General features: G+C 43.7%; 1 protein-coding gene across 1 annotated transcript; it reads right to left on the reverse strand.

Annotated features, from left to right (window-relative positions):
* Window positions 1-21,135: 21,135 nt before the first annotated feature.
* On the reverse strand, window positions 21,136-184,016 carry STARD13 (StAR related lipid transfer domain containing 13). Its single transcript, XM_084843010.1, has 14 exons — window positions 183,855-184,016; window positions 79,790-79,861; window positions 77,351-77,432; window positions 70,298-70,361; window positions 61,038-62,431; window positions 60,037-60,210; window positions 53,306-53,465; window positions 47,660-47,858; window positions 44,105-44,312; window positions 40,153-40,267; window positions 35,152-35,373; window positions 33,349-33,566; window positions 30,133-30,309; window positions 21,136-24,416 (listed from the first exon to the last, which is right to left on the reverse strand). Exons 1-14 carry the CDS (start codon window positions 183,946-183,948, stop codon window positions 24,299-24,301), a joined length of 3,297 nt encoding a protein of 1,098 aa, XP_084699136.1. The 5' UTR covers window positions 183,949-184,016; the 3' UTR covers window positions 21,136-24,298.
* Window positions 184,017-288,358: the final 104,342 nt, after the last annotated feature.

Raw genomic sequence — 288,358 nt, forward strand, 5'->3', positions numbered from 1 at the left:
AATTGCTCTGATCCACCAAGGGAGGTCCATAAGTGCAGGTGGTACAGATGTACATCAAAGAGCTTTTGTATACATCGCTGTTAATCAGCTGTATCTACTTTTGGTTTGTCGCAGAATTGAGATCTGAGCCTTACATGAAGAGTGTTTCCGTTCCTGCTTTTCTGCTAAATAACCTCTAGGTGGCACTGTGGTATAGCGGAATGGCACAAATCACAAGTAAAAAAAGTGTTTTCTTTCGCTTTCACAATTAAATACCGCATTCCCCCTGCTCTAAAAAAACTCAGCAAAAGTGCTCTTTAGACACAGAAGTGAAACTGGAGTATCACAACATCATCTAAAGAACTTGTAAACAACCCGTGAGAAGGGAATGATGAGCGCACGATATATACTTCGTAGAAAAAGCTCTAAATGTGCATTTGCATCACAATGTTAATTCAGGCCTCATTGAACAGACTGGATGTGGCTTTTGTTGAGGATAGGGAAGATCAGTCCCTTATTGTTTCTACTATTGGGGCCTACAACAAAACGTTATAGTGTGAAGTGCTCATGTTCAGGTTCCAGCTAGCCACCCATAACTTCTTTCAGGAAAATCCATTCCATTCTCCTTACCCACTCCTCATTTTCCATTCCCCCCCCAACCCAACAGTTGGTTCACACTCAGTGCCCACTGAGTGTAACCCCTTTTTGTTTAGCTCAAGGCTGATAGTTCATCCTTATGAAGATACAAAGCAATTTACTTAGATCAGGGATGGGCACCGTGTGGCACTCCAGACATTGTCATACTGCAGTTCCCATCATTCTTCATTATGCTGGCTAGGGCTGATGGGAATTACAGTCCAACAACATCTTGAGGGCCACAATTTCCCCATGCCTGACAGAGGTATGTTGTCTTTTGGATAGACATGGTCGATCATAAATATTTAACTGCTAAGTTGTGAGGATAATTTTGGTTTTTTTTGTCCAGGCTGGGGCTCTCAGGGCAGTATCCAATCTGCCCACATACCAGCAGGATACACTGCTAGCACAACAGGGAGCTAGCAGTTAAAAAATAACAAGAAATGAACAGAAATGCTAGTTTTAGAAGAGAAATGCTCTTCTCTGTGAGCGCCTGCCAACGGAAGTGAGGCGGGTGGCTACTAGGACGAGGGCTTTTTCTGCTGTGGCACCCTGGCTGTGGAATGAGCTTCCTAGTGAGGCTCTCCTGGCACCTACATTGTATTCCTTTCGGTGCCAGGTGAAGACCTTTTTATTTTCCCAGGCGTTTTAGCATTTTAGCTTTCTAGACTTTTAGCTTGCTGTTTTAAATCTGTATTTTAAATTCCTGCGCTGCTGCTAGGTTTTGTTGTGGTTGTATTGTTATATTGTGGTTTTAATGTTCTATATAATTTAAATTGTTTTATTGTGTGCCATTTGGTTTTAATTTTTGTGAACCACCCAGAGAGCTTCGGCTATTGGGCAGTATAGAAATGAAATAAAGTAAATAATTTTAGGAATGGGACGGGTTGGCAGAACTCGCAGAAGGAAACTCCACTGACCTGTCCTGATCCGGAAACAAGTATTTCCACTTGTTTCTGGGGATTGTTTTTTGAACTGCTAGCTTTCTGTTACACAAGCAATGGATCCCACTGGCAAACCCGGAACTAGCGGGAGCACAGTGGCACTATTAGAACTTTTCTACCTGAGGCATTTATTGTGTGCTCATGATTCCTAATTCACAGTAATTTGTGGCTGCTTTAGACGACATTGTCATTTTCCAGGGCCTCTCCCGTACATTCAAAGCATTTTCGTGGATTTTTTTTTTTATTGGGGAAAGTCCGGTATTTTGGGGAATGGCAGAATGAAACACTACTGTAGTTGTGTAAGTCCGCTGTACCACAGCACCACCTAGAGGTTATGCAGTGGAACATACAGAAAGGCAGAGAAGGAAAACTCCCAGAAAAAAATGTGTGTAGAGGATCTGATCTTAATCCCACAAAGAATCCAGAAGCAGAAGCCATGGTAGAGTGGCACATTAAAAGTATCATCTAGAAAAGTCCTTAGATACTGCCCTTAGTCTATGATGATACCAACAACTTATTCAGTGAGATTTTTGTCTCTGAAACTGAAAAGTCAGAATGATGCCTTTCCCCCGGACATGGACCTAGGTCCCCCCCCCCCTTTAAATCCTTCTGCAAAGAAGGATATTGAAGGCAGGAAAATGGCACTCATCTTTGTACTCTGTCCATAGCTTCACATTATTTTATGGTCAGATCATTCCTGAATTAATTTTAGTAGATGGGATAGCAACTGTAGTGAAAATAAACACCTGCATTTCTCTATAGAAAGGAGTTTTGTGGCCAAAGAGGAATTGCTAAAGTCAGATGTAATTGTGGTATTCTGGTTTTGCATAAAAGGACGCAGCTGACACCATCAGACTGCCTCTCCTCCTCTTATCTGCTGATGTTATGGCCACATTAAGGGACTGTGACCAATCTCTGGTTTTCTGTATCTGACCTGAAGGGATTATGTTCTTTTAGGAAGGCAGTAAAAGTGGTTTGCTGGCAGAGGGGCTGGGTTCACACAATAAAGATATAGGTGACAGCTGGGAGGATTTAAAAGGCAATAAGGATAGGACAACAACCTTATTGTTGTTAAGGATAGGACAACAACCTTATGTGAGGATTCCCCGGGGTATTTCCAGGTAGCAGATCAGAGTTCTGTGTTGACCATTCTGTCCTTGAAATGAGCAGTTGTATTAAAGCAAGTAGAATGAACAACTACCAACCAACAGCCCTCAAGCATACAGAAGCCTTTTTTAAAAGAGAGATCCAGATCACTGCTATCTCTTGTTTTCAAAGGGAGATTGTCCATTGTTTCCTTCTCCCATTAGTGTTTGGTGCAATCTTAGACCCATTTTGCACTTAGCATGCTGTAGTCTAAACTAATCTAAGAATGCAGTCCTAAACACATTTTCTAGAAATTAAGCCCCATTGAACATTGTGGGCTCTACTTTCAAGTAAATTTGCATGGGATTTTTTGGGGGTAAGTATTCATGGTGTTTTGACCATTACCAACTGACAAAGATACACTTGAGCTTTCCCCCCATGTCTGCAAGCATCATTTTCTCCCAGGTCTCCCAGTTTGTTGTTGTTGTTAACTTAACATCCAGACTGAAAAAAGAAATCTGGGGAAGCTTGCTCAGTACTTGTGATGTTTTACTGGGTTCTAACAAAGGTATTACCCTATTTTTCTATATCACTCCAAAATTTAGAGTTGATCAAGACCGATGGAGATAAAAAATGTGCAAAGGGAGGCCTATTTTTTTCTCTGCATGACCTATGAATCAGTGTGACAGGTTTGTATCTAGGTTAGACAATGCCATCTATGTTTTCAGTATCTCTTCCTGTGCAGACTCTTGAAAGATGCATTTTGGGAACCTGCAGTGTGGCTGATTCCTGTGTAAATCCTGTGCAAATCTCATACATTTCCACGGGACTTGTACAGTGTATTTAGCTACTCATACAGAACATTTTAAAATCAAATGTAGCTGGACTCTATTCTGCAGAGATGTCTCCCCAATATTTTTTATCTCTGTACCACTATGGGAAAACTACTGGAAAATTTGCATCCTCTAATAATAGGTGTCTTTGTTGCTATTCACACTGTACATTTTACAGTATGAATTTATGTGTATCTTACATAAAATTTGTGTGTGAAATACGTTGATTTTATTTGCAAATAAGTTAATGTTTCCTATCAAATAGAACATGTACAGATGTAGAAAAGAATTAATATATTTACAGAATGACTACATTTTAGTCTCAAATCTCAGCAGTTCCATATGCACTATCCTGTATACTCATATGGTGATCACAGTAATTTAAATCTGGACTGATAATAAGCATCTGTTAGCAATCTATCACTCCTGGGAAAATGCATTTTTAAATGTTTGTGTGTAGTTGCATTGCTTACCTGTCTGCTATATGGCAGGGTATGGAATCTAGAAAGATGTTAATGTGTGTTCGGAATATAAATTGGGTTTCTCAGTGTAATTGTAATGAATCAGCATTTATTTGAAATTTAGATGTTCAGGTTACGTTTCAGGTCAGTTAGACGTTTCTGTTGGTTGGGAAAGAGCCACATTCATATAGAATAATGTATTTGTATTGTATTATTTCCACATTACATTGCAGGCTATGTGGCCAGGGGCGGCCCATGACACTGCCTGAGGCAAAGGACAAGAAGGCGCCTCCTCCCATTCCATGTAGAATAGCTGACTAGCCTGGCAGATGATTCTGTCTTAACGCTGATGATAAGACAGCATCCCGCACTGTACCTGAAGGCAGCAGGCTAACTTAGGAGGCGCAGAACAGTTCCCATGGCTCACAGGTCTCTTCCCCCAACACCTTGCTGCCATCTCCAAGCATCTGCAACCTGAGGAGACTGCTTCACTCTGCCTAATGGTAGGGCCGGCCCTGTGGGTGGCACACAGAGCTCTCTGTCCTCCAAGAGAAGGGAATGGCTCAGGGAGGCTCAGGAAGAATGGTGGCGGGGGGGGGGGGCTATCGCTGCTGCCCTGTAGTACCTGCTACCTGATATGGTTGCCTCACCCCACCTAATAGTAGGGACAGCCCTGGTCTGGATTGTTGCAGGAGCTCCTGTTAAATGCTTGAAAAACCCTTTGCGGCATTTAACAGGAACGCTGTCAGAACCCAGGTGGTTTTCAATGCAAAAAATAACTAAGTATCTCTAATACTCAGTTACTAAAATAATGAGCTCTTTTTTGACAGCTCTGCCAATGTTCATACAATTCAATTCCCCACCAATTCCCCAACCTTTCAACATTTGTAAATGCTGATTTTGCACTTTTTGGTGAAGAGCATCACATATAGATGGGCTGGATGAATGAATAGTGCAAAAATACTTTATTTTTTAAATACACTGGATTGTATAATAAAATAGGGGAGATGTATAAATATCTGATTTTTTTGAAATTACAAATCTGCATGCACTATGAGAAACTATGTTGTGCCTTTTTTAACATGCTGATAAAATGTACATCATTGCCACTTTCCAGAGAGTTATACATCTAAAACTTCTGTGCAACTTAGCAAAAGTATATTTTTATGCAGAATAATGTTGTGGAATTGATAGATTTTATGAAATCCATGATAATACAGAACATATTTGCAAAGTGACTCCATTGTATGTTTTAATTGTCACATTTATAAATTCAATCAAAATGACTGTGAATCAAAATCATGGAAATAGCCTGTGCAGGAACTCCAGTACATTAATGGCACATTTCTGAAAATTGTCAACTGATTTTCTACCTGGTAGAGTCTACCATGAAGGGTTCCATGTTGACTTGAGCATGGGTGATATGAATATTACGCTGGTTTTCAAGGTTTTTTCCCCCCATATTGTATTTGGAGGCGTATTAGAGAAGAATTGCAGTTGAAATGAAAGGAATTTGGGTTGTTGCTTTCCCCCCATCCTACTCTGAGTACTAAGGGCCATTCACACATGACATTTTAGGTGTACTCTAAAGATGTTTTACATGTACACCTAAAAATGAAATCTGTGAATGTGACAAACATGTTTGCAAACCAATGTATCATAGAGGTAAACTCATCAGGGGAGCTATTATGGGTTGTGCCTCTCTGTGTACATTTGGTGTCAAGTCCAGATTTGGCTCTGTGTATGTGTGAAATGGCCTTACATCTAAGCAATCTTACATATATGTGTGTGTGTGTGTGTGTGTGTGTAAGAAAAGCAGGCAATGTTGGACTACATCATCCCAGGTTGTAAAAGCCCTAGTGTGCCCAAAGTACCAACTTGACATCAAACAACTGAAGGACATTTGTATGTGTTTATGTTATGTTACCATTTCTGCATAATGGTTTTATATTATGCTATCATATTATATTTTTAGGTTTTTAATCTTTGAAAACCTCTCAGGGACCTTTGGCTATTGGGCAGTATAGAAATGAAATGAATGTATGTATTTTCCAGATGAAAGCCTGTAGTAGTTCTTTGAGCAAACAATGGCTAAACTGCAGCATTAGAAACATGTTTTATGAGCTCCCTAAACTCCCAAAATGTCTTTTGCTAATAAGATGGTTAATATCCGCACAATGGGTGATCCTGACAACCTTGATGTGCTTCTAAAAGGCCCTTAAGGATAGGGTTTTCAGTCCTGTGGGCCACAGATGGTGCCAAGGGGAGGGTTGGGGTCTATATGTGTGCTCATACGCGCGCGCGCGCGCACACACACACACACACACACACGGGCGGGGGTATGGTGGCTAAAGCCTCTTCTCCCTTTCCCCCAGCAATCCTGATCAGGATAGCTGCTTAGGGCCAAAACAGACGTCATTTTAAATCTGTATCTAGGAGTTATTTTTCTTTCTTTTCATTTTTACTATAAAGTAGGTACAAGGCCCCCCTTGATTTGGATCGATGCCCTAGCATGGGGGATATGGGGGCTTTTAAGATATGGATTGGGCCCCCTTCACCTACTTTACAGTAAAAGTGAAAAAAAGGATGTAATATCTGTTTTGGCCCTTAGAGACTTAGAACTGAAAGTCTTAGAATTTGTTATTCAGTGCTACTATATAGGTTGCAGAGAAGTGAGAAATACATGTTTCATACAGGCACACCTATCATCAGGAGCCATGATTGGCTGTTTGTCCCTGTTTATATACCATGGCAAGCTCTCTCTACATATGAAAGGACCTTGCATCTACGAATGCAAGGAAAAATGAGAAAGCAGGAGCATGAGTCACTTGTATACCTGCTTTTCTTGCTTGTCTAATGTGCAAAGCAATCACTTCTTGCTTCCTGTCACTATGGGCTCCATTTGGCTTCTAGAGTACAATGTGGGTGAGTTCCACTTAGCACAGGAGAACTGACAAAAAGCAGTACAAACGGCACCTTCAGTGCCTTATTTCCCCACTTCTCTAGAAGTATGCAGCAAATGGCTATGAGGAATGTATTCTAGAACCCCAGCATACCTAGTGGGTGGATTCAACTCTGAACGTCAACACTCCTTTCCCCAATGTGCCCTTTGTGTTTGTCTTCAGAGGTCCTATGAATGAATAGTTGGGATTAATAGTTAACAAGTGGAATGCCAAGAGGATTTTTTAGTTTGAGGAAGGAATATCCACAGTAGCTCCTTAAAAAAAATAAATCTTGCTTCTCCTTCGCCACAAGCCATCTATCAGAAACAATCAAAGAGATAACTGAAGCTCTTTGATATTTGAAGATATTCATGTGAAGTATGTTCTCTGTGTTGTGTAGCCATCTATCTGCGCCCCTGCAGCTTGCCAGCTTCACTTTTACAGCCGAATATAGGATTGTGAGTGGTATGCAGAAGCTCAGTACGTTAATTAGTAAAAGTTCTGCAGGGTATGTGACTGGACATTACCTTCCATGCTTTAAAAATAGAGAGCTAAAGTGGATTTTTTATGGCTCGGCATATAAATGCCAAGCCATGAAAGATCCACATATGGTATCTGACATGTATGCAACTTTTGGCTATGTGAGGAAAATACAGCCTCATTTTTAAGTAATTTATCTGTGTATCTATTTGGTTATATTAGTGCTTGTCTAACCCCATTGGTCTTCACTGGTGTCGCGCCCCAATCTAAGGAGGGTCACATCAGTAGCACTACCACAACTTCCTTGAGTTTGCTTTGTTTATGATTTTTTTTTAAAGGGAAGAATGAAATAGGGAAGGGGGAGTCAGGAGAAAGAGGGGAAAGTGGGAGAAAAAGGGTATGCATGAGAGAAAGGTGAATGTATAAAAATCAAAAGATGCAGGCTTGGGTTAAAGGGGATTCCAGCCTTCATGGTTTAACAAATATAACAAATGTTTAACAAATGGTTTAGCAAGAGGTACTGGCAAAAACAAAGTTAACTATCCCTCTGCTTCTGCAAAAAAGAAAAAAGAAATGCAAGAAAGCAAAGTGGCTGTCTGATGAGGCTTTACAAGTAGCTGAGGAAAGAAGGGAAGCGAAAAGCAAGGGAGAAAGGGGAAGATATACCCAACTGAACGCAGAGTTCCAGAGAATAGCAAGGAGAGACAAGAAGGCCTTCTTAAATGAACAATGCAAAGAAATCGAGGAAAGCAACAGAATGGGAAAGACTAGAGATCTCTTCAAGAAAATTGGAGATCTCAAGGGAACGTTTTGTGCAAAGACGGACATGATAAAGGACAAAGAAGGCAGGGACCTAACAGAAGCAGATGAGATTAAGAAGAGGTGGCAAGAATACACAGAAGAACTATACAGGAAAGAGCTGAATGTCCCTGATAGCCATGATAGTGCGGTCATTGAACTTGAGCCGGACATCCTCGAGAGTGAAGTCAAGTGGGCCTTAGGAAGCATTAGTAACAACAAAGCTAGCGGAGATGACAGTATTCCAGCCGAACTATTTAAAATCCTAAAAGATGATGCTGTTAAAGTGCTGCATTCAATATGTCAACAAATCTGGAACACTCAACAGTGGCCACAAGACTGGAAAAGGTCAGTTTACATTCCAATTCCAAAGAAGGGCAATGCCAAAGAGTGTTCAAACTACCGCACAATTGCGCTCATTTCACATGCCAGCAAGGTGATGCTCAAAATCCTACAAGCTAGGCTTCAGCAGTATGCGAACCGAGAACTACCGGAAGTACAAGCTGGGTTTCGAAGAGGCAGAGGAACTAGAGATCAAATCGCCAACATTCGCTGCATCATGGAGAAAGCAAGAGAATTCCAGAAAAACGTCTATTTCTGCTTCATTGACTACGCTAAAGCCTTTGATTGTGTGGATCACAACAAACTGTGGCAAATTCTTAAAGTGATGGGAGTACCAGACCACCTTACCTGTCTCCTGAGAAACCTGTACGAGGGTCAAGAAGCAACAGTAAGAACCAGACATGGAACAACCGATTGGTTCAAAATTGGGAAAGGAGTACGACAAGGCTGCATATTGTCACCCTGCTTATTTAACTTATATGCAGAGTACATCATGAGAAATGCCGGGTTGGATGAATCAGAGGTCGGAATTAAGATTGCCGGGAGAATTATCAACAACCTCCGATATGCAGACGATACCACCCTAATGGCAGAAAGCGAAGAGGATCTCAAGAGCCTCTTGTTGAGGGTGAAAGAGGAGAGTGCAAAAGCTGGTTTGAAACTCAACATTAACAAAACGAAGATCATGGCATCTGGCTCCATCACTTCCTGGCATATAGAAGGGGAAGAAATGGAAGCAGTGACAGATTTTACTTTCTTGGGCTCCAAGATCACCGCAGACGGTGACTGTAGCCATGAAATTAAAAGATGCTTGCTCCTTGGGAGGAAAGCTATGGCAAACCTAGACAGCATAGTCAGAAGCAGAGACATCACCTTGCCGACAAAGGTTTGTATAATCAAAGCTATGGTTTTCCCAGTAGTAATGTATGGCTGTGAGAGCTGGACTATAAGGAAGGCTGAGCGCCGAAGAATTGATGCTTTCGAACTGTGGTGCTGGAGAAGACTCTTATGAGTCCCCTGGACTGCAAGGAGGTCAAATCAGTCCATCCTAAAGGAAATCAACCCTGAGTGCTCATTGGAAGGACAGATACTGAAGCTGAAGCTCCAATATTTTGGCCACCTAATGCGAAGAGAAAACTCCCTGGAAAAGACCCTGATGCTGGGAAAGACTGAAGGCAAAAGGAGAAGGGGACGGCAGAGGATGAGATGGCTAGATAGCATAACGGATGCAATGAATATGAACTTGAGCACGCTCCGGGAGAGAGCGCAGGACAGGAAGGCCTGGCGTGCTATGGTCCATGGGGTCACGAAGAGTCGGACACGACTGAACGACTGAACAACTGCTTCTGCTGTTCATTCCACGTCTTATATAGAAAGAAAGATTAGTGAATAATTCAACTGATTTCTTATTACATTTTTTTATCCCACCCTTCTTCCAAGGAGCACTGGGTAGCACACATTGTCCTCTCTGCCATTTTATCTTCATTTCAGGCCTGTGAGGCTGGCATGAGGCCGCTCCTTCAGCCTCATGACTGAGCAGGATATTGAATTTCACTCTCCCTGGTCTGAGTTCAGCATGGGCTGCTGCACTTAGCATGTGTACGCTTCCATAGTCAGTGGAGGTGAACATGGAAAGAGGATGCCTGAAGCAAACGTTACCGCAAAGATTACACTCCATCTTCAGTGGGTTTTCCCTTTTCATAATCAGCTTTTATTTTAATATTTCCATTAAACACCTCTTCTGGTTTCTTGTTTCTGTGCCATTTTTAAATGTTATGTGTTCCTTTAGGGTTTTTTTTGTTTTTGTTTATCCTACTTGATCCCAAAGGTTTCAGGTAAGTTACAGTATATAAACATGTCTTGTTCAAATAAATGAAATAGGTAGTGCATGACAAATACATACCCCTGACTAAAGTGCTGCTAGAAAAAGTGGGTGTGGTGGGGAGGTATTATAGGGGCTCCAAAAGAGGGTTTGGTGCGGTCTTTTGAGAGCTTCCAGGTTAAGGACATTTCACAGTTGTGGAGCAGTCCTTTTCATGCATTTGAGGGAGGGCCAGCCCAAGACATTTGCTGCCTGAAGCAAAGGGCAAGATGGCAGCTCCCAGTCCATGTCCAGAAGCTGACTAGACTGGCAGCTGAATCTCACATCAACATTGGCAATGGAACAATGTCTTCCACCACACCTGAGGGCAGAAGGCTAGCTTACAGGGCGCAGGGCAGGCTGAGTGGCACACAAACCCTGTCCTCCCGCAACTCGCCACCATTCCCTGGCCCTTAGCATCTTCTGCCTAATGGTAGGGCTGGTGCTGCTTTGATGCCATAACTTGCTGGAAAGATGGTATTATTAATGTGCTCCCAGCTGGTGTAGGCGATCTCTAATAAGCTGGACTCTTAACTATACTAGGTGTAAGGTATTAAGGGGTATGAATGTGACATGGAGCAGCAGCAGAGTACAGGAACTTTATATGGCTTGCCCTAGGTTCCCTCTGCTCACATTCCATTCTGCTGGCAGCCAGCCTGGATTACTGAGGCTACAAGCAAAAGTGACTTTGCCATCCTTGCTGCTGTTATTTGTGGTACAGTTCTAGTGTAATGGGATAGTGCAAGTGTCTACCCCTTTCATAGACACAGATCTGGGACCTATTGTGGATATACCGCTCGCAGATCTGTTCTTGGTACATCCATATTGCAAATCTCAACCCATCTCACAAAGCCATCACACACATATATGACGGTATGAACTCACCCCAAGTAAAGGAATATTAAACCCCAAATTAAAAAATAGTGTAGCGAATCACAGGGTGATTGTATCCAGTTTTTGAGACATTTTTCGTTCCCTGGAAAGACATGCCACAGTTTGTTCTCTGTGGTTAAGTAAGGTTGAATATCTGATGAGAATCCTTTTAGACATGCCACACCACAGGCAAAAAGGGATCTATAAAATAACAGGGTATCTCAATACTAGGTTCCCCAGCTTTTTCTCTCCTATCATTTCAGAGTGTTTCTCATAGGGCTGGCTTAATAGGTGGAGATCATGTTTGGTATCACTATGCAAAGTTAAATATAAAGGTCAAGCATCAGTTAAAATCTTTTTTTTTTTCTATTTTGACTGGCAGGATGCCTCACTGAGACTGTAGGTCAGAAACAGTTCTATCAGTTGTGCACATGTTATGTGAGTTTGTATGCCCTGGACATAGGGGTCCAACAATTTTTGGGTGCTGCAGTGGTTTCTTCCTGTGCTGCTTCCCCAGCAGCCTCACCCACTGAGGACAGTGCATCTAATAAGGCTTTGTAGCCTTTGGTTACTAATGAGAGAAGGAATTTCTGCATCCTTCTGCAGATAAGTAGCTAGGGGCTTTGCAGTCTCCATAATTTTAATCAAGAAGCGTGTATATAATGTGTTCCATGCTGAGAAAAATTCTGTCTCTGGAGGAACTAATATACCTCTGTAATTCTGTACTGCCGCAGTCTTTTTCGGAAGACTCTAAGGAGCTGCTTTCCATTTTATGCTCCATTATTTTCAAATGGGCTTTGTCATTGTACTCTGGTTCTTCGTATGTCAGCATTCCATATGCTACACCCCAGGTTGCACTAAAGCAGTTTCCACAGTTATACATTTAACCCCCAATATTTTCCTGGAATGTGGCAGTTTCTTTGGGTCCAAAATCACTAGGTTTGGGGCCGTTCATCAGTGCCAAATCAGGCTTTCCTCCCAAGGCTACTAGCAGCTGTGTATGTGTGTGTGTGTAAGAGAGAGAGAGAGAGAGAGAGAGAAAGAGCGAGAGTGAGAGCACGAGAGATTTTCACTGGGATCATGGTGTGAGAAAAGGTTAAACTCTCCTCCCAGCCTGTAGTGCTGACCCTGCTCAAGGCAACCACATTGTCCATTGACTCTGTAAAAGAGTGGACACACGAACTGCATGCATGCAATGAATGTCACATCTACATTGGCCATTAGCAAGTGTAGAAAATACAGGTGTTGGAACTCCCTTTGTGTGGCACAGTGTCTAATTGTGTCTGTGCAGCAGATGAAAGGAACAAACCAGAGACACCAACTTAAATAGGTCATTAAACTGGCCACAACATTATTAATTTTGAATAGGATTGGCAGAGGCATAGGGTATGGATCCCACCAACGGGCAGCCCGACTGGTGTCCAATTTTCCTTTCTGGCCCACCTGCCAGGAGGGTTGGTGTTGGGTGGAAGGGTCAGAGGCCCACCATGGCACATACTGCTAACGTGAGTCCCTTTCCCTTCACCCTGGATGTGGCACCCTTGCCACCACCATGCTGGCCTGGTCTTGCTGCCACACCCCTTAAGGGGATCCAACCACAGGGAAGTAGGGGACCCAATCCCGCTCTCCCTCCTAAACTGAGCCAGCCCAATGCCTATCACACCCCACAAGGTTGTGCCATAAACAATACCATTCCACCAAGATGGCCCGCAAATGAAGAGTTCTGCTTATTTACAGACGGACTAATCTTGCAATGAGGAAGGTGAAAACCCTGCCACCCTTTCTTGCCAATTAGAAGGCAAGTAAAATTCCTTCACAGCCCCATTAACTGGTACCTAACTTCTGTCCACTGCAAGATTTACTATTACTAGCTGTGAGTGGGTGGGGAAATTGGCAACAGCAATGGTGACAGCCAACCCATGAGGTCCCACTGTTCTGTGTGCCAGGCGGCCGAGAGAGGGAACTGCCTGCAGCCGCTCCCATTCAGTTTGCCTCCGCACAGCCCCATGCCAGCCAAGCCAGTCAGCCTTCTGATTGGCTGGGTGCTATCAGGCTCCTGCTGGCTCCCTTCTTTTCCCGCCACTGGACCCCCACGCGCACACAGTGGTGGCTCCCTAGTAAGTGGGGAACTCAAATTCTAGCAGCTGTTTCTTTGGGACCAAAAATACTACAGCCAGGGCCATTCCATGTCTGCATGAGCAACTAAGCAGATAACTGGAAAAATAGTGATGAGCAGGAGGGCGGGAGCATTTAGGGCTGCCAACTTTTCTTTTTCCCCTGGCAGGACTTCTGCATCTTGTACCTGCATGGCATGCAGAAATTCTGCAGGTGACACTTTTCACTGCATGGAGATGCAGCGATGAGGAAGGATTTGTCAGTTTAATTCTGCGTATCGCACAGCTGTGGAAAGCACGGGAATCCAGCCGGAATGAAAGTCATACATTCCAGGAGCAATACCAGGCATGGCTGGGACTAGACCTCTCTACACTTCGACTAAAAGGTTGCAGTAGACGTTTCAGCAAGGGAAGCAGTCGAACGGAGCAGAGCGTATCGGGCCATGCACTGCAGGTGGGGAGCTGCTGGCAAATGAGCCCCTAGGGCAGGGCCAGGACATGTGTGCCCCCCTAGATGTTTTTGGGCTGCTACTTCCATCATCCCTCACTATTGGCTATGCTGGGGAAGCTAAAGAGGAATGTTGGGTTTCACTGCCTAAAGCTTCACTTTAGCTGTCACCTTTTAGGAGCCAGTGGCAGAGCACAGCTTTGCAAGTGGGATGCCCCAGGTTCAATGCCTGGCATCTCCAGCTAAAAGGATCAGGTAGCAGTTGGTGGGAAAGACCTCTGCTCGAGACATTTCCAGTTGACATGATGATACCAAGCTAGGTGGACAAGCATCCTGACTGGGCATAAGGCAGCTTCCTACATGCCTATAAGACGATGCCCTTCTCATGACCAGGAAGTCAAGGACTAAAGGCCTTTAATTGTCTTAACTGCACCCAGAATGCCTGTCACTGGGCATTCCAGTGCAAAGGGCCCATAAATGACATTTCTGCACTTACGCATGTGTGCAATCCATTACTGAGAAGAGTGCAAGGATCTGGCACAGTCCCCACCTCATTCTGACTTTTCTTTCCTTGATTAGCATTTCACTTCCTGGATTCTTTGCGTGATGGTCAATACTTCATCAAAGATGTCCTAACTTTCCTGCAATTTCTTTGGACAAATGTGATATTCCTTATCACAGCCATTATCTCACCTTCTCCTCTGTCACTTCATTGTTCTTGAAAAATAGCAACACAAACTGAATTTTGCCTGTATCCTCCCATTCACCATATAAACTGTGATAATGTAATTTCTACACATTTCTGTTGGTGGGAATGGAGATTGTTTCTGACTTTGTGAAAGCTTGGCTACTCTACTCACAGCTCAAGGTTATAGCCCCCCTTTTTCTTGCAGACCACATAGAAGTTGTTGATGTCTATGAGTTTAATTGTATATATTGAGAAAAAGAAGAGCATTTACAGTTCTTGTAAAAAATATATATGGAAAAGTTGCAGGAAAGGGCAACCAAATGATGAAGGGGCTGGAGAAACTCCTCTAGGAGGAAAGGTTACAAAATCTGGGGTTGTGTAGCTTAGAAAAAAAGGCAAGCAAGGGCAGACATAATACAGGTGTATACAATTATGCATGGTGAAGAGAAAGTGGATAAGGTGAAAAATGTCTCTCCCATAATACTAGAACCCAGGGTCATCCCATGAAGCTGAATGGTGGAAGATTCAGGACAGATAAAAGGAAGTACTTCTTCATACTGTGCATAGTTGAACTGTGGAATTCACTACTACAAGATATAATGATGGCCACCAACTTGGATAGCTTTAAAGGCAAATTTGACAGATTTATGGAGGATAAGGCTATCCATAACCACTAGTCATGATGGCTATGGGCTACCTCTAGCATCAGAGGCAGTATGCCTTTGTATATACTCCCCATAGCCATCTGTGTGGCCACTGTGGCTCTTCTTATGTTTACAGGAAACATACTAATGTAAGATTAGTAGATGAATATAAGTTGAAAAACACACCACAGCAGGCACGGGTACAGGCATATCCTGAATATCACAGCAGTAGATGGAAGCCACGGATGGAAAGTGATGTCAAGTGAAATGTAGCTCTGCACAGCTTCATGAGAATCCTAAGATACTGAGCGCAGCAGGAGTTGTTAGTAGAAGTAGGGCAGTCCCCTGTAGAATGAGCCTGTTGAGAGGAATATTAAAAATAACAAAATAAAGGAAAAACTATTTTTAAATTAAGGAACGTAGTCTGCATTCCCACCCACCCCCAGTGATGTGCCCAGTACTCTTGGTATAAATGGGTAAAAATGAAAACGATAAAGAGTTGATAAGAGTTTTGGTGAAATCATTAGGGGAATAGAGCAGGGCTCTGTGGAGTATGGTGATCAGTCTAGTAAGCATCCTTGTTTTTAGGCAGCAATACAAAATTATTCAAAACTTCAGAGGATTCTGTACTCAAGATTGCTTTTACTGGATTCTGTATAACGTTAAGCAACTTTTTATACTCTGTATTTATATTTTATTTTACTGTATCATTTTGTAGCTACATTTCCCCCCTCAAATTTGGAATTTGTGAACCACCAGACCTGAAGCACTGGTCAGATACAGAAGATGTAAAAGTAATATAGTGATGCATCCAATTAGATTATCTTTTACAGGTTGCTGGGGAAGGAATGGATAGGCTCCTCAAATAATGTATTAACCAATAGTATCCGATAACAACCCCCTCCCCGAATACTGGAAGTAAATCTAAACCTTCCACATATAACCACTTTATTTAGCTCCAAATTATATATTTACAGGTGTGTTTTTTTACTATAACAAGACATGAGGTAAAAAAATGAGGTATTAATATGAGTACGACATTTAAAAATGCAATGACCATATTGACATAACAATGGCGATATAACACTTAATGCAAACATGGTAGCATTCTTCTGATAGATACGTTTAATACTTATTTTAAAAGAAAACAGAAATGTATGGGTATATGGTTGCTAGAGAACCCAAGTATAACCACTTGACTTCTTCTGTCTCTAAGTGTGGGGAGCCAAAATGGAAATGTAGCAACAGTTTAAGGCAAAGGGAGATGAACCATGCTGCTCCAAATTCAAGTCCTCCTGACCTTGGCCAAATCCTTTCTCCACTGAACACATTAAAGCCCACAATTCTGAATTTCTCCACTTCTATCAGACACACCCTACTATATTTCCCTCATGGTTTATTTGGCTCATTCCAATATAAAAGAGATAGGACCTTCTTGGTGCTGCTGCTACGATTCTTGAATTCCCTGTCAACAGCCACCAGACTTCCTCTTTACTTTTCCCTATATGGTTATTAAAGATCTTTCTATTCCAGTCAGTTTTTAATGTATGATCTATTGTCTGTTGGAGTTATACTTTGTTGCTGCTATTTAATTGCTGCTGTGTTTATTGCATATAATGGATGTATCGTTTTTAAGTTTTTATTTTGTTTTGATGTATTTTTGTTTGAATGTAAGACACTTTCATTGCCTTGACACAAATGTGGCATATAAATAATAAATGAAACAAAACTATATGAGGGAATACTTTCTCCTTAAAGAGGTCATGATTCCTGCCCACCAACCTTTCAGCTATGCACTGTCGACTGTCCAGAATGAAAGTCTAGGATTTAAAATTACATTTTTAGCAGGCTGTTCGAGAAATCAGCTCTAGTAATGATAGCAACAAACACAGCTTTCTGTATAGGATGCAACAGTCTTCCTGTTCTATAGTCAGAAGGGGATGAGTCATTCATTTCCCTTCCACTTTTTGTGGTGTTGCTGGAACTGGCCAACTATACATACAGAAGAAATCTGCTATAAAATTCCATTTATAGCTTAAAATAATCATTTTCTTCATAATACCAGGTTGCAAATAGCAATGAATTATTACCTCGTGTGATCCAGTGTGATGCTGGAGGATGACTGTGTCAATTTGATTTTTTATTCAAATATTGTGAATTACTTATTTTTAGTGATGGGTAAGATCTGCCCATCCCAATTTGGACCCTTCTGACCCGTTTAGAGGTATTCCAAGGAAAAGTTTGGGATTTTTCTGAGCATTCTCCAAAGCTCAGAAAGACCAGCTAGGAGGAACTCATCCATTGTTGCCAGCCTTCTCAGCTGCTAATTTCCCTCTTTCATCTTTCCTAATATTTTCCCAAAGTTACAAGCTCTGGTAGAGCTGCTAAAACAGCAGTCGAGAGAGTTTGAAAGCTGAGTGTTTCCCTCAATTCCCATTTCTCTGCAATGAAGGCTTCTGAGCATAGCAGAAACCGCCACTGTTGACTGGAACTCTGGGAATTGTACTTTAAAAAAAAATCCTTTTGGTCACTCAGTGGGTTGGGATAACTAAAAAACCGACACTTCCCAGAGTGAGCAATGCAAGTTACAAGGCTGCTTAGAAGTATTTAGCAAAGAGTGGCTACTCTTAGAAACAGTCTTTGCTTAATTCTTGATACTATAGTTTTTTTTAGTCTTCCTGGTCAATGAGTCAGGAGAAATAAACATCTACATTTCACATAGTTCACATCAGAAGAACAGCTAAGAAGTAGCCTTCAGCTTTAGCATCAGCTGCTATTCTCCCCCCCCCCCCCCAATCTTCCTGCAACTTGTTAAGGGCGCAATCCTATGCATGTTCAGACAGAAAAAAGTCACACAACACCCAGCATTCCCCACCCAAGGCAGCATGGCTGGGAGCTGTAGCCTTTTTTCCATCTAAACATACATATGATTGTGCCCCAAGTTTGTGAAAGTATGGAGGATGGCAACTGGCAGATGAAAGGGCTGGTGCTGAGCCATAATAAGTGGAGACAAAATTCAGAGCAGGTGAGAGGTGGCGTTGGTTCACTACTTGAGAATTGCTGATGTGGCAGAGTTCATTTCTGACTCCCTTCCCTTATTTTCAAAATTGGTCTCCATCCCTAGTTATTTTATATGTAGGAAGGGCTGGAAGAGGGGATTTGATATTGTACTTGTGTTGTATCATGGCACATTTTGGATGACCTTGGTTTATGGTGGCTCTGCCATTTTTATATTCAAAATATAATCATTGGGTGCTTCCAGACAGATGGCTCTTAGCAATACTAATAAAAAAGGCTCCTTAAACAAGGTGAAAGAGGGTTTAACAGAGTTTTTGTGGGGACAAAAAGTCAGAAGAAGCAGTGGGGAAACTTGGGAGAGCTACAAGTAGATGATGATGTTGTCTGGACCCGTTGTAAAATCCCATGAATGAGACATGGTGATTACACAATAAAAGCTTTGTCTGGAAGCACCCAGAGTGTTTGAAAAGGATGCTAAAAATGGTAACAGTTTATGAATCAAGGTTTCTGGATTATCACATATGTCTGAATTATATATTTATTAAACTAATCCCTGGGGTAAATCTGTAGACGTAATGCCAAAGCTGACATTACTTTAAATCCATATTTAGCAGCTATGTGGTCGTCTCTCCCATTTTTACTCTAGTGAAGGTGCAGGGGCCCCTGATCCAGATTAGGACCCTACTGTCTGTGTGTGTGTGTGTGTGTGGGGGGGGTGTAGGGCGCATTTAAGATCCAGATCAGGCTCTCTGCACCTACTCTAGAGTAAAAATGTAAAACAAATGTAGCTGCTAGATATGGATTTAATGTAAGGTCTGTTTTGGCTCACTGAATCAGCTCTAACAGAAACTATTTCTATATTGTACTGACAAAGCAGGGAAGTTGACATTCACTTACACGCTACCACCAAAAACAATTTCCTGGTACACACTCAGATAAATCTGAGCAATGAAAATACAAGAAGGTTCCGGGTGTAGCCTAAAGAGGAGAAGATGCTTCCCTTTGAAATATATTTACAATCAATATTGCTATATTGCTGACAGGAAGCAACTCTTGAAGCATTTACAATATAATTCAATATGGTTTATCCTCTGACTTTGAATTATAATTTCTGAATTTGAACTATGACACTTCAGAATGGCTTGATAAATGTTCCACTATCTTATGGTGCTTGTATACGTTCCCCCACTCCACCCGTCTTTATGCCAACCAGCTCTTTTCAACCGTCGGCAGTTGGAGTCAACCCATCTCCTCTGCCAGACCTGGCATCAGTCTAGGGCCGGCCCAAGACATTTTGCTTCCTGAGGCAAAGAACAAGATGGTGCCCTCTCCTACTCCATGTACAAAAGCTAGCTGGAATATTTCTTCAACACTGACAATGGAACAGCATCTTCCACTGTACCTGAAGGCAGTAGGTAAACTTAGGGGCCACAGAGCAGGCCACTTGGCATTCAGCTCTCTCCTCCAGCACCTTGCTGCTGCCTTCCAGCATCTGCCACCTGAGGTGACCACCTCACTCTGCCTAGTGGTAAAACCGGCCCTGCACTAGTCCCATTCCGTTTACATGGCCACACCCTGGCACTGGCGTAATCATACTTTTGCAGTGGCTGCAGATACAGAATAGAGAGAAAGACCTAAGTCAGATACGTTTGGTCTTCCTAATTTCCAGATTTTTATAGAATCGAGAGCATAATCTGTTGCATGCAGATTGAGGCCAATTCGCAAGACCAAAAAACAGAGGACACAGGGAGCTGCCTTACACCGAGTCAGGCCATTGGTCCGTCTAGCCCAGTATTGTCAGCCCTGACCAGCAGGGGTTCTCCAGGTTTCAGGCAGGAATCTTCCCTAGCCCTACCTGGAGATGCTGGGGATTGAACAGGGGAGCTTCTGCATGCAAAGCATGCGCTCTGCCCCTGATCCATGGTCCTCTTTTCAGTCCAGGATTGTACTTTCGCTTAGGCTGAATGCGAGTATTTTTGTTTACATTAACCCAGATTGCTGAGAGATGGGAACATGATCACATGGCCAGTTCATTATGCATGCATACCATGGGGACAGATGGAAAGAATCAACTAAGATCACGGAATGGCAAGTGCAGGGCTTAATTAGTGCCAGGGCGCCCCAGACAATAGGCCTCTATCGTCAATGGCAGAATTCAACCCTAGAGTATATGAAGTAAGGCCAGATGAAAAGGATCCTGAGCAGATCACAGTGCGTTTCTTTCCCCGCTGAGCATCACTTAAACTGCAATCCTACCTCCACTTACTTGGGAATAAGCCCCAGTGGGACTTACTTCTGAGTAGACATGTATAGGGTTGTAGTGGTAGATCTTTCTGGGAATTCCTGCCTGTGGTCTGTGCAGGCACCATCCCATATGTGGCATTGCACAGAAATCACAAACATGCTGATCTATACTATAAACATACTATGCAGGTCATAGTAATTGTAGATTCCCAAGCAAAGCTATTTTTGCACTGTGGTGTAAAACGCTGTAGTTTCTTATATAATGTTGCCACCTTTTTTACCAGCAGGACACCTGTGTCCTTAACACCTGTGTGAAGCAGAAGTTTAGTAAGTGAAACCTGTTCCTATTACTGCATCTCTGTGGTGGAAAAAAGCTTCATTTGCTGAACGTCTGCTTGTCAAGCAGCTGTTAAGGGTATAAGAGAGATGCCAGAAAAAAAGCAGTAGTAGGCAACCCTGTCCTTGTAGGAAATACACTGTAGTCTACTGAATCAAATTCAGTGGCACACGTTGATTGACTTAAAATAATGGGAACCCTCTAGATCAGGCTTGGGGGGGGCAGTTTGCAGGGGAGAGAAGAGGAGGGGAAAGTCCTATTGTACAGGTGGGAGTCCATTCATATAACATTTGATCTCACCCATGCATGTCTACTCAGAAGCAAACTCCACTTAGCTCAATGTGGCTTACTCCCAGGTATACATGTATAGAACTGTAGCTAGACTAAACAGACATGTACAACAACGTATAGAAGCCAGGATGAATCTGACTTTAATCTGTAGGAAAACAACAGTATGTTTTAAACTAAATTAGGAAAAACCTTACATTTTTGTTCTATGTGAGCTTGATTTTTTTATTATTAAGAAACCCCGTTCTCCATAAATTATTTCAAAAATAATTATTCATTTTAAAGCATTTTCCCATTTACGAAAATAAGTAGTCCCTGAATATGTGCTATCCAACGGAGCCTTAGGTTACTGCTCCAGAATACCAGCAGCCGACCCTGTTCTCATTAATGAGGAACAAACTGACATCCTGAAAAAGTCTTACTTAGAACTTCAGTCCCATTTAAATGGGGTTTACTTCCAAGTCAAGCATTCAAGATCAAATCATAAGGTCATCCTAGACAGGATAAAAAAACGCTCAACGTTGTTACTACTACGTCCCAGAGATTACTTAGTCCTTTTCAATTTATGATGCACATTATAAAAACTTAAAAAAAAAAAGGTTTAGTGTTAAAAAGCTTATTAAGGTGGCAATCCTATACACTTACCTTGGAGTAAGACCCATTGAATTCAGTGGAGCTTATGTCTGAGTGGACATACATGGGATTGTACTGTAAGAGATCTAGCCCCTATGATGTGGATATTCTGTGGGTAGAAACACAGCTCAACATAATCTTTGATACAAAAGGGCTTGTGTTTATATAGGCAGGATTTCTAAATTAAATACTTTAAGACGATTATTAACAACTAAGAGGTTGTTTGAAGGCGCCTAATATTTCTAGGAGCAATCTTCGATTGGCAACTACTGTGTAATATTTTCTTTAGACCAGTAGTCCAGTTCATACCACCATTTCTAGTGATGTACTGGCATTGCTATTGGTATACCCCCAGCTCAGAGGAAGTTAGTTGTGGTCAAGCCTCATGAAAATCAATGGAGCAACCTAGACCTGAAAAGTGATGGGCAGCCCCTCTGCGCTTGATTGACAAGGGCTTGGCTAACTGAGCTATTTTCCCAAGGAGTTGGAAAATGGCATATTTATTCCCATGCCCAGTTTATGCTCCATCACATCCCCCCATCATTGGGGGCATGATGGAGTTGGTACCTCTCCCACCACTGAACCAAATTTCCTTACCTAATTATCGCTGCTAGGAAGGAAAGAAGATCTCTTTCTTTCCCTTACATACTTGTGGCTACTGCTGCTGCTCTTGTAGCAGCAAGGAGGGAGGTCTCTCCCTACTTTCATGCTCTTGCAATACTGCTACAGGAGCATCTTCAATGCTAGGGCCTCCCAAAACTATACTTCCAAGGGCCCCTAGCACCTGAAAAGCTGCCACTGCAAGGTGCCAGGGAGGGTGGAAGAGACCTCTCTTCCCTGCTTCTGCTGCCATTTCAACACCTGCAGCCAAGTAAGTGTGTGGCGTGGAAGGTAGGTAAGAGTTCTTCTCTAGTTTGGGTTGTAATCCAAAGCTAGACAAGAACTATGGGGTCATAATGCTTGCCATGGACAGAAGGACAGCATAAAGAGTTGCCAAGATTTGTACTGCGAACCAGGACATTACAACCTTTATTATTTATGTACGTTATTATATTATTATGTATGTCCTATAACGAAATGTTTTCTGGGCAGCTCATTTCTGTAATAGCTTTAGTCATGACTAACTCATTAATTTCAATGAAATGTAACCATGAGTAATTTCCTCTGAATTAGGACCTGAATCTTCACATGTTGGGAGGGGCATCAAATCTTAGGACAGGATCTCAAACCACAAGCTTTAAATTACTTATTGTTTGCTCTAGAATAGCCCTATGGATGTCAAGGGGACTGTTCTAGCATGAATGGTTTGAATGGCCATCCTTATGTTCAAATCCTAAGCAACAGTTACTGGTTTTTGGAAACAACTTCTATGTAATGTTACGTTGTGTGATAGCACGTAGGTGAAACAGTTGGTTCACCACATTCTAAGCTTTTATTTGTTAACATGGCAAATTTTAGAATTAGCCCATTAGACCAACAAATATCATGAATATTGCAAATAGTGAGCTTTCAGCTGATCTAATGACTTTGCTATTCCATTATTTAAGGCAACTGGTATGTTTTCTGGGCTGCAACTAGGGTGCTAGAAAAAATCTGCACCCAAATTCAAATGAGTTCAGATTTCTATGAATCAAAAACGGATCAGCTTTTTCTGAGCCACGTAGACTTGCAGACTGTTTTTTAGCTGGGGGGGGGGGGGAGGGAGGGATTTGCACAAATTCGCATTAGCACTAATACGCATTAACGCAAATCTGCACTTGCACTAATGCGCACTTGTGTAAGTGGAATGAATTCTCATACATCCCTAAAAAAATCCAATTCAGTTAATGAGCAGACCACGGAACAAAAGATTCATAATCTGCAAAACACAGATAGAATGGATTTAACAAAATCCATACATCCCTAGCTGCAACTGTAGTTTCTGACTTTCTAGAGGCCACTGTAAATTATTGTTTACCAAATTATAATGCCCCGGGATAACAGGCTGTCTAGCTAGACCAATATTCCATTGTTCCTTACTTTTGACTGTACGATTCTCTTTCCTCTTAACAGCCTCTTCTCAACCCTCCTACATCCATCTTCATGCATCCCCTTATAAACTGTGCAAACATGGGAACAGCGTTACATACTCCACTTGTTGCTAGTTATCACACTGATGATGTCATAGTTTTGCAATAATAGCAAATGCTGTTAACAAAAGCTGGGAGATACTATGATCTAACAGAGTGAAAATAATTATAATCAGATGCAGAGAATTTCTTCTAGAAAGCACTAGCTTATATACAAAACTTAATATTATATATATACACACACACATATATATATATAGATAGATATTATACATAGCAAAGTATATACAATATTTACATTTCTTATTTACACTGTAAAATAAGCTTCTCAGAAGCTTTTAAATATTAGAATTTTGCCATACGCAAGCAAAGGCTTCCTTTAAAACCTGAATAAATTCTTTGAAAAATGTTCTTCAGTGAAGGAAATCGATAGATGTGGGATGTGAGGATTAGTGACTGACATTTCCAGACAATGGCAGAGCCTTCCAGACAATCCTTGCTCAGCTATTGCATAAAGGTAGGCTGAATCCAGTGGCTCTAGTGCATACATGGAACTCCATACATGCAGGGTCTCCAACACTCAGATTTTTGTTTCTGGTCCCTCCGCAATTAGAGGTTGAAATGAATTTCTGATATTAGCAACTTCAGCTGCACACAGATGTCCAAAGCCTTTATTGTACCATTCTAATGAATGACCTCTGCAGGGAAGTAAAGAGGAAAGGTTATTGTAAAAAGCATTCCTCCTCCCAAACTCATCGAAACGGTAGGTCATAAATGCTAACAAAACAGAAATGGAAATCTCCTGCACCCTTCTGAGGGCATTAGAGTAAATACACAGAACCTACAGGCACTGACATACCTATGGTAATTATGAGAAACCATGGTCTGAAAATAAAATGGGTTGGATCCAGATTTATGCTGGATCGACTGTGCTGATGGAAATGGGCTTCGTCACACCATCTTTCCTCCAGCCATCTAAAAATGCTATCCAGACAGTCAGGAGGCCCTGGTGAATGGGGTGAGCTGTGCTGTGGGAAGATGGGGAGGGTCCCCCAAAATGGGACAGGCAGGGGGACCTTCCACAAGCAGAGCCCTTCCTCTCATGGAAAGCAGATCCTGGATCCATCTCTGAAAAGTGTACATTTTCCCCTGATATATAGTAAGCCAATGGCCCGGTTCATACCCCACGAGGGTGGTTAATAGGCGGCAGTGTCTTGTTAACCACTCCCGCACATGCTGGTTACATGGCAGCTCATTTCCCTAATTACCATTGCTGGGCATGGGTTGTTGTGTCTTCTGAACCTGGCGAGGGTGGCTTGATGGGGTGGCTAACAAACCACCCAGAGCACTTGCCCTGTTGTATGGTTGTGGGGTGGTTTGTTAACCACCCCAACAAGCTACCCTTGCCGGGTTGAATGTCATGTGAAGCTGTGGCAGGAGGCGTGAATCGGCAACCTGGCACCTGTGAGCACTGCCACGGTGGGCTGCAACCCAGATCAATGTGGACCAATATCTAGATGGTTGGGCCTGAATCTAGGAAATCCCGGGTCAAATCCCTCCTCCCAAATGGCAGACATTTCCAGTGTGTGCTTCTGTAAAGTCTGAAGGACATTCACATCTGGAAACAAGTGGCTACTATTTAATACTAATACTAATAGATACTGGGCATCTATTTAATGCAAGATTTCAGGCGCAAAAATGTCCTGAAATGTAGAGAAAAAAATGAGGTCAACCCACAGTGGAAACAGAGAGGCACAGCTTCTTCTGTAACATGTAAAGTGTTTCTCAGACTTTCTGGGTGGCTATCTCTCTGGGTAGCTTTCCCATCTGTAGAATGTGAATGAGAGCAGTGTTATTATGTGGATGAACAAGAAAAACAAACTTGTGGTACTCATAGAGGTTATAGTTCTGAGCCTGGTCACAGATGTGTAGCATGTCTTCATCGCTGGCCCAAGACATTGTGCTGCCTCAGGTGAAACAGAAAATGGTGCCTCCTCTGCCCTCAGTTGCCAAGTAAAGGTGTATAGTACCCAAAGCCAGTCAAATTATTTTGGCACCTGATGCAGAAAATCCCATAACAGCCTCTCCCTGGATGTAAAAATAACATTAAAAATAATAAATGGATCCCTTTTCATTACACCCAAAATCAGTTGCCTGAGATAGCACCCTCATTCAGCCTAATGTTAGCTCTTATCTTATTTCAGATGATTTCTGTATGCAGAACTGGGATCAGGAATGAAGCCTAAAACTGCAATATAAAATATTTAAGAATAATAATGCCTGTCAGCTTTAAGATCAGCTCAGTGGGCAAGTGGTACATTATTACCTTACTTTATATTTTTAGAAAATAAACTCCTATATTGAATAACGCAGAATGATGGAGCTTCAAGATAGCTCGTTTGTATGCTGAAACGTAGTTCCATCTGGAAGAGTGCAATTACATACTTATCTCTCAGTGAGTTCTAGAACTATATTTAAATCACAGGAGAAATCTTTCCCCCATCCCAAGAGGTATTCCTTTTATAACCTTCCTGGGATTCAAAATTCAAAGTAGATTCCGTAAGTAAGTAAGTAAGTAAGTAAGTAAGTAAGTAAGTAAATAATACACCAATGACTAAAGTGCTGAATGACAGATTAGATCCTGGTCACATTGGACAAGTTTCATAAAAAGTATAATAGAAAGTATAATAGAATCATAGGGTTGGAAGGGCCCTACAAGACCATCAAGTCCAACCCCCTGCTTAATGCAGGAAGCCTGATTACCAGGTGTTTTCCCATCCAAGTACTAACCAGGGTGACCCTGCTTAGCTTCCAAGATCAGACAAGATCGGGTGCATCCAGCCCTTTGCTTGTTTCGTGTCCTTGTGGCTGTGTGTGCATGAGATGTAAGTACAGAACTATGCAAAGATCCATGTAAAAGAACGGAATAATCAGAAATTGCAGTTAGTTGAAAAGCTTCCAAGCTCCTCCTTGCAGCCGTGCTGGAGGATGGGATGGCGTGGGGGGGTGCACAAGCCCCTAAAATGTGAAGATCAGGACCTAAGGTTTTGTAGTTATTTTTTATTATGTAATTGAAATTGTCAGGCAGCATATCAGAATGAAGTGCCCCATGTATCAAATACGGGATTCGGCCGTAGTGATGTCTATGCAAGCCACACTTTGTATTACTACACTTGTGCTTATCACTTATTTATTTATTTATTTATTTATTTCATTTCATTTGTATACCGCCCAATAGCCGAAGCTCTCTGGGCAGTTCACAAAAATTAAAACCAAAGAGCACACAATAAAACAATACAAAATATATACAACATTAAAACCACAGTAAATAAAACAACCAGAATAAAACCTAGTGCAGGAATTTAAAATACAGATTTAAAACAGCAAAGCTAAAGTCTAAAGAGCTAAAATACTAAAATGCCTGGGAAAATAAAAAGGTCTTCACCTGGCGCCAGAAAGAATACAGTGTAGGTGCCAGGCGAACCTCACTAGGGAGCTCATTCCACAGCCGGGGTGCCACAGCAGAAAAAGCCCTCCTCCTAGTAGCCACCCGCCTCACTTCCTTTGGCAGGGGCTCACGGAGAAGGGCCGCTGACGATGATCTTAAGGTCCAGGCAGGCACATATGGGAGGAGGCAATCCTTCAGGTAACCTGGCCCCAAGCTGTTAAGGGCTTTGAATGTTAATACCAGCACTTTGAATCGGGCCCGGAAATGGACTGGAAGCCAGTGCAGCTGGAAAAGTACTGGCGTAATATGAGCTCGTTGGCCAGTTCCTGTTAACAATCTTGCTGCCCTGTTTTGGACTAGCTGAAGTTTCCGGACCATTTTCAAAGGCAGCCCCACGTATAACGCATTGCAGTAATCCAGACAAGAAGTTATCAGAGCATGGATAACTGTAGCTAGGCTATCTCTGTCCAAATAAGGGCATAGTTGGTATACCAGCCTAAGCTGATAAAAAGTGCTCCGTGCCACTGAGTTCACCTGTGTCTCAAGTGACAGTTCTGGATCCAAGAGCACCCCCAAACTACGAACCTGATCCTTTAGGGGGAGTGCAACCCCCTCCAGAACAGGTTGAATATCACCTAGCTGGGCAGATGAACCACCCACTAACAGTACCTCCACTTTGTTTGAATTGAGTTTCAGTTTATTGGCCCTCATCCAGTCCATTACTGTGCCCAGGCCCTGATTCAGAACAGCCACTGCCTCCCCTGGGTTTGATGAGAAAGAGAGGTAGAGCTGGGTGTTATCCGCATATTAATGCGGCTCAGCCCACACCTCCGGATAACCTCCCCCAGCGGTTTCATGTAGATGTTAAACAGCATGGGGGATAAAATAGAGCCCTGTGGAACCCCATGGCATAATTGCCATTGCACAGAGCAATAATCCCCCAGCACCACCTTCTGGAGTCAGCCATCCAAGTAGGAGCGGAACCACTGCAGTGCAGTGCCTCCAACTCCCAACCCAGACAACCTATCCAGAAGGATACCATGGTTGATGGTATCGAATGCCGCTGAGAGGGCCAGAAGAATCATGAGGGTTGCACTCCCCCTGTCCCTCTCCCGGCAGAGGTCATCCCACAGGGCGACCAAGGCAGTTTCCGTTCCAAAACCAGGCCTGAAGCCTGATTGAAATGGATCTAGATAATCTGTTTCATTCAAGAGTGCCTGGAGCTGTCCTGCAACCACCTGCTCAAGCACCTTGCCCAGGAAGGGGACGTTGGCCACTGGCCTATAATTGTTAACATCCTCCAGGTCCAGGCTAGGCTTTTTCAGGAGTGGTCTGATTACTGCCTCTTTTAAAGCAGCCGGCACCACTCCCGCTCTCAAGGAGGAATTCACAACCTCCTGGACCCAACCGGACATCCCCTCCTTGTTTGATTTAATAAGCCATGAAAGGCAAGGGTCAAGCACACAACTGGTTGATCGGACTTGGCCAAGCACCTTGTCTGCATCCTCAGGCCTCAATAACTGAAACTCATCCAACAGAACTGGACCAGACGGTGCTCTGAATGCCTCTACCAATGGAACTGCATTAATTGTGGTGTCCAATGCATGGCGAATCTGAGCGACTTTATCTTCAAAGTGCCGTGCAAACTCGTCACAGCGTGCAACCGAGGGTTCCACAGTCTCTCTCCCTGGCCCAGAATGTAACAAGCCACAAACCACTCGGAAAAGCTCTGCTGGACTTTTTTCCACTTGGTGGAAAAGAACTGTCTGTTTGCCACCCTCACCACCACAGAGTAGACTCGATAGTGAGCTCTTACCTGTGTTCAGTCAGACTCAGCATGAACATATCACTAAGATGTTCAATTCAGCTCAAATCCCTGCTCCAGACAGAGTAAGGAGAGCTTTGGGAAATGGACACTTCTGGAGCTTTCCTGAGTCCAAGTACATTTTGTAAGTTACAAAATGGTAGCCACCATGTTCAATTACAGGAATTGGGGGTGGGGGACTTGTAAAATGGTTTTAAAAGTTATGAAATATTTTCATGTAAGTAATATTTTCCTCTTTACACATTTTCTCATGTGGAATCCTTATGTGGCTTTCCACACCAGTTGATCTCCTGTACCATACCTATTCAGAAAACTGAACTGCAATTGACAATAATTTGAGAGATGTATACAACCAAGAGAATCAGTCCAGGAATAATCTAATAGCTATGAAAAATTATGCTGGATTTGAGGCTAATCAGGTATGTAAAACTGTTCTTTTACTTAGGCTGCCACCCGATGCACAGTTACCTAGGAGTAAGTTCCATTGCACTCAATGGAATATATTACTGAATATGCAAGCGTAAGATTAGTTTGCATATCTTTTTGAATCATTTTTTATATTAACCAAAAGGCAGAGTTCCTTCTCCAAACAGAAGCAATTACACTCTCTTGGCTACACTTGCCAAGCAACACTCAGAAAGGTTAGTTCTGTGCAGGAACCGGTTAATTTGGTCCTGTTTAACTTCAGAACCTACACCAACTGGGTTGTAAACACTTTGGTGGGTAACCAAGGTAAGTCCAAACAGGCAAGCATCACCACAGACTGAAAAGTAAATTGAAATCTATTTAATGCTTTATTTAAGAAAATTACAAAATTAAAGAAAGTAGCATGGTGGTTATATAAGTGTTAGAAACTTCCTCTGTGATTACAGGGAAAGAGAATGTAACAAAAATATGAGATTAACCAAAAGAATTGCAGAACAAAGTTGGCACTACAAATGGAGCTAGCAAGGTAACAACTTGAGCTTCTAACATTGTTATGACTCCTCCTTCTTATCCTCCTGCTTACTACTTGTGGTTTAAAGCTCGCAACTGTAGTTACCCACTGGGTGTTTAGAACCCATTTGGTGTAGGTTCTGAAATTAAACAGGACCGAATTAACAGAACCTGCCAATCACCATTTTGGCCCCTGCGTACTTACTTGAGGTCAACCCTGCAGATCTGTGTCAGGCGAGATTTCCCAGAGCCACAAGGCTCTATTAAATACTGGGAGTCCATAACTACTGCTCGCACACCTCCCATCGGAGGAGCTTCTTCATGTTCTACAGAGACAGCCACTAATATGCACATTCCCTTAGGCAAGTCCATTCTCCATGTTCTGTTAAAATGGGTTTAAAACAAAAAGGAAATGTTAGTCGGAGGGGAGGAACTATAATAAAAGGAAGGCATCTAGCCTTGTAGCTCTCTCTTCTTTCAGGCTTTTGCTTGTCCCTAGTTCAGTATAAGTCCCTAAACCTGGACTCTGCCATTGATTGATAGATATTTTTTAAAACGTCTGCCATGATGTTGTGGGAAGAATTAAGAGCTGCAGTTTTATCCAAGGAGGCAGCCCTCGGCAGGGGGTGGGAGAATTAGGCTGAGGTAAATGGCAGACAATAAAGGGATTAATTGTAACCCAAGAAGACAAGAACCATATTAAGAATTTATCAAGTAAATGTGAGTATCTGTTTTAGAACAAGTGCATTATACTGAGGATCAAGTCCAATCATACAGGTATTTATTAGAACAAGAGAGATTGCTCAGGTTTTCTTCTTAAACTAGCTCTCAAGTGAGCCAGATCTCTCAGTCCTGACAGATCTAGGTCTGACTTGGGGAACAGATTTGGGGAATGAGACTTAGTGGAGTCAAGAGATGGAGCTTTGCAGAACAAGGAAAGCAAAGATGGCTTGAAATCTTGGGGTAGTTCCAGCATTTCCTCTATTTTGTTTGTTTCTTTTTACTAATTATAGATTGCCCTATAACAGAAGTTCTCTGGGCAGCTTACAAGATAAAAACAAGAATGATAAATGCAATTAGAATAAAATGCAGCAAACACAAGTACAGTGCCAAAATGACCACTTTAAAAACAGAGAGTAGAGCAACCCTACTCCACAGCATTAATTACACAAAGCAGAGAAATACAAATTCGCAGAGCCAAAACAATAGTAAAATGCCACATAAATTAAAAGGCCTGGGAAAATAAAAACAAAAGTCTTTGCCTGGTGCTGGGAAATACTAAAGTAGGCACCAGCTGGACTTCTTTGGGAGGGCATTTCACATCCAGGGGGCCACTGCTGAAAAGTCCCTTTCACGCGTGGTCACCCACTGTACTTCATTTGATGGGGCAGTCGGGAAAGGTTTTGTAGGCAATTAGTTAATTTTCAACAGAGTAAGATTCCTCCACCTGTAAGCACTGCTTACGCAGTGCTGATGAGAGGGGACATACAGTTTTCAGTGGCAGCTCTGTGTCTTTGTAAAATCTATTGCTACTCTCTGACTTACTTGGAGAATGGTTTTGTGAAACCAGGCAATGAACCCTTTTTAAAGATTATTGTTTTTCAGTTATTCATTCGTTCTTTCGTTCATTCGTTCGTTCCCTAATTTCTGTCCAATCCATAGCTTCAAAGCCCTGTAGATGGACTTGATTGTGTGAATGGATGGACATGAATGTCCACACGTGTATACATGTAGCTCTTTAAAGAGAGTTCAGAATGTGCAAAGGTTGATCTTTGGAGTGGAACTCCCTAGACTAGAAGCTGATTGCAATTGGAACTCCATTGGACAATGCCTGAGGAAATAGCTTTTCAGGACTTTTCATCCTGAAGTCAGGGCATATATGAAATTATTGACACTGGATCAGAGCTTGTGCGATGGTAAATCTGAAATCAATGTTGTTGATCCAAATAAGTACTTGTCAGTAGACAGCCTAACTCTTGCATATCTTTTACTTGGGATGTCTCCTTCAACAGCAGTTATGGCAACATTATGAAGAGCTTCTCCAACACAGGTCTGAAGAATCTAGTCTTCTCCATTTGCTCTTGATACATGAGAAAGAGTAATGGGATCTTTATATTCTGAGACTGCCCTATACTTCTATGTGTGTATTGATGGTGGTGGGGAAGTATGTGTTTAGATATGATACCCTGGGCCAATTACTTCCCTTAAAAATGTAAAATGTGATTACATTTTTGTCTGTTGTCCTTTTATATGATATAAGGAAAATATTTAAATACATATCTTTCATTAACAATTCATTTTGAAGGCCTGCATTTTTTTAAAGTACGGCAACATTCTTTTTTCTACATGTATTACAACATTTTACCCCCCAAAGCCTTAAGAAACGTGTTTTAAAAACAAATTGTTCTCAGAGTCTAAGCAAAGTGATTTGTATCTGTATCTATCTACACCTTATATATACTACATAAGATATATCCAGTCTTTCACTAGAAAGTTATTTATTTATTTAGAATATTTTTGGATCTCCACTCTGCTCAATGAGAACTCAAGGAAATGTACAATAAAAACAAATGCAAATAATAAAATATATTAAAATGCAAAAACTTAAAAGATTTTAAAACTATGGATTAATAATAAAAACAGAGAATGGCATTAACTATAAGAAGCTCAGTGGAACAATCTTGTCTTCACCAGCTGTCCAAAGGGCACTAAAGAGGAGGTTAGTGTAACCTTCGTGGGGAGTTCCAGAACTGACTGGGGGGCTGCTATACAAAAGGCCCTGTTACAAGTATCCAGCTTTCTAGGCAGTGGGACACACAACAGGGCCTGAGATAATGAACTCAAATTCTGGGCAGATTCATAAAAGGAGGAAAGGCGGTCTTTCAGAAACCTGGCCCCCAGCCATTTAGGGTTTTGGCTGTTTTATTCTAGCTGTCCTCCAAGCATATCCATGATATACAAAGGATTATAAACAGTGAGTTTCTTTAGTGATCTCGTTGTATAGTTATGTGTGTTCTTCTTCTTCTTTGCCTGTATTTTTAACTTAATTTCAAAATAAAATAAATTCCATGAAACAAAAGCCATTCTCCAGAGAGAGGGCAAAGCCAGAACAATTGGATGAGCTGCATTTATGCTATTCTGACAACATATGCAGCTGCATAAATTACACAACAGGACTTGTTGGACACCTGGCTTGAGAAAGTGCCCAGTATTTATTGTTTTATGGGAGCATTTTGTAAACAGCACTCAGATTACAGGATGTGTAGTTGTGGTTTTTAATTTGGAACAATCATTCAGGAAAACTATTGACTGAAGAATGAAGCCCATAGGAAGATGACATCGGATATATGAATTACAAATGCAGAGACGTTAAATATGGCTAGGCAATAAGGTAGTTGCTTGTACCACTAAATCAACTTACCTGAGGACTAAAAAGTCTCTAGAAGGATGGGGAGCCATACTATTCAAAACATATTGATAGATCTCAGTCTGCTTATCTAAGGTTTCAATGACTTTCCATTGCAAGAAATCCTCATCCCAAAGATGGCGTTCTCTTAGCACGCGATTCAGTACAACAGATGGAGGAGCCTCAACTTCCACAGATGCCTTCCATAGCCTTAAAGGATTTCCATCTCCAACCTTAATTTGGCCGGCGGAGTGGGGGAGGAGAGAGAAGGGAATGCGGTGGTAAGCTTATAGATAAGATATAGGTAAGAATACAAAGAAGCCTTTCTCTGTGGCCCCAGGACTGTGTGCTGCAGTTTTCCCCTCCATCTGCAACACCCCAGGTTATGTTGGATGCCACCTGGAAGGTCCCTCAATCTTAAACAAACACATTTTGGGGTGCCAGGAGGACTGAGGGGGAAAGAAGGCCACTCAAATCCTGATGTATGTTGGTTATGTAAATCCATTTCAAAGGCAATTAGGTACTGGAACCTCTCTATGATGTCTGAAAAAATGAGGCCTGAAGTGCTGGCTGGCTCTAATTTAAAAGGAAGTCTTTAATGCAGGGGTCCCCAATGTAGAGCCTATGGGCACCTCTAATGGCACTCACAAATGGGTCCCCAACATGGTGCCTGTGGCTGCAAAATGTTTTAAATTTTTTTTAATCCTGTTTTTTTAAATATACGTACATGGATTTGTATATATCCATAGCAATGAATCCATATGAAATGCTAGCTGCTTTCTAGCAATTATACATAGGCTTCCACAAAAGCTGACCAAATGTCCAAATGTAGCCATCTGAAGGTGGCATCTATATGTCACCTGTTCAAATACTGAAAGCGTTGTAAGGTCCTCAATCCATTGCATTATAGGATGTGAAAGTTTATCCTTCCAACATAGTAATATCAGTCTTTTAGCAGTCAAAAGGGTGCAGAAAATCCATTTACGATGACCATTTGTTAATTTCCATGAAGCAGGTAAATAATTTAAAAGAGTGTGTACATCAGTGAATAGTAAAGACTATTCCAGAACAAGATTTATCTGTGTAATAACCTCCTCCCCAAAAGAAGCAACTACTGGACACTGCCAAAACACATGTTTAAAAGAAGCATTTGCTTGCTATATTGCACTGCCAGCAATGAGCTGAATTAGACAAACTCTTATTAAAGAGACGTTGTGGTGTCCAATAGACACGAAAAGAACATTTTTGCTGAATAAAACACAGCCTAAGATCCATAGACATGACAGGTAGATGCCAAAGTGGTGATACACTGATAAGGCATTTTGTTGTGGTGCCACAGCAGTTTCTCAAATTCCCAAATTTGAATTTGGGTCCAAAAAGGTTGGGGACCCCTGCTTAAATGGGCATGATTTGTATATATTTTGCCAATTTTTCTTTAGAAGCAAATTTTCCTTTCCTTTTTTATCTGTGGTTATATCTTCCCCTTTTTTTCCTTTTTGGGTGCAAATTATACCTTTAAATAATTATGGGTTGGATTCAAAGTTAATCCTACTAATCCATGAGATAGTATCCAGTATAGTCCTACTTAGAGTAGACCCACTGAAATCAATGGAACATAGGTTAGTCTACTCTAAGTATGACTAAATCTGGATCCACCTCTATAAACACACTAATTTCAGAAAATACCAGTGTCTGTGTGGCCCTTAGGTTCATGACCAATATTTCTCAGTGAAAGATGGAGCTTAAGACTGGGGTCCCCACATGATATTCCAATTATCATGCAGATGTGGATAGATGATTTTTGGTTGTTGAAATTACCTTTTTGAAGCAAAGTTCTGTATTTTCTGTGCTGGAACAAGTGACCCATCCTTTGAATTTCTCCTTAGCTTCTTTACAGAGGTTCTGCATAAGATTTTCAAGATAAGTCTGGTAATTCCCACCTTCTTCATCCATTTGCTTGCCCAGTTCCTCCAGAGTAGGAGAACGCACTTCAGCTTCAACATAGGAATTCCGAGACTGCGTTACCATCTCATGCGGGATCTGCTCCAAAGTATGAGAAGATGGGGAAAAGAAGCAGATTATAAAGAACTAATTTGGAATCTGTTCTTTAGAAAAAGCAAAATTATTTGATGGAAATTCTATATGGGAATAAATACCAAGAGAAAATAAATATGTGATCTGCCTGGTAATAATGATAATAATATCTCTACCTGTTAAAATGAAATATTGAATGTATTGAAAGTCCTCCTAGTGGAGCTAATTCAACCTTATGGCATGTATCCAAACTAGGCTTCAGTTTACAGACGGGAATGAAATCCAGTGGAGGATCCTTCCAGTGGAAGGAGGGAGGAATTTTTGCCAATTCCCCTTTTCCTTAGGGCCCCCCACCCACATTGTTCCAGAGGGTGCCCTAACCCTCTGGAGCAGATTTTCATGGGGTACAAGGGGCTGTGAGGAGAAAGAGAATTGGTGAAATTCGCCTCCTGTCTTCTGTGGGTGGGAGTGTCGCCTAAGCAGAGATCGAGGGCTTCTCTATATTAATGGAAAATCCTGCTGCCTTACCGGGGCTTTCTGCTCCCAGATTCCTTGCTGGATTATGATCAGCTCCATTACACTGGCAGACACAGGCGACCATGTGGTTTGAATTGAAACCTTCCATTTCAGCACTTTTCCTATGTTTCCCTTCAGACAGTGCCATCTAGTGTCTGAAATATAGCACTACGGCGGCAATACAAGCTACCAATTCTGTGCATTTTTAAAAAAGACCTGATTTAGTCCAGTGTTTTTTACAGTGGGATAAAACTGAAAAGGCATGGGAGGGGTCCTGGATGTCAATGACATCGTGTAATGGACCTGAAAACCTCAGTGAGTGGCCAGTCATGAGTGTGCAACAAATTGCTGGTGTAGAGAAGCCCCCAGTCAGGGGGTTGGGTCCAGACTTTGTCATACTTAAGAGTAGAGCCACTGAAAAAATGGGGCTCATGTTAGTCACTCTAAGTATGGAAGCATCTGGTTCCAACCCAGGGGATGCTCCTGCCATCAGGAGCAAATTCAGGATCCTGGAAAACATCTGGCCAACTCTGGACTTCCCTTTTAGCTGAAAGAATTCTATCTAGATTTTGATTTCATTCTATACCTAACTGAATTGTGCACCATGACATTTCTCTCAAATATCTCTCATCCTGAAGGATATCCCATTTGACCCTGAACCGTCTTTCAATCCCTCAATCACTCTAATTCTCACTGGTGTATCTCTAGTACTGCATTTGGCTGTAACTTCGTCAAACTGCGATGCCCAGCAAACCAGTAATGAAGAAAACAACTATTCCACCCCACCCCCCCGACAATCACAGGCAAAAAAATCTGCAGAATCCTTGTTTCCAGCTTTGTTGAGGAAGAATAAGACAGAGCTCACATTTTGGGAGAATAGGAAAGGGACAGCTTCAGCCTGTCAAAGGAGGAAAATGGAAAAAGCCCAAACAGATGTGACACTGAATGTATATAATGTGTCTGATTTTTTCTTTTAAAAAATAGCAGCCATAGGCTGGGGATGCTGAGCAGGACTAGGACTTCAGCATATGAGGCAAGGTATTTAACCTTTAACAGATTTGAATCTTCAAATTTTCGAATCTTCAAAGATCATGCCTGAATTAGAAAAAAAAAAACATCGCGGAGAAGCCACGATTCTTCAAAGATAACGCCTTAATTAAAAAACAAATCCGACGCGGGGGATAGGAGGGGGTAAAACTTAGTCTCATTTGAAGGGATAGAACAACCTCCTGCTCAGTGCAGGAAACCTGATTCCCAGTTGGTCACCCATCCAACTACTGACCGGGGCCGACCCTGCTTAGCTTCTGAGATCAGACAAGCGCACGCGCATCCAGCCCTTTGCTTGTTGCTGGGGAAACATTGAGTGCTGAGGAAGCTATGTGATCAGTAGCCGGAAGATGATATGGGGCCGTCGAGAGCTGTGATTGGACAGGAGGGAAACACAAACACCGCCGTATATGGACAGGCAGGGGAGGGGACTACGACCAGATATGGTAGCGAAGGCAGAAAATCAGAGCATATTAAGGGGAAATACTGGGATATCAAGGTATTGAAAGCGGGAGCATGGAAGAGGGAAATTCCAGTTTGAGGCAGGTACTGCGTAGTATGAAAGACGGGCAGTGAAACCTCGTTGGAAGCAACAAAACCCGTAAGTGTAGATCGGCCCCTTGTATGCCATGGTCCTGATCCTACTCCCTCCCACCCCGGCCTCTATTGTTAGAGGAAAACACAGCCATGTTAAATGCATTCCCATATCTAATTTCGCATTTGTCTTGGCCCTAAGCAACACCACAGAGTATCTAAAGGGATATCTCCCCCTATATGTACCTGCTCAGACCTTTAGGTCATCTTTGGAGGCCCTCTTCCAGTCATCTTCACAGAAAGAAGTTAGGGAGATGGTTGCAAGAGAGAGGCCTTCTTAGTTGTGGTACCCTACTTAAGGAATGCCCTCCCCAAGGAGGATTAGCTGGTGCCTAAACTATTATCTTTTCAGCGCCAGGCAAAGAGCTTTCTTTTCTTCCAGGCATTTTAGAGACTTTGTTTTTAGATTTTATGGTGTTCTTATATATCTTGTGCTGTTTGTTATTTTGAATTGTATTTTATTCTTTTAACCATTTGGAATCTGGTTAAAAGCAGATTACAAACCAGAATCTTGTTAAAAGCAGATTTGTTATGGGGTTGATTAAAAATACAAATAAGGGAGCAATCCTATGGCTGCTAGACAGCTTCTAGGCAGCCACAGGATTTTTTGGTTTCTGGAAACTGAGCTCGGAGCCAGCACTCTGAGCTCAGTTTCCAGAAATCTGACTCTGCACCCCATCCCCTGCCATCTTGTAGGAGGCGCAGTTCGTCCCTGGCTCCACACTCGTAGGGGCAGCACAGAGCAGCAGAAAAGGGGGCATTCTGGAGTGGGGCGGGGACAGCAAAAGTGCTGTTACAATGCTTTCTATGCTTCGCCTGGCCTTCCCCCCCCCCCCGAGGGCCCCTGGTTAGATAGCCAAAATCAGCTGTCCAGTCACAAATGTAGGGCGGGTGGAGCATGGAGGAGAGGATCCCCTCTGCACTCCGCCCACCCTGCACTGAATAGTTGGTCGCCTCCAAGTTCAGAGGCGGCCCAGTATCCCCATTGAATTGTACCCTAAATAACAAATATAGTTACAGGAGGTTTGGAGGCATTATAATTATACTGGAGTGTACAGGAGCAGACTGTCAGCCATCTTTCCACTTAGTATGATCTAAGGATTTTAGCCTTGCTTCTTCCCTTCTCTCGCCCTCTTCAACCCCCACAGTCTGTGTGACTATATTTCAATCATCAACAGATTTAGTTGACAAGATGTGGTCACTTCACTTGGTCCAAAGTACTACTGTATAAAGCAGTCCAAATGCCCCTGTGGAAACAATGAATGTGGAGGACATAAAGTATATGCTGGAGCATCCCTTGATACAGTTACCAGCTTTATGATGGGGATTTTCATAAGTGCAGTGGCGTGAAAATATTATGCAACGATCGTGGAAATTGCTACCAAGAAACTGTGGTTGTATCAAGGGATGGCATGAGTTATGCCTAGGAATGTGTGAACGCACCCCCGCCCGCTGAAGCGCCACCCTCACTCAAACCCTGTGGACCTGTGCTCGAGCCCCCATGAGCTCGGCGAGCCACCCGCACTCACCCTGGGTCCTGTCTGCGAGTGCCCGCCATTTTGCAGAGGTATTTTTATGAAAAAGGAGCTAATTAAAAATGTGCATATTTAAATATGTGCACATTCGGGCTAGGAAAGCTTGATCTATGCAGCATTGCCTCTAATATTGCATAGATCAACCTTTCCCAGCCCGAATGTGCGCATATTTAAATATGCACATTTTTAATTAGCTCTTTTGTAAAAAAAAAACCTTGACAAAATGGCAGTTGCTCGCGGGCTGGTCTGGGTGAGTGCAGGGAGCGCCTGGGAAGGCATGAGCAGGGGCAAGTGAGGCCAGGGGCTCAGTGGGTGTGGTCTGGGGGTGCAGGGGGGGGAGCCCGACGGACTCCTGGACCCAGTTGGGCGTCGGTGCCATCCCTAGTTATGCTCACCATGTGATTGCAAACATTTATGCAACTGAGGGTCAGTGGGGACCATTGATGGGAGGTACTTCAGATCATATGATTTGGACCCTGTCCCATTAATTTTGATGGCACTGACTTCAAAATAGGTGTTCTTTGGATAATTCCTGCATACTGTAAATATGGCTGAGCCAAATTTGGTAGTTTGATGAGGAACCTGTTGTCAAACAGCTAAAGAAATTACACAAAAAGTGAACGTGGTTTTTATCCAACTCCTAGACACTAAGGACAGCGTAGAGGTAGCCTTGAAAACCAACCGTCAGGGCTTTTGCACAGCTAATTCTACTATCCAGGTTTTGACCTAAGAATAGAAAAAACATTGAGAACAAACTCAAAATCACATTGAAAAATGGAGGTGTTTTTAGGCAGTTGTTTTGGCTCTGCTCATGAAAGAGGTCTATCTCCTTTAAGTATAACAGTTCTTATCCTACTAGATTCCTTGGAATATAGTGAGCTATAAGTCTACATGAATACATGAATAAACAACTTTGCAGAAAGGCTGGAAGGAAATGACACACAGAAGCTTCCACTGGCACAACTCAGTAAGTACTCCAAGAACTATTATTCCAAGGCCAAAGTGGGAAAAACAGTATGGGCTAACTACTTCAAAGTATGCTCCCATATGATTATTACCTTCATGAATAATGCTATCTGAATCTTTCACTCACCTCAAAAAGTTTATCACATTCTGTTATCATGTGTGCAAGTCCCTGAGTAGCTGCCAGGTTTTCACTGAGATCTTTCTGATCTGGCTTCCCTGTTGCGTATTTCTTCTGTATTACTCTGCAAATAAATTTGGCATCTCAAGTAAGATAAAAGAACAGAGTCTTCTTCAGATGAAAGTAAAAGCTGTGACATATACCTTTTGGTACCAAACCACAGACAGTCCTTTATACTCTACTTTTATCACATCATAAGAGTTGAGGAAAGACCCTTTTTGTTATTACTGAGGAAAAAGATATCCTTAAATATTCTCAAGGTGTGAAGTAATAAGGACTAAAAGTTAAAGAGTGTGAATGCTGCGTATTATATGTGGCCTTCATAAAAGAGAATGGCTGGTGGAATTCCTTCATGAAATGACTTACATTTCCAGAGAGGCACATCTATATAGTCGTTCTCACTAGAAGCAATGGTTGGAAGCTGCAAGGAAGCAATTTTAAGCTACAAATTAGGAGAACTGTCTTAACAATGAGGGCTGTTTGGCAGTAGAATAAATTGCCTTGGGAGGTGGTGCATTCTCCTTCACAGGAGGCATTTGAGCAGAGGCCACATAGCCATCTGTCAGTGATGCTGTGAACTGCATTGAGTAGGAGGTGGACTAGATGATCTCCAAAGTCCCTTCCAACCAGTGCAGGCTGGTGGCTCCAATTTTGGTGGGGCTATAGTTCCATTCTGGGTTTTACTCAGTACCAGCCAGAACTCTAAAGGAGCTATCTGAATCCTATCCCCAAAATGGGTTCATAGACACATAGAATCAAAGAATAGCAGGCTTGGGAGGGGCCTATAAGATCATCGAGTCCAACCCCCTGCTCAATGCACCTATCAAAGGTTCAGAACCTTTGATAGCTCCTTTAGAGTTCCAGCTGTTTCTGACTGAAACTCGGAACGGAATCACAGCCTCACCAGCCTCCACTGCTTCTAACTCTTATAATTCTAAGGCGAATACTACCTCATTCCTGAAAAAGGTGGCATAGATCAGGGAACCACTGTAGTGGAACCAACAACATTTGAGCGATTGTTTTTTTAATGCTTGTTCGTCATCCTGTGCACAAAAGGGGTGCGCCACTGAATGAGCTCAAATTTGTATTTTAATATTTTAAAGATTTGTATTGTATTTTATATTTTCAGCTGGTTGTATGGCATTTTAGCTGTAATTCACCCAGAGAATATTGGTTATTAGGCATATTATAAATATAATAAATAAATAAATAAATAGGGATAACAATGGTTCCAGATTAAACAAGTTTACCATATGGCATTTCATGTCTGTCTGTCTGTTTGTTTATTTATTACATTAGTATCTCATTCTATTCCCGCAAAGAGTTCAGGGTGCCATTCATGTTTCTGCTCTTATTATCTTCACACCAGCTCTTATTACCCTTTCCAACATGAAATAGGTTAAGCTGAGAGACAGCAACTGGCCTGAGCTCTCCCAGTAAGTTTCACGGCTGAATCTGGATCTGTGTGGTCTACGTCCAGTGCTCTAACCACTATAACACAATGGCTTTGATGCTCAGGCACTACTGACTGATGGAGATCATTCTCTTGAGCCTCTTACAGCTCTTTAAAGAAGGGGCGTTGAACCTCTTTCAGCCCGAGGGTGGAATTCCATTTCAGAGAAACCCTTGAGGCCACATTCCAGTGGTAGGTTGGGCCAAAGGCAAAAGGGGCGGGGCTGAGGGCAAAAAGGGGTGGAGCCAAAACCACCAGCAGATGTTAGCTTAAAGCTCTTACTGCCAGTAGCTAAGCCTTAGGAGAGGCGTTTCAGAATGGGGGAAAAAGTGCACAAAAGCTGGAAAACCACCAAATGGTTGGTGGTCAAGGGAAGGGGGTGTGGCCTTCTGGGGAACCCCAGAGGGTCAGATTGGGACTCCAGGTAGGCCAGTTTTGACCCCCAGCCTGAGGTTCTGCACCCCTGCTTTAAACGAAGATCAAATGACGTTTGTTACTATACTGCAGTGGCATCCAAATGTTTTAGCTGGGATGGGGTAATTTTGGCCTGCCAGATGTTGTTGCACCACAACTCCCATCATCCCTGACCACTGGCCATGGCAGCGAGGGCTCATGGGAGCTGGAGTCCAACAACATCTAGAGGGCCACAGGTTTCCCTCCCCTGCCTTTTAGAAATGAGACACATCATCGTAATGTTAACTCTGTGCTGATGCACTATTGTACAAGTACAGTCCTTTTTAAGCTCTGTGCTCCACTTCTTTATCCTGCCATCTTTTTCCTGATCACTCCTGCTGATCAAGTTGCTGAGGGGAGCAAGGAGTGGGCTTCAGCCTGCTTCCTTGACCTGGAATTTCTCTATGTTCACCAAAATGGAAAAAACTGTGAAGACTAATGGGGAGGGGCAGGGAGGTCAAAGTAGGATGAGGGAGTAATGGGAATGCTGTGCAGGTGGGCTGGCATCTGGGAATGCCTAATGGGGTAGGGGCAGAGTCATGGGGTGGTGGTGGTGGGAAGAGGGCATTCTGAAGCTTCACCTCCAAAACCATCCCTTCACCCTGCCTGTGAAATGGCATGAGCCTTTAAGGGCACAATCCTATTGAGACAGTCAGTAGCCTCCAAAATTAGAGGCTACCGAGTATCCAATGCAGGGCAGATGGAGGATAGAGCTGCGCCTGCCTTTGTGGCTAGACGTGCGTTTTCAGGTGTCTAGCTGCAGCTTTGGGGAGGGGAAGGGAAGGGACCTGGAGACTGGATAGAAAGCTGTCTAAAGCAGCTCCTCCCCTCCCCACCCCCAGGAATGCCCTGTTTTCTCCCTCTCCATGCTCTGTTTATGAACATGGAGATGGTGGCAGCACGGAAAGAACTGCGCTGACTATGAGGGGGAGGACAGCGCAGTTTCTGGGAACTGAGGCCAGACAACCTTGGTTCTCAGAAACCAAGAAATCCCATGGCCATGGAAATCCATGACAGTGTCTAATGACCATAGAATTGCTCTCTAACTAGTATAAAATTAAGCAACACTATCAGGAGTAATAAAACACATTCAACAACACCCAAAGGTTGTGGTTTGTGTTGCTAAAAGGCAAGCAGAAAATGGACATTTCTCCTGATTGTGAGCACTTCTGTCTGTCCTCAGATTGGCAGATACAGACCTCTCCACCCCCTGCCAAGAAAGTAATGAGTGATCCAACCAGGGCCAGCTCCAGGTTTCTGAGGGCCTTTGGGCAAAACACCCCCAATGGGGCTCCTCCCTCAACCAGTCTACCCTCATACCACCATGGTCACCAGCTGCTCTTGCTCCTCCTCATTGCTACCTCTTGCTTCCTTGACAGGCAGACAGACAGCGAGCAAGTTGGCAGTGGCACCTACGGATCCTCCTCCTCCTCACCATTGCCATCATTCTTTGAGTCAGAGTGAGAGGCAAGTGAACAAGCAGGGTGCAATGGTGAAGAGAAGGAACAACTCCAGGAGGGTCTTGTCAGTGGGCCCCTGCCGGTGTGTGGGCCCTTGGTAGGTGCCCAACCATGCCTACCTTTGAACTCCAACAGTATGTCAATAAACCTAGCAGTGATTCCCATTACAGTGGCAGGTGGGAAAAGTGCTGTGCCAATTGTGGAAATGGCTATTAGCTGCTGCTGTGTACCACTCAGTTCACAATTATGTGCCTGTGTTGCTCAGGGCAACTCAGGATGAGTGCTTCTATGTAAAAAAAGAAACCTTCATGAACCATTCCTTACTTACGCTTATGCTTTTACTAAACTTGTAATTTTACGTTATGTATGCCTATGTATGACAGCAATAAAAGGCAGTCCATTTGCCAAGATGATATCCAAATGAATGCCAAAACCAACACAAAGATCATTTAACATTTAGCCGTTGGCCATTTAGTCAAGGTTATGTCTAGCCCAGGGCAGGAAAGGCAAAGGGAACTAGCAAGCAAATCCTTACCGTGGTGAGCTTTCTTTCTTTACTATATTGAGGTGAAAAAGAGAAGGGGCCAGGCACACAGCTATATTCATGGGAGTCATTTGATTCTCTTCCACAGAAGTGACATCATTCAGGAAACACAGGAGGGTTTGCAGAACCTCCCTGTTTTCATCTGACATCAACATTATGGCAGCCTGAACTGCCTGAAGCCGCTGTTCTTTTGGAACATCTGAGGAATAAGAGGTGCCATTTAATACAATTTGATCGTAAAAGCAAACAACATTGTTGGAACATCATGCGTGATCTAACTTCCAAAATCCAGATTACCTCTTGGAGAGAACTGCACCTTGAAAACACAGGAGTTTAACTTTTCCTTGCTCACACCTTGCAAGCTTTCGTGCAATGCCGTCCACTTTGTATGGTCTAGAAAATGGCTACCCGCTTAGCACTGCATGCATTTATTCATTCAATATACAAGTCACCCCAGAGCCGAAGCTCTCAGGGTGAAAGACATCATAAAAACAACACAATTAAACCAATGTTAAAACACAGTAAAGGAATTAACAAGAAGCAACAATAATTTAGAATAGTTTTAAAAAGAGAGATAAATATCAGAGCAGCTAAAACATGGGGAAAATATGATTTTAAAATGCAGCTTTAGAAATATCACTGACAATAAAACAAGCAACAGTTTGTTTGTTTTTTAAGTGCATGAGCCTGAGGCCTAGTTAGCTGAGTTTGTTGACCATAGGACTGTTTACGTGAAGGCCTTCTGTGCCCTCTCCAGGCATAGAAGTTGGGCAACATTAACCACCTCTGGATTGGCCAGAACTGTTATAAATTCCATATGCCTGGCCTCCTGTCTTTGCCTGGTCAACATAGCAGTACCTGGCCCTTGCTGAATTTCAGGCTCCAGTTTCCACAGGAACATAGGAAGCTGCCTTCTACTGAGTCAGACCATTCATCCATCTGGCCCAGTACTGTCGACACTGACTGGCAGCAGCTCTCCAGGGTTTCGGGCAGGAGGTTTTCCTGCCCTACCTGGAGATGCTGAGGACTGAACCTGGGACCTTCTGCCTGCAAAGTACGTGCTCTACCACTGAGCTACAGCTCCTTCCACTTCAAGCCAATGACTTCAAGGACACTGGGACGGAAAACATCCCACGCACCTCCACATCAAGATTTGGAAAGGAGCTCCCAAATACCGTAAATTGCCCAAACAATTTTTTGTTGTTGTTATTGGATGGTATATAAATACTGTAAGCAAATAAATAAAATAGGCCTCGTTTGGGTCTTATATTTCTCTTTATTTTTCCTCCTCCTTCTCTATGATGATGGATCCAGATTTAGTCCTACTTCGATTAGACTCACTGAAATCAATGAGACCTGTTCATCAGTGGGTCTGCTCTATGTATGGCTATGTCTGGGTCCAACTCAGCTGCAGTAGTAGCATTTTTTTGTCTACTAGCACCATCAAGATGATTCACAACATGAAACCACAAAAAGCAATCTGATACAAATAACAATAAAATACACATATAAAGAACAATAAAACCCAATACAAATACAGTTGGTAGCGTAAGCACAGTACAAATACTTTCAGCAGCAGGGACGCAAAGTGAAACCACCACACCAGCTCCTACAGGACTGGCAGAATACAAAGGTTTTTATAAGCCCTTTCGATCCCTGCAGAGTTCATCTGAACAGTTTTATGGCTAGAGTTAAATCTTGGGAAGTGGAGAGGTCATGCAATGAACAGGCGCCTCATTTCCTTTGGAGAGTGCAATGCCATAACCTTACACGCTCTTCTTCTAGGTGTTGTCAGTCAGCCAGATTAAAAACAACAATGACAACTATGAGGGAAGCTTGGGGAACGCTTGCGCTTCTGTACACAGTTGAGGAAAAGTTTAATGAACACACAAATGAGGATCCTTGAATATTCCACTTGCCGAAGTTAATTCAGAGGCTACTCAGCTTGTCTTCAGTATTCCCTAGTGTAAATCAGACACAAAACCAATGACAAAATAGGAGAAATAACATTGCAATATATGCTTCAGCAAGCCTTTCGTCTTCTCTTAGTTCGAAGATTCAGGCAGCAATCCTATACCACTGACCTCAGAGTATGCTCTATTTCACTTAGTGGGGCTTACTTCTGAGTGGACATGTATGGTCAAGTATTTCATTTGAATGTTTTTAGAGGGAAAATAAGGGTGAATAATATATTACAGCTCTGAATCCCTAGGCTGAGGGCAGTTCAGTGTTTTGGACAAAATAGTGGTTGGGCAAACATCAAGCTAGTGGGGCCTTCTTTAGGTCCACCAGCTGAGCGGAAATGGCTGCTCAGGAGTGGAGCCAATCACTTGCAGCCTCCCATATGCATTACTGTGGGAGACCTGCCTAAATAAGTAATTCAACTTTGTAAAGATTATTGATTCTAAAATCAAATATGTAAAAAATGCACTGTGACTAAGAGAGCTACACAAAGATCAGGTAACCAGCAATCAATTAATATTAGCAATTAGTACTACTAATTAATATTACCAGGCAAGCAAGTTAAAAAACTGCTTTTTGTTATTTAAGGGCTCAATCTCATGCATGTTGAGACAGAAAAAAAATCCTACAATTCTCAGCATGTCCCAGCCACAGCCAGCATGCCCCAGCCAGAATTGTAGGACTTCATGCTGAGGCATGAAGATTACCTACATGGGAGACGGCTTTCTCTAGCAGCATCAGTGCCAGGCGAGCCTCTCTGGGGAGCGCATTCCATAACTGGGGTAACACCATAAAGAAAGTAGTAGCAGCCTGTCTGACCTCCTTTGGTAGGGGACATCCACAGAAGGGTCTCTGAAGATTTAGGCACTGGATATTTATATATGGGAAGAGGCGATACTTTCCATAATCTGGCCCCAAGTCCTTGCGAACCAAACCCAGAAATAGACAGGAAGGAACTGAAGATGACAAAATGCTGGCATAATATGATCATACCAATGTGGGCTGGAAGGGGAAGCAATCCCCCCCACACACATACTAATTAGTGGTGCTAGTTAAGAAGATCTGACTACACCAATTTCCCACACCCATTGGTGTGTACATTTCCTCCTCTCAGGGCCATTAGGTAGAGTGAGGTGGTCACCTCAGGCAGCAGATGCTGGGACACAGCAGAAAGGTTTTGGAAGAGAGAGCTGCATGCCACACAGCCTGCCCTGTGCCCCCTAAGCTAGCCAGCTGTCTTCAAGGGTGGTGGAGGACGCTGTTTTATTTCCAGTTTTGAAGAAATATTCAATTGCTGGTCCAGTCGGCTTTTGTACATGAAATGGGAGGGGGCGCCATCTTGTTCTTTGGCTCAGGTAGCAAAATGTCTTGGGCTGGCCCTGCTTCTTCTCAGATCAGGGCCAATGGTAGTACCCCAAACTGCCAGGGAAAATGAGCGCGGGGGCGGGGGGATACTTGATGTTGTTAATATTAACACACTGAGCACATCAGGCTTAATTCAGACCTAGAATTTAATGAGTTGAAGGCTTGAGACTCCACATCACATTCTTATTTATTGCTAACAGACACAATCTCAGTACTTACACTGATAGATATGGAGGAAAGTTTCTCCTAGCTTGCTAGTAAGAAGAGGCTCGGGGAGGTCTCTGAAAAACTGCTTTATCATATCTGCCACGTCATACGCTGACTGGTCTTCATAGCTGACATTTTCAGGGGAGCTTTCATTCATGTGACGTAGGGCTTGTATTCGAGATTTCACACCTGACTTTCGGAAGAGGCCCACCTGAAACATATGCCATGTACTAAAGTAACTGTGTAGCCATTCGTCATTATCAAGAGAGAGAAAAATACACATTATATGCAAGTATTTTCAAAAAAGGTAATCCATAATTGCCATAATTATGGCCAAAGTAAACGTACTTGTAATCACATGAAGTGAAGCTATGAGTGGTAGGTTTTTTTAATTCAGTGAAACCACGTGCAGTGCGGACTCAGCTCAGGACTACTGCACTCTGGGATTCTGTGTTGCTCCCAAACTGCCCCCCAAGAAGTGATTGCCGCCTCCTCTCTTGGCTTTTAGAAAGGGTGTGAAGACACGTTTTTTTTTAAAAATTAGCCTTTTAAATTATGTAATTTTAATGTTTTACTGTTTTTAATGTTCTTTTTTTAGTTTTTAAAGGTTTTATTGTTTTAAATTGATAACTTTTTTCAGCAAATAAGGCAGTATATAGATGTTTATGAGGTCCTGGTCACTGCTTGGAATGAGGAGATGATCGGGCTATCAATATGATTGCTCCCAAACATCCTCGACCTAGTCATAGAACCGAGTCAACTCCTTAGTATTCTGAGGAGCTGAGGGCAATGAAACGACTGTGTCGACGATTAGAGCGCAAATGGTGGAAGACTCAGAACGAATACGATCAAACACAGGAAAGAATCCACTTGCGATCTTATTCTGTGGCGGTGATGGTGAAGAAATCCTAGTTCTCCGCCACCATTGCATCTGCTCAGTGTCATCTAGCAGAGCTCTTTCGTGTGGTTAAAGGCCTCTTGGGTGTAGGCCTTAGAACAATAGAATTTGAACCCTCAAAAGCCCGCTGTGAACAATTTGCCACGCACTTTGCAGATAAAATCGCTCGTATCCGTGCTGGCTTGGATGCTGTTGTTTTGACAGAGTCTGATATGGATGGGGCTGGTGCACCATCTAGACCTGTTATGGATACCCTTTGGCTTGTGCAACCTGAGGATGTGGACAAACTGCTTGGAGGACTGAGGTCTACTACTTGCCCTTTAGATTCTTGCCTATCCTGGCTTGTGAAAACTGCCAGAGATGGGCTGGATATCTAGACCTCTGAGGTGGTAAATGCCTCCTTGAGGGACGGTGAGGTCCCTGCAGCTTTGAAAGAAGCTGTGGTGAGGCCCTTGCTGAAAATACCAAATTGAGATCCTATGGCTCCAGATAATTACTGTCCTGTCAAATTTGCCATTTTGGGCAAGGTGCTGGAGCATGTGGCAGCCTCACAACTCCAAGCTGTTTTGGATGAAACTGATTATTTAGATCCATTCCAATCAGGTTTCAGGCCTGGTTATGGGACAGAAACAGCTTTGGTCGCCCTGGTTGATGACTTACGCCAGGGAATGGATAGGGGGAGGGCAACTTTGTTGGTTCTTCGGGACCTCTCAGCAGTTTTTGATACCATCGACCACAGTATCCTTCTGGATGGTTTATCTGGATTGGGCTTGAGAGGCACAGTTTTAAGGTGGTTCTGGTCCTTTCTAGAGGAGCAGCCTCAGAAGGTAGTGCTGGAGGACTTCGGGTCTACCCCACGGCCATTAGCGTGTGGGGTGCTGCAAGGTTCTATCTTGTCCCTCATGCTTTTTAACATCTACATGAAACTGCTGGGGGAAGTCATCAGGGGGAAGTCATCAGGAGGTTTGGGCTGAAATGTCATCAGTATGCAGATGATACTCAGCTCTACCTCCCGTTTCCATCTGCACATCTCAGGGAGGCTGTGGAACTCTTGAACCAGTGTCTGGATGTTGTTTTGGGATGGATGAGGGTGAACAAGCTGAAACTTAATCTGGACAAGACAGAGGTACTGTGGGTTGGGAAACTGACTACTTCGTATGGAGGTTTACAACTGGTCTTAGATGGGGTTGCACTCCCCCTGAAAGACCAAGTGCGCAGTCTGGGAGTCCTCCTGGACTCTGAGCTAACTGGGGAAGCTCAGGTGGCTGTGGTGTCCAGGAATGCTTTTTATGAGCTTAGGCTGGTATGTCAACTGTGGCCCTATCTGGAGAGGACGGACCTTGCCTCAGTTATCCACGCACTAGTCATGTCCAGGCTGGACTACTGTAATGCACTATATGTGGGGCTGCCTCTGAAGATGGTCCATAAGCTTCAGCTTGTGCAGAATGTGGCCACCTGAGTACTGGTGGGGGTGAGGCGATTCGATCACATAATGCCTGTACTGCGCCAGCTGCACTGGTTACCAGTGCATTTCCGAGCCCAATTCAAAGTGCTGGTTTTGACCTTTAAAGCCTTAAATGGTTTGGGACCAAGTTACTTGAAGGACCGCCTTCACCCATATCAGCCTGCCCGAACGTGAAGATCAGAAGGAGAGGCATTTCTCATTTGCCCACCTGTGTGAGCAGTCAGATGGGTGGTCACACGTGAGAGGGCCTTCTCTGCAGTGGCCCCACACCTTTGGAACAAGCTGCCATGGGAGGTCCGCCATGCTCCATCATTGCAGACTTTTAAGAAGGCCTTGAAAACATATTATTTTACCTTGGCCTTCTACTGATATGATTGCTATTGTTGCTGTTACTGCTGTTAACATTGTTGCTGGTTTTATTCTTGGCTTTTATTGTTGTTTTTATTGTTTTTATGTTTTTATCACCTTTAATATTTTAACTGTTTTTATGTATTTTGTTGCTGTAAGCCACCTTGGGAGGGCTTCTGTCCTGAAAGGTGGCCAAGAAATATTTTAAATAAATCAAAATAAATAAATTTATTATTATTATTATTAATAATACATTTTGAAGGACATGATTTTTGGGCTTAACTCCCCCATACACTATGGCTTCCTGCTAATTTCTTTCCTTGCCTTTAGCTTGGAAAAAGACATGGTAGAAAGATTAGTTACACAGGAATTCTGCAATATATTTTTATCATGTGTTTTCTTCTGCAAGGAACTGATAATTCTTCAAATGTGCCGTCTCGTATCTTTGCACAGCGCTGCCCTTTTACAGCCGTTCTCATAAATGGAATCCCCCTGAGGTGAATTCCTGTGCACAAACTGAATTTTTATTCCCAAGTGAAATCGTGTTATACCACTTGGGATCTATTAAGGGCTGTTTTCTCTCATTTCGCAGTGGAAGAGATGACATAGTGAGAGAAAAAAATCTATGAAAAGAAAAGAGTGGGCACATTTCCATTTTCAAATTACAGCACTTAGTTTTTCTTTGCTTCCCATGTATGCTGTCTCATTAAATTTATCATATGTCTGCTAGACTCAGGTTTGAAAAAGTACAAAAGGTCTTTAGAAGAAAAACTACACTAAGGAGGCAGGGAGGAACCCAAAACAGCTTAATGAGGACTGAGCATACTCCAGGGCCATGGGAAGTTGACTGACTGTTGGGGGAAGGATGGAAAACATGGGGGGCGGGGCAGGTTGGACTAGAATGGAGTGGCTGGAATCCTGAAGAGGGAGTGCTCTACACTGCAACCTTTTTATTACAGATCTCACTTGTTGTTGTATTTAGGGAGATTCTTTCAAAGTGTTGCTTCTGTGTCATGATTCGCTTAAAGACTTACTGTTCCAGAAGAAAAGCTAGTTGGCTGAGAGAGAGCAGAGAAGCTTTTCAAGGGGAAAAGCCTTGGAACACTGAAGGCAACCTACCTACTGGGTGGCATCCAATGCTGTGTGAGCGAACCACCACCCATACAATGGAACTTCCCCTTCCCCCCTCCAGTCCCCAAAATGTGCCTTGTCCGGAGCAGATTTGGGGAGCTGCAGGAGGAGGGGGAATCCATTCTGCTGATGGACACTGTTCTGTTGGCGGATGGACACAGTCCCCCAAACTAGGAATAGAACACAAATTTATTGCACAAGAGCCATCCTATCTCCTTTTTAATTACAAACAGTGAATTAAAAACCCAGTCAGTGGAGGCTGGTGGCTCTGATGCCAGTGGGGCTGTGAATCCACTCTGGATTTCAGCCAGAACTCTAAAGGAGCTATCCAAAGTGCTGAACCTATTTTGGGGATTGAATTCAGCACCTTGGATAGCTTCTTTAAAGTTCTAAATGGTTCTGGCTGAAATGCAGAGCGGATTCTCAACCCCACTGACATTAGAACCACCAGCCAGCACTGACACCCCCCCCCCCCACGTCTTCCCTTGTTTATTGGGTAGGCTAGTGAAAGGATCCCTTTCCGCTCCAACACAACACAAAACACACACACGTATTAGCTAGCATAATAAGCTTATATTTAGCTAGAACTGGAAACAATGACCCAGAGTACCTTCATGTACAGCATTTGAAATATTTTGTTTAACAGGAAGATAAACTAGAAATCGACAGGTTTATGATAAATGGGAAGGGATTAGGTGTTCTGCTTCAGCCAGTGAGCCCTGTCTCTGCGACGGGGCACTATGAGGTATGGATTACAGGGTGTCCAGTATGGATCCGATGATCCAATGGCAATGCACAGTCCCAACTCCTGATCCACATCTTAAGTGCAGTGGCAGAAGTCAGATCTGTATCAAAGAACTTTGTGTGACACTGACAGGGCGTGGCATTCATTCGCACGCGCTTCACCCTGGATCTCCAGTCCCGTGAGCTGTGGCTTAAGGAAGAGCATTTGTCTGCTCTACACGCTCAGCAGGAGCTTCGTCTTCTCCTTCTCCTTTGGAATAGCTGTGCACAATGAGAGCTGGAGGACTCTCTAAAGTGACTTACAACAAGGTGGGGGTGGGGGAAAGAAGAGAAAGCTGTAAAAGAAAAAGAAAGGCCACACTGTGTGCTGTTAAGCCTTTTGAACACAAGTAAACGGTATGACTGGATGGCGGCCGTTATTTTTGAATGCTAGTAAAAAGTGTCCAAAAGTGTTCTCTGAGTCTCTCTGTCGGATACATAGTTGGACATAAATGTGGGTTCTTTGATCTCAGCTAAAGGTCCATCTTTGCTGTAAGCATATTATGTGGCTTTGGCTTCAGCCTCAGTTTTTTCTCTTTAAAATGGGACCAATAGTTCCACAGTTCATAAGCTTGTGAGGACAAGCATAATAAAGACTATAAAGCTGAATAAGGTGCTGTATAAATGATACATACGAATAGTAGCAATAGGGTTAATAAAGACTAAATTTTGCATCCTTAATGGCACAGTCCTATGCATGTTTAGACACAAAGAAGTCCTACAACTCCCAGCATGCCCCAGCCAGCAATGTTATCTTAACAGGGACAGTATGCTAGTAATTGTGTAGGGCTTGTATAACGGCGTTTTGCAGTGCCACTTTTCTGCAGGATTTTGGATTGTCAAAATGGAATGTTTTCCAGCATGTTTGTTATATTTTATGTGCTGCAGCTATGCTAGACATTGCAAATCAGAAGTAAAAACAAAATAATGCAACCAAAATCCACAAAGAAAAACTTCACTTGGAGATTTAGCTAGAAATAAGACTGCCATAAGAGTTTTGTACACTCATAACCTACAGAAATTAGGAACCTACCTGATCCAGACAATTGTTGCGTAAAAAGCGCAGTGCTTGTTGTATGCTCTGTGGAAGGGGTTGACCTGTTCTTTGCACGTGGACTATTAAAGGCACACCAAAGATGTTCTTATCCTTGTAGTCTGGAACTTTCATCCTCTTCATGAACTTTGGTACAGCCCTGGAATAATAATGATAATGATGATGATGATGATAATAATAATAATATCTAGAACCAGTGTGGTGTAGTGGTTAGAGTGCTGGACTAGGACTTGGGAGATCTGGGTTCTAGTCCCCACTTGGCTATTAAGCTCATTGGGTGACTTTGAGCCAGTCACTGACTTTCAGCCTAATCTACCTCACAGGATTGTTGTGAGGATAAAATGGACAGGATGAGAACTATGTAATCCGTCTTGAGTTCCTTGTAAGAGGAATAAAGGTGGGATATAAAAGTAGTTGTTGTTGTTCAGTCGTTCAGTCGTGTCTGACTCTTCGTGACCCCATGGACCATAGCACGCCAGGCCTTCCTGTCCTGCGCTCTCTCCTGGAGCGTGCTCAAGTTCATATAAAAGCAGTAAATAAATAAAACCATCTGTATCTATATAGGAAGGAAGCTGCCATTGGTGCTGGGACCACATTTTTCATTGGGACTATAGTGTGTGTGTGTGTGTGTGTGTGTGCGTGTGCGTGTGTGTGTGTGAGAGATTCACATTCCCTTCTCCCCACAGTTCAAATCCTGATCACTCCACCATAACTGCTATCTCTTTTCTAACAAAGGAATGTGAATTGTAGCCACATATTTAGTGCAGGATCGTAAGTGTTCTGCATATAACAGAGATTAGACAGTTCCTGCCCAGAGGATTTACTGTCTAGGTGACCTAGATCAGGGAGGGGGAATGTGTGGCCCTCCAGATGTTGTTGGATGGCAACTTCCATCAGTCCTAGGCAGCATAGCCAATAGTGAGGGATAATGGGACTTGCAACAACTTCTGGGGGAACAACTTATCTAGGTCATGCCTGCATTTTTGACCCACCAGGTTGAATGCATCTCACCAGACATACATCATGGGCTCGCTGTTTCTGCAGTCCCAACTAGGAAGCAAAACCAGGTGGTTTTATCAAATTCCTGATAGGCTAAATTACATTTGGCCTGGTGGGTCACAGGATTAAAGTCAGGTAGAAGACTGGGCTTGATAAAGGAGTAGCAAAGATGGGAAAAGGAAAGGTTTAACATACATACATACATACATTTGATTCCTAAAGCAGGATATATACAGGTTTTACAATTTGCACATTTTATGCTCTCAGCAATAGACTGCCAGTGCCAATCAAACATATTTGTTCTACAAGAAAGCATCTCCCACAGCACAGCTTTCAACTAACTCAGCTCAACACACTTCCTTAGCAAATGCTTGACAACTTGAAGTGCAATATATAATGGCAGAGATTAAACTTGAAAGCATGTAGAGTTAATTTTCTCAATGTGGCTCATTATGTCTGTAATCTCAAATTGCATGATTTATCATTACCATTCATTTATAGAATTACTGCAAGGGAATATTACATGCCAAATTCATCCTGGATGAAACTCAAAGGATTGATTATGGAGACATTCTCAGGGTTGTGCTTGGATTTTAATTCAGTGGTTTTCTTTAGCAAATTCATGTGGGCTAAAGAAGTGGTACAGACCCCTCTTTGTGAGAAGCATCATCTAAGCGGAACTGAAGCACAGAACAGTTTTGCTTGTTTGAGGTGGGAAGACAATTGTGGAGTAAATAAACTGTGTGATGACTGAAGGGGAGGTGAACACTTAACAAGCCCAGGGCAAGATGAGGGCATGGACAGGATATGGAACCTCTTGGGTCACCAATTTCTCCTTCTGTCATGCAGGAGAATGGAGTTCCGTTCCTCAAGAGGGAGTTCTCTCTTATTTAGGGAAGGACCTATAATTCAGTGGAAGAGGACATGTTTTGCATCCAAAACATTCCTGATTCATTCTCTGGTATCTCCAGTTAAACAAGGAGCATGTAGAAGATGATGGGAAAAAACCTCAATCCAACACCCTGGAGTGTCAGCGCCAGTCAGAAAAGCCAATAATGGACCAGGTGCTATCAGGCAGCTTCCTATGTTCCTAAGCAAATGATACATATACTCACCTCCCACAGGGCCAGCCCTACCATTAGAAAGAGTGAGGTGGCTGCCTCAGGCAGTGGAAGCTGGGAGGCAGCAGCCCCACACCTTGCTGTCCCCCCACCCCCAGCCCCACAGTCATTCTCAACCTCCTGAGCTGGTGCATCAGAGGCTGCAATGCTTGCTTGTTGCTGGCCTGGATTGTTTGTCTGTCTTGCCTAGTCACCTTAGGAACGTAAGAAGAGCCATGCTGGTTCAGACCAAGGGTCCATCTAGTCCAGCATTCACTGAATGGCCAACCAGCTGCTGATGGGAAACTCACAAGCAAGACATGAGTGCAACAGCACCCTCCCACTCATGTTCCCCAGCAACTGATGTACATAGGCTCACTGCCTCTGACACTGGAGGTAGCACATAGCCATCAGGACTAGTAGCCATTGACACCTTCTCCTCCATGAATTTGTCTAACCACCTTTTAAAGCCATCCAAATTGGTGGCTATCACTACGACTTGTGGAAGTGTGTCACAGTGTGTGACTTCTCCCACTGTGTCATAGATAGCATCATAAGAACATAAGAAGAGCCATGCTGGATCAGACCAAGGGTCCATCTAGTCTAGCATTCTCTTCACACAGTGGCCAACCAGCTGTCGACCAGGAACCCACAAGCAAGGCATGAGCGCAACAGCACCCTCCCACCCATGTTCCCCAGCAACTGGTGTACATAGGCTCACTGCCTCTGGTACTGGAGGTAGCACATAGCCATCAAGACTAGTAGCCATTGATAGCCTTCTCCTCCAGGAATACATCTAATCCCCTTTTAAAGCCATCCAAACTGGCGGCCATCACTACTTCCTGTGGTAGCAATTCCATAATTTAACTATGCGCTGTGTGAAGAAGTACTTCCCATCATTGCAAAAGGTTTCTGATCGAGTGAATAGGCAGAGTGACAGACAGCTCAGGATACACACTTCAGCAAGCATTGTGCATACATTGCTGTGTTTACATGACGCACACTGGCACTGGCAACACGCAAGTGCCAGGTGGAGTGGTGAGGAAGTATAGCGAGGTGTCAGAGGACAGAGCTGTGTATGCGCATGGCCTGCCCTGCGCCCCCTCACTCAGCCTACTGGTCTCAAGAGCAGTGGTGGGCGCTGTCCCAGAGTCAGTATTGAAACAATATTCAACCGTCAGTCTGGTACTGTATGTGGAATGCAGGGTGCGGAAACTATCTTGTCTTGGTAGGGAGGTGGAAGAAATTTGCAATGGAATCAAATAAGTTTGGATTTCTATGAATCCAACCCATGTATTTGGCAGCAGATTGGCTTTTTCCAATTCGAATGGATTCTACAGACTTGTGGTGTTTTTTTTTAACTTCCTGGAATTTTACACAAATTTAGTCATAGAAAAATGCATATAATAAAATAAAAACACTGGCAAAAATGTGCATTTCACCCATGCACTAAAGCACGAACATGCACATTTGGGAGTGAATTTGCGCATTCTTGCAAGTGTGAATTTGCGCAAATGTGAATTTTTGCAAATGTACATAAATTCGGGAAATTAGAAAAAAATCTGATTCTATCCATGATGGAATGAAAGACAGATGATGGAATGAAAGGAATCTGACAATCTGCAAAATGCCGATGGAATGGATTTACAAAATCTGTACATCCCTAGTCTCAGGTAGCAAAATATTTTAGGATGCCCTGGTCAGTTTGGCAGGAGTGTGACACATTCTGTTGTGCATTCAGTGAGGATTTTCAGATCGCATTATGACCTTTAAGTGGAGGGGCATAGGAAAGGCATGAAACAGCACCATTCAGTGAAGCCCCACTGCTGCCCCTGTGTGTCAGATCCCATTCAATGGGAGCATCTATATCTGTTGACAACTTGCCAGAGCGACTATTGTTCTAAATAGTTTAATGGGTCTATGTACAAGGCATGTAGTCAAAGTCACATATCTCTTTGCTTTAAAAAAGATGTGACTCCTTGAGCTGTGTTGATAACATTGTAATTATTATAATGCTTTGAAAACTAACCCCAGAAAATGCCCTACAACACATCAATTTTAGCAATTTATTCTTGAATGGGCCTTTGAGTCTTGCTGTGATTCTTGCCTCCTGACCCCTATCCCATGTACTAAAATCAAAATGGCACCCCAGAATGAGTCCCAAAAGGATTATCATGCTTGGGCTTTGTGAATAGCACATGGCCCCATTCATCTAGGAGTCAAATAAGCAGATATGGAGAGACAGACAGAGAGGAGACCAAGATAGAGTTTAGCTCCCAACTCACCAGTATGTCCTGAGAGATGAACAGGTGAGAAGGGGGAGAATGTAGCAAATTAGGAGACCTGAATCCTCACAACTTGCTCTACATATGCAAGTCATATCCACCATTGCAGCTACCTCTGTCTGTAGTGCTTTGTTTTTCTCGTTTCTCTTCTTCTTTATTTAACTGGATGGATATTTCTCTTTAGCCAGTATACTTTATACTTTCTGCATGGCTAATATCTAGCACAAATCTCTAGACACTCCTTTGCAATTGAACAATAATGCATGATACATCTCACTAATTACAAAGCCATTACATTAATTTAAGGAGAGTTTGGTTAAAATTGGGCTGTGTATTCCTCTTGATGATTTTTTTTAAATAGAGCTTTACTACTAGTGCAGTCAGAGAATTTCTCCATGGTGTATAGAATCAGAGTTCCTGAATTATATTTCCTGCTGTGTGATGATAGACCAAAAAGTTACAACTTTGCCTAGACTGCCTTTGGGTGTAAAACGAGTGTAATAATCCTTAGCACTCTCACATGGGCTACTTAAGGACTCAGTAGGTTAGCTAATGCCATAAAGTACTCAGCTGGAATATGTTATGTTAGAGCAAATACTGAGGATGAATTTTGTTTGTGGAATCTGGAACTGAGCTACAGGAAGTGAGCCTGTGTTGTGTAATCCACAGAACAATTGCTAGAAAACTGAACATCAGAAGTGTATGGCCAAGTAGTCCCCTGGGGATTAAGTGCCTCTCTCTCTTGAAGCCAGAATATATGCAGAGGAAGAGATTTCCATTCCATGCCATGATGATGATTATGCTGGAGAAAACTTCCATGTGGATGAAGCAAATGACACAGACTACAGCAAGGTCTAATCATCATCAGTGCTGTAGACAGTGTCAGCTCCAGATTCATACACAAATTTACCTACAGTATTTTCTGCTGGATGACAGGATTTCATGGTTGTTTAGTATTCCCATCTGCTTCTTTGATCATGCTCAGGGGAGAGCCATCTTTAGTTCTGTATGTACATATCCATAGTAAGAATTTATCCAGCTTTCTCCACTGCCTTCCTCTTGTTGGTTAATAGGAACAACTCCGCATGTTCCCAGACACTAGGGGGTGACAGAGATTGTGTTGTATCAACAGCCACTTGCCTTGTTCATCCCCCTTGTTGTTCTATAGCTTGATTGGTTCCTTTCTCTTCCTTTTTTGCTTCTGCAACAAGCAACATGTGCTCTTTCCCTGAGGGAAGCAAGTAACTGTATTTCATGCCTTCGCTCACTTACACTCACGCACCCATCTTTAGGGGGTGTATGTAGTTAAACAGTGTTAGATAGCCTTCTTTGACAATGTGTATAAAAGCACTAATGAAGTAAGTTGATTTGTACTTCTTCTAAACTGGCTCTAGCCTGCGTTTATTCCCTCCAACACTAAATGCTGTGTTACTATGCTTTCTTGGTATAAGGCAACTCACACCAGACTTCCCGGCAGTTCTTACCCAGCTTTCTCTAGCCTTCTTTTCAATGGCCACACATTCTATGATGTCATAGGGACTAGGAGTAAGCATTCCACTCTCCCTGCCTAACTCTCAGCTCTAGATGCAAAGGGTCCTTCAAATGTTTGGTAGCAGAAGCATAAGAACTGCGGTAGCTATGATTTGAATGCCAATTATGCACTACATGACTCTGTACAGTGAACATAAATTGCTATAAACTCCAAATCAAAGTGCTACGGTGCAGATCATACTATGTAATACAGTTTGTGGTTAGACCTGTATAACTTAGTCAGATTTGATATTTTTATGGCACAGGAAGGTGATCATTGCAAAGTGGCCCCAGTTTCATCGTTCCTTATAAAGTAAATATTGGGCCGCAAATGGGTGTTCATTGGAGGTGTTAGTCCTTGAACACTGCAGTAGCCATTTGTAAGATGGGCAGTTTTGGAGATGATGCAACGTTTGTATAATGCTTAAATAGCCAACGTCTATTCCTTATGAATATGACAGCCTTTCCCAAGCTGGTACCCTTCAGATGTGTTGGGATACAACTCCCAGATGCCGGGAGTTGCAGTCCAAGCCATCTGAAGAGCATCATGTTGGGAAAGGCCGCCTTATAATGTCGTTTTCTCCATGTGGGTACTTGGACTGTAGGTTCACTTCCCATTGATTGAAATAGGCAATTAAAATCATTGTAACTTTTGAAATACAGAATGGACTTTCAACAAATAAGCAACGGGAAGTTTCCAGTAATATACTTGACTTTTTAAAATAAAATTTCAGACTTTATAATTAGAGAATGCTAAAAAAACAACCGGAGATACCTCAAACTATACAGTACTCACCATGTCCAGCCATGCTTGTTTGACATGGAGTATTTTTCCATGATGGCAGTAAGACGAAGCAGGGAAAATTTTTGCAGCAGATTTAACTGAGCAGCTGACTGACTGCTGATCTGCAGTGATCCTATGGAATGGCTCAGTTGGTGAGAGATCTGGAAACTATGCCAACGTAATCGCCTTTAGACAAACAAAATAAGGCACAATTGAGTAAGAAGCCTGGTTATGGTGCTAAGTTTGATGTTTTTAAATTGTTTCTGCAAGTACACATTATTTTCTTTTGTTATTGTTTGTACCATTATAAATCCAGAGTGATTCTAGAGATGCTGTCAGCATTTAAGTAACATAATAAGAACCTGTTTAAGAAGTTTGAGAAATGTTACAGACTAGGATTAAAGTTCATAAAGTACAAAACTTCCATCTACTTTTGTTCCAGTAAATTCCATTAACTTCTATGGCATGAGTACAAAGGTGCATAAATCATAGCCACAGGGTACAATCCATAACCATGCTGCACTGACACTAACCCTGCTAGCAGCCAAGCCCTAGAAAAGCCCAGCACACCTCCGCAGTAGGATGATGCGTGGCCAGTCCCTGGGAGACGATGCTTCAACTATTTGGGAAAGTTGGAACAACTTCCATCCAAGGACACTTCCTTTCTAGTAGGATACTGCCTGTCCTCTAGTTAACACTATTCTTCACATTCTTGTAAGCAGGAAAGAAGTTTTAGATGGAAAATACTTCAGGAATATGAAACAATTCAAAATTAAAATTTTAAAATGGGAAATAAAATATTTTTTTCAATTGGGAAAAATTAATTCCTATGATTTTGATCTACCATGTGTCTCTGGGCTACTCCTACAAGAGCAACCAGCTATTCTTTCTCAAATAACTATAGGAGAATTGTATGACTGTTGTATAGTTCTAATTGTGTTTTTTTCCTACTTTGGAACTCCATGCAACAGGATTTTTCTAACCTATATCCAATAAAAAGAAGGGCTACAAACCTGTTTGGCCTGGTGAGGGATGCTCCAACACCAGAGTCTCTTCTGTCCCTGACACCAGTAGCTTCTGATTCATTGAGCGACGTCCCATCTCTGTCCATATCACTAGGTGTCGTCTGGCCATCAGATACAGAGTTCTGTTCAAAGTCTAATGAAATCTTAGCTGGTGACTGGAATGATAAAGGCCCACATCCACCAATCGATAAGGCATTGTTTTTCAGTTCTGGCAATATATTCTTGGACCAGTCATTGACAGATTCTTGAAGACCGCTGACATGTTGCAAAATGTCATCCAGATGAGGAAAAAGGTTTTCTCTTTCCAAGTCCAGAAGATCTCCAGTGCTGGCATATAAATGAGAACCTGGAACATTGTCATAGATGCTAACTCGACTCTCCTTTGGGCAGCAAGCAAGGGAGCTGGCCTCTTTAGGCACTGAGCAGGTCTTGTTGCTTAATGAAATGCTGCCTGTCCTCCAGTTCACACTGTTGCTATTGTCTGTAGGAGAGAGGCTTTCAATGGAGAGTGCCTTAGGAAATGTTCCAGGCTTGTGGTCTTTAGGAATATGGACAACTAAGTTCTCTTGGGAATGAAATTCATTTCTACGATTTTGATCTATCACTTGCCTCAGAGCTGCTCCTGCGAGAACATCCAGGTCCTCCAAGTACATGCCACCTCGTTTATTTGCTTCGTGATATTTACGTTCCTTTAAGGAAGGCGTGCTTATGCCACTACTGCTAATCTCTGATTGGCTACTCTCACTGCTGGATTTAGCAGAGAAGGAAAACCCTTGTTTGACTGTGTCTTGGATTGCTATATTTTGGAGGTCTCCATTCCCTATCTGCACACACTGCATCTCCTTTAGGGTTTTGGGCTCATGCTGTAGCACAGGTCTACTTATTACTAAGCCACTAGTCCTTCCAGAGCCTTTTAATTTACCATGTGCACCTCTGGCTTTTAGTGTCTCCATGCGCTTTAGAAAAGTTTTGGCTCTGGTTCGTGTTGTTTTTTCATTCCCAAGGTGAGGAGAGTCTTCTGGAAGCTGTGGAGGCGTACTACCAATTGATGTGGCGTCATGTGCAAGAGTATTCTCTGCACAGTATTGTCCCGAACAGTCAAATGTCTCCCTGAGAAGGCTGCTGACTCCAGACTGACTCCTGTGGTCACTTCCCCCACTGCTCTCACTGTGAATAGATGAGACCTCAGGCTCACTCAGATCAGTAAGCACACTTTCGCTACTGGTGGTGATTTTCATTTTAATGTCCCCCGGGGACCCATGTTTGTCTGACTGATGAATGAAGGTGTCAATGTTGTCCACACGAGACCATCTTTGGCTTGTCCTTTGGAAAGTCCATTTGTCACTGATAGCACAATGGTCTTCTTCATCAGAGTCTTCACTCTAAAAAACAGTACGCAGCACTTGGATAAATAGAATGCCTTTCCCTTCCTAGCATTATAGACTTTTTGAAAGAATGGTAATGCAGTACAAATTAACCAAACTGGCTGGAGATAATGGACTACAGCTATCCTTTCCTCAGTTTCTAAAATTCCAATATAGGCTCTGAAATGCACAAATAAATAGAGCGGATTCACTGCAAAGTCAATATCCTTCAACATTAGCTCATTCAATAGATCCATCTGGAATGTACTCTCTCTTGCCTGAAAGGTTCACAAGCAAAAGCCTCATGGACATTCACTGAATAAAATCACAGGGGGAATAAAATGAAACAGATGATACTATCAACTATAATGCATTACTCTATAAATTCTAAATGGATGACCACATCCCATGTGGTCAAGTAACATGATGTTTCATGTATAAGCTATGACAAAATTAGTCAACAGGGAGTTTCAGTTAGTTCTTGCCCAAAATATTTGAAATGTCAAATGTTATTTGAGGACATTAAACAGTATTATTTTAGCCCCCCAAAGAAGACATAAAGGAGGTCTGTCTTGAGACTATCATGTATGTCACACCTCTTTGACATCTGTAGCCCAATTGAGTTGTAGTTGTGGGCAATTCTTGTGCATTTGCAAAAGAATGGGAACAAAATTATAATAAAAATATTACAAACACATTTGTGTACTCTTGGAGCACTGAAGAAAAAGGCGGGGAACAAAAAAGGTTAGCGAATGGAGCAGGGAGTGGGCAGAGCAAGGAGACAAGACAGGTTCTGTTACAAAGGTGCTGCAGCTGGCTGAAGGACTGAGGGGGAGAACAAGCCACGGCAAGCCCGATCGACTGTTGGGTGTATGGCGTACCATGTAGGGATGGCGGAGAATTCCGCCACGGATTTCAATGAGGCCGAATGCACTGGCATTCGGCTCCCCGAAATCCGTGGCGGAATGGCCTGCCACCCCCCCACGGATTCCCCCCGGGACAAGACTTACCTGGGGCGGATGTTCCGGATGGCGGCGGCTCCAGCGGCAGCTTCAGCGACGGCAGTGGCTGGTCTTTCGACCGGCTGCCACGGCTGCCACTTGCATTCTGGTCTTTGCTGTGATAGGCTACGTAAGTCTTTACGTAGCCTATCATGGCAAGCCAATAACCCCCCCCCAAAAAACCAGCGTACGCAAATGGTGGCAGTTACGGCGGCCGCCATTTGCGTTCTCTATTTTTCGCCGTTCTAGCCTATGTAAATATTTACATAGGCAATTACAGCCCCCCCCCAAAAGGGAACCGCAAATAGCGTAGTGGGCGCTATTTGCATTTCCCCCCCCCACCGTTTTATCCTACGTAAATATTTATGTAGGCTTTTACGGTAAAAAAAAAGAAACGAAAATAGCGCCCACTACGCTATTTGCGGTTCCTTTTTTTTCACTGTAATTGCCTACGTAAATATTTATGTAGGCTAGAACGGCGAAAAATAGGGAACGCAAATGGCGGCCGCCGTAGCTGCCGCCATTTGCATATGCCTTTTTGCGGGGGGGGGGGCATGCCGTGATAAGTCACGTAAAGACTTACGTAGCCTATCACGGCAGCCTAAAAGGACGCAAATGGCGGCCGCTATGGCCCTGGCTGGCTGCTCCGCAGAGCCGCCGTGGAGCAGAGCTGGCCAGGCAGGAGTCTGGGGGGGAGGACCGGATCGCCTCCCCCCCATCGAGGATTCTGGGGGGAGGGACGGAGCGCCCTCCCCACCGTGAACAGAATCCGTGAACAGGCAAGTCACTTTCGTATATCCCTAGTACCATGGGTTGTTCAGCATACAGCCAACCCACTGTGGCTTATTTGTAGGGTGGCTTAGTGTGATGTGCGAACCTGTCCATCAAGTGTAACCACTGGTGGCCCCAGATGCAGAAACACACCACCATTTGCATCAAAAGATGCATCCAGATGTTCAATAAAGCTCAGATGAGCATCAGACTGTGGATGGAGACGTATTGATCTGGTGCAGATTTGCAACACAAGTGGAAGGCTATTTATTTCAGCAAGTGAGAGCATGTAGATCTCACTTGCTGGATTGGGACAACTCTATCTGTTGTGTAATTCTGTGCCCAGTTATGTATAAATAATGAATGTCATGAATTTCACTGGGCACTAAACAATTAACAATTGGGTGTAAACCTGGACTCCCTGAACCAACTAGCCCTGGACAAAATTCTTAAAAATATATCTGAAACATATGAGCAAATGCTCCTTCTAGACTACAATCCTAAACACATTTACTAGGAAGTAAGCCCTGTTGACCCCTTCATGGATCACTGCCTTGTTGTGGCGAAGGGGCTTGCGTAACTCAGTGAAGCCATAAGCTATGCCGTGCAGGGCCACCCAAGACGGACAGGTCATGGCGGAGAGTTCTGACAAAATGTGGTCCACTGGAGAAGGAAATGGCAACCCACTCCAGGATTCTTGCCAAGAAAACCCCATGGAACGTATCACAAGGCTAAAAGAGATGACGCCGGAAGATGAGCCCCTCAGGTCGGAAGGTGTCCAATATGCTACTGGGGAAGAGCAGAGGGTATTTCCAAGTAGCGCCAGAAAGAGTGAAGCGGTTGGGCCAAACCCGAAAGGACACTCAGCTGTGGATGTGTCTGGTGGTGAAAAGAAAATCCGATGCTGTAAAGAACAATATTGTTTAGGAACCTGGAATGTCAGATCAATGAATCAAGGTAAGCTGGAGGTGGTCAAACATGAGATGGCAAGATTGAACATCGACATCTTGGGAATCAGCGAACTAAAATGGACAGGCATGGGCGAATTTAATTCAGGTGACCATCATATCTACTACTGTGGGCAAGAATCCCTTAGAAGAAATGGAGTAGCACTCATAGTCAACAAAAGGGTGGGAAAAGCAGTACTGGGGTACAATCTTAAAAATGATAGAATGATCTCAGTACGAATCCAAGGCAAACCATTCAACATCACAGTAATTCAAGTCTATGCCCCAACCACTGAGGCCGAAGAAGCTGAGGTTGATCGGTTCTATGAAGACCTACAACACCTTCTAGAACTAACACCAAAAAAAGATGTCCTCTTCATCATAGGGGATTGGAATGCTAAAGTAGGAAGTCAAGAAATCACCGGGATAACAGGCAGGCATGGCCTTGGTGTACAAAATGAAGCAGGTCAAAAGCTAATAGAGTTTTGCCAAGAGAACATGCTGATCATAGCAAACACTCTTTTCCAACAGCACAAGAGGCGACTCTACACATGGACGTCACCAGATGGTCAATATCGAAATCAGATTGATTATGTCCTTTGCAGCCAAAGATGGAGAAGCTCCATACAGTCAGTAAAAACAAGACCTGGAGCTGACTGTGGCTCAGATCATGAGCTGCTTCTTGCAAAATTTCGGCTTAAATTGAAGAACGTCGGGAAAACCACTAAACCGTTCAGGTATGACCTAAATCATATCCCTGATGAATATACAGTGGAGGTGAGGAATAGATTTCAGGGATTAGACCTGATAGACAGAGTGCCTGAGGAACTATGGACGGAGGTCCGTAACATTGTTCAGGAGGCAGCAACGAAATCCATCCCAAAGAAAAAGAAATGCAAGAAAGCAAAGTGGCTGTCTGATGAGGCTTTACAAGTAGCTGAGGAAAGAAGGGAAGCGAAAAGCAAGGGAGAAAGGGGAAGATATACCCAACTGAATGCAGAGTTCCAGAGAATAGCAAGGAGAGACAAGAAGGCCTTCTTAAATGAACAATGCAAAGAAATCGAGGAAAACAACAGAATGGGAAAGACTAGAGATCTCTTCAAGAAAATTGGAGATCTCAAGGGAACGTTTTGTGCAAAGACGGGCATGATAAAGGACAAAGAAGGCAGGGACCTCACAGAAGCAGATGAGATTAAGAAGAGGTGGCAAGAATACACAGAAGAACTATACAGGAAAGATCTGAATGTCCCTGATAGCCATGATAGTGCGGTCACTGAACTTGAGCCGGACATCCTAGAGAGTGAAGTCAAGTGGGCCTTAGGAAGCATTAGTAACAACAAAGCTAGCGGAGATGACAGTATTCCAGCCGAGCTATTTAAAATCCTAAAAGATGATGCTGTTAAAGTGCTGCATTCAATATGCCAACAAATCTGGAACACTCAACAGTGGCCACAAGACTGGAAAAGGTCAGTTTACATTCCAATTCCAAAGAAGGGCAACGCCAAAGAGTGTTCAAACTACCGCACAATTGCGCTCATTTCACATGCCAGCAAGGTGATGCTCAAAATCCTACAAGCTAGGCTTCAGCAGTATGCGAACCGAGAACTACCGGAAGTACAAGCTGGGTTTCGAAGAGGCAGAGGAACTAGAGATCAAATCGCCAACATTCGCTGCATCATGGAGAAAGAAAGAGAATTCCAGAAAAACGTCTATTTCTGCTTCATTGACTACGCTAAAGCCTTTGATTGTGTGGATCACAACAAACTGTGGCAAATTCTTAAAGTGATGGGAGTACCAGACCACCTTACCTGTCTCCTGAGAAACCTGTACGAGGGTCAAGAAGCAACAGTAAGAACCAGACATGGAACAACCGATTGGTTCAAAATTGGGAAAGGAGTACGACAAGGCTGCATATTGTCACCCTGCTTATTTAACTTATATGCAGAGTACATCATGAGAAATGCCGGGTTGGATGAATCAGAGGTCGGAATTAAGATTGCTGGGAGAATTATCAACAACCTCCGATATGCAGACGATACCACCCTAATGGCAGAAAGCGAAGAGGATCTCAAGAGCCTCTTGTTGAGGGTGAAAGAGGAGAGTGCAAAAGCTGGTTTGAAACTCAACATTAAGAAAACTAAGATCATGGCATCTGGCCCTATCACTTCCTGGCATATAGAAGGGGAAGAAATGGAAGCAGTGACAGATTTTACTTTCTTGGGCTCCAAGATCACTGCAGACGGTGACTGTAGCCATGAAATTAAAAGACGCTTGCTCCTTGGGAGGAAAGCTATGGCCAACCTAGACAGCATAGTAAGAAGCAGAGACATCACCTTGCCGACAAAGGTCCGTCTAATCAAAGCTATGGTTTTCCCAGTAGTAATGTATGGCTGTGAGAGCTGGACTATAAGGAAGGCTGAGCGCCGAAGAATTGATGCTTTCGAACTGTGGTGCTGGAGAAGACTCTTACGAGTCCCCTGGACTGCAAGGAGGTCAAATCAGTCCATCCTAAAGGAAATCAACCCTGAGTGCTCATTGGAAGGACAGATACTGAAGCTGAAGCTCCAATATTTTGGCCACCTAATGCGAAGAGAAAACTCCCTGGAAAACACCCTGATGCTGGGAAAGACTGAAGGCAAAAGGAGAAGGGGACGGCAGAGGATGAGATGGCTAGATAGCATCACGGATGCAATGAATATGAACTTGAGCACGCTCCGGGAGAGAGCGCAGGACAGGAAGGCCTGGCGTGCTATGGTCCATGGGGTCACGAAGAGTCGGACACGACTGAACGACTGAACAACAACAAGCCCTGTTGAATACAGTGAGACATACTTCTGTGTAAACATGCTTAGGACTGCTATGTAACTATCATTAGCTTCTTTACAGCTGGTTAAAAGAAGAAAACTTGACTTGAAAACATGGTTTCCTCAGGTGGATGTGGATGCCAACAAAATGCACAAATGTAGTTTCATTTTAATGGATTTCCCCACATTTTTTCCTCACTAGGACTATGACCCCACAGCTGCAGAAGGCAGTTGTTCCAACAGCAGCTGTGTCTATCCAAATAACTTAAGGGCACATTTTCTTCACAATATAAGAGAACTTCAATATGCAACTGTACGGTTTAACTGGAGTTTAATGGCTGGGGCTAGGAGCTTGATTATGTAGAAGTACATGTGAAGTTTGCCACTGATTTTAATTGAATTATATTTTTGTCTTTTCTTCTCTCCCAGAATGCTTTTCTTCTCTCTTGAATAGCCTTCAACATAAGGCTATTTTGCAGCTTACTTGGCTGTTTTTCTAAGGCATAGCCGTCAAGATTCCTAACTGAGCAATGCCTGCTTGGCTTTAAGCTCCAGGCCTTGTAAATGGCACATAGAGTTGTTAAATGAGGCAGCAGTTAGCACTCACGTAATTTTAGACCCTGGACTTAATGGTCTTATGGGTGGGGGGCTCTTTAGCTGGAAGAGAAAGTGGAGAAGGAGGAGACTGTTGTGGGCAGGTGATGGAACGAGGAGGCAAAGAAGTGTAGGCTTATGCTAGTTTTCAATTTAAGGGTTTGTCTGAAAACTCAGGTATAAAGTTAGGCTTACAGTACTATGAGCACACCTCATCCTCACTTTAATCCACCTTCACCCAAAGTGTGCTTAGAACAGGGACGTCTCTGTTCTTTGCAAATCCGGCCCTTTTTGGGCCCACAGATCCCTGCTGCCTGCCCAGCTCAGCTTGCATTTGCAAGCCAAGCCGCAAGCTTTTCCTGAAATCTGGGAACATTTTGTGATTTTTTTTTCTTCTCGTCAATAGAATGTTGTGCAAATTGCGGCTGCAATTTGTGCAAATTGCACCTGGAATTTGTGCAAATTATGGCTGCAATTTCTGCACCTTTCTATTGAAAAAAACCCGGGAAATCCACGAGCTGGCCCAACGCGATGCAGTTCAAGTCAGGCCAGCCTGAGGGAAGCAAGCCAAAGTCTGGGGGGCCGAGCCTCTGAAAGCTCAGTGAACTCCACCCCCAGACAGATTCCTTCAACATCCCTAGCTTAGGAGTGCAGTCTTAACCTATCAGTCAGTGCTTGAAAAAAGGAAGTGGGATAGTTTTTTCTGAAATTAAGCCAGACTCCACCGCTAAAAATGAAAAGAAATGGGGGTAGTTTTAGTTCTGCCTGAGAAGAAATGGGATAGCATGCCACCCCCAGCCTATGCTACTTCAAGCACTGCTGGCAACGATTTCTGTAGCACCACTGACAAGAATTTATCAAGCATTTTGCAAGAGAAACCAAGTTTCTTAAGGCAATGGTCTGCACTGTGCAAACTACTGATTAGAAAGTGCCCTTGGGACAGGAGTGCCTTGTAAATAAAGTTGTTGGCTCTGTTACAAAATTCTCCATATCAAACAGCATTTTCTGCATTCCTTCTTGAAACCCCTTAAGCCTTAAATAATGCCTGTGTTACACAAGGAGGCTGTAAACATGGCAAGCTTTATTTTAATAAGTCAGCACAAAAAAAGAAAAATGTTATTGGCTTTTTTATCTGGCAAGGGATCATGTCCGATGGTCACATGGCATTGGACCATGTTGAGAGACTGGTACTCAGGGTACCAAGTTCACTAGGTAAAACATATGCCCTTGTATTTTGAGAAGGCTACTGGGAATTGTTTTCTTATCATAGAGTCCCTCTCATACGATGCTGTGCAAGTGTGTTCACGCCTCCAGATTGTTACTGAGCTAAAGACTACAGCAGGCAGGATAGAGTAGGTGGAAAGACAGCAGCTACCTGATGATAGTGGTCAAAATCTGGGGGTTAGATCTCCATCTCAAGTCAAACATTTCAGTGGACAGAGTGCTAATATGTCACATGCTGCAGGAAACCAGTACTATTACAGCACAATCTGTGCTGCATTCTGGTAAGTTTTCATTTGCCAGTTGATGCAATATAATGGCTAGTTACTATCCTTTTCCCTTGCAGTCCAGCATCAAACACCTGTACTATTTACATTGCAGCAGCGTTCTGTAAACCATTGTTGAATATACAATGAACTACAACTAGTCTTCAGGTACAATTTGAGGCTCAGTGGTTAAAAATGAGAAGAATTCTAGCACTAATCCTAGGAGATTTTAAAAGCTCTAGCCTATACAAAGAACAAACATTTCTGAATTAATACTTGCCTTTTTCCTTTGGAGGTTCACATCGAGTTTCATTGAGGCGTACTTGTTCAGTGTGTTCAGTCGTCTATAAGAAGAGCAAGACCCAAAGATTAGCATCTAATGAATCAACTGACCTGGCTCTTTATGATCTCAGACATTGTTCCCTCTTTCATTTGTATGAATATAACTTTAAATGAACACTTGTAAAACTAGTGGGATATGCAATGCTAATTTCTATACATAAGACTGGTGCAGGAATCCATTTTACCCCGCAACCCAGATCAGCAAGCAATTAATTTGGTGGTTTGAAACATTGATACCCATGACCATAATTAGGGGCTTCCGGATAAGATTTCAGGAGAAATCCTACCCTCTTTACCGCCCCCCCCCCCGTCGTTAAATCTGATAGATTTCAATAACCCGAAGGGCACATGCAAAATCCCAGTAATAGAAATAAAGTGAAATAAACACTGGGATCCAACAGATAATTAATAAAATAAAATGATGATGATAATATCAACAACAACAACAACGACGACTGCTTTCTACCTCCATAATTAAATATATGCTTATAGCTCTATTTCTCATAACTATAAAAAGCAATAAACATCAACAAAAGTGCTTAGATATCAGTAGGACATACTTTTAAGGCAGGACAACTTTTTAAAGGACAACTCTTTAAAAACCAATGATTTCTATAGTATCTCTTAAACTAAACTCAAGCTTTGAGACTGACACCTATTTCCTGAAAGTGGTAGCTGAGAAGCATGGTTGCCTATACATATTTCTTGTGCCCCAGCCGTCATTCCTGGTCAAAAGGTTTTGCAGGTTTTGGAAATATCGCAAACACTGAAAAACAAAAACAAACACTGAAAGTGCGCATCCCAAAGGCAATTAGTTCTGGCATACCACCTTCAACGCTCTTTAAAAAGCACAGTCATCTTTTTCCGACCTCACTTCTGGTCATAGGAAGCTGCCTTATCCTGAGTCAGACCATTTGTCTATCCAGCCCAGTTTTATTGACACTGACTAGCAGTGGCTCTCCAGGGTTCCTGGCAGGCAGGAATCTTCCACAGCTCTATCTGGAGATGATTAAACCTGGGAACTTCTGCACACAAAGCATATGTTCTGTCATTGAACTACAGTCCCTCCCCTTCACAGTGCTGTCTGTAAAGCCTAAGTAGAAAAACTTTCTCTTGCGAGAGTACCATATGTGTACCCAAGGGGCAGTATCCAACTGCTCATTCCGCTAGCACCAATGATGTTGCACTAGTGGAAACTAGGTTCCACACTATGCACAAAAGGGGAATTCAACTAAAGTTACATTTGCACAAGTGTGGTTGCACAAATGGTTGCACAACCTGTTGTGAGAGCAGTTGTCCATTACACTTGCACATCCCTTTGTGCAACCTGTTGCGCATTATGTTTGTGCAACCCATTGTGCCACTGGTTGTGAATTACATTTGCACCACTGGTTGCACAAGCATAATGCACAATGGAAAGATTCAGTGGAGCTCCACCAGCACTATTCAAGTTTGCAGAACGGCATGGTTGGATAATGCCCATTGTCTGTGGAGCTCTGAATCGAATACTTTGTTTCCCATAGACCCCATCAATGGTATCACATTTATCAGTGAACTGATCTCATCAAGAACAAATACTTCTTGAAAATGACAATAGTTTCCCATCTACATTTTTATCCACATCTGCATTAAAAGATAAACCTCTCCTCAATACTTGGGTTTACATTTTAATGGAGTCAGTGACCAAACTCCAGCTTACTGATTTAGCTGTTCACATTTTAAGCAAGAAAGATGATGACATATCTTCTGGGGCCCTTCCAATATTTTGAAGCAGATCATGCCAATGAAATGAAAGGATTAATGGTTGTCTTTATGTCTCTAGAGTCTCCAATTAAATACAGCCTGCCTGGATTTCTCACACCCTCTTGACGTGCCAATGGCAGAAGACAGAGTTCTCCATCTGCTTACATCTGTCACTGGAATGAGAGTCAAAGTCCCAGCAAGAATAACTCCAAGACTAGAAACAATAGTCAATGACATTTTGATCAATGTGAGGATGAGTTGTTTTTATGTGTTATGCTTTGGACTCAGAAAGCTGTTTTCCATGTACAAAGAATGCACGAACAGCAGCAATTGTGTAAAATGCAACATGAATAGGGGGCTGGATCCGGGTTGTTTGCCTGTATTCAAAAGTCATAATTCATACCTGCGTATACTCTATCATAAATAATACTCTTGTTGTGTATTGTTTATTTACTTGGGGGTTTGTAATACTCCAAAGATGTCCAATGCTGATGCATAAAACCATCGGAGAGAGCCAAGTGTCATAAGAACACAACAAGAACCATGCTGCACCAGTCCAGTGTGATACCATTGATGGGGTCCATAGGAAACAGATTATTCGATTCAGACCTCTGCAGACAATGGGCTTTATCCAACCATGCCATTCTGCAAACTCAAATAGTTCTGGCCTCTCTAGTCTAGCCTTCTGATCACACGGGGGGGAACCAGATGCCCATGGGAAGACCACAAGTAGGACAGGAGTGCAATAGCATGCTCCCACTCATGTATTCCAGCAACTGGTATTCAGAGGCATACTACCTCAGATACTGAAGGTACTACATAGCCATGATGACCAGTAGCCTTCGACAACCTTCATCCTCCATGAATTTTTCTAATCTCCCTTTAAAGCTGTCCATGTTGGTGCCCATAACTATATTGTGTGGTAGCAAATTCTATAGTTTAACTATGGGGTGTGTGAAGAAGTACTTCCTTTTGCCCTAAATCTCCCACCATTTAGATTTTGGGATGACCTAGCCTAGCTTCTTTAATATTGTGAGAAATGCCTTTTCTCCCAATCCACTTTCTCCATACCATGCATAATTTTATATACTCTAGCATGTCCCCCCTTTACTTGCCTTTTTTCTAATCTAAGGAACCCCACTCCCCACCTCAAAGTCCCTTTTCTGCACCTTTTCTAGCTCTACAGTATCCTTTGTGAGGTGACAGAACTGTACACAGTATTCCAAGTGTGGCTGCACTCCAAATTTTTATAACGGCATTATATTTGCAGTTTCATTTTTAACATGTTGTTAAAATGTTAAAGCCAGTGTGGTGTAGTGGCAACAGTGTTGGACTAGGAGCTGGAAGATCCGGGTTCTAGTCCCCACTCGGCCATGGAAGCTCACTGGGTGACTTTGGGCCAGTCACAGACTCTCAGCCCAACCCACCTGACAGGGTTGTTGTTGTGAGGATAAAATGGAGAGGAGAAGGATAATGTAAGCCGCCTTGGGTTCCTTGCAAGAGGAAAAAAGGCGGGGTATAAATGCAACAAATAAATAAATAATAATAAATAAATGTTTCCTACTGATCCCCAACATGGAATTTGCCTTTTTTCACAACCTCCACACACTGGGTCGATGTTTTCATCAAGCTATCCACTACAACCCCAAGATCCCTTTCCTGGTCAGTCACTTCCAGCTCAGACCCCATCAGCATATATGTCAGGTTTAAGGGCTAGAATACTTAAGTGTCTAGCATACTTTGTCTACTCTGTAAAATGCTACATAACATGTACTAAACGTAATAATATTGTAGAGCAAAACCTCTTAAAACTGGGTTGCTTTCTGGGTGGTCTTTTGCTCTGTTTCCCTGTTTTTACACCTTAGAATTGTCAGAATTCTAACTCCCTATGACTCCAGTCTGCAGCTGTTATTAAGCAGTTGCAAAGGAATCCAGCCAAGGACATGCTGAGGTCAGAGGCAGTAAGTGCAGCGATATGTCTGAGGTAAGCAGCAGCAATAGAGTGGGCTTCCTACATCAGTGCAGTTCTACAACCATTAAGTTTCCAGCCATTCCATCCTGGTTTCTGGGGAGGTCTCTTGGCCATTTGACTTCTGCCATGGTTCAGTTACCAAAAAGGGTACAAAAATGCACCCCCTTGATAGGAATGATTCACACAACCCTGAAAGATCTTGGCCATGTGTTGACCTGACCTTAATTTAGCCCCAATCAAAAATAAAAAATAAAAAATCCCTGCTGCTCCTAGATGTCATCAAATGTTGGTGGCGGCAGCATGAAAACAATTGGCGGTTTGCCACTGCATTTCAGTAGCAAATTGCGACGAAAAAAGAGAGGAGGGAAAAAGCTATATAATCTCCATCAACTAGGTGTGTCCACTTGATCAACTATTCATCTCTTACTTGAGCTACTGACGGGCTGGATTGGGCAACATGCAGTCCTTAAGTATGGCCCACGAAACTGAATTTGCTGCTGTGACAAAACAGTCAACGGGTTGCTGCTGAATTTTGGTGGCAAACTGCAACAGTGGCCTAAAAAGGCCAAATGTAGCTTCAAAGTGCTGGTTTAAAGCTAAATTCAGCCTTTTTAGGCCAGCGATGCAGTTTGCTGCTGAAAATCAGTGGCAAACCACCAACTGTTTTCATAGTGATGCTGCTGAAGTTTGACAGCAGGTGTGGCCACTGGGTTTTTTTGGTGTGTGTGTGAAATTGGCCCCCAGAACCCCCAAAGTTGCCCACCTCTGTGGTAGAGGGTATTCATTTGCCTGCAACTGTGCCTCTCTGGCTGGGGAAGGCAAGCAATGATGTAGGTTCCTGCCTGAGGGACAGATCTCTTTAAAATGGAGGTCTGGCCTGCATGATCTTTTAAAGTATATCACAGCGATTCTACATAAAGGAGATAAATCCCACACAACAGACAGTATTTGTATTTGGAGGTAAGAGACCCAGGTTAAAATTCCTGTCCATTCATGGAGCTCATCTGATACCAAAACTATCCATGAGTTAGAAGTAGGGATGTACGAAACTGACTTACCTTTGCAGATTATGTTGATGGTGGGGGGGGAGGCGTTCCGTCCCTCCCCTCGGAATCCTGGCCGGGGGGGGGGGGTGCTCTGTTCCTCCCCCCGGAATCCTCGAACAGCCGGCTGTGCTTCGCGGCAGCTCCGCGGAGCAGCCGGCCAGGCCCAGCCAGGCCAGGCCAGAGCCGTCCGCAGCTGGATTTCTGGCCGTGGAGGGCTCTGGGTAAGTTAAAAAAAAAAAATGTCCCTCTCGGCGGCGGGTCCCGGCGGGAGTTCGGCGGCGGTTCGTCGGGGGCGGCAGCCGGTCTTCTGACCGGCTGCCACCACCGCCATTACAAAATAAAGTAAAAAAAAACAAAAACACCCGTGATAGGCTACGTAACGATTTACGTAGCCTATCACGGGTAGATTTCCAGTCAGCCGTGATAGGCTACGTAAATCGTTACGTAGCCTATCACGGGTGTTTTGTTTTTTTTTTACTTTATTTTGTAATGGCGGTGGTGGCAGCCGGTCGGAAGACCGGCTGCCGCCCCCGCCGAACCGCCGCCGAACTCCCGCCGGGACCCGCCGCCGAGAGGGACATTTGAGGGAGGTAAGTCCCATCCTGGGGGGGGGCAGGGGGGCGGAGAATTTCACCAACAATTTCGGGGGGCCGAATGCGTTGGCATTCGGCCTCCCCGAGATTCCTGGAGAAATTCTCCACCATCCCTAGCCGCCGCCATTTGCATACACTTTTTTTTTTTAAAAAACCCACCCCACCATGATAGGCTACATAAAGATTTACGTAGCCTACCACATCTTTTTTTTCTTTTTTTTAAAACCTAGCCATGATAGGCTACATAAATCTTTACGTAGCCAATCACGTTCTTTTTTACACAAGCCTGGAAATGGTGGCGACGGCAGCCCGTCGGAAGACCGGCTGCCGAAGCCGCCGCCGGAGCCACCGCCGCCGCCCGGAAGATCCGCCCCAGGTGAGTCTCGTCCCAGGGGGGATCCGCGGGGGGGCGGCAGGCTGTTCTGCCACGGAGCTTGGGGGGCAGAATGCACTGGCATTCGGCCTCACCGAGATCTGTGGCGGAATTCTCTGACATCCCTAGCACATGGGAGAGGGCCTTCTCTTTGCCATCGGAGGTCCGCCATGCTCCATCTTTGCAGGCTTTCAAGGACACCTTGGAAACATATTATTTTACAGTGGTCTTCTCTTGATATGATGGCCGTTGTTGCTGTTACTGTCGTTGTTGTTGCTGCTGGTTATATTGTTGTTTATGTTTTATCGCTTGCGATATTTTAACTGTTTTCTGTATTTTATTGCTGTAAGCTGCCTTGGGAGGGCTTTTGCCCTGAAAGGCAACCAAGAACTGTTTTAAATAAATAGATGAAATAAACATTAGTTGAGGCTTGGGGTTGAAGTGCTATAATTTGGTGGGGAGAAAGGGCATGATTTTCAGCAGAGAAGTGGTGGTTATGAAGGGGTCCTTAAACTCTTCGACTGACTACTGCTTTCCCCCCTGCAATTCCTGCTCCACAGCTGAGCTCCCCCATAATGCCGTAAACATGCATTTGGAACCCTGGATGGAGGAAAAAGGGGTTGAGGAAAAAGGATTGCTAGTAAAAGGTGATGGGTGAAGGAACAATTAAACACCCTCTGTCTTGCAGCTGTTTAGCAATACTGACCTGTAATTCTGGCCTCAGGGCCTAACTACACATGTCATTAACAACAAGATGTTTAAAAAAATTAAGTATCAGGTGTATTGGGACAATTGCTATCAAGATGGCAGCATGTGGGGAGGGGAAGACTTCCCTTCCCAGCTGCAATCAGTCTCCAAGAAATCTGCCCCTCTGTGGCAACTGGTATTAGGAAAAAAGCTCTGATTGGCACCGATGGGATTCCCCCCCCCCCCAATGCTAGTTGTGCATACAGAGGAGGTGGGATTTCATGGCGATTGTGGCTGGGGAGGGAAGGTCTAAACCTCCCCTCCCCATGTGCTGTGATTGTGATAACAATTTGGGGTAGGGGCGCTGAGCCTGGTTTTAATTAAAAAAACACATACAGAGTGATTGCTAACTATGCTGGTAGCTTCACAAGTAATTTTAGTTGCATCATCTACTCCTTTCACAGGGAAGGAGGGATACTTAATAAAATTAGGTAAAATGAATAAAGTTCTCTGTATGTTGTGCAATACTAAAAAAAAATAAATTAGAATAATAGCGTAAAAAAGAGAAACACTTTACCTACAAAGAGGTTCTACAAGATCCTTGTCAAGAAAATCATGATCTCTCTTTACAGCAGCAATGTCAATAGGAAACTGGGAACCTACAAGAAAAGGAGCACTTGTTGTTACTGAAGTGGTTGAACACTTACTTGCTTCCGAGAGGGACTGAATGTACTTTCAGACTAAAATGCAAACACAAGGGGAAACTAGAATTTCCCCACTAATATGATTTCTGATAATATGACTTCCTTTTGGAACTCAAATGGTTCGAACCAAAGTGATATTAACACGCCATATTCTAAATACCACAGGACATCAGAAGGCTCATTTGTCAGTCTAAGAATCATGAAATATATTCTGATCAGAACTGCAAACGAGTTGCTATTCCAACAAGGAGCCTGACCATCCAGTCCCTCACTCCACCATGATACTTTTTAATGCTTTATTGTTGTCTTTACACAAGACACAGGTAAATTGCACAACCATGTTATATCAAACGCTTGCTTATTAAAGTTATACAGAATAACTTGAGAGTGTAAGTTATTTATTCACCGTTATTTATTTGTTGAAATATACCCTGCTCTCCTCCCTTTAGGAAGGGACCCAAAGCAGCTAACAATACAAACATAACAATACCATTCTGCATGCTACCCTACATTTTAAACTGTCTAGAAATACAGGAAGTGCTCCCTTTTCTCAAAACTGTGGGATCCTAAGGGGCCTTCACAGTAGAGTGTTATGAATGCAAAACTGCAGCATGTGACTTGAGGCCAAACTAGACCAGATGCCCTTCATACAATTAGCAATTGCATGAGTGATGTTTAAAATGTAAATAGCAGGCACCTCTCCCAATACAGATTGGGATCCTGGCATGGCGAGGTAAGGAGCTTTAACCCTTTGTATGTCACGGCCGTCCTGATCCAGATCATGCTCCATGCACCTGTTGTTTTCATTGGAAGAAAAGCTTTAATCAGTGCAAATGGGAGCGTTCCTTCCAATACAAAGAGGAGGTATCCCCCCCACCATCCAGACCGGGAAAGCCCTCTACTCCCCATGCCAGGGTCCCAATCCAGGTTGCCTTCCCTTGCCTATTTACTTTTTAAAAAGCCATTCATGCAATTGCTAATTGCATGAACAGCTTCTTATCTAGTTTGGCCTTCATTTATTGAGGATACAGGTGTCTTTCTTCACTTGTTCAGATATTTCATTTCTCCAGCATTCAAAACCCAATGTGTTATTACTGGGAAAATCCCAGGCCTCTCCTACACTCCCTGTCCTACTGTGTGAATTTCAGTAGTGAATAATCTGTGGAATATGAGTGCACATATGTAATGGACGTCAACTCGATAGTATAGTAATCAGGATATATGTTGACTCATATGGGAAAAAGCAGTCCTTCAAATATTCTGGTCACCAACTTGAGAATAGCAATGAGTGACGCAGCTCTCCTTCTCCCCCTAGCTGTGTCATTTGTCTGTGTTTTAAAAGAAGTTTAATAAAAAAGAAAATCTTTAGCTGCAGAAAGCACCCTTCATGGTACAGGTACCACATTGTTCTTTAAATAAACCCAACAAAAATGAACAGCTGAACACAAGCAAGGCTGCCCCACCTTCCCACAGCAATGCAAGACAATATCAAGAACTTTATCCTGCCCCCCAATTATTTATTTTTTAATTGAAATGCTTATATCTCACCTTTCAGTCCCTGATGGGGACCCCAAGGTGGCTCACAACATTGGTTAACATCCATATACATTCCATTATATAGTAGAGACTAAACAACTAAATGAACAAACATGAGCTTAAAAACTGGAGGTCAGATATTAAAACCACAGAATGTGGGAAAACCTAAACCAACATAAAGGTGTGGTGGAACATATAGGGATGGGCAGCATGCCAAAATCCTCATGTGGACAGGACTAATTGGGCTTCCCAGCTTAGGGAGATCCCCTTAGGCTGCTACAACTTAAAGAACTGGTCCAATGTCCTGGCCACGTGGACTTCCAATCCAAAGCAGGACGTCTGATGACTCATGTGGGACAAAGTTGACCTTCAAATATCCTGCCCACAATTTATTTATTTATTTATTCATTTCATTTCTATACCGCCCAATAGCCGAAGCTCTCTGGGTGGTTCACAAAAATTAAAACCAAGGAGCACACAATAAAACAATATAAATTACATAAAACATTAAAACCACAGTATAACAATACAACACAAATGCTTATATATAGGGATGTATGAGAAATTAGTTTCAGTTCATTTTTTTAACAGGATTTTACCCAGTTTGCACCTTCCAAATGGAACATGGACTTGGATGCAATCTGTGGCTGCAGTCCGAACATTTCTGAGCTTGCAATGTGATTGGCGGAGCAAAAAAAATGCATTTAACAGCATGTGTACATTTGAAAAATGTGTATAAAAAAGGTGGAGTGGCTACTGTACTATTTCAAAAATACCTTCATACTCTTGTGCATACTGTGGAAATCCAGCAGCTCGCAACCAGTCACAGGCCCCCTTTGCTTCAATTTCTAAAACGTAAGAAAAAGTAGAATGTATTAATGTTGAATTTTATGCCTTTCATGTTTTTTTTGTCAACTGTGAAACAAAAATGTATCCCACAGTGCAGCAGCATTTTATCTGCATGCATTCATACACAATTCAATCCTATTTTTAAAAAGTCAGACCGACTTGTTTTGTAATTCCCTTTTTGTAACTGTTTACTTCTCTGAATATTGACTCACATCAATAATATTTTAACCATTTCAGTATCACAGAAGGAAAACCCACCTTGTTTGCTGAAATTAGGCAACTTCCCAATAATAATCAGAAAAGCGCAGGGCCATTTTGGCTCTGTTTTGATCAGTAGCCACACTTTCATGGAGTCTCTTCTCAGGTCATTTAATATCATCTGATTCAACTTTGCTTAAGGAGATGACATTCTTCTCCCCACCCCCCTCAATTAGTGAGTGCTAGACATGTACAACAATTTGGCAAACATGTCCTGTTTGCAACCCCAAATGTAAACGCGAGCAGGAGCGTAATTCTCAGGAAATGTTTGCAATTTCCTGAGCTTGTGTTCACATTCAAAAGTGCACATTTGCGCAAGTGAGCAGTTCAAACATATGTGCATTCCCCCACAAATCCCACATTTTCATGCTTTAGCTTATGGGGGGAAAGTGAGCATTTGGTGTGTAAGCTTGGAAAAGTGCATTTTCCGTGTTTGAAAATGCACACCTTTCTTTTTCTGTACACACGAAGTGCCTGGGACAAGAAATCTATTCCTTTTTGCCAATAAAAGAATGCTTAATTTTTTATTTATGTATTAGTTTTCTATACCGCCCAATAGCCAAAGCTCTCTGTATTGTCACAGCCAATGCAACACATTGGGTAAAACATTTCTAACAAAGTTGGTTCAGGGAAGGAGATTTAAGTTCCCATACAAAGTTTTCTTTTTGAAAACAAATAAGAGCCTGGGACAATCAGTATCCCAAGAACTCTTACTGATTTTTGCCATTGGATCACTTTTTTATTTTCAAATAAAAACAGATTCAGGAAAGCAGACTTAGGTGTTCTTTTTCTGAGACAATACATATAGCTTTGTTTGGGGACATTTTACTACCCCGAGACACACTGGAGTTCGGCTTGGCGTAACAAAATGTTCCCCATGTAAATTTCTTAACTCCATGGCTTATATTTTCATTATATATCCCCCCCACACAAAAATGTGTTACAACTCATAACACAGGCTTAGAGACCAAATTATTTGTTAACGCTTTTACATCGCCCAACGTCTGTATCCACAGCAGACTATACTTTATGTTCCATGTTTTGTCAAGTAAGTGCACCTATAAAGCATTCCTGTGATGTAGGGACAAATCTAACTTCTTCCCACTTTCGATGAGATATGTCCAGAAATCTACACATTGTCCAGCATACCTATGTGTGGTTCACAAATAGACGTGGGTATAAATATTTCCCACATCAGCATCTGCTAGAGAGCAACATTTGCATGACACCTAGTACAGTGGCAGGCAGTTTCAGTATAAGTAATAAATGAATTCCTATGGGATATGAAAACTTTTGTCTAATTTAGCCCAGATTTAACTTTTTTTTACTACTAATATCCTCTCAAGTCTGCTCCTAATCAGTACAATATAAGTGACTGTACTAGCAGGGTGTGCGTGCGAATGGGGTTATTCTAACTCATAACTCGGGATCAGTGGATGAAGCAGTTGTGAGTGGGCCCCATCCCTGCACTGATGAAGGATCCACACTTGATTAAAGATCCCCAGGGGCTGGTGCTAACTCCAGGTCTTGGAGAGCCATTGGGCAAAACATCCTCAATGGGCCCCTCTCCCTCCGTGAGTCTATCTTCTTACCAGCATTGTTGTCTGCTGCTGCTCCTCTTTTTCAGCACTGCTACCTCCTGCTTGGTTGCCAGGCAGAGAGCCAATGAGCATGCAGGCAGTAGTCATAGAATCATAGAATAGTAGGGTTGGAAGGGGTCTACAAGGCCATCGAGTCCAACCCCCTGCTCAGTGCAGGAATCCAAGTCAGAGCATCCCTGACAGATGGCTGTCCAGCCTCGTCTTGAACGCCTCCAGTGTGGGAGAGCCCACCACCTCCCTAGGTAATTGGTTCCATTGTCGTATTGCTCTAACAGTCAGGAAGTTTTTCCTGATGTTCAGCGGGAATCTGGCTTCCTGTCACTTGAGCCCATTATTCTGTGTCCTGCACTCTGGAATGATCAAGAAGAGATCCTGGCCTTCTTCTCTGTGACAACCTTTCAAGTACTTGAAGAGCGCTATCATATTTTCCCTCAGTCTTGTCTTCTCAAGGCTAAACATGCCCAGTTCTTTCAGTCTCTCTTCATAGGGCTTTGTTTCCAGTCCTCTGATCATCTTTGTTGCCCTCCTCTGAACCCTCTCCAGTTTGTCTGCATCCTTCTTAAAGTGTGGTGCCCAGAACTGGACACAGTACTCCAGATGAGGCCTAACCAGTGCTGAGTAGAGGGGAACTAGTACTTCCTGGGATTTGGAAGCTATGCTTCTATAAATGCAGCCCAAAAGAGCATTGGCCTTTTTTGCAGCCACATCACATTGTTGGTCAGCTTGTGATCGACAACAATTCCAAGATCTTTCTCGCTTGTAGTGTTGTTGAGCCAAGTATTCCCCATCTTGTAACTGTGCATTTGGTTTCTTTTTCCTAGGTGCAGAACTTGGCATTTGTCCCTATTAAATGTCATTCTGTTGTTTTCTGCCCAGCGCTCCAGTCTATCAAGATCACTTTGAATTTTGTTTCTGTCTTCCAAAGTATTAGCTGTCCCGCCCAATTTTGTGTCATCTGCAAATTTGATCAGCATTCCCTGCACCTCCTCCTCCAAATCATTAATAAAAATTTTGAAGAGCACTGGGCCCAGGACTGAGCCCTGCGGTACCCCACCTGTTACCTCTCCCCAGTTTGAGAAGGTCCCATTGATAAGCACTCTTTGAGTCCGATTCTGTAGCCAACTGTGGATCCACCGGATCATTGTTTCATCTAGCCCACTTTGAGCTAGTTTGCTCATCAGGATATCATGGGGCACTTTGTCGAAAGCTTTGCTGAAGTCGAGGTATATGATGTCTACAGCATTCCCACGGTCTACAAGGGAGGTTACTTGATCAAAAACGAGATCAGATTTGTCTGGCAGGACTTGTTTTCGACAAATCCATGTTAGCTTCGAGTAATCACGGCATTGTTTTCAAGGTGCTTACAGATGGATTGCTTTATCATCTGCTCCAGAATTTTCCCTGGGATTGATGTCAGACTGACTGGTCTGTAGTTCCCAGGTTCCTCCTTTTTACCCTTTTTGAAGATAGGGACAACATTAGCCCTCCTCCAGTCATCTGGCACTTCACCCATCCTCCATGATTTCTCAAAGAGAATAGACAGCGGTTCTGAGAGTTCTTCTGCCAGTTCCTTTATGACTCTAGGATGCAGTTCATCTGGCCCTGGAGATTTGAATTCATTCAAAGTAATTAGGTTTTCCTTGACCATATGCCTATTGATCTCAAGCTGCAATCCTGCCCCTTCAGCCTGCACTTCGCTTTTGCCAGGGGGGTCACAGACCCTCTCTTGGGATAAGACTGAGCCAAAGTAGGAATTGAGCACCTCTGCTTTTTCTTTGTCATCTGTTATTGTTTTGCCATCCTTATTTAATAGCTGAACCACCATTTCCTTCCTCTGCCTTTTACTGTGCACGTAGCTGAAGAAAGCCTTTTTGTTTTTTTAGCATCCCTCGCTAACCTCAGCTCGTTCTCAGCTTTAGCCTTCCTGACACCATCCCTGCAATTCTGTGCTACCTGCCTGTACTCTTCCTTTGTTACTTGGCCTTCTTTCCACTTCCTATATGTGTCCTTTTTTGTTTTCAGGTCATCCCTAAGCTTTTTGTGAAGCCACATTGGCTTCTTCTGTTTTCTTCCACCTTTTCTTCTTGTTGGAATTTTTTGTGATTGTGCCTTGAGAATTTCCTTTTTTAAAAGCTCCCACCCATCTTGGACTCCTTTTCTCGTTAGCGTTGCTTGCCATAGGACCTTACTGATCATTGTTCTGAGTTTATTAAAGTCAGCTTTCCTAAAATCCAGGGTACGCGTTTGACTACACTCAGCTTTTGCTTCCCTCAGAACCAAGAACTCAAGTGCAACATTGTCGCTTTCCCCCAGAGTTCCTGTAACTGCCACTTTATCCACTAAGTCATCTCTGTTGGTTAGGATCAAGTCAAGGATAGCCGATCCTCTAGTTCCTTCCTCTACTTTCTGTAGGAGGAAGTTATCCGCCACACAAGTCAGGAATTTCCTGGAGGGGCCATGTTTTGTATGTTTTGGTGTCTACTGCTCTTCCTTCACACCACCATTCTTGTCTGGGCCAGAGAGCGAGAGGTGGGTGAACAAGCAGGTTGCAATGGTGAAGAGGGGGAGCAGATTGTCAGTGGGCCCTTGGCTGGAGTATGGGCCCTCGGCAGGCACCCAACCATGCCGACCCTTGATGCTGGCCCTGCCAGAAGCTGTCACGCTACTGGGGAAGAACGTTTTGAAGCAGGGAGAGAAGAGAGGGGCAGGAGCTCTGTCAGTGGTGCTGCGCATGTCATCTTACAGTGGGGTCAATTCTGTCTCCCTAGAACCAATGCAATGTTGCTCTTACAAAGGGAGGCAGGAGAGGCAAATGTGATTGAATGGAGCAGCTATGCCCCATTTATCTTGCTATATGATTAGGCTTTCACTGTCGAAGAAACAATGCTTGCTTGTTCCAAAGTAGATATGGTGCGGGGTAGTATAAGGCATTGAATTCCATAGATAACTCATTATAAGTTCATTGGAATGTCTCCACAAGCAACCCAGAAATGATGCACAGGTATCTTAACAACCCCCCCACCCAGATGATAATTTTTAGTGCCATGTTTTTTGGAATCAGATACAAACTTCTCAACGGTTAAATTTAAATTTGTATCCAAGTTTAGTACATTGTATTATGTGTGCTGTATTGAATCTTGGTAATGAGATTTTCAAATACAGAACACATTAAAATGATTTCACATCCTGCTATGCAATTAGTACTGAAGCTAAAACAATGATTAGATGAAATAAAAATTCCACAGCGACGTTTCTATTTGTTCTTAGATGCTTTGCGAAATGTAATGGTGCAAGTAAGAGTTCTATAAAAGTAGCAATTTGGTTTCATAATAGCGGACAGAAACCTCTTTTTTGTGATTCAAGAGTAGCCTTTCCCTATGAGGAAAGGTTTCAAGAACTCAGATTGTTTAGCTGAGAAAAAAGGCGAGTAAGGGGGGACATGATAGAGGTGTACAAAATTATGCATGGTGTAGAGAAGTGGATATGGAGACATTTTTCTCCCTCTCTCATAATACTAGAACCCAGGGTCATCCCACGAAGCTGATTGGCGGGAGATTCAGGACAGATAAAAGGACGGACTTCTTCACACAGCACATAGTCAAACTATGAAATTCACTACCACAAGACGTAGTGATGGCCACCAATTTGGATGGCTTTAAAAAGGATTGGACAAATTCACGGAGGGTAAGGCTATTGATAGCTACTAGTCCTGATGGCTATATGCTACCTTCAGTATCAGAGGCAGTAGGCCTATGTAGCAGTTGCTGGGGGACAGGGGTGAGAGGGTGCTGTTGCACTCATGCCCCACTTGTGGGTTGCCTGTGGTCAGCTGGTTGGCCACTGCGTGAACAGAATGTTGGATTAGATGGACCCTTGGTCTGATCCAGCATGGCTATTTTTATCATAGAATAGTCATAAAATAGTAGGGTTGGAAGGGGCCTACAAGGCCATCGAGTCCAACCCCCAATGTTCTATCCCAGTCCTCTATTATAGCTGTCTAGGGATGTCAGAGAATTTCGCCACGAATCTCGGGAAATTCACAAAATCGGTGGCGAAATGGTCTGCCCCCCTGCCCCCCCTGGTACGGGACTTACCTTGGGCGAATCTCCGTGGTGGCGGCGGCTCCGGCGGTGGTTCGGCAGGTGTTCGGCGGCGGCGGCTGCGGTGGCCGGTCTTCCGACCGGCTGCCGCTGCCGCCATTTCCAAGTTTTTTTAAAAAAAACACGTGATAGGCTACGTAAGGATTTACGTAGCCTATCATGGCTAGATTTTTAAAAAATACTGTGATAGGCTAAGTAAATGTTTACATAGCCTATCACGGCTGAGTTAAAAAAAACCCCAAAACCGCGCATACGCAAATGGCGGCGCCCATGGGCGCCACCATTTGCGTTCCTTATTTTGGCACGTCTAGTCTACATAAACATTTACGTAGACTACGGCGAAAATAAGGGGAACACAAATAGCGTAGCGTCTACGCTATTTGCGTTCCCCTTATTTTCGCCATAGCCTACGTAAATGTTTACGTAGACTAGACGTGCCAAAATAAGGAACGCAAATGGCGGCGCCCATGGGCGCCACCATTTGCATACGCGTGTTTGTTTGTTTTTTAACTCAGCCGTGATAGGCTACGTAAACATTTACGTAGCCTATCACGGCTGACTGCAGGGACGCAAACGGCGGCGGCTACGGCCACCGCCATTTGCAGACCCAGCCGGCCAGGATTCGCGGCGGGAGGGACGGGGTGCCTCCCCCCCCGGCCAGAATTTCGGGGGGGAGGGACGGGGCGCCTCCCCCCCAGCCAGAATTTTGGGGGGGAGGGACGGGACGACTCCCCTCTGGCCAGAATTTCAGGGGGAGGGACGAAGCGCCTCCCCCCCACCGCGAATCAAATTTCGTAAAAGGTAAGTGACATTCGTACATCCCTAGGAGTAACTGTATACCAAGCACTCATAAAGAGTTCTGGAGAATATTCACATAATCATTTGCCTCTTTAGAAGTGCATTGTGAATGGAAACAAGAACTGTGTGCACATTTGGGGGCAGAGGAAAAGTGTTACAGCCGAAGTAATTCCCTTGTACTCTCCCTCCCTTAGAAGGAGAAAAGAGGTATTGGCCTAAAAAATCTGCTTAGGCAGAAGAGGACACGATATACTTGTCGTCTCTAACCTGGTGCTCTCCAGATGTGTTCAACAACTCCTACCATCCCCATGAAGCACAATCATTAGCTGGGGATAATGAGAGCTGTAGTCCAACATATCTGGAAGGCACCAGGCTGAGGAAGGCTGCAAAAGGCAACCCATTCCCACCCCTTCTACCTCAGGGCTAAACCACATGCTATATTACATTCATAGGATGCAGCTGATCCATGCCCTTATTTACTTCTGTGCAAGTGTGCAGGGCTGTGATCTAGACTGGAACCACAATATGTGGGTAGGAAAAATTTAAAAATTCCCACCCAGCCACTTTTTTCTTTAAATTCTCCACCCCCACCCAGAGGCTAAAAAAAAGAGAGAAAAACCTCAATTGGCACCAACAGAGGCTAAAAAAGAAAAAGAAAGAACCTCCATTGGCACCAATGGAGGTTTTTTCCCTTTTCTTAGCCTATGCACACAGGGGTGGGGGATGGGGGAAGCAGCTGGGTAGAAAGGTTTAAACCTCCCCTAGCTCCATGCAGTGGTCTTGATCCAGATCAGGGCCTCACTTTCAAGACCTTGATATTTGCTAACCCAAGATATCTGAATAAACACTCTCTAGCCCAACAATGCAAACATTGTTAACATTTTAACCCCCCCCCCCCACAAAACTTTGGATTTTTGAGTCTCAAGCACTCAAATCAAATGAAGGCCTCCCAGCTGAGAAAAGCTACTCTTCTAATCAAGCCTCAATCATTCCTCTTAAAAGCATCCTTAGGTTTAAATTGGTTCCCTTGGATACAACCTGACTATGCATACTTCACAACTAAGACTGGAGTTCCAGGGCTACTGATTTATGAGCCACACCATTAAGGGCAAATATACATATTCCTGTTCTGGGTGCTGTTTTAATAATGCAAAAACAAAATGACATCATGTCCAATAAGTGTACAGGTTACAAAGAACTCTTCAGCGGACATAAAAGAAATGCACTCATATATATTGCAGTTAAGTTTGGCTTCCTTTGCCTTCACGGTATGAGTTTCCCATCTTAGACCACACGTTTTCAATCTCTCCCCAAAGAATTCAGAATACTTCTGAAATTATATGATCAAATTTATTGGAAACAAGAGGGATCTTCATGGCACAGTGTTGACTTTGTACAGCATTATCAATTATTAAAGATATAATTATTCTCATCCTTTGTGCTAATTAAATCTACAAAATAAATCACCAGCCTCCGTTTAACTAGATATGAGAAATAACTCTGCCATGTGTATTGAAGAATTGCACATTCAACATCTCGTTTCATAACTAGATCATTTGCAAGATATATAGAATTTATTTTATTTATTTATGTATTTATTTTATTTCATTTCTATACCGCCCAATAGCCGAAGCTCTCTGGGCGGTTCACAAAAACTAAATATAATAAAGAATAAATATAGTAATCCACCGAGTACACCTGATGACCTGTTATCATTGACCACAGCACAACTATGACTGAAATCTTGATGGAAATAAGACGTTTGAGAATGTAGCCTTTTCCAAGCACTCTATGGACCAATCTAGCTTGTGCCACCTTCCCACTTTGACCAACCAGCCTGAATAGCCCATTGCTTAAACAAGAATGGTAATCTTGAACAAAAGCGTTGAAAGCAGTAGGCTGGAAGAGGCCCAGCTAATTGCCAGGGTGAATTTGAGAGATGCATGCCCTCTTGAATCCCTCCAGAGATGGCTCCTTTACATGACATGATGTGTGCCTTATGACCAGCAAAACTGTGGCCAGTTCTTCTACCCAGTAAGCCACTATGCACATAGAGTTTGATTAAATAGATACAGACAATAGAATCATAGAATCATAGGGGTGGAAGGGGCCTACAAGACCATCGAGTCCAACCCCCTGCTCAGTGCAGGAAGCCCGATTCCCAGGTGGTCTCCCATCCAAGTACTAACCAGGGCTGACCCTGCTTAGCTTCCGAGATCAGACAAGATCAGGCACATCCAGCCCTTTCATGGTGGTAGTATTGGACATTTCACCTGAGACTGCAGCTTGGCCCAATGGTGCTGCAGGATATTTTTCTTATTATGTCTCCTAATATATTAGTGCAGCAGTTTAGGATCAGGTTACCTGGAGGACTGTGTTCACCCATAAAAACCTGCCTGGACTTTAAGACTGGCAGTAGGGGCCTGGCTCATAGGCCCATCATTAAGATCAGTTAGGTCAGCCAGAACTCCCTCCTGAAGGAGGTACATTTGGATCCCTCCCTGTTTGCTTTTAGGCTGGCTTTAAATATCCTTTGATTTTAATCCACTTTTTATTGAAATGATGAGTTGGATTTCTCCTCATCCTCAGTGGATCCTGGCTCCTTGTCCACAGAGGAGGCACCAGAGTTCAGGAAGAAGATTCGGTCATGGAAATGCATCATGAGGCTTCCATCTCCCCAGGAACCAATTCCATGGAAAGATCCAGGGGTTGGCTCCCCTGCATCCAGAAAAAGTTGTCTTGGCATCTGAGGACTCTGGCCCTGAAGTTACTCACATGCCACAGCCACTCTCATGTTGCTGCTGCTTGAAGCTGCTAAAAGAGGCCAAACCTTTTAAGAGACAATACCTCAGTCAGTGTAGAGAGCCAACCAGCCTAAATGCGATCAAACTCCTATTTAAGGTTCAGTCTTGATCTGCTCTGTGGTGGATACATACAGACAACACCATCTGGCCTCCAGCCCCACTTGGAGCTTTCTGTGGAGCTGATTTCTTCTTTTCTTGCTTCCTTGAGAAATCTGACCGCTGCTAAAGACCTGACCCATAGCAGAACCCTGCAACCCAGGCTACAACACAGAGTATCACCAGAACCCACAGCCTGGAACAGTACAGCTGCTTAAATAAGAGATCCCAAATCAGGATTGGTTCAGTTCCAAAAGCATTAGTGTGCTAACAGAGTGATCCAAAGTGGAGTTAGTGAGGAACAGATTGCATTCCAAGCCATGTCTACTCATGTCATCCAGAGCAGAAGGGGTGGATGGATTTTTTTTTTTTTTTTGCATTCTTTGTTGACACATCTCCAGGCTGGCATAATGTATGGGCCCAACTTGGGGTAACAGAAGGCTTTGGATCCAATAGATCCAAAGACAGCTCATCCTCACCCATGAACAACTGGAGGTAGAATACTATCCACCCAGGTGTAGCAGGGCCATACCCATACCCCATTTGTGGTGCTCCTCTCTGCAAGTGGAGGCTGGAAGAGAAGCATCAATGTGCTAGTCCTAACCCCTCCAGCCATCAACATCAGGGGACTAGGACCGCACTCTCAATTATTTTCTCTGTGAATATAATACATCATGATTTCACTGTAATTATCACCATTACCTTATATCAACAGTGTTAACATTTCATAAAGCCCAAGGACTTTCTTTTTGGTGGAGAATTTTCTTTTCAAAAAGCTAAGGTAACATAATGAGCACACAGGACTTTGACTGCTTTCTCCTTTTAGAAGCAGGATTACCACATCAAACATTTGCAGTTAGCATTTTTTTTGTTACAATATGCACAGGCAGCATCACTGCCAGAATGCCACCTCATCATTATGAGGGTAGAACACAAAATACCACTAATATTCAGATTAGACATGGAGGTAGCTACAGTATCGGAGCTAAGACATGTTCATCAGAGGAGATGTTCATTAAATTCCATGTTAGATGTCTGATACCTCCAAGTTAGTGGCTGCTGAATTGCTTCCTTTCAGAGAAATTCAAGGAAGCCAGAACATGCCGATCTTGATATTAATGATATTCATTTCTGTAACACATTCCACATGCAGTGTGCTATGCATTGAACAGATGGAGAACAGAGAGTATCTTGCCCTGAGCTAATCTGCGCAGCTCTTAACTAGATAAGGAAGAAAACCAGATCTTTCAGAACAGGGTCTGAGGCCACTATACTAACCACTAGAAGATAGTGGCTCTTGTTTCCGTTTATATATCTGTTTCCTTTCCTTTCACTTTTGTAAAGTCACATTTTGGTCCACAGTGGTAGGCTAACGGATGTGGGAGAAGAATGCAGACTACAGACCCATGGTGGCTAGGCTGTGGCTCTTAAGGCGCATGCAGCTTATGGGCACTTAAGCTTGCAGGCAGTTCAAGATAGCGAACAGAAATAGATATGAAAATAGAGGAGATTCACTTGCTCATCCACATCAGGTGTACCAGCTGACACTGCAAGGCTAGTTTTTGCAACTCTGGGGATGCACATATGAAAGGTCGCAACACTAATACATAAAGTGTTTTACACACAACCTATGAAACGGAAAGCTGCAACTTCCTTCTAGCTTCCCATAGCCTATGCTGCTATGACTCTCCCTTCATACCTTACAGTACATAACAGCACACAGGCCTTGCTCAGATGCACGCAGGGGAGGGTGTAACTACGGAGAGAGGAGGTTAGCGAAACCACAACGTGCACGCCTGTCACATGGCTGGGAACCATACTGTGCTGTGTGGTTCCCATAATCACCCCCTCCGTTGTTATTGTAACCATCGTCCTCCTGCCACTGCTGTGGCGATCGCAGCTGCTCTCACACCATGAAACGTGTGTGCTGGCTGCTCCATCCATTACAATGCAATGGCAAACATAAAGAATATGCGCACCAGCTTGAGTGTCGCTGGAAGTGTGGGATGCTCTAGGCTTCCGTCTCTATAGTCAAGGCCTAGAAACCACCAGGAGCCTGTTTTAACCAGTGGAGAGCCTGCCACATGTAAAGATAAGCCACCCTGGGGCCTCTTAACCCTGCTGCAGGGGGGTGGTTACCCAGGGTGGTTTTGGAACCATGGCTAGTGGCTTTTTATCCCCCCACCCATGACATGCTAAGCCCCTGTGGTTAGTGCAAATTCCCTAACCATCATGGCTTCCCATTACATGTGAACAGGGCCACACACTTCCCATTGCCACTGCTTCTCTATTCCTCCTGACTCAAAACTCTTGAATAGGTCCACTGTTCTATCTCCCATGCTTCCTTGTTTTCCATCTTATAAAGCTAGAAGGTTTATTTGTTGCACCACATTCAAGTCCCTGTTTCAGATGGAGCAACGAACCCTTGACTCTCAGGCAGGAGGGCTGGGATGTCTTGCAATAATCCAACCTGCATTTGCAGCTAGATGGCCGATTTCAGCTGTCTAGTCAGAGCAGCTCGGAGTGGGGAGGCTGGATGGTACATAGGAAGCGTCTTACTGGCGCTTCCACCGTCCCCTCTCCTCCCTGCCCCCCGGAATACCCCCCCTTTCCCCCAGTCTGTACTGCTCTTCTGAGTGCAGCACCAGGGATGAACCGCACCACCTGCGAGGTGGCAGGGGAGGGGGCAGGGAGGTGGTTCCCCAACCCCCCCAAATCCTATGGCCGTCTAACTGCTGTCTAGTGACCATATGATTGCACCCTTATTCAACTAGCTGTTTTAAAACATCTTAAAACACTTAATTTTGATGGTAACCGTGTTTTTATTTGCTGCTTTTTTATACCTTGTATTGCTGTTTCTTTTTATTTTGTTCTTTCTAATATAATTAACCCACACTGAAATCCTTGGCTATAATGTGGTCTAAAAACATTTTAAACAAATAAAACAGAATGGCCACTGGAACAAAAGAAATGGAGAAGGCTTATGTTTTATTTGTTCTGCTATTTTTATGATTCTGATTTGTTTTTACTGTGATTTCATGATTTTACTGTATTATACTGTTAAATTTTGTTTTTTAATGCCTTTTGTACACTGCCCTGATATCTGAATATGAATGAGAGGCTAAAAACCTTTTAATAAGCAAATAAATAAATACATGGTTAAAACTGAGTGCTGCAATGCCAAGTATTCGTCCAAGAACACATTACATGGGAGTAAAACTCTTTTTTGGCTTCATTATTTCTGTGATGAGAATCAGAGTGCTCTTTCATTCTGACACAACTCTAAAATATTAGACCATGAAAGAAAAATACAGTATATGAATGTTGACCAATAATTCTTTGCCAGTATAGCATTTATTAAAATAGGGGTGGGCAGAACGTAGATCTCCAGTTGTTTTGGATTTCACCACCCAGCATTCCTGACCATTAGCCATACTGGCTGGTGGGGCTTCTGGAAGTTGAAGTCTAAAACATCTGGAGATCTACTTCTTTACCCAACCCTGTATTAAAGATGTCTGCTCACAAAAATGCACAGGTTTGTAACCTGGCAGCTTGCTAGGATTAGAAGCATTTTATGCTAAAATACATTGAGAAACAACTTTGGGCACTAAATTTGCTCTATTACAAATATTTTAGCTTTAGTGGGTTCTGTGTTCAAATTAGACTTGTATACATAACTCCAGACCCACCAAGCTGAGTGCAGCCTACAAGCCATACATTATAGCTTGCCAGAAGCAGGGCAACCTGCCTGTCCAAGCTGTCACATATGGCTGATGGTATCCTGGTAACAGTGGTGCTGGGACAGAGTTCTAGGGGCCCAATCAGGATCAATTCCAAAAGCAAAAGCAATGTCAACATACAGTCCAAAGTCAAACGCAGGAAACTCCAAAGAAAGGCAGGAAATGATAAGACAAGTATCAAGGAGTTGGTACTCAGACATTGTACCAACATCTAGTGTTCGGAACTGAAGACTTTTAAGACTGAGCCTTCAGATCCCCACCCATAGCACAGCTGCAGGCCATTAGCACAACCTAATGAAAGGTTTACACATCAGCAGGGCCTTGCTCATGGTATTTCTTTTCTCACAAGGAGTCTCTATGCCTCAGGCCATGTCTTGTAGCTTGCTGAGCGAAACATCTGCTCCCTGGGGCTAGGTGGCTGCTTGACGTCTGCCTGTGAGTCTGAGAGAGGGCTATGTTGTGAGGGTTAGGGTCAACAGCCTAACATGGGCCCAGGATCCTCCTGGACTGCCTCCAGGTGCCCGGACACAGGCAACTCCTCTGTGATGCTTGGTTCCCAGACATCCTCCGAAGAGGAGTCCTCCAAGTTGGCATGACAGATGGGTTGCATTCATCTTGATGGGTCGCAAGTTATGCATCTCTGATTTAAATCAAGGCTTTAATGACAGATTTTCTGTGCAGAACTCTTTCTTGAAGGAAGAATAAAAGAAAAATGTGGGAGTATACATCAAATTTCCCAACATGTGGCCCCTTTCAAAAGACGTACTGGGAAAGGAGCATGATGACTCCAGTTAGGGTCAGCACCAAGGCTAGGTATGCTTGGGCACCCGCCGAGGGTTCATACCCCAGCAGGGGCCCACTGGAGCTGTTCCTCCTCGTCATCACTGCCACCTGCTTGTTCACCTGCTTGTTCCTCTGGACCAAGCAACAGAGGTGGTGAGAAGGAGCAAGGGTCAAGTAAGCAAGTGGTAGCAGTGATGAGAAAGAGGAGGAGGAACAGGCGCACCAAAAGCAATTGGTGACAACTGTGGTGAGAAGATAGACTCACTGAGGGAGGAGGCATACGGAGGAGGTCTTGCCCAAGGATCCTCAAAACCTGGAGCCAGCACTGACCCCAGTGAATTTGTCCAGAGCTACAATGCTAGGAAATAGAATATGGCTGGCAGAACCCGTTGAAGACATAAGGAATTCTGTGTGCAGCAGAGTGTGCGTGTAGGGATTAATGAGAGACTTGGAGGAGCTGACAGCGTGAGGCGCAGCCTCAGACCATTTGCCTGCACACAGTTGCTAATCTCCAGGAAATGATCTTTGGAAGTTTATTAAGGCTGTTATTAGAGGGGTAGAGGAAGTGGGAATGGGGGAATGTATAGACTACGGATATTACATTTTTCTCCGAAGCCCTAGAATCTAGCAGATGACTGTTTTGGTGAGTACAGGGAAGCTCTTCCTAGAAAAATCTTGCCTATACTTATTCAGCAGGATTCCTGGAACAATTTCTCAAACAAGATGTTGAAATTTGTCATAAACACTATCCAAATTAGGTGCTTGAGATTGATGCCAAGTTCAGCACTTCCTCTTCTTCAGTGCATGGTTATAACGGACAGCTGCATAAAATGAAATAAAATTGCCACTGACAACAACGGCTAGGCTCTTTCTTAGGTCAGGCAGTTGAAGACTGCAAACTTTGGTACACCCATCAGTCAAGTGTCAAAAAATGCACACAATATACAGACAAAAATAATTAATACATTTAGGGGCAAAATGATATCTGAATGACTTGATATATTTCAGAGTAAAATGAGAATATGCACTAAAGGGATCTACTGAGATCATTGTAGGGATTATTAACAGTGAGCGCAATTTTTTGTTTTGAAATATTCTCGTTAAAGGCAAAGGTGTTGATTTACAGCTGAGTTTATTATGGCTTAATTTTATGCCAGAATAAACATAGTGGTGAAACACTGCTGATCTGAGTAAGAGAACTAATGGATCCCGAATGGCTGTGTTCACACATAATCCTAGGCTATGGTTTCTGTTAACCATGATTTGCTGCTTTAGTCATGAATCATCTTGCTGATGAGCAAACCACATGTTATTCTTATTTCTAGTTTTTTTCCCCTCCTGCCCATTTTTCCAGTCTTCAGAGCAGTTTCATTTCTAGGTTGCTCTTGCTTGCTGCCTCTGTTTCAGGGTGGACAGCAGCATGAACAAGACACGGATAAGCCATGGTTCTGGGCTCAGACATCACGACAAGCTATGTTTTAAACAAACTAGACTTTGTAAGCCAGCAACAGACCATGGCTTCTATTTGTGGCTTGTAGCTAGTTAAGAAATGATGGTTTGTTTGCACGGATGGTTCAGACACAACAGGCCAGATTTCAACAAATCACATCATGGCGTAGTGTTATGTGTGAACCAGGCCACTGTGTTAAAAAATGAATAGCAAGCACCTAAAAAAAGAGAACAAAGATACTACTAATAGGTGTTGAGGAGGTCATCTGATGAAGTGCCCCATAAACAGAAGAGCCTGTTTGGAGAGACCATTGCATCTCCAAAGATACAGTTTGCCCCTCTGATTTCTTCAGTCACTCAAGAGGACACTGGAGAAGGAGCTGCTGCAACATCAGAATAGTTAGCAGAGGCAGCTGAGGGAAGGTGCTTCCAGATCCAATTCTCCTTTTTTTTTTTTGCTTCCAGCTCTGACTTTCCTTTACATTCACCCAAAATAAGCCACTGTGCCCTCTCCGACTCATCTCTGAAAGGTACGTGGTTAGTGTAAAAACAAAAACAAAACAAAAATGTAAACAGACAATAAGCACTGATCTAAGAACCAGACCTGGCCATATGGCAAGTTCAGTGTAACTTCTAGTGGGCTACGAATTACATGACTACTGCTGATTTTCAGCTATAATGCAACACGTGTAAGACGTCACTTCACTGTGGGCTTGTGAGAGACCGAGAGCCAAGCAGGGGTTTTAACCAACCTGCTGAGCTGCAACATACATACACGCTTTAGTGCTCAGTTTTAAGAGTTCTCATTTAGGCCATTTCAAAGTGTAAAAGATGACTCCAAGCACACATGATCACTGAGCTCAGAAGCAGCCTGAGCAGTCAAGTTTGGTATTCTTTACAAAGGGATCAAATAGAATGGATCGAAACAATGAGAAAAACAGAGGGAGAAAGAGAAGGAGAGACAGAGAGAGAAACTGACTCTTTGGCTTGCTGAGGATCATGCCTCCACATCTCCAGCTCTATGGGACAGTTGGAGCTCGTTAAAGCATGAATGATAATATGTATCAGAACTGGGTATTTACGTCTCTACCTGGTCTGATCTGGCTATGTACATTTATTTATTTAGTTTATATCCTGCCTTTTAACCAAAAAATGGTACTCAAGGCAGCTAATAATAAAGCAAACAATACATCTGGGTATGTACATCTTTACATGGCAACATCTGATCTCAACAGTGCAGCCCAGGAACAGAAAAACAGTCTGTTGGTTTTCTCCAAGGACTTGCAAGTATTTTAAAGTTGACTGCACCACAGATAGAAGGGGGCAGGGAAGAGCTAGGTTTTTGTTGTCATGGTGATAGACAAAAAATATACATAAATGTTAAGCTGTCTGTATTTCTGGCTGCCAAAATGAGATCTGCCCATTTAAAATGGAAGCAAGTAATACCAAGGAGGCTGATATATCTCAAACTAATCACAGGCTAAATGGATCTGACTGTGTGAATGAGCAAATTACAGCTTCACTGCACAAAGAACTTGCCATTTGGTCAGGGGAGTTCTTTGGTTGTGTGTATTTAGTACTAAATGGGATGCTTGCATTTTAAAACAAGTGAGGTGGCAAATCAACTACTATTAAAGTCTGGCACCATTTTTTTTTAAAAAATAGTGCTCTTGCCTGTACTCAAGTCAATAATTGCTGCTGCAATGAACATGTGTACTTTTCCAAGGCATGGATACTTATGTACCTTTTGACCTCTTTTTCTGTGAGCTTGTTTGATAAAATTATTTTCTCTCCCCTCCCTCCCATTAATTCTATAAATATCTGGTTAACAAACCAGTATATTTATCCTTATGGAAATTGCTACATTTTCTATGATTTGAGTTCTCTTTAGCAGTGCTTGCTTGTTGGAGGGTAACATTTTCTTCAGAATCAGGATTTGCTAAACCTCATTTCATGCCACTGAAGCACAGCCCGCTGTGGTCCTTAATGTATAGCTGGCAGAATCGTTCCAGAATAGAAAAAGTAAATCTCTATATAAATACTGGACAATCAGACTATTTTTTTTTGTAAATGTATTTCCTGCTTAAAGCAACCCAGAGTAGCCTACAACTAGAAAAAATATTATGGAACAATCAAACAACCAAATAGTCAATAAAACCCATCAGCAATAATAAACCATGGAGGGAGCGACCCTACCAGGATAGGCCTCTGAACTCGGAGGCGACTGCCTATCCAATGCAGGGCAGGAGAAGCGCAGAGGGGATTGTCCTCTCCCGCTTCAGCCGCCTTGCATTTGTGGCTAGACAGCCAATTTTGGCTGTCTAGCTGCAGGAAGTCAGAGCAGGGGAAGTGGTGGCCGGACGACACATTGGATGTGCCGTACTGGATTTCCAACTTCCCCACCCTGGCACATCCCCAGGAATGCCCCGTTTTTGCTGGTCCACGCTCCTCTTCCGAGCGCAGAGCTGTTCTGCACTGCCTTTGAGGCAGCACAGGAGGAGATGAAGGTTGGTTCCCAGGTAACCGACCTTGGGGCGTGGGCTTCGAGGTCAGTTCCTGGGAACTGACCTATCCTATGGCCATCTAGCTGCTGACTAGCGGCCATAGGATTGTGCCCTAAGTAAATCAAATATCTTAAAGACTGATTGAATAGTAGTCCCTAAAACAGCATTTTCTAAGAACATGTACTGCTATACTAAATTGGATCCCTTTGAGGATGAAGATCCATAGCAGAGGTGCCACTGTAAAAAAGGCCCTGATGTGAACCTTGGTTGTTCAGGTGACAAGGGCTCAGCAGTCAATAAAAGCACCACAGCTCTTCCTGCCATAGCTCTAACTTCACTTTATTCAAATAAGTGTGATGAGGATGCTTTAAGACAAGGGTAGGAAACATCTGCCCCAGATATTTGGCACCCACTGAAGTGCCCTATTCATCCTGCTTAAGAAAAACACCCCCAAACTAAACAGATTTTCTTACCAGCAGCTAGGATTGCACTAAAGCAAAGTGAGAGCCTCCAGCTACCCCATCTTCATTTCCCATGAATACCTCCAAGCCACACGTGGGGCTCAGAGAAGTTCTTAGGAAATGAAGTTGCCTGAAGTCAGATATAGGCCATGGTGTGTGTGTGTGTGTGTGTGTGTGTGTGTGTTTATGAGAGAAAGCCAGGGTGAGAGAAGAAGAGAGAGGGGAGAATGAGCTGACAGATGAGATGGGGAGAGAAAAAGAGTTTGTCTTCTATGAAATAGGTTTCTATTGGTGCTGAAAATGGTGGGTTTAAAGGAGTTGTTTAGTATATTACTACCTCTGCCTTGTACTTAGTCTTTTGGGCAGGTTACTTGTCCTTCGTGACTAGCCACACCTCCCATGGTAGCCATTTTGTGGTGGTGACCAGGATGGTTTATCAAATTGCCAAATGTGTCATGGGCCCAAGAAAGTTGCCTCCCCTGCTTTAACCATTCCCACTGGAAAGAAACTTTGTACATTCCAAGGTAAGCAAGAAGGCATGTGAAGCAGAATTCTAATGGCAAGGATGACTTTTAGTTGCTGAGGATGAAGAAGGGACGAGAGACACAGAGAAAGACATGAGAAGATAGAAGCTGGCTCTGGGTCATAAGAAAACTTTGGGAAAGACCTGGACTGTGGTGGGGCTTGGTGGATCAATGGGGATCAGGGGTGCAGTTAGGTAAGTTTAGACTCTGGACCTAACAGTCTTTCTGGGGTAAGGGGGCACTTTAGATGGTAATGTTTATTATGTCTCTTACTTCAGATGGTCTTATGCATGGGGTGGGGTCTTTAGATGGTAACAATGAGACTGGCTCTGATGTCAGTGGGGCTGTGAATTCACTCTGGGTCTCAGTCAGAAGTCTAAAGGAGCTTTCCAAGGTGCTGAATCCAAGGGTTTCAGCACCTTGGATAGCTCCTTTAGAGTTCTGACTGAAACCCAAAGTGACTTCAAAGCCCACTGACACTGGAGCCACCAGCCTCCACTGGATGGGTATGTGTATTACTTCACTTTGTTCAAAGTATGGTAAGACTGCCCTGTTGTGTTTGGGCTTCCCTGATTAGGGGCCCTTCTGTCATTTGCTGCATGGGGCCCTGGGCATCTGCCCTGATGGCACCACCTATGGGAGTAAGGCTCAAAGCAATGGCTGGGGAGAAAGCTCTCTACAATTCTGGGCCCATCTTGACAACACGCCAGTGTTTGCACTCTGGGGGGGGGGGCGGGCAGCAGGAGAGGGCCTCATCCCATTACCTTTTCAGACAGCCCTGTAGCAACTGTTTTTAGAGTGCTACATATGAACCATGCTTTGAGTACAATTGGGGTGAATCAGGGAGTGCGACGTATGGATTTTATTCGGGGCCCGCTAACTTTCCTCCTCACAATTTGAGCACTGTTACAGAGAGCAGACTAAAACAACAGTTGAGTGCAGACAATGGGAGGAATAGTGGTGAATGCTGACCCAAATGGCAATAAGGAACACAGAGGATGGAAGAAGAGGAGGCACTGTATAGTCCAGCACCTCAACAGTAATGATGCGATCTTAGGGTTGTATGAAATTTCATTTTTGCTCACGAAATGTGCAAGCACGCCCTGTTTGCAACTCTGAATGCAACTGAGCAAGTGTGCACCAAAAATGTTCATAAATTGCTGAACATGTGCTTGCATTCAATTTGCGCAACTTTCAACGTGTATAATTTGTGCAAATCTTCCCCACAGACCGAATTAGCCCCACTTTAGTCTTTGGAGGAAATTTGTGCAAATTTGGGGGAAAAATGCGTAAATTTCACATTTGATCACTGCTCCATTTGCACAATTTTCCTTTTCGAGAGAGCAAGCAGTGATTGCAAACAAGAACAGGCATCTGGTAGGGGACAAGTGGTAAGCCGACATTCAGGGAGCCCTGGCAAAGTTGAACATTGCTCGTTTGCCCATCCATAGTCACCTGCTAATTATTCAGCCCCAAGAGTGACTTTCCTGCGGAGAGGTTGTAGAAAAGAACTTCCCTTTAAAGGCTAGGAAGGTGTCTGATTCCATATTTGCTTCCATAAAACCCATAAAGGTTTGCATAAAAGCGAAGGCTAATGTTGTGCATAACCTTCTTGCTAGGAAAACCAGTTGTTGACTTGTTTTCATCCAAATGATGTACAGTATGTTTTAAAACTATGGTCTCTTAAATTAGCATGATAAACAGTTTGCTAAAACCACAGTCTCTGTAATGGTGTCCTTGTCTCTGCTTGCCATTCCTTACAGTTGTTTTAGATAATCCTTTCCCCTAATGCTATCCACAAAAGCAAAACACCAAATACCAAACATTTCTCATAAGGGATACATAATTCCCTGTCCAAGGCATACAATGAAATGAATGTGGGCTTTGTCCCCTGACAACAATTCTTGTAATTCAGCTAAATGTTCTTAAAAACACAATAGTTCTATTTAATCTCCAAGAAACATATCTTAAAATGGCTAGGGATGCTGCATTTTGTGTTTTTCTGTGCAAAATAAACTTTCCCTTAATCATTGTATTATTTAGTGTCCACTTGTTCACCCATTCCACTCTCGTTGTCTGTGTCTTTCCTTTCCTTCTTCCTAAATAATTTTATTTATTCATTCATTCAAAACATTTTACCCTGCTTTTCCCTTCCAAAAAGGGCTCAAAGTGGCTTACAAAATATAAAAAAGACAAAAGTTGCAATAATGCATCATTAAGACACATTTCTCAAACAACAATCCCACCCCCTCAACACACAAAGAGCCACGACTATCAATCAATAAATTAAATTAAGCAAGACCAGAATTAAATACATGTTTAAAGAGGTTTTTCTGTAATTGCCAGTAGAACTCAGATGAAAAGAAGGATAACTTAAACTCTTGAGGCAACGAGTCCCACATACAGGGTGCCACCACAGAGAAAGCCCTCTCATGCATTGCCACCAGACCTGCCTCCGAAGGCAACCGTCAGGGACGGCCCTACCATCAGGCATAGTGAAGCTCCCACCTCAGGTGGCAGATGTTGAGGGGTGGGGCCTGGCAGTGAAGTGTTGGAGAACAGACCTATGTATGCTACTCAGCCTGCCCTGTGACCCCCTAAGCTAGGCTGTTGTCCTCGGGTGTGATGAAGGATGCTGTTGCTTTGCTAGTGTTGAAGTAAGGTTCAACTGCCTGGCTTCTGTTCATGGAATGGAAGTTGCGATCTTGTCCTTCGCCTCAGGCAGAAAAATATATTGGGCTGCCCCTGGCAACAGCAGATGCAAGAGGGGTCCAAAACCTGATCTTAAAGGATGGGCAAGTTCATATGGGAGGAGACAGACCTTCAAAGAGCCTGACTCCAAACTGTTTAGGGCTTTAAGGGCAATAACTAGTGCCTTGAATTGCACTCAGAAATGAACTGGTAGCCGGTGCAATTGTTACAATAAGGGGTCACAGATCCCAGCACTTTGCCCCACTCAAATTTTTGGCAGCAACATTCTGTATTTATAGAGGTTTGTGTGGTTTTCAAGGGCAGCCCCTAGTACAGCAGGTTACAATAGTCCAATCAAGGTGTAAACAATACATGTGGACAGGTCTGAATGTACCAGGAATGGGTGCAGCTGGCATACCAGCTGAAGCTGGGCAAAATGCTCCTGGCCACAGCTGATACCTGAGCATTTAGTAACAAGACCAGGTCCAGGAGTATTCCCAAGCTACAAACATATTTTAGTACAACCCCATCCAGAACAGGCTGACATCCTATCCCTGGACTGGTAGGCCTCCTAACCAATAGCACCTCTCTCTTGTCCAGAATTAATTTCAGTTCGTTTGCTCTCACCCAGCCTGTCACTGACTTCGAAAACTGATTTAAAACCTCCCCAGAGTAAGAAGGCAAGCAAATATAGAGATGTGTATCATCGGTATACTGATGAAAACCTACTCCCCATTTCTGGATGATCTCTTGCAGAGGTTTCATGTAGATGTTGAAAGGTATGCATTTAAAGCCAGAAGGGGCAGTCCAGATAGTTGAAAATGCTGTCTCTGTCCTTCTCTCATTCAGTCTTAAAAAGCCAGCACCTATTGGCTTGCACAGAACTTGAGCTGTGTAGCAAAATGGTTTGCTTTGATCTTGCAAGTAGATCTTTTCAGTTTGTAGATCAAAGCAAATCACTTTATTACACTAACCAGCCTTGGACCACCTTACATTGTTTAGGAAACTAAACCAAGGTGGAACTGAGGAGAACAAAGGCACCTGGACATCAGAATTCAAGGCAAGAGCGAATGTATCAGCCCTCCAATGTGGAGTCTTTCTCATTTAAAGTGGGAGAGTTGGCTGGTCTGTGAACTATTGTGTAGTGAGAGCAGGAACTGACACCAAAGAAAGGAAAGTGGGACACATGCACTGGGTGTGTGAGCAAGAAAGGAAAGATGGAGGAAAGATGAGGAGCATCCTAGTGGACTTGTGTAAAAGTAGAATTGATTCACAAATTCACATGACCAAGGATTCACAATGCAGAGTTGAATGGAATGAGAGTAGGATGGGTGTTGAAATGGAGAAGGTTTACCTAGCTCTGTACCGTCTGCTTTGGCAGTGGCTCCCCAAGGCCTCAAGCAGACATCTTTCTTAGGGATGTACAGATTATGTAAAAACCCTTCCAACTGTGTTCCACAGACTGTCATGCGCATTTCATGCCATCATCTGCCCATCAATGGAATTGGATAGTTTGTTTCTGAATTGGCACAAATTCACATTTGTGCAAATTCACAAATGTGAAAATGCACAAATTCCCCCCAAATGCGCATTTTCACACTTCTGCCTATGGGGAAAATGTGAATTTTTGGCTGTGTTCTTTATTTTGCATGTTTTTCTATGACAAAATTTGTGCTAAATTCGGGAAAGTTAGAGAAATGGTCCGCAAGTCTGCGCAATCTGCCTGAAAGGGGAAAAGCCGGTCCTCTGTGGAATCCGCCGGTCAGATTCATGAAAATCCAAACACATTTGGTTCTGTTGTGGATTTCTCCAACATTCCTCATCTTTCTCATCACCTGCTACCCAACCAATGGTATAATGAAGCCAGGGCTTGCAGGGATACAGCACCAACACTTTTTTATTAGCAGGGATGCTGATGTCAACTGCCACTCCACTCAGAATTCCCTGTTCCTTCTGAACATAGCTGCAATCTTCACAGCTGGAGGAAAATGAATTTTCCCAACAACAATATATTGTTTCCTGTTGTAATGTAAAGTATTTTGGGGTGGCTTGGTCTTGAATTGGACAAGTAAGACTCATTAGCTTTACAAATGACCAGCTCCTGGTAGAGTTGAAAACAACTAGAACTCATTTGTTGATATGGATCAGCTGTCTTCAACTTTGGATTGTCCTTGGGTACATAGCTATGGGGACTATCAAAATCTACCTCTACACCACTGTACCTGACCTTTAAATGAAGATGCCAAGGATTGAACCTGGGACCTTCTACCTGCAAAACATGTACTCTACCACTAAGCTATGGCCCTTCCCCATCATTTTAGCCACCATCAAGCCAACCATGTAAGCACAAACCTACACCTGAATATCAGTGAATTTGATTATGGGATTGTAACTTATAGACTTCATGGTAAGGTAGACATGGCTACTACTAAAAAGTGAAGTGTGTGTGTGTGTGTGTGTGTGAGAGAGAGAGAGAGAGAGAGAGAGACAGAAAGAGAGAGAGCGCGCACACCAATGTTAGAATGAATAATTTAGACACTTCTTAACGATGAGGACATAAGGTGCCACCATACTGAAGGAGATTCAATTTGTACCAATCAATAACAATTAGTTTCCAATTCAATTTTGTCTATGGAAGCCCTGTCTAACATAGCAAGTACAGGCTTACCCATATGTTACATGACATTTTGCAATATAGCAATGACTTCAAGGAAAACAAACGTTATCCTAGAGGAGGGGCAAGGCCCCGGGTAATTTCCCCAAATTTGATTATCCTTGTGCATCAAAGATCTTTTAAAGGGATTAAAAAACTCATTTGGTTTGATTTTCTTTGTTCTAGCTTTTCTTATTGGAAATGAATATGTTTAGTTTTGCAGCTCGTCAGTGTGACGTTCCTGCTCCGGGGTTATACCTTTTCCAGCTTCTACCTGTTGAAACTGAAAAACCCCTCAGGATGTCTGCCTCCACTTTGGTCAGTTGTCCTCACACAAAGCTTCCACCTCTTTTACTCTCTTGGTTAAAGAGAGACTCAATATGCCTAACTGGTTCTCTCTACCCAATACAGGAGAAGTAACAAGTCAATAGATTTTCTAATGGTAGCATGATAAGCCAAACAGACACTTGGGACTTGGTATGAAAAACAAACAAATAAAATGTAATTTTATTTAAAATGTAGGTGGGGGGCTACTTTGCAAATCTGCAGGTATTAACTAGTATGAGGGCTTTTAATTGATTTTTTCTTCTACTTTAAAATGTGTTAAAGCTAAAAGCTTCTCCAAATGGCTTGAAAGCCCAACTACCGCTGTGCTCTTTTAAAATGGGGTTGGGATGGCCCTGAAAATGATGCTATATGAAGACATGCCATTGTTTCCAGGGACACTGTATGGGAAAGATAGCTGCCCATGAAGTTTAAAAAATAGGGGGTAATTGATTAAAAGCCTTTGGACTACCTCATAGTTACTGTAGGCTTATTAAGTACTGCCCCCAAAGTCAATCCTTTACCGAGCCCCCCCCCCAACTCCCCTCCCCTCCCCTCAACTCCCACCAGAAATCTCTGGACATTTAGCTGGGCTGAATGTTTGGATCAGCCCTGGTGTCACCTTTTCCCTCCGTGTCTTAGCCCTCATTAAAATTAACCCCACCCCACCCCCACTGGCAGCCTTAAGCTGCCCAATCTTCTGGCTTCAGCTCCAACAATTGATTGTGGGGATCCCTGCAGACTACATGTTCCAACAGTCCCTCTATATTAGAATCGATGTCTATTTGGTGGGGGGAGCTGTTCAGGAGGGGAAGAGGCATCCCTGCTCCAGTGTGGATGCATATAACTGCATGCAAAGGGACACAAAATGCCTATACACTGCTTACCTTCCACTCACCCACCCTTTCAGAAAGTAAACGCTGCTGAATATGTTTGAGTTGGAGCTATTCCATAATAGGCACAACGAGCTCCATTGTGAGATTAAACATTCTGTTAAACTGTCTTAAATAGGAAATCACTACAACCAGTGGAGACTTGTGGCTCTGGGTTTCAGTCAGAACCAGAACCAGCCACCACTCTAAAGGACCTATCCAAGGCACTGAACCTATTTTGGGGATAGAATTTGGAACCTTGGATAGCTCCTTTAGACATCCGGCTAGTTCTGGCTGAAACCCAGAGCGGATTTATCCCCCCACTGACATTGGAGTCATCAGCCTCTACTGGTTACATCCACCTCATTTAGCATGCCCTGCTCCAGAACCTGATACAGGACAGGTGAGTGCACAGGTAAATGAATGCAAAGTACAGCAGGTAGAGAACAGCTTCCAGCAATGTGTGATGGGGAAATCAACTAGTGATCTCAGGCGTGAAAATAGGTGTAACACATACACAGGTGACCCCATTTTTTCAGCTGCAAAATGGTGGAGTGTAGGAAACAAAGCAGACCTGGCTTCAGGTTTGTTGGCCCGTGCCTCATCCTGGCTTCAGTACCAGGACTGCACTAGAGCACTGAGACTGGGTCCCTTCCCAGATGCTCAAGATTTCCTTAAAGTAAGCACAGCCTGTATGGCCCTGTTAGAAGAGATCCGGATGTGGAAACTGGCTTTTGCTTGCCAATTCTGTTCCTGGATTGAGGTGCCTGACTATATCCAAATGGCAGAGTCGTAGAATAAGTTAGAGAGAAGGAAGGAGGGCAAGGAGAGCTGACTTGAAGGGAGAAAAGGCACTATTCGTGGGTGTTGGGCTGCCTCTCTGGGAGTTCTAATATGGAGCAGTTGATTTGCTGCTTGTAGGACTGCTTAAGCTGTGGGCCTCCATTCTGATCAACCTATGCATACCTGTAAATAAATCCCAAAGATCTCTCCTCCAAAAAGAAGCCAAACGCAGAGAAGCGTTGCCCCTGGAATGTTTTGCTGCTCAGGCAACTAGGAAGCAGTATGATCTATTGCATATGTTTCACTACCAGGCTCACATCAAACTACAATAGAATTGTACAACTGTCTGCATTTTATCAATGGTGTCATTCTGCTAGTGCAAAGTTTCTACCATTTGCAGAAACCCCATTTTTATTCTTGTGCACATGTCAAATCCAACACTTCAGTTCCACCAAGCATTGCACAAGCTGTTCTACAAATCATTGAAGGAGGGATTACCCAACTCATTACAACCTTATTAGACTAGGTATTGCTTGTGCTAGTTCTGGATTGCATCCCGCATTATGCTAGTGGAAAAATTGCAAGAGGTGGCATTGTTCAGCTAGCAGTCCCACAACCACTAGCACAACTAGTACAAACAACACCTCGTCTAATGAAGTCATAATGAGTTCATTACATAATGAGTTCAGAAGGCAATGCCTTGCAGAACAGCTTATTTATTTGTTACATTTCTATACTGCCCAATAGCCACAGCTCTCTGGACAGTTCACAATGGTTAAAACCATAAAATTAAATACTACATAAGATGCATTATAAAAGTCTAAAACTACAGCATAAAATAAGAGTAAAAACTAAGATAAAACCTAGCAGCAATGCAAAGATTTAAAACACAGTGACAGATTTAAAACAGAACTAAAAGACTTAGAATGCCTGGGAAGATAAAAAAGGTCTTCATCTAGTGCTGGAAAGAGCACAATGTAGGTGACAGGTGAGCCTCCTTGGGAAGCTCATTCTACAACCAGGGTGCCACAGCAGAAAAGGCCCTCTCCTTGGTAGCCACCCATCTCATTTCATTTGGCAAGGGCTCCCAGAGCAAGACCGCTGAGGATGATTTTGGGGTCCTGGAAGATACATATGGGAGGGGACAATCCTTCAGGTAAACTGGCCCCAAGCCATTTAGGGCTTTGAATGTTAATACCAGCACTTTGCTCAGACATAGACTGGCAGCCAGTGCAGCTGGAAAAGTACTGGCATAACATGGTCATGTTGGCCAGTTCCCATTAACAATCTTGCTGCCCTGTTTTGAACCAGCTGAAGTTTCTGGATGGTCTTCAAAAGTAGCCCCACATATAATGCAGTAATCCAGATGAGAGATTATCAGGGCATGGATAACTGGGCTAATGGATAGCTAGGCTATCTCTGTCCAGAGAAGAACATAGTATATCAACCTGAGGTGATGAAAGGTGTTCCATGCCACTGAGTCCACCTGTGCCTCTAGTGACAATGCTGGACCCATTAAGCCTGATCCTTTCGAAAGAGTGCACCCCTTTCCAGAACAGGTTGAACATCACTTAGCCAGACAGCTGCACCACCCACTAACAGTACCCACTAACAGCTCCTGCAATGCCTTGTGCAACAGCTTGTGCAACAACTTGCACAGGCAGAATCAATGTATTGGATTTGACACTTGTGCAAGGATAAAAATGTGGTTTCCATAAGTGGTAGAAGCTTTGCGCTAGTGGAATGACACCATGGGATACAACCCTCTCCTACTGCACGATAAGCAGGGTAAGTTGTTGAAACATTACTTGAGATTTCATAGCATCAAAAGAGGTCATATTTTTTTATGGGATAAATTCACAATTTAAAGTGAGTTGTAAAAGTACAACAAAAAAGGTATGCACTTTTAGCCCTATGACATGTAGAGACAAACTTTATGAGATGTGTTTTACTTCATAGCAGAAGTGATTAAATGGAAGATTACATAAGACTGAAACGTTTACATAATTCCCACCTAGCAATATTTTGCAAGTATATTCAAGTTTTTTGCTTGTGCGATAAAGAAAGAAAGAAAGCGGTTCTTATTGTATATCTTCCACAGCTCTCTTTCAGACGTATATTTTTCCCCCTAAGTGTTCATACTATATAATTTTATATTTAAAATATGTGCATGGATCAAGGTGGATTAATAATGCATGAAATACTAAAATGTATGTAATAATAAAAAGCAGAAAAGGATGCCAAATAATGTATATGATTAGCAATCATTACTATTTTTTCTTTTCTTTTTTCAAAGATAGCCAAAGAGATACTACTTCAAAGCTGCTTTGGAAGAGGAAACTTTGAGTGGAAATAGAACAGACATTCCCAAGATCTAAACTCTGACCCCTTTCTTCTTTTAATAAATACTCGATACCTTACTTTATTAAATACCCAATAAAAAACCCAGTCTGTTGCATGATACTTCTGCGTACAGCTGAAATATGGTCTCTAACAAGATGTGTTAGAGACCACATCTTGAATTTGCCCCTACCCCTTGCAACTTTCATGCTTCTATAAAGCTACCATTAAATCTGTGATGGCGTTTCAGGGAGAAGGATTCTATAGTAACTGTTCCCCCTGACATGCTTCTCCCTATTGCCAGTTCGATGTGATGCAGTGTAGAAATAATGGTATGTGAGTCTGCTGCATCTGTACTCTGGTGCCAATAAAATAACCCCAAAGACTATGTTGGCACATAATGACAACCCAGAGTTTGGATTGAATATGGGTTGTTGTTGAATTGTGGATTGTCATTATGTGCAAACACTGCATTATGGTTTAACTCTGGGTTGTTAGCCATGAACAACGCAGGAATAAAAACCATGGTTGGCTGTAGAGTTGTGAGCTCAGTTTTTTGTGGTTAACAACCCATAGACCAGGTTTGGACAACATGCCATGGCTCATCGTGGTTATTTAACCCATGATGAGCTGCAGCACCCACGGGTGCCATGTTGCATATCCAAGCCAACATGGCTTGGGGGTTGTTGTGTCATGTGAACCTGGTGGGCATGGGTTTTGTGAGGGTTGAACAATTCTCACATAACCCTAAAACAGACTATGGGTTATGAGAGGGTTGATGATCTCTTGCATAATCCACACTTACTGGGTTTGCACAACACCACAACCCTCAAGAGGGGGTTGCATATTCAAAATGGTGGACACACGCACCGTGCATGTGCCACAGCATCACTGTGGATTAAATAACTAACCCACGGTAGACTTTTGTGACATGAGAACAGCCCCACAGTTAAACTATAGTGCAGGGTTCGCATGTAATGACAACTCACAATTCAGCAACAACCCATAATTCAACAACAACCCATACCTTACCCATTCTCTTTATTGTCATTACACCAGGTCTAACACAACATTTCTTTCTGTACATGGCTACCCTAGATTAAAAAACATTTGTGGGCTAATTGTAGCTAATTATGGGTTACTTCTAATGATTGTCGCAGCTTTCTTTCAGGAAAGCAGCACTAATATAAGAATGGTGAACAAATATTATTAGGAGTATTTTTTTTGACGTAAAGAGGGTTTTTTTTTGCTTTAGTATTGTGATATTCTCTTTGCCATTTGAAAACCTCAATAACAATTGAAGGAAGAGAAAGGGAATGTTCTGTTATTCTAAGATCCCCTACATTTCTGCCTTGATAATGTATCTATGCAAAGTGTCCTTTCTAGTTTGTGGCTTTCCAGTGAAGCTAGTTCCAGTTGAATATGGAAAATTAAAGAAAAAAAACGACCGTTTGTCTCTCTCTTTTTGCTTCTGAATACAGAAGCAACGCATTTAATTAGCAAACACATGCATGCACGTACCACACGGTTCCTATTCATTCATCATTGAAAAATGCTGCAATCTGATTCCAATGACGTCAAACTCAGCATCTAAGGAAACTGCCGGTGTACAGCAAATATTAACTTCAAAGTATGACAGGGATAGTCAAGTGAAGGGGCCCTATGAGAAAGGAACAAAAGGTTTCAAAGCATGCACGCTTGCAACAGCAGACTGACAGTAGCAGAGAAAAAAGGATTCTTCATCTCCCCTAACATAAAACCAACATGCCTTTATGACTGTCACATTCTTAAAGCCCAGACCATACAATTGTTTTGTTGTGAAATGTGCCATGCACACAAATCATTGCAATTTTAAGCAGCACATGTTGCCCACAGGGTTGATGTATACGGCAGCCTCATCAGCATGCAATCCCTTCATTAGGTCCTGGCATAGTGAATGTAGGTGTCTTGGAAAGGAATAACAACAGTGGACATTACACACACTCTGAACACACCACCATTTCCTTTCCCCACTAGGCCCAGCAGTAACATCACCACGAATTCCAGGAAAGCCCTTGAAGGATCACAAGGGGGGGGGGGGGAGAATCTTCGGCTCACCAGTTCCCAAAGTGAAAAGAGGAGGCTTTATGGTTAAGAAGCAATCAAACAGATCTACGTGACTGTTGGGAATAACACATAAATGTGCCAAAACTTAAAAAGAACAGGGCATCAGGGATATTAGGCAGGGTCTAACCCACTTTGTTCCTGCTCTTAGTATTTGATAGTAGAATAGTACCAATAGTATGTTGCTGCCCCTTCCCTAATTTACCTCTGTCGTCAACAACAGATCACATTCCCCTAAGTAAATGACATCAATCAACAGGGAGTTCTGTAAAATCCATAAAACAGTCATCTTCCAAGCTCTGCCAGAAGATAAATGATTCCAGACGTTGGACTGCAGCCATTTTCCCACACATGCTACAATGTTTTGTCATCCATATTGGGCCATAATGGTGTGTGTGTGTGTGTGTGTGTGTGTGTGTTTAAAGAGTTTACAGCTAAAGCTTCCACTTCTGGTCGAGAGCAGACAGCCCATTAAAACTGCTACAACAAAAGTGTCATTGCTGAACAAACTCTAGTAGAATTGTCTGATGCCAAATAACCTAGGGTCTTGCATACAGCAACAACAGGCATCTTCTCCTTAAGGTTATCACTTCCATCCCAAGCCATTAGAAATTAGGTAGCTTGCACCCATTAAAAACTAATGAATAAATTGGAACACAGTTCATGCAATTCACATTTCATAGCTTAACTGAAGATCATAACTTAACATAACTTAAGATCATTCACCTTTAAAACTATGTTGAAAAGCAGGACAAAAGATCTTAAATAAGAAAAAAAAGATACAGAAATGTCAGGTCTTCAGAAGGTTATATGTACATACGTTTAACAACAGTATAGGACTAAATAAAAGAATACATTTATTCTTTCCAAAACATACTGGAGATATTCTTCCCAATGATCCTGTTATGAATAATCTCAGAAAGGACAGCAGGATGTATTTTCATTTATGTAGTTTCTTCCTATTTATCCTAGGATAAATAAAGAAAAATCCCAGTCCTTTATAAATTCTAACTCGGGCTCATGCAGATAAGAATAACATTTCCCTCAACAATGCAAACACATATGGTATCCTTCCTTCCATTTACATATAGACCTGGCATGCTTCTGATCAGTAATGTCAGTATGACCCATTCTAAAGTAATTCTTTGTCATTTGAGAAGGTGGCTCTCAAATAAGATAATGAAAAGCACCCTACAACCTGGAGCATATGCATTTCAAAAGCTTGTTTGTAAATTGTTTACAAGCAACTCCAAGGTAAGCTTGGTCACATGTCTAACGTGGACTTAAAACCTTTAAAGAAGATAAGCACAGACTTCCGTTCTGTCCAAACTGAAGAGCACTTCAAATGGCATTAACTATCATAGTAATAAACACATAATTACTAGTGGATGGAAACTTACTTTGTAGACAAATATCCTAAGGCTCTGCTGTTCCTTGAAACAAAATCTCTTCTTTACTTCATTTTCTGCTTATTGAGAGGAGCTGTTCAGAATCTGACAGATGGTTTCACTCTGCCACTGAGCATTTCCTCTTGGTTATCTCTGCCAGCTAATATTTCCACAGTGCTGTCTGCAGGGCTGTGCTCTACATCATTTCTGGTCTGATCAATGCCCTGCTTGGCTTTAGGTTGGTTTCTAGTCCCGCCTTCTGTTCTTCAAGAAATGAAAACTCACAGCTGGATCCTGTGTAAACCATTTCTCTTACCACTAGCTGCACAGACTAAATCATGCAATTATGCCATGAAAAGCCCTGCTCCTCCACTTGAAACTTGGAAAACAATTACTCATCTTAATGAGGTGCACATGAAAGTCAACCATGTAGTCAAATCAATAATGCTGAGAAGTAATGACAAGAGAGCTGTGACCTTCAAGCCTGAAGAACCCATTCAGTGTTATACAGCACTTCCCTATCTTAACAAGAGCAGATGGCAAAACACACTGTGCATTTTACACCACCCTGTCCTAAAAGAAATATATGCCCGCATTGCTAAGGGTCAACACGCAGATGACACCCAGCTCTATTGTTTCCATCTTCCAGTCCTTGGGATGATATGGAAGTCCTGAATTGGTGTCTAGTGGCAGTTTTAGATTAGATGACGGTGAACAAATGAAAGCTTAGATGGAAGTACTGATGGTTGGGATTTCTGGTGAGCCAGGAATAAGTGCACAACCTGTTCTGCGTAGGTTGCCCCTCACCCTGAGTCAGCTGGTTCATGATTTGGGAGGACTCCAAGACCTGCATGGTCAAGTGGCAGCAGTTACTAGATATACTTTTTACTAGTTTCATCTGATAAATCAAAGCACCTTTTTTTGGAGAAATCAGACATGGTCTCTATCATTCATACTGTAGTCACTGCTAGACTAAGGCTCCTTTGAAGACAGTTTGGAAACTCCAATTGGTTCAAACCATGGCTGTCATGACTAGAGTCAGTCAACTAGATCATAGTACACTAATCTTGTCTACAGATTCACTTGACTTTTAAAGCTCTTTATGACTTGGGACCAGAATATCTCAACAATATCTTCCTCCATATGAGCCTTCCCCCAAAACATCATGCATCTTTTGAGGCCCTGCTTTGGGTCCACTAGCTGACAGAAATATAGTACTCGAGAGCCTTTTCAGCTGTGCTGCCCAAGATCTGGAACAGGCTTGGAACATTCATTCCTGGAGATGTCTATCAATGGCTACTAGGCTTCAGGGCTATGTGCTACCTCCAGTACCAGAGGTGGTATGTCTATGTACACCAGTTGTTGGGGAACATGGGCAGGAGGGTGCTGTTGCACTCATGTCCTGCTTGTGGTTTCCTGGTCGACAGCTGGTGAACAGAATGCTGGACTGGATGGACCCTTGGTCTGATCCAGCATGGCTCTCCTTATGTTCTTCTTATGTTCTTATGTTCATCTGGTTCCACTGTGGCTTGCATTTAGCTAGGCAGTGAAGAGTTTTATTATAGTGAGCCTTTATGAGTTACCATCTTTAAGCTGGTTTTTTCCCCTGCTACTGATAGTTAAGGTATGTTTTTTAGTCCTTTTCAGAATGTTCTGGTTTTACAGATATTTTGTTGTTTTTATTCTGTATTTTTTTCAAAATGTGATTGTAAACCACCTTGAATATTTGTTAGGAAAGTGCTAATGTTGAAAATAAATAATAAGAGTGATTGTTACTGATCTGGTGGCACTTATTTTCTCTGCTAAAAGAGAAGGATCACATTCCCCCCCTTTTTTTTTTAACTTTTCTCTACTTACATTTGTAAAAGGTATGTAGAAAGCTGCTGGACTAGCTGAGTAAGCTGTCTTATACTGAGTCATATTCTTCTCCAAACAGCTCTGCAAACCATCCTCAGTAACTCATCCATGAAATATGTTGGGAATATTGCAACCTCATCTGCAAGTTATTGGAAGGGGGCAGTGTTGCAGTTAGTTAGTTTATGGGAATTTTGACCACAGCTAGCCTTAGGATCTCTATAGCTTACAGTGTGGTTTCCTGTGCTCCTCCCCTTCCTTCCCCTTCCTCTCTCTCTCTCTTTCTGACCACCACCATTGCTGGGAGCACTTGTGTTTGCCTGTGTAATGGAACACAAAACATACTGAACAAAATTTTGTTTTGAAACTCTATGCTGTACTTGTACCTCTACACTGTACGCAAGAACATTTGTGAGTAAACCTATTTTACCTTTTCTTCACCAAAGAAGGGTGTGGTCTCTTTATTGAATTAAGATAGTCTTGTGTACATGTGGGACTGGTAAACGATCATTCTTTTGTTTTTTCTCTGCTAAAGGCTAATTGCCTTTCTAACAGGAGACATTATTACGAAATCATCCCATCACAATACAGGGAAATAGGGACAGCATTCATCCATCTATCCCAGTACTATCTACCATGACTGGCTGCAGATCTCTAGGGCCTCAGTCCTCAGACTTGCTACCCAAGATCCTTATTATTGGGGATACTAATGGCTGAATTGGCATGGGCCTTATATATGAAAAGAGCATCTGGGTAACACTGGGCTATGGCCTGACCTGTGAAGAGACCAGTCTTGCAATGTGCAGAATCAGGCAGAAATGTGCAACATGTTGGAGAAATGTAATAGTTCAGTGGCAGAACACATGCTTTGAATCCAGGTGTTCTGTTCTGAGTACAGTCCCTGCAATACCCAGTAAAAGGATCTCAGGAGCAGGGCTGAGAAATGTAGAGGTGCTACCTATCGGAGTAGATGCTGTTGAGCTAGGTAAATAGCTCAAGTCAGCATAAGGCAGTTTCCTATGCCAGACTAGCTGCATTTGTCCGTTTCACTTTCTCTCTGTTTCTCATTTTTCCAATCCCGTTTCTGCATCAGCTTGTGTGTTTTTGCGAAGAAAAAAAGCCTATATGAAAATGCGTACATATTTTTGTGCACATTTTTCTTAATATACACACGTTTACATGCATTTTTGCCTAGTATATGCATTTTTGCAAGCAATTTTCCCTAATATAATACATTTTGTACATTGGTGAAAACAATGTACAGATTTCTATGTGCACTTTCCCCTGATATATGCATTTTGTACACTTTTTTTTTTTTAAATTGGAGAACATCACAAAATTTATAGAGCTGTAAAAACCAAAGGAAAACTGCATTTGAGTCACGTTATTGGTTCAGGAAGGGTGAATTAGGTAGGTTGCATTTAAAGGCAAATCAGACAAATTTATTCCTCATTCCTATGCCAGACACACCCCTTTATGGATCACTGCCTTGTTGTGGCGAAGGGGCTTCTGTAACTCAGTGAAGCCATAAGCTATGCTGTGCAGGGCCACCCAAGACGGACAGGTCATGGCGGAGAGTTCTGACAAAATGTGGTCCACTGGAGAAGGAAATGGCAACCCACTCCAGTATTCTTGCCAAGAAAACCCCATGGAACGTATCACAAGGCTAAAAGATATGACGCCAGAAGATGAGCCCCTCAGGTCGGAAGGTGTCCAATATACTACTGGGGAAGAGCAGAGGGTATTTCCAAGTAGCGCCAGAAAGAGTGAAGTGGCTGGGCCAAAGCCGAAAGGACACTCAGCTGTGGATGTGTCTGGTGGTGAAAAGAAAGTCCGATGCTGTAAAGAACAATATTGTTTAGGAACCTGGAATGTCAGATCAATGAATCAAGGTAAGCTGGAGGTGGTCAAACATGAGACGGCAAGATTGAACATCGACATCTTGGGAATCAGTGAACTAAAATGGACAGGCATGGGCGAATTTAATTCAGGTGACCATCATATCTACTATTGTGGGCAAGAATCCCTTAGAAGAAATGGAGTAGCACTCATAGTCAACAAAAGGGTGGGAAAAGCAGTACTGGGGTACAATCTCAAAAACGATAGAATGATCTCAGTACGAATCCAAGGCAAACCATTCAACATCACAGTAATTCAAGTCTATGCCCCCACCACTGATGCCGAAGAAGCTAAGGTTGATCGATTCTATGAAGACCTACAACACCTTCTAGAACTAACACCAAAAAAAGATGTCCTCTTCATCATAGGGGATTGGAATGCCAAAGTAGGAAGTCAAGAAATCACCGGGATAACAGGCAGGCATGGCCTTGGTGTACAAAATGAAGCAGGACAAAAGCTAATAGAGTTTTGCCAAGAGAACACGCTGATCATAGCAAACACTCTTTTCCAACAGCACAAGAGACGACTCTACACATGGACATCACCAGATGGTCAATATCGAAATCAGATTGATTATGTACTTTGCAGCCAAAGATGAAGAAGCTCCATACAGTCAGTAAAAACAAGACCTGGAGCTGACTGTGGCTCAGATCATGAGCTGCTTCTTGCAAAACTTCGGCTTACATTGAAGAACGTAGGGAAAACCACTAAATGGTCATACCATTCAGGTATGACCTAAATCATATCCCTTATGAATATACAGTGGAGGTGAGGAATAGATTTCAGGGATTAGACCTGATAGACAGAGTGCCAGAGGAACTATGGACGGAGGTCCGTAACACTGTTCAGGAGGCAGCAACTCAATCCATCCCAAAGAAAAAGAAATGCAAGAATGCCAAGTGGCTGTCTGATGAGGCTTTACAAGTAGCTGAGGAAAGAAGAGAAGCGAAAAGCAAGGGAGAAAGGGGAAGATATATCCAACTGAATGCAGAGTTCCAGAGAATAGCAAGGAGAGACAAGAAGGCCTTCTTAAATGAACAATGCAAAGAAATCGAGGAAAGCAACAGAATGGGAAAGACTAGAGATCTTTCCAAGAAAATCGGAGATCTCAAGGGAACGTTTTGTGCAAAGATGGGCATGATAAAGGACAAAGAAGGCAGGGACCTAACAGAAGCAGATGAGATTAAGAAGAGGTGGCAAGAATACACTGAAGAACTCTACAGGAAAGATCTGAATGTCCCTGATAGCCATGATAGATAGTGCGGGCACTGAACTTGAGCCGGACATCCTCGAGAGTGAAGTCAAGTGGGCCTTAGGAAGCATTAGTAACAACAAAGCTAGCGGAGATGACAGTATTCCAGCTGAGCTATTTAAAATCCTAAAAGATGATGCTGTTAAAGTGCTGCATTCAATATGCCAACACATTTGGAACACTCAACAATGGCCGCAAGACTGGAAAAGGTCAGTTTACATTCCAATTCCAAAGAAGGGCAACGCCAAAGAGTGTTCAAACTACCGCACAATTGCGCTCATTTCACATGCCAGCAAGGTGATGCTCAAAATCCTACAAGCTAGGCTTCAGCAGTATGCGCACCGAGAACTACTGGAAGTACAAGCTGGGTTTCGAAGAGGCAGAGGAACTAGAGATCAAATCGCCAACATTCGCTGCATCATGGAGAAAGCAAGAGAATTCCAGAAAAACGTCTATTTCTGCTTCATTGACTACGCTAAAGCCTTTGATTGTGTGGATCACAACAAACTGTGGCAAATTCTGAAAGTGATGGGAGTACCAGACCACCTTACCTGTCTCCTGAGAAACCTGTACGAGGGTCAAGAAGCAACAGTAAGAACCAGACATGGAACAACTGAGTGGTTCAAAATTGGGAAAGGAGTACGACAAGGCTGCATATTGTCACCCTGCTTATTTAACTTACATGCAGAGTACATCATGAGAAATGCCGGGTTGGATGAATCAGAGGTCGGAATTAAGATTGCTGGGAGAATTATCAACAACCTCCGATATGCAGACGATACCACCCTAATGGCAGAAAGCGAAGAGGATCTCAAGAGCCTCTTGTTGAGGGTGAAAGAGGAGAGTGCAAAAGCTGGTTTGAAACTCAACATTAAGAAAACTAAGATCATGGCATCTGGCCCTATCACTTCCTGGCATATAGAAGGGGAAGAAATGGAAGCAGTGACAGATTTTACTTTCTTGGGCTTCAAGATCACCGCAGACGGTGACTGTAGCCATGAAATTAAAAGACGCTTGCTCCTTGGGAGGAAAGCTATGGCAAACCTAGACAGCATAGTAAGAAGCAGAGACATCACCTTGCCGACAAAAGTCCGTCTAATCAAAGCTATGGTTTTCCCAGTAGTAATGTATGGCTGTGAGAGCTGGACTATAAGGAAGGCTGAATGCCGAAGAATTGATGCTTTCGAACTGTGGTGCTGGAGAAGACTCTTACGAGTTCCCTGGACTGCAAGGAGGTCAAATCAGTCAATCCTAAAGGAAATCAACCCTGAGTGCTCATTGGAAGGACAGATACTGAAGCTGAAGCTCAAATATTTTGGCCACCTAATAAGAAGAGAAAACTCTCTGGAAAAGACCCTGATGCTGGGAAAGACTGAAGGCAAAAGGAGAAGGGGATGGCAGAGGATGAGATGGCTAGATAGCATCACCGATGCAATGAATATGAACTTGAGCACGCTCTGGGAGAGAGCGCAGGACAGGAAGGCCTGGCGTGCTATGGTCCATGGGGTCACGAAGAGTCGGACACAACGGAACGACTGAACAACAACAACGCCAGACACATTTTTTTCAGCCTTGACTTTGCCTGTTCCCTTTTTTTTTTTTTTGCAAACATGCATCATTCCTCCGTGCATTTTCTGGATACCTTCATACCTTTTAAGTATATGCATTAGAAGACACAAAGTGAAAAATAGTCTTAAGCAAGGATGTAGCATACAGGCCAGCATTTTATTTAGCAAGACGGCTTCTTGCATAACAACTTTATTCTGATACAACACTGAACCTTAGGCCAGCATTTTGCCAATTACAAAGTGGCAAAAAGCCAGATACAAAAAACATCCCACCCCCCATGCAGGGTACACCTGCATAACCAAATGGAAACTGCTTTTTAAAGCTAAGTGTATGGACTTTAAAATACTTTGATTCATCACTGTCAAGAATGAACTGGGGGGAAAGAGTTTCCTAAGTGAGGTTTGCTTAGTCCCCAGATGCTGCATGAATTATTAATCATTTATAAATTGCTTTTAGTATACAAAGTGCTTTTATAAACTCACGTCTTTCTCGAATTTGCACAGATTTCTTGTCCAAAGATGGTTTGTAACCAGTGTCACCAATGGGAAGTTGAACAAGTAGGAGTTATACAGCAGTCTCCCCCAACCTGTTGTCCTCTAGATGTTTTGGATAACAACTCCCAATAGCCCCAGCCAGCATGGCCAATGGTCAGGGATGATGGGAGTTGCAATCCAAAAACATCTGGAAGGTATCAAGTGGAGAAGGCTGTACTGCAGCATGGAGTTGTGCTAACAGCTTGCTGTCCTCCAGTTACTCATTCTTCCGCTTGCAGATAATCTCTCATGTATTTCGGAGGGGGGCTTAGGACTATTTTCAAGGGCAGTGGTGCAGCCTGGACCACTTTTTAGACCCTGGACAATTTTAGATTGTCTTGGAGAGCCAGTGTAGTGTAGTGGCGAGAGTGACGGACCGGGAGCCGGGAGATCTGGGTTCTAGTCCCCACTTGGCCATGGAAGCTCACTGGGTGACTTTGGGCCAGTCACAGACTCTCAGCCCAACCTACCTCACAGGGTTGTTGTTGTGAGGATACAACGGTGAGGAGGAGGATAATGTAAGCCGCCTTGGGTTCCTTGCAAGAGGGAAAAAGGCAGGGTATAAATGCAATAAATAAATAAATAAATAGATCCTGGACTTAATGGTCTTACGGTGCCCCCCCCATTTAAATGGCCATGTGTATTGCTTCAGTTGTGAAGAACACAACTCACATTTCTCTTCCTCCTCACTGTCCTGCCATTCCATGCTTAGAACTGCTTCTATGTGTTAGAGGAAAACAGTTTGTGAAGCCTGTTTAAAAAAAGAAATACTCAGCGGATGTGGAGTATTGCATGTTAAATTCATTTAAATCATAGCACCATCACAAATGCAGGTAATAAAATGGTGTTTTCTTCTGCTATCCTGATGTGAAACACATTTACTTGGGAAAAAGTATGGTTTTGTTGTAGAAAATGATCACATATTTTTAAAGTAAAAATAATAAAATGAGCACTGTACCCAGCTGGCTGCCCCCTGAATGTAAAATATTTTTTGAAATAAGAAAAAGGAAGAATGCTGAAGCAAGCAGCGTCAGCCCTGGAGGCTCCTGGCATACCCATGCCAGCTCAGATGCTAACACCAGGTCTGTTTGCCCCCATCTGCTGCCACTCTCTGGATGGTCGGGGGGGCGTTTAGATGTGGGGCCTTGGACTTTGGCCACAAGTTGCACCATTGTAGGGGGTTTGCCAGTTCAAGAAATCCAATGTTCTGGAACTGGGGCAGGACCTGACAGTGGTAGTCTCTTGGCTGGCAACCTCAGATATGGTAATTTTGAAGTTTTGTTATAGAGGGAGGTGCTTTTTTAAACCAACACTTCTTTCTGAGGTGGGAATTTTTCGACATTGAGACGTTTATGGACTTGTGGAGCTATGTTTCAGTGAATTTGCCTCATAAAACAGCCAGTTTTTGGCCTGGTTTGCAAGTCACAGTAGCCATGAACAAGTGGGAGTGAGCAAGTGGGCCAGCTCCCACCTGTCCACACTCACTGAGTTAAACAATGCAGGGATGCTCCATCCATGGATTATTTATCATGACATCTGAACCCAGAACTGGAGGTCTATTCATTAATAAACCATGCATTGTTTGCAACGTGTGAACTGGGTCTTTATCTTATTTGTCCTCAGAGTGTTATTAAAGAGCTAACTATTCCAACTGTGCAGAAAGAGAACTGAGATGGATAGTAACATGCTTTAAATGTTGACATCTAAGATTAAGTGCTAGACTTGAAGCCTGTACTGCAGTGGTAAAAGTTTAACTACTTCTCAAGGCAGAAATAACTACACTTTAATGGAATTGTTAAGGATCCCCCATGTTTTGCTTCCAATAATATGATTTAGCAGATGCAACAGAGGGAAGCCAGCACCATGGGATTAGCTGTCTTTCTATGAGCCAAGAGCAAGCAAACAAAATTACTAAAAATCCTTCCCGCCTTGCAGGAGCCTTAGTGGAAAACAATTACTATTATACAGCTTGCAGTTTTATGTATCGAGAGCAAGGTAATTCTGAGTAATTAATGCTCCATCCATTGCAAGTCACAGCTCTCCTGCTGAGGCCCACGTCGAGCTGTCCCTGCTTCAGGCTTTACGTGCAGCAGCTATAATGGTTCTCCAAGGGAATGTGATACCTAATCCACATAGCTTGCCAGTGGGGAAATAACTGCTCAGTACCTATAAAAGGGCCCAATTCCAGGCCTGTTCCCAGTTTTAGAAGCATAGCAAAAATATTTTATATGTTTTCCCAGCACCACTTTCACTGAGATCTGCAAGAATTGTAAAGATGACTTTGTTGTGGTTCCCAAATAAACCTGCAGGCACAACATTAAAAACAAACAAACATGGTAGAGTATGACAGAGTAGGTTAAGTCAAAATATCCTGCTGTGACATTCCATGCATGTGTCTTCAGGAAACAGCCACTTCTCAATTCCATGCATTGTTCAAGGGCAATAAGCTGCCCTTCTAGGGAGAATCTCAGGCCCAGTTCACACATCCTCAGCCCTCCTGGGACTGTACCACTTCAGAATGCAGGTGGTGGATCACATACCTGAATGGTCTCCAATGCAAAATAAGTTTTTTTTGGGGGGGGGGGCATAAATAGGTAGTAAAAGCACATGCTTTGCATGCAAATCACCAGCATCTCCAGGTAGGGCTACGAAGGAATCTTAATGGAAACCCTGGAGAGCCACTCAACAATACTGGGCTAGATGGACCCATGGTCTGACTCCGTAAAAGTCAACTTCCTATCTTTACTAAGTTGCCTTCAAGTTGAAAATGAGCATATGAGAGAGAAGAGGGCTTGACTTGACCTCTCCCCAAAATGTATTTAGGGAACAAAGCTGGGCTGAGGCAGAACGCCAAATGCCCCATTCCCATGTCAAGTTGTAAGGCTGGCCAAGTTATCTTGGCACCTGAGGCAAACCCCCCCAGACGTGTATCTCCATGGGAGTAAAAAATACAACAACAATGATAAATTAACTATTTGCTGTCTTCCCATGACATCCAAAATTAGCTGCCTGAGTCAACCGCCTCACTCTATTTAATGGTAGGCCTGCTCCTGTTGGGGAAGCACTGAAACATATGGTTGTTGTTGTTCAGTCGTTAAGTCGTGTCCGACTCTTCGTGACCCCATGGACCATAGCACACCAGGCCTTCCTGTCCTCCGCTCTCTCCCAGAGTGTGCTCAAGTTCATATTCATTGCATCGGTGATGCTACCTAGTCATCTCATCCTCTGCCGTCCCCTTCTCCTTTTGCCTTCAATTTTTCTTAGCATCAGGGTCTTTTCCAGAGAGTTTTCTCTTCGCATTAGGTGGCCAAAATATTTGAACTTCAGCTTCAGTATCTGTCCTTCCAATGAGCACTCAGGGTTGATTTCCTTTAGGATTGACTGATTTGACCTCCTTGCAGTCCAGGGAACTCGTAAGAGTCTTCTCCAGCACCACAGTTCGAAAGCATCAATTCTTCGGCACTCAGCCTTCCTTATAGTCCAGCTCTCACAGCCATACATTACTACTGGGAAAACCATAGCTTTGATTAGACGGACTTTTGTCGGCAAGGTGATGTCTCTGCTTCTTACTATGCTGTCTAGGTTGGCCATAGCTTTCCTCCCAAGGAGCAAGCGTCTTTTAATTTCATGGCTACAGTCACCGTCTGCGGTGATCTTGGAGCCCAAGAAAGTAAAATCTGTCACTGCTTCCATTTCTTCCCCTTCTATATGCCAGGAAGTGATAGGGCCAGATGCCATGATCTTAGTTTTCTTAATGTTGAGTTTCAAACCAGCTTTTGCACTCTCCTCTTTCACCCTCAACAAGAGGCTCTTGAGATCCTCTTCGCTTTCTGCCATTAGGGTGGTATAGTCTGCATATCGGAGGTTGTTGATAATTCTCCCAGCAATCTTAATTCCGACCTCTGATTCATCCAACCCGGCATTTCTCATGATGTACTCTGCATATAAGTTAAATAAGCAGGGTGACAATATGCAGCCTTGTCGTACTCCTTTCCCAATTTTGAACCACTCAGTTGTTCCATGTCTGGTTCTTACTGTTGCTTCTTGACCCTCGTACAGGTTTCTCAGGAGACAGGTAAGGTGGTCTGGTACTCCCATCACTTTCAGAATTTGCCACAGTTTGTTGTGATCCACACAATCAAAGGCTTTAGCGTAGTCAATGAAGCAGAAATAGACGTTTTTCTGGAATTCTCTTGCTTTCTCCATGATGCAGCGAATGTTGGCGATTTGATCTCTAGTTCCTCTGCCTCTTCGAAACCCAGCTTGTACTTCCAGTAGTTCTCGGTGCGCATACTGCTGAAGCCTAGCTTGTAGGATTTTGAGCATCACCTTGCTGGCATGTGAAATGAGCGCAATTGTGCGGTAGTTTGAACACTCTTTGGCATTGCCCTTCTTTGGAATTGGAATGTAAACTGACCTTTTCCAGTCTTGCGGCCATTGTTGAGTGTTCCAAATGTGTTGGCATATTGAATGCAGCACTTTAACAGCATCATCTTTTAGGATTTTAAATAGCTCAGCTGGAATACTGTCATCTCCGCTAGCTTTGTTGTTACTAATGCTTCCTAAGGCCCACTTGACTTCACTCTCGAGGATGTCCGGCTCAAGTTCAGTGCCCGCACTATCATGGCTATCAGGGACATTCAGATCTTTCCTGTAGAGTTCTTCTGTGTATTCTTTCCACCTCTTCTTAATCTCATCTGCTTCTGTTAGGTCCCTGCCTTCTTTGTCCTTTATCATGCCCGTCTTGGCACAAAACGTTCCCTTGAGATCTCCAATTTTCTTGAAGAGATCTCTAGTCTTTCCCATTCTGTTGTTTTCCTCGATTTCTTTGCATTGTTCATTTAAGAAGGCCTTCTTATCTCTCCTTGCTATTCTCTGGAACTCTGCATTCAGTTGGCTATATCTTCCCCTTTCTCCCTTGCTTTTCGCTTCCCTTCTTTCCTCAGCTACTTGTAAAGCCTCATCAGACAGCCACTTGGCTTTCTTGCATTTCTTTTTCTTTGGGATGGATTGAGTTGCTGCCTCCTGAACAATGTTACGGACCTCCGTCCATGGTTCCTCAGGCACTCTGTCTATCAGGTCTAATCCCTGAAATCTATTCCTCACCTCCACTGTATATTCATAAGGGATATGATTTAGGCCATACCTGAATGATTTAGTGGTTTTCCCTAAGTTCTTCAATTTAAGCCGAAATTTTGCAAGAAGCAGCTCATGATCTGAGCCACTGTCAGCTCCAGGTCTCGTTTTGACTGACTGTATAGAGCTTCTCCACCTTTGGCTGCAAAGTACATAATCAATCTGATTTCGACTATACAGTCCCAAGCCCATTCTAAATAATTATTGGGGAAGCTCACCCATATGTCCTCTCTGGTATGGATTTCAGGGTGGGGCTATAGCTCACTGATAGACCAGATGCTTTGCATGTCGAAGGCCCCAGCTCTAGTAGACCTTTGTCTGGAATCCTGGAGAGCTACTGCTGGTCAGTGTGCAGAATGCTGAGCTAGATGGAACAATGCCTTGACTCAGTGTAAGGCAGCTTCATGTTAATATACGTTCATACCACAGCTGTAGAGTCATCATGCTTTTGGTGCTGGTTTTAACCTATAAAGCCTTGCACAGCTCAGGACCGCAATACCTGATGGAGCGCCTCTCCCAAGACAAACCTATCTGGACACATGATCAACTTCAGAGGCCTTCCTCCAAGTGCCACCTCCAAGGGAGGCTCGGATGGTAGAAACAAGGGAGAGGGCCTTCTCAGTGATGGCCCCCTAATTATGGAATGATCTCCCCACTGAGGTCTGCCTGATGCCAACACTCTTGTCTTTTCGGTGGCAAGTTAAGACTGCCCTGGACTTCCAGGCATTTAATGGCATACGATGGGGCATTTATATCAATTGTTTTTAAGTCTGTATTTTGTTGAAATTGCCCCCACTCCTCCTTTCTTTCCATACATAGGATAAAATCCAATGTAAATCCTATTTAGAGTAGACCTAGTGAAATAAATGAGACTTAAATTAGTCATGACTAACTTAAGTTCTATTTCTTTCAATAGGTCTACTCTAAGTAGGCTTTTACCCATACTTTCAAAATAACCCAGCCAAAGACTGCTTTGAGCTTTCTGTTTGTCTCAGGTGACCTGTGGGAAAAGGTTAATGGATACGCTGTGTCTGAATCCAATTCCTCCTCTTCTCCCTCCATTCACTTTGGAGGGAAATAGAAGTAACTTCCATTTATTTAGACATTATTAACTGTAAGGAAAGTAAGCAAAACTATTTTATGTATTTCAAGTTATTTTAAACTATATTTTACATTTTAAACCCCTCAAGAAAAGTTGTAACAATATCACAGTATATGCAAGAATGCACATATTACGCATTATACCATGAAGTCAGTAAGCAGAGAACTAGTGTAGAGAAAAACCATCCGTAACCTCAATGCAGACACACAAAACCATTCCTTCTGCTCTGCTGTGTTATCTTCCCCACCTCAGCGATGGGTGAGACTAAGCAGAAAGCAGGCAAAGCTCCCCTTCTGCCTACAACTGCGCTGCTGCCCTGTTCTTGGCCTGTTTTGTCACCCAGTATATCTACATACAGGACACTCACTTTAATAACAGAATGGGTGTGTTTCGGATGATCACGCAGGGGGAAGAAACCACGTGCAACCGCTATTTGCATGGTCCCCGCGATGCAGCACAAGTTGGCGTGTCATTTGAACCTGGCATGCAGCATGGCTTTGTATCCACCCTACAAACTACTGCATGGCATGGGTTTTAGGGTGGGTACGAAGTCACCCCCATCATGCTGTGCACCGGGTTCGGACAACACGCCAACCCGCGCTGACGACATGCCAACCTGCACTGCATTGTGGGGGATTTTGGAAATGGTGGCCACACATGCAGAACATACAAAGGCAGGGGGAAGAAGCCATTATGGCTTCTTCCCCCTGCGCGATCATCCGAACACAGTCAGAGAGAGATGAAGGAGAGGAATATATTTAGGCAGTCAGGCTTTCAATCTAATCCAGCCCAGCATGTGTGGTCAGCATGGGTAGGCAGTTGGCGAGGCCCCAGGAGCTTAGAAGGGCCCATCTGCCCCTGAGCCTGCCATGGCTCCTGCTACCACCATCCTCTTCCTCTCCTGGCTGTCCTCACTGGCAAAGCGCTGGAGCACCCCGCTGAGCCTGCAGGCTCCAGCACTCCATTTTAAAAGAAAAAAAATGGTACATTTTGAGTAGCAGCTATCTGAACAAATCAGATGCTGCCTTTGGGACAGGGGGCGGGGATACAGCTAAGGAAGGCAGGGGGGATGCAGCTAATGAAGGCCCAGGGTGGTCTTTATGTAGCTACTGTGCCCTCATTGGCTGAGTTCCCTGCCCCCTCCCCCCAAACGCAGTGTCTGACTGGTTCAGGGCTTCAAATGATGATAGCAGTGTATAAGTAGGTTAACAAATTCATACTACACAAATGTGAGTTGACGTATTTAGTGCTTGCTATGCTCAAAGGTTTAATTCGAACCACAGTTCACCAAGATGTAACCCAACACCGGAATTTCAATTCAGTGTTGCCCCTGGGATGTTTCACTGCTCTAAGGCAAATGGGGATCACCTAAGTATGATCTATTGCATATTTTTTCACTACTAGGCTTGTATCAAACTACCACAGAATTGTACAATTGTCTGGGTTGTATTCAGTGGTGTCATACCACCACTGCAAAGTCTCTACAGCTTGTGGAAACCCTGTTTTCATGCTTGTGCAAGTGTCAGATCCAATAGTTCCATCCTGCTTGCACAAGCTGTTGTACAAGCTGTTGCACAGTGCATTTCACAAGACATTGCAGAAGCCATTGTGCAAACTGTTGCACATTGCATTGCACAAGGCATTCTACAAGCTGCTTTGCAAATCTTTGAAGAAGTCAATGCATAACTCATTACGATTTTATTAGACTAGGTGTTGCTTGTGCTATTTGTGTTAGTTCTGGTTTGTATCCTCCTCCAGGTGCCTCCTCCAAGGGAGATTCAGAGGATGGCAACAAGGGAGAGAGGCTTTTTGTTGCTGGCCCCCCATTTATGGATTGCTTTCCCCAGGGAGGTCTGCCTGGTGCCAACATTTAATCCTTTCAGCGTCTGGTTATTACTTTCCTCTACTCCCAGGCATTTGATAAGCATAGGATAAGGTTTTAACTGGTCTTGGGATTTTTACTGTTGATTATTTAAAATGTTTTTTTTGTATGTAAATGTTTTTAATATTATGTTTTATATTAAAACATAATATTTACATCTTTTAATATTTTGTAAAGAGCCCAGGGAGCTTTGGCTATTGGGCAGGATAGAAATGTAATTAATTAATTAAAAATAAAATAAAATAAACCTTTGGTAGGCAACCTGACCTGTCATCTCCTTTGACCAGCAGCATATGTCTGTCACAGTATTGTATTTCCCAGGAATTTTCGCTTTTCACAGGGCTAGTAGTGATATGGCTAACGGTGATATGGCTATTACTACTATGAATGAAACCCCCCCTCCTTACTCAGCAGATGCAACAGACAATCCCAGTGCCATATAATTCTGTTGCATCTGGCATTGCCAAAGGCATATAGATTCTGTAAGCATTTCTTAGGCTGCCCATACACTGGAGCTGTTGGAATAATAGGATGAAGGTCTCTGTTCTAGGGAGGTGGTGGGCTCTTCCACACTGGAGGCATTCAAGACAAGACTGGACAGCCATCTGTCAGAGATGGACTGACTTAGATTCCTGCATTGAGCAGGGGGTTGGACCCAACAGCCTTGTAGGCCCCTTCCAACCCTACTATTCTATGACTCTATGTTCTGAAAAACATCAATAGAAACTACAGCTGTACCAAAAATGCTTGGGGTGTGTGTGTATGTGTGTGAACTGTGAAGTAATTGCTGTCAAATGAATACATCATCAGTTTTAATTGAGCAACCATTTCTACATGAATGGCTAATGACAATGATTTCCAGACCCATACCAACACAGCAAAATAATCTGGAGGAAACTTATTTTACAACTTCAAAATGTGTTCTCTATAACATCTAAATGTGTTTCATCATGCATACGACCTGTGTGTTTTATTACAGAACCACAAAGGTCACTGTGCCTTTATGGAATTAAGGTCTCTCTCTGATCTTCTAGCAGCCTCAAGAATTAATATTTGCTTTTCTTTCACCATTCCTGTTATTACTTGAAAAGCATTCCTTCATCAAAAAAAAGTACACACAGTACCCACAATAATCTAGTGATTATATTCCTTCCATGGTGACTTTCCAATTTTTCCTCAGATATGCATTTCATAAAAAGGGGATGAAAATGACATTGACTTTATCTAACAGCCACTGAAATGGTCACTTCCCGTGCCAGGGTTGCCAGATGGAGGTGGGGATAATACTGGTATAGAAAGTAATCATGTCACCTGCTCAGCCTGTGCCATGTGCTTCCATCAAACATCACCTGAAGCAGGGTGGGAGCCATCCCTACTATGGCAGCTCCCATGGCATTACCGGAAATGTACGAGTGACCCCGGTGCCTGGCCTTTTAAGCTGAGAGGCAGACGGGAGAAAGAGCACCCTGGAGATTCACATGCTCGCTGGGAATTTCTTTGTTCTATGGCTTTAGCATCTGATTTTTCCACATGTGGCATGTGGAGTTGCAGGCCTGGTTTTGATGAACTACCCAAGGGGTGGGGGGTTATTCTCTTGTAGGAGAGTTATTTTAAACCCTGAACAACTGGTTCAGGTTTTCTGTTTCTATCTTCTTCTGGTTTCTTGGGCAGTTTGTCCCAAGAATCTCTGTTGACTGTTTTTGGAACTGCAGTTATTCAAGGAATTGTCAAAGATTGGTATCTTCTAAACTGTGACCTCCAGAGAGGTCTATATCTTCATTCTTTCCAGTGGTGAATTTGATTGGTTCAGTGCCTATCACGTGGAAGCAAAATGGGGCCACCCAAAAACAAGATAGTGGTTTCTACATTCTCAGGAGAGTCCCCCTAGGTATGCAGAAGTATATACATTTGTAAAACTTTGGTATGTTTTAGGTAACTGCTGAAGACCAATCACTTTCCTCTTTACTCAGAATGACTGTGCTGCCCGGTTAGTTTATTAATCATTGTGGTTTTAGCTTTGGTTTTAAATATTTTAAACATCTCAGCTGATGAGTTTTTGTATTTATTATATGTTTTAACCCCTGATTCTATACACCACTTAGAGATATCTTTAGATATGGTAAGCGGTATCTACATTGATTAAATAAATAATAATACATTAAAAGAAAACCATTTTTAAAGACCCCAAGAACCTGTGAGCTTCCAGAACTTCCAGAGTGTTGATAGCTTTTGAGATTATAGAGATAAGAAATATTATATTAACTCATCATAGCTACACTAAAATTCTGGATTTCTCCACTGGTTCATGCAAATTTCTGGGTCAGACAGAACTATTATTCATAGTGTAGATTCCAGCACACATAACTTTTAAATTTAATCTGTAGCTGTCCTCTTTCCCAGGACAACACCTGCCCCAGACAGCAAAAAGGATAGCAATAGCTGCCCCAGACAGCAGTTGCTGGTAGTGGTATAGAAGTAATGGTTGCCTTTTCTTCTGTGCAGATGAAAAGTAGGGGGAGCTATCCTCCAAAATTGGAGTAAATGAGACTTCCGCACAAAGTCATGAGGAATAAAGATTAAAGCCTGAGGTTCAAAAAAATGCTCTTTTTTGTTCAGCCACAGAAACTGAATGCAGACTCAGAAAACTATCCAGTTTTGATATAAGAAATATGTTAGCTGAAGTCTGCATTAAGTATCTGCAACCACACCTGAATCGTAATTTGAAGAATCACTGCAGATTAAACAAAGATGTCTACAGTTCCACAAGTTGGCCACTAGAGGCCATATAGAGCTTGTATTCTTTCTCAACCAGGATTTTCAGAACCAAAAGACCAGGAGAACAATTACATCTTTAAAATTAGTCTTCATATGAAGACACAACAATAACCCAACTGTTTATGTGTTAATAGGTGGCTTATTTATCTATACTGCAGCAAACCCTAATCTTTTAAAGAAATGAGGATGAGATACAAACCTATTTTTATTTTGAGCATATACAATGTAACCTCCATCATTAAGCATTAGATATTAAATTGTTGGTCATATGTAACTCCATAACATCATAAAGTGGAACTTGAAGAAACAAGAAGCTGGAGCTTGAAGAGCGGCAGAATTCACTGCACTTTTGACAGGAAAAGGCAGAAAGCCAGACTTCCAATATTTATACTAGGAATAGCCAATCCACAGGCTTTATACTGTCTGCCAATAGCAGGAACTGATGCACACCATTATTTTCTTCTGTGTTTCTTCTGTGAAGATGGCTCTGACATTTATGGTAGTCTTAGTAGGCTAAGACTCAGCCCCAGATGACAAGGATCCTGGTTCAAGCACTGGAGTCCCTGATACAGGGGCAGTAGTCCTCCTTTACAGACATTGGCTGCGATCCTCTGATGTCACAGAATGTTATTAAAGGGAAATCTCACAAACAGCCTCAGAACAGAAAGTGTGCCATTGGTGAAAAGGAGAGCAGAGGGGCAAGAGGCCTGAATTTCACATGTATTGGGTGCTTCCTTGATCATTAGACTCATTCAGGGAAAACTGAGTGGAGTTCCATGTGTGAGACAGCCTCATTGCGTGCATACATGGTGGCCTCTTTCATCTCCCAAACCATTTGATTTCCTTAGACTGCAAACCCACTGGAGTAGAACTATTAACATTGGCCAGGGGGAACCTGCTCTAAACTGCTCTGAGCCTATGGGATAGAGTAGGATGTAAATCAAATAAATAAATGGTTGTGATGTATGCTGTTACAATTCATCACACTTTAAATGCATGTTTGTAGGTTTTATAGCTGTTTTGACTTCTGCCCTTGACAAATAAATTACTCATATGAGATGCGGTGCAGAGACACGAAGAGAAAGCTCACTAGCCTTCTAGTTTTTGTCAGATACCGACTTAACGGGCTACAAAAGCTGACGTGCTCACTAACTGGTCAGCGCACTAGAAGCTTACTCCACACTAAATGAACTCGGACACTCAACAACCTGGTGCCCTCCAAATGTATTGGACTACAACTTCCCCAGCCAGCATGGCCACTGTAGTCCAAATACAGCTGGAGGGCTTCAGCTCGGGGAGGGCTGAGATAAATGACTGAGAGAGGGACCCAAGTAAAGCTGGTGCCAGGGATCAGTCGGGGGAGCATTGCCATCTTCTTGAGCCCTCTAACACTGCTGCTCCTTCTCTGCCTTGCCATAGCTACCTGTCCTTCATTGACCAGGTGAGTAGTGAAAGGAGCAAGGAGAAGCAGCTGCCTCTGCTCACTTTGCCCTCTCCCTCTGGGTGATGGTGTAGATGGAGCTCAAAGGAAGAAAGGAAGGGGCAACTGCAGCAAAGAGGAGGAGGGCCCATTCACAGAGGAAGCCCCACTGAGGGAAACTTGCCCAAGGCCATTCCCGCCCCCCCTTCCCCCAAACCTACAGCTGGCATTCCCAAGTCACAAGGAGAATGACGTCAAGGCCTATAGCCTACTTGCAAGATGTGGCTGGTGGCTTTGCTGGCAGGAATCGTCAACTGGCGAGGTGAGGCAATGGAGGCGGAGAGAGAAGCACCCCCCCCAGCAGAGCCAGGTGTCAGGAGCGCCCTAGCTGCCTCTTGCAGTCCCCACCAATAGCTCAGGACACAGACGATGAGGATTTCTTTCCGAGACTTTATTCCTTTATGATTCTTTCAGATACTAATCACTAGTAACAAAGCAAGGAACTGCACTGGGGACAGAGAGCAGAGTAGCCTAAGCTCCAGGTAAGGCAGTTGGTCCCTGTTTGAAGGAGAACCACGGGAAGACCCTGAACTTATGGGCTAGGGAGAGATCCTCCCTCTTTCCCTTGGGTTCTTGGGTCACGACCGTTGTTTGCACGCCAAACGAGCGTAACGCCTTTCAGCGCCCTCCACCTGTCGTCGCTCCCTGCGTCTGCACTGAGCGTCCAGCAAGCCCCCCTCCAGCGCTCTCTCACTGCCAGGGTCACTATCTATCCCAGGAATGCTGGCAGGAGGAATCTCTGCCAGCTGCTGTGCTTGTGAGAGATGAGCGAGCTCCTCTCCCATGGATTGCTGTTCCTCCTCAGAATCAGAACTGCTCTGGGGCTCTATGGGCTCAGTTTCCACCCTGACAGCAGGAGACAGCTCAGTAAGTCAGCTGCTGACTAGGATGCAACCCACAATGTCATCAGTGGCTCATAATAGGGAAGGACAGAGGGGTGAACCTTCCAGAGAGCTTTGGCTATTGGGCGGGATAGGACTGCAATAAATAAAATCAGTCTGTTTTGAGTCAGTGTCAATTTTGCATCTGTTCCATCCCCTTTTGTGCAATTCTTTTTTTAAAGAAAGAAAATTAACATTTAAATTGTATGTGTTTCCTCTTGAAATGCTCATGTTTGACCTGAGAACTGCATTGTAAAGTTTGGAGAAGCGCCCAACCAAAGGTGAACTGTGTTCTGATCTGCCTATTAGTCCAGGAAGTACAAATTTGGTCAGTTTGCTTAAAAATGTGGACCAGATGAAATTCTTCAGCATTGCTAGCTCACACTGAGACCTGCTAGTCAGTCAGCAGCTGTCAGGAGCGCCCTAGCTGCCTCTTGCAGTCCCCTCCAATAGCCAACTCAGGACACAGACGACGAGGATTCTTTCCGAGACTTTATTCCTTTATGACTCTTTCAGATACTAATCACTAGCGACTAAGCAAAGAACAGCACTGGGGACAGATAGCAGAGTAGCCTAAGCTCCAGGTAAGGCAGTTGGTCCCCGTTTGAAGGGGAACCACAGGAGGACTCTGAACTTATGGGCTATGGAGAGATCCTCCCTCTTTCCCTTGGGTCCTCGGGACGCGACCGTTATTTGCGAGCCATGTGAGCGCTACGCCTCCTTTCCGCGCTCTCCATCTGTCATCGCTCCCTGCGTCTGCGCCGAGCGTCCAGCAAGCCCCCCTCCAGCGCTCTCTCACTGCCAGGGTCACTATCTATCCCAGGAATGCTGGCAGGAGGAATCTCTGCCAGCTGCTGTGCTTGTGAGAGATGAGCAAGCTCCTCTCCCACAGATAGCTGTTCTTCCTCAGAATCAGAACTGCTCTGGGGCTCTATGGGCTCAATTTCCACCCTGACAACAGCTGCCAACTTCCAGAAGGCTGACTGAGGTGCCTTCTGTTTCCGCTTCCACCCTCCCAGTGGCTCCTACTAAGTGCCTTGCTCCTGCCCCTCCCCACAGTCGCAGCTGGTGATGGCCCCCAGCAAAATACCTCACCAACTCCTGCTGCTGCTACTGCTTGTATGCTTGTCCCCAGCGTATTTACGTCTGTTACTTATTTAACACATGTGCTGAGTTGAAGCTCCCTAAGTAGCATCATTTACCTAGGTCATCTTAACCTAAATTGGCTTGGAAACATCAGTTAGTTCACAATAGAGCTGCTAGGCTACTGACTGAGCCTGGTCAATGTGATCATGCGATCTCAGTGCTCCGCCAGGAGTACTGGCTTCCAGTCTGATTCCAAGCCTAATTCAAAGTGTTGGTGTTGTCCTTTAAAGCCCTAAATGGCTTGGGACGAGAGTATCTAAAGCGGCCTTCTCTAACCTGGTATCCTCCAGATGTGTTGGACTACACCTCCCATAATTCCCAGCCAGGAACATCTCCTCCTGTATGTACCTGCTTGGACCTTCGGTCATTTTTGGAGGCCATCTAAGGAAATTAGGTGGGTGGCTACAAGAGAGGGGGCTTTCTCAGTTGTGGCACCTCGCCTGTGGAATCCCTCTCTTCAAGTAATAAAGCCTACATGGTTATCTGGAGCCTACATGGTTATCTTGTTGGTGCGAAGTGAAGTCCTTTCTTTCCCCCCAGCATTTTAGTTGTTCGGTTTCATAGCTGTATTTATTTATTACATTTCTATACTGCCCAATAGCTGAAGCTCTCTGGGCAGTTCACGAAAATTAAAACCACAAAATACAGCATAAAATACAATATGAAATATGAAAGCTTAAAATGACACTATAAAAGTACAACCAGAATAAAATCAGCAACACAGAGATTTAAAATACAGATTTAAAACAGCAGAGCTAAAAGACTAGAATGCTAAAATGCTGGGGAAATAAAAAGGTTTTCAGTTTGTGCTGAAAGGAGTATAGCGCCAAGTAAAGCTCTCCAGGGAGCTCGTTCCAAAACTGGGGTGCCACAGCAGAAAAGGCCTTCTTCCTAACAGCCACCCATCTCACTTCCTTTGGCAGGGATTCCCAGATAAGGACCTCTAAAGATGATTTTAGGGTCCAGGCAGGTACATATTAGAGGAGATGATCCTTCAGATAACCTAGCCCCAAGCTGTTTAGGGCTTTGAATATTAATACTGGCACTTTGAACCGGGCTTGGACATGGACTGGCAACCAGTGCAGCTGGAAAAGTACTGGCATAATATCTCATTGGCCAGTCTCTGTTAACAACCTCACTGCCCTGTTTCGGATGACCTGAAGTTTCCAGACTGTTTTCAAAGGCAGACCCACATATAACACATTGCAGTAATCCAGATGACAGGTTATCAGAGCATGGATAAGTGCAGCTAGGCTATCTTTGTCCAGATAAGGGTGCAGTTAGCGTATCAGCCTAAGCTGATAAAGGGTGCTCCATACGATCGAGTCCACCTTTGCCTCAAGTGACATTTCTAGGTCCAAGAGCACACTCTGAACTATGAACCTGATCCTTTAGAGGGAGTGCAACCCCCTCCAGAACAGGTTGAACATCACCTAGCTGGGCAGATGAACAACCCACTAACAGTACCTCTGTCTTGTCTGGATTGAGTCTCAGTTTATTGGCCCTCATCCAGTTCATAACCGTGCCCAGGTGCTGATTCAGAACAGCCACTGCCTCACCTGGATTTGATGAGAAAGAGAGGTAGAGCTGGATGTCATCCACATATTGATGACACCTCAGCCCACACCTCCGGATAACCTCCCTCAGTGGTTTCATGTAGATGCTAAACAGCATAGGGAATAAAAGAGAGCCCTGTGGGACCCTCAGCATAGTTGCCAAGGCAATAATCCCCCAGCACCACTCTCTGGAATCAGCCATCCAAGTAGGAGCAGAACCACTGCAGCATAGTGGCTCCATCTCCCAGTCCAGACAATCTATCCGGAAGGATACCATGGTCAATGGTATCAAAAGCCGCTGAGAGGTCTAAGGGAACCAAGACAGTCGCACTCCTTCTGTTCCTCTCCTGGCAAAGGTCATCCCACAGGGTAACCAAGGCAGTTTCCATTCCAAAACTAGGCCTGAAGCCCGACTGAAATGGATCTTGAGAATCTGTTTCATTTAAGAGTGCCTGGTGTTGTCCTGCAACCACCCACTCAAGCACCTTGGCTAGGAAGGAGTATTTTATATTTGTGGGAGCAGGGGTATCCCTGGAGATCATCCCCAGTACAAGCAATCTCCAGGGACACCCCTCCTCCCACAGTGCCCGAGTCTAACTAAGGAAGGGCCTCTCAGAGCCAGGCATTTGGGCCTGGCCACCTCTCTGAAGGCCCATGCCGGCTGCTTTTCCAGACAATGGTTCTTCAGAGAGCTTGGACACCCTGCAGAGTAGGTGGCAGCAATCTGGCAGGTAGAGTGGGAGGGTTGAGGAGGGAAACACACATAGCCAATAGGCAGGCGGCAGGTGGGGGAGGAGAAAGGAGACAGGGGGAGGAGGGGGTAGCAGCAATAGCAGCCGACGACAGTGGGGGACCAGCGCTGTAGACAAAGAAAAGCACACAGTTTCTAAGAAATTCTTAGAATGGAATCTTATTTTTTCAATATGTATTCCAAAGACATACATCTGCTGCATTTCAGGCTTCCATCTTAAGAGAAAGGGCGGGATAAAAATGTGGTAAATAAAACCTTAAATTGTCACTTTCATGGCTACAGACTAAATCTGGTAAACACAATTATCTGAAAGGCACAGAAAATCAGAAGGCCACATTATATTGAAAATAATTAAGTTTACAACACTCATTGTTTCTAAATTCATCTCATTCTTTTGAGAAGTCACCCTATCAATTGGAATGTATTAGGCTAGCAACTCCAGAGATTTTGATTATGCCAGATGGAATACTTGACTGGTGTGAGGAGAGTTATCACACCTCCCATTGTGCCAAGAAAATGAAATGCATAGATTTGTTTTTCAAAAGGCATCACAGATACAACATATCTACCAGCGGTGGCATTGCCTCTGCTTTGTTCACACAAATTTTATACCTACTAGATAACCATGGCACATTTTCAAGATGGTACTAAGCATGAAACAAAATGCTTTAAGAGTTCTTGTAAAATACAGTGCTTTGTAAATATGTACAATGAACTATGAAACATTTAACTCTGAAAAACAGCATATAACATAAATATTATGTTACATGTCCAGTTTGTATTTGCTAGAAATTATCTATTTACTGTTGACTAAAAAATTCTTGGACATTCTTTTATACACAAAAGGTATATTTGAAATATTGGAATTCTTTCTCAGGTGATGTGAATCACCAAATATAGAGAGACAAAAGTAGCAATCCTATGAATCCTTACGTGGGAGTAACCCTGATCTAACTCTGTGGGCCTTGCTTCTGGCTGGGTTAACATGTGTGGGACTGAGCTGCAAAGAAATGAAGCTCGTTTTTCAAAATCTAGTGTATTATCCTTACTACTTAGTAACATATATCTCAACTATATAGAGTCTGGAGCCTGAGAATGAGCACAAGTGTTCAGGCACTATGTAATCCAATTAAAAATCTTTAAAAGGAAGCTATTTTCCTGTGGCCACAGAAGTTATACTTAACAGGCTTATAATAATTAGGCAGCTTGGAAAGTTGCTTTGCACTTAGAAGTTTGCTGCCAGAAATATAACGAGAGACAAGCACTGCTGTCCTTGTGTGTCCCGCAGCTGTTGTGACTTTTTCCATTTGAGAGGAAAAACAGTTGCCTCCAGCATTTCAGAGGCATGCAAGCACACAGAAGCATTCATTAGTATTGGATATGAATTTTCAGTTATTTTCAGTCAGATGGTTAATCCACATGGTAAATGAGCCTTAAACCAAATTCACTGAAGACCACAGAAAATAAGAAAACAAGCAAAGACCCATTAACACTCTATTGCTGTGATTAAAATCTATGCATGCGCAGCCTTGATTAGATACCCTGAATACCACCAATCAGCTGTTTGATGGGGAGAGAAAGGAGGAGCTAAATCCCTCCTTCCCCGTTCTTAACAGATGATCAGCAGTATTTAGAATATCTAAACTGGGGCTACAGATGTGTAGCTCTAACTGCTGGTTCAAGCAAGGAAACCACCTCCACAACAGATATTTGCTTGTGTGCTTCCCATCCAGCTAGGGACTCATGCTTAATAGTCTGCTTTTATATAGTCTGTGGTGTATGTATTATTATATATCTAAAGAAGGAATATATATTCACTGAACTGGTAGGAGAAACTACAAAAATAAACCAGAATTCATTCTCATTGGTGCAGGGAAATTATATTTCTCGATGCACTCAGATCTATTTGTATGCCATTCCATCTTTCTGGATGGATGCCACAATGTATACAATTGGAAGGTTTTTGGAAAAGGGATGAGTGGGAGAAAAGCACTGTTATGAAAAAACAGGCATCTACCATGCCGGCAGTTCTATGATTTTATGAATAAATGTATTATCAGTAATAGAAATCTTCTAGGTTTGTGCAAGTGCTGGTTGTGGAGAATGTCATACATTGGACTCCTTCAGATAAATTACTATCCATTTCAAGTTGGTGGATACAAAAATTAATGCAGCTTGGTAGAACATTGCTACTTGAATTTTAATTACCAAGCATTGGAAATAAGGGACTTGGTTAGCAAATATAATTTAATTTACCCAGCTACCAGAAATAGTTGATTAATGTTATTCAACAATCTAACTGAAAAATAAAATTTAACAAAGGTTTGCCAAACATAACCAATACTTTCCCAATACTTAGGGGGCAATCCGATGGCTGATAGTCAGTGGCTAGACGGCCATAGGATATGTGGTTTTCTGGGAACCAACCTTAGAACCTTTCCCCCCCTTCTGCTCTGCCTCACAGGCAGCACAGAATGGTCCCATGCTCTGTGCTCCGAAGAGGAGTGTAGAGCGGCTGAAAAGGGCATTCCGGAGTGGGGAAGGCAGAAATGCCGGTATGACACATCCTTTGTGTCGTCCGGCAGCCTCCTCCCTTGCTCCACCTTCCCGCGGCTAGACAGTTGAAATTGGCTGACTAGCTGCAAATGCAGGGCAGGAGAAGCACGGAGGGAATGATCCCCTCCGTGCTTCTCTTGGCTTGCATTGGATAGGTGGTTGCTTCCGAATTTGGAGGTGGCCGCCTATCCCCATAGGATTGTGCCCTTAGATGACTCTTTAAATTTTTATGGAAAAGGAAAAGGTTTATGTAGAATGTTATGGCGTATAATATACTTACCCATCCAGAAGCATCACAACAAAAAGTCCTCAGCCACTCCCTTGGTTCTTTCATGAGAAAGTTCCCTTCTCTCTCCTCTTAGGATATGAGCAATCCCATCAATTTACCTGACCTCTATGGGTGAGTTCACAGGTCACGCTGAGCTGCCCTGAGATTAAGCCACCATGGGTTGGTTGTTGGCTTGCTAACCGGACACTCTGTGACTTGCCATTGTTTGTTTCCCTCAGTCCACCCGCTGGCTCCTGGCATGTATCACTTTACGGTGCCTTTGTGGCAGAACTCATTTCCGTGTTCCCTACATTAGTGCCCTTTCTGCAGTTGGTTTGCTGGGGTTACTGGCTCCCTCCCTCTGCATCTGATAATCAAATGGAATCAATTTTCTGAGCCCTTATGAATGCAGTAACATGTTCACATTTTTTTTTAAATTCACAGGGTCTCGTGCAAGTGTGGAAGACCGCCTGTCTGCTATTTAGCCAAGCCAATATCCCCCTCTTGTCAATGTCTTTGTCAATTTCATCCTCCCCCTTTGGGGCTTCCCTGACTAGTGAACACTTTTTAAAAAAGGCTGCTTCACCTACACCTGAAGTAAGCACACCCACCCCAAAAGATCCTTCTCCTGCAGCTGCTGGCTGCTTTTGGCTCCCCCCACCCCTTCATGCTTGTTGCTTCCATCCACTGGTCTCCAGTTGTTAGCTGTCAGATATACATGTGGGTTACAGAGCAGGGAGGTGGATTGGTAAACATATGCAAATTTCAAGGCAGAGCGGTGACGCTGAGGGGGAAATTATGCAAATTCCATGGCAGAGCAGTGAAGGGGATGGGTAAATATACATACCTTTCAAGGCAAAGCAGTTAAGCTGAAGGGCAAATTATGCAAATGCCATTGCAGAGCAGTGAGGCAAATTGCTAAAATTACACAAATTTCATAGCAGCAAACTTTCACATCTAAGAACATTAGAACATAAGAAGAGCCATGCTGGATCAGACCACGGGTTCATCTGGTCCAGCATTCTGTTCACACAGTGGCCAACCAGCTGTTGACTGGGAACCCACAAGCAGGGCATGAGCACAGCAGCACCCTCCCACCCATGTTCCACAGCAACTGGTGTACGTAGGCTCACTGCCTCCCATACTGGAGGTGGCACATAGCCATCAGGACTAGTAGCCACTGGTAGCCTTTTCCTCCAGAAATTTGTCTAACCCCCTTTTAAAGCCATCCAAATTGGTGCCCATCACTACATCCTTTGGTTGCGAATTCCATAGTTTTGCTATATGCTGTGTGAAGAAGTCCTTCCTTTCATCTATCCGGTATCTTCCACCAATCAGCTTCATGGGATGACCCTGGGTTCTCCCTATCCATGTCTCCCTATCCACATTCTCCACATTGTACATAATTTTGTACACCTCTATCCTGTCTCCCCTTACTTTTCTTCCAGCTAAACAATCCCAGCTATTGTAACTTTCTTTCATAGGGAAGATGCTCCAGCCCCTTGATCATTTTAGTTGACCTTTCCTGCACTTTTTCCAGCTGTACAATATCTTTTTTAGGTGTCGTGACCAGAACTCTACACAGTATTCTAAGTGTGGTCACACCATAGATTTATATAAGGGCAGTATGATACTAGAAGTTTTATTCTCAATTCCTTTCCTAATTAGGCCTAACATTGAGTTTGCCTTTTTTTTTTTACAGCAGCTGCACAATGGATTAACATTTTCATTGAGCTGTCCACCACAACCCCTTTCTTTGTGGGTCACTGTTAGCTCAGATCCCATCAGGTTATGCTTGGAGTTGGGTTTTTTTTTTTTTCTTTCCCCATCGTGCATCATTTTATACTTACATTGAACCACATTTGCCATTTAGATATCCATTCTTCCAGCTTGGAGCTCCCTTTGGAGCTCCTCACAATCCCTGTTTGTTTTAACCTCCCTAAATACTTTGGTGTCAAAAGAAAAAAGGAAAAAGTTTGTGAACACATTCGGGATACTCTCTGGTGTCCTTTCTTCTTGATTTATAGCAGCACTAGGCAGAAGGCACTGACAAGAAATGAGACAGGATGGCAGTGACACTAGCAAGATCACGAGGAGTGAAAGAGGTTTTTGATGCTCTTGCCAGGTGGCTCTCTGGCTGTTCCTGACAACCCATGATGAAGTTCCCCTGCCAGGTTCAGACATCACAACAAGCCTGAAAACAAGTGATCCTGAACAACACAATAACAAGCTACGGGTTCTAAGAGTGGCTTGTTCATGGAAAATAAGCCACCCTGTGGAAACCACACCAGGTTTGGACGTCACGACAACCCACCATGGGTGATCACCCATGGTAGATTGTCATTTCGTGCATACCAGGCCTATGTCTTTCAGTTCAAATTACAAAAATGTCTCCAGCCATTTCGACTTCATTCCAGCCATGCCTACCTAACTCAAGCTACCATTTGGAGTTGGGTTGATAAGGTGGTAGAACATATTTTTTGCATGCAGGAGACCCCAGATGAGATCCATGGCATCTCTAGTTAAAACAGGATCAGGTAGCAGGTGCTGTGAAAACCTCTGCATGACATCCTGGAGAACTACTGCTAGTCCAAGAATCCAAGTGGACAATAATTGGCTAGATGGATAACACAGTCGCTTCCTAGTTTTCTGTTCCAATCTATTCACCCAGCAACCAAGGGAACACCTTAGGAATGACCCCTCCCCCAAGTTAAGATTCTGTCAGGATGGCCACCTGCAACTCAGTGGTTTCACTGATGCCTACACTGAGTAGTGTGAGTAGTGATGGATAGTTATGCAAAATATTTGAAATATGGAATCCATCAAGATTCTGTTCTTGCAGCTCTGTTATCCAGTGTTATCCAAAGTGTGTGTGCAACCTGGGGTTAGGAAACTTAGACTTCTTTATGCTGGAGAGAGAACTGGACTTAGATCAGGGAGACTGAAGTTCAAATCCCCATAATTCTCACCGTATGACTTTAGACAACTATTTTCTCTTAGCCTTTGCCTCTGAGATCAATAGGATAAAACACACACAATGTATGTCTCCCTGAGCATCTTGAAGGAAGGATGAGACACAAGTGTATTAAGTAATAATAATTTACACAAATGTGTTTCTCTTTAAACTTAAATCCATAGGCCATTTCAGTTTCCAGGGCCAAAAATCTTCAAACCATTTACTTTGTCACAGGACAAAGTAAACAGAATTAAGAGGTTTGAGGACTGCAGCCCAAGTCAAAATAGTATTTGGCAACTTTATTGCCCAGCTAGTAATGCCCAAATATGCTGACCATACACTATAGAATATAAGTAATAGAAAAGGGGCTTTTTAAATATAAAATCCCATACTACCATGCAAGCAACAAAACAAGAACAAAAAAGTTAATGTAAGTTTGCAGGCATTATTCATTATTCTTTTCTAATTCCTTCTCTTTTAACACTTAGAGCTAGAAATAACATAATACTTCCTGAGTCCTGCAAAAACCAACCACAATATTATTAAGGAAACAGTATTTTGATTGAACAACTCAGAACTAGCCCTTTCGGTGTTTCTAAGCAATGTTAGGGTGGCCTCATTTGATGATCCAAGATTCTTCACAGTGGTGTGATTTTACACATGCATCCACTTAACATGTTGAAACATTGTACTGTTACAGCTGCCGACGTTTCTTACTACGCTGAAGCAGCTTTACTTATCTTCTCCTGGAACTGAATTTCACTGGAATTCTTGTCATCACACAACAGTTTTATTACTGTATCCCTGGGTCTTATCCCATTGCAACACAATTCAGCATTGTATATACAGTGTTTCCAATCCGATAATGCCTGGGGCCCATTCAAGGCAATCAGATTTTTTAATGGAGCTCTTCTGGTAAGGAGCCAATGTCTTTAAGTCAAAATTTGTAAACATATTTTTGGCACTTTTTATCCTTCTGAAGGTTCACCATTTCATTGCTTATTGAAATCAGTCTCATGTTCTGTGATCAAAATGATGGTTCACATAGCTAATTTTGAGGCAGAAAATTCACCTCAGACTTCAAGAATTCCTACCGAGAGACAGTTTATTTCACTTGAGATTTGCATGTATAATACTGACTTTCAGTTTCCTGTTTTTAATTTGTCTCTTCAATTTATCAATATTTCCATCTTCCATTGTCCTATTAATGCCTGTCTTCAAAGGCATCCGCACTTATAAGGATGGACCAGTCCATTTCTGGTCCTTGCCTGTTTTGCCTGTGTTCATTCATAAGTCTCTTTGTTGTCTTTCCACATCAATCTGCTATTATTATTATTGTCAGTGTTATTGTCACACTAACATATGCATTATTTTTACAGCTATTTTTACCCCAAAATATGCATTTTGTATGCACTGTGGTACACTTTTTTGAACTGAGAACTGCATTGCAAAGTTTGGAGAAGTGCAAAACGCAAAGGATCACTGTGTTCTGATTCATGTATTAATTTGGAAAGTGTGAACCAGGTTGGCTCACATAAACATGCAGACTGAGCAAAATCTTCAGGCATCTCTAGGTATAACACATCACAGTTATCTAGACATTACCAGGGCATGGATAACTGCATCCAGGTTATCTGTGTTTAAGAAGGGTTGCAGCTATTCCTCAGCCACAAAAGGTGAAAAGTTATTCATGCCACAGAAGGTTCTTTGGAATTCAGTGATAAGGCCAGGTGTGATGGTACCCTCAAGCCGCAAACCTGATACTTTAGGGAAGGACTAGAGAACATGTGGCCTACAGATGTTGATGAACTACTATCTCATCATTCCTCACTATTGCTTGGGCTGGTTCTTGGCTGATGGGAATCTAACATCTGGAGGTTGCCCAGCCCTGCCTTAGGGTTTGTGCAATGCCATCCAGAAAAGACTGCATACTACCTCCAGACTCAGTTGAGCCACCCACCAAAAATACCTTTATCCTATCTGGATTGAGCTTCAGTCTGATGACTGTCATTGTCTCTCAACCTTTTTACAGGATTTTTGTGAAGATAAATGAAATGATAACATGCACCCCATCCCAATCTCCTTGGAGAGAGGACGGCTATAAATGCAGTCATATAAATGAATGAACCTCTTGAAGAACACCCTGAATATCCTCTCTAGAGCCCTAATGAAGATGTTCAGCCTGCTCGGGGGGGGGGGGACGTTGTTGGGGCAAAGCTTTGCAAGCAATTCCCACTTCAGTACCTGTACCCACCTGCTCAGTTCCCAACCCTCCTGTGTTGAGCCAGGGGGTCTGAAGGAGGCTTCTATTCATGTGCTTGAATCCCAGTAGAAGCATCTGTATGACTGAGAGCCCAGCTTTATCAAGATTCCCAGTTGCACCAAGGCTTGTTCGAGCATTCAGGTGAATGTGAGAAGAAGCCCCCTTCACACTTTTACCATCAACATGGGAAGGTTGGGGACTGAGCAGTGGGGGATGTGGATGTTTGGGGCAGAGCTTTTGTGTGCACTTTCCCCCATCACCACATTTAGCCCTTATGTGAGAATGCCAGCATAGGGCTTAGGTGTGACACAGATCCATTACTTCATACTAGAGAGTACTAGGAGCATTTCAACAGGTACAGCTTCTCATATCATAATGCTGCAAGGAAGGGTTTAAAAACCTTCACTTGCTGAAATTCCTTCTTCTCCAAAACTGTTAAAGGCAGAAGAGCCTCCATGTTGGAAAGGTGGAACAACTAAAGACAGCTGGTATGGTATGGTATGGTATGGTATGGTACTACATTGTGCAAGCCTATCTGTCTTCTGCATGGCACTAGAAAACCCCATTGCCTAATCTGGGGGTTACTAATCTTTGTGAAGGAAGAACTCCCATCCCACTCCGTTTTTGATCCATGTATAGTCTTATGTTTCTGAATGCCATTGCAAACCCACTTACCCGCCCATCAATCCTAAGCTTGGTTCAACTGTATGAAGGATGAACTCCAAAGCCAGTGTGGTATATTGGTTAGAGTACTGGACTCGGACTCAAGAGATCCCGTTTCTAGTTCCCACTCAGCCATGAGCTCACTGGCTGACTTTGGGCCAGTCATTGACTCTCAGCTTAGCCTACTTCACAGGGTTGTTGTGAGGATAAAATGGAGAGGATGACCATGTAAGTTGCCTTGGGTTCCTTGCAAGAGGAAAGAAGACAAAATATAACTGTAATAATAAATAAAGCTCTCAATTCCATCGAACGTGTGGCACGGCTTCGTCGGCTTGTTCTGTTCTGGAGTACTGTACTGGCTGCTGCTATGAGGCAGAATTTGTATCATGAGAGACATAAAAACATTCTATTTTCTGATTTTATTTAGTAGTCAGGGTGTCTTGGACTATATGTGTAAGAAATTTCAGCTTTATATCTGTTAAAGTAGCTTAACAATTTTGGTACCCTTCCCTTGAGGCCTAAGTAAACACAGCTTGCATTCCACTGTACTGCTGAAGTATGTGAGGGAAGAAATCTTACAGCCCTGCGTGTTGATGGGGGTGTGACTTGGCTTGCAGGCCTACTGAGTGTTGTCTACTGTTATGAAGACTTTACATGTTTCATGTTTTGATCATTAGAAATAAAAATGTCCAGTTTTCAGGACCTTTAAAATAAACCAGGGTGTCTTGGAACCATATGTGTAGCAAATCTCTAACTGCTGGGGGAGTACTCTAGCAGTTTTGGTACTCCATGTTTTAGTGAGGCTCAGGCTCCTTTATATATGTAATGTCCTCCCAATCAACATTTCCACTTATAAAAATATTACATGGAATGATGTTTGGAGAGGCTGAAAATAGGGCTAGTGTAGGTGGGGCAAAATCCAGATTTGGGATGTCAGCCATGACATAAGCAACATGCTAAGGGAAAGCAATGTTCCTCATACTCGATATTAAAGCATTTTAATAGCATTGTAATTCACAGACAACACAGAGGGATGGATCTGCTCCATTTGTTCCATTCAGGATACTGAAGTACTAGTTCTCTCTACTTGAAGTACTAGTTCCCCTCTACTTGAAGTACTACCTCCCCTCTACTAAAGTACTAGTTCCCCTCTACTCAGCACTGGTTAGGCCTCATCTGGAGTACTGTGTCCAGTTCTGGACACCACACTTTCAGAAGGATGCAGACAAACTGGAGAGGGTTCAGAGGAGGGCAACAAAGATGATCAGGGGACTGGAAACAAAGCCCTATGAGGAGAGACTGAAAGAACTGGGCATGTTTAGCCTCGAGAAGACTGAGGGGAGATATGATAGCACTCTTCAAGTACTTGAAAGATTGTCACAGAGAGGAAGGCCAGGATCTCTTCTCAATCATCCCAGAGTGCAGGACACGGAATAATGGGCTCAAGTTATAGGAAGCCAAATTCTGGCTGAACATCAGGAAAAACTTCCTGTTAGAGCAATACGACAATGGAAGCAATTACCTAGGGAGGTGGTGGGCTTTCCCACACTGGAGGCGTTCAAGACGAGGCTGGACAGCCATCTGTCAGGGATGCTCTGACTTGGATTCCTGCATTGAGCAGGGGGTTGGACTTGATGGCCTTATAGGCCCCTTCCAGCCCTACTATTCTATGATTCTATGTTGTAGGTTTGATGGTGTGAACTGCAAACTGTTCTACACAATGACACATATCTTTTCAAATTGGGTTAATGATGTAGAACAGCCTTCCCCAACCTGGTGACCTCCAGATGTTTGGATTACAACTCCCACCACTCCTGACCATTCCAGGGGCTGATAAGGGCTGAAGTCCAAAAAATCTAGAGGCCACCAGGTCGGAGAAAGCTGTTGTAGATGACTGCCACATATATGCTATGCAAGAGATTTGCAAACAGAGAGTTTTGGCTATTGGATGGTATAGAAAAGTAATGAATGAATAAATGAATAAAAAAGAGATGTCTGCCCACTGCTATGGAGAGATGTGTGGGTAATATCCATGTGCACACAGCACTTGCTTCCAAGTGTCCTCATTCTTCAGGTGATGTCCCCAACATTTCATAAGCCTTTTTATTGTCCTACCTTAATCTGATATTGTCTTTTATTAAAAGGCTGGGATTTGAGAGAAACAGAAAATCCTGGAGGATTTAGAACAGATGTTATTTACTTTAAGCTTCCCCCCCCCCCAAAAAAAAACCACTGGCTATTGCATCTGCTTTCTTTCCTTCCCAGTAAAAAGGCCAGTAGTATAGTTAGTTATTTTTGGACCCTGGACCTCATGTTCTTATGCCCCTGCTTTGCCACATTTAGATAGTAGTGTGTATTCTTCACTTAATTCACAGTATGGTGAGCCAATCCTGCTGAATTTGGGGGCCATCCTGCTCTTTACGCTGAGTGGACTTCTGCCTCAACCCTGATGGCAACTCTGAAAAAAATCACCATGTCACTGGCTTTCCCAAAAAGTCATATCACAATTGTGCATGTTTTCAGTTTTAAACCCCTTTACTAGACAAAAGATAAACAGAGCAAAACTATAAACCACTAGACCTTTAGCATCTCAAAATGTCTTGACTAACAAGGCAAGCATGTAACAGCTCTACTTTATTCTAACAGGCAGATGCTTTGGTGTGGTGACTCTCCTTATGGTGCGCTAATATCTAGCAACATGTGCTATATCAGATGTGAAGAGATTCTCCAATTGTCCACCACAGTCTAGAAATGTCTGTTTGTGAATGGGAAGAACCATGTGGCAAGTTAAGCTAGATGCCTGCAGAAATAAATAAGGCCACATGTAACTTCCATGCATCTGGAATAGAAATATTAATTCATCTGGGCCCTGGCCCAGAAAAGTTTATGCAACAATAAATTATTCTTTAAGGCCACATGTAAACTGGCCTTAATTTCTGTTTATTACAAATATGTGCTGGTCAAAAGGTGGGAGTTAAAGTGATACCCCATCTGTTTCTTTTCTCCTTTCTCCTCATGTTTGTGTAATGCAGATTATTGTCTCTTTTGAGATTTTGCAAACAATCACATTAAGGAAATTTATGTTTGAAAGTATGTAACAGAAATCAGAAATAGTGTTATTTTTACAGAGGGCAGTCCTTTATTTGAAGGGCTGCCAGAGGACTGCCCTCTATTTTGAAGGCATCCTCTTACTGAAGGGCTGTCCAGTCCAAGTCTGGAATAAAGAACCTTCAGAAGGAAGAGCTGGACGTTGAAGTTGCCCATCAACAGCACCTGGACAGCAGACTGAGCACAGCACACAGATCCCCTGGTTACAGTCTTCCACACTATAGTGTAGGGATGGCAGAGAATTCCGCCACGGATCTCGGTGAGGCCGAATGCCAGTGCATTCGGCCCCCCGAACTCTGTGGCGGAACGGCCTGCCCCCCCGCCCCCCGCGGATCCCCCCTGGGATGAGAATCACCTGGGGCGGATCTTCTGGGTGGCGGCGGTGGCCGGTCTTCCGACCGGCTGCCACCACCGCCATTTCCAGGCTTGTATAAAAAAAAAGAAAGACGTGATAGGCTATGTAAAGATTTACGTAGCCTATCATGGCTAGGTTTAAAAAAAAAAGAAAAAAAAGATGTAATAGGCTATGTAAATCTTTACGTAGCCTATCATGGTTGGGTGGGTTTAAAAACAACAACAGCCGCGTACGCAAATGGCGACGGCTACGGCCAGCGCCATTTGCGTTCCTTCTTTTTACTAGGGATGCACGAAAGTCACTTACCTGGTCTCGCAGCTTGCTTCGCGGTGGGGGGGAGGCGCTTTGCTGCTCCCCCCGAAGTTCAGGCCGGGGGGGGGAGGCTTCCCTCCTCGCCCGGCCGAAATTCAGGCCGGGGAGAAGCACCCTGTCTCCCCGGCCGCAAACTTCAAAAGAAAAAACAAACAAACATGCCCCTGTGATAGGCTACGTAACGATTAACGTAACCTATTACGGCTAGATCTGCAAATCTAGCCGTGATAGGCTACGTTAATCGTTACGTAGCCTATCACAGGGGCGTTGTTTTTTTTTTACTTTTCTTGTAATGGCGGCCCCCCGCCCCTGACGAAGACCTGCCGAACCGCTGCCGGGACCCGCCGCCGGGAGGGACATTCGTGAAAGGTACGTCCCATCCCGGGGGGGGGGGGCGGGGGGGCAGAGAATTTCTCCCCGAACAACCTTCGGAGGTCTGAATGCATTGGCACTCGCCCCCCCCCCCCGAAGTTTCGGGAAGAAATTCTCTCCCATCCCTACTTTTTACCGTCTTAATCTACGTAAATTAGGGATTTACGGAGCTGCCGCGGAGCACAGCCGGCCGTTCAAGGATTCCAGGGGGAGGAACAGAGCGCCTCCCCCCCGGCCAGGATTCCAGGGGGAGGGACAGAATGCCTCCCCCCCATCAACATAATCCGCGAAAGGTAAGTCACTTTCGTACATCCCTACTATAGTGACAAGCGCTGTATTTCTATTTAAATTATAATAATAATGTCTCAATTTGCATCCATTCATATACACTAGCATATCCAAATTCTATGCAAATTCTGACCCTCTTTTGTCCTCTTTTTGGGTGATGCATTTCCCCTTTTTTGGCAATGCACAAGTGGCCACTCTATGTTGTGCATATTTCCCAGGATTGCCAAAAGAGATAGTTTTGCAACCATAACACAAAGAAGGAGCTGAGAAGTGTGAGGAGACAAATATAAGGAAATAACTGAAGTAGGCCCAGATGGAGAGAAAGCTACTCAGAGGAGCTTCTCTTAACCCAGCTGTGGTTATTGAACTGCCCTGTACGGTATTCTTGTTCTAATAAAGAGGTTCTGGCTTTCATTAAACAAAACCAATGCTGCCTGGCAGAACTGGTGGAAAAGATTCCGAGTTGCATCATACTTAACTATCAGATTATGTAAGTGTTAAATGGTCATTTTGTTCCCACAGAATATGAAACTGAACAAAGAAGCACCTTTACAAAGAAACAACTTGTGTGGGTACTGACACTTGCTAGCCTCATAAAAGTGTTTTCTCACTTGCTCCGCATTAGTGCATATTTCTGAATGCATTAAACAATGAATTAACACAACTTATCAAGCAGTTCATTTATTGTAAGCTGAATCTTGGATTTAAATAAAAGTCAGTATTTGTGAAACGCTGCTGCTGTTGCTGTACTAAATGATCTGAAGAAAAAAAAGAGCATTGCTTATTCAGTTGAACTCTGGATCCTTAGCAGGATACAGTCAATCAAAGAAATTGCAGATTAAAAAGTGCCTGGTAAAACAGAGATAAGTTTACGATTAACAATTAGTGAAATGTTTCAGCTTCTGCCCTTGTCTGTTAGATTTCAAATCTGGCACATGGAGAAAAGGTGCAACTTTTAAGAACATGGAGAATGGAAAGAGAATCCCAAGGAGGTGACATCTGCCCTATAAGAATATAAGAAGAGCTCTGCTGGATCAGACTAAAGACCTATTGAGCCCAGCACTCTGTGGCCAACCCGATGCCCAGGGGAAGCCGACAAGCAAAATATGAGTTTTTCTCCCACTTTTGATCCCTGCAACTGCTTTCAGTGGTACACTGGCTATGATACTGGATGTAGCATATAGCCATCAGGAGTAGTAGCCATTTAGCATTACCCTCCATGAATTTGTCTAAGCCCCTTTTAAAGCCATTCAAGTTGGTGGTAGCAAATTCTACAGTTTAACTATGTATTGTATAAAATGTATAAGAATGCAAGAAATGTTTTAAAAGAAATAAAAGACAAATGGAAGATCATGTATTATCCTCCAAATTAAGTGCATGGGGTGTTTATATCTAGAAGTGTTCTCTTGCTTCTAGTGCTTCAGGAATGGGTAACTGGATAGTTCTGTCCGAATGGTTCTGTTCATCTAAATGAATGTCTGGCAACAGGTTTTCAATCGTGCAGAGGCCTGCAACCGCGTTCCTCTGAACACAACTGCAAACTTCTTTTAGACCTTCTGGTTCAACACGGGAAGCTCGATGCATAGAGGAAGTGGGCTGTCATGCATGTCCCCTCCATGTTAGGATTTGAACCACAGAGGTCGCAAATGTTAATCAGAAACCTGTCTTTGGCTGAAATCCTAAGCACACTTACTAAGGAGTAAGCCCCATTGAGCACAGTGTTTGCTTCTGAGTAAACGCACATGGAATTGTACCATTAGAAACTTTTCTTCTATGTGTTACCAAAATAATCAGTAACTATATCTAGTTCCCACCACCACATACGATAACATTTAAAACATGAAAGAATAGCCCTAGGAAATCTTCTGGTGGAAAGAGAATATGGGTTGAATCCGAGGAACTGTTAGGGAAAGGAAAACAGCTGCTAGTGCTGTTCCACAAATGCTTGTGCAAGAGCTTGCACTATGCAGTACTATAACTGGTAAATTCTATAGCTGATGCCATGCTTCCTTTTGTGCATGTTCTTGTGCAAGCTTTCTCCTCACTGTTCTAGTGTAAAGTGTAAAACAGCTATCCTATGTACAAAAGAATGCACATGCGACCAGGTACCTTTGGATCCAACCTATTGTCATTAAACAGCTAACAAGCATTCTTTTCATGTAATGGTGCTAAAAACTACATCTTTGACGACTTGTGACAACTTATGGACAGCAAGACATACCAACTCTTTGACTAAGACATTATGGGAGACCTTAATAATCACATTTCAAACCAATACAAGTGTTTAAAAACAAACATAAAAAATATCCAGCAACAAAACAGCTGATCTTTACCCTCATGGAACATTTTACATGTCATCAAAATCCCTAAAATTAACAATACACATGTTCATCATTTCAGGCAACAGCACAGTGAATAAAATTATATCTGCATGAGTAAATTTGGTACAAAACCTTTATATCAAAGACATCAGTGATTTCCTCTTTAAGATAGAATCCTTGAATAAGCAGTATCAGTTTGATAATATTATTTGTCACATTTGGTCTCCTCATTATACCACAAAGCTACAGATCCAGGTCTACAGAAATTTCTAAGCAGCAGTTTCTCTCATGAATCCTAGGTTAGTATCATCTTAGGACCATTGGTTGTTACTTGCAACAACTTCTACTTCCAGTGAAAAAGCCATCCTACAAATAGTTGTGTACTGGGCACCTGCATGCTATGTCTACTTCTTTACAGGAAAATTTGAACAAGTCATCCTTCAAAAGCCCATTTATTAACCACTGTAGGAATTAGAATTTGTTGTATGTTATATTTGGTTGTAAGGTTTTTATATTTTGTATTTTGTTGTAGTTTCTCTTTTTAATGTGTTGGTTGCCACTGTGAAAGACCTTTGGGCTAGATAGTGGGATAAACGTTTTAGGATATAATAAACAGCAATACATTTTAGGTCATATACCGGGAAAGATGGGCTATTAGCAGAAAGGGCAGTAGGCGGAATGATTTAACTACATAGCTCTTAAATCTGAAAACCAAAAGAGTGGCTGGAACTCTTTTGTTTTTTTAATTGCTCATGAGAAAAGTGGTGTGTGAAGAGAAAACCACTGGGATACATTAAACTCCTTGCTAATGTTCCTAGCCCTGTGTTCTGGAAAAGGAATGACATTCTGCAATAATTGAATCATGCAGCGTTGTAGTCAGCAGATACCCTTAGGTGATTATGTTCAGAACAGAAGCTCTCAGAATGTCATTTAGTAAATGAAAAAAGAGCTGGATACCAGTAATAAACCAGTGCCCTCAAGCTATAGATTTTTTTTTAGGGTAAGTTAATTAAAAACATACAGTTTGTGCTTTCTGCCTATGAGAGGGGCAGCACTGATGCACAAATGATTGATTGAAGTCTAGCCAATGAAACAGAATTTAGATTTTACCAGAAAATTATGCACTGATCCCATTTTCTTACAATAACCTAGTCAAAGTTGGTATATCACTCTGCCTAGAATTGATTCCCAAGAATAAATTCTGTTCTTGGCTACATCAGTATGAATCTACAGCAGGGGTAGGAAACCTTGTTCTCTCCAGATCTTTTGGAGTACAGCTCTCATAATCTCTGATCATGCTGATTGGGCAGGTGGGAGTTGTAGTCCAAAATATCTGGAGGGTCCCAGATTGTCTACTCACTCCCCCTGCCCGCCCAATCTAGAGCAACTTACTGCAGGAATCCACCTTATTTTCATGAAGGAAAAATGGGGGGGGGAGTAGGGGAGGTGGTGAGGCTTAACTTAAGGTCTAAACAGAGGACAGAAGAGGAGGTCTGCTGGATCAGACCAAAGGTCCATTTAGGGCATCTCTACGCCAGCCTAAAATCCTGCATTTAAAATGGGGCTTTCTGCTTCCATTTTAAATGCAGGATCACCACTGACTCCCTTTACATTCGCTTCCTTTCCCCCCTCCTTCTCCTCATATCGGAGTCTTCCATTATCTTTCATTGATCTCACTCCTCTTCTTGCCGCTTTAACTCTTTTCACAGAGGAAACTGAAGCGGAACACAACAGGGTAATTTGATAGCTCATGATCTGCAATCTGTTTAAAAACAGAACAAAGGGTGTTTAGCGCAGGAGACATCTTGAATGATCGTGGCATCATGTAAGAGCCTGCAAACTTCTGTGAAGGAGCAATCTCAATCGGAGGATAAAACCTCTGTGTGAAGGAGCCCTTAGTCTGGCATCCCAGACTTCTTCCAATGGCCAGCCAGATGCTACTAGAAATTGCATAAGCAGGGTTCCTAGAGACATGTTAGGTGAAGGGCCACCATCAGTATGGAACATCCTTTGGCTGTTGCCGGGACTCCAACAAAGCCCACCAGTGACACCAATATCCCATTCATCTTGAATTCAGTGCTGGCTCCAGGTTTTTGAAGGCCCTTCGGCAAGAGACCCTCAGTGGGCTCTTTCCTTCAGTGAGTCTACCGCCACTGTCACTACCTGCTATTGCTCCTCATTCTCTTCCTTGTTGTTGCTACCACTTGCGTACTTGAGAAGCAGAGAGCCAGTGAGCACATACGCAGTGGCATTTACTGCTCTTCCTTCTCACATTACGAGCCAAATCACACATTATGCTAATCACGTAGCACGCGACTAAGGCTCATCTTAATTCTTACTCTTGCATAAGCACGCAAGGCCCCAATTCAGATTGGGACCACAGAGCTCTGGGGCAGATGGTTAAACCTTTCCTCCCACCATCCCCCCCAAAATCCCCCTCCCCTGCACAGGAGGGAGAGTTTGTTTTTTAAAGGAAAACTCTCCATTAGAGTCAAATAAAACGTTTTTTGTTTTTTTTTAAATCCCTACTACCCCTGCCACTGCCCTGGTGCTTTAAAATAATGTGTACTTTGGCCCTTTAACTGGTAACCTCCTGAAGCTGGTTTTGGCTTTAAAAAAAATCAGGGGAAAGTCACATGCTACTGCAATCATTTAATGTCTATTTTGGTCCTGACTCCTGAGTAAGGATTGTCTCAGATCAGACACATTTGGTACTTCAGACATGGCCTTATATCACCAGTTTGTCCTTCTATTGGAGAGTCTGAAATAATAACCCCAGGAAATATACAGCATGGAAAAAGTAGGCACGGTCAAATTCAAATTCGTTTTAGCAGGATTTTGGCAGTGGAAAGTGATGCAGATTAAAAATAAAGGGATTTTCACTGCTACACTTCATTAGATTGCTACCCATCTGGTTGAAATATACTAATTTATTTCAAGCCCTACTGTTTTTGGTTGCTTGCAGTGTGTGTCTTTCTGCTGTACTTCACCAGATACACAGTAGGCACAGCATGTTTCGACAACACCTTTTATTGTGGGTTCCACTTCTTCCAAGCTATGGTTCAGATCCACTTAAGTATGCTACAGTTTTTTCCATGTGCTTTTACCAGTTCTTTTTTTTTTTTTTTACAAGCATCTGTTTTGGAATCAAAACATGCCCAGGCTCTTCAGCCGGTTAGAAAGCTGGAAGCAAAGCAGGTTCCTCATCATTGCTAAAGCATTTCACGAAGTTCCTGAACTGTGAGCCATGCATGATACGCATTTCATTTGTGCTAAACACTTTAATACGAAGAATGAGCTGTGCTGTATTTGAGGAGGTATCCCATTCGTCTGTGGGAATACAGCAAACCAACCTCCTACTCTCCCATTGCGTTCCCCATTCAAGGTCAAAGGCAGATGTGGAACAGGGTTCCTGTCCTTTTTGGCTGTCGAGCTGTCTTTCAGGGTGGGACTACTAATGGAGGGTTGATTAAGAAACACCAAACCCGCAGATAGGAAAGTCAGATGGACTGTGGGAAAGATCTTAGTCTAGACTTTCAGGATGACTTCGTTTTAAAACTAAATGCTGGGCGGACATTGCGACTGTTCGTGAGCTTCAAGCTCTTCATACACTCCCAGTTAAGAGAAACTTGCAGATGATATGCAGTGTCAAATATCAAACTAGCCTGGAGATGTGTGCTTTTATGCATTGTATATGTTATCTTTTTCCAGAGTTTATTTTTATACGTTTCTGAATAAATTCTTCCAAATTTAAACCACTCGGGTGCCTTGTGTTTTTGTACAATGTGTTGCTGAGCTCATGAACAATGCTTCCTCAAAATTCCAAATGTTCCCACAAGCCCACAAAGGTTTCCCACCCTGGTCAAGACATTTTCCATGGAAAGGATATGATAATGCCCAGGGTAAGGGCATCACCAAGATCCAGAGTTCAAAACAAGAACGGGGGAACTGCTGTGGAGGGCAGGAGAACTGGTGTTTGGGGCTTATAGTATCAGTAAGATACGAGTTTTAGAGGTAGAAAGATATAGGTTAAGCTTGTGTTTGAACTAAAAATACATTTTGTGTTTATTTTTGCTTACTTCTAACAATAACACGTACCTATTTATGTAAAAATTCTTGCTGACTTTGCTACTGTTGGGCTTCTTTTTAGGGTGCTGGATAGTGAACTAATTAACTTGGAATATCTTGGCTTTCTGAACTCTAATTCATCTCATGGATCCCTGAAGATCCAGGACTAGTCTAGTTTGGAAGGTATGGGCTTAGAGCTTCTAATGCCTAGAGAAAATGGGGGTCATGTGTGCCAGGTCTTGGGTGCAGAGAAGCTGGTTAAGCCTGAGGCACATGAAACATCACAATATAAACAAGAATAATGTAATAGTTTATGCAAAGACACAGACACAAACACACAGAATCACACTGTAACTCATGGCCTGGCCCTCAAATTTTCTGCACTCCCCCCTCCCACGACCTTATAGTACTAGGAATAAGTATCATAGTGCCAGCACATCAGCAATCAATGGATGATGTATCAGCAGCCACTGCGAAAACTCCTTCCTCACTGTCCTTGCAGAGCTGTTTCCATGGCACACCCTTTTCTGGTGGGGTTTCACCTTACACAGCATCTTAAAGAGAAACATCACTGTGCATCTATATATCTGATAGGGGGATGGGTGTTATGTGAAGTTGGACATACATAGAGGCACCAATTTGTTGCTCTGGGGAAGCTTATGATGTGCTGCAGTGGTAAAACTGCTGATTATGCTAAGAAGCTGAAGCAGAGCTTAAGAACCCAGTTGTTGACTAGAAGATGACTGGAGCTTCCTTACATGATCCTCTATCCTGAGATGTAACTCCTGAGCGTACTTCAAGCCCTGATGTATTTACAAGTGCGTTAAAGTGCCCTAAAAAGCCCTTGAACAGTCAGGACCTCTTTTTTGACTATCATCCTGGGATCACTGACAGGGTAAACAACAGCACGTTTAGTCCCTCACATAGGTGGAGCTGATTTCACAATTCATTACAAGACTACAATGAACAACATTTGTGAGTAAACGTAGTTGGCTACTGGCGAACATGCAATGCAAATGGGATTCCCTGCTGGGATAAGCAAGTGTTTTAAATTGTAATATGAGTGCCTGGGGGACCCGGACTGTTTTCTCTGAGTTCTCTAAGGCCAGTCAGTTGAGCTGGTAGGTAGGTAGAAGGAGTGGTTCCAACCTCCATGTGCTTATAGACATTTGAAAGTCTTCTGAATGCTGTGGAGGGTCGTTTGGATTATAAGAAGAAAGGGGAAGATTTGATGTAGAAATAAAGGCTGCAGTTCTATACACTGCAATGGGAGAATGTCCCACTGAAGTCAGTGGTGCTTACTTCTGAGTAGACACGTCTAAGATTCCACTGAAAGTGAACTTGATTTATTCTTTACTTGCTATGGGCAACTGTGTACACAACATGAAATACGATAACTACATGTCATAACTGGCAATAGTTAAAGACTGGTGATTGTATAATCCACCCCTTTATAGGGGATGGGGGAGGGGGGAATCACAAATTGTGTAATCTTTATTAGATAAGCACAATGAAATAGACAACTCATTTTGGGGAATTAAATACTGGAACCATATTTCAAATAACAATATAAAACATTCATAATATGAACAGTATATAATATACATAGTCATATACTCAAAAAATTAAACTGGCCATATCAGAAACCTTATAAACATGAAACACAACTTAATAATATTAGCCATAAACCTGTATGAATCATAGAACAAACCAACATCAACCACATCGTATGCATAATATGCACAAGATTTGGCTGATGCTGGTTTGTTTTATATTTGTATATTGTTGTTTGAATCATGGTTTGTTCTTTCAGTGACCCTAAGAAAAGTTGCCACTGAAATGTGTTGCGCAATTTCCTATTGTATTAAAGTCCCCTAGATTTTCAAGTACAGATCTGAGGCATGCCCCGGGGGGGGGGGGGGGTCAAACAGAACTCTGACCACCGCACATCCACCCATAGGTGTCCATTGCAGGGAAGATCGGCAATAGTGCATAAATTCAGTGCAGCTTTGGAGGAGCCCCAGAGTTCTTCACAATGGAGTCTCAAAATCACTAATGTTAAGACAAGTGTTCAGATTTGCCAAAAGGGATTTGGTATTTTAGAAACCAGAATCTTTTGGAAACATTCTCCAAAAGCAGTCACTACACTAGCCAGCACATTGTGTGACCCTGGGAGAACACCGGGATAGGTCTGCTTAATATATGACCAAGTCGGTATCCAGTCCATTATTCAGAATCTTTTGTGAGTTCATTACAGGTGCTTTTAAAAACGTTTTTGCACGTACTATGAGTACAAAAAAAGAAAGAAACCCAACAAACACAGTTTAATACTCATTACACCACAAGTTAAGCATCTAACAAGGAACGAATATCACTGTAAAATATATTTTACATTTTCCAGTGAATGTTTAAAACAGCTGAGCTACATAGGAACTGAAAATATGTCAGCACACAACAGCTGTTTAATATTAACCAGTACGTACATAGTGGCAAAGCACGTTGTTTTCTGAAGATAATTTAAACTTGTTAAAATTTTCCAGCTGCTTCTTAGGCAGTGAGAAATAACCTTTTCAGCATGTTTGCTGACTTACTTTAAAAGGTTTGCGTTCACTTGTTCAAAACACATCTTTAAAACAATTTCTGCAATAAAAATGAAACTGTGTTTGGGAAGGCTAGCAAATGATAGAGTTCACTGGATTACAGCTCCAGTAATAATGTTTATGTTAGTAATATTTTTCTGTACAATAATATGACATCTATCTAATTTTAGAACAGTTTGTATTAGTGCCTCCTCCGGGTTTTGGAGGGCCTTGGAAAAGACACCCTCAGTGGGCCCCGTCCCTCAGTGAGTCTCCCTTCTCACCACCATGGTTACCAGTTGTTGTTGCTCCTCAACCTCTTTCTCATCACTGCCACCGCTTGCTCGCTTGACAGGGAGAGAGCCAGGGAGCAAGTGGGCAGCGGCATCTGCTGCTCCTCCTTCTCACAATTACCATTGTCTGGACCAGACAATGAATGAGGAGCAGGTGAACAAGCGAGTTGCGACACTGAAGAGAAGGAGCAATTCCAGGGGGCTGTTTTTGTGAGCCCTCAGCAAGTGCCCAACCATGCTTACCCTTGATGCTGGCCCTGGTTTCTATTCGTAAGCCAATTAACCCGTTTGGTTACTAACATTCTAATAGATATTTATGGAAACTGGCACAGTAAAGCCCAGGGCAGTCCTGAGGGGTTCCACTTCATTTGAACGAGAGGGTACTGGAGACTTATGGTGTCTAGTTACAAATATATAAGCAGAACACTTTAGGAGCAAACGGGCTCTTCAAGCAGATAGTACAATGGCTAATCCAGAGAACCAATATGGGGTGGTGGCTAGAGTAGCCTTCCCCAACCTGATGCCCACTAGATGTGTTAGGTAGCAGATCCCATCATTCCCTGCAAGCATGTCCTATTGCTGCCCAGGAATGATGTGAATTACAGTCTGACACTGGTTGGGGAAGGCTGGGTTGAAGTGTTGGACTAGGACTATGGAGGCCCAGGTTCAAATCACCACTCAGTAGGGGTGGATGAAAGTCACTTACCTGTCGTCGAAGCTTGTTCGCGGTGGGGGGGAGGCGCTTCGCTGCTCCCCCCGCGAAGTTCAGGCCGGGGGGGGAGGCTTCCCGCCTTGCCCCGGCCGAAATTCAGGCCGGGGGGGGGAGGCTTCCCGCCTCGCCCGGCCGAAATTCAGGCCGGGGAGGAGGCTTCCCGCCTCGCCCAACCGCGAACTCCATTGTTGTTGTTTTTTTTTTAAAAAAACGCCCCCGTGATAGGCTACATGATGATTAACGTAGCCTATCACGGCTAGATCTGCAAAGTCAGCCGTGATAGGCTACGTTAATTGTCACGCAGCCTATCACGGGTGACTTTAAAATTTTTTTTAAAAAGCGCGTACGCTAATGGTGGCCCCCATAGGGAGCCGCCATTCGCGTTCCTTATTTGGTTGCTGTAGTCTACGTAAATCTTTACACAGACTACAGCGACCAAATAAGGAACGGGAATGGCGGCTCCCTATGGGGGCCGCCATTATCCGTACGCGCTTTTTTTTTTTTAAAGTCACCTGTGATAGGCTACGTGACGATTTACGTAGCCTATCACGGCTGACTTTGCAAATCTAGCCATGATAGGCTACGTTAATCGTCACGTAGCCTATCACGGGGACGTTTTTTTTTTCTTTTATTGGAAAGGCGGGGGCGGCAGCCGGTCCCGCCCCGCACGAACACCCGCCGAACTGCCAGCCGGACCTGCCGCCGGGAGGGACATTCGGCAAAGGTAAGTCCCGTCCCGGGGGGGTGTGCGGAGAATTTCTCACCGAAACTTGTTCGGGGGGCCGAACACGTTGGCGCTCGGCCCCCCGAAGTTTCGGGGAGAAATTCTCCACCATCCCTACCACTCAGCCATGGAGCTCCACTGGGCTACTTTGGGCTGGTCACTATCTCTCAGTCAGCCCAACCTATTCACTGGGTTGTAGTGAAGCTAAATGGGGAGTAGGGGTAGGATATGAACAAACCATCAATCACTCCTGTTTTGTCACAGAATAGAGATCCAAGCAGTACATGAGCAGCATTTCCTTTCCAGCTTTCCTGCTACATATCCACTAGGAGGCAGTGTGGTATAATGGAATAGCACAAATACACAAGAGGAAATTTCATTTTCTTTCGCTATCAGAAATAATACCCCATGTTCCCTGTTCTAAAAGAAACTTGTCAAAAATACTGATTACAAACAGAAGTGAAACTGGAGAGTTACATCATCATCTAAAGAATCTGTAAGCAATAGTGAGTAGGGAATGATGAGCACACAATATCAGGCTCAATGTTGATAACTAAAGAATGGTTTGGTGATCAGCAGTGCTCCTATGGCTCACATGCTCTCTCATCCTTTCCCCACCCCCAGGCCCATGGTGTCATTCATTCATTCATTCATTCATTCATTTTTATTGAAGCCACTGTCTTCCCACTCCAGGGGAAAGAGCTCAATGGCCACGTGTTGGCAGAGCAAAAATCAAACATTTCCACAATGTGGTATGTGACATTCTGGAGAGTTGGTCAGTGTTGCTGCTGACTTTGAGAGGCTTGAACCAATGCTCACCTTCAAGTGCTACCTCTTGTAGAAATGTTGATGTGGAAGATAGCACATCAGAATCTGAATCTTTGTTTTCAATGGACTCATCCAGTGTTGAAAATGTGGTTTCAGCTCTGCAGAATGACCTGCAATTAAATTCTAGATCTCCTGAAGTCAATTTCTGGAACTTAATGCGGCAACAAATAATTTCCTCAGAAGATTTACTTTGAATGTAACATACTTTTTGTTCTACTTATCTTTCTGAATCTGCAGTTTTTGCCATGAGCATGATCAAGCCAACGTATTACTCCAGCATCACTGAAGAACACTTTAGAGCCAAAGCAGACATTATATTAAATGACCCACAGAGCAGGTGCAGGGTCTGCTCTGCCCAATCTGAATTGGAACCCTAGCATGGGGCAGTAGGGGGGGCTTTAACTCTTCCTCCCAACCAGTGGAGGCGGGTGGCTCCAATGTCAGTGGGGTGGTGAATCTGCTCTGGGTTTCAATCAGAACCAGCCAAAACTCTAAAGGAGCTATCCAAGGTGTGAAGCCCACTGAGTGATTTGGGGCCAGTCATTGACTCTCTGCCTAACCTAGATCACAGGGTTATTGTGATGAGAAATTGGAGAGGAATGCCCATGTAAGCCACCTTGGGTTCCTTGGAGGATATAAAACTAATAATAAATAAGTAATAAGAAAAAGGTTCCAGTTCAGCTCCTGGCATCTCCAGGAAGATCCCTGCCTGAGACTGTGGGGAGCTGTTGCCAGTCAATGTAGTTCAGGGGTGCACAACCTTTTCAGCCCCAAGGGCCACATGTGATGCAGGTTCAGGAGCCGCATCCACACACGTATTCCCCCCGCCCCAGCTATCCTGATACAAGTCACTCTTTCCTCACTGCTAGCAGCATCAAGGAAAAGTTGATAAGAAGATCTATGGCGGATCAGACAAAGGGTCCATCTCGTCCAGCGTTCTGTTCACCAGCTGCCTGTGGAAAACCCACAAGTGGGACGTGAGTGCAATAGCACCCTCCCACTCATGGCCCCCAGCAACTAGTGTACATTCTGCTTCTGATACTGGAGGCAGCATATAGCCATCATGACAGTGATACAGTGATCTGTATGGGGATCTTCAGAGAGGGAATGGAGAGCACAGGGGTAGGGAAATTGACAGAGGGCAGGGCATCCATGAGGGGCTGCAGTAAAGGTCTTGTGAGCACGTGGCTTGTGGACCCATAATGTAGATAATATTAGGATAGATAGATCAATAATGTGGCTCAGTGTCCAATATTCCTAAAGCTTGCTATGTGTCAGACTGAAGCATTTCTTAAAAGGTACCACTGAACGCATAAGGAATGTCAAAATCTGCTACTAAAAAATGGACTCCCCATTTTATTCAGAAATAATCCTGCTCCCTCACCGTGATAAATACCTCCGCTGCTTGTGTCAGGAACTAGAATATCACCTTAAAATTGAGAGAACTTGCTAAATTATTCCTAGAAGAGGAAGAGCATTTCACACACAAAAATTATTAATACCACTGGCTATAATTTTCATTTGAAAAGGAGCGTATTTTTAAAGGGTTTCAGCATCAGGAATAATTTCTCTCTTACCGCAGAGGATAACACTGATGACCTGAGCATCACATTATTAGATAATCTGAAATAAAAAAAGATTTTCAGCAAATAACTCTGACGTTACTGGACTGTGAGCCGAGCTCATAATACTCAATTCAGTTAAAAAAACCCAAAACCCTCAGCATAGCATGCAAGATAACTGAAAGCAGAAGTATCTGAAAATGGTTGTATTCGAAAGGGTTTCAAAATGTCACAGGAAACTTCTTTGCTTCAGAATGGGGGAATCTTATGAATACTTCATTCTTTCTTAAACAGACGGAACACTGTGCATTGCATGAACCTCATGTACAAGTGCAAAGGGGACTTGATTCTTTCTTCTTTCTCTATTTGCTTGGTGGGAGGGATTTCATCACTGATGAAACCAGGCTAAGTTGATAATAAAGGTTCTTGGATGAGGAGACCTTCATTCGACAAAAATCTGTGAGCCTTTTAGGGAAGGGCTGTAGCGCAGTGGTAGAATACATACTTTTTCATGCAGACGGTTGCGTGCAAAATTATACATGGTGTGAAGAAAGAAGATAGACATTTTTCTCCCTCTCTAGAACCTGGGTCATCCCACAAAGCTGACTGGTGGGAGATTCAAGACAGAAAGGAAGGACTTCTTCACACAGCACATAATTAAACGATGGAATTCACTTCCACAAGATGTAGTGATGGCCACCAATTTGGATGGTTTAAAAGGGGGTTGGACAAATTCCTGGAGAAGGCTATCAATGGCTACTCGTCCTGATGGTTCTATGCTACCTCCAATATCAGAGGCAGTGAGCCTATGTACACCAGTTGCTGGGGAACATGGGCGGGAGGGTGCTGCTGCACTCATGCCCTGTTTGTGGGTTTCCCATGGGTAGCTGGTTGGCTACTGTGTGAAGAGAATGCAGTGTAGTTTGGTCATCTGTACCCTCCTTTATAGTTGTAAAGAGGATCTTACCACACATCAAATGCAAACATCTGCTATAACATATGGGTAAATGGAGATTTGTATGGAGTCTGGTTCTACATTTCTGCAGTGAGAGGTTCTCTAGAACATACAAACCATAGCTTCTGAATTGGAAACTCTTCCATCTAATCCTAGTCCTAATGTGGTTGGTTGTCATTACTCAGTGGGCATGGACAGGCAATCTGCAGATGTTCAACCATTCTATCTCCTTTATTAGCAACTCCCATTTCAAGGCTCCAAGACACTGCTTCAGGCTTCATCTTGAGGTGGCACTTGGTATGAAGAGCCAGTGCATAGACATTCTGAAAAGGATGGATTTAGGAGCACCTAATTCTGCATAAGAACAGACTGTAATGGAGCCAACATTCCCCCACCTCCACCCACTTAGTCAGCAGTTTGACTTTGCAAAGGCAGGCATACAGGCACATGAATGGAAGGAGCCAGAGCTGTCCACTTGAAAGACAAAGGGAGCCAGCTGCAGTCTGCTCGAACAATACACACATTTCTAGGCTCAGCTGCCCAATTCCAGAACCTCTTATCTCTGGTCAGTGTCCACAATCTAACACAGAGTTAAGCATGCTTGAAGCTGCAGTCCTATACAGACTTATCTAAGAGTAAGTTGTATTAAACTGAATGGTACTTACTTCTGAGTAGACATGCATAAGACCATGCTGTAAGTTCCACTGATTTTCTAGAGCCAAGCCCAACGATCTAACCACTCTATCACACTAGCTTTCAGTTTAGGGTTACTTTTTCATGTAGGTTTTGCACACGATCTGCTCTATTATCGCAGGATACACTTAGCTAATATACAGTCTACAAATGCCCATGGAAAATATTGGTCAGCTGCCTTCCAATATGAATGGTTTTGGCATGAATAAGCCTAGTAGAGTCACATCCTCAGATGTTTTTAAGTCATTCATGGCCTCAGGGCAGGTTTCATAAGCATAAAGTTGACCACCGAAAGCTCAAAACCAGTCAGTTGTTTTTCACCTGTTGCCAAGCTCTGACTTTTCAATTTTCTTCAATTACCTTCTAGACATGTTTTCAGGAAGTGAAAACAAAAGTCTTTGATGTTGCAAATGAACAGTTACTGAATGGCTACTATTTAATGTGATTTTTAACAGGTGATCCCTCCTCCCAAATACCTTACAAAAAGCAACCTGCTTGAGAATAACTATTATTCTTTTTGAGCTTGGGATGGGATTCTCATACATTTACATCTAAATACCACTTGTTCTTAAGGTTAGGAATGAAGAACTAGCTGCACAACGTCTGACCTACAGAATTATTTTATGGAAAAAGATGCTGCTCTGTTCTGGACTGAAGGATGCTACACTCACCCTGACAACTAAGAAAAAAATGCAATTAAAGTATACTGTGTGTTACATTCCAGTGACCAATTATTTTGTTTTTCCCAGTGTTGTCCCCTTCTTCAGCAGGGAGGAAAAAAGGGAAGGGATTGCAAGGAGAATTTATTATTTTATTTACTGCGTTTCTTAGCCACCTTTCAAGACTACAGTCTTCACAAGGCAGCTCAGGATATAAAACATACAATTCCATATCAAGAGAACAAGTTTATAAAATCATAAATCTGTTCTAAACAAATGTCAGAATGAATCCGTAAAAACAAGCCAAATTCAAAAATAACCAACAAAAGCAGCATATATAATAAAAAATGTTTCAGTTAAAAGCCAAAAAACACAAATAAAGTTTTAAAAGCCTCCTAAAGACAACAGATGAAGCCAGGCATACATATCTCTTGGGGAAGGAATACCATAGGATAGGGGCCATTACTGAGAAGGCCCTATCTCCAGAGACCTCAACTTAAAAGCATCCTAATGGACTTTAAAGATGACAGAACTTCTGTCTCTTATAGGCAGCTTCACTGAATGAGACATGTAATTTTCTCTCAGCCTTGAGGTTACTAGGAGCTTCACCTAACTGCCTTTGATTGTCACAGTGACTCATGTGTTAGCTCCACCCCTTCACATTGCTGCCATACGTGTGGGTTGAGAGAATGGGCAACTGCTTGTACAGCAGAACTGTCTGGACTGGTCTTACAGTGTGTGTGTCATATTTCAAAGAGTGAAAATCATGTTCAGAGATGATCATGTTCAGTTATGCAAGAGGCAGTTGGCGGCTAAGAGTGCTAGTTTTCTACTGCCTTGCATGTGGAAGGGTAGATTGCGTGGATAGCATTCTGGTTGGCTGGGTCCCACAGCCTGCCTTCTTCCTTGTTTTTTGGTGACTGGCTGCCTTTGGCATTTTCTCATGTTTTGGAGGCACTGCTAAATTCTTCTCCCTCCATTCTGGGCCTTGCGTCTTGTCCTATGTTATGGGGTGTCTGCATCCGTTAGCATGGAACTATGACTATTCACTGTTAATTAAGTTGCACTTGCATTAAGTTGTTGTAACATGAAACTGGAGGTTAGAAGGAGAGATGGACAAATTTGTCAGTTTTCTCTCAGTTTCTCACTCTTCGAATCTTGGGTTTGGTTCATCTCGAGCTTTGAGAAGTGCAAATTTCAAAGGATAACCAAATGTTGGTTCGCATAGCATTTCTAAAGTGCGAGATTAGGTCAGTTTGCATGCTTCCCCATCCCTAATTAGAAGTCAGTTTGAGTATACTGATGTGTTTTCCAGGGGTTTCTTCCTATGTATTAGTTACCTCATTTCTTTCACGTCAGGTTCTCCAACCCACCACCACATGCAGCTCTTCTCCGCGGCACCTCCAAATAGGTGGGCTTTTTATGGTTATCTAGTGGGATGAAAGAAAGGCACTCTGCTCATGTCCAGCAGTTATAGCTATGATTGAGCCAGGCCAAAGATGAAAACCGCCATGCCATTGACTTCACTGACCAAGTTAAACATGTGTTTAAATTTGTTGTTCAGTCGTTCAGTCGTGTCCGACTCTTCGTGACCCCATGGACCATAGCACGCCAGGCCTTCCTGTCCTGCGCTCTCTCCCGGAGCGTGCTCAAGTTCATATTCATTGCATCCGTGATGCTATCTAGCCATCTCATCCTCTGCCGTCCCCTTCTCCTTTTGCCTTCAGTCTTTCCCAGCATCAGGGTCTTTTCCAGGGAGTTTTCTCTTCGCATTAGGTGGCCAAAATATTGGAGCTTCAGCTTCATTATCTGTCCTTCCAAAGAGCACTCAGGGTTGATTTCCTTTAGGATGGACTGATTTGACCTCCTTGCAGTCCAGGGGACTCGTAAGAGTCTTCTCCAGCACCACAGTTCGAAAGCATCAATTCTTCGGCGCTCAGCCTTCCTTATAGTCCAGCTCTCACAGCCATACATTACTACTGGGAAAACCATAGCTTTGATTAGACGGACCTTTGTCGGCAAGGTGATGTCTCTGCTTCTTACTATGCTGTCTAGGTTTGCCATAGCTTTCCTCCCAAGGAGCAAGCGTCTTTTAATTTCATGGCTACAGTCACCGTCTGCGGTGATCTTGGAGCCCAAGAAAGTAAAATCTGTCACTGCTTCCATTTCATCCCCTTCTATATGCCAGGAAGTGATAGGGCCAGATGCCATGATCTTAGTTTTTTTAATGTTGAGTTTCAAACCAGCTTTTGCACTCTCCTCTTTCACCCTCAACAAGAGGCTCTTGAGATCCTCTTCGCTTTCTGCCATTAGGGTGGTATCGTCTGCATATCGGAGGTTGTTGATAATTCTCCCGGCAATCTTAATGAGATATAAAAGTGTCTAACTTTGGCTGTATCATGCTCAAAATTAATTGGATTAGTAATGTTACACTGTTATTAGTCAATTAATATTAATACAGTCTACTTTATTTATTTTATTTATTTATTGCATTTATACCCCACCTTTTTTCCTCTTGCAAGGAACCCAAGGCGGCTTACATTATCCTCCTCCTCTCCATTTTATCCTCACAACAACAACCCTGTCAGGTGGGTTGGGCTGAGAGTCTGTGACTGGCCCAAAGTCGCCCAGTGAGCTTCCATGGCTGACTGGGGACTAGAACCCGGATCTCCCAGCTCCTAGTCCAACACTCTTGCCACTACACCACACTGGCTCTACTTTTCACTTAGATCCTCTTAAAATATCAGCTTTGTAATTTTCATGGTGCTCTTGGGTCTATACCAGCTATGGCCCTATCTGGACAGAGATAGCCTAGCTACGGTTATCCATGCCCAGGTAACCTTCTGTCTGGATTACTGCAAAGAGTTATACATGAAGCTGTCTTTAAAAACGGCTTGGAAACTTCAGCTGGTCCAAAACAGGGCAGCAACAGGAACTGGTTGATACTGTCGGAACCTGACTTCCTGAAGACAAGACACAAGTATCAGTAAATCCTTTACCTGCAGTAATTTCAGGAATTAGCTATACATCTTTACAGTTCCAATAAAGATCCACAGTTAACAGATTACAATGGACAAGAAACAGTTCATGAGCTTCACAAGAAAAGACCCAACCAGCCCTAGGTTTAGCACACAGGATAAATCCCAAATCGTTCACAGTTCCAGTGAAAGCAGGAAGCTATCCAGGTTTCCAAGACATTGTGTCCAGCAAAGTCTACTGCCAGTTGCTCTGGTTTAAATACAGCTGCTGAATATCACTATGCAGTGGAGGCTGGTGGCTCCGATTTGGTGGGGCTATGAATCCCCTCCAGGCTTCAGTCAAAACCAGCCGGAATGCTTAAGGACCTATCCAAGCTGCTGAGCTCTATGCCCAAAACAGGGAAGTTCTTTTAGAGTTCTGACTGGTTCTGACTGAAACCCGGAGTGGATTCACAGCCCCACTGAAATTGGAGCCACCAGCCTCCACTGTCACTATTGCACATTCAATCCTGGCAGGGAAATCTTACTCCCAGGCATTGCTGCAGCTCACCAGATGCCCCTGACCTGCTCTCCTTAGCTGACAACACAGCAAATGAGACACCCCTGAAATGCCCTTTCCTGCAAAGACGTCCTCCTGCTCCCCTGCTCCCACGGACATCCCTGGTCAAGAAGAAGAGGCCTCTGTCAAGATCAGGTCTTATCCCAGCTGTGGAAGATAGGCTTTACCAGCATGCTGACTGTCACCCGCTCCCAGCTCGTAAGCCAGTAGGAGGCCTGGTAGAACTGAGTTCTCAGGTGCCTGGCTTCCCACGGCTGGGCCTGAATGCACAGCTTCCCCATCTGACTCAGAAGTGATGCCATGGGCTGTTGCTCTTCCTGGACTAGCTTCTCCCACAAGGTCTCACAGTTATGATCATATTACACCAATAAACTGCTCTGCCTTCCAGTCTGATGCCAGGCCCCGTTCAAAGACCGAAACGGCTTTGGCCTAGGTTGTCTGAAGACCTGGGCCAAATCTCCTCCTATATACACCTGCCCAGACCCTAAGATCTTTTCCACAGGCCCTTCTCCAGGTGCTCGTGCCAAATGAGGTGAGGAGGGAGGTATTATGAGGTGAGGAGGGAGGTATTAAGGAGAGGGACTTCTCAGTGGTGGCATCCCGGAAGTCGAAAGCTCTCCCCAGAGACAGTCACCTGGAGGCCATGTTGTGGTCTTTTCGGCACCACGAGTAGACCTTTTTATTCTCCCAGGGTCTTTAGTCCTTCAGTTTTAAAAACTGTTAGTACCTTTCTAGATCTTTGCACTGCTGCTTTCTTTTTCTTTGGTTTTATTTTCTTTTAAACATTTTAGATTTTTATATTATGTTTCATTGTGTTTTTCTATTTTATAGTTTTAAGTTTTGTTCTGTGAATGACCCAGAGAGCTTCAGCTATTGGGCAGTATAGAAATGTAACAAATAAATTTTTAAAAAAGTAATAAAGTAGCAAGATATGTTTAATGGTCTTAATTATCTATATAGTACAAAATGTCATTCTGTACTTTCTCCAGACTCATGAATTAAATAGACCAATTCTGTAAACAGATCCCAACTGAACAGTTGAAGCACGCTCTTGGACTGATTCAGACACATTCTTTGCAAATGTGTGATGATGCTTATCACTGGGGTCATGCTCTTATTCTCTTCAGTAATTTCAAAACATTAGTGGTGGGGGGGGAATAACAATAGGAATACTGTAAAATCTGTATTAGGACATCAGACTGTGATCTTGAGTCACTGCATGCTGCCACAAATACGTCTAACTATGATAAATTACTGTGTCTTTGAGAAGCAAGGTCCAGAACCAATAAAAGGAGAGGTGACTTTTGATTTAATCCTATCTGCTGCGATGGGTAAGTACTGCCACAGAGCCATAGTCACCATATCGTTACTAGATTCAACATGCATGGGAGCTGAAAAAAGCTTTGTAAAAATGCAACTTACTCCAATCTTATATATACTTTCAACATCAAGTCATACTCATTTCAGTGGAACCTATTTTCAAGTAAACATACATAGAATCCTATAGACACATTCATAAGAAATCCCGCTGAACTCAGTAGAAATCTACTTTCCACTAAATATGCATAAAATTGGGAATTTTAAAAAGTTAATTAAAAATTGCAGGATGGAGAATCAAGCCTCTTGACAGAGATTATTCAAAAACACTGTAGTAGACGCTCAAATAAAATATACGCCAAATAGGATGCATAGCCAAGCAGCAGGGTCAAAAAAGGCAATGAATTACAGAAAATCTTCATTTTCAAAATAGAGGTTTGCACTAATAAAGAGAATGGAAAGAGAGTATAAACCATGTTGAATTAAATCTCCAATGAGGGAGGCTGAGCATTTGAATGGCAAATTGTAACAGCAACAGCAACAAAAAAAGAAGTTGGTGGGGGCAATGATAAAGAAAACCCAGACAGGAACAACAAAGCAGTTAAAGAAGCAGGACTATTAGAAGACATAGTTCTAAAGAGATCACTTAAAAGCCCTATTCACAGAAGAGTCGGGAGTCGGGACACTGTTTGCCCAGTCATGAAGGCTACCTGGTATTCATGCATTAGCTCTGATGTTGGCATTAGAGTTTCAGTTGTTTATGTTGTCAGAATGTGTATGTTTAATGAGGGAGAACCTTTTGCTGAACATCTAAACAAATCACACACAAATTGGAAGTATTGTATCTGCTTTTCATCCAAATCCTCGGAATGAATCACAACTTAGACAGAACTGTGTAAAAGCCCCCAAGCTAAAGCTTACGCAGAATAGCTTTATCCACTCTCTAGAACAGGGATGGGCAGAAGTTAGATCTCCAGATGTTTTGGACTTCCCAAAAGCTCTTGACAGTATGGCCAATGGTCCGTAATTCTGGAAGCTGAAGTCCAAAACACCTGGAAATCTACTTTCTGCCCACCCCTGCTCTAGAAGACCTCCCTCCTGTTGTGTGACTGTAAACAGGTATCGGAATAGGACTAGGATTGGGATGTTGCCTATTACATGGGCTGGGTGCTGTCTCTGCCTGAGGTTTAGCTTAGTCAAGTCAGAGAGTTCCCCAAGCACAGACAAGATGAGCTTCCTTGAACTGTACCTGGTGCTTGTTCAGGGACTGCAGACCTCCATGGATCCTTAAAAAACAAGGAACATAGGAAGCTCTTTTTGGAGCCTTGCTCAGGAGAACCTCTCCGGTAACTCTATACCAAACACTATAGGAGTCAGCCTAGGCGGATACAAACAACTGGACAAATGATAACATCTCAGCCAGGTAAAATGACAGAGCTGCATGCAGCTGCTGAACCCAAGTTATCAAAAACAAAAGTTACATCTCAAGTCCCTGAAAATCATTATCTATCTATCTATCTATCTATCTATCTATCTATCTATCTATCTATATCAATCAGAATAGTTTTTAAATCTAAACTTGAAAATACAAATATTTTAATGTTGCAGAAGGTAGCATTCAAAGTAATTAGGTGTTCCTTGACCATATGCCTATCGATCTCAAGCTTCAATCCTGCCCCTTCAGCCTGTACTTCACCTTTGCCAGGGGGGTCATAGACCCTATTTCGGAAGAAGACTGAGCCAAAGTAGGAATTGAGCACTGCTGCCTTTTCTTTGACATCTGTTATCATTTTGCCATCCTTATTTAATAGCTGAACAACCATTTCTTTCCTCTGTCTTTTACTATGCACGTAGCTGAAGAAAGCCTTTTTGTTGCTTTTAGCATCCCTCACTAACCTCAGCTCGTTCTCAGCTTTAGCCTTCCTGACACCACCCCTGCAATTCTGTGCTGCCTGAAATTCAACAGGATTGCACCATCAACTCTTACGTAATTGCTTTTCATTTAAAAGTCTTCTTGTAGCTGGGTGTTTTTTTTATGCAGCTATGCTTCAAAAACTTCGACTGCAACAACAAAGACCAGATACTTTACATTTCATAATAAATGCAAACTAAGATTTTCTGCATTTTATCATCAATGTTTGAACTAAGCAAAAAGTATCTTATGAACTGCAGCTTCTGTAGCATTCTTCATATGCATAACTAGGGCCAAACTAGAGGCGCCAATGGAATAGCCACATGTTTAAACATGGATTTCTCCCAATCATGCAGAAAGAGAGGGGTAGGGGTCCTATTTCATTGTAACAGTTTACTGTTTACCTTCCTGTAGTCTCTATTTTGGAGTACTTTTCTATCAGCCATTTCTGATGTCAGAGCTTTGTATGTAATGCTTCAGCTTTGCCTGTGTCATTGTTAAACGGCAATGGAATACAATAATTCCTTTATTGTAGAACCTAATTTCATTTCATTTATTACATTTATATGACCACCCAATAGCTAAAGCTCCCTGGGCATTTTACAACGATTAAACCCCTAAAAATACAATATAATAACATAATATAAAACCAACATACCAAAATATAACAATTTTAAAGCAATCAACAGTAAATCCCAGGACCCATTTAAAACCTTATCACATGCTGTCAAATGCCTGGGAGTAAGGAAAGCCTTCACCTGGTGCAGAAAATATGACTATGTTGGCACCAGGTGGGTCTTACTAGGGAAAGTGTTCCATAATTGGCGGGCCACCACCAAAAAGGCCCTCTCCCTTCTTGCCATCCTCTGAGCCTCCCTCAGAAGAGGCACTGATGAGTGTAGTACACGGGTAGGGTCATACTATAATATGTAGGCTCATACCATAATAACCTGTGATGAGATCAAGTTGTGTGACAAGATCCACCTCTAGGCCTAAGATTACTGTCTAGAGAACAGGATGGAACAAGAATAGAGATACTGGCCATTCTTGTTCTGAAGTGTACATTTTATAAGTACAGGTTTCTCTGGGAAATATCCAATGGAGCGTCGTGGCTTCAATGTCAGTGGGCTGTAAATCCGCTCTGCGTTTCAGTCAGAACCAGCCAGAACTCTAAAGGAGCTATCCAAACTGCTGAACCCATTTTAGGGGTTGGGTTCAGCACCTTGGATAGTTCCTTTAGCGTTCTGGCTGAAACTCAGAGCGTATTCACAGCCCTACTGATGTTGGAGCCACCAGCCTCTGCTGGAAATATCACAGCATCTAAAACCAGAAAACACAGAACACGGCGGCTCAGTAACTAAATTTACTCCAGGAAAATTAGGAGTCGTTTTGCACCAATTGCAATATATAACACATATGCGCCAAAGGAGCAGTGAATACGCCTCCTTCGTAAATACCATATGAAAAGTCAAAATGAGGTTGCTTACCATCCCTTCTTCTCCCCCAGCAACAGTATTTTTAGGACACTGTGAGAAGTGTTCTCTCACCAGAAGATGGGTCCCAGGAGCCGCTGTGTTGGAGCAATTTCGTGCCAGTTCTTTAAAGTGCAAAGAGGGGCTGAATTCCAGAAAAGTACAACAGGGCCTAATTATAATCTTTCCGCATAATAAGCAGAAGTGTTGAACAGTGATGGAGTTACTGTTTGCAGTGTGTGAATTGAGCTATTCACTACTTGGAACAAACAGCACGACATAGACCTGAATGATACAGTCAGTCTATTTCTATTTCTATGAACTCTGAAGGAATCATAATTTTCTGACTCACCTAATATGAATTTTTGGAAGTCACCGCCTTATTTACTTTTGAGAGTGCATGAGTAATCATTAATGAATCACCACAGTTCTTCCACATGCAGTTTGAATAAATACTCCAGATCACGCATATCATGCCTCGCTTCTGGATGTGCAAACCCCATCAACATAAAAAATAATGGAATGATATGGGAGAAAGTAAGGGCAAAAATCACTGAAAGATTTAAACATCAGAAAAATACAGATAACATTTAATATCAGAGAAATACTTTACTACACATGCCAGAAAGAAATAGAGTTGGATCCAAATGCAGTTGTATTTAGAGTAGACCCACTGAAATCAATGGAACATAAGTCAGTGGTAACTAATTGAAGTACCACTCCTTTAAGTGTGTCTACTCTAAGTAAGAGAAACCTGTACGAGGGTCAAGAAGCAACAGTAAGAACCAGATATGGAACAATCGAGTGGTTCAAAATTGGGAAAGGAGTACGACAAGGCTGCATATTGTCACCCTGCTTATTTAACTTATATGCAGAGTACAACATGAGAAATGCCGGGTTGGATGAATCAGAGGTCAAAATTAAGATTGCTGGGAGAATTATCAACAACCTCTGATATTATCAACAACAGACGATACCACCCTAATGGCAGAAAGCGAAGAGGATCTAAAGAGCCTCTTGTTGAGGGTGAAAGAGGAGAGTGCAAAAGCTGGTTTGAAACTCAACATTAAAAAAACTAAGATCATGGCATCTGGCCCCATCACTTCCTGGCATATAGAAGGGGAAGAAATGGAAGCAGTGACAGATTTTACTTTCTTGGGCTCCAAGATCACCGCAGACGGTGACTGTAGCCATGAAATTAAAAGACGCTTGCTCCTTGGGAGGAAAGCTATTGTAAACCTAGACAGCATAGGAAGAAGCAGAGACATCACCTTGCCGACAAAGGTCCGTCTAATCAAAGCTATGGTTTTCCCAGTAGTAATGTATGGCTGTGAGAGCTGGACTATAAGGAAGGCTGAGTGCCGAAGAATTGATGCTTTCGAACTGTGGTGCTGGAGAAGACTCTTACGAGTCCCCTGCACTGCAAGGAGGTCAAATCAGTCAATCCTAAAGGAAATCAACCCTGAGTGCTCATTGGTAGGACAGATACTGAAGCTGAAGCTCAAATATTTTGGCCACCTAATGCGAAGAGAAAACTCTCTGGAAAAGACCCTGATGCTGGGAAAGACTGAAGGCAAAAGGAGAAGGGGACGGCAGAGGATGAGATGCCTAGATAGCATCACGGATGCAATGAATATGAACTTGAGCATGCTCCGGGAGAGTGCGCAGGACAGGAAGGCCTGGCGTGCTATGGTCCATGGGGTCACGAAGAGTCGGACACGACTGAACGACTGAACAACAACAACGACTCTACGTATGACTATGTCTGGCTCCAATCCATAGCTGCTACTGCAAACCAAGTTAATTAGGATGTTTGAAGTGTAATCTTATGGAAATGTTTAGCCTAGGATTTTATTTTAGTTGCTCTATTTGTTGTTTAGTGCTAAATATTTAATTTTTAAAAATTAAAGGAACTGCATAAGGAAGATTATACATAACTAGCTAGAAGAATGTGAGGGTGGGCAAGGGCGGGTGTACCACCAACTGCATATCTGACAGTTAGTTCACAGGGCACAGAGGCAATTTCCTCTATTCCTTGATAGCTCCCCATCAGCTTTGCCAAGGTAGCCTCTGCCATACGTTTCCCTATCCTCAGCAGATGCTATGACTGATAGGAACTGGGTAGGAGGATTTCTTGCATCCTCCTCAATGGGACTCATTCCATGGCTGCAAGTTGTTCTCATACTCACAGATCAGGTTACAAACTAGCCCATGATGTTGCGAATGTAGTGTGTGTGTGTGTGTGTGTGTGTGTGCGCGCACGCGCGCGCGTAACTTTAGGAGGCCTTTCTTTTATGGAGGTCTGGGTGGGGCCTCTCTTTCCTCCTCTTAGTGCAGGCCCTCATCCTAAGGCAGTCTGCTGGGCGGTTCCTCAGAAGTTAGTCTTCTCTCATGTCAATAATAATAAAGGATCCTGGTGTGAGAGTTCCTGGGCTTGAAGTTATTGCCTGGAAAGCAGGGCTTGGGGTGGACTGCACGTTGAGTGGGGGAAAGACCATGCCCATGGGCCATTACAGAGAAGGAGCTGTTTTAGCCATGGGGAAGGGCTTAGGAGATAAGCTATTTATTTACTTATTACATTTCTACACTGCCCAAAGTTGAAGCTGTCTGGGCAGGTCACAGAAGAAGATAGTGCTGCTGGCTCTGGATTCCCTGAGCTGCTCCAGTCATTGTTGACTCCTCTGAGTGTTTCAGAAGCAATCAAAGAGTTATTCAAAAGACCATAATAATTTATACAAATACATTCCCACCTTTGCTCTCTGGCCTAGTGTGTGAATAACTCCTGCAGGTTGGGAGGGCACACCACACTGGTAGGGCTGTCCTACTGTTAAGTGAAGTGAGTGGCTGTATCACGCAGCAGTTCCTGGGGCGGGGGCCATTCCTTGTATGGAATTCAAGAGTATTCCTTACAAGAGTATTTCTTGTAAAATAGGAAAAATAAAAATATGCTGAAAATCACAGTAGAAAGAACAATGCAGTATATGGCCCACAGTCTCCACCACGCCAGCTTCACAGAGGCATAAACGCTCAGAGTGTAAGATACTATTATATCTACCCTCCAAAAGTGCATAAGGTAACACATTGAACTTGGCCAGCGTGAATGTTTTCCTGTATTTTGGAATGGTTAGAGTAGTTAAATAGGTTGCAGGTAAGAAACCCTGCCCTCTATCTCTGAATTCGGAGTATGGAGTACCGATTCTTATGTGATCCTGTAACTTGTTATCCCTAATATCCTGGCGTATATCCCCTTTGGCTTTTGTATGGCCCAGGGCCAGGATGGCATTTTGTGAGAAACCCACATTACAGAGTTTCTTGTCCCCAGTTCTTTTCCATTTTGACTGTAATGTGTCCGTCAAAGTCAGAGGGGCCAACCCTTGAGCAGCAAATATCAGTTTTAACCAAAAATTTAACTTATACATCCAAACCTGGGATTCAACAGAGATTTGGCCTGTCTCTAGATGCAGGACTACATTGGACACACAACTTGCAAGGTCAAGGCCAAGAATATTTCTCAGAAATTTTGTTTGGGTGGATTCCACGGCGGCAATATTACCATAAACACACAGCTGCGTACCATATAACATTTGTGTTAATGCCATGGCAGAAAAAACTTTTAGGGCTGATGGTATGCCCTGACCTCCTCTGGTGTAAAAGAAAAAAAGAAGAAGAGATGAGCGATTTAACACTCCTCGGAGCATTTGCGATGGTGTTAGAGTTCTCTAGCAGCCAGATGACTGGAAAATTACCCCCCAGTAACTGTAAGCTGTAGGGGCCGCGGTGGCTTAGTGGTTAAGACGCTGAACTGCAGACTAGAAGGTCGACAGGTCAGCAGTTCGAGACCCGAGTGCTGCGTGACGGAGTGAGCTCCCGTCTTCAGTCCCAGCTTCTGCCAACCTAGCAGTTCGAAAGCAAGAAATTGCAAGTCGATAAATAGGTACCGCCTCGGTGGGAAAGGTAACAGCGTTCCGTGCACCTCGGTGTTCAGTCATGCCGGCCACATGACCACGGAAGCGTCTTCGGACAGCGCTGGCTCTTCGGCTTAGAAACGGGGATGAGCACCGCACCCTAGAGTCGGACACAACTGGTTGGGGACACCTTTACCTTTACCTTTTTAACTGTAAGCTTTAACTTGCTCAACTGGGTGCCCATTCGTTTGCCAGCGATGTTTAGTCCTTTTTCGAGTGAAGACTAAAACTTTAGATTTGGCATAGTTAATCACCAGTTTTTCAGTTTTACAATACATGTGCAAGGTTCTTAATAACAGCCTCAAGCCAATGCATGTCCGAGAAAGAAGTACCGCATCATCTGCATATAGTAAAATAGACAAAGGTCTTTTTGCCAATTTAGGAGGGTGGGAGTTTGTCTCAGAAAGCCTATTGACCAGGGTGTTGATGTAAATATTGAACAATGTAGGGGCAAAAACACAGTCCTGTTCGACACCAATATAAGTTGGAAATGGTATGGTCAGATGGCCTGCACAGTTGCATCTCACCTGCAGCCAAGTTTTATCATAGAGACTACGAATAAGAATCAACAATCACCTACCGATGTTAGTGGCCTCAAGTTTTTGTCATAACCTGTCCCTTGGAAATAGATCAAAAGCAGACTTAAAGTCAATAAAGGCTGTGCAAAGTCCCGCCCGGAACAGAAGAAAAATTTTCAACCAGGTGTTGTAACACAAGCCCCTCATCAGCTGCTGTGGAGTGCCCTGGTCTGAAACCTGCCTGCTCATCTTCCAAAAGGTTTTCCTCTTCCATCAAGCTTGAAAGTTTCTCAAGGAGGTGACTGGCATACAGCTTACAATACTCAGTAGACTGACTGGCCTTTAATTAGCGGGGTCCAATCTTTTCCCCTTTTTATATATTGGAATGATGGTAGCAAGGCCCCAATCCTCTGGTATACACGTTGACTGATAGATACAGGTAAATAAGACTGCTAGAACTGGGGCCCACAACTCCATGTTGGCCTTAAGCAACTCGGGAGGAATGCTGTCACTCCCGGGTGCTTTGCCCAATTTAAGCTTAGAAATAAGCCTGCTAATTTCAGAGGTGGAGAGATGAGGCCAGTCAGGTAGATTATTCATTTCAGTTTGTAATAACAGGGCTCTGGGTTGTCTTTTTGCATATAGATCGCTAAAAGATAATTCTCAGGTCTTGAATGGAATGTGGAAATCCATTCCACCTGGTTTACTATGCCAGCCTCTGGAGGCAATTCTCTAGAAGGTGACTGAGCCATGAGCCCTCGAAGCAGCAGTTAGATTCCGCCAACTCGCTCTCCATGCCTGGTCCTTTTTCTCCCTAATTAAGTTTTTGTATCTCTTCTTTAGAGTCAACCATTCAGGGGATATAATTGGTGAATCCAATTTCTTGTATAGCCTATATTTATCTATTAAGGATTTCTTTATGTCCACACATTCTTGGTCAAACCAAGATTTAGACATGCAGAGAGGGACATACTGCCTCAGAGCAGTTTTACAGGTCACGTAATTTTGCAAGGATAAGGCCAATTCTTGATACAAATCCAAAACATTTTTCGGGGATCTCGCAGTTAACAAAATATCCTGCAATCTGAAACAGATTTTGGAGAGTAATGATGAAGATAATTTTTCCTCTGACTTGGTTGACCATCTTATACGTGAGGCTTTAATTTCAGCTTCTGAACAGAACAAGGGTTCAAGAGTCACATGGACATCCTGGTTCTCAGGGTTTAAGAGTACAATTAAAGGGAGGTGGACAATCTCAGTGCATGTACTCACCCTGCAACTGATTATCTACCTATATTTGTTCTTCATCTTTTCCTTCAGACCGAGAGAAGTGAAGGATTATTTCCACATTTAACCCTGCTAAAACAGGGTAGCTTAAGGGAGCAATCCTATGGGGATCAACAGTTGGTTCCGAACCCAGGGGCAACTGCCTATCCACTGCAGGGCGGGAGGAGTGGTGAGGAGCACATCTCCTCTGTACTCCCGCCACCCTGCTTTTGCTGCTAGACAGCCAATTTCGGTTGTCTAGACCTGGGACCTCAGAGCACGGGGTGGAAAGGCTGGACAACACATAAGAAGTGTCATACCGGCCCTTTCGACCTCCTCGCCCCAGCCCGCCCCCATGAACACTCTGTTTCTCCCACTCTGCTCTGCTCTTCCAAGTGCAGAGTACGGGGCTGATCCATGCTGCCTATGAGGTGGCGTGGGAGGGGGTAGAGGTCAGTTCTCTGAGAACCCACTTCGGAGCGCAGGCTGTGAGGTCGGTTTCTGGGAACCGACCAATCCTATGTCCATCTAGCCACTGAGTAGCAGCCATAGGATTGTGCCTTAAAGGGATTACCCCAAATGCACTCTTCATTGCAGAATTTACACAAAAGTAGACCTACAATATAGTCCTCCCATGACCTTGTTGTTTTCTGTTTCCTGAGTAATGTTCCCAAATTTCAGCCTCTTACCATTTCCTGTTTTCTTTCTGGAAAAGATCTCCAATGTGGGGCATAAAATATCCCCAGAATCTATTGTTTTTGCTATTGGGGTGTCTTTATGTCCCAAAAACTTGGCAATGTACCAGGGATATAAAAGTGTCCCATGGATTTTCCAAAGAAAACTGATCTAGGGAAGCAGTTTTAAGTACTCTGGGTAGGTTGGCATAAATCATGGTTTTCATAGGGGAACATTTACCGCACCTGAGACAGATCTGGGAGTAAAAAAATACCTCAGAACACCAAAATAATTAGGTCTTAGTAATAAACATTTTACCTAAAGTTTTATCTTGACAGTTAATGATAATTTTCCAATACTTCTTCTGACACCCGAGACTTGTATTTGTGTGTGAAGGCATTTTACCACCCCAGGATAAATTGGAAAATGACTTGGGGTAGTAAAATGCCCCCAAAACTTGTCTGTGTGCATATTTTTTTTTACAACTGCTGCATGAGGGTTAAATATTGAATTTTGCTGACTTTGTAACAGTCTCCAAAATTCATAAAAATAAATGCTGTGAGTAACCCGTTGATAAACCCACTTGAACTCAGAAATGCTTTGTGACATCAAATGGAGTTCCACAAACATTTGCATTTCACCTCCCAATAAATGTCTGTAAATAAATTCACATTAACTAGAGACAATTATTCTCCTGACCTCTAACTGTATCTCACCGAAGGGTGAGAACTATATCTTACACAATGACATGGGGCTGCTGCAAGAACAGCACCCCAGGTTGATTTCTCAGCTTCTCTAAAACATAACCCAGTAGCAAGACGTCATCATATTTCCCCACCCCCACCTCACAAAAAATGGCTGCTGTTGGTGGGAGTTGAGAATGGTAAACACAATTATGTTACAAAACAGGGTAAATTATACTACATGTTATGGGGAACAGAGGACAAACTTGACACAGGGATTCCATTTTTGGTGACAGTCTTATGTGACATCATGTGTAGTTATACTGTAAGTATTCTACTCTCCAGAACAAACATGGCAGCCTCTTGGGTGTATATCAAATTACACAAAAATAATGAATCAGCCCCTCACATTCATAGACAAAGCTTAAGGGCCAGTGAGGAAAACCATTTCTTTCCAGAGATTTTTGCTTTCATGGGATAGGTAAGTCTTGTAGAGATACGAAAGTAGATCATAGGCCTGAGTAGCTCAAAACCTCCTTTTTTTTCCTTAAATCTACTAGCTCCAGGCCTAGAACAGCCAAACAGTTATCAATCTTGCTTTTAACTTTGATGTATTAGGAAAGCCTTGAAAAATTGTTGACTTAACTTGGGCAGGTTTGCTGTTTTCAAAATATGAGAACCCTTGGATTAAAAAACACGCTACATGTTTTGCTGAACTAATGCCATGACAAATAATTTATGCTTTCCATTTTACATCAAGAGCCTCATGATAGTATACTTATTTTTAAAGACTTGCTGCGGTATGTTAAGGGGTTTTTTAATGCTGGGGTAGAGGGAAATCAGTTTTAATGCAATTGGCCTGAGGCTCTGGAATGACCTCCTGACCAAGGCCAAAGTCTATGTGTCTCTTCCTGATGACATTCCAAAGGAGTTACAAAACTCAGTTGTTCCCTGTGATCTTCGGCAGTCAAGACCAGTATGTTGGCCATGGGATGTAGTTTTCTTGGAAGGCTGTTGAATGCTTTACAGGGTTTTTTTGTTTTAATGTTGAACTGTTATTGATTATTGCATTTTAAAATATTGCTTTATTTTTATGCAAACATTGCTTTATTTTTATGCAAGCTGCTTAGGCTTAGGAAGAGTGCATTACAAATGTCTAAAATAAACAAATAATTGAAAGAGCCAATATAATGACTCTTTCAAAGACAGCTTAGCAAAATGTAGGCAGCATGCAGGCCTTGTGTTGACAATGTGGTTGAAGTTCAAACTTAGTTAACAGTCAGCACTACTGACAGGGTTGGACTCGATGGTCTTATAGGCCCCTTCCAACCCTACTGTTCTACGATTCTATGACATTGACTTGGAGCCTAAGATAAATTACCTTAAGGTGGTTTATCGAAGGAAAGTTTCCCATCCTCCTATGCAGCCACCTGCAGCCCTTGAAAGCCTCTCTAGAAGGTGGAGGGGGCTCTCCTGAGCAACGTGGGATTGGGTACTGTGGGGATACTGACTGGGGAGAGGGGAATGGCCCCAACTCAGGCTTGGATTCTAAGATAAATTAGCTTAGGGTGCAATCTTATGCATGTTTAGACAGATAAAAGGCCTACAACTCCCAGCATGGCCCAGCCAGCAATGCAAGCTAGGGCATGCTGGGGGTTGTAGGCCTTTTCTCTGTCTAAACATGCATAGGATTGTGCCCTTAAGGAAAGTTTCCTGTCCACTTCCTTATCTCTAGCATGCAAGGGAACTTCTGGTAGATGTTTATTTAAGCAGGCCTTTGGGTCTGTTGGGTTGTATGCTGTTTTTATTCTGTTATTGTTGTGTTTTTAATTGTGTTTTAATGCATTTGTTTTATTATGTTTTAATCAAGTTTTATTTGTGATTGTAAGCTGCCTTGAGTGCCATTTTGTCTTGGTAGAAAGGCAGGGTACAAAACAAACAAACAGATGAAAGTGAGCAAGGGAGTTCTGTCTTATATGGATAAAACATGTAAAAACAAACCAACTCTTTTAAATATACAGACTGTCACAGCACCATATGTTATTACAGTTCTTCTTCTTATTACTAATCAAAGTTATTCTGGCACTTCCCAAACAAGCACCGCGTTTTTCACAATACATTATAATTTTACAGTTTCAAACACATTGCTGGTAATGTGAAGGGGCTGGATGAACATTGCTTGGAAGGCTGTTCCATAATTTAGAGACCACAACTGAAAAGGCCTCCTCTCTTGCCCCTACTAGTTGCACAATGGTTGATGAGAAAACAGTGAGAAGGGCCTCAAAAACTGAGCAAAGATTTTCAGCAGGTTCAAATCCCTATAATCTCCCTCACTAACACTCTAAGAATTACATTATATATTTGATTTCTGAATTGTTTGAAACCGTGTTGGGTTTTTGAAGGAAAAGAATAAAGCCCTGCTTTTTTCAGCATTTCAATTTGGATGTACAAAAACACGCCACTCTCAAAATAATTATAGGCATACGCTTAAAAAAAGATTTTAAGACCTCATTATATGATTGTATGTAGGCCCCAGATAAGTTTCTGAAAGTTTTTCCTGTAATAAAATAACCTGGAAATTTAGACTTAAATTAAACAGCACTGAATACTGTGCATACTTTGTTTTTAAATAAATCCAATGGGAAAATGTTGCCCTTTTTCTTTCAATCAAGATTGTACACAAGGTATATGGCATGACATAATATCCTTCCTGAAATCAGAGCCACAGCTAGGACCAGTATCCTCCAAACATCACCGGTTCCTGAAACCATCTTGCAAACAACAGTCTGCCTAATTGCCAAGGAAATAATCTCATTCATCAAATGCTTGTTGTTGAAATATGTATTGTTCCTTTATAAATGTGATACGATTTCCATCATCATATCCTTTACCAAGTGTTCAACAGTAACCAAGCAGAGATCATCATTTAGACCTACAGCCCTATGCACATGTATTTGGACAACATTCCTAGTGAACACACTGCAGGAAGAAAACCGATAAAAGTGGTTCTAGCTCATCTAGAAAAGCAGAAACTTCCATTAAACTCTTTGGCAATATATTTCAATGGCTGGCACACTGATATTGCCACTCAGTTGATTTCCTATATGCAATACAGGTGCTATGAGCAAACTGAAATGAGCTAGAATCCCATTAAGAACACTGTATGTAGGAAACCAGAAAACAAGTAGGAAATCCATAGCACATGGTACTCCCTGTTGTTCTACTACTTAACTTCTGACAGATTCAAAACTGCTGGTTGCTTTTTTTCCGTGTGTCATTTTTCTGGGTGGAGGTTTTAAAGTTCACTTTGATTAAAAGTACACACAGGGCAAACTACACGTTTGGACAGTGATCCTTTAGTCCCCATACTTTATTGAAGAAGAGGAGGGAACTGATGTGTCCACAGAGATTGCATGCGTCGGCCTATATACTTCCAGAAAATGGCATACCCAACATAATCTACTTTGTGAGCCCTCTGAGGACAAGGGGCCATCTATTTTTGTTACCTACCCCAAATTATTGACAGTGGGGAGGGGTGTCTATGAATGGAAATAATTTTTTAAAATGTCAGCAGTTACTTTGTGCGCACATGGGAGACATTCTGTCATACACTTTTTCCTCCAGTACATACAGCACAAGAGCTCCTTCAGAGTGTATAAAAACAGTAAAGTTAAGAGTATGCAGTTCAGATTTAGATGTAGCAGAACGGTATATGGAGCAATGCAAATCAAACAGCCTAAGAAGATGAATGAACCTAGTATGGAATTTTAAGGTTTATGACTAAGTGGCTGTGCAGCTAAGTGCTTTTTCCACTCATTACACTGCTGTGCACTTGCATATGAATGGATAACTAAACTGCAGCTCAATGCTGTCATTCAGGGTATTTTTTTAAGCGTCCAGAGCAATACCAGGCAAACAGCACAATCTGAAATCCCAACCAAATTTTTTAAGGCAAATAAAACTGACCTGAAGACATTCTTTTGGCAAGGACTTGGTTAAGAGCCTAAGGCAGCCAGTGACTCACCTTGCTGAATTTTAGTCACGAGCTGACGGCGTGCTTGAATCCTACTTATCCTGTATGGAGAGCGTCTTGCAGTTTGATCAAATCGCAAGTACATCTCTTGGCCTTCTGCTGATATGGTATTCACACAGTAGCAGCCCGAAGTTGAAGTGCTGGACACCTGCCTTAATATCTTTGCCCCTTTAAAAACTGTCACTTCAGTCTCCTGGGTGGCAATTCCTGAATCTAAACAAAGCACTGAGAGAAAAGAAGCAAGAAGCCCAAAGGAACTGAAAAGAACAAGCACTTTGAAAGAGAGTGAGAGACAGAAAGAGGTGTGCCAAAAGCTACAATTCAGGATTCCAAGTCCCCTCACGTGATCAGAAAGGGCCAATCAGTCAAAGTAAAGAATGAAAGTACACAGCGTGCCTAACAGAGGAAAGTGAAGGCTGTTTGAGCATTTGCAGCCCTACAGAACACTGAAAGCAAATACAAATGACATGCCTTGGAGCATGCTAATCATTGGTGAGCTGTGATAGGAGAGTCTGAAGGAAGAAAAAGAGAGACAGAGAGATGTATTTCATACTACAACCTCTTAAGTGAGCAGAAGTGTATATGTTTTCTCTTCCCCAGAGGCACAGGATGCTTTCTTCTCTCTTTGGAGAATACAAGAATTTCCTCCAAATCATACTGGAGCTTATTTTTAAACTTCCAAATACAGCGATTCAAAACTGTATTTCAGAAAATAATATCCAAAAGCAGAGCAAATGACACTTTTTAGCAGCACTAATAGCAATGGAAGTAAAATTGAAGTTGAATAATTCCTTAAAGTGTTCTTAAAAAAGGATGGATTCATATGACTTCTCTCTCCTGGCAAAGGGGGATTCTTCTTCTCTTTTTTGCACTCATACGATGACCCATGTGTGACTTGATCTTGCAGGACAGTCTTACAAGCATTTAGTTCCTGACCCCCATGAAAACTGAATCTTTATAAAAATGATTTTCACTGGGTGATCATCCCTCTAAACAAAATAAAAATCAACCCACAATGTGAAAAGAGATGCATGAATCCACTCTTTTTAATAATACTTTTTAATTTGTATATGATATATGTGTGTGTGTGTGTGTGTGTGAGAGAGAGAGAGAGAGAGAGAATGTGTATATATATGAAATATATAAAAGAGTAGTATAGATAGCACACTGTATATTACATACTCTAGATACAAGAACCTATATATATCTGTATACAAAGAGTTATCCGGTACCCATAATTTTTAAGTATTCCAACAATGTATTTTCACATTGCCATTTTTGGTTTTGCCTGCTGTCATACTGTCTAAGCTATTATCCGCTCATTTCCACTCAGTTTTACAAAACATCCTTAACATATGCTGTATAGGACTCTGATGTGACGTTTTCATCCATATGGCAAGCCTGAATAGTTTACTAAAGAATCCATCCTCTGTAATAAATGAAAAGCCTGAAACGGAGAAAAAGCATGGAAGTAAAGCTTCATGTGCAACATACTTAAAAAGCTACAAAAACAAAAAAGTGAATATATTAAACATCACATCAAAGATGTGATGGATAGTAATCATTGCATGTCAGGTGGATGGTGACCCAAGAGAAGAGCTCTTCTGTGGTGCCACCCAAATTTTGGAATCTATTCCCCAGGCATGTTTGCCAAGAGCCATCTTTGCTACCTTTAGATAGCGGGCAAAGTAAGACCTGTTTTCTCATATCTTTAATGTTATGTCAGGTCTTTTTAATAGTTTTGGCTGTTTTTATTTATTGGCCTGCTGATTTTACCTCTAGAGATTTACTGTTTTCATGTAAATATCATGTATTAATAATATCATGTATTATTAAACTTGTAACCTGTGTTGAGACTGTTCATGGTGAAATGGCAGCATACAAATCCCATACGACAGACAGACAGACAGACAGACAGACAGAAACAGGACTACAAGGGCAAATTCAGAATGAGAAAACTGCAGCTTTATTTGCTTGTGTATACCCTTGTCAATTGCTAGTTAGTACAGATGAAATTGCTAATCTATAGCTCTCATAGGATCAAATTTGAATTTGATCACAGATACTGTGATGCTTCTGCAAAAAATATCCCAATACACAACTGCTGCACATGTTTCAACATGTGGTTTTGTTTTAGTGAAATTCAGTAAAACTGAAATGAGTCCAAGTCGATCAAATGATCAATCATCCAGGATTATAGGGGAAATTGTTTTTTTCCCAGTAAATCCCCAGTCTGTCACATCTAGCCTGGGTCCTGCTTCACTGTAAGTCAGGTGGGAAAGAATCACTCAGTCAATGTTACCTAGATTCCCAGGGTTCCAAATTTGGTAAAAATACATCTCTTGTAGCTACCACAGTTATCAGTAGAAGAGTTCCAAGTGCAGCATCATGGCTTGCACCTCTGGAGCTAATTCAAATCCATTTCTGATGGGCAGTCCTCCATAATCTCCCATCCTTACTATGCAAAGCTGGCAAAGCTTTGTGTTGCATTTTGCAGTTTCAGTCGCTCCAAAGGATTAAAGGATGCTGCAATTTGAGGCTGGAAGGAGCTTCTATGACATAGCAGAGGCAACCTGATACCTTTATGTGTAATACTATGATCTGCTATCCCCATAATTATGAATTATTTTTATGAATTATTTTTTATGAATTATGAATTATGAAGGCTACTCCATTTCTTCTGTGGTCCTCTTGTCCATAGTAGTAGATCTGGTGGTCATCTGATGTGAGGTGGCCCAATCCAGTCCATTTCAGTTCACTGACACCCAAAATGTCTATATTTAATCTTGACATCTCCCCAATAACCACATGCAATTTGCCCTGGCTCATAGCTATATACACTATATATGACTAATTAGTCATAATTAGTCTATATTAGGTTGATATGATAGTGAACATTTTGGCTTATTACCCTATGTGCAAGCTTATTTTGTAAAAGTCAAAATACTTATGTAGGACTTGGGGGATGATTAGAGTTTTCTGTGTGACTTGCTTCATGTCCGCAGAGCTATTTGTTGGAACTATCCCGGAAAAAGTTGGAAAAAGACACATAAAGGACTATCTTGCTGTTTACACTGAACTCAAGACATACATTTACCACAGAGCTGCAGGGAACTTTAAAATGAACGGCAATATTGCTTTGCTATAACAACGGTATTCAGGCAGATTTTAGCCCTTTGCAGATATTCTCTTCGCATGAGTATAATATGGCTTATAATGTGGAGGGTGAGCAAAGCTGCACTGCCCCCCATACCAACCATGCATTGGGGGAAAACACCTGTATAGAGAAACCTGCTGTGCACAGAGTTCCAAATCACAGGGTGGAGAGCCTAGGCATGCCAGTATTGGGGTGGGGATGCAGCTCACTCCCCCGTTTCATACTACTACCATAGTTTGAGGGGAACACCTGCAAAGACCTTATATGTATTGAAAATGATGGAGATCGATTCAGACAATGAAAGCCATACTACTAAACTAAAAGAAATCCAAGTCAATTAAATTTACACGAATCCACATAGGTGAAAAAAAAAATAATTGTGAAGCAAGAAGCATGCTGTCTTTATTTTTAGATGATGCATGTGTGAATGTGTCATCGCTAGCATTATCCTAGAAGCGCTTTCCCCTCTGTGTGATAGACAACAAGGAATGTCTCCCTAGGCTCTGTTAAAAGATGCTTGCCACCTGCAGTTTTTATGAGCGGTTACATTTTTTTAATCTCGTTGTTGCTGTTCAGTCGTTCAGTCGTGTCCGACTCTTCGTGACCCCATGGACCATAGCACGCCAGGCCTTCCTGTCCTCCGCTCTCTCCCGGAGCATGCTCAAGTTCATATTCATTGCATCGGTGATGCTATCTAGCCATCTCATCTTCTGCCGTCCCCTTCTCCTTTTGCCTTCAGTCTTTCCCAGCATAAGGGTCTTTTCCAGAGAGTTTTCTCTTCACATTAGGTGGCCAAAATATTTGAGCTTCAGCTTCAGTATCTGTCCTTCCAATGAGCACTCAGGGTTGATTTCCTTTAGGAAGAACTGATTTGACTTCCTTGCAGTCCAGGGGACTCGTAAGTGTCTTCTCCAGCACCACAGTTCGAAAGCATCAATTCTTCGGCACTCAGCCTTCCTTATAGTCCAGCTCTCACAGCCATACGTTACTACTGGGAAAACCATAGCTTTGATTAGACGGACCTTTGTTGGCAAGGTGATGTCTCTGCTTCTTACTATGCTGTCAAGGTTTGCCATAGCTTTCCTCCCAAGGAGCAAGTGTCTTTTAATTTCATGGCTACAGTCACCGTCTGCGGTGATCTTGGAGCCCAAGAAAATAAAATCCATCACTGCTTCCATTTCTTCCCCTTCCATATGCCAGGAAGTGATGGGGCCAGATGCCATGATTTTAGTTTTTTTAATGTTGAGTTTCAAACCAGCTTTTGCACTCTCCTCCTTCACCCTCAACAAGAGGCTCTTTAGATCCTCTTTGCTTTCTGCCATTAGGGTGGTATCATCTAAGTATCTGAGGTTGTTAATTCTCCTGGCAATCTTAATTCTGACCTGTGATTCATCCAACCCGGCGTTTCTCATGATGTACTCTGCATATAAGTTAAATAAGCAGGGCGACAATATGCAGCCTTGTCGTACTCCTTTCCCAATTTTGAACCAATCGGTTGTTCCATGTCTGGTTCTTACTGTTGCTTCTAGGGATGTACGAAAGTGACTTACCTTTCGCGGATTATGTTGATGGGGGGGGAGGTGTTCCGTCCCTCCCCCCGGAATCCTCGATGGCCAGCTGTGCTCCACAGCAGCTCCGCGGAGCAGCCGGCCAGGCCCAGCCCAGCCCAGCCCAGAGCTGTCCGCAGCCGGATTTCCGGCCGTGGAGGGCTCTGGGGAAGAAAACAACCAAAAAAAACTGCGTATGCAAATGGCGGCAGCTACAGCCGCCGCCATTTGCGTTCCTTATTTTTGGCCATCTGAATCTACGTAAATATTTACGTAGACTGACGGCGAAAATAAAGGGGAACGCAAATAGCGTAGCGGGTGCTATTTGCGTCCCTTTTTGATTCACCATTTTAGCCTATGTAAATCTATGTAAATCTAGCCTACGTAAGACTGGAAATGGCGGTGGCGGCAGCCGGTCAGAAGATATGCCCCAGGTAAGTCTTGTCCCCGGGGGGATCCGCGGGGGGACGGACGGGGGGCAGGCCATTCCACCACGGAGTTCGGGGGGCCGAATGCACTGGCATTCAGCCTCACCGAGATCCATGGAGGAATTCTCTGACATCCCTAGTTGCTTCTTGACCCTCGTACAGGTTTCTCAGGAGAAAGGTAAGGTGGTCTGGTACTCCCATCACTTTAAGAATTTGCCACAGTTTGTTGTGATCCACACAATCAAAGGCTTTAGCGTAGTCAATGAAGCAGAAATAGACGTTTTTCTGGAATTCTCTTGCTTTCTCCATGATGCAGCGAATGTTGGCGATTTGATCTCTAGTTCCTCTGCCTCTTCGAAACCCAGCTTGTACTTCCGGTAGTTCTCGGTTCACATACTGCTGAAGCCTAGCTTGTAGGATTTTGAGCATAACCTTGCTGGCATGTGAAATGAGCGCAATTGTATGGTAGTTTGAACACTCTTTGGCGTTGCCCTTTTTTGGAATTGGAATGTAAACTGACCTTTTCCAGTCTTGTGGCCACTGTTGAGTGTTCCAAATTTGTTGGTATATTGAGTGCAGCACTTTAACAGCATCATCTTTTAGGATTTTAAAAAGCTCAGCTGGAATACTGTCATCTCCACTAGCTTTGTTGTTAGTCATGCTTCCTAAGGCCCACTTGACTTCACTCTCTAGGATGTCCGGCTCAAGTTCAGTGACCACACTATCATGGCTATCAGGGACATTCAGATCTTTCCTGTAGAGTTCTTCTGTGTATTCTTGCCACCTCTTCTTAAACTCATCTGCTTCTGTTAGGTCCCTGCCTTCTTTGTCCTTTATCATGCCCGTCTTGGCACAAAACATTCCCTTGAGATCTCCGATTTTCTTGAAGAGATCTCTAGTCTTTCCCATTCTGTTGTTTTCTTCGATTTCTTTGCATTGTTCATTTAAAAAGGCCTTCTTGTCTCTCCTTGCTATTCTCTGGAACTCTGCATTCAGTTGGATATATCTTCCCCTTTCTCCCTTGCTTTTCGCTTCCCTTCTTTCCTCAGCTACTTGTAAAGCCTCATCAGACAGCCACTTGGCTTTCTTGCATTTCTTTTTCTTTGGGATGGATTGAGTTGCTGCCTCCTGAACAATGCTACAGACCTCCGTCCATAGTTCCTCAGGCACTTTGTCCATCAGGTCTAATCCCTTAAATCTATTCCTCACCTCCACTGTATATTCATAAGGGATATGATTTAGGTCATACCTCAGTGGTTTAGTAGTTTTCCCTACGTTCTCCAATGTAAGCCGAAATTTTGCAAGAAGCAGCTCATGATCTGAGCCACAGGCAGCTCCAGGTCTTGTTTTTACTGACCATCTGGTGATGTCCATGTGTAGAGTCGCCTCTTGTGCTATTGGAAAAGAGTGTTTGCTACGATCAGTGTGTTCTCTTGGCAAAACTCGATTACCCTTTGTCCTGCTTCATTTTGTACACCAAGGCCATGCTTGCCTCTTATCCTGGTGATTTCTTGACTTCCTACTTTAGCATTCCAATCCCCTATGATGAAGAGGACATCTTTTTTTGGTGTTAGTTCTAGAAGGTGTTGAAGGTCTTCATAGAACCGATCAACCTCAGCTTCTTTGGCCTCAGTGGTTGGGGCATAGACTTGAATTACTGTGATGTTGAATGGTTTGCCTTGGTTTCGTACTGAGATCATTCTATCGTTTTTGAGATTGTACCCCAGTACTGCTTTCCCCACCCTTTTGTTGACTATGAGTGCTACTCCATGTCTTCTAAGGGATTCTTGCCCACAGTAGTAGATATGATGGTCACCTGAATTCAATTCGCCCATGCTTGCCCATTTTAGTTCACTGATTCCCAAGATGTCAATGTTCAATCTTGCCATCTCATGTTTGACCACCTCCAGCTTACCTTGATTCATTGATCTTACGTTCCAGGTTCCTAAACAATATTGTTCTTTACAGCATCAGACTTTCTTTTCACCACCAGACACATCCACAGCTGAGTGTCCTTTCGGCTTTGGCCCAGCCGCTTCACTCTTTCTGGTGCTACTTGGAAATACCCTCTGCTCTTCCCCAGTAGGATATTGGACAGCTTCCAACCTGAGGGGCTCATCTTCCGGTGTCATATCTTTTAGCCTTGTGATACGCTCCATGGGGTTTTCTTGGCAAGAATACTGGAGTGGGTTGCCATTTCCTTCTTCAGTGGACCACATTTTGTCAGAACTCTCTGCCTTGACCTGTTCGTCTTGGGTGGCCCTGCATGGCATAGCTTATGGCTTCACTGAGTTTCGCAAGCCCCTTCGCCACAACAAGGCAGTGACCCATGAAGGGTTTTTTTTTTAATCTACCCCCTGATAAATTGGGGCACTGTTTTAGTCAGTTATAAGTGTTCAAATAAATTAAATGGCATATGTCACAGAGGTGCTCCAAGCAAGAAATGTGCAAAATTTCAGAGATAGGTGCAGGGGCTAAGGAAATATGATGAATGAAAACAGATTCCTTTGTTTTCTGCTTAACTGGCATCAAAGTCAAAGAAACTGCAATAGGACAGGGGTAGATATTGGATGTGGAGCATATACTGGCAGAGGCATTAGAATATGAACATCTAGCATTTTCCAAGCAAGCGTCCAATGCTATAACTTCCCAGGCCCACAGACTCCACCAAAACTCTTTTAACCTTTCTGTACCTTTTAATGTTCCTGGGAGAAAGAACTAGCAAAGAGCACTCAGTCCTGTGATATATTACTCCAACATCCCTCCCACAAAGCACTGGGGTTGGAACCCTAGTAAAAATCTTCATGGTGATTAGAAGCTAGACTGGTTTCAAAACTAAATCTGCTCCTCTACCTCCCCACCCCCCGTCTCCTCTGGTGTTTTCCTTATATGGAGAACTTGGGGAGAAATGTATCAGCTGTTGACTCTATCTTTGTCTCTTGTGTCCCTCCAAATCCCAAATCTTCAAGAGTGTTCAGATTCAGTTCAGAGCCTTTTTTCTATTCAGATATCTCCTGAACCTGACTGAATAAGCCCAGTTTGGTTCACAGTTTGGGACTCTCCTGCTGTGTTTCACGATTGTTTTAGTAAATTGGTTGATATGGCTTATGATTATTTTATTGTGGGCAGAGACTTTAATGAGATCTTAGATCCCTTGCTGGATAGTACACCTGCCCCTAAGAGCCAAATGGTGATGAGACATATGCTCCTGTCTTATATGGATAAACATGGTCTGACTGATGTTTGGAGAACTTTGTATCCATGTGATAGAGAGTACACCTTTGTTTCACCTGTACGGCATAATTGTTTTTTACTAGATTATTTTTTGGTCTCTACTTCTTTGCTGCAGCAAATAAATGCTTGTAAGATTGATGCAATGGTAGTTTCAGACCATGCCTCAGTATGTTTGGAGTTATAATTCTTAGATTTGCCTAGGCCTCCCAGTCTCTGGCATCTCAATGACTCTCTTCTGAATGATGAGATGTTTAAATCTCAGATTTCTGCTGAATTGTCCGAGTATTTTAATATCAATTAGGGTATAGTGGGTTCTTGTGCCATTGAATGGGAGGCCAGTAAAGCTTTTATAAGGAGTCAAATTATTGCCTATGCTTCCTATAAGAAAAAAACTTAGAAAAATGCAACAAGTGTTTTTAAATAAGAAGTTGAAATCTCTTATAACCCCGTTTGCCATTTCCCTACAGCACAATTGTATCAGGAGTTTCAGAGTGTTACATATGAGCTGAATAATATTATTTTGCAGCAGGCAGATTTGCCTTAACCTGTTTGTGACAGGCATATTGGGAAAATGGGGAACGTCCCGGTAAAATTTTGGCACATCATCTTAAACATCAGAAGCATCAAAATGTAATTTCTGCCATTAAAGATGAGGGTAATATGATACATACTTCTCCCATAGATATAAATTCACAATTTGAACGGTTTCATATGGATTTGTATAGTAAGGGTAGTAAGATATTGGAGCAGGATATGAATGCTTTTTTTGCTCAGGTTAATCTCCCATGCTTAGATTCTTTACAAAGATTCTTTAATCTCATGGCTTCACTGAGATTGGAAGAAACTACGAAAGCAATTATGAATATAAACACTGGGAAATCTCCTGGTCAGGATGGGTTCCCAATTGAGTGGTATAAAACATTCTCTAGCCTTTTAGCTCCAAAGCTTTACCGTCTTTATAAATATATATACATTTGAATCTGGGTCTCTTTCCTCATTGCTAACCAATACTTATATTACAGTTCTTCTTAAGCCTGGCAAGGATTGGACTTATTGTGCTAACTATTGACCTGTTTCATTAATAAATATTGATATTAAAATATTAACAGCAATTTTAGCCGAGATAGACTGCAACAAGTTATTACTATGCTGGTCCAACCAGACAGGTGAGATTCATTAAAAAGAAGACGGGGGGCTCATAATTCGAGACTAGTTGCTGATCTGATAGCTCTAAATTCAGAAAGAACTGACAAGGTGGCCATTGTCTCTTTGGATGCTGAAAAGGCCTTTGACAAAATCCATTAGAAATTTATGCTTGCTACATTGGGTAATTTTGGTTTTCTGGTAGAATTTTTGAAATGGGTTAAAATTTTATATTCAACCCCAAGAGCTAGAGTTATGACTAACAGTTGGTTTTGGGCTTTTTTCCTGCCTGGGGGAGGCACTAGACAAGGATGCCCACTTTCCCCATTTATGTTTGATTTATGTTTGGAACCCCTGGCATGTGTGGTTAGGGAGAATAGTAGTATTCACGGTTTCGTATGTGGCGGTTCAGAATTTAAAATTATTCTTTTTGCTGATGACCTTTTATTGTTTATTTCAAAACTCCAGTCAGGTATTCCAGCTTTGATGAAACTGATTAATACTTTTGGTGATCTGTCTGGTTATTAATTGGTCAAAGTCTGAATTGATGCCGATTGGAGATAATACATTATCTAGTGTGTTGGCTAGTAGGCAATTTCGATGGTGACCAGATTTTATTACCTACTTGGGAATACTTATTCCCAAATATATATATCCCAGCTGATCAAACTAAATTTGAATAAGTTGGTTAATGAGATTGTATGAGATAGAGATAGATGGGCATCATTAAAATTGAGTTTGTGGTGTAAAGTTAATGCACTAAAGATGAATATCATACCTTGGAATGTTTATGTTATACATGGGATTCCTCTACTTATACCTGGCAAATATTTTCAAAAAATTAAGGCTTTGTTTCATAAATGTTTGAGATATAAAGAGCAGCAATCTTTTATGGTGGCTATCCAAAGTGATAGGGAAAAAATTAATAGAGAAAGCTACCTGATTCCTTCCTGTAGGACTATGGCCAGTTCATACATTTGTTCAAGCAGTGAATGTCTTCATATGACAGAGGAACAGATCTATAACTTGCCCCTCCACTTTGCACTAAAGAAATGATCAGTGCAAAAGCCTGTGTGTGCAAAAGTCTGATTCACATTATCTCCCCCATCATTATCATTTTTGAGAGGGAGGAATTATGATGTTTAGGGTCACCACAGGTTATGTTATGTGTGTAGTAGAGGGGAGAGGCATGCAACTCTTTCTCCACCACACAAAGATTGCCACTGCTTAGATTAGTACCTCATTAGAAGGAAGCTCCAATCACAGAGGCTTCTGAGTATCCTATGACCTGCCAGGCTACTGCCAGCAGGGCGGGAACAGTGACGGAGGCAATTTTGGCCTCTCTGTCCTTTTACAAAATTTTCATCTGGATGGGCCTTTGAGCTCATCAAGAGAAGGTGCACTACCGGAGGATGAACCAGGAGTGTAGAGGCCATAGGATTTCTCACATCCCAGCCTATTCTCTCCCCTCCCCTGGAACGTTCCCTTTTCCTTCTGGGAGGCCACATTTGTGACCTCAGGAAGCAGCTAGCTGTGGAAACTGTGAGGAAACAGGGGATCAGAACTCAGAGTCTCCCTCCCAAGGTTGTAGCGGTGTCCACAGCTTCGTGAGACAGACTCCAAACAATCCTACATCCCCTGGGATGTTCTCCCAGGGACTATAGGATTGCTCTCTAACAAAGTGTTCCTATTAGGGATGTCAGAGAAATCCATCTGGGGGGTGAAGTTCGCTGAGTTTTCAGGAGCTTGGCCCCACAGACTCCGGCTCGCTTACCCATGTGCTGGCCCAACTTGATCTGGGCCAGCTTGCAGATTTTTGGGGTTCCCCCCACCTTAAATTACCATTTATGCAAATTGTGGCCATTTAATTTGTGCAAATTGAAGCCGTAATATGCTTAATTTTGTGTAAATTGTGGGCACAATTTGCATAAATGGCAATTTAAGAAAAAAATCCAGAGAAAGTTCCCAGATTTCAGGAAAAAGTCCATGGTTCAGCCTGCAAATGCAAGTCAAGCTGGGGACTCTGGGGAAATCTGGCGAGCCCCCAAACGGCCAGATTTCCCCGCAACAGCCATCCCTAGTTCCTATACATGTCTACTCAAAAGAAAGTCCCACTGAGTTCAATAGGGCTTATTCCCAGATAAGCGGGCACAGGATTGCAGCCCAAATTCATAGTCATATGGAGCGGCTAAGATCATCTTCCTTTAAATGTACCAGTGACATTAAAATAGTCTACATGCTGTCCTATTCTGACTCTCGTTATAAAAGAGGCAGCAGGATCGAGCAACTGCTATATACTAATTTTAAAACATTGAACATGAAACTTTAGGAACACAGAGAGAAACAGTAACTGTTTGATGTGTAGCATTCCTTGCAACTACCACCTCATTACAGTTTTTCTTTGATTTATTGGAATGTACCTATTTCTACAAATCACTGTAGGCCACTGATCCACTTCATGGAAGTTGTTACATTAGTTTAAATTGTCATGATTATATTACAAAGTTAATTAATGCCCCAGAGCAGATTCAATAGACCGCTTGATAGTTTTATGTGGTTGGACTTCTGTTTCTCCACTGCCTTTCTAAAAAAAGCACTGATAGGATCAAAGGCTTCAATGAAACTTTAAAATTACATCTCATCTATTTAATGTACAAATTTAAGAAGACTCCTGAGTCCAGTGGTAGCTAGCAGACCCCTGTTTAGTTCCTGACTTTGTACTGGACCAAAGATTGAATGATTTCAGACTTTTCTGCATCAAAGTTTCTCCGTATGATGCTCATTCGTAGGGTGTAAAGTGCAACAGTTCTTCTAAAGAAGCCACAATAAACTCCTATGATGGGAAGTGGCAACCCAAATATAAGACTTTCCCCTGTATTTCCCATGCAGTAAATTACAACCAGCACCATTAAAGCATATGGGTATAATAAAACTCTACGGGAATTCCTACTCTATGTTCAGGCTAGAGCTAAAAGAAAAAGTCAGACGTTCAAAGAAACACCACAGATGATCCTGATGTTGGTTTTTATGTGGAAGCTATCTTTGAAAATAATTTATGGAACTTGCACTCTAGCTGTCTTAATTAGCTGTCTTAATACTACTTCTCATTCGTTTTGTTATGCTTGCTCGTTGTACCTCTTTACAGAAGAAGTTAAGATTTGACTGTATTTCATGGCTCTGTATTTCTGATGGCCAATATCAAATAAGTTGTTTTACTTCTGTTAATCCTATAATTTGTAGGTATCACATTGGTATCATTGATAGGCAAGGGGTCAGAGCAGGGGAGCCACAGGATTCATTGCTGGGCGAAGATGCTTAGCAGTTTCCCCAAAGTGGCAATTATTATCCTCTAGCATTCATGCTGTAACATTTTGCAAGTTCATATCTGCAGTACTATGTTCTGAAAGCATTTTTTTCCCTCTGTGTGTGTGTGAGGGAAAGGGGGAATATAGTAGAATAGGAGATTCTCAAGTTGCTTGCAGAGCCTGTTAAGTCACGCAAAAATGCTTCACTAGTCCTTGGTCTACTCCCCACTTATAAGGCATCATAACTGGGTCTGAAGTTTCTTTGTAGAAGCAGAGCCTCAGCAAGAGAGGAGTAATTTCCAAAGAATCCAGATACCTGAGAACAGATCAAGGCAGTGGAAGCTGGTGGCACCGATGTCAGTGGGGCAGTGAATCCACTCCGGGTTTCAGTCCGAACCAGTCAGAACTCTAGAGGAATTCCCCTGTTTGGGGCATAGGGTTCAGCACCTTGGATAGCTCCTCAAACATTCTGCCCTGTTCTGACTGAAACCTGGAGTGGATTCATAGCCCCACCAAACTCGGAGCCACCAGCCTCCACTGCATAGTGATATTCAGCAGCTACTCCCCTGTATTTCAACCAGAGCAACTGGCCGAAGACTTTGCTGCTTTGAAGGGAAGGCTCTGGTCTGAATCCCTGGAGATCTGCTGGTGCTCTGTGTCAGTGGAGGCTGGTGGCTCCGATGTCAGTGGAGCGGTGTATCCACTCCTGTTTTCAGACAGAACTCTGAAGGAGCTATCCAAGGTGTGGAAGCTCTTTTAGAGTTCTGACTGGTTCTGACTGAAACCTGGGGCGGATTCACCGCCTCACTTGACATTGGAGCCACCAACCTCCACTGGATCAACGTGTGGGGGTCTAGGCAGGCCAAGTATCAAGTCAAGCAGGCCAGTCCAAGACTAAAACTGGGAATCCAAATTTGGGCTCAAGCAAGCAGTCAATTATGAGCAAAGTAGGAACAAGGAAAAGAACACAGAGCAAAGCAACAGCTGACTAGCCCAGCAGCAGCCCCTCGCTAATTTAAAGGGAATATAGGAAGCTGCGGTACACAGACTCAGGCCATTGGTCCCTCTAGCCCAGTATTGTCAACACTGACTGGCAGCAGCTCTCCAGGGTTTCAGGCCAGATTCTTTCCCAGTCCTATTTGGACAAGCCAGGGATTGAACCTGGAACCTTCTACATGCAAAGCAGGTGTGCTACCACTGACCTACACCCCTGTTATGTAGGGTGCCTGGAATGAGGCAAGACAGTGTACAGCAAGGTCTAACTGCCATCATAGCCCATTCAGCATAGGTATAACAGAGATCGGCTGTAAAAAAAAAAAAAATCCACACTATAATGAACGCCCATCACAGCCCTGCAAGCACCACCTTTACAAACTGAAAAGTCACTAACTGTTCAATGCTGAAAGAAAACGTTTCATTCATTTTCAAACACAAATAACTAAGCTAGGATCAGATGTGTGTTTCCCCTACATTCTTTTCTAATTTCCTGTCCCAAGTGATGGTAAGAATGCCCTTTTGCTCCGATCTCACTCCCCGCCCCCGAGTGGCTGTTCCTTTTTTTGACTAGAGCTAATTACTTGACAAACATCACAGCTAGCTTGGCCCTTGGAAGCCACACTTGCAAGTAGAATTTGTGTTTGATCCTAGACTTCTACAATGTATAGCAAAATTAGCACTTATAAATAATAAATTATGATGACACCATCTTTACTATGGAGCAACACAGCTTCTCATCTCCCCAACTTGGGAAGGCAGGGCCTCTCCTATGCTTAACCCCCCCCCCGGGGGGGGGAATTATATTTCAAATAATGCAAAACTTTTAACGTATGTAATGCAGCGTGGTGTAATGACCCTGTACTAATATAGGAGTATCTATAGATATATGCACGTGCACATGTGGGACCTGCAACAAAATATTGAAGTATATTCCCCACCTCTCCAAGATATATCCCTACAAGTTCCCTTTTCTAACCTAATATTCATCCACGCAACACTTACGATAAGCAGGCCAATTCCCTTTTGTTCCCCACATCCAGTTTCCTTCCTCAGTATTTTGTTACCCTAAAAGTTCACAGGTCCTTGTTGGGGATGGATGCATCGATCTATTCTGAACCATGTCAATTTTGCATGTGGTCATTTCTCAGTCTGTTCTGTCCCGTTTCCATATTACCGGCTGCACATTATCATGATCTCTCACTCCCAGGGACATTTGCAACCCCATTTTGAAAATGCTTTCTAGCTGTTTCTAGCTGTTCAGAGCAGCTCTTACCTTCATAGAAAGATCTGCTGTTCCAAGATTGCTTTTTAATCTCGCTCCCCTCATTTTATGGAGGTAAGCACTGATTCAAGCAGCTCGAAAGTGCATTCAAAATGCCCCTGGGAGTGACAGATCATGATGATGTACAATCCCATCCAGGGATGATGTCTAGGGGAAAAGATAGCTGTGCCCATGGAACTTTGCACCCCTCCCTGGTGCCAATCAGCTGGGGAGCAGGGTAACGTGCATGATGGGGAAAGTTGTGGGAAGGGTGTGCGGTTGCAGGGTGGGGGGCAGGGCTGTAGGTGTAGGGTGTGTGTGTGTGTACACGTGTATATTCACATACAAGAGAAAGGTCGGGAAGGAACCGTTTGTTTGCAGGAGAGCAAGGCTGTGTGTGTCAGAGAGGGGGTGCCTAGGCCCCACACCTGGTGCCCACTGGCTCTGGCCATGCCCACACCTGGCATGCAGATACCATGCAGCTGCCCATCACTACATGCAGCCCTTGGAGGCAAAAGGTTGCCCACCTGATTTAAAGGAATCCCCAGAGCAAAGTCCACAATCCAATATTGCTTGTCTCAAACCCAATCTGACCAAAACGAAGACCCACTGGACATACACAATATATTTACATAACTCAACAAATAACAAATTGTTATATGCTAAGTAAATATATTGTGTATGTCCAGTGGGTCTTTGTTTTGGTTGGATTGGGTTAAAGGAATTAACACTTCAGAAAAGTGCTGACCCACACCCTAGTCTGGGAAGTGTGGATCAGGTCAGCTTGTATATGAACTGAATAAATTCCTCAAGGATTCCTCATCCTTGTCAGGCATTTGTTTTCATATTTTGCAGGGGGTGGGGGAGGAGATTTTCTTTTCTTTTCCAAATATATATAATTCTGCATACCTAGAGAGTCTCCTGAGAAATCACTACCTTGTTTTCGGGTGAGCCCATTTTGCATCCAAACTCATAGGCACTCAACTACGCAAGTTGCTATTAAAGGGAATTATCTTAAGAGGAAAGAATTTGTGGGGAATGCAGGGTGAGGACCCAGATACCTGGATGGTGAGGGTACTCAGGCACCTTCCAGTAGGCTTGAGAGCATTATGGGATGGGTGACATTCCCTTTGCCCATTACCAATAACAACAAAGAGGAATGTTCAGGTGATAACTTCCATTAAAGGTGTAAGCTGGAAATCTCTCAAAACGTGGGGAGGGAGAGAAGTGGAGAGGATATACTGGTTCTGACAAGAGTTCTCTGAAAGCTCTTTAAAAATTTCCTGAGGGCCCCAAATAATATATGGGCTGAAACATGTTGGGTTTCTTAAATAAACTATTTTTCCAGCATCTTGAGACTAGTTCTCTCCTTTTGGATCTACTTTGGATGCTTTCCAGTTTTCTCATACTTTTCAATATACTGGGTCTGCAAGACCTTATAGATGGACAGTGTTGTACAAGGAGGATGCAGATGGAGGCTGGCTAAGGCACAGGATGGAGACCATGGCGGGAAATAGCATGAGACAGAAAGGCTGAGGACGATTTCCCAACTGCTCTGGGGAGCCTAGATATGGGTTTGCTACATATGAAGGACAAGGATGATATTGATGCTGTATATCCACCCATCCCTTGCATCTGAGAACAAGCTAGGCGATGCTCTAGGATTCCTTCTGTCATGCCCTCACAGTGTTTCATAGACGAAAATAGGCACATGCTTGATAAGGTCTTATGGCAAGGATTACTGTCCAAACCCCACCAACTCCATTACAAGATACTAAAGGCTGTATTAATTTATTCTGCAATACTAGAGTGGCCACTTACACATTGCCAAAAAGGAGGACAAAAGAGGATATGTATTTGCATAACAGCTGCATCTGCTAATTTAGATGTATAGATGCAAACTTATAAATAATAACAATAAGGTAAATAGAAATGCAGCACATTTCACCATAGTGGGGAAGACTGAATAGGTGACAGGAGCCCCAACTATCTGGCACCGCTTTGACCCCCCACCCCATTGCAACTGCACAGTAACGTGGCTTCAACTCAGCATGCCCCATGATATACTCGCGATGTACTGCTCGCTTCACTAACAGACTTGCTGTGCCTTTTTGGGAGGCCATTTTACTAAAATACACAGCTGTGCAGTCCCGTGAGTGTGGGGGTGCAACACTGCAGCGGCTGTATTGTATTTGAGGGGCTGTGCTGTGTCTTTCTGTCCCTTGTTAGGTAAAAAGAGGGTGTTTTGTGCTCCTTCATTTCCGCACCATCAGTTTCTCAGTTCCCCAGCCCAAGACTCTCATGATGGTTCGCACTCACAAGCGTGAGGGCTGCATGCCTAGCCATTGCTCTGAAATCGGGGCTGGAGTGATGTTGGTCCTCCCCCAAGACCCCCCCCCCCAGCCCTTGGGTACTGAGTCCACAACCGTTGTGAAGATAGAAAGCTGCAAAACTGTGCGAAAGTGTGATTAAATAGATGAAAACGCCCCTCTGTGCCTCTGAAACTGTGCAGCTGTGAAGGGCTGGGGGAATAAAGGGGCATCACAGAGTGAAACAGGCACTACACACTCCTACAACATGCCCACTGAAAAATGTGAAGTCAGTTCGGGGAAAGAACAGACGGCCCGCAACCGTGGGGAAACTCACAGCAAACCCCCCAAATCGCAGTAAAACGACTCCTTGGAACTCTGCATTTTCCGGGCGAAAACCACAGATGGCTGTGAAGTCGTGACTGTGTCATCTGTCACGAGGGACCTTGACTCGCACCCGCCCCGGAGTAAAAGCCCGGTGCAGATGGGGCCATGGTCACTTAGTCAAGGCTCTTTTATCTTCCAACTCAACTTGAACTGGATGGTCCTTCAAATAGAGTACTGTTCTCTGCATAGGGTGGCCATGTGCCCTACTTTACAATACCCTGCTCTGTAGTGTTTTAAAAGCCAAGAAGGTATTTGTGTTTCAGGTTAAAGATATTCCAGACAAAAGTAACTGTACTACTGCCTGCTATCAATGCTTCAAAATGAGCCTTACCAGCACGCCAAATGGCAGGCTGTGTACTACCTGCCGGGCCTGCGTGTGCTCATGTGTGTGCATGTACATGCGAGTGCATTAGAATCAAGAGGTATCCACCCTCCTCTGAGGAGTTTAACTTCTAGAGACGCTAGGGCACCCTTACGCAACCAGGTGTCCTCTAGATGTGTTGGACTACAACTCCCACCATTCCCAGCCAGCATGACCGATTGACTACAACTCTCACTATCCCCAACAAACACATTGGAGAGCGCCAGATTGGGCAAGGCAGCCATATGCAGTGAGTTGACCTCTGAAGAACAGCAACTGGGACTAACAAAATGTGTATTTATTTATTTACAATATTTATATACCGCTCCATATCTAGAACAGATTTTGGAGCAGTGAACACGAAAGATAACACAGTAAGAGCAAAAAAGACTAAAATGCCACATTAAAATTGCACTTGTTTAAAAACACCACACCAATAAAAACCGTAACTGGTCAATTAAGGAATGTCTCCTGGAAGAATGCTGTTTTCAGGAAGCGCCGGAAACAAAGCAGTGTTGGTGCCTTAAAATGTTAACAAAGCAATTCTCAGGGACAAAAATAGTGACTTACCAAGGACTCCTAGGCACTGTCCTTGATAAATAGAGCATATGCACTGGATAGATGACTGGCATTACCACTCTATATCTCTCTTGAGAAAACAGCAGCAGGAGATCTACAGAAAGAAGAAATCGAATTCTGAATGCAGCTTTCCATTTTTCTCTCTCACACAAGGATATTCTTGGAAGCAAAGGTCTTTCTTCCTTGATGCTCCAGGACTCTGATTTTTATGGTGGGTGAGACTGTATAAAGGATTTCAATCCAATGGAGATGCAGGAAGAAATGGCACAATAAAGCTCTTAAAACACAGCAAAACTTTGAAAGCCAGAGAGATACTGATGTGTTGTAGAGACAGGACAGCTGCTCTGTGTAAACTGCCTTGCCAGGGAGCTTGTAAAGATAATACAGCGATTTTTTTACATATAAAAGTAAAGCTCAAAGACACCCCACACATAATCCTCAGCTTCGTAGAGCAGCCTTCAGGATGATGCATCCACTCTCCCGTCCATTTCAAACATCAGGGGATGATCTGCCTGCATTTTAAGAACTGCAGGTTTAGAAGACAATGATGCTATAAAATATTTCTCTTGATTTAAAAAGCATTAATGACCTGAGCAAGTCTCATGCAATAGGAGCTTCTTCCTTTAATTTTTTTTTTTTAATGTAGATTTACCCTGAGATGTCAGGTTGGCATAGGGGACTGTGGTTCATAAGCACAGGCAGAAGGAAATGGGAGCAATGACAATGGCTCTCTTGTCACACAGACTAAGGATCAACAATATATCAGAACAACCCAGTTTTTACTCAACAATCCACAAACCTACTACACTAGTATATATGTCATATAATGTTTAAAGTGTAAAACACTGACCTTATAATGAGGTCATATAATTAAATTACACAGCAATCATATGCATGTTTACTCAAGATCAATCCCATTATGTTCAGGGGGGGCTACTGCCTAGGGATGGCGGAGAAATCCGCCACGGACTCCAATGAAGCTGGATTCTTTAGAAGTCCGTGGTGGAACGGACTGCTGCCCCCCGCCACCCCGCGAACTAAGGTTGGAATGGACCCTACCTGGTGCCGGTCAGTCCAGGTCCGTCCTCTTCGTTCCGCAGCCATCCGCTGCTGGGCTGTGGACGCAAATGGCATCCGGCGTAGCGGATGCCATTTGCGTCCCTGCCCTTTGCCGTGATTGGCTACGTAAATATTTACATAGCCTATCACGGCAAAGAGCAGGGACGTCAATGGCGTCCCCTACACCGGACACCATTTGCAGCCGCAGCCCGGCAGCAGACAGAAGTCTGGCTGCGGACGGCCCTGGCCTCTGCAGACTTGCCGCGGAGAGGAGCCAGCCAGGGAGGATTCCGGGGGGAGGGAGGGATCACCTCCCCGCCCCCAGCGGACCCCGGAGCAGACTGGTAAGTGGACTCGTACACCCCTACTACTGCCTAGAAAGGATGCTTAGAATTGCAGCATGCAGTGCAATCTTGTACATATCTACTCATAAGTAAGCTCCATTACGTTCATTGTGTGAGGATGCAAGTGCAACCTTAATTTATTTAAAACATGAATATCTTCCTTTCCTGTCCTTTGAGATCCCCAAGGTCACTAACAATATAAAACAGATATAGGGCATCTCTACACCTGCAATTTATCACACATTCATGGTTGGCCACTCACAGAAGTTTGTGAGTCTATTACATGACGTTGTAATCCTCCAGTGATTTCCTGTCATTTCCCCCGCCTATCCTGTGTTATCTCCAGATGGAAAAAATGCAGTATTTTTTCAGCCTGTGCAACAGGAGCGCCATGGCCTATCCGTGTACTTCTCCTGTAGAGCAAAACCCCCTGCTTTGTTTGGGGTTGTTGGGGGTGCAGTCATGATGACGACAGCTGTGATGGCAGGTTGGTTGGCATCTCAATATACTGACCTGCCGGCTTGCTGCCATGCCGGCTTGCCACCATACCAGGACTAAGTGCAATGCACCAACTTTTGCTCCCGACTTCAGCTGCTTACTCCACACCACAGAATGGCCGGCATGCTTGCATTCTAGCAGTTCTCTGGGAAAACGGTGCCTGCGGGGGGAGGGTTTGGACAGTTTGGTGGAGGGTGCTGTCCACCCGAATTGCGTGTCAATCACAACCAAACCACCAGTAATCTGCAAGGGGAGGGAAAAGGGCAAGAACCAGAGAGGAAATGTCATGATGCCCCTAGTGTTTGTAATGGCCTTTCACAGAAAAGTAGCCACCCTGTGAAAAGGTAAAGAATGGAATATAACAAGATAGAAACAGCTGTGTAAAGGAGCCCAATCTAACCCTGTGATTAAATCGGATGAAGAAAGCCTCAGTATTGATGTGGATTTTTGCCCCCGTGTGATAAACCTCATAATCACAGCAACCTGTTGGTTTTTTAAGTACAACACTGAGAAAGTACATGACCTTCCCACACAGCTATCTTCTCTATCAAAGCGCTGTCGTTCAAAGATTTAAGCTGGTGATAGTCATCTCAGCTATCCATAGTTCTTTCTGTTCAGTAGCCATTTTATATGTTTTATGAAGGTTTGTTCAGCATATTTATTTTATTTATATTTATTTACCATATTTTTATCCTGCTTTTCAGCCAAAAAAGTCTCCCAGAGTGGCTTACAAAGATTATGAGGCAGTCCTGTTTTTCTGCCTTATAACCTAAAAGACATGACACACAAGGAAAAAGGATTTGGAAGAAGGAGGAAAAAAGCAAAACCCAGGCACCAGTTCATAGTTTCAAAGTTCTTGCAGGTGCTCTGTCTTGCAGGGAAGGGCAAAACAAGCTCCCTGCTGCTGTTCTGTCTCCGGTTATTTGGTTGGCCAGGTTGGTCTCTCCCTTGGCACGGTGCTCTTCCTGGGAGGCAGGGGGTGCAGCTCTTGGTTCTCTGGCCATCATCCATCGATGAGGCCAGAGCCTGCAGTCCCAGGGAACTGTCAGTTAGAACTGTTTATTCCTTCTGGCAGGGAGGGGTGAAGTGACGTCCCTGCAGCTACTCCCTCTCTGGCTGATGTATGGGACCACCTTGGTGTTCCCCTTGCCATGATGTTCTTTCTGGAAGACAGGGGCTACAGCCCCCCAATGGCCCTTGGTTTATGAGAGACCTGAAGCAGTCCTTCCCTTAACAACGCAGTTATAATAAATCTGATGCCATCTGCCAGTACCGCAAGCCATCACTGTTCTAGTAAGGATCCAGGATCCATGCGGCTGCCTGCATGGTTCTGAAGGTCCTGTTCATATCTTCAGACCACAGTAACTGGAACAACTGAAGCAATGATGATAGAGAGAGGCTGAAGGTACCTCATCATACAGATTCCGTATCCAAAGTAGCATCTTAGTCTAACTTGATGCAAGAACTTGTCAGCACAGTTTCTTGTAAATATGTTACAATGAGAAGCCAAACAGTAATTATCTCCACCAGAGGGATCACATTTAAGGGTTGGATCCAAGATCTCCCTTCTGTGGATGGAAGGGCTTCGCTCATGGAAGGTTCCTCTGTCCTATTTGGGGGGATCCTCCCCCACCCCACTACAGCTCACCCCATTCAGTAGGGTCCCCTGACCTTCTGTGCAGCATTTCAGGTGGCTGGACAGGCTGCTGCGGAGAAGAGCAGGTGGGGAAATCTGCTTAAGAAACGTAGAAAGCTGTCTTACCCCGAGTCAGACCATTGGCCCATCTAGCCCAGTATTGTCGACACTGACTGGCAGCAGCTCTCCAAGGTTTCAGGCATGAGTTTTTCCAGCTCTGCCTGGAGATGCCGGGCCTTGAACCTGGGCCCTTCGGCATGCAAAGCAGGGGCTCTACCACCGAGTCACAGCCCCTCCCTTCTACGAGCCCAGATGCACATGCAGATCCAATCCTCAGACTATTCAGAACAATTCTAATAGGGGGATTAGAATGGTGAGAGAATGGTGGCAAAAAAAGGCATATGTATCACTGCCATTGTTACTATAAAAGCAGGCTATAATGCAAGCTCCAAACTATAATCTATTGGATGTTTTCCAAGTCAGTTGGGTGCTGCCACTGTCACTCAACTTGATGCCCAGGCTGAAGACCTGTCTTTAGACCCTCATCCAGGCTACCTGGGTTTTAACCAACGGAAGAGGGTACCTAAATGGAAGCAAGCACTCGGGCCAACTGTCCATTCCAGAGGGCAACCTGGATATCAATGGAGTTGCCTGGCCAGAGCACTGAATCATAGGACAGCATTCCTAAGAAGAGCAGCATTTATCAAGGTCTTCTATACAAAAATTCAGTCCAGTGTGAATACTGGAAAAATAGAGTTTACTTTTTACAGGGAGAATAGAGTTTAAATGAGGAGCTCCAATCTATGTTATGTTCCTCTTACTATAATGTTACCAACCACGATGATTTTGTTCAGAAACTTGCTTGTACTTAAAATATTCTGAATGAGGAAGCACTCAAGCCATTTCTAGACATTCTGCAGCAACATAGTAATTGGAATTTCTATAGTAGAGCAAACATGAGAATTGAAGAGCAAAAGAAAATGAACCTCTCTTGGGATTGACTTGACCACAAACTGCAGAAGATGCAACTGCATCTATGAAGTCCTGCAACAGTGCTAGGTAGTTTTGCTGTCCAGCCATCCTTTCTCCCTGAACGGATGTTTCACTGTAGGTTCTTAAGGAATCAAAAGATTAAGGGCAGAGTAAATAAGAGAGAGGAAGGATGCCTCAAAATGATGCTCAAGATGATGCAAGTCTTTCATTGGAAGATGCAAAAGAGCCAACATTTTTCAGCGTTGGCCTCCTTCAGGGGCAAAGAGATTCCACCTATTATGCAGGTTCAAGGGTCCAAGAGTTCCAAGGTGGTCAGCATAAACTAGGATAAGGCAAAGGTAAGGTCTTAACAAGCCAGGTCACAGGCAACAAGATTCCAAGGCAACACAGCAGACAAGGGGTGGGCAGGCAGAAGGAGAGACAGGTGAGAAAAACTCAGTCCAGAGTCAAGCAAGGGTTCAGGCTATTCTGTTCAACATTGTTTCAAGCAACTCTTGCAACTGTATACTGCCACTTTTATGCAGAGGCTGTCAGAGCCACACCCAAGCTTCAGCTGTGAACTGTTAGTGACCGTTAGTTCTCTTTGTGAGCAAGCCTCCCGCATTCAAGTGGACCTTTTTTTTTTTTTTTTCACAAGGAGGCCTCTGGCACAGTCTAGCATTCCTTCTAAGTGCATTTCTTTTCAGGCAGCATCTCTCCTGAGGACGTGGGGTTTTTTCTGCCTCCATCTATGAGGCAGAGTCCTTGTCCTCCACAGGTGATGGCATCATGGTAGTCACCCCTGAGGGCCTGGGCTACTCCAGGTCTACCAGTAGATTCTGGGCACTGCTCATTGCGGGTGGTTCCTGGTCCTCCAGGTCCTTCTCCAAGAGGGAGTCTTCCAGAGGAGGCATGACATAAGCGGGCATCTGGGATGCCTTGACAGTGTGCGAGCAGGCAGGGGATGGCAGACAAGTGGAAGGCAGGCCAAGGTGCCAGAACAGTTGTCCTTTGACATTTTTCTGCACACCAGAGGGGAATTGTCCCGTCCCCGTCCCCCTGCCCCTGGCAAATTGTATGACCTTGCTAAACTCTGTGTGGATCTGCATACAGCATGCAAATTTTCAGGCCTATAAGATAATTGGGGCTCCAGAGATAGTTTGCTATAATCACCTGTGGCTGTTCTTTTCTCTCTTTTTTTGCACATAACAAAAATATATCAAAGTAATAATCTAATGATAAAATAAATGGCACTGTATCAAGGGTATAGGGTAAACTGTAAAAATGGAATATACATGAAAATCTGACAGGCATTCGCAGAAGCTAAATGTTTTCATTTGCCAAAGACTGAATAAAATGCATTGACAAAAGTTTATTTTGTGTCAGGAGGAGACTGTCTTATTTTCCCCCAGATGCTGGTTTATCTTTCCCAAGACAATAATCTTAGGGCATTTAACAAACTGCTCTAAATGATTCTCTCTGCAAAAAGAAAGCACTGCCCTAAGCCTTTAGAAGAAGCTGTTAAGTAGAAATCAACATGAACTGCATTTGAGTGAGAGCTCTTCATTACTGTCACTGTAGTGATCTACAATCCAAATGCAGATGTTCAAATCTATCCTAACCATGAATTTGTTCCAGTCATTTAATAATCCTGCTGAATTTGCTAGCTTTCATGAAACACTACAACATGGGTATTAGTGTATACTTCTTAGCTTGATAATATTTGCTCTGCTGCTATAGTAGCACACTACAGTTCTAAGTTATTTATTTCCTATACGTGCGGAAAGCAAAGTTGTTGTTCCAGACTGAGCTTTGCATAAGCCTTTCACCAACTACAGATCCAGCATTTCATTTGTTTCCTAATTAAATCAGTTCCCCTCCCCTCTAAACTGTACTACAGTGAGTTTCCCTAATTTAAGGGGAAATAAAAACCTATCTGAGAATCACTGAATGTGTAACCAAAGGAAATAAATCCAGATTGCTCATTTGACAGCATATCCTCTCATCTTTGTCCCAGGAAAGGCCAATCAAAATGGAAAGGTAAGCTGTGTAACAGCAAAGATGTGTTTTACTGTTCCATATGGAAAGGTCCCCGAAGAGTAGAAAGCTGAAATAAATAGATAAAGAGTTGTCTAGTGGACTTTAGCACTGTTAGTCAACAGCTACCTGATCAAAGTTAGTCAGACTCCCATAATGCTCTACTTGTAGGTTCCATACTTGCTGCAAGCCAGCACTTGAGGAGGTAATGGGCTAGGAATCAAGAAGCATGCACATACAAAACTGGGATGACACCAAATAATTTGGGATGGTTAAAACTAAAAGAGATTGTGAAGAGCACCAAAAGGATTTCTCCAAAATGCAGGAACAGGCATTAAAATTGGAAATGTGATTCAATGTGAGCAAGTGTAAGGTGAGGCATATTGGGACAAAAAAGGCTGATGGGCTCTGAGTTGGCAGTGAGTGACTGACCAGGAAAGGCATGTTGGAGTTGTGGCTGCTGTGAAAAGGCTAATTCCATGTTGGGGACCATTAAGACAATAATCGAAAATAAAACTGCCAGTATCATAATTCTGTTATAAGGTGTGACCATACTCGGAATATTGTGTACAATTCTGGTCCCCGCACATCAAAAAGGATATTGTAGAGCTGAACCAGCTGCGGAACAGAGCAACTGAAACGATCAAGAGGCTGGGACCCTTCTGTTATGAGGTAAGGTTACAACATTTGGGGCTTTTTAGTTCAGAAAAAAAGGCGAGTAAGGAGGACAGACATGACAGAGGTGTATAAAATTATGCATGGTGTAGAGAAAGTGGATAGCATCCCACTCTCACAATACTAGAAACCAGGGGATATCCAAAGAAGCTGAATGGTGGGAGACTTAGGACAGATAAAAGCATGTACTTTTTCACACAACACACAGTTAAATTTTGTAATTCACCACCACAAGATGTAATAATGGCCATCAATGTGGACAGATTTACAAGGGGATTAGATAAATTCATGGAGGTTTGGGCTACCAATGGATACATATTACCTCCGATTTCAGAGGCAATATGCTAGGAAACACGTGTGGGAGGGTGTCATTGCACTCCTGTCCTGCTTGTGGGCTTCCCCAAGGCATTCTGTTGGCCACCGTGAGAGACAGGATGCAGGACTAGACAGGCCTTTGGTGTGACCCAGCAAGGCCCTTCTTGTGTTTTTAGGTAGGGAAGGATAACTGATAAATAGTGCCTGCTGTAAAAACTGCCAGCCCCTTCCTTCAGGGGCCTGTCTCCCATGTGTATTTATTTATTCCAGAGAGATGGCTGGGTTATTCTGTTGCAACAAAACACGGAGTGTTGCAGCACCTTAAAGACTAACAGATTTATTGTGGCATAAGCAGGGGTCCCTAATTTGAGTGTGGCCTCCTCCGTTTGTCTTCTCTTGCTCTCTTGATAGAGGCAAGTACCTCCCCCAAACAGCACCGCAGTGAAGAAAGCCATCAGCCTCTCAACTGTGGAAAAGAGAGGCACAGAGCAGGCCTGCTTGTAGTAGCACTCAGAACTCCACCACCGAACAGAAGCCAAGGAAGCCCCAACTCTTTTCTGCTCTGGAGCAGGAAAGGATGGAGAATTCACTGATTTGATTCTGCATGGCCAAAGCCCTCCAGGTGCATTGACCACATAGCTGTCAAGCCACCCCCCACCTTCCTCCCACCCTTGGGGAGTGGGTCGGGATAACATTGTAGACTGTGTAGACTGGGCAAAACCCCACCCACCTCTGCCTCTTCAAAATTGGGAGGAAGGCTGGTTGCTTTTCATATTCACCAGAGGATGGCGCCAGACTCACCATGGCAAGGAGAATTATCAAAAACTAGGTATAACTTAAGCTTTAATCATCAGATGCATGAAGTGTATTCTCAGTTGGCAGATGCTAGGGGGTAGGGGAGATGCAAATTGTGGGATCAAAAGGCCTCAAAATGCATTCAGCTTTCTACAGATGTATCCAGAACTATTTATTTATTTATTTCATTTATTTATTTCATTTATATCCCACCTTTTTTCCTCCTGCAAGGAACCTAGGGTGGCTTACATTATCCTCCTCCTCTTCGTTTTACCCTCACAACAACAACCCTGAGAGGTAGGTTGGGCTGAAAGTCTGTGACGGGCCCAAAGTCACCCAGTGAGCTTCCATGGCCGAGTGGGGACTAGAACTTGGATCTCCTCTCATGCCTATCAATCGGAAAGTGAAACCGTGCCACCTAAAAACAAGGAGGTCATTTTTACATATTTTGGGACTCCCTGGGCTTTCAGAAGTTGTATTTATTTATTTGAATTATTTCTAGGCCACCTATTAGTTTGTAAATTAAAAGATTTTTTTTTTTGCCCAGCAAGGACCTGTGAGCTTTCAGAACCTACAGAATGCTAATGTTGGTTGAACCATGGAATGCTAAGGTTGTCAGCTGCGAAAAAATGAAAATGGAGGAAAGAGGGAATAAGCGTGCACAAGCCCTAACAACTTATATTAAGGCCTAAGTATACATAATGCTAATGAGATGGTTAGCAATCACATCATTGTAAGTTTTTAAAAACTAAATACCAGGCTAGGGGTGGAGATGGTCCTCAGAAAAGCAGTGTGCAGGGAAGGGAGGTTTAAGCCTTTCCTCTCCGGCTGCGAAAATTGCTCCCCTGCAGCAAGTAGCATTGGCGGGAAAGCTACAATTGGCACCTTTTAAAAAACCCAAGGCATGATCTCTAATCACCTCATTAACATGTAATTAGGCCAATATTCTGGAAAAGGGGAACTGGATTAGGGGATGCATGCCATGAGTTGTTGTTTTGTTTTGAAGCCTCTTCCTGCACAATATAGGGAGGTTTTGTTGTTGTTCAATCGTTAAGTCGTGTCCGACTCTTCGTGACCCCATGGACCATAGCACGCCAGGCCTTCCTGTCCTCCGCTCTCTCCCGGATCATGCTCAAGTTCACATTCATTGCATCCGTGATGCTATCTAGCCATCACATCCTCTGCCGTCCCTGTCTCCTTTTGCCTTCAGTCTTTCCCAGCATCAGGGTCTTTTCCAGAGAGTTTTCTCTTCGCATTAGGTGGCCAAAATATTTGAGCTTCAGCTTCAGTATCTGTCCTTCCAATGAGCACTCAGGGTTGATTTCCTTTAGGATTGACTGATTTGACCTCCTTGCAGTCCAGGGGACTCGTAAGAGTCTTCTCCAGCACTACAGTTCGAAAGCATCAGTTCTTCGGCGCTCAGCCTTCCTTATAGTCCAGCTCTCACAGCCATACATTACTACTGGGAAAACCATAGCTTTGATTATACAAACCTTTGTCGGCAAGGTGATGTCTCTACTTCTTACTATGCTGTCTAGGTTTGCCATAGCTTTCCTCCCAGGGAGCAAGCGTCTTTTAATTTCATGGCTACAGTCACCGTCTGCGGTGATCTTGGAGCCCAAGAAAATAACATCTGTCACTGCTTCCATTTCTTCCCCTTCTATATGCCAGGAAGTGATGGGGCCAGATGCCATGATTTTAGTTTTTTTAATGTTGAGTTTCAGACCAGCTTTTGCACTCTCCGCTTTCACCCCCAACAAGAGGCTCTTTAGATCCTCTTCACTTTCTGCCATTAGGGTGGTATCGTCTGTGTATCTGAGGTTGTTGATAATTCTCCCGGCAATCTTAATTCCGACCTGTGATTCATCCAACCCGGCGTTTCTCATGATGTACTCTGCATATAAGTTAAATAAGCAGGGCGACAATATGCAGCCTTGTCGTACTCCTTTCCCAATTTTGAACCAATCGGTTGTTCCATGTCCACTTCTTACTGTTGCTTCTTGACCCTCGTACAGGTTTCTCAGGAGACAGGTAAGGTGGTCTGGTACTCCCATCTCTGTAAGAATTTGCCACAGTTTGTTGTGATCCACACAATCAAAGGCTTTAGCGTAGTCAATGAAGCAGAAATAGACACTTTTCTGGAATTCTCTTGCTTTCTCCATGATCCAGTGAATGTTGGCAATTTGATCTCTAGTTCCTCTGCCTCTTCGAAATCCAGCTTGTACTTCCAGTAGTTCTTGGTTCACATACTGCTGAAGCCTAGCTTGTAGGATTTTGAGCATAACCTTGCTGGCATGTGAAATGAGCACATTGTACGGTAGTTTGAACACTCTTTGGCGTTGCCCTTCTTTGGGATTGGAATGTAAACTGACCTTTTCCAGTCTTGTGGCCACTGTTGAGTGTTCCAAATTTGTTGGCATATTTAGTGCAGCACTTTAACAGCATTCTCTTTTAGGATCTTAAATTGCTCAGCTGGAATACTGTCATCTCTGCTGGCTTTGTTGTTAGTCATGCTTCCTAAGGCCCACTTGACTTCACTCTCTAGGATGTCCGCCTCAAGTTCAGTGACCGCACTATTATGGCTATCAGGGACATTCAGATCTTTCCTGTAGAGTTCTTCTGTGTATTCTTTCCACCTCTTCTTAAACTCATCTGCTTCTGTTAGGTCCCTGCCTTCTTTGTCCTTTATCATGCCCGTCTTGGCACAAAACGTTCCCTTGAGATCTCCGATTTTCTTGGAAAGATCTCTAGTCTTTCCCATTCTGTTGTTTTCCTCGATTTCTTTGCATTGTTCATTTAAGAAGGCCTTCTTGTCTCTCCTTGCTATTCTCTGGAACTCTGCATTCCTTTGGATATATCTTCCCCTTTCTCCCTTGCTTTTTGCTTCTTGTAAAGCCTCATCAGACAGCCACTTGGCTTTCTTGCATTTCTTTTTCTTTGGGATCGATTGAGTTGCTGCCTCCTGAACAATGTTACAGACCTCCGTCCATAGTTCCTCAGGCACTCTGTCTATCAGGTCTAATCCGTGAAATCTATTCCTCACCTCCACTGTATATTCATAAGGGATATGATTTAGGTCATACCTGAATGGTTTAGTGGTTTTCCCTAAGTTCTTCAATTTAAGCCGAAATTTTGCAAGAAGCAGCTCATGATCTGAGCCACAGTCAGCTCCAGGTCTTGTTTTAACTGACTGTATAGAGCTTCTCCATCTTTGGCTGCAAAGTACATAATCAATCTGATTTCGATATTGACCATCTGGTGATGTCCATGTGTAGAGCTGTCGATGTGTCTGGTGGTGAAAAGAAAATCCAATGGTGTAAAGAACAATATTGTTTAGGAACCTGGAATGTATGATCAATGAATCAAGGTAAGCTGGAGGTAGTCAAACATTAGATGGCAAGATTGAACATCGACATCTTGGGAATCAGCGAACTAAAATGGACAGGCATGGGCGAATTTAATTCAGGTGACCATTATATCTACTACTGTGGGCAAGAATCCCTTAGAAGAAATGGAGTCGCACTCATAGTCAACAAAAAGGTGGGAAAAGCAGTACTGCGGTACAATCTCAAAAACGATAGAATGATCTCAGTACGAATCCAAGGCAAACCATTCAACATCACAGTAATTCAAGTCTATGCCTCAACCACTTAGGCCGAAGAAGCTGAGGTTGATCGGTTCTATGAAGACCTACAACACCTTCTAGAACTAACATCAAAAAAAGATGTGCTTTTCATCATTGGAATGCCAAAGTAGGAAGTCAAGAAATCACCGGGATAACAGGCAAGCATGGCCTTGGTGTACAAGCAACAGGGCATATTTCTCATTTCCCACTCTCCAGAAACCTTTCCCTAAAGCCCAATATATAATGAGAAATGGCACAGAAGCTTCCATTACTACAGAATATGCAAGGAAGACTATGTACTATGCATTCTATGCTTGCTTATTCTGTACTACAAGAGTAATGGATACTAACTGGAATCAGCTGATATGATCATATTATGCTACTATTATATCATCTTCACTGGTTTCTGGTTTGTTTCCAGGCTCAATTCAAAGTGACCTCCAAGCAGTGGTACAAGGCACCTGTTCCAGGCTGGTTGGAGCCCTGAACAGGAGCATTCCTGTTAGGGGCTGGAGACAGCCTGCAACATTTTCCTGTGAACCTCCACTTGTACAGTCATATAAGGAAGCTACATAACAATAAAATCAAACAAACCACTAACACATCTGAAATGGAAGTCTCTCTGCCTTATTCCCTGCTTGTGAGCTTTCCAGAGGCATCTGTGGCTGATCACTGTTGGAGACAGACCCATGGACTGGATGGACATGTAGTCTCATCCGTCAATGCAATTAATGTGTAGTTTGGCTCATACTCTGGATCGTCCATGTTTCATTAACCCAGATGCCACATGTGGGACATGAACAGTCCCCAGGTTCAACTTTTTACTTTCTGTATCTCATCCTCTTTTATACGACGTACATAAATTCATTTTTAAAAGAGTAAAAACCACAACTCTATAAAAAGCACCCCAAATGTGGTAGTGTGAATCAAAACATGGCATAGGCTAGACCAAATAGAAAAAGGCTGCTGCTAAGTAGTGGTGTTAGGGTCATAGAACATTTGACTCTACCACAAGATAATGAAATTAGAGCTGTCTGGTGCATTGTTATTGCTTCTATGTGAGCAGCAGGGTGGAGATGAGAGGGTGGTTTAATACATGAAGCGTATTTCTACACCAGCCTAAAATCCCGCATTTAAAACAGGGCTTTCTGCTTCCATTTTAAATGAAGGATCATAACCGACTCCCTTTACACGTGCTTCTTTCCCCCGCTCCCCTTTCCCCTTCCTTTTCCCCTTTATCTGAGTCTTCCATATGTTTCATTCATCTAGCTCCTCTTCTTGCGGCTTTTCCTTTATCACGGAAGGAACCCAAGTGGAATGCAAGCAGGGTAATTTGATACCTCATTATCTCCAATCTATTTAAAAATGGAATAGAGGTAATTTAATGTGGGAGATGCCCTGGAGATTCCCAACATCATCTAAAGGGTCTGCAATCTCAATGAGTGAGTGAGCAATCTCAATAGCAGGATAAAAGCTCCATGTGAAGAAGCCCAAATTCTGCCATCAAAAACAATTTCCCTGTCATTGCTTGTTTATGCGACTCCCACAAACTCTTAACACTTCCTGTTTGTCGAACTATCTTGTTCCGTTTCAGTGCTCGTGCACAGACAGAGGAAGTTATTCTGGGACATGTTGTCTCTCCGTTACTTGGACAGTGATTCCTACAGATGGAGAGTATTTTAGATGCCAAAGGGGAAAAGAAAGAAAGAAAACAGCTGCTGAAAAGACTCAGTTCATTACATCCAAAGACTCATCACTACTGCAGCCTGTTCTGCTAACAGAATGTTGATGTACAAAGTAGGACTGGGCATTTGGGGCATTCCTTCTTGTACTTGAGTGAACACCTCCATAATTCAAGACACATTCTGCTAAGGCTACTTTCTCCCATCTTGCCCTTTGATTTAGGCAGTTCCAAATGTGAATCTCAGGAAGCATGCTCAGTTCGCAAGTGAGGGCTGCAAGGAACATTTGTTAATGAATGTTGTGAAGAGTTCAGAGACTTGTCAGAATCTATCTGTCTGAATCTATTAACTGACACATTCCCAAGTTGTGGCCCTCCCAATGTCCGAAATAGAGGATTAGGTCATTAAACCTAATAACGGTAGAATTGATTTACTTAGGTGGCCTGGCAGAAATCTGTTTTTAGGATGGTTCACAAATGTTTATTAACTAAAAATGAGGCACACCGTAATACTGTGAGTTCCTCATAGCAGTCCAGATTTCAGGAAAATTCTGTGATAAACCAGACATAGGAACTGGATGATCACAAAATAAAAACATAAAAGGATAATGTGTTGGAAAAACAGACAACGCACCCCATTCTTACATCCAATGGAATCTCTAGCCAAGGTATTTAACTTACATAGTATATTTACCGAGCCCCTTCCACTCTCTAAAGCACAGTGCAGACAACGCTTACCCATGATTAGCACTAACCATGGTGTGTTGCCTTAATCCTTGTTACAAACCCAGACGTACAGACATTGTTTCCTATGAAATCTTGGTTTAGCTTCCTGAGCTCAGAGCTGCCCCCAGAGGGCAAATATAAAAAGACACAAGCAAGACCTGCTTGTCATCACAGAAAAAGGGAGGCTGGAAAGTGAGAGACACTGAGCCTATTCACATGGTACGACAGCCCATGATGGCTTAATTAGCCCACGGGGCATGTCATGTGCCATGCACCCACGGGCACCATTTTTGCATTTCACCAATGGGTACCTGGCTTGCTGTGGCTGTCATGTCATGTGAACCCAGGCAGCAGAGCTTGTTTGGGGATTAGACAACCCTCAAATAATCCATGGCACATTTGAGAGTTATTTGAGGGTTGTCTAGCCCTCAAAAAACCCCTGCCATCTGGGTTCGCATGACACAACAAGCCGGGTGCCTGTGGGTACCATGCAAAAATGGCATCTGCAGGTGCCTGGCACGATGTGACAGCCCGCATGGCTAAATGAACTACAGTGGGCTATTGTGTTGTGCGAACCAGGTCATTGCCTTAACCATGGTTTACTCAGTTAACCATGGTCAACACAATCTACTTCAAACAACAATATTCTTGTTGGTGGCCAATCCTTAACCACTGACTTAACAAGCAGTACATGCTGGGATAGATGGACAAATAGTCTGACTAATTTAAGGTATCTTCCTACATATTTGAACTAAAGTTGTAAGCTTCTTGTTTGGGGTAAGTAAACATCTAAGCATGTGGTGAAGATTAATTGTTTTATAGTTTAGGAGTCAAAAAAGGCAAATAAAACTATTTCAAATAAGGGAAGTGTACTAGATATAGTAGAACAAATATGAACAGTGTGTATATGTATCCTGGACTCCTGAAAATACCAAAACATATACTGTGTTCAAAATAAGTAAGACATTTTGTTGTGAAAGACCTAATAAGCATTGTTTAGTACCAGACAACCACAACCCCCTTTGCACTACACATTCACACCAACTTATATTTAGCTTCTAGATATCAAGGAAAACATATTTGAGATAATAAATTCATATATGTTCTTATTTTTCCTCCTTAAAAAAAATCATCTGAGCTCCTGAGCACACCTGCCTGGAAGTCTTCTCCATTAAAATTAATGAGGCTTCCAGTTAAATGTGTTTAGGTTTGCAGTGTCTGAAAACCACTTATTCCTATTGAGATATGGACGTTCTATGTATGAGTCACTTGACGGCTCCAGTGGGAATTTGGGCCTGTTCAGTATTAAGGGGGAGTGGGAAATGCTGACGAGGTGGGAAACCAACACCAAGTGTGTTCCAAATACAAACATCCCACTGATGGACCCAAAAGATTGCAGAGGAGCAAATAATGTACATACTAACACTATAGTTAACATGCTCATAGAGATACGAATGAATGTCAACTGGTGCTGCATCGCTAACAGGATGTCCCAGTATGAGTCCTCTGAATATATCCATATGTGCTATAGATATATGTCTTGGTCAGACCATTGGTCCATCTAGTCCAGTATTGTCAATACTGACTGCAGTGGCTCTCCATTGTTTCAGGGAGGATTTTTTCCAGCTCTACCTGGAGATGCGGGGGATAGAACCTAGGACCTTATGCATGCATAGCATGCGCTCTACCACTGAGCCACAAACCTTCCACAAACCTCATATAGCTGATAATATATACTACTTCTGAACAGTATAATTATGATAAATGTAATTATAAACATAGTCTTCCACTATAATAATTCTAATGTGAGCCCCAAATACAAATGTCCCAATTGTTTCTTAATCGTATAATAGATTCCCTGCAAAACACATTCTGTCACATAGACTATTCAGATGTAAACTATGGTTTAGTGTTATGTGAACAAGCCTTGGACCCATCAGGTTCTCCCTCCCCTCTTATCCTCTGGTACAGTTGCAAGGAGATCAGAGACATTCACTTCTGTTTTTAACAAACCATAGTTTGGTGTTATGTCCAATCCTGGGAAAACTATGGTTAGTCTTAACTATGGCTTCCTGAAACAAGCCATAGTTTCACACTTCAAACTGTGATCTATGAGGCTGGCTAATTTCAATAAACCATAGTTAAAATTAACCACAGCTAGGGGTTCGGACATAACATCAAACTGCCGTTAACTGAAAATGGAAGTGAAAACATCTGATCTCCTTGTGGCTGCACTGGAAAAGAAGACAGTAACACAAAACCATAGTTTAACATACATCCAAACCAGGCCATTGGGTGTGTCTCTGTCTGTAATGAAATGCACTGTAGACCCTTTACAATGATAAAAATTATCACACACACTCTCCCCACTGTTGTCTTTCTACTTCCATGGCATTTTTTGTGTGCTAAACTTCTAAAAATTTGACTTTTTAAAAAAGATGTAGCCCAAACCAGAGATTAAAAAAAGCAAAAATAAATAATAAAAGGGGAAGAAAAAAGATAATTGACTCACTCAAAACTAAGAAGGTCTCCACCTGATTTCAGCTGATTCTCCCCTCTCACTGTAGCCTCCTGATTCATATCCCATGCAGGTACCCGAACAGTGGGTTGTATCCAATGTTAGTCTAACTTATGTCCCATCCATTTCAATGGGTCTACTCAAAGTAGGACTAATATTGGCTACAACCCATTAGGTTTAACTCTTTAGCTCTATGGAGGTAGGTATTTTGGAGGTAGGTATTTTGGACCCTGCCATGTCAATTTGCTTTACTATCTACATTGGTCCCCAGAACAGTTTTTTGGGGGGGTAAAGAACAAAAATTCTTCTTCCATTAATTTAATAAGCCCTTCATAATTAGGGACAGTTAGTTCCTACCCCACCAAAATGTAGCCTGCTAGCGATGTGTTGTGGCTTAACACTGTGCTTGGCAAAACACTCCCCTTCCCTGTTATTGTAGTCATGGGCAAGCAGAAAAAACTTTACTGCGAACCTTGTAAGCCACAGAGGGAGAGCTGAACGTAATGACAAGTCAGAAAATGTGGAGAATGGCATGAGCAGCAGGCTAGGATGGTAGTGATGACTTACCCTCCACCCTGCATTGCCGAGTCCCGTCCCTGCTGATACACAGACATACGTGTGCACACGTACACATTCCTCATTTCAGTCCATTAGGTTCTTGACTTCCTTGGAATGCTCATCTGCTTCTCAATATCTTTACTGGAATATGGGTAAGAGAAGTAAGTACCCATTTTTCTTTCACTGCATTGTTTACTAAGAGCTCATCACGTCATATGCGTAAGTATCTATGGCATGTTACTAATTACTGACCTTTTGGTGATCAGGACAATTTTGATAGGATTGAACCTCCCACAGAAATTCTCTGGCTGTCTGCATGAAAGGACTAATCATAAGTAATCTTTTTCTTCCCAGAAGCGTGCAAGATTATATAAATGAGACTCTTTCAGAAGATCTCTTTTTGACAAAGAGGGTCTCTTTTTCCCACTGGCGTTACGAGGAATCCACACATAAACTCCCATTGACGTTAATCAGAGTTAGTAACCTTCTGACTCTGCAGAGTACCAAGAGGAAAATAGATTATAATATCCTTGGTTTGGTTCCTGAAGACATGTGGATATAATTGAGTATGGTATGTAGGAGGGTATGTACACAAAGCTCAAGATGATAAATAGCATGTTTTGGGTACACAGCTCTCACGTTCCCTTTTGAAAATGGACTCTGCTGTGAAATGTTCATTCAGTCTATATGTGACTGGTTAAACTGATACTTTACTCAGGTTTATCTGAATTTACAGAAAAGTGACTTAAGAAATGGGTATTCTTATTATTAATGTTCCAATAACCTCAGACAGATCAGAGCAATCACGTGGAACACAGTCAGTTTGTCATGAATGTACTGTGCTGTGCTAAAGGAGCATATAAACATCTATATTATATCTCTTGCAAATTTATAATTTCCTTTGTCCTGTACAGGAATTCTATGCATTGGGCAAGATTTTGCTTTTAAAATTAAGAACATTTCATTCCTACTGGAAACACCAATGAAAGTCTACTGGTCATATAACTCCTTTAACACTACTGTTATTGTATGTCACTAGAGATTCTACTCTGAAAAATATCTTACAATTCACTACCAAACTTGTCAGAACAATTTAAATGAATTGTATCTACTAGGGATGTACGAATCCCTTACCTGGTTCTGGTTGGGGCATCCACTGGAGCAGGGAGGTGATCCGCCCCTCCCCCTGGCCGGCTCCACTCCGCAGCAAAGCTGCGGAGCCACCACCCGGGGCCGGCCACAGCCAGACTTCTGGCTGCTGCTGCTGCGCTGCGGAGCGAAGCCGGCCGGGGGGAGGGATGGTTTACCTCCCCCCCCCCAGTGGATGCCCCGACCAAAACCAAGTAAGGGATTCGTACATCCCTAGTAGATACAATTCATTTAAATTGAATTAAGTGTCCCTGCCTTAGGCCATGATAGGCTACGTACGTATTTACGTAGGGATGCCATTTGCGTCCCTGCTCTTTTCATGATAGGCTACGTAAAAACTTATGTAGCCTATCACAGCCTAAGGCAGGGACGCAAATGGAGCGTTCTACTGCCACAGCATGGAGCACTTGCTATGGGAAGGCTCCTCTCAATTTTCCCCTCACCCAGTGAATCTAATATGTATGCCAGCCCATGCACAAGGCTCCCAAAATTCACCAATGAATCCTAACTCCATTCTAAAGGAATTCACTGTCTTAGCTTCATTGTTTGGCCTCATCTGTTTTTCATGGTGTCCAAAGTTTCTGATGTAACCCACAAATCATTCATAAATCATTTTTTTTCATAAACATTAGTGCAACTTCAATAAAGTTGCTGTAGAATATTAAAGATAAATCTATTAAAGATTTATGCCTTTCAGCAGAGCTTTGAGGACAATTTACAAAAAATGAGATATAATACTCAAATGAAAGACAGCAACAGCATGTTGACATAGAAAAATCATTAAAATGCATTAAAAAGCCTGGGAGGTAAACATATCTTTGCCAGGCACCAAAAGTGGGCACCAGGTGGGTCTCTGTAGGGACAGGATTCCAAAAATGGGGTGCCACCGATAAGAAGGCAAGGCTCTCTCTCTGGTCACCACTCACCTTAGCACAGATGGTGCAGGAAGCTGGAGGAGAACCTCTGAAGATTATCTCAGTGCACAGGCAGGTTGGTATGGGAGCAGGCATTCCTTTATATTATCATCCTGTTTTCTCAATAAGAGACATTAAACTCACAAACATGTGAGGGTCACAGCACTGCCTGCTTCATAAATTTGATGAAAACAATAGAGACCTCTGTAAATGCTGGTGTGCGCATTCAGGGGACAAGCCTCATTGACCACAATGGGAGTTACTTCTGAGTAGACACTAATTGGTTTGTGCTGGGAAACACAGGGACAGGAAACACAGGGACTCCCTTGACCGGAGTCACAGTGAAAAGCACACCCCTGTGCAGGGCTAGCGTACCCAAGGTAAATGCGGGGGTTGGGACACAGCAACTATACTGTGGAGAACCTGACTTAAGGAAAAGAATTGGACTTTAAGCAGGCTCAGGAAATCCGTTTTTTCCATGATAAGCTCCGGGTGGCTGCTGGATGGCCATGATGTCATGTGTCCCTAACGACCTCCAAACGCAGCCAGCGTGGAAAAAATTGCTGGTGGAGACACCACCCTGTTCCGACTAAGCAAAGCTAGAGGGAAATTGTAATGCAGATTGTAAAGTGTTTTCTTCATTTATGGGTGACTCCCACATGCAACTGTCTTGGCGTTCTTTTGGACTATAAGCAACTGCTACAGTCATGCAGCCAAAAGTAGGCGACGTTTGGGCAAGCAACACAACTTTGCATTGTTCTTTCAGAGATTTCCTGGGCTCTGATTGGCTTCCATCTCAACTTCCAAATTGCTGAGGAGTTCTAGATAAATTTCTTGAAGCTCAAACTACACATGATAGAGGCAGACCTGCTGTTTGAACTCAGGTTTGCCAATCACATATAAAGCAAGGGGTGAAGGGGTATATATAACCGACTATCTTCACCATTCATCTGTTACAAAAAGTTAGTATTTTTTCCTATTAAAGTTTTCTTTATTATTAAAGTAAGACACTTATGAAAAATGTTACAAAGGAAGATTTTGTCCTAAGGACATATTCACACATAGTAGTTCAGCTTATAGTTAGATACGTCATACATAGTGTGTGACATTTACTGACTTAGCCACAGGTTCAAACTACATGTGACAGTGATTGACTCAGGGATTAAACTTCACAGGGTTGATATTATCTGAACCATGAACATTACCACTGAATAGTCTAATGAATGTGTAATGTGTGACAACCACAGATATAACCACAAGGAGTGTGTGTGTGTGTGTGTGTGGTGGAGGGAATCTCTGTAGATAAGGAAGTTTACCTTTAGCTTGAAAGTAACATCCTTTTCATCATAGGGGATTGGAATGCTAAAGTAGGAAGTCAAGAAATCACGAGGATAACAGGCAAGCATGACCTTGGTGTACAAAATGAAGCAGGACAAAGGCTAATCGAGTTTTGCCAAGAGAACACGCTGATCATAGCAAACACTCTTTTCCAACAGCACAAGAGGCGACTCTACACGTGGACATCACCAGATGGTCAATATCGAAATCAGATTGATTATGTACTTTGCAGCCAAAGATGGAGAAGCTCTATACAGTCAGTTAAAACAAGACCTGGAGCTGACTGTGGCTCAGATCATGAGCTGCTTCTTGCAAAATTTCGGCTTAAATTGAAGAACTTAGGGAAAACCACTAAACCATTCAGGTATGACCTAAATCATATACCTTATGAATATACAGTGGAGGTGAGGAATAGATTTCAGGGATTAGACCCAATAGACAGAGTGCCTGAGGCACTATGGACGAAGGTCCGTAACACTGTTCAGGAAGCAGCAACTCAATCCATCCCAAAGAAAAAGAAATGCAAGAAACCAAAGTGGCTGTCTGATGAGGCTTTACAAGTAGCTGAGGAAAGAAGGGAAGCGAAAAGCAAGGGAGAAAGGGGAAGATATACCCAAATGAATGCAGAGTTCCAGAGAACAGCAAGGAGAGACAAGAAGGCCTTCATAAACGAACAATGCAAAGAAATCGAGGAAAACAACAGAATGGGAAAGACTAGAGATCTTTTCAAGAAAATCGGAGATCTCAAGGGAACGTTTTGTGCCAAGACGGGCATGATAAAGGACAAAGAAGGCAGGGACCTAACAGAAGCAGATGAGATTAAGAAGAGGTGGCAAGAATACACAGAAGAACTCTACAGGAAAGATCTGAATGTCCCTGATAGCCATGATAGTGCGGTCACTGAACTTGAGCCGGACATCCTAGAGAGTGAAGTCAAGTGGGCCTTAGGAAGCACGACTAACAACAAAGCTAGCGGAGATGACAGTATTCCAGCTGAGCTATTTAAAATCCTAAAAGAGGATGCTGTTAAAGTGCTGCACTCAATATGCCAACAAATTTGGAACACTCAACAGTGGCCACAAGACTGGAAAAGGTCAGTTTACATTCCAGTCCCAAAGAAGGGCAACGCCAAAGAGTGTTCAAACTACCGCACAATTGCTCTCATTTCACATGCCAGCAAGGTTATGCTCAAAATCCTACAAGCCAGGCTTCAGCAGTATGTGAACTGAGAAATACCAGAAGTACAAGCTGAGTTTCGAAGAGGCAGAGGAACTAGAGATCAAATCGCCAACATTCGCTGCATCATGGAGAAAGAAAGAGAATTCCAGAAAAATGTATATTTCTGCTTCATTGACTACGCTAAAGCCTTTGATTGTGTGGATTACAACAAACTGTGGCAAATTCTGAAAGAGATGGGAGTACCAGACCACCTTACCTGTCTCCTGAGAAACCTGTACGAGGGTCAAGAAGCAACAGTAAGAACCAGACATGGAACAACCGATTGGTTCAAAATTGGGAAAGGAGTACGACAAGGCTGCATATTGTCGCCCTGCTTATTTAACTTATATGCAGAGTACATCATGAGAAACGCCGGGTTGGATGAATCACAGGTCAGAATTAAGATTGCCGGGAGAATTATCAACAACCTCAGATACGCAGATGATACCACCCTAATGGCAGAAAGCAAAGAGGATCTAAAGAGCCTCTTGTTGAGGGTGAAAGAGGGGAGTGCAAAAGCTGGTTTGAAACTCAACATTAAAAAAAAAAAAGATCATGGCATCTGGCCCATCACTTCCTGCCATATAGAAGGGGAAGAAATGGAAGCAGTGACAGATTTTATTTTCTTGGGCTCCAAGATCACCGCAGACGGTGACTGTAGCCATGAAATTAAAAGACGCTTGCTCCTTGGGAGGAAAGCTATGGCAAACCTAGACAGCATAGTAAGAAGCAGAGACATCACCTTGCCGACAAAGGTTTGTATAATCAAAGCTATGGTTTTCCCAGTAGTAATGTATGGCTATGAGAGCTGGACTATAAGGAAGGCTGAGCGCCGAAGAATTGATGCCTTCAAACTGTGGTGCTGGAGAAGACTCTTACGAGTCCCCTGGACTGCAAGGAGGTCAAATCAGTCCATCCTAAAGGAAATCAACCCTGACTGCTCATTGGAAGGTCAGATATTGAAGCTGAAGCTCAAATATTTTGGCCACCTAATGCGAAGAGAAAACTCACTGGAAAAGACCCTGATGCTGGGAAAGATTGAAGGCAAAAGGAGAAGGGGATGGCAGAGGATGAGATGGCTAGATAGCATCACGGATGCAATGAACATGAACTTGAGCACACTCCGGGAGAGAGTGGAGGACAGGAAGGCCTGGCATGCTGTGGTCCATGGGGTCACGAAGAGTCGGACACGACTGAACGACTGAACAACAACAACAACAATCTGCCCGGAGAACATTTGTTACTGGATGGATTAAAAATAAAATAAATAATCAGTTACTTCCCATGCCAAATGTGTACCTCCCTGCTCTAGCTTGCGTGTGTGTGTGTATGGGCACAGATATTTGAAGTAACCACAGTGTGCTGCCCCAGTACAGATGCAGCATGAGACCTGCCCCTACGAAAGCAGCATTCATGCGAAAAAGGTAATGTACAGATCTGCCCTGATAGGTGGTTTCCTTTGTGGCTCTTAGTCATCTTTTCCCTGGGGACAGGGAAGTAAAAAAAAAAGAAAACGAAAAAAGGAGGCACGGGCCATGCGAATGCACAGCATACATTACAGACCATGGGAGATTGAGCCCTGGAAGCAAAAGGTTCCACTGGCACATGCTCTGCAATGCCACTATCAGGTCAAGTGGTTCAGAATACAAAATCCCTGTTTAGGTCTGAGTCCATATACACATGTTGCAGTAGATGTGTTTTATTATTTAGTCTGTCCCCTAGGTCAAAGGGTGGGAGGAAGAGACCGGTCTCTCCCTGCTACTGGCCATACCTCCCTAAGAATGACCTCTTGATACATGAATGGAGAAGCAGGTGAAATCACAGATCCGTGGCATCCCTTCTGTTAACCATTAGGGAACAGGATATCTATCACCTGCCGTCTCCAGTGCAGAGCAATAAGTCATAATGGAAAAAGACTAATTTCTTTGGGTGGGTTGTGTGTGTGTGTGTAAGGGATTAAAAGGGCAGTATGCATGCCCCAATATCCTAGTAGTTTTGGTTTCTTCCCCCACCACACTCTTAACCATCTTCCCTGTTCCTGAATGCAGACATACAGCACAGAAGGGTCTCAGTCACGTACTGGAACCAGCTTTCTGAAAGGCTGGCTTTGCAATCCAAAGTGGGGAATCTCTGAGGCAGAGCAATGGTGGAGGAGAAACAGAAGGTGTTTGTATTCTCCCACTGTATTTCCCATGCTTTTATTTGGTGCAGAAAGTGCTGTGTCAACTTGCCAAAAGTGCCAGGTAGGAAAACAGTGAGCTGAGAACATCTCGTCACTTATACCCCATAACCAGCTAGAGTACAAACATTAGAACTTGGAGGGAGAGACACGCTCCTTGTTCCTCTGCGGACCAGAGTTGCTTTTCAGGAGCTGCATCTTTTCCTATTGCCTGGTTTTCTAATATGAAATGGAGATCAATAATTGAGGATATGGTAAAGATAGAAGCTTGCAACATTTAAGAGGCTAGGGAAAAGCATTTCAGGGGTAGGCAGGCAGACAACAAGCTCCATCAGGGAGGCATGATTGTCAACCGAAGCAGCGTATTTAAAAATAACTTAGAAAAGCACATCAAAAGAGACCAGCTGCACTTTTCGCAGATAGGGAGAGACTCTTATAGGAATTTGCACCTTAGCTACTGCGGCCACACAGAGATTCCTCCTAAGCAAACACATTCCACGGTGTGCTACAGCTACCATCTGTGAGCATGCTTGCACAACTACAACACATACTATACTAAAAGCACTCACATTCTGGTTAGGGTATATTGCTGGATCAAGAAAGGCTGGCTTTTGAATAACATGATAGTTTAAAATATGAACACTGGGAGAGTTAACAAGATCCTTGCGGTGTAGTCAGAGTGCGCCGCAAACAGGATGGTGGTAGTTCATCCTCATGGGACTGGAGGGGAGACCCGCACAGACAGCCTCAACCTCTAAGGAAGAACTGGAGGAGGTATGTGAAGGAGGGGGCAACTGGGGGGGAAAGTACGGAAACTCCTGTTGTACACCGTTCACAGTGCTGGACAAAGACAGACAACTATATTCTGTTTTATAATGTGCAGTAAGGCATATTAGGTGCATAAAACATTTGCATAAATCTTTCTGGGAAGTAAGCCCATTAACTTCAACACACACCCATGTAACGGGGGGGGGGGGCGCAATTCTTAAGCACAATTCTTAGGAAGTAAGTCCAATCAAACTCCATGGGGCAGACTTCTGAATACACATGCTTAAGTTTTCACAGCACGGGATGCAGAAGTAGCTATGTGTGCATAAAAATCCTAGCACATGACCCATGGCCATAACAACACAGGGACGTATGACCTAGAGCTGCACAAAACTGTACTGCTGCCCTGAAGCAGTTGTCGTATCCAGAGTCTGGCAACCTCGGTACAGCTGCACTGACCTGGTTTAACACACACAGATTCTGGTGCAGAGCGCCAATCCGCTCTATTGCACACAGCTCCCGGCCCTTCAGTGTGCAGCCCACTGTATGGCCCTAAGGCACGCTGCAAAGTTCCTTCTATGAACAACAGATTTTAACGCACAGCATAATGCTCAGAGACTGACCCGGACGTGATGATGAGCAAAGCAGAAAACACAAACGCCCCCCTCCCCGGCAAAAATATTACAATAATCAACGAAGCAACTGACAATTTTCTGCCCTTCGATGGTACCCCAAATACTGCAGCCTGGGCTGCTTCACCTCAGTCCTAAACTCAGTCCCCAGCAACACATCCCGATCCTAGCTGCACTCTCAGGGCACCAGCGCACCCACGGAGATGGGGTGTACGAGCCCAAGTTCTCCCGAGACACCAAAGGCCAACGCACGGACGATCACGGGGCTGCGACTGGGATGGGCAGGCTTGCTTCGGCTCGGCTAGATGGTCCCGACTGCTTTATACCTGCGCATAAAGCACAAGAAGACCTTTCGGAATATTGGGGGGGGGGGAGAACGCCCTCGGAATATGACGGACGCTTGCGACGGCGCCGCGCCGTTTTGGCCGCCCGCGGCCCCGCATGTGGCGCCCGCGCGAAGGCGGGAAGCGGCCTGCAGGCGGGCGGCGAGGCGAGGCGAGGCGAGGCGAGCTTCTCGCTCGAACCTCCGCGGCGGGAGAGGCGAGAAAGGCGCATCGCGGCGTGTCATTTGCGCGGCGGCGGCGGCGGGAGAGCAGAACTCGCAGCGGCTCCTGGAGAACCGCGGCGGCGCGTGTGCAGCCGCTGCCTGCGCGGGCCCCCCGAGCGGGGCGACCGCCGCCCTGGCGGGCTGAGGGGGCATCGCAGCGCGCCGCGCCGCGCCTTCCCGCTCGGGGTCCGCGCCGCGCCTTCCCGCGGGGCCGGCCCGCGCGCCTGCAGCCTGACCTGCCAGCCGCCTCTCCCGGACGCTTCTCCAGAGCAGATCCCAGGCTTTGGCCGTGGAGTCGCGGAGCTGCTCGCTGAACGACCTCCGGAGCTGGGGCTCGGCAGCCGCTCGCCGCCCGCCGCTCATCCTAGCGGCGTCCGCTGGGCATGCCGCCGGCCCCTCGGGCTCCGCTCCGGCCGCGAGCGCGCCCCGGGGACGCCCGGCCGCCCGGGCAGGGGAAACCCCGCCGAGCTGCTTCCCGGCCGCCGCTCCGCGCCCGCCTCCCGCCGGCGGGGCTGCCCGAGTGCCGCTGGCGCGCCAGGCGGGTGTGCGGAGGCGCCGGGCTCCTCGGCAGCTCCCCCCTGCCCTTCTCCTCCCCCCGCCCCCGGAGGGGTGAGCTAAACTCTCCGCTGGTCGCCTCCTGCCGGCGCGCCTCGCGGAAGCCGCCCCCGAAAGGGCCGCCGCCGCCGGGGGCCCCTCCATGGGCGAGCGCGCTTGGCCGCTGCAGGCCCGGCCGCCCCCACCGCAGTCGATTCTGTTTCGCCCCTCCGCTCGGGCCGCATCCGAGCACACGCGTGCCAGGGAAGGAGCGCCCGCCTAGGCGCCGACCTAGACAAGCATGCCTACTCAGAAGCGAGCCCCATTCAGTTCGACGGAGCTGATCCCCAGGTGAACGTGTATGGCTACCTTCCCCCTCTCCAGACAGGTTGGACTACAACTGCCATCATCCCACTGCCCAGCATCTGGAGGACACCAGGCTGATGCATAGGATGGACTGCAGCCTTAGTTACTTGGCCAGAGGTGCAGCACAGGGGGCTCCAGATGCTGGCCACCAGTCAGAAACGGGAAGGGATGCCATGCGCCAGCTCTGAAGGCCCACTTCTGGCCGACTGAATGCAAGGACAGGAGGGGCTGATCAGCCCAGGTGGCCTAGAGACACCGGCAGGATGCCAGCAGAGCAAAAGGCAGGCACAGAACTGCAACAGAACGGATGCAGATGTGACACAAGGGAGGCAAAAGGATGCACTCATCTCACACCGTTCCTCACTGTTTGCTAAGCAGGTGGTGCTGGTCGAGCAAGCTCTAACATATAGGTTAAGCGTGCAAGCAGGACTGAAAGGCACAGTACTAAGCTAGGCTATTTTCACACCTCGCCCTAACAAGCTCCTTTGGAGTTTCTCACACCTGTTAATGACAATGGAAAACCTGCCTTGGCTAAAATGCACATTCGGTGTAAAGATGTTTCCCTTTCAACAACATTTACAAAGTCTGCAAAGAAGGCTCCGTATGATTTTGTACACATTCACAGTTGTTACTATTGTCATACCTTGCCCTTCAAAAATCTTTCCCCCCAGCTGCATTAAAATGCCACCCCCGCTACCTCCAGTGCGCTCTCTGTCCTAACCATAAAATGGTTTTGTTTTTTTTAATCTGCAGGACCAATCTGCAGTATTTTGTGGATTGAGAGAGGGTAAATTTCGAAGAGACTTAGTTCAAAGGAGTCTTACAACAAACTTAATTGATGTTAAGGACACGGAATAATGGGCTCAAGTTACAGGAAGCCAGATTCCGGCTGAACATCAGGAAAAACTTCCTGACTGTTAGAGCAATACAACAATGGAACCAATTACCTAGGGAGGTGGTGGGCTCTCCCACACTGGAGGCGTTCAAGACGAGGCTGGACAGCATCCCTGACATCTGTCAGGGATGCTCTGACTTGGATTCCTGCATTGAGCAAGGGGTTGGACTCGATGGCCTTGTAGGCCCCTTCCAACCCTACTATTCTATGATTCTGTGATTCTGTGTGCCTTCAGTTAGTGAGAAAGGAGCTTATCTCTAATGGGAGATCCAATGCCACATATAACAGTTGTCAGCACATCTCTACATAGCTCTGCCTTTCCACCCCCCTCATACCTTCCACCCCAACCCCCCGAGATATCCACTTATACCAAGGAAACTGGAAAGCATGTCCAAAATCCACAGTTGGGTAACCATGGGGTTGTCCCAACATGTCATTGGCCCAACGCATGTAGGAGGACGCATGCTTTGATCTGGTTTTCTCCACTGGGAAGGAGGGTGGTGATCTGAAAGTGGGGGAATTAATATCTATTGCTGGATCACCTATTGAGATTTAGACTCTCTGAGCCTTTCCCCTTTGCAAGGGTGGGGGACCCATTAAAATGGTCTACCCTCAGAGGCTAATGGATTCTAGAGGACTCTGGGGGATTTTCCTGCTGTATGGCTGGCAGTCCTGTTACTCTGGAATGCAGAGATGACTAGGGCAGCTGATATGATCCCTCCCAAGCACCTTCACCCCCTCAGTAGAGGCTGGGCAGCTCCTTGGTATACACCTCAGCTGAGGGCAATGAAGCAAGAGGGAAGACTGTTAGAACACAGATGGAGGAAGACTCAGGCCAAGTCCAACTGAACACAGGGTATAGCTCATTATTGAGCCTCCTCTGTGGCGGTGAGGGTGGCAAAGAGGGAGTTCTTTGCCACCAGTATTGCATCTTCTCAGTGTCGTCCAGCAGAGCTCTTCCGAGTGGTTCTTGGCTTTTTGCAATCTGGGCCAGGGAAAGAGATGCTAGAGAACTCGGTAGCACACTGTGACAAGTCTGCACAACGCTTTGAAGGTCAATTCGCTCACATTCATCATGACTCGGACACCGCAGTTAATGCAGTTCCATTAGTAGAGGTGTCCAGAGCACCATCTGGTGCAGTTCTATTGGATGAGTTTCAGTTGTTCAGGCCCGAGGATGCAGACAAGGTGCTTGGCCAAGTCTGCTCAACCACCTGTGTGCTTGACCCTTGCCTGTCGCAGCTTATTACATCTAATAGGGAGGGGATGTCTGGCTGGGTCCAGGAGGTTATCAACTCTTCCTTGAGAGAGGGAGTGGTGCCTGCTACTTTAAAGGAGGCAGTTATTAGGCCATTCCTGAAAAGGCCTAACCTCGACCCAGAAGATGTTAACAACTATAGGCCAGTTGCTAATATCCCCTTCCTGGGCAAGGTGCTTGGGTGGGTGGTTGTCAGCCAACTCCAGGCATTCTTGAATGAAATGGATTCTCTAGATCCATTTCAACTGGGCTTTGGGCCTGGTTTTGGAATGGGAACTGCCTTGGTTGCCCTGTGGGATGATCTTTGCCAGAAGAGGGACAGGGGGAGTGCAACCCTGTTGATTCTTCTGGACCCCTCAGTGGGTTTTGATTCCAGCTACCACAGTATCCTTCTGGATAGGCTATCTGGGCTGGGAGTTGAAGGCACTGCACTGCAGTGGTTCCACTCCTACTTGGATGGGCGTCTGGGCGATTCCAGAAAGTGGTGCTGGGGAATTGTTGCTCTATCCCTTGGTAGTTATGCCATAATTTACCACAGGGCTCTATTTTATCCCCCATGCTGTTTAACATCTACATGAAACTCCTAGGGGAGGTTATCCAGAGATAGGGACTGAGGTGTCCCTAATATGTCAGGTCTCCTTTTCATCAAACCCAGGTGAGGCAGTGGACATTCTGAACCAGTGCCTGAGCACAGTAATGGACTGGGTGAGAGCCAATAAATGGAGACTCAAAGCAGACAAGACAGAGGGACTCTTAGTGAGTGGTTCATCTCCTGACTAAGTGGCATTCAACCTGTTCTGGAGGGGCTTGCACTCCCCCTAAGGGACCAGGTGCATGATTTGGGGGTGCTCTTGAATCCAGCATTGTCACTAGAGGCACAGGTGGACTTAGTGGCATGGAGCTTAGGCTGATATACCAACTATGTCCTTATCTGGAAGAGCCTAGCTACAGTTATCCATGCTCTGATAACCTCTCATCTGGATTAGTGCAATGTGTTATATGTCGGGCTGCCTTTGAAAAAGGTCTGGAAACTTCAGCTGATCGAGAATAGGGCAGTGAGATTGTTAACAGGAGCTGGCCAATGTGACCATATTATGCCAGTACTTTTTGATCTACACTGGCTGCCAGTCCATTTCCGGGCCAGATTCAAAGTCCTGGTATTAACATTCAAAGCCCTAAATGGCTTGGAACCAGGTTACCTGAAGGACTGTCTCCTCCCATATACACCTGCCCAGACCCTAAGATAAACTTCAATGGTCCTTCCTGGGAACTTTCACCAAAAGAAGTGAGGTGGGTGGCTACTAAGAAGATGGCCTTTTCTGCTGTGGCACCCTGGCTGTGGAATGAACCTGGGAAAGTGCTCTTTAAAAACAGAAGCAAAACTGGAGGATCACAACGTCGTCTAAAGAACCCATAAACAACTGTGAGTAACGAATCACAAGTGCACAATAAATCGCTCAGGTAGAAAAGCTCTCGCTGTCAAGGTAATGCTAAGTGTCATGCCGGCCCTGAGTACACATGCACTTAGGCGTACAAGTCACTGATTTGAGTGGCATAACAAAATATATGAACAAAACGGCATCACAAGCTGCAGCAAACACAGTCTAGGGGTAGCCCGTTGTCCATCTTCACTCTAGGCTATTAATACACTTTCTCAAGCATCTGTTCAATTTTAAAGAGAGGGTACTGGACTAAATGGAAACGTGTCTGAGCCAGCTGATTGATGCTGCTTTATTAATGACAAACATCCTTGCTTCATTTATTCTCACCCAAGCAAACAGGATCTCCTGGTGTGAGAAAGCACATTTTATATACCACCCTTTGAACTATTTGGTGTTATGAACAATACTTTGTGGTTAAAGCAGTGAAAACATTTTACATGATAGAAAAGGAGAATCATCTAACTTTTCCTGGAAGAGTTCAGGTGATTCCATGGATTGGTTTTATTCACAGTTAAGGAAATACAGGAATGAAAGCAGCATTCCTTGTGTCACTCTTCCCCATGTGCAACATTTGGGAGCAGGACCCTGCTATACATAATGTTCCAGCACAAGAGAGGCACAAAAGGTTTCATGTTCTTCTAATTATGTGTCTCTTTTTGATGCCTTCATCACCATAGTAATTAATGGCTAGGTTAATTGACACTAGATGATATTCTTGCCTCAATTAAAAAATGTATTGGTTTTGCATGTTGTCATTTCTCATATGGAACTTTGATTTTCTTTCCACTCAAGGCAACAGGAAAATTGTCACTCAGTTTGATGGTAAATGTCTTCAAAGGAGTGGCAGATTTAATACAACTTGTGTGTGTGCGTGCACCCGTGCACCAAGAAGGCAGCTTTACTGTGGAGCTATCATTTTTCCTTCATTTCTTTAGCTATTTATTATTTGCATTTGCAAATAATTCAACCACTCTAATAGATCAAGAAATCTTGAATTACAACTGTATAAGCTCTAGGATGCCTCCAGACATCATGTTTACTCCGTAGCAGGACAGCCGTAACATACCCTATAGTGGTTCAGCAATTTGACTACTTTACTCATGGTGATTGTTTAGGTGATCTGGTTGCAATATCCTTTTTATTTATACAGAGGGCAGTTTTGCTCATGGGATCAAAAATAAGAGGCGTGTAGGAGCAAGCTGTAAATGTCACCCATGGTTATGCCACAAGAAAAGTAGAGACCTCTGAGGATAAGAAAGCATTCGGATGCAATCATGGAAAAGGAGCATGCACATGTTCTAGCAAGTATGGTGTTTAAAGCACCATACTATACATTAGAACCATGGTAAAAAGTCAGTGGGCAACTTAACTAGCCAAATGTATCCTCCAACGATGGGCTAACCGTGGCTGAAGTGTCAGGAAGGAAGACTGGCTATAGCCCATAAGCATTCCATCTCCCTTAAGGTACTCCATCCAATAGTTAAATTGTAATTGTTCTTTTTATGTTTGAAAACTTTATGTAAATTGCTTTGTGAGGTCAGTGTGTCCTGAAAGGCAAAATATAAACCTTTGAATGAATGCATGCATGCATGCATGCATGAATGAATGAATGAGCAATCTCACCAAAAACCATAGTCTCCACATTATACACGGAGGTACAATCAAAGGAATGTATTTTTAATTTTATTTTGTACTCCCATGCCAATCTCACCTATATTCTGGTGGTCATTATCGGCATCATGGAGGCCAACTATATATACAGATGGCTGAATATGTATTATCAACTAGCAGTAGTAGTAAATGTTAAGAAAAACATTCCTGTTATGGTAAAACAACAATATTTCTGTTATGATAAAAACAAATGTGCTTTGGACTGGTGTCATATGCATTGCCACTGATTAGCTTGTGAACTGAGACACCTTACATACCCAGAGGTAATTTGCTCTGGTACCATGGTGGCCTTTAGCCTACCTCTGATGGCCATGAAGTGTAAATCACCCATCGGCAAGTAATGTTACAGAAGTAAATGTGGCCAGGGCTTGGGTCTCAGAACAGAAAAGTTCATATATGCAGATATTTATAAGCCAATGAACATGTCATGCTCTGTGATTTTTGGTGAAGTCAGTAGTAGCACAAACAGCAAAAGTAGCCATGTTGACCATAAGTAAAGTTCCAAAATCCATATTAGGGTAATACCTTTATTAGGTCAACGAAAAGATCACAAGAAAAATGTGCAAGCTTTTGAGATCTTTAGATCTCTTCATCAGGCAAGAAAAAAAGCAAGTCGGGGCAGCGGGATAGAGGAGGGACAGAACCTGACCAGAGGGTGAAGTCACATTGTCTGCATGTTCAGAACTTCAAGATGGAATGGTGGTCCTGCAGATGTTTGAAATAGGGCTTCTCCACATTAGGTTTTTTATCTTACAACTTTACCGGGGCTTCTGCTTCTGGAATCTTTGCAGGATTAAGATGGGCTCCTTCACACACTTCCTGGTTTTTTGGGTTTTTTTTTTGGAGGATTGGCTTTATCTGCTAGTTCTTTATGTTTCATTATATAGCCACTAGATGGTGCTGCTGTTATTGTGCCACTTCCTCTTTACACAGAAAATTGAAACTGATTCAAGTTACTTCTTTTTATTAGCTCATTATTTCTGTTTCAAATGAAGCCACGGAAATGGTCAGAAATCATCAGAGAGCCGGCATCATGTAAAAGACTCGCAAACCTCCGTGAGTAACCAATCTCAATTGCAAGAAAAAAAGCCCTATGTGGAGAAGCCCATAGGTTGTGCAGGGCATGTGATGGTTACATACTAAAAATCAGTAAAATAATATTACTTGAAGCATGCTATTCATGATCTTTGGTCCCCATAGTGGCCTCAAATGTACATTTTAAATTAGTATAGTTTTTAAAGATATATTATTATTTACTGAGAACATTTCAATGCTGGATGTCCATTAAAAAAGACACCCAAGATGGCTAACAATAATAAGGGCACTATCCTATGCATGTTTAGACAGAAAAAAGGCCTACAACTCCCAGCATACCCCCGCCAGCAAGTTGTAGGCCTTTTTTCTGTCTAAACATGCATAGGATTGCGCCCTTAGACTACAATCCTAGACACACTTACTAAGGAGTAAACCACATTGATCACAATGAAACCTATTTCTGAGTAAACATGCATAAGTTTGCCCTAATAAAACAATATTAAAGCTATGCAATAAAAACAATATAATTAACAAAATACTAACAACCTAAATTGAAAAACAACAACCCAACAATACCAACAGCAGGTTACAACTGCAGAACCAGCATATAAAAGACTAATCAGCTTGCACCTTTCCCAAATACCTTGTGAAATAATCAGGTTTTCACTACTTGCTAGCAGTGCAGAACCAAGTGGGGCTCCTCTGTGAAGTTATTCCACTTCTATAGCTACAACCAAAAAGGCCCTGTCTTGCATGCCCACCACAGATGGCAGGGAGACATGGAGCAGGGTCTCAGATGTTGATCTGAGTGTCACAGTAGGAACATATGGCAAGAGAAATTCTTTCAGGGCCAAAGTACATATTAAGTGAATTGCGTAACATGTAGCTGAGGTGTGTCTTACATTTCACCCTCGTGTAAGCATGCATGGCCCCAATTTGGATTGGGACAATGACACTTTGGGAGGGGTGGGTTAATCCCCCCCATTTCCCCCCTAAATCCTACCCATGTTTGAAAAAAGACTCCATTGGAATCAATGGAGGTTTCCCCCATCCTTTTTTAAACTTCTCCACCCACTCCCCTGTGGGGTGAAGGAGGGAAGAATGGGTGGGAAGGTTTAACTCCCAGAGTGCCATGGTCTCAATTAAAATTGGGGCCGTGTGTGCTTACACAAGAGTAAAAAGTAAAATGAGCCTTGGCTACACACTACATAATTAGTGTAACGTGTAGTTTGATTCCTAGAGATCCCAGGCCCAGACCATTTCAGGCTTTAAAGGTCAAAGCCAGCACTAGCCCTGATGGCTATGTGCAACCCCCATTATTAGAGGCAGTATGGCTATCAACCCCAGAAGCAGTAACCTCAAAAAAACTAAGATGATGGCAACCAGCTTGATTGATAACTGGCAAATAGAGGGAGAAAACATGGAGGCAGTGACAGACTTTGTCTTTCTAGGCACAAAGATTACTGCAGACGCTGACTGCAGCCAGGAAATCAGAAGACGTTTACTTCTTGGGAGGAGAGCAATGACCAATCTTGATAAAATAGTTAAGAGCAGAGACATCACACTGACAACAAAGGTCTGCATAGTTAAAGCAATGGTATTCCCCGTAGTAACCTATGGCTGTGAGAGCTGGACCATAAGGAAGGCTGAGCAAAGGAAGATAGATGCTTTTGAACTGTGGTGCTGGAGGAAAATTCTGAGAGTGCCTTGGACTGCAAGAAGATCAAACCAGTCCATACTCCAGAAAATAAAGCCAGACTGTTTACTTGAGGGAATGATATTAAAGGCAAAACTGAAGTACTTTGGCCACATAATGAGAAGACAGGATACCCTGGAGAAGATGCTGATGCTAGGGAAAGTGGAAGGCAAAAGGAAGAGGGGCCGACCAAGGGCAAAGTGGATGGATGATATTCTGGAGGTGACGGACTCGACCTTGGGGGAGCTGGGGGTGGCGACAGTCGACAGGAAGCTCTGGCGTGGGCTGGTCCATGAAGTCACGAAGAGTTGGAAGCGACTGACTGAATAAACAACAACAAATGGCTACGTACACCAGTTGCTGGGGACCATGGGTGGGAGGGTGCTGTTGCACTCATGTCCTACTTGTGGGCTTCCCCCAGGCAGCTGGTTGGCCACTGTGTGAACACAATGCTGGACTAGATAGACTCTTGGTCTGATCCAGCATGGCTCTTCTTATGTTCACTTTGCCCTGGGCCTGGAAACAAACTGGTTGCGATGGCTTCACTGAACAAAACTGGCATTACACACTTCACTCAGTAAGCTCAAGTTAATATTCTGGTAACTGCATATTGAATCAACGGACGTTTCTGAGTACTCTTCAGAGAGACACCTGAAAACAATGGGCAGTGTCCTATGCTGTCACTGCGTGCTTCAGCTAGTTCTGTTGCACCAGTGAGACTTGGAACGAGTGGTTCTTCAAACAACCCTGAAAACAAGCAGAAACGCTAGTTTCCAGATTGGGTCAGGTCAGTGGCGCTCCCTTCTGTGAGCTCCACTGTCCTTCCCTGTTCCAGAAACAAGCATTTCTGGTCATTTCTGGTTGTTTCAGCAGGAACCGCTAATTCTTGGTGCACCAGTCGGGGGGGGGGGGTTCCCACTGGTGTGTGGGAAGTTTAGGATACTGTTCAGTATGCTACACTAGTCAGTCACTAGGCCAGTAATGACTTTGGCTAGATGTTTTATTTATTTATTTATTGAATTTATACCCTGCCTTTTTTCCTCTTGCAAGGAACCCAGGCGGCTTACATTATCCTCCTCCTCTCCATTTTATCCTCACAACAACAACCCTGTCAGGTGGGTTGGGCTGAGAGTCTGTGACTGGCCCAAAGTCACCCAGTTTTAAGATGGACCCCTACTTTTAGACGGCTATAGATCAGGGTGGGCAACTTTTGGCCTTCCAGATGTTTTGGCCTAGAATTCCCATCAACCCAAGCCAGCATAGCTGATGGTAAGGGATGATGGGAGTTGTAGGCTGAGACATTTGGAGGGTCACAAACTTGCCTACCTGTGTTATGGATATTTGTTCATTTTATGCCTGTTTCACTTGTAATGCCCTCCTTTAAAAATAAGAACTTAAGTTGACATGATATTAATGTATTTTTAATGTTTAAGTGATACTGTCATGGATCTTAAAGCAACATTTGGATCATCAACATGTAGCATTTGAAGTGATGGACTTAGTTGGGCACAGTTGGGAGACAACAACACCTGCCATCTTGGTTTGTTTCCAAGGTCTTTAAAGCATTACTTCAGAGTCATATTTTTTCAGGAGAAAACAGCATTCATTCTTTCTATTCAGCAGCACAAAGACATTATGACACCCGCCCCCCTTTCTCCCTCACAGTAAAACTTACACAGAGTTCAGTTCCAGATTGGAAAAAATCCTGACATTTCTTGATAAACTGAAATCCTCTTGGAGTAAAGTCATTTATGAAATCTGGTCACATTAATCACATACTGGATGAAAAAAACAGTAACAAACACAGTAAAGAAGTATCCTAACATACCTTGTATTAACTTTCCTTGATTAAAAAAAAATGACTTTGTGACTGTTTTGTATGCTGCACGCTGGGGGAATAAAAGCCTCAGGGCAGCAAAGCGTGGACAAAATGTCCTTCACTGATAAGGCAATTGCCTGGAAGAGTGGAATTCATTGTAGTGAAGATATTGCAATAACATAGCCAAGACTGGGGCAGAATTTTGAGTTGCAGCCCTCATTACATTAGTGTGAGCATTTGCCACTCTACAAATTGACTGTGTGTTTTGCAAAAATGATGAGTCTAATATTGTTGAAAAACTGAGAAGCTGGTTAAAGATGGAGGGGAATCAACTCATCCCCTGAACTGAGAGCTTCTTAAAGAACACTTTTTAAAGAAGCATTATTAATGGAATGTAGGGTTTGAGCTTAATCTGTACTGTACCAACCCTCCCCTACTCTACCCCTTTTGTCTTTGGATGTTCTGAGCAACAGAGGGAGGAACTGGTGCTGAAGAGCAGAGTGCGCCATAGTTCAGTGGTATTGCATGTGCTTTGCCTGAAAAGGGTCCCAAGGTGCAGCCCACCTGTCATGTATCATGGCCTGCCAGGTGCTTAAGAATAGCCCCCAAGCAGAACTGAAGTTCATCAGGCCATTGGTGAGCCACCATATGTGGCCAATGGGTTATGTTCAGCTTGGTGAGCCACATCTTGTACATGCCTGTCACAGGGATACAGGGAATCTCTCCTGGTCTCTGCACATATTCTCCCCCTTCCCCACTCTCAAGAGACTAAGTTATATTCCCAGTCGGAGTTGCCTAATCCAAATGACACTAATCTTGTTTGACAGTCCAATTAAAAACATACAGACACACACTGTGTCCTTCTCTGTGTCTCTCTATTTTCTTATTGCTTCTGGGAGTTACAGAGGCATTCAGAAATGCAAAAAAAGCAGTGGAGATCCCCAATGCTACTGCATCTGGAAAGTCTGGTGGTGGTCATAGCTAGGAATGTATTCTACAATTGCACCAAGTGTGAGGGTTGTGATGTTTGATCACTCCACATTGTACACAAATGCATGGAACAAAACCCCTATGTTGCTGCTTTGTCTTTAAAATAGAAAGCGGTCTTGGGCAACTCCAATTTTAAGTAGAGGAGACACATGCATAAGTATTCTGGTGGAAAGGTTCCTTCTCATTCTCTGCCTATGCACACACCAGGATTACAGACATGTATTTATCCTTGTAAATACCCACCCACAGGGAGTAGAGGATCAAATAGGGAGAAGAGGCTGAGGCTACTTTTCATAAAAAAGAAAAGAAAAAAGCACCAGGGCTTTGTTGCATGCATATGTGTGTAACTTTCCCCATCATTTTTAGCAAGTATAATTAGGGCTGTCACCTGATTTTTAAAAAATATTTGTCAATTAATCACATGAATTTCAGCTGATTAATCAACAAATGAATCAATTAAATTTGTATTAATTTGCATATGGGAACAAACAATAGTTCTAAGGAAAAGGGTATACTTCCTTTGTTTTTAGATGATGCGCACATGCCTCTTCTGAGGTTCCAACTTAGAAGAGGCATTTTGTCATACAGGAGGCAATGCCTCTTATGATGGCATTTCTCATCTGCCTTTTTAAAAACAAGACTTGTATGAAAAATAAGTGAAAATCAGGGGTACCATTTTAGCTGATCAACATGCTTTTCATCAATTAATATAACTGATTAATCAACTAAATGTTGCAGCAGTAATTATAATTGTGCCTTCATAACCCACAGGCATGACTACTGCAATTTACTCTACCTGGGGCTGCCCTTGAAATTTCAAAGAACATCATGGCTAGAGAATGCCAAAATAGACTTTAGTATCTATGAACATGTCCATGGATACCAAAGTCTACTTTGGCATTCTCTAGCCCTTCCTCCAGGCACAAATCAGAGCACTAGTTTTATTAATTAAATCCCTTTAGAGCTAGGACCACACATGTTTTAGACACCACTACTGACCCAATACTGCATCATGTCATGCCTTGAGAGGGTCTGGCACCCCACTTAAAAATTCAGGCCCCTTAAGAAGTGTTTACATTCTTAAAAGATTACGGTAACGGGATATGTACTACAGAAAAAGTCAAGATACTTACAGGAAACAGAAGGCATCCATCTTATTTTATCCCACCCTTCTTCCATGGAACTTTGGGAGGCATATATGGTCTTCCACTGCTTTGATCCTCACAAAAATCCGGCATGCTAGGTTAGGCTGAGAGACAGTGATTGGACCAAGAAGGAGAAACAGTATTGTGGAAGCAGAAAAATGTATTATGGAATAAGCTTTTGTGCGTTATTGGATGCAAGACTGGCCAAATGTCACCCAGTGAGCTCATGACAGAATGGGGAATTGAAACAAGGTCTCATCTCCCATGTAAAGCCAAATGCTCTAACCACTGTACCACGCTGGCTCTCGGTGTCTGAAGCAACATCCACTTGCAGGGTTAGGATTTAGGACTGAAAGGAATGGTTCATGTAGGTTTGGGGTGCAAGTTTTTGCATACACGCTAAGAACTCTAAAAGAGGAACAATAGGCGGGAGATCACAGGATACAGTGTGAACTTTAAAAAAAGAAAGGAAAGAAAAGCAACCCTGCTAGTCTGGATGCACTGCATTTCTTTCTATCCCCAAAAGTCTTTTTCTCTGGCAATATTTTAGCAGTCCAACAGCACCTGTATTCCATTAACTTTAAAAGCATTTCACTGTTTACAGTAACCAGGAAATGTCAAAGTCTGTGTTATATTAACAAGTCAGCAATAACAAATGCAGTCTCCGTTTTTAAGGGTTAGCTGAGAACACTTCACTCTGACTCACTTGCATGCTTACCTTCCTAGTGCAATTGAGAATGAGCATGCAGTTCTATATTCTTTACATCACAAGGCAAGAATTCCGGAGGGGGAGTGAGAAAAGGGCATTACTGAAACAGAAATTGTAGCAGCACAGCAAGTAACATGTGAGTGATGCTAGTTCAGCTTCCAGTACAGGAGACCAAGTGTCACAAGTTCCTACTGGATAGTGCCTGTGATGTTGCAGGATGATGAGTGAGAAAACACCTCTACATGACCCACCATTTTGCATGTGCTATGCTCCTTTGCTACATAGCTCCAGAGTGGGAATGGCCATCTAATTTTATCCCAAGTGAAAATGAGTGGCAAACAACAGAAAGGCTACTTGCCTGAAGCCATTTTATGAAGCTGTTATGTTATGTTTATATTCCATTTGGAGGCAATGACTGAGTTCGCAGAACATGCTAACCCACAGTCAGTGGTTGAGTATGGGTTGTTGTTCAACCATAGATTGTTTGTTGAACTGTGGGTTAGCCTGTTGTCTGAACCCAGGTCATTTTCTGTAGGGTGGCTTGCTAAACATGCAGTGTGGCTTATTTTTCTCAAACAAGCCACCTTGAGAACCCAGGGTTTGTTGTTGGATTGTTCAGAGTGGTTAACAAGCCACACTGCATGGTTAACAAGCCAGCCTGCAAAAAATGTCCTGGGTTCAGGCAACACACTAACCCACAGTTCAACAAACAATCCACACTCAACCACTGAGTATGGGTTAGCGTGCTGTGTGAACAGTTCCATTGTGTGTTCCCATTCTTTCTCACAGTCATTGTGAATTAGTCTTGTCAAAATACTTCTCACCTTTAGGACAAGAAATAAACTAGGGAAATGTTTCTCCCTCTTCAGCACCAACATTTATATCTGGTGCATAAGGCAGCATAGCTAATAGGACATGCAAAGATGCCTTTCAACACCAATGAATACCTCTACTGCATTGATTAAAGATGCATACCAACCACAAGTTTTGACTCAGACCATGATTTGGCACTTTGGGAACTGACCCAATTTTGCTTGGATCGATTTGGAGTCTGTCAGCTTTGGCACCAGAGTCAAGATTTGGACATCCAAAGCTTCATGCTTCCCATTGAATACCATGGGGAAATTAAAAAATGGCTATAACTTTTTTCTGTTTGTCAGGCATGGATGAAATTTGTAGGCATAGTAGTCCCTTAGCAGGTGATTTCATCTGCCAAATATCGGCGGGGGGGGGGGAAGGTGCAGTGGTTTTTGTGCTATACACCTTTATAATTTGAATTTTTCTTTAAAAAAAGAGAACTGCTGCTAACATTTTTTATTTCTTGGCAGAATTGGGTGGAATTGCAGGGACAGTTGCTCCTTCTGAGAGGACTGAGCTTGCCAAGTTTCAGAGAAATAGGTACAAGGTGTTTGTGCAAGAGCAGCATTGACATTTTGAGGGTAGCAAAACAAACCAAAAAAAGGATGCATCTCCCTATGTTCCTTCTGGACCATTCTTCTCAAAATGACAGACAGTATAGAAAAGTATGAAAACTGCAAAGTTTATAAGTCCTCAAATGGTGGCAAGGGGTGGGATTGTTGAGTTATTTGCTTCCCCTTCCCTTCCCCCATGGTTTTTGGAGCAATTTGTATGAAAATGGCACACATCATAGAGGTGTCTCCAGGCAAGAAAACTCCAAGGTTTCAGAAAGATAGGTGCAGGGGCTAGGGAGTTGGGATGATTGAAAACCAGTTTCAGCCTTTTTTCATAGTGAAGCCTGGTGGTGTTGGGAGAATACAAATACCAACCTTAGGGCTTATACACAGGAATCTACTAAGCCTCCACCCTCTGTATATTTTCCTTTGCACAATCATCACACATTTCTTAATGATTATAGCACTATAAATGCTAGGGATGTGCATCAGATTCAGCCAAAGCTTGAGCAGGATCAGCCCCCTTCAGACCATTTCTGGTGCTTCCTGAGGTGAAGTAGGCTTCCCACCAAGGCGACCAGAACCGAAGCTAGATCCTGCAAGGGGCTTCATTCGCTATTCAGCTTTGGAAAGGCAGACTATGTTTTCCCCAAAATAGTGTCCTTTGCTTGCTTTCTCTAAACGCTGATGGAGGGAGGAGGAATGAGGGAGGGAGGGGAGTTGAGTGACTGACAGGTCCATCTCTAATCATAGCACACATTTTACCAGGGGCTCTCCAATCACTCTGCTACAGAGGAGGACAGCGATGGGATTGTGAGAAGGCCATTTCGTGTATCTGAAAAGGCAGTGTCACATTGACCTGAGTATATATTCAGTTTGAAAAGGGCTCTCTTCCACTTTCCGTATCACATTAGCAATATTCTGAAAGGGTGAACTGGAAACAAAAGGTGTTTGGAGTCAATCTGGCTTAACTCCTCAGTCCTTATCCTTCAACTGAAACAACACCGAAGTATGTGTAACTGCATTTGCCTTCATCTCCCCCTTCTTCCCTTTGTTACTTCCATCACTGCTGAAATTTAGATTGTAAGCTTTAGATTGTAAATTTAGATTGGGGCAGAGACCTGCCTTTTAGTTTGTGCTTTATTTCCCTGGGCGGTATCCAACTGCATCATTGCACTAGCACAAATGACATTGCACTAGCAAAAACTAGATTTTGAACTATGCACAAGAGGGAAACGCAATAAAAGTTACATTGCGCAAGCGGGGCTACACAGCTGGTTGTGCACGTGTTTGTGCTATGGAAAGATTTGGCAGAGCATCACTAATGTTATTTGAGTTGTGGAATGACACCATTGGATACTGCCCCAATAATATGGATTGGAAGTAAATAAATAAAACAACTTGTGCAATCACCCAAAGTTGCAGCTTTGGAATCTCACTAGATTTTTTACTGAAACTCATTTTTCACCGCAGCTCTGAGACATGGGGCTCTGCCAGAGCCACCCAGGGGGTTTATGGGACCTGGAGGCAAGTGTGATGCTGGAGGCTGTTCTGTGACCCACACATGTGTGGGGTCTGTTGAGAAATCTGGAAGGGGCAAGATAAGATCCAGTGGTACACACTGGAGCTGAGGCAGGGAGGCTTTGCTCTGTAGGGCCTGGGTAGGGTGGCCACTTATGAATCGCCAGAAAAGAGGAAATGCACCACCAAAAAAGAGGACAAAATATGGCACAAATTTCCATGAACTAATTAATATGTACAGATGCAAATTTAGAAATTATTATAGTTTAAAAAGAAATACAGTACATGTCACCACAATGTGGAAGACAGTGACCAGGTGACCTGTGTGACTTGCTCAGACTGCTGTCCAGATGCTGTTGATGGGAAACTTTAAGTCCCCAACTCTCCCTTCTTATTTTTCTTTATCTTTAGGCTAGACTTGGACTGTACAGCCATTCAAACAGAGAACGGTCCTCTGGCAGCCCTTCAAATAGAGGACTGTCCTCTGTAAAAGATGACACATGGCCCCGGCTGCTCTAGCATTGCTGTATGACGTTAACACTTTTGTATTTTTAAAGGGGAAACAACTCTTTTTTTCATTCCCAGCACAGGCTGGATAACATATACACTTTGACACTGGTAGCACAGTCCAGATATCTGAACTGTAAATCCAGCAAAAGCTCTTAGAGTTCTGTTCTCATTTAGCACCTGTGTGGATTCTAACTGTTTAAGTAGCCCATTATTGCTTTTCATCTCAGACACCTTGGACCAAATCCAACCATGGTGTAATTCTATTGAACTTAGTGGAATTATAGCAGGCAAAATAATAGCAAGAAAAAGCCCTTGCCCTGTGTGTCTGTAAATTAACTACAGTCAAAAGAAAGTTAGAGGGTGTTGGTGATAAGCAATAGCAGTGCCGAAAGGAACATATCTTCTAGTTAGTTTTGGACAGCTGACACTAACTCCATTGTCAGATAAGTTTTACTGACTGTGGGAAAAGCAGAGAGGAAAGAGTCACACTAGCACTTGACTAGCCCTTAACAGAAAAACAGATCTGGAAATACTGAGTGTATCTGCTCCCCTCTCTCCCATTCCTCCCCCTCAACTCCTTCCAAAGAAGCCATCAAAATAACTAGCAAAGTATCTGTTGCTTCTGTTCTTAGTCCAAACATGCATTTCCTCAACTGACTAGGGTTGTGTGTGTTTTTTGGTGTGTGTATTACTTTCAGGAGGGAGGGAGAGAGGGAGCGTTCTCAAGTCGATGCTTATTTTCTGCCAAAGAACAGGAGCTGTTTCTCGGCATCATCAAAATGATGAATCATTAAAACAAAAACACGTACACCAAGTAACCTCAGGATGGGTCTTGGGATCTTGGTTATAAAAGAGAACACCCATGCAGTTTAAATCCCTGTAGAAGAGTAGACTTCTACACCCTCCAGATCAATGCAAATTTTAGCATTGGGTTTTTCCCATCCAAAAGTAATGGCTGGAAAAGAAAACATTTTCCCCCTCTGCAATGTAAGGTTAAAATGCGCAGGATATATAAATACAAATTAAGCTCTTTCAAATAAATATCTGAAGGTTGAGCACATTTCCTCCGCCACTGAAGGTGTAAATCAGAAGGGAAGTCAAAATGTATATAAGTGACAACAGTCTTTCCCAACCTGGTGCCCTCCAGATGTTTTAGGCAACAACTCCCAGCATCCCTGGCTATTGGCTATGTTGGCTGGGGCTAATGGGGGTTGTGAAGTCCAAAACATCTGGAGAGCACCAGGTTGGGGAAGGCGGAGCTACTCCTTCCACCAATTCAACCTCATTTTTATATATTGCTTTTAAAAAAATTTGAAGAAAGAATACTGTCGGAATACTAGTATTACCAGTACGAGAGCACTAGTAAGATTCACTGAATGCCATTACACTGAAACAGGGCACCATTCAAACTCAGGACATACCTGGGCCACGTTGGGCCTCATATTATATATTCCAAAACTTCAAATGTGGCAATATCACTTCCGCTTCTGCTCATCAGAGGCCTCTGACCATAGTACAATCCAAAGGCATCACAGGCACACTATATCAACCTCCCTTGTGTTTTAGGAATATAGGCCCAGAAAACCTGAAGAGCCTTGTGTGGCGCAGAGTGGTAGGCGGCAGTATTTTAACTGAAACTCTCCCCACGGCCTGAGTTCGATCCCAGCGGAAGGTGGTTCTCGGGTAGCCGGCTCAGGTCGACTCAGCCTTCCATCCTTCCGAGGTCGGTAAAATGAGTACCCAGCTTGCTGGGGGAAAGGTAGCCACGACTGGGGAAGGCAATGGCAAACCACCCCGCTACAGTCTGCCATGAAAATGCCAGCAAAAGCGGCGTCCCTCTAGGGGTCAGTAATGACTCGGTGCTTGCACAGGAGGAACCTTTCCTTTTTTTCCTTTCCAGAAAACCTGAACAGCGGTAGATTCTAGGTCCAAACAATTCCTCCACCTTACTGGAACCTGTGGTTCTGGCCTTGTTAGGGGAGAACTCCTCCCCAGCCCTAGTTACTGCACCAATAAATAGGGAGATGAAGTGGCTTTCTCTCCTTCCCCAAGTCTATTCATTTGGGTTCCTCCCCAGCCTAGAGGAGGGAAAATGCAGAGTTCTGCTCACTGCTGCAGTCAGGAGACCAGCACAAGCAAAAGGCCCAATGAAGGGAATGATAAGGGCAAGGCAGCTCCAGGTTTGAGAGGATAGAGTTGGTAAAGTTCCCTCAAGTGAGTCCTTCTTACATCACCTGGACCTGGCAAGCTTACCTGTCAGTTAGTTTGGAGCTGCCATATTAAATTTCCCACAGTGCCACAGGTTTACCATTGTCCTAGGGCATTGTGGGAAATTTTAAAGGCACCTCCAAGCCACTTGGTATGGGGAGCCCAGGGCAGATGTCAGCACAGAGGTGGGACCTGCCAGAGCACTGGGGCCTTGGCAGTTGCCCAAAGATGCCATGTGCTGGTCATCTCCCACTTTATCAGTTCACTTAAAGGAAAGTGCTCATTCTCTGACTTGCAAGTGAACTGATAAAGTTGATTCTCTACAGGGCTTGTAGGTGTGCTTCTGGGAAGAGACTTGGAAGAACTGACCTTCTAGGCTAATTATATTCTGGCTATGAAAGCTTGCTACAGTAGGAAGTATCAACTAACTAAAAGCAATGGGATTCTCTTTCAAGTAAACATGGATAAAATTGGGACTCTATCTATTTATCCATCCTTCTAAAATACAAAAACTATTTCATTCGGACAAATTGTCTCACCTGTTAGTATCCATAAGAACATAAACAGAGCCCTGCTGGATCAGAACAAAAGCCTATCTAGTCAAGCATTCTGTTCCCACAGTGGCCTACCAGATATCTATGAGAGCCCCCCCCCCCCCAGCAGAGCATGGTCATAACTAGTAGTCACTGATGGCCTTCTCCTCCATGAATTTGCCTAATCTCCTTTTCAAGCCATCCAAGTTGGTGACCATCACTACATCTTGTGGTAGTGAATTCCATAGTTTAACTATGCGCTGTGTGAAGAAGGACTTCCTTTTACCTGTCCTGAATTCCCCACATTCAGCTTCATTAGATGATTCCAGGTTCTAGTATTATGAGGGAGGCAGAAAAACCTCTCCCTATCCACTTTCTGCACACCATTCGTAATTTTGTACAACTCTGTCATGACCCCATCACTCAACTTTTTTGTAAGCTAAAAAGCTTCAAACATTGTAACCTTTCCTCACAGGGGAGTCGCTCCACCCCCTTGATCATTTTGGTTGTCTAACTAACACCACACACAGTTTTAAATTGCTCAGATCACATGCCATTTCATGTTGAAAGTCTTTTATCACCCATATTATACATACATATGCCAACCTTTTATATAGAAATCTTTCCTTCTCTGTTCCTCTACCACCAGGGATAAGCTTGGCTTCTGTGTGTTTTATTTTGTATGCATATCCAGCCTCTCTAATGTTGCATTTGAGATGTGCTTTGACAGCATTGATTGCTAATTAGTCTCTGCCTTCTGCTGGATGCTTAGTAATATAAGTAACTAAATATGGATTTCTATTACAACTCCTTGTTTCTGTAGATAGAGCTAATATTTATTTATTATTTAGATTTATACTCCACCCTTCAAATGCATTGTCAGGGTGGCGCACAATAAAATATTTTTAAAAGGATGAAAAACAAATACATTTTAAAAAGCTAAAAATAGCAGATCTATAGCAGTGGCTATGTTGGTAATATAAATCAGGTGCGGGCAGACTTCAGCCTTGTGCAATCCACCCCCCCCCCCAGAACTCCAAGAACCAGCAACCAGAGCCTATTATCAAAGACATACACTTAAAGCAGGGGCGGGCAACTACAGGGGATCCGGGGGCCACTTGGCCCCCTCCAGATCCCACTGTAGGATATTGCACAGTCTGAAGGCTGCCCGGAAACAAATCCAATTTAAAAACAAAAGAAAATGGTGGTATTAGTGTTATGGAGCATTAAAAAGGTTAATCTTAGTTTGACCCTTTTACTACCTTGTTATGGCTACAGAGCACAAAAAGGGCCATATTTAGCATAAGAACAAGTTAAAACTGACCTTTTTAGCATTCCATTGCACCAATGCCACCATTTTATTTTTGTTTTTTAAAAACTCTTTTTTGGGCTGTCTAATTTTGTCAAATTTGGTGGTGTGGTGGGTCCTTAGTAGTGGATGGTGAGGGGCTGCATGTGACCTGCAGGCCATGTGTTGCCCACTCCTGACTTTAAGGATTTGAGTAGCAGAGCTGAACAAAGCTCACAGTCCTTCCATACAAAAAAATTCGCTCCTGGTCACCCCAAGCTTTCTTCTTCATTTCAGGTTGGAGAGGGATTGTTGTCTTGTTACTGCTATTGTTAATACTTTGGAGTCAGAAATCCTTGCCAATCTATTGCAAATCATCCAGAGGTCTATCAGTACGTCCAGACCTACTTTACGCCCATTCCTGATATAAAAGAATAGATGTAACTGGAGCAATCCAGGAGGCTTCTGAGATGCAGATATTCTACTGTAGTTGTTGGATGCACAAACTCTTGCACAACCTAGCTAGGAGATTAAGAAGAGAGAGGCAAATCCATATTCACTTCCATAAGCACATCTGAATTGACATCCAACTGAAAGCAAAGGTTGATATTTGCATTTCATGTCCATAGTTCCAAAAAGTCCGGATTTCTACAAAGTTTCCATGGCTATCCAGCACCATGAGGCACAGAAGTAGAAAACAAAACACCAGGGAAGTAAAAGGATAGGCATTTCACATCCCTGAACATGGAGATGAGATTATTTTCTGCCTAAAATTCAGAAACAAATCCTTCTACCCCTGTCTGAAAGAAGCTATTTTTACACTTTGGGGTGAAAGCTGAATAATCGGAAGCTGTCTAAGATAGTATCACCCTTTGTCTGCCCTCAGCTGCCTGAACAACATATGGATGTGAAAAAGGCAGCAACAGTAACTGATCATGAATTGCTACTTAAGCTTGGACCATACAGGTTTACAAGGGCAGAACCACTCATGGCAAACAAGATGAAGGCGTACTTATTCTAGTTGTCCTCAGGATGAATCCACACAAGGAGCTTTCCCCTTGTTGTTGGCCAATGCTACCACAAACAGCCCAGGAATGACGCATGGAAGAGTGCTGAAATTCTTTCTTTCCCATGGATTCAGCAGTAAACACTCAGGAGTTATGTGAATCAGTGCATACAGCCTCATGGCCAAGAGTCTGCGCTCCTCTTCCTCTTAATACATCCTACACAGCTTTCATGGATACGTCCCTCATGTGAGTAACTAAGACCTAGTAAATGGCTGTTAATGTGATAAAACTGCTGTTGGACTATATAATTTCAGACTTCAGGTAGGACTTTGCATATTTAAATACTCCCCTAAACTCATGAAGACCCCTTTATACAAAAAAACTAGCATGGCAGGAAAAGGCTAGACTCGGTCACTTCTCCCCAACATGGGGCTGGCCCAAGGTATTTTGCTGCCTGAGACAGAGCAGCAGATGGCTCCCTCAGTTCCCACCAAGTCAAGGTGCATAGTACCCAAGTCTATCCAAGTTATTTTGACATCTAAGGGAGAAAATCCCACAAGCACCTCTCCCTGACCCTGGAAGTAAATCTGCAATAAAGGCAAATTAAACAGATAGCAATTTTCTGCCCTTTCAGGACACCCACAATCTGCTGCCTGAGGCAGCTGCCTTACTCTGCCTTATGGTAGGGTCGGTCCTGCCCCAACATCTAAGTTTTTTATGTGCAGGTAGTTTAAAACAAAACCAGGGGAGCATTCAGACATGACATCCCCACCCCCAATGAAGAGTGCAATGATACCACCCAGGAACATTTTTACATGTTGATGTTTATTTAGACTGGATCTGGGATCACCATCAGATATTAAAGGTGCATGCATGTTGGCTGGGGCATGCGGGGAGTTGTGGGGCTTTTTTCTGTATAAACATGCATAGAATTGCGCTGTAAGTGAAGCATTCATGCTTCCTCTTTTGCTGTACCATGTACAAAGTAGACTGACATGTCTACCCCGAGGTGAGCTTGGAGGTTGGAGACACCACTCTGACTTCAAACCCAGGAGTCTGAGCTCCTTCTTCCCCCCCTCACCCCCAGCCAGCAACCGGAAGGGAAAGGCGGCATTCCCATGGGCAGGGAGAGGGGGGGACTGGGGAAGCAGGGATATGAGCTATCTGTAGCCTTCCCCAGATGTCTTCCTTCCCCTCCTCGATGCCTCAGCTAGACAGGCATTGGATGGCCATAAGCCTCTGGGTTCAGAGGCTTACGGCCATCCCCATAGGATTGTGCCCTAAATAGGCATCTGCATTTAACATTGCTGATTTTTGTTGTTTCTGTTGCAATGGCATGGGGTCTGGGGCATGGATGCACGAGGAGGAGGTTTACTCCCTCCATTACCATGGTCCCAATGAAAATCCCAAAGATGCTGTTCATCACAGGAGTGAAATGGCCAATTGGCAGCAATGGAACTTTTCTCCTGGGGCAAATAGCAGCTTCATGTTTATTAGAGCCCAAGTGCATGGGAAAGGGTTAAACTGCTACTCACCGCACAGCATGGTCTCAAATCCTGCCACTGTGTAATGTATAAACAACAGAAAGTCTTCTGGCACCTTAAGGACTAACTGTTAGTCACTAACCAGTGTGTCCTGCCATAAGCTTTTGTGGACTATAGCCCACTTCATCAGATGCATGGAGTATTATAGAGAGTTTCAGGTTTATATACAGGACATGGGGGAGTGCCAAGGAGAACTGTAAAGATATGCTGTATATAAACTATAACACTCCATGCATCTGATGAAGTGAGCTATAGTCCACAGCTTATGCCAGGATGAATTTGTTAGTCTTTAAAGGTACTACAAGACTCTTTGCTGACTAACATGGCTTCCCCTTAGAAATTCTGTATTGTATGAAATTGCTGGGGATTAATGGGATAGAAGTTTCTCAGGTCTTAATGTTTACAAGTCTTAATGTCCCTAAAGTTCATTGGGGGAAGATCAGGAAACCCATCAGGCCACAGGTTCTTATGATGTAGCACTTCAAGGGCATATTAGAGTGGGCCAAGGTCATTTAGGCAAGTCTGTTATGTTACTGCAGTGCGCCATCTCCTCTGCCAGCCTCTTGCTTCTCTGCTAAATTCAGCATTACTATGCATCAGCAAATAAGCTGCATGCTGTTCTGTTTAGTGTTTCAGATATATTGCTTCAGCACTTTATTTGACTTCATCATTTTGTCTGTAAGGGAGAAGACACCCTCCCCCTTCGCTTGAGACACAAATACCTTGTAAACAACTGTCTATAGTGGCCTAAAAGAAATGTTACAAGAAAAGAGTTTGTCCTGCAGAGAACAAGAGCAGCAAAGAGATAAAGCTGGCCTGCACAACTGGTTTTCATGCCAGTGTCGCAGTGGCGTAGTGGAGGCGGGGCTCACAGGGATGCAGCACCGGCACTTTTTGATTAGCAGGGACGCTGCTGTCATCTGCCACCCCCACCCCCGGAATTCCCTGTTCCCTCTGAACTTAGCTGCAATCCTCACAGCAGCTGGGGGGAAATGAATGTTCCTAGCAACAATATAGAATTCCCTGTTGTAATGCAAAGTATTCTGGGGTGGCTTGGTCTTGAATGCACAATTGATTGCTTTACAAAAGAGCTCCTCCTGAGGGAGATGGAAACTAGGGATGCCAGAGAATTCCGCCACGGACTCAGATGAGGTCGGATTCCAAAGAATCCGACCTCTGGAGTCCGTGTTGGAGCGGCTGCGCTTACCTCCGGGTCTGGAGGAGTTTGCACGGAATGGCTCTCCAGTTCCCTATACAATGTGATACGCTAATGGTGGCTGCCATTAGCCTATCACAGGGTGTATGCCATTTGAGGCTGTAAAGCACTGACTTTGACCTAAGTTGCAGCTGTTTACAGCTGTATTTAGGTCAAAGTCGGTGCTTTATGGCAGCAAACAGCACAGCTGTATCTTTCCCTGTGATAGGCTAATGGCAGGTGCCATTAACGTATTGTGTTGTACAGGGAGCTGGAGAACTGCTCTGCCAACTCCAGTGGATGTGGCTGGGCTCTGGAGGATTCTGGGGGGCCCCAAGAGGCCCAAATTGCCCCTCCATGAAGCCCCCCCCCGGATCAGACAGTGGAGGGTTCGTACATCCCTGATGCAAACTGCTAAAATTGGTTTACTGGTATGGATCAACAGAGTTGCCTGAATTTTTGGCCTCTCTTTGGATGTGTGGCTATGGAGACTATCATGATGGGCACTGGCGCTTAAAAATTTACCATTGCATTACTGAAGCAGTGGTTGCTGGTGACTCCAGTTCTGGTGGGGCTGTGATTCCATTCAGGGCTGTAATAGTGCTATTCAAGGTGCTGAACCCTATCCCCAGAATGAGTTCAGCACCTTGGGTAGCACTGTTAGAGTTTTGGATGGTGGTAACTAAAACCCCAAATGGAATCACAGCCTGACTGGAACTGGAGTCACCAGCCACCACTGCACTGAAGTGTTGTGATTCTTTGAAATTATCTACCATCCAGACTAATAGCACATCCCATGACTTTCCCAGCCTGTATGCACTTTCGCTTCATGTTATTTTGATAGCTGGTTTCCAGGGTCTTCTTGGTTCTCAAGCTGCTATGTATCATGGACCCAAATCCAAAGGACCACGAGGCACAACACAGAATGCTGCTGAATTTAAGGAATTCAGGCTGGGATGGGAAGCGAAAACCTCTCAAAGCCCCCTGCCAGGAATTGGGGAAAGGGAGCATGTCAGAATCGGCCAAGGTGCTTGCTTCTCCCCCGCCATCTCCCAGCAGCAGTTTGGGGCTGTGATTAGGTTCTCTACGTTCTAATTTTAAAAAATTCTGGCATCTGGATAAGATCAGGGGAAACACAAAGGGCAGAGTCTGGTGGAATCCAGCAGAAGTGGAGCTCATCACAAGGCTGGGCTGAACTTTCCAAGCGTTGAAAGTTTGGCTCAGATGTGGAAGAGTTCATAGGCATCACCGACGTTCTGCTTTTAGGTGGAGTCAAGAGAGAAAGGAAGCGATCGCTAAATCTAAGCGCCTTCTGTCTCAGTCAGGACTCAGCCAATCATCCCCCTCATGGTATAGTTTTTATTTTTCATAATATACGTAAATATTAAAATGCACAGAGCATTACTTACAAGCTAGACACATGCCTAAAAATACTGCTAATTACTTTGTGGTAGAGTTATAAGCAACATTATTGGAACTCTATACTGAAATAAAACCCATTTCTAGTATGTAATCATATTTCCATCAATTCTCGTATACCATAAAAGGTTTCCCAAAGGAACTGGAATGGCTGTGTGCAGCTGCAGCTTTTCTTGGAAAACATTTTAAGTATTCTGATAAACATATTGGAAGGTCCTCGGGATGGTCCAGGAAATGGTATGCCAAGCATGTTGGTTTATTTTTAAAAGTTAAATGAAATGCAAATAAAACATGAGCTATAGAAAGAGAAACATTTTCTCCTTAGAGAAAATGGGGGAGGGCGTTCGAAAGAGGGGAGGGGTTTGGAAACTAGAGGTCAGTGAGAACTATGCAGTAATCTTTTGTTCTAACCGGACTGGGCTGATAGCCTTCATAATGTCATAGAAGAAAGGAGGAGAGAAAGAGTCTAGCCTTGATCCCGAAGCCTCTTACTCTGATGAGACCTCACAGGCTTCAGTTGAGTAAATGGTCTGAAGATTGGGACTGCCAGCTGCTGAAGAAATGAAGATGTTAATACACCAGACTTCCCCAACCTGGCAGGCTCCAGATCTATTGGACTACATCTCCCATCAGCCCCTGCCAATGGCTGGGGAAGATGGGAGTTGGAGTCAAACAGCACCAGGTTGGGGAAGGCTGTTTTAGACAATTAAATGTATTTTTAACTAGGTGTGATTAAGAGAGTGTTGAACTTTGGTGAGCTTTACATGTTCTTTCCTCCCTCCCTCCCTCCCTCCCTCCCTCCCTCCCTCCCTCCCTCCCTCCATATTCCACCTTTCATCCATCACAGGACTCAAGGTGGCATACCTCACAGGGTTGTTGTGAGGATAAAATGGAAAGGACGAGGACCATGTAAGCTGCCTTGGGTTCTTTACTATAGGAAAAAAGTGGGATATAATAATAAATAAATTACAGAAATAAATACATGGGTCTCTCATCCAGGCACTGACCAGTCTCGACCTACTTACCTTCAGCAATGTGGCTGCACCATGTGTCCTCAGACCATGCCCTGGGAAGTGCTGGCTGGAAGAACATTTGGTGATCCCTCAGGTGCAGGGAGGCCAATCACATGGTTTCCCCCCATCCCTTGGCACAACCCTCCCAACAGGGCACTGACTTCATGAGCTTTTCTGTTAATCTGCTGTTAATTCACTGTATCTTCTTTAAGTTTTGTCACAGAATTGAGATCTGAGCACTACATGAGGAATGTTTCCTTTCCTGCTTTTCCACTACATAACCTCTAGCTGGCACTGTGGTATAGTGGAATAGCACAAATACACAAGAGGAAATTGCACTTACTTTTGCTTTCACAGTTAAATAGCACATTTTCCCTGCTCTAAAGAAACTCACCGAAGTGTTGGTTAGACACACAACAAAAGTGGAAGGTCAAAATGTCATCTAAAGAACCTATAAATAACTGTGAGTACGAATGACGAGTGCATGATAAATGCCTCATATAGAAAAGCCCTATGACTGAGACTTGCCCATAGGGACCTTTAAATATTCTCCCAGTTGTAGGGATGGGCAGAATCCCTACCTGCTGGTCTGTGGGAAATCTGCCCGTGGGGGGATGCGATCCGTTCCTCCCCCTGGAATCCTCGTGAGCTGGCTCCTCTTTGCGGGGATTCCGCGGAGCCACAGGCCTGCAGCTGGCTTCGTAACGCTGGCCTGGCAAATGGATACAGCCGCAAGTGGTGTAGTGGATGCCACTTGCGGCCGTAAAGTCCCTTAGTTTAACCTAATTGCAGCCATTTATGGTTCAATTCTTTTTCAAGGAAAGACTGCCCACACTTTGACAACCATTGTTGTAACACGAGTTTGGACCTAAGACCGAGGCCTGATCTACACTCATGGTTTTTTACGCTTCCAATGAGTCTTTGTTCCCCTCGTTTCACATGATGCTCTCGCTGTTTCGTTTTGGAACCACAATTTCCCACTGCCCTGTTACTGCTTTCATTACCCTGATATTCCATGATTTCTGAGTAGATTTCTTTCATGTGCTCTGCTTTTCCGCTTTTGTTACCGTACATGAGCGTGGAATTCTCTTCCCACACCTGTCTATATATGGCGGTGTTTGTATTTCCCTCCTGTCCAATCACAGCTCTCAATGCCCCCATGCAGTCTTCCGGCTACTGATAGCATAGCTTCCTCAGCACTCCAAGTTTATCACCAACAAGCAAACAGCTGGATGTGCCTGCTATTGTCTGATCTTGGAAGCTCAGCAGGGTCAGTCCTGGTTACTACTTGGATGGGAGATCGCCTGGGAATCGGGCTTCCTGCACTGAGGGGGTTGTTCTATCCCTTCAAATGACACTAACTTTTACCTCCTTCTATCCCCTACTTTGGCTTAAAAAAAAATAAATTACGGAATTATCTTCGAATCTTCAAAGAATCATAGCTTTTCCAGTCCAATTTTTCTGCATACTTGCCCGGGCAAGCCCTGGGACCGTACATTTTTTCACAGTCCCCTCCATGCTCTCAGCACGCTGTCCCGAATGGAAAGATATACACACACATCCAGGCAGACAGTCATCACTATTCACGGACTAACATCAATAAAACTGTTGGCAAAAACAGGGCAGTCTTCGAAGCTGCAAGCAGACCCCCCCCAACCCGAGCGTTGGGGTGCCGCCTCCGCCACTCTTCCTCGCACTGGCTGTCAAGGGCTGGCGCGGGGAAAAGTGCCTCAGCAGGCACCCCCAGCCTCTCACCCTGGCCTCCAGCAGGTGGGAGGGAGAAGAGGATAGGTGCCTCCTTCTTCTCTCCACCCCCACCTGCTATAGTGGTGGCAGCAAGGGACAAGGTGGTCATTTTCCATAAGGCCAGGAAAACTTATCGAAAATGACTAGCCTCTCCTGCACCACTGCCGCTGTAGCAATGATGGGGGGAGGACAAGAGGTGCTGCCTTCTTTCTCTCTTCTTGCTGACGGAACTGGTGTCTGGGGGGCTGGCCCGCCAACTTCTTGCTGGGCTTCGAGTCCCAACAGGATGCTTGTGCCATCCTCACACACACATAGGGATAGAGGAAGAGTGGGACGGTGGGAGGAGAATCGGCAGAAACAGCGAGAGTTACTGCCCCTCCAATGGGAGCCACTTTCTTTAAAAGCAGGAAAAGAGCACAGAGCTACAGTGTGAACCATGCTTGTGCATTTGGTGAAGTACTGGAACGGGGAAACAGAATGAGTGTGAATAATCATGTTTTAATGCAATTGCATTTAACGCGACAGTCTACCGACTTCATTGCGATAGCGGACACAATGTAGATCGGCCCATCGTGATGATCTTAGATCACTTAAATAGCAATGGACAGCTATCATAAAAGCACAGTAATGAAGCCAACACATTGGAGTCCTTTAAAAATACTCTGATTATTTTAAAGTTGTTAATTCATAAAGTCTAATTATTTTAAAGTTGTTAATTCATGCATTATTTTTTCTTGAACATACCAAGAGAGCAAGGTATAAAGTCAGTGCTGCAATCAGTGTAGATAAATTAAGGAAGTAATGAATTATTTTATCTAGTTTAAAGTAAAAAAAAAAAATCCATTTGGAATAAGAAGGTCTTGCTTCAGAATAATATATTTTTCATCTGCAAGTACTGACCTAGCATTCTAAAGACATGCTCATTACATATAGTAGATAAAAGTTAATATGAAAAAATAACAGTTGAGACAGTTATAGAGAGAGCTGTATTTTTTGATTAACAACAGTAACATTTTGTTAACAGTAAAAGTAGTCTGGCACAGAATTACCAATTAAGTCCTCAGTTTTCCAGGCCTGAGTTATCCAGTGTGCTAATTCAGCAGCTTTTCCTGCATGCATGCATGCATGCGTGTGTGCATACACACACACACACACTCAGACACTGGCTGCAAAAATGGTTCTCTCCTCTGCTTTTAGTGTATAGCTGCCCTTAGAAATGCAGTTTTGGAATAGAAGGTACATGTATCAGATGATAATCTGAGCTATGCAAAATCACTAACTAGTTCACGCCAGGTCTCTGGACAGAATGCAATCATATGGTGACAAGTAAACACAAACCTACACTATTCTTTTAAACCTGAATTAGTATGATTTTTATATTATTAGCATTGCACTTAAGACAATTAAATTCTCTTGAGCATGCACTATCATGTATGAATTGTTAGGCTTCAACAGCTCTCATTCTTGTGACCCATTATTTTGCAGTTTTCTTGTCTTGCTTTATATGTGTCCCAGTCATAAGAAGAGCCCTGTGGATCAGACCAAAGGCCTATCTAGTCCAGCGTTCTGTTCCCACAATGGCCAACCAGAGACCTACTGGAAGCCCACAAACAGAACCCAGACACAACAGAAACCTCTTCCTCAACAACTGTTATAATATATAGCCACTGATAGCCTTATCTTCCATGAGTTTGTCTAATCCCCTGTTAAACCCATCTACATTGGTGGTCGTCACTACATCGTGTGATCCTTTCTGAGCCATATCCACTAAGTTTATAAGCTGAATTCCCAGTTGCCTCTGGAACAATATGTCAGACAAAGACTATGTGCTAAAAGTGGTACCCTGCAATCCAATATCACCAGATTTGGATCTGTCCCTGAATCTGTGGTTCTCTAGCAGTCTTATGACTGATCCAATTTTCTACAAGGCCATTTGATTGTGTATGATTTGGACTTGATGTGACCTATTGAAAGACATGCAGTTTTGACCTTCTGTCCAGCAAATTGGGGTCCATTTTCAGACATCCTGCATGGCAAAATGCCATGCCCTGAAAAGATGGAATTCTTCAAGCATCTGATGAGATTTATGCTGTCAAAATTCATATGGTTAGTGAATAAAACATAAAATTCATATGTTAGATTATTTTCAGGTTAGTGAAAATAATCTAACACCAACAGGTAATCTTTGCCAGATGACATAAAGATGTCAACACAAATGCTGTACCAAGCCTCTAACATTATTTATCCAAATGGGTTATTTCTGTTGTCTAGGCTATTTCTGGCATGTATCACATTTTTTTAACCATCTGCTCAATATTCAGATCCAAGTAGGGTAAATATATTACATCCATTTTACTTCTATTTTATATTTTACAGTACCCACATGCCCCGTATTTATTCTCTTATGTATATCCTTTTGGAATTCTTTGGGCATTTTCAATTTATGGCCCTTTTCTGACACACTGGACAGCTTTCTTTATGAAATTGATACAATATTTTTCATCATTGTTTTTCTGACAGTAATGTCAGATGCGCTGGATAATGTGTCTGCTGCTGCTACCTACAACACCTTTTCTGGGACTATACTCAATAGCTAAGTTACATAGATCAGGGCAGAAGGTAGATCTCCGTTTGTTCTGGACTTCAACTTCCAGCTTTTCTGGCCACTAGCCATGCTGGCAGAGGCTTTGGGGAGTTGAAGTCTAAAATATCTGGAGATCTACCTTCTGCCAACCTCTGACATAGATGAAGCTGGAAGAAGAAGAAGAAGAAGAAGAAGAAGAAGAAGAAGAAGAAGAAGAAGAAGAAGAAGAAGAAGAAGAAATATTGAATCGTGGAAAGGACAGGTACCAGCACTTCCTTAACAATAGATACCAGAAGCTTGCCATCAGTTTCCATAATGACTAGCCTTTATACATGAACATATTAAACATTTTGCATCCATATGCTAAGGCCAAAACTTACTTTTCTATCTCTCCACATTGATGCCCTTTTGGTGTGGAGTCTAGAAGCATATGCTTCTGATCACCAAGAATCACTGTATTTTTTCCAAATACCATTGCTCCAATTCCCTCTCTTTTGTGGCATCAGTTAACAATATGAGTTCTCTTATGATCAAAATACTTTAGTACATCAATTGCTTTGATTAATTACTTCAGCTTTTCAAAATTAATTCCCCAAATTGCTTCTCAAGTTCACCATGCATTATTTTTCAGTAAGGTGCACAGGCTGGCAAGATGAGCCATCATGTTTGCCAGGAAATTTCCAGCAAAATCCACCATTCCTAAAATAGATAGTAATCCCTTCTTATCTTTTCATGGTGCCATGTTTGATTCAACCTGTATTCTGCTGATATCTATCTGAGATTTTTATCTGAGCTGAAGAAGAATTCAAGCAGGGCCTTGTAATGGTTTAAAGCAGGCATTCCAAGCCCCCGAAGCTCAAATAGGGGGGCTATGTTTCTTAAAATGAATAAAATACAGGGTGCCTTGAGGTAAACAATCAGCGTAAGACTATCCAGAACAGCAACACTGCATTCACACAAAAAGCTGGGCCAGTGCTATAAAGCAGAGGCGGCTGATTCTGGGTTTCATGAAAGGGCAACAAATGGTTACTTATTTAGTATATTATTATCCTAACTTTAACGCAGGGGAAGACTTCTGTGAGATGTTCTTTCACAGGTACCAAAACAATCTGGCCAGTCTTGGGTACTACACTTCTTGACTTTGTGGAGCAGATGGGTATGGGGGTGGGGAGGGGCAATTTGCTGTTCCGCCTCAAGCTGCAGAATGTCTTGAGCCAGCCCTGTCACTGATTTCTGAGATTTTCATTAATGTCACTTCAAAATGCCTGGCATGCATTCTTTTACCATGCATTCCCATATTGTTTCTCAAAATCTATCCATGACAGTAACTCATGAACAGTAAAATGTCTCTCTATAATATTTTTAAAAGTTACAGTCTTACCAGCTTTTTCTCTGTCCAATTTCTGAGACAGCATCTGTAAGAAATAATTATTTTCCTTAGTTGACAAAACCTTTTGCTTCATCTGAAACAGAGATGCCACCCACGCTAAGAGAGAGTTTCAAATCCTGAGATGTTACCAATCCATGTTTGACTGACTCTAATGCTGTTTAACAAGTACTGGAAATTGGGTTTTTTTGGGTGGGGGTTATTTGCTAATAAACACATTGCAACAAAATCTGGGTTTAATTAAGGTCTTGACCTGTAGCTGAAAGGGAATATTTATTTTTTTACAATATCCATATCCACTTTTCCATCTTGCTTTTGAGATACTGAAAGTGGCTAACGTCACTTTAGAACAATCGTACAATATTAAAACACCAAAATATAGACAGTGGAGCAGATAAAAACACCAACTTTAGAAACCCAAGGGACATTATTATGATTTGCTAATGTAAGGCAGGCAGTCAGTTTCAGTGCATGTGCATTTGCTAGTGCTCATGGGGATGGAGTAGTCAGTATGTTCTTAAGTAGTCTGTTCAAGGCAACTCATTATATGGGCACTCAAAAAATTGATGCTAGTGCCTATCAACACTGACTCTTTTTGTTCCTGCACAGGGTTGACACCCATAATATTTGATGTGTAGCAGGGCTGGGAAAAACAGTGATTTGACCAAAAATCTGTGAAACTGATCCAGTAATTTTAGGAGAAATGGTTTTGTGAAATGGTTTCTCCCCCAACTTTCTTTCCCCAAATCATTTCGCTGATACTTCACCACTCTTACTTGGGATTAGGGTCCTTTCTACATGAGGCTTTTAATCCATACCTTTACCAAGGCTTCTGCTTCCAGATTCTTTGAGGGATTAAGGTTGGCTCCTTTACATTTTTTTACGGGTTTATTTTGTTTTTCTGCATTTCTATACGTCCCATTACACAACCACAAGGTGGTGCTGTGGTATAGTGGAATTACACAAATACACAAGGCTTCTGTAATGCCAATAAGAAAAATACCAGATTTTCCTCGTTAGGAAAAAAAGACGTGATAATGGTTGCAAAGCACGGGAGAGGTCCTGGAGGAAGAGGAGGAGGAGGATATCACATAAAGGACCCACAAACTACCATGAGTGAGCATCAGTAGCACACAACAAAAGCCTAGATTAGAAAGGCGCTAAGTCCCAGTGAACTCAATAAACTTCTGATCAGACATGCATATGAACACACTGCTAATCTCTGACCTAAAGCAGACATTAATAGTGTAAAACATTTCCCTCTCTTTTATTCTAGAGTAAGCACAGGGTCCCTAATCTGGATTAGGACCCTAGGATGGGAGGTAGTGGGACTTTATTTCCCCCCCCCCCTGCTGTGGACCTAATCCAAATCAGGGGGCTCAAACCTGCAATTTATGTTGCCAAATAGTGATTCCCCCAACGGCATGGGACACCTTTTAAACTGTTGGGTCTGTTTCAAATAAAGCATCTTTGTTTTTTTGCAAGACATTCCTTTTTTTTTTTTTTTAAGGAATTCAAACATAAAAATGTTTTCCTGGAGTTCAGGTTTTAAAATAGGGTTGCATGGAACAGCACACTGTGACTTTACATTTCTAAGACGCCTACTCCATTCGCTGCTCAAACTTTGCAAGGTACTGTATTTAACACGGCACTTCTCAAATAAGAGCTGCTGGAAGAACAATACATCCACTCTATAAAAGTGTTTTTCTGTAGATATTCAACTGCTGTCCATTCTTAATGGCAGCCTACAATAAGTGGCAAAAGAGGCAGCCATTGTAAAAAGTTCACAAAATTCAAATGGCATCTCAGAATAAGGTTTTGATTCTCCTCCCCACAAAAGTATTTCTCCTCACCCCTGAAATAATGCTGCTTGTCAGTTTGGTACAACTCTAGTGTCCAGGACTTTGAAAAATTTCTGCAGCACCAAGGGGCTCTCATCAGGCATGCTAATTTTTATGGCCTATGATGTGTAAGTGATGTGGCTCATGGAGTGAACAGGTTGCCTTTGATTTCCACAGTGCTCCTTTTTTGTAAAACAGCCTGTGATGGAGCGCCTCTTCTAGTATGAACCTACCCAGACACTATGATCATCAGCTGAAGTCCTCCTCCAGGTGCCTCCTCCGAGGGAGGTTCAGAGGATGATAACAAAGGACAGGGACAGTTTGGTGGTGGCCCTTCCAATTATGGAACACTCCCCTCAGTGTTCCAACATTGTCAGCATTTTTGCACCAGGTTTACCTCTGACAGGCATTTGACAGCATATGATAAGGTTTTAACTGGTCCTGGGATTTTTACTGTTGATTGTTTCAAATTTTTTCTGGTATGTAAATGGTTTTTATATTATGTTTTATATTGCATTGTTAGGCTTTAAACTTTTGTAAAATGCTCAGAGAGCTTTGGCTATTTGGCGGTATAGAAATAATAATAATAATAATAATAATAATAATAATTTTAAAATTACCATGGTAATAAAGTCACAGAACAAGTGATTTTGAAATTAGATCATTCTGTTCAACTATATATCAGCCCCAACCATCCAGTTCTGGCTGCTATAATGTCAGATTCCTTTTGCATAATTATACAACAGAAGTACAGACTGTGTCTGGATCAATTCCAAATGGCAATACAAAACCTGACATCTTAAAAGCGATGTACAGAAATAATCATGATGCTCTGCCTAACCAACTTTGTTGGTTAGCAAAATACATTCATGGAGCATTAGCATTTAATCTAAGCTGTATGGAAGTATCCAACCTAAGGCACAGAAAGTTCACATGAGAGTGGCCTGGGCAAGGTGACACACCTGAAAGAGCACCTCCAGCTCTGACCAATAAGATCACATATTTATTTATTTATTTATTTATTCATTTCATTTCATTTCATTTCTATACTGCCCAATAGCCGAAGCACTCTGGGCAGTTCACAAAAATTAAAACCAAATGGCACACAATAAAACAATTTAAAATATATAGAACATTAAAACCACAATATAACAATGCAACCACAATAAAACCTAGCAGCAGTGCAGGTGTTTAAAATACAGATTTAAAACAGCAGAGCTAAACGTCTAGAAAGCTAAAATGCTAAAATGCCTGGGAAAAGAAAAAGGTCTTCACCTGGTGCCGAAAGGAATACAATGTAGGTGCCAGGTGAACCTCACTAGGGAGCTCATTCCACAGCCGGGGTGCCACAGCAGAAAAAGCCCTCCTCCTAGTAGCCACCTGCCTCACTTCCTTTGGCAGGGGCTCATGGACAAGGACCACTGAGGATGATCTTAAGGTCCAGGCAGGCACATATGGGAGGAGGTGATCCTTCAGATAACCTGGCCCCAAGCCATTAAGGGCTTTAAATGTTAATACCAGCACTTTGAATCAGGCCCAGATATGGACTGGCAGCCAGTGCAGCTGAAAAAGTATGAGCTCGCTGGCCAGTCCCTGTTAACAATCTTGCTGCCCTATTTTGGACCAGCTGAAGTTTCCGGACCATTTTCAAAGGCAGCCCCACGTATAACGCATTGCAGTAGTCCAGATGAGAAGTTATCAGAGTATGGATAACTGTAGCTAGGCTATATCTGTCAAGATAAGGGCGTAGCTGATATACCAGCCTAAGCTGATAAGAAGTGCTAGGTGCCACTGAGTTCACCTGTGCCTCAAGTGACAGTTCTGGATCCAAGAGCACCCCCAGACTACGAACGTGATCCTTTAGGGGGAGTGCAGCCCCCTCCAGAACAGGTTGAATATCACCTAGCCGGGCAGACAAACCACCCACTAATAGTACCTCCGTCTTGTCTGGATTGAGTTTCAGTTTATTGGTCCTCATCCAGTCCATTACCGTGCCCAGGCCCTGATTCAGAACAGCCACTGCCTCACCTGGGTTAGATGAGAAAGAGCCCACACCTCCGGATAACCTCCCCCAGTGTTTTCATGTAGATGTTAAACAGCATAGGGGATAAAATAGAGCCCTGTGGAACCCCATGGCACAATTGCCATGGCACAGAGCAATAATCCCCCAGCACCACCTTCTGGAATCGGCCATCCAAGTAGGAGCGGAACCACTGTAGTGCAGTGCCTCCAACTCCCAACCCAGACAACCTATCCAGAGGGATACCATGGTCGATGGTATCGAAAGTTGCTGAGAGGTCCAGGAGAATCAACAGGGTCGCACTCCCCCTGTCCTCCCGGCACAGGTCATCCCACAGGGCGACCAAGGCAGTTTCCATTCCAAAACACAATGGCTCAGCTACTGTAGTTTTACAAGTCAATGCCTCAAACTGTATTCAGAAACAAGCACAGTACATAGGATTAAATGCAACACTTAATTTTACTACTGGCAGCTAAAAAATAAGCAGCATGAAGCCAACCATTAAAATATTAATTCAATTTTTTTTCTCACTCAGATTTGGAACCTCTGGTCACAGCCACGTCACTTATGATTAACCCGATCAAGAAAAGAACAGAAGCACGTGCCATTTGCTTTGTATACACGTATCTCAATTTCTTAAGTTTGCCAAAGACTGCAGGCCCAACTAGACCTGTGGGGGGTGAGGTGGGGTATTTAAATTGGAGAACCACCATGGGGACAAAGAAATAAATACTCTCCTGCATCACTGTCACAGAGTTTTTCTACATGAGGCTTTTAACCCACCACTTTACCAAGGCTTCTGCTTCCATATTCTTTGTGGAATTAAGGTCAGCTCCATTAACATGTTTTTTTCCAGGGGTTTTTCTTTCTCTGCCTTTTTATATGTTCCATTACACAACCACTAGGTGGTGCTGTGGTATAGTAGAATTGTGCAAATACGCAGAAATACCTGACTTTCTTTGTTGGAAAACACCCTGGCTATAATGGTTGCAAAGAACGGGAGAGGCTCTGGAGGATGACAACGTCGTGTAAAGCATCTGCAAACTAACTTGATTGAGGAATCACAAGGGCACAATACATGCCTCGGGTAGAGAGGCTTATACACTCAGGGCCAAGCTAGAAACAATGCTAAATATGTCACTTGCTACTGCAGCTTTTAAATCAGTGGCGCAGAATGTCAGGCACATGGGCCAAACCTGGCCTTCCAGGGTTCACCACATGGCTATGCCCCCTTCCCACCCCTTTCCCCCAGTCATCTGGCATGATGGCTTTTATACAGGGGAGGCTGCTGGCTCCAATTTTGGTGGGGTTTTAGTCAGAACCAGCCAGAACTCTAAAGGAGATATCCAAGGTGCTGAACCCTATCCTCCAAATAGGTTCAGCACCTTGGAGAGCTGCTTTAGAGTTCTGGCTGGTTCTGACTAAAACTCAGAATGGCATTACAGCCGCACCAAAATTGGGGGCCACCGGCCTCCACTGCTTTTGTGCAGTTCCCGCACCACCAAGAGGCTGAAATCCCTCTCCTAAGGCTTTAATCTAAAATGCACTGGTATTTGTTGTCCCGTCCCTTTTGCCTTTGGCTTCACCCACCACTAGCATGCTTCTCTGAAATGGAATTGGGCCCTTGGGCTGGAAGAGATTCAGCACCTCTGTTTTAAATAAACCAAATTAATAGCAGGCACAGGGTGGGGAATGATTTTAGTTGGGACTGTAGTGCACAGGGAGGAGCTTAACCCTTCCTTCTCCCACCGCAATTCCAACACCCCCCACCCCGGGAAGACACAGAAGCAAGTGCTGTATTTAATATTATGTCTACTTTAGTCCTGAGACTAACAGCAGTGCAGACAGGTGTTAGCTGTTCGCCTCCGGGTTGATTTCCAAACTTTATTTATTTAGTACCTTTATATCCTACCTTTCTTCCATCATGGAACTCAGGGCCAAAACAGACAGTACTTTGAATCCGTATTTCTAGAATAGGCACAGGGCCCCTGATGCAAATCTGAAAAGCCCCCCTACCCCCAATAGTTAGGGTCCCAATCTGGATCAGGCCAACTGCACCTACTTTAGAGTTACAATGTGGGGGAGACATAGCTGTTAGGTACTGATTTAAAGACGTAATGTCTGTTTTGGTGACTTACACAGGGTTTCCAGGTGGTCTCCCATCCAGGCACTAAGCAGATGTAGATCTGCTTAGCTTCAGGTATAGCTACATATGTGCCCTTAGAGTATGCTTCCCCCACCCCAAAGCTGCTGTAGTCACAGAGGGAAAATGCCTGAGCTAACCCATAGGTTTTTCCCTCTGCAGCTAATAGCAGCTCTGGGGGTGAAACGAAGAGTTAGATCTCCCCTCCTCCAGTGGAGGCTGGTGGCTCCAATTTCAGTGGGGTGATGATACCAGCCAGAATGCTAAAGGAGCTATCCAAGGTGCTGAATCCATTTGGGGGATAGAGTTCAGCCTCCTTTAGAGTTCTGGCTGGTTCTGACTAAAACCCAGAATGGATTCATAGTCCCACCGAAACCAGAGCCACCAGCCTCCACTGCCCTTGCCCCACACTGTGGCCTTGATCCAAATCCCATCCTCAGGAATGTGTTTTGAAAAAGAAAAAGACAGAACCCTGACAAAACAAAACTGAGGTACTTTGGGTGGGAGACAAGGGGAGGTTGGGGGATGTTGACCTGGTGTTGAATGGGGCACAGCTACCCTTGAAAGACTAGGTCCACAGCCTAGGGGTCATTTTAGACTCCCAGCTATCCATGGAGCCTCAGGTGTCAGCTGTGAGCCAGGCAGCACTGTACCAACTCCATCTGATATGGTGGCTGTGCCCCTACCTTCCCAACCATCTGCTCCCATCGGTAGTACATGCCCTGGTCTCCCCTCGTCTAGACTACTGTAATGTGCTCTACGTAGGGTTACCCTTGAAGACTGTTCAGAAGCTGCAGCTGGTGCAGAACATCGTGGCTCGCCTGATTAAAGGCGGCTGCTGGTGTGATCGCATCACTCCAGTGCTGAAGGAGTTGCACTGGCTACCAGTTGTTTTCCAGGCCAAATTCAAGGTGTTGGCTTTGACCTTTAAAACCCTATACGGTTCTGGCCGTATCTCAAGGAGCGCCTCCAGCAATACCAGACAGGCCACTCAACAAGATCAGCCTTGGATGGCCTTCTCTCTGTCCCATCAGCCAGTACAACTTTGATTGTTGTACATCGCCCAGAGTGGCTGGGTGACCGGCCAGATGGGTGATTAAGACATTTAATAAATAAAAATATATTTTTTAAAAAATGGGATCTCCAAACATGGGTCTCCCATGTCACAATGGTTGGACCCTTAAAAGTATTAAGTGATGAAAGATTGACTAGATAAATAGCAGTAAGTATCTGGTAGTCAGTGGAGGTAAGACAATAACATGTATGTATCACTAAGAATCCCCTTCATGGATCACTGCCTTGTTGTGGCGAAGGGGCTTGCGTAACTCAGTGAAGCCATAAGCTATGCCGTGCAGGGCCACCCAAGACGGACAGGTCATGGCAGAGAGTTCTGACAAAATGTGGTCCACTGGAGAAGGAAATGGCAACCCACTCCAGGATTCTTGCCAAGAAAACCCCATGGAACGTATCACAAGGCTAAAAGTTATGACGCCGGAAGATGAGCCCCTCAGGTCGGAAGGTGTCCAATATGCTACTGGGGAAGAGCAGAGGGTATTTCCAAGTAGCGCCAGAAAGAGTGAAGCGGCTGGGCCAAACCCGAAAGGACACTCAGCTGTGGATGTGTCTGGTGGTGAAAAGAAGATCCGATGCTGTAAAGAACAATATTGTTTAGGAACCTGGAATGTCAGATCAATGAATCAAGGTAAGCTGGAGGTGGTCAAACATGAGATGGCAAGATTGAACATCGACATCTTGGGAATCAGCGAACTAAAATGGACAGGCATGGGCGAATTTAATTCAGGTGACCATCATATCTACTATTGTGGGCAAGAATCCCTTAGAAGAAATGGAGTAGCACTCATAGTCAACAAAAGGGTGGGAAAAGCAGTACTGGGGTACAATCTTAAAAATGATAGAATGATCTCAGTACGAATCCAAGGCAAACCATTCAACATCACAGTAATTCAAGTCTATGCCCCAACCACTGAGGCCGAAGAAGCTGAGGTTGATCAGTTCTATGAAGACCTACAACACCTTCTAGAACTAACACCAAAAAAAGACGTCCTCTTCATCATAGGGGATTGGAATGCTAAAGTAGGAAGTCAAGAAATCACCGGGATAACAGGCAGGCATTGCCTTGGTGTACAAAATGAAGCAGGACAAAAGCTAATAGAGTTTTGCCAAGAGAACATGCTGATCATAGCAAACACTCTTTTCCAACAGCACAAGAGGCGACTCTACACATGGATATCACCAGATGGTCAATATCGAAATCAGATTGATTATGTCCTTTGCAGCCAAAGATGGAGAAGCTCCATACAGTCAGTAAAAACAAGACCTGGAGCTGACTGTGGCTCAGATCATGAGCTGCTTCTTGCAAAATTTCGGCTTAAATTGAAGAACGTCGGGAAAACCACTAAACCGTTCAGGTATGACCTAAATCATATCCCTGATGAATATACAGTGGAGGTGAGGAATAGATTTCAGGGATTAGACCTGATAGACAGAGTGCCTGAGGAACTATGGACGGAGGTCCGTAACATTGTTCAGGGGGCAGCAACTCAATCCATCCCAAAGAAAAAGAAATGCAAGAAAGCAAAGGGGCTGTCTGATGAGGCTTTACAAGTAGCTGAGGAAAGAAGGGAAGCGAAAAGCAAGGGAGAAAGGGGAAGATATACCCAACTGAATGCAGAGTTCCAGAGAATAGCAAGGAGAGACAAGAAGGCCTTCTTAAGTGAACAATGCAAAGAAATCGAGGAAAACAACAGAATGGGAAAGACTAGAGATCTCTTCAAGAAAATCGGAGATCTCAAGGGAACGTTTTGTGCAAAGATGGGCATGATAAAGGACAAAGAAGGCAGGGACCTAACAGAAGCAGATGAGATTAAGAAGAGGTGGCAAGAATACACAGAAGAACTATACAGGAAAGATCTGAATGTCCCTGATAGCCATGATAGTGCGGTCACTGAACTTGAGCCGGACATCCTAGAGAGTGAAGTCAAGTGGGCCTTAGGAAGCATTAGTAACAATAAAGCTAGCGGAGATGACAGTATTCCAGCTGAGCTATTTAAAATCCTAAAAGATGATGCTGTTAAAGTGCTGCATTCAATATGCCAACAAATCTGGAACACTCAACAGTGGCCACAAGACTGGAAAAGGTCAGTTTACATTCCAATTCCAAAGAAGGGCAACGCCAAAGAGTGTTCAAACTACCGCACCATTGCACTCATTTCACATGCCAGCAAGGTGATGCTCAAAATCCTACAAGCTAGGCTTCAGCAGTATGCGAACCGAGAACTACCGGAAGTACAAGCTGGGTTTAGAAGAGGCAGAGGAACTAGAGATCAAATCGCCAACATTCGCTGCATCATGGAGAAAGCAAGAGAATTCCAGAAAAACGTCTATTTCTGCTTCATTGACTACGCTAAAGCCTTTGATTGTGTGGATCACAACAAACTGTGGCAAATTCTGAAAGTGATGGGAGTACCAGACCACCTTACCTGTCTCCTGAGAAACCTGTACGAGGGTCAAGAAGCAACAGTAAGAACCAGACATGGAACAACCGATTGGTTCAAAATTGGGAAAGGAGTACGACAAGGCTGCATATTGTCACCCTGCTTATTTAACTTATATGCAGAGTACATCATGAGAAATGCCGGGTTGGATGAATCAGAGGTCGGAATTAAGATTGCTGGGAGAATTATCAACAACCTCCGATATGCAGACGATACCACCCTAATGGCAGAAAGCGAAGAGGATCTAAGGAGCCTCTTGTTGAGGGTGAAAGAGGAGAGTGCAAAAGCTGGTTTGAAACTCAACATTAAAAAAACGAAGATCATGGCATCTGGCCCCATCACTTCCTGGCATATAGAAGGGGAAGAAATGGAAGCAGTGACAGATTTTACTTTCTTGGGCTCCAAGATCACCACAGACGGTGACTGTAGCCATGAAATTAAAAGACGCTTGCTCCTTGGGAGGAAAGCTATGGCCAACCTAGACAGCATAGTAAGAAGCAGAGACATCACCTTGCCGACAAAGGTCCGTCTAATCAAAGCTATGGTTTTCCCAGTAGTAATGTATGGATGTGAGAGCTGGACTATAAGGAAGGCGGAGCGCCGAAGAATTGATGCTTTCGAACTGTGGTGCTGGAGAAGACTCCTACGAGTCCCCTGGACTGCAAGGAGGTCAAATCAGTCCATCCTAAAGGAAATCAACCCTGAGTGCTCATTGGAAGGACAGATAATGAAGGTGAAGCTCCAATATTTTGGCCACCTAATGCGAAGAGAAAACTCTCTGGAAAAGACCCTGATGCTGGGAAAGACTGAAGGCAAAAGGAGAAGGGGACGGCAGAGGATGAGATGGCTAGATAGCATCATGGATGCAATGAATATGAACTTGAGCACGCTCCGGGAGAGAGCGCAGGACAGGAAGGCCTGGCGTGCTATGGTCCATGGGGTCACGAAGAGTCGGACACGACTGAACGACTGAACAACAACAATCACTAAGAATCTGATTCCTTTACCTAATGACTGCTTGTTTCTTTAATACAGGAAGAGTAATCAAGGTTTATGTCTGGCTGGCAGAATAAATCTGACACTATTTAAATGAATTAGCAGATGAAAACAGATATTTGCCTCCAGGTTTGCTTAAAGTCAATGAGATGCAGAATCACTATGCACGTCCCTTATTGCTTCCTTTTTATGTTATCTTGCCTGTAAAAGTCAGCATCCATACGAATATCAACCTTGCAATAAGCTTTACCCGAAGAGATCCTGGAAGCCTCTCTCTGGCTTTCAAATGCACCACTTCAATCACTTAAAGCATATAATCCCACAAAACAATTCAGAGATGACCTGCATCTGCCCAGAATAGAAACACTGCAGGAGGATACGGATGAATGCCACAGAAGGCTCCTTGGATGTTTCTCAGGAAGGTCGTTCAGCTTCACTTAAAAAAAGAAAAAGTAAGATATGTTTGTCTGCATTGCAGAGTGCCATAAAAATCACTCAGTTGCTCAGCTGCTTCCCTAAGGAGCAAAAGGTACTGAGGCTGGTTCGTTTTGGCAATCCTTGCATTTGAGAAGTGACAGAGGCAATTTAAAAACAATTTCTAAGGGAACAGTAGATCCCCCCCCCCGCTTTTACAAGTCACGTCTGTCCTATGTGAATTAAAAACTTGAACCATTCATTTATCTAAATGGATTTAGCGCAGTTGGAAAGACGATGATGGAGAGCAGGTTTAAAGCACGTTGTGAAAAACGATTCAGCCTCCCCATTTTCCTTTATATCTCATGCACAATGTGTATGCTGCAAGAGACAGACTGATCACTGTAGATTTCAGTTATTGGCATTTATATTATACAAGTCCCCCTCTCCCTAGGATGTATACAAAGTAGCATTATAAGATCAGTACAGGACATGCTGTTTTGGTGCACAGTTGGATAAATGGGTTTATATCACCATTAATGATTATGCTTACAGTGCTTAGTTAATCCACTGGCTGCAAAGGCTATGTATGTGGAGCTCCTTAGACAGATACTCTAAAAATCAACGTCACCTAGTGGCAAGAGGATTAGGATTTGGGAGATATGGGCTGAAGTCCTTAAGAACACAAGAAGCACCTTGCTGGATCCAATCAAAGGCTTATCTCAGGTGGGCAACCTGTTGCCTTCCAGATGTTTTGGCCTATAGCTCCCATTATCCATCACCTGGCCAGGCTGCTGAGACTGTGATTAATTTAAGTCCCATTAATTCAATGGGTCTACTCTAAGCATGCCTAGGTCTGGATTTGCCCATTCAATACTGTGGAGGCTGGTGGCTCTGATTTCAGTGGGGCTGTAAGTGCATTCTGGGTTTCTGTCAGAGCTCTAAAGAAGCTATTCAAGGTGCTGAACTCTATCCCCAAAATAGGTCTGGCACCTTGGATAGCTTCTTTAGAGTTCTGGATAGTTCTGACCAAAACCCAGAATGGATTCACAGCCCCACCAAAATTGGATCCATCAGTCTCCATTAACTCAATGTAGTATCTGCACAGGGCTTGGATAAGTGGATTTCACAATATACAGTATGTACATATGACTTCCTGCATGACCCAAAATAATGAGCAAAAGCATGTGGGCCATTGACCCTGGGACTCCAAAGTGATTGATTTGGAAGAACAAGACTATCATAAACTTTTTCATGCAAATAGTCCTGTGTGTTCTGGGGGCCAGATAGTTATATCTGTTCAACCTTAATGCTGGTGACTTGTAATCTCATATTTATATGTAGCAAATCTTATTGCAGTCATTTATATTATTTCTTAAAAGATTTATATCTTGCCTCTTGAACAACAACAACAACAACAAAAGGCTACAAGGTGGGTCACAAATTTAAAATCCAAATATCAATTTGAAAGAACAAACAAAAATATGTATTTATTTGTCAGTGTATAGCCCACGACCAACCCCTGATTTACTAATACAATGGCCCAGCTTGGATATATCTCCATTTATTTGGCTCAATTTTTTATGCATGAGCTTTGTGCACCACCCCTTTCCTTCTCAACGGACCACAGTTAAAGACTTCCACATCTGAACCAGGAAACTCTGGTTACCAGGTCTGGATGAAACAAGGTTCTGTAACCAACTTCAGATTCTTGAAGTTTTAGATCTTAGTTTGCTATCTCTTGGGGATGCTCTAGCTTTGGGTTTCCTGCATCCAGCAGAAGTTGAATTATATCAGGGATGGTGAACTTACAGTTGAAGGCTTGATAAGGCCCGTGGGTGTTCCCCATCTGGCCTGGCAACTTCTTTCCCTGGCCCTGCTCCCTCTGCCACAAAGGGAAAAGCTCCTTCTCATTCAGGCTGCCTTTCTCAGTGCTTAGCAGGGGAAAGCACTTCCTCTCCGATCAGCTACTGATCAGAGATACAGGCTTTCCCCTGCAAGGCAGAGGAGGCAGGGGCAGGGGCAGGAAGATGCTGAGTGATTCAGTCCTGCTTGCTTCTAAGTAGTCATGCAGAGGCTTGCCTGTGAGTAGACATTATGCTTATGCTTACTTCTGAGTAGACATGCAATGGCCTGGTGTTTGGGATGCTTTCTGAAAGTGCTGCTGAGTAATTCTTTCCTGCTTACTTCTGAGTAGACATGCATGGGCTTGATACTTGGGATTGTATTTGAAAGTGCTGCTGGGTGATTAGTCCTGCTTACTTCTGAATATACAGAGGCTTATCCTGCTTATTTGTCAATAGATGTGCTGCTTTAAAAAAAGGAAATTCTAAAGGCACGATTGCAAACAATTCCAACAAGAAAAAAAGATGGAAGACAACAGAAGAAGCCAATGTGGCTTCACAGAAAGCTTAGAAATGATCTGACAACAAAAAAGGACACATATAGGAAGTGGAATGATGGCCAAGCTACAAAGGAGTACAGGCAGGTAGCACAGAATTGCAGGGATGGTGTCAAGAAGGCTAAAGCTGAGAACCAGCTGAGGTTAGCGAGGGATGCTAAAAGCAACAAAAAAGCTTTCTTCAGATATGTGTCAGGGGTGATTCTGAGTGCAGGGAGTGGGATAGCAGTTCAGATTCTGAAGGAGACCGATCAGACATGGGGGAGGCGTTTTCCCAGGCTAGTCCAGATATGAGTAGATCTGCTTCTCAGGTTACAAATGTACAGATGGCTGAGCTTGAGGGTTCCTCCTGCCCCCCCACCCCCCGTGAGAGGCAGAGAGCAGGAGGTTGACCTAATAGATGCCAGGCGCAGGTGCAGAGCAAAGACAGAGAAGGCGGGGCGGAACTTAGATGCTCTACCCGATTGGCCTTGCATGAGAATCTGCACTTAGAGGCCTCAGGAGAAGAGAGGGACCTCCCCCCCCCCTTAAGTTAAGCTAGCAAGACTGCCTCCCTCTTCAAACGATAGGCAACTCTCATAAATTCCATTTGGATCCCCTGAAGGCATTCCTTGTAGAAGGAGAGTTTCTCTGAGAATTTGCATCTGTATGACCCTGTGAAGTAATAGATTAAAAGCTGTAAGCTGAAGCCCCTCTTCTGTGTATGTTTCGGCATTGAAGTGAAGTGGGGGCTAAGGGAATCGTGACAATATGTGCATAGTAAAAGACAGAGGAAAGAAATGGTAGTTCAACTATTCAATGAGGATGGCAAAATGATAACAGATGACAAAGAACAGGCAGAGGTGCTCAATTCCTACTTCAGCACAGTCTTCTCCCGAAAGAGAATGACCTCCCTGACAAGGGCAAAGTACAGGCTGAAAGAGCAGGATTGTAGCTTGAGATTGACATACATATGGTCAAGGAACCCCTAATTACTTTGAATAAGTTCAGATCTCCAGGGCCAGATGAACTGCATTCTAGAGTAATAAAGGAACTGGCAGAAGAACTCTCACGACCATTCGTCAAATATCTTTCGAAAATCATGGAGGACGGGTGAAGTGCCAGATGACTGGAGGAGGGCTAATTAGGGATGTCAGAGAATTTCGCCACGAATCTCGGGAAGGCCAAATGCCAGCGCATTCGGCCCCCCGAAATCAGTGGCGAAACGGTCTGCCCCCCCCGCCCCCCTGGGACGGGACTTACCTTCAGCGAATCTTCCTGGCGGCAGCGGCAGCTGCAGCGGCCGGTCTTCCGACCAGCTGCCACCGCCGCCATTTCCAGTAAAAAAAACAAAAACAAAACAAAAACGTGATAGGCTACGTAAAGATTTACGTAGCCTATCACAGCTAGATCTTTAAAAAATACCATGATAGGCTACGTAAATGTTTACGTAGCCTATCATGGCTGAGTAAAAAACCCCCCCAAAACCGAGCGTACGCAAATGGCGGCGCCCATGGGCGCCGCCATTTGTGTTCCTTATTTTGGCACGTCTAGTCTACGTAAACATTTACGTAGACTACGGCAAAAATAAGAGAACGCAGATAGCGTAGACGCTACGCTATTTGTGTTCCCCTTATTTTCGCTGTAGTCTACGTAAATGTTTACGTAGACTAGACGTGGCAAAATAAGGAATGCAAATGGCGGTGCCCATGGGCGCCGCCATTTGCGTACGCGCGGTTTTTTGGGTTTTTTTACTCAGCTGTGATAGGCTACGTAAACATTTATGTAGCCTATCACGGCTCACTGCAGGGACGCAAACGGCAGCGGCTACAGCCACCGCCATTTGCAGACCTGGCCGGCCAGGATTCGGGGGGGAGGGACGGAGCGCCTCCCCCTGGCCAGAATTTTGGGGGGGAGGGACGGAGCACCTCCCCCCCACCTCGAATCACATTTCGTCAAAAGGTGAGTGACTTTCATACATCCCTAGGGCTAATGTTGTCCCTATCTTCAAAAAAGGCAAAAAGGAGGAACCTGCAAACTACAGACCAGTCAGTCTGACATCAGTCCCTGGGAAAATTCTGGAGGAGATTATAAAGCAATCCATCTGTAAACACCTTGAAAACAATGCAGTGATTACTCGAAGCCAACATGGATTTATCAAGCACAAATCCTGCCAGACTAATCTCATTTTTTGATCAGGGAACCTCCCTTGTGGACTGTGGGAATGCTGTGGACATAATATATCTCAACTTCAGCAAAGCTTTCAACAAAGTGCCTTATGATATCCCGATTAGGAAACTAGCTAAAAGTGGGCTAGACGAAACAACGATCAGGTGGATCCACAGTTGGCTACAGGATCGGACTCAAAGAGTGCTTATCAATGGGATCTTCTCAAACTGGGGAGAGGTAGCAAGTGGGGTACTGCAGGGCTCAGTCCTGGGCCCAGTGGTCTTCAACGTTTTTATTAATGACTTGGAGGAGGAGGTGCAGGGAATGCTGATCAAATTTGCAAATGACACAGAATTGGATGAGATAGCTAATACCCTGGAAGACAGAAACAAAATTCAAAGTGATCTTGATAGACTGGAGCGCTGGGCAGAAAACAACAGAATGACATTTAATAAGGATAAATGCCAAGTTCTGCACCTAGGAAAAAGAAACCAAATGCACAGTTACAAGATGGGCGATATGTGGCTCAACAATACTACAAGCGAGAAGGATATAGGAACTGTTGTAGATGACAAGCTGAATATGAGCCAACAATGTGATGTGGCTGCAAAAAAAGGCAAATGCTATTTGGGGCTGCATTAATAGAAGCATAGCTTCCAAATCACATGTAGTACTAGTTCCCCTCTACTCAGCACTGGTTAGGCCTCATCTTGAGCACTGTGTCCAGTTCTGGGCACCACACTTTAAGAAGGATGCAGACCAACTGGAAAAGGTTCAGAGTGTCAGGGTGGAAACTGAGCCAATAGAGCCCCAGAGCAGTTCTGATTCTGAGGAGGAACAGCAATCCGTGGGAGAGGAGCTCGCTCATCTCTCACAAGCACAGCAGCTGGCAGAGATTCCTCCTGCCAGCATTCCTGGGATAGATAGTGACCCTGGCAGTGAGAGAGCGCTGGAGGGGGCTTGCTGGACACTCAGCGCAGACACAGGGAGTGACGACAGATGGAGGGTGCCGAAAGGAGGTGTACCGCTTGTTTGGTGCTCAAACAACGGTCACGTCCTGAGGACCCAAGGGAAAGAGGGAGGATCTCTCCATAGCCCATAACTTCAGAGTCTTCCTGCGGTTCCCCTTCAAACGTGGACCAACTGCCTTACCTGGAGCTTAGGCTACTCTGCTATCTGTCCCCAGTGCAGTTCCTTGCTTAGTTGCTAGTGATTAGTATCTGAAAGAGTCATAAAGTAATAAAGGAATAAAGTCTAGGAAAGAATTCTCGTCATCTGTGTCTGGAGTTGGCTATTGGAGGGGACTGCAAGAGGCAGCTAAGTCGCTCCTGACAGCTTGGTCCCTGTTCCTCTTTTTTTTTCTCTCTGCTCCTACTGCCTCTGGAGGTTGCCATGGACCCGGCGGTGCAAGCTCTTGCGCAAGAGAACCAGGCTCTTTGTGATCAAGTGGCTCAACTGACGACTGCCGTACAGAGTCTGCAAGCTGCGGTTCAATCCCCACCACCTCCGATTTCCCCCTGCCGCAAGTGCCCGGTGGCTCTGCCAGAGAAGTTTTCTGGTGAGAAAGGACTTTTTCAGATTTTCTGTACCCAATCGGAGCTGTACATGCGCCTACGACCTGAGGATTTCCTGACAGAACAGGTTCATGTGGGCTTTATCATTAACCTACTTTCAGGCATGGCAGCTAGATGGGTTTCGGGACTTCTTCTCGCTAATGACCCCCTGCTCGGGGATTATCAAGGTTTCATGACAGCAATGGCCAGATTTTTTGGTGACCCTCTGTGCACGGCACGCAGACGGCTTCTCGGGAAGATCGCTGCCTCAGGCAGGGCAAGGACTCAGTTTCCAGCTACGTGACAACTTTTCACTTGCTGATGCAGGATTTACAGTGGAATGATGCCATGCTGGTGGCTCAGTTTTTGGACGGTTTGAACAACGAGATCTTGAATGAGTTGGCACACACGCTTAGCCTGCCTACTTTGGAGGACCTCATCCAGACCTGCCTCCAGATAGATAGTCGGCTGGAGGGGCTCTGGCAGACCCGGCGGGGTGCTGGAGGCTGAGATTTCCCTCCTCCCATTCCCCCATGCTTCCTGCCCCCTCGCCCACCCCCCGCCCCTGCGGTGGGGGTGGAGGAGACCCCAGTGCAGCTGGGAGCTACCCGAGCCCCGCTGTGGTCGGAGGAACTAGAGCGGCGATGCACGGAGTGCCGATGCTTTTGGTGTGGAAAGCTGGGACATTTTGCCAAAACCTGCTGCGCCAGACCCGCAGCCCCGCTGCCTCCCCCTCCTCCTCCTCATCCCCAGGCCTGACTAGGCTGCCCCCCAAGCCTGTTGGGGGTCTCCAGTGTGGGGGTCGGTTCCCCACCAGGTGGGCGCCTTCCACAACCCCCCCACCCTCCCATCTGCTATTGCATGTTCACCTCTGCTCCTCCCAGTGGGGTGGGGTGGAGGACCTAGCTTTAGTGGACTCTGGGGCTATGACCAGTCTCATGGATGAAAAGTTCGCTCACTTCCACAAGATTCCTACCCTGCCTCTTCCTGCCCCCTTGGCAGTGGAGACCATCGATGGGCGTCCTCTTTCTTCGGGTGCAAAGAAAATTATCTCAGCTGACGGTATTAGGATGGATCCTGCAAAGGTCCAAGCTGTCCTCTCCTGGCAGTCTCCATCCACCAAGAAGGACTTGCAACGTCTTCTGGGGTTTGCTAATTTTTACAGAAAGTTCCTGCCCAGCTTTGCTCGATTGACATCTCCTCTCACAGACCTCCTTAAGGGCAGGAAATCTCCTTTTCATTGGATGGCATCTGCCCAACAGGCTTTCGAGGAACTTAAGAAACTTTTTAGTTCTGAGCCACTCCTGTTACATTCCGACCCAAGGAAGCCTTTTGTAGTGCAAACTGATGCCTCTGACTTTGCAGTGGGGGCGGTGCTTTTTCAGCCAGATCGGGCGGGCAGCAGGTTGCAACCCTGCGCCTACCACTCCAGGCAGCTGAACATGTCTGAGAGGAATTATACCATCTGGGAGAAGGAACTGTTGGCCATCAAGTCTGCTTTGGAGACCTGGCGTCATCTTCTGGAGGGGGCACAGCACCCAGTCAAAGTTAGAACTGACCATCGCAACCTGGAACATCTTCAGACAGCCCGTGCCTTAAGCCAGCGGCAGATTAGGTGGTCGCTTTTTTTTTCCCGGTTCCACCTTAAGATTTGCCATGTGAAGGCCTCCGACAACCTGCAAGCAGATGCTCTTTCTCATAAGCCAGACCTCCAGCTAGGGGGTGAGGAGAGTCCCTCCCCTTCTCTGATTCTCCCCCCGCCCTGAGTCTCGCAGCAGCTGCGGTTCCTCACTCTTCGCTCTGAACAGGCTCAGGATGCTTTTGTCCGCACAAAGGTGGAGGAATTGGGGCTAGCCTCTGCCCCCCCCCAGTCTACCCCCTTCTTTCTGCAAGGTGGCCTGCTTTACCATTCCAGCCGGGTCTATGTGCCTTCTAGACCCCTCCGCGAGAAAGTCCTCCATCAGTGCCATGACTCCCCACTGCTGGGCATTTTGGCTTCGCCAAGACCCTGCACGGAGTGATGCGGGATTTTTGGTGGCCTCATGTGTGTCGGGACGTCAAGACCTATGTCGCCTCCTGCCCCACCTGCCAGCGGTCAAAACCCCCCTCAAGCAAGCCCACAGGCTTGCTTCACCCCCTGCCTACCCCCTCAGGTCCTTGGAAGCTACTCTCCCTTCACTTCATCACCGACTTGCCTCGCTCACATGGTAAGTCCACTATTCTGGTGGTGGTGGATTTGTTTTCTAAGATGGCCCATTTCATCCCCGGCTCTGGGTTGCCCACAGCCAGGGAGATGGCGGAACTGTTTTTGGCGCATGTTTTCCGGCTCCATGGATGGCCCGAGGGTCTCATTTCGGATAGGGGAGCCAAATTCACTGCCCATTTCTGGAGGGAACTACTTGGGCTTCTCCATGTGACGCTCCGTCTTTCCTCCGCCCACCATCCACAGACGTTCGGTCAGACCGAGCGCACCAGTGCGACTCTGGAGCAATATTTGCGCTGTTATGTCAATTACCAGCAAGATGACTGGTTTTCCTTGCTGCCTCTCGCAGAATTTGCTTATAACAATGCCTACCATGCTTCCACCTGCCAGACTCCATTTTTTTGCCAATTTTGGTTACCACCCCAAGGCTTTCCCATGCACCCTAGCTCCCTCTTCGGTGCCGGCGGCCCATGAGTTTTTAGAGAAGTTGTGAGTGGTACACCACCTCTTACGGGACTCCCTCGAGCAAACAAAGACAGCCTACAAGGCCTCTGCGGACTGGCGGCGCCAGCTGGGTCTGTCTCTGCAACTGGGGGACTGGGTTTGGTTGTCCACCCAATACCTCCCCTCTTACTCGCCCGCAAGGAAGCTCGCGCCTCGCCGCACAGGGCCTTTCCAGATTACGGCCCAGATTAACCTTGTTGCTTTTCATCTGGCTCCCCCCCCCCTCCATGAAGATCCATCCTGTTTTTCATCGGTCCTTGCTGTCCCCCCTGGTTTCTGGTGACCCTCATCGCTCGGCCGGCTCCCCCCCCGCTGCCAGTGCTGGTGGAGGGGGAGGAGGAGTTTGAGGTCACGGAGATTCTGGACTCCCACCTTTCTCGCAGCCACCTGCAATATCTGGTGGACTGGAAGGGGTACGGGCCAGATGAGCGATCCTGGGAACCCACAGAAAATGTGCATGCTCCATTGCTGCTGAGGCGCTTCCACCAGCTGTACCCCTATAAACCCAGGGCCCCAGGGTAGGAGCATGAGGGGGGGCCTCATGGGAGCGGGGATGATGTCAGGGTGGAAACTCAGCCCATAGAGCCCCAGAGCAGTTCTGATTCTGAGGAGGAACAGTAATCCATGGGAGAGGAGCTCACTCATCTCTCACAAGCACAGCAGCTGGCAAAGATTCCTCCTGCCAGCATTCCTGGGATAGATAGTGACCCTGGCAGTGAGAGAGCACTGGAGGGGGGCTTGCTGGATGCTCGGCGCAGATGCAGGGAGCACCAATAGATGGAGGGCGCTGAAAGGAGGCGTACTGCTCGTTTGGCGCTCAAACAATGGTTGTGTCCCAAGGACCCAAGGGAAAGAGGGAGGATCTCTCCATAGCCCATAAGTTCAGAGTCTTCCCATGGTTCCCATTCAAACAGGGACCAACTGCCGTACCTGGAGCTTAGGCTACTCTGCTATCTGTCCCCAGTGCAGTTCCTTGCTTAGTCACTAGTGATTAGTATCTGAGTCATAAAGTAATAAAGGAATAAAGCCTCGGAAAGAATCCTTGTCGTCTGTGTCCTGAGTTGGCTATTGGAGGGGACTGCAAGAGGTAGCTAGGGCGCTCCTGACACAGAGGAGGGCAATGAAGATGATCAGGGGACTGGAAACAAAGCCCTATGAGGAAAGACTGAAAGAACTGGGCATGTTTAGCCTTGAGAAGTGAAAACTGAGGGGAGGTATGATAGCACTCTTCAAGTACTTGAAGGTTGTCACATAGAGGAAGGCCAGCATCTTTTCTCGATCATCCCAGAGTGCAGGACACAGAATAATGGGCTCAAGTTACAGGAAGCCAGATTCTGGCTGAACATCAGGAAAAATTTTCTGACTGTTAGAGCAATATGACCATGGAACCAATTACCTAGGGAGGTGGTGGTAGGGATGGATGGAACACTTACCTTCCGTTCCATTCTGTTTCCGCTGGGGGGGGAGGTACTCTGTCCCTCCCCCTGGAATCCTCGATGTGGGGGGGAAGCGATCCAGTCCTCCCCCCTGGAATCCTGCCCGGCTGGCTCCACTCCGCGGCCAAGCCACAGAGCCGCTGGCCGGCTCTGGCCACCCGCAGCCGGACATCCAACCGCTGGGCAGCCCTGCAGGGACGCAAATGGCGGTTGTCATAGCCGCGCCATTTGCATCCCTGTATTTAGCCATGATAGGCTACGTAAATATTTACGTAGCCTATCACGGCAGGGGGAAAAAAAACCCAGTGTATGCAAATGGCGGCGGCTACCTTACATAGCCTATCATGGCAGGGGGAAAAAAACCCCAGCGTACGCAAATGGCGGTAGCTGCTGCCATTTGCGTACGCTGGGTTTTTCTCCCCCTGCTGTGAGGGATGCAAATGGTGTCCCTGCGTTAGCCGTGATAGGCTACGTAAGTATTTACATAGCCTATCACAGCTATGAAGAGAAAGTGAATGGTGGCCGCAGGACGGCTGCGATTCGCAAAGCAGCGCGGACGGGAGCAGGTAAGCGCTCCATTTCGCGCGCCTTTCATGGGTTGGGGGGCGGGGGCTTCGGGGATTTCGGGGGGCCGAATGTACTGGTATTCGGCCTCACTGAGATCCGTTGCGGAATTCTCTGACATCCCTAGGTGGTGGGCTCTCCCACACTGGAGGGATTCAAGACGAGGCTGGACAGCCATCTGTTAGGGATGCTTTGACTCGGATTCCTGCATTGAGCAGGGGGGTTGGTCTCAATGGTCTTATAGGCCTCTTTCAATCCTACTATTCTATGTTTCTATGATTCTATGCTCATGCTTACTTCTGAGTAGAAATGCTTTCTTCTATAAACTGGTAACAATGGAATTTGGAGGGTTGGGGGCCTCCCACTTTTGCCTGTGGCTCCACCCACTAGTGGAATATGGTCCCCAAGAGCTTCTCTGAAATGGAATTCAGCCTTCAGGCTGAAAAAGGTTCATCACCCCTGGACTAGATGGCTAACAAGGCCCTCCACAACTCTATGATTCTATGGTTGGAGTTGACCAAATGACAATACTGGCACATTGGCTGCCTAACATTATCTCCAGTAATACCTATTGAATACATATTACTCAGTTTGGTAAACAGTGGAGTAGCATACCAGACAACATCAGCTCTCCAATACTGGTATACGTTTTAGCAGAACGTCTAATCGCTGATATCCGAAAGAGGCTGATGCCAAGATGTTTTATTCAGTTTAAGTGCATCTCAGTTTAAAACGTATGTTTACTGTCAAACCTGCCTCAAAGACAACAGTAGATGCTTGTGTCAGGATTTTAAAAGCTTATTGCTTCCAACAGCATAACAACAAGCATGATTTAGTCTATGTTTATGCCATTATTGATTAAGTCTGGAATTGTACACACTTAACTTGGGCGTAAGTGCCATTGAACTCAATAAGACATATTCCTGAGTAGACACACATAGGACTGCACTGTAAAGGTATATTTTGATGGCCTTCTTTAATGTGAGTAAATGCACAATACTCCTGAGAGTCTTTAGGTCTTGACAGGTTCCAGCAGTAGCAAGACAGCATCATATTGCTGTGCACTCCCCACTTCAGTCCAGTGAGAAGTTCAAGGAACAGGCATAAGAACATAAGAAGAGCCCTCCTGGATCAGACCAAGGGCCCCTAGTCCAGCATTCTGTTCACACAGTGGCCAACCAGCTGCCCATGAGAAACCCACAAGCAGGACATGAGTGCAACAGCACCCTCCACCCCCGCCCCTCTGGTCACAACTACAAAACACAGCATGAAGTCAGGGACAAGAGGAAGCATTTCCCCTCCAATCCAGAGCCAGTGAGGGGCAGTGGAGGTGTCCCAATTTTCTCTGCCTCGGTGCCTGCTGGATGGTTGGAGTGCCCAGCAGTGCTACTTGGTTTTGGTTTCCTGGTGGCAGGTGCCTATTGGGGCTGGTAGGGCAGAAGGGAGGGGAGCTAATAGTAGGCAGAGCCAGGAGGTCACAGTAGGTGGAGACAACGAGATCTAGTCTTATCCCGATCCCCCTCACTTGCAAAGACCCTCAGAACATGTTAGCAATGCATTGCAATTACATAGCATCTAACTACACTGAAGGGTAGTGTCTTACCTCAGTTCAGAAGGGTTGAGTGCTGTGACACTTGGTTCTGTGCTGGGAGAAATGGTATGTTACTTCCACCACCTATTACAGCAACCACAACCCTCCAGGTAGACACATCACTCCTTGCAGAAGGAGTTTGGTCACAGGGCCTTGGGAAAGGCTTTACTCACAGTAAAATTCATTGTACTGTAAGGCTGCAATCCTATGCACATTCACATGAGAGTAAGTCCCAATGAACTAAGTGTGATGTACTTCCGAGTGAAATGCATAATATTAGTTTTCCCAATATTCATATTTTTGTACTCATTTACCTAATATACTCCTTTTTTCTGCAAGCAGTTTTCCCTTATATACTTTTTAAAACATTTTTTTTCACTAACATATGCATGTTTGTGCACACTTTCCCCTCATATAAGCATTTGGGGGTGGGGGGAGGGGAGAGAACTGAATTGCAGAATTCGGAGAAGTCTGAATATCTAACAATAACTGTGTTCCAGTCGGCACATTGATTTGAAGATGCAAATTTGGTAAGTTCTTATCATAACGTGAACTGAATGAAATTCTCCCCATCTCTACTTACAAGCACCTTGCTGTACTTGCACTGTCATCCTTAAGTTTCCAGTGGTTCCTGCTGCTGATAAAGACATACATAAAAGAGTGGTAACTGACCAGTAAGTCATCAAATCCAACCTCCTTCCTCCTGCAAATTCTTCTACATAATCCTCCAAAGAGTAACCCACAGACCACAAAACAGATGCATGAACAGCAGATAGCATTAGATGACTCAAGCAAAGAGTCAAAGTAGACATATATTATAGAGGAACAACCTCCTTGCCATTAACCAATTTGACCTGAGCCTAAATCTAGGCTAGGGGATGCTGGGAGCTGTAGGACTTTTTCTGTCTAAAACATGTATAGGATTGCGCCCTGAATGATTTTTTTTTTTTTACTCTTCTTCTTCCAGCTTGCTCAATAAAAACTTTGCCTAGTCCTTTGCCTGACCATGGACACTGCCCCAAACTATGATCCTTGCAGCTCTGATCCATTTGGTGTTACATCAATCTATTAAAATGATATTCTTACTTTCACATAGGACCAGTTCATATGACACAACAGCCCTTAATGAGTTAATTAACCCTTGAGAGGGCACAGCACGAGACGTCCACCCATCGTCTGTTGTAGGGTTAAGTGGGGGTTGTTTAACCCTCACATAACCCACAGTAGCGGGTTCGCACAATATGACTTGGCACATAAATATGCAGCCTGGCACATAGATAAATCATGGCAAGCAACAGAATGTTGTGCGAACCAGGCCATACATTTCTCCATAGTTATATACAGAAGCACCATCTCTGAATATAATAAGTGGCTTTCCAGGGAGGAGAGCTACAAAAAGATTACAGTGAGGGAAGGAAACATTCACAGCAAAGGTCAAAGGCCTGTTCTTCAATATATTCAAATGTAAATTGGGGAAAAAGTACTCTATTTTAGATTATTTGTAGCTGACAATTGTATCCCTTATAATAAAGAGAAATATAGGTGCTTCTGAGAAGTAATCACATATGGCATGCGACACTACAATGAAAGCTGGTGATGGTGGTGATGGGATGGATTCTCCCTATTTATTTATTTATTTATTTATTTATTTATTTATTTCATTTCTATACCGCCCAATAGCGAAAGCTCTCTGGGCGGTTCACAAAAACTAAAACCAAACAACACACAATAAAACAATTTAAAATATATAGAACATTAAAACCACAATATAACAATACAACCACAATAAAACCTAGCAGCAGTACAGGAGTTTAAAATACAGATTTAAAACAGCAAAGATAAAAATTTAGAAAGCTAAAATGCCTGGGAAAATAAAAAGGTCTTCACCTGGCGCCGAAAAGAGTACAATGTAGGCGCCAGGCGAACCTCACTAGGGAGCTCATTCCAGAGCCGGGGTGCCACAACAGAAAAAGCCCTCCTCCTAGTAGCCACCCGCCTCACTTCCTTTGGCAGGGGCTCATGGAGAAGGGCCGCTGAGGATGATCTTAAGGTCCGGGCAGGCACATATGGGAGGAGGCGATCCTTCAGGTAACCTGGCCCCAAGCCGTGAAGGGCTTTGAATGTTAACACCAGCACTTTGAATCGGGCCCGGAAATGGACTGGCAGCCAGTGCAGCTGGAAAAGTACTGGCGTAATATGAGCTCGCAGGCCAGTCCCTGTTAACAATCTTGCTGCCCTATTTTGGACCAGCTGAAGTTTCCGGACCGTTTTCAAAGGCAGCCCCACGTATAACGCATTGCAGTAATCCAGACGAGAAGTTATCAGAGCATGGATAACTGTAGCTAGGCTATCTCTGTCCAGATAAGGCCGTAGCTGGTATACCAGCCTAAGCTGATAAGAAGTGCTCCGTGCCACTGAGTTCACCTGTGCCTCAAGTGACAGTTCTGGATCCAAGAGCACCCCCAAACTACGAACCTGATCCTTTAGGGGGAGTGCAACCCCCTCCAGAACAGGTTGAATATCACCTAGCCGGGCACACAAACCACCCACTAACAGTACCTCCGTCTTGTCTGGATTGAGTTTCAGTTTATTAGCCCTCATCCAGTCCATTACCGTGCCCAGGCACTGGTTCAGAACAGCCACTGCCTCACCTGGTTTTGATGAGAAAGAGAGGTAGAGCTGGGTGTCATCCGCATATTGATGGCACCTCAGCCCACACCTCCGGATAACCTCCCCCAGTGGTTTCATGTAGATGTTAAACAGCATGGGGGATAGAATAGAGCCCTGTGGAACCCCATGGCACAATTGCCATGGCACAGAGCAATAATCCCCCAGCACCACCTTCTGGAATCAGCCATCCAAGTAGGAGCGGAACCACTGTAGTGCAGTGCCTCCAACTCCCAACCCAGACAACCTATCCAGAAGGATACCATGGTCGATGGTATCGAAAGCCGCTGAGAGGTCCAGGAGAATCAACAGGGTCGCACTCCCCCTGTCCCTCTCCCGGCAGAGGTCATCCCACAGGGCGACCAAGGCATTTTAGCATTTTAGCTTTCTAAGTTTTTATCTTTGTTGTTTTAAATCTGTATTTTAAACTCCTGCACTGCTGCTAGGTTTTATTGTGGTTGTATTGTTATATTGTGGTTTTAATGTTCTATATATTTTAAATTGTTTTATTGTGTATTGTTTGGTTTTAATTTTTGTGAACTGCCCAGAGAGCTTCGGCTATTGGGCGGTATAGAAATGAAATAAATAAATAAATAAATAAATAAATAAAATAAATCATGGCCCTGTAATTTTATTCATACAGAAAACCTGCCCTTAGCATTGCCCTGGGAATGCCATCTG

Source organism: Heloderma suspectum, chromosome 3 (assembly GCF_057233095.1).
Source record: "Heloderma suspectum isolate Gila_16-S chromosome 3, 16-S_ref, whole genome shotgun sequence".
NCBI classification, from domain to species: Eukaryota; Metazoa; Chordata; class Lepidosauria; order Squamata; family Helodermatidae; genus Heloderma; species Heloderma suspectum.

Bases quoted from the DNA above. Each gene is read 5' to 3' on its own strand.
- STARD13 (XM_084843010.1), bottom strand. From the start codon at position 183,948: ATGTACTTGCGATTTGATCAAACTGCAAGACGCTCTCCATACAGGATA. The intron at 35,374-40,152 runs GTGAGTGAAAGA...ACTTTGGAGCAG, and splicing joins AATGTGATAAACTTTTTGAG to ATCCCGCATGAGATGGTAAC. The intron at 33,567-35,151 runs GTAATTTCAACA...GGCCAAATTAAG, and splicing joins CAGAACTTTGCTTCAAAAAG to GTTGGAGATGGAAATCCTTT.